The sequence below is a fragment of the Anser anser genome (assembly GCF_964211835.1).
Source record: "Anser anser genome assembly, chromosome: 5".
In the NCBI taxonomy this organism is placed as follows: Eukaryota; Metazoa; Chordata; class Aves; order Anseriformes; family Anatidae; genus Anser; species Anser anser.
Window position 1 is genome coordinate 30,824,853 of NC_139725.1, and position 254,508 is coordinate 31,079,360.

Here is a 254,508-nt window from a genome sequence, read left to right on the forward strand (position 1 = left end):
AGTTAATATGCCTTAATAGAAAATGTCTGGATAGAATAAACATAATTATAATTTGCTTGACTGGAAATCTAATTTTAATCAGGGGCTTGGGTTTGGCTAAATTTCTTAGAAAATATGGTATGCTAAGTTAATTGTTTCCACAAAATTAAAAGCCAGACGAGAGACTGTTGTTCTGTTGGAATAGAAGCTCTTACACAAGAGATTCATGGAAAAAATGTAATAAGGTAAACGATCTTTTGTCTGTGTATAGTTAGGTGCAGTCATACAAAAATGCTGGTATTTACAATTCAATTCTTACACTATAGAAATAACGAAAAATATCTGGTAACAATATGTAGAATTTTCAGCCATGTCAGTCTGGGTTCTCATTGCCCTAAGCTTTAACAAACTAGAAAGGCTGTGGCACGTCTCGGACTCTGCCTAAAGCAGGGACCCTTTGAAGAGTTTGAAATTCATGAATGAGTTGCTCACGTGCGGCACCGAGGGAACCACAGGTGTGACAATTCCTCATCTAATCTCTGCAGGAAGGGAATTGAGTAATGAGGTGCATGTCTCTGAAACCAGAGTGCCGGGCTCTTCCAGCAGCCCCCTCCAGCCTGATGTTCCTGGCTTGTTTTTTGCCAGCAATGCCCTGCTTAACAGGGAAGGAGGCTTATGAAGAGCCTACTCTTTCTTTGCCCTTGTGAAGGAATGAGGCAGTCATAGTCCCAATATTCTCCCAAGTACCTTCTCCTTGGTCTCCTGAGGGCAAATTCTGGCTCACATTGGTACCAGAGGCTGCAAACCAATGCTCCTGGTAAGCTTTTTCTATGCTAGTTTGCAAAGATGAATGTTTATTGCAACTAATAATTACAGCACATTGACCAAAACTGCAGCAACTCATGCTTTTATTTCTGGAGGTGTCTGGATCAGCTGTTCTGTACATCTGTCAAGTGTCCTTATGTGTCTCCACTGTTTTATAAGTAATCAAAACAAGTCTGGCCTGTAAGGTTGTTACCTGAGCACTCCAGATTTCTGCAAAGACTGCATTTGCAGCATTAAGTTTCATTTTTAGATGATGCTAAATCCCTACTTGCTGTGCTTTCTCTGAACAAAAGGATGTTGCTGAAAATAATAGCAGAGTTTTCTGGTGCTCCTGATATTCCTAAAGGCAGAAGAAAGGGACTCTTCTGCCAAGCAGCTGCTTTGGTGGTAGCATTTGTGCTGCAGTCCAAAAGACTTGAACTCGGATTCTGTGAGTCATCTGTAATTTGTTGCATGTTGAGGTATATATATCTCGCTTTTGGGCTTTGGGATGAAATGTGAGCTTTCTAATATAAATAAGCATGCAGGGATCGGCTTTATAACTCACAGGTCTTAGACTGTCACTGACTTTGGATTATGTCCAAGTGTGACATACTGTCGGGAACTGAATGCTTTTGATAGTGGATGCAGTGGTGTACCAGCTCCATAACGCTAACAGCCTTCTAAACGCCCGCAGTAGTGGATTTGCTACCAAAGCTAAGAGGATATTCTGTCAAAATATCCACAGCAATAGTACTAGGTCCTCGCTGGTCTACCTGTAGTGATGCTGCTTGGCTTCATTTCGCTCTTGCCATTACTCCCCTTCTTCACACTCTTCTATAGCATTTGTGTGTTGTTGTATCCATGGTGTGCTCGCCCCATCAATGGGGAGAGAATGGGGCAGACCGAAGCTGCCGGTGTATCAGGTTAACACGGGTCTGTAGGTCCTTGGGGAGGCAGCTCCCATAGCCCAGGAAGGTCTAGGAGGAGCCCCCCATCCTGCTGCAGCCTTCTCCAAGGGATTAAGTTCTCCCAAGCTTCTGATCAGCTGCAAAGTGATAACTAGGGAGAGGTAGGGGGAAATTCCCTACCCACGTGTACCATCTGTGGAAAGCTCACTGTTTCTGCCTGAAAGAGCTAATAGCACTGAGGCAGACAGTGGTATCACGATACTGGGTTTTGGTGTTGTTACTGGGAAAGAATCAAATGTTACTGCCTGCCATTAATTCTCAGTCCCTGGCAGGCAGCACTCAGCACATGACAGGAAAAAGACCAGAGATTCCAGCATGGAAAATCTCCAGGACCAATCTTTCCCATACAAGAAATAGAAATCTTAGTTTGAATGCCTAAGATTACAGCTCCTGAAAAATATCTCTAGACATTACAAAAGTCAAGAGGCTGACAGAAAACATTCTTCTGTGCGAGACATGCCGTTTTCCATGTGGCAAGGAACAGAATCTTTTCTCACCAATCACTGGGACATCTTGAGGTATACCCATTGATACTGTTCACAGAAAATAAAGTGATGCTAAAGCAGCAGACTTATGCATACATTCAGCAGTGGATTTTTTGGGTTATTGCAGCTGCTATGGTTACCAGTCACGCGGCTGGCCACCTTCTGTAGTGGAGGTACAGAGTGATTATACTGTACATTGTGTGAAGAAGTCAGATAGACCGTGGGGGTGTGTGGTGGGTGTGAGTTCCCTACCCACTGCAGAAGGAGCTGGAATGAAAGTTCTCTGAAAGAAATGTATTTCAGTGCTAATGCTGCCTAAGTGACTTCTCTATTAATTCTTCTAAGGAGGGAAAGAAGTTGCAAACCGGCTATCCACTGCTAACCAATTACTCTTGTAATAAATGAAAATTAATGTTGATGTTTTTGTGTTCATATGGAAATTGTCCCTTGGAGAAAGGATGGAGTGAATTTCTTCACAACTCTGTTGCATTTACAGTAAGATTAGGAAATCCATCTGTACTCCTGGAGGCTCTAGGGTTCCTGCAAAGAGCTCCGGATCTCGGTCCCCAGGCAGCCCCAGCTGTGGCAACACTGCATCTTCATCAAAGAGAGACGCTAGCACAAGTTTCTTTCGACCAGTCATGCAACAACTTCCCTTCTTTCCTTCACTTTTTCTCGGCCTAACAGTCCCAAGGCTGCTGGAATATGCTCTCACTTCTTTGTTGGTTCTCCATGTCATAAATGAACTGCCGACCCTCTGCTCTGCTGACAAAGGTCTCTATAAGATCAACTATCTCTATAAGATCAACTGCATGTTCAGCTTCAGGAAGGAACCACGGGCTTTCTGTTCAGACATCATAGTTTAACTGACTGTGTTAATTAAGGAGGTTTTCATTTTGCCTGCCCCTGGATATTTTTTTGACTTTAAGCTGGCAGTTGCTGATAGAAACTTGAATTTCTTCTTCTTGATGACATTGCAGCGATTTACAAGATAGGCTATTTCCAGATAGCTCAACATCCTGCCTTTTGTTGCTATGAACAAAAGGTGCTGACACTTGTGCAGCTTTGATTGAACTTTCACAAAAGCTGTCACTTTGGATGAGGCAGCCTCTGACTTTTCTCTTTGTTTGTCAGTGATGCCTCTGCTTGTGGTTTTGCCTCTGGCCCATAGAATTTCCTTGGGTTTCAGTGGCCTCTACCCAAATCTTACACCTGCCATGACTTAAGTTCAACTGCTGGTGATGGCTCCTGTGAGCCTTGCTGCCAGCAGGCCCTCCAAGCCTTCCCGTGTTCTTTCCAACTCACTCTTGCATTTTCCGTTCCTTTACTGAGACGTCAGCTGGGTTAAAATGGCCATATTTATTAGACTTCATGACATGTAAGGTGTCTAGCATTAATGGCTAGAAGTCTTCTGAAAGGTTCCTTGCTTTCCTACCCTGCACAGGATTTTCTCTCTGCATGCACACACAAAGGGATGATTATGTTAGCACTTGTATAGCTGCCTGATAATTAAGTTAGTCCATGGAAACTTAAGGTATCCTTGCTAGTAAGCACATTATAGAGGCAGTAGGGGTCCTCTATGCTAAAGAGGATAAAGGCAAAAACATCAAGTTATGTCAATTAGAAAATTGCCAGGCAAATTACATCAAGTATTGAGAGGGAAATGGTAATAAATCCAGAATATATATATATATATATTTCATTTGTAAAATATTCTCTCATATTCATCTTGTCAGTTCTTCCCCTCCATGAGGATGAGGAAAAATCCTTCTTTTAAAAAATTTCATTCTGCAAGTTTATTTTCAAAAAGGCTGCTGGCAGGTTGTCACAGAAGGGGAAGATTATGATTAACTGAAATGTCATCAGCCTGTTATTCTCCACAGAGGCGATATGAATGGGAATTAAGCAATGAACTTCTGCAAACAGATGATAGGAGAAGGAGCTGCAAGTAAAAGGCTGATTTCTCAGTTAATGCAGGGCTTTGCAGAAGGCATGGAAACACCGAGATTTTCTTTTTCTCTTCTTACACCTCATCAACTCTTATTACCCAAAAAAGACAAACCTCTTGCTCGTCAAAAAGAAATCGCCAAGATCATATGGAAAGGGGGGAAAGGTGAATTCATTATTTAACCAGATATCTAGCATTTCTCAGCTTTGGGTTTCCTGTTGATGTTGCTGCGTTTTACATGCTGCCGTTCCTTTTTCAAATGCTGCGTGATTAAATCATTGCAGCGGTACCTGATGCATTTTCCTTCATGGCACGAGCAGAAAGCTGTTTAATTTTATCCCGTGGGAAGCTCGTGCCTGATTCAATCAGGCATTCTTTAATTTTTCTGTTGTTCTATCAGAGGAAAGACAGCACGTTACATGTTAGACTGTTAGGTTACAAGTTACAAGAAGAGGTGAGTTCAAGCCATGGAATTTGAGTATGAACTTCAAATGTCCAGTACAGTGAGAAAGGCCATTTCCATTATGCTGATCTGGGCATGTGCCTGGTGTCTGAAGTGCTGGGGTTCAAACCACTTCCATGTGGCATCAGAACCACTGCGTGATCATCACTGCTGTTATTTTGGCAGCTTGGATAGCCCCAGCCCACTGCTGGGCGGTGTCGGAGCTGCTCCGGAAAGCAGGCAGTGGTGGGGCTTGTGAGGAGTTCCCATCTCCAGCATACTGCTGAAGTGGCAGGGCTGTGCAAATCGCTCATCTCAATACCTTCGGCACAATGCCAAAGGACACGCTGCAGTCCTGTGTTAAGAATGTAATATTTCTTCCCTCTGGTTGCAAGTACGGATTTTTTTTCGAGATCACAAGTGGCCCTGTAGGTGAGAGGCAGGTCAGTGGTGACACGCCTTGGCACAGTTAAGAGAATTTTTCTCTATTTATTTAATATGAAGTGTTACGAAGATTATTTTATATAATAAACTCTTACAATAACGTTTTTAAACGTTCCCAGATTTAAGTGCCAAGCTTCCATAAAAGGTCATTTTTCCTCTGTTAGTTGCTTTCTTTTCTTCTAAGCTGTGGTAATTAGAATCTAAAGAAACTCCGAGCTGAATAGGGGAATTGAAGTCTTGCAATTTCTCACAATCACATATCTTAGTGCTTTGAATAAGCCAAATCAATTTTTGACAATGTTGTCTTTGTGATCTCTCCAAAATGCCTTCCCATCCCGCCACCAAGCCTGGCGTAACTCTCTTCAAATATTTTTTTTTTTTTTGTCTGATAAGTAATTTTACATTCATTGGCATTGCTTGCTTGTAATCAGAGAGCTGTTCCAGCAGCCAGCAGATGTTTAGAGACAGCGTCTGCCATCATAATTTAAACTGGGGAGGGTTTGATCCCAGGAGATGTCCTAACAAAATCAATGGGTCTGTCTGCTATAAAAGAAACGCTCAGTGCTAAGATAGGTAGAACCGAGCTGCAGAGCTTGCAGGGGAATGGAGCAGGTATAGAGAAAGAATTGGCACAGACTGATTTCACAACAGTAATTCACTCAGTGGTATTGATGTGGGAAAGCATTTTAGATGTATCTTGGAATAAACTGAGATACTGGCAACATTCATTTCTGCCTCCTTCCTGTATGCTGCAAAGAGAGTAAGATTGCTTTTGGACAAAGAGCTTCAGTTTTCTATTTCTGTTTCAGTTCTTGTAATATGACAAATGAGGGTATATTGTAAAATAGTCTGAAGCAAGGCCAGGTGTAGAGATTGTGGTAAATGGGGCTGCAGTTTTGAAGAAGAGCACGGAGCTTGGACGCTGTACTTTTGTACCCCTACGTGATGGCGCGTTCTGTAATGGGGCTCCCAGCTCGCAGGCAGCCAAATAACTTCATACCTGTGGCTGAAGTCTGTAATGTGCACCACATTGCAAAGCGGTGCTTGTGTACTTCAGCTCTTGTTGAAATGCATGATGCATTGCGAGATTTTAAAGATGGCCTACATAAACATGTAACAAGGGATTTTCATCCATCCTGATCGTGCACATTCAACCAGCAGAGGAAATGAAATACTATCTCCTCTAGAGAAACTGCTGAGATATATTTAAAGCTTTAAATATATATAATATGTTACGCAGATGTCTGTTCCAACAGTTAGTAATAGTCTCCCGTGGCTGATGGCACCACCCTTCAGGAATGTGGTGCCCAAGAGGTTTTCTTTAGATGAACAGGATTTCTGTTAATCCAAATTTATATTAAAGAATATCTCCTTTGCTGAGGGCATAATACATTACAAAGACACCAAACGAATAATCACTAAGTAATGTTTGCTGTCACCAGGTTGTAATATAAAGTTGCAGAAACCTGTTCATTCTGTTTTACTACTTCTTTATTTGCTTGTTGACATCTTTTGTTGTGATAACCAGTCACCTGCTGGTCTTGCTTTTCCCTTCTAAGGTATTATTTGTCTGATTAGGTCATATAAAATTTCCATACCCCGCTGCTACCTTTCCTACTTTTGCATATTGTTTTAAGCTTGGGCATCAGATGCATGTTACAGACATGACTTCTGTATACACTGAACTGTTCCTTCCACAGCAGTCTGGTAATGCCATTTATTCCCACCTCAAAGGCTGTCAGGACCACACAGCCATCTTTGTGTAAACAACAGTCAGGCCCTGTAAATTGTAGCATGAGATCCTCCTGGCTATGGCTCTGTTTTTAGGAGTATGGTAACAGAAATATCATTAGACAAAACCAGCAACTCTTGGCTCATCCAGTGTCACATAGCAGCTCCCTGGCTGCCAGGCGGGAAAGCAGGATGCTGGGGAGACTGGGTGTCAGCGCAGTGGGAAGCCAGGCTCATCGGGGAAGAAAAGTGATTCAGCATGGCCCTTCATGGAAAGTGCCTGCAGTTAACTGATCACTAAAGCAGCATAAAGGGTATCCTGTAGGGGAGCTTACGCCATCAACCAGGCTAGCTGGCAAAAGAGTTGCTGTGGTGGCAATAGCTGCAGCAGTTTCCATTGGAAAAGAGTCCAATTCCTGAAAGTAGCACTCTTAGGCCCCTCACCTAGTGTAAGCACTACTTGATTTACCTTGCTTATAAGCTTTTCTGGTTTGTTTTTCTGTCAGTCCAAAGAAAGCAGGTTGTGTGAACAGTTGCTCCTTTGCATATCTCTCCCACCAGTCCTCAAGATAAGCCTTCATATTTCATCTTCATGCAGTGCCTTGAACCCTGAGCACATGAGTTGCAGTACCAAGATCGAAATCTGGGGGACAACTTGTGATTAAAGTGAAGCATGCATTATGTTCACTGGGGAAAGAGATGGGAGAGGATACCCTACAGACAGCCACAGGACTTGATGCTTGATCAGCCAACAGAGGTAGCTGCAGAGCAGCTGTTCTTCAGGTAGCATTCCTAAAATCAAATAACCATAAATGAATTTTGTGGTAGCTGCACAAAATGCTATCAGCAGACCATGAGGCCAATCCATAAACACACAGTTAATGACAATATTTGATTATTTTTTTTTTCAAATATGATTTTTCAAATCACCAGACATAAAAGATGATAACAGTCTCGAAAATAGCAGACAGAATTTCTTGTTCTTGCCCAGTCCCAAGCTTTGATGTTGGAGGGACTGGCAAGGAGTGCTTCAAGGTTGCATATAATTTTTAAAAATAACCTGACAGAGTCGAGATTGGTTTCTTGGTAAGTTCAACAGCAAGGTTACTTGCATCATAAAGCTCTACCACTTCACCTAGAAATCCTACTACTGCCAAAAAGAAATTACTGTAAATGGTAAAGGTGTGCCAAGAGCCACAAAGCACTTTACAAACCTGATGCCATTCCTGTCAGGGCTCAGATGAGTAGTGACTCCCACTGAATTGAGCTATACTGTGCATTAAGCAGTGACAGTATGTGCATATTGACACAAAAAGGGCCTAGATCAATATAGCCACTTGCAAAATGAAGGGTGTAGGCTGATAAAGAACTAATATTATACAGTGTGAGAGAGGAAATTTGAGCCAAAGACGTTAGTGCAAATACTGAAGACAGTCAGAAGAGTTATGGGAAGTTTAATAACCACACAGAACACAGCACTACAGCTCTAAAGGTCTCACCTGGAAGATAACACCAGGAATATTTCACTATATGTGCTTGCATTAATTGCATGTTTACATTTTTAAAAGGGCAGCAGGGACCCATCTAAAAGCAGACATAAAAGAATCCTCCACTGGCAACCGTATCTTACTTCTAACCAAATGTGTTTCTCTGATGTTAGAACAGGAATCTGATTTCTATTAAACCAGCATAAGTCACAAAACCCCCTGTCAATCACATTTTATGCTGGTGATGGATTTCACTGAATAACTTTTTTCCCCGCATTTCTTCAAAGTAATAAAGATAGATGGAAAAAAAGTACTGGAGGATTTTCAGGAAAAAGTCTGCAAAATTATTGTACCATCATCATGTGCAACCATAAACTATTTGATTACTTGCAAAAATATTTGCAATGTTATTTGTTCCTTACATAATTGTTATATTTGTTTCATCAAGGCTTAGAATTATTAATAGAAGTGAATTTTCAAACAGTGACTGCCACTCCCAGTAGAAAAATCATTTTTTTAGGCTACGTGTCAACAAATTATAATGAAGTTGTCTTAAGAGATAGAGGGGAAAGCAAACTAGAAAAGGGGACAACAAGTATTTGTACACAAACTGATTTCCTGTCATTTTGAAAGTCCAGTCTAAGTAAAGGCCATCTGAGTATTTAGGCAAGAAATACAAGTTAGGAAAAATGCACTACTGCTCTTACAACTATCCTGTTCCGTTTGGAGGGCATTGCCAGCAACACCACTTACAAGAAACTTTAATCTGCTTAACTATAGATTTTTCTAATGACTACCCCAGGGCAGCTACCAAAGAGAATGGCCAGATATAGGATGTCTAGACTTCTAACACCTACCTCATTTTTACACCATGGTTACATTTCTGTTGAGTCTAGAGATCACAGGAGGCCAAAACATAGAGGTTACTAATCCATTAATGTTCCCTATTTGTTTCGTGCAAGGGTTATGAATTGTTGCAGTGCTGAAATACAGTGACTTCAGGGGTTATCAACAGATGTCTCAGATTAATGAGTCATAGTTATTGTGATTCAACTAAGTTATGTTTTGTTACAGAAACGGAATTAACTCCACCAGGCGATATCGCAGAAAAACAGTCACTTTACTGCAAATTTAACTAAGATATCTGGAAGCTCTATATGTATTCCAAGTACAGAAATGAACCATAAAAAGTAAATTTGTGAAAAAAAAATTATAAAATCTTAAAACTTGTAAGGAAAATGTCAAGACAGGAAGTCCTGCAATCCATGTGCCTCATAATTAGATCAGCAGATCTACCTATGTCATTAGATGACTAGAGGGGACAAAGCAACTGCAAGAACTTATATTATTCTGCTAGATGGCATTTGAAGTCACATTTGTTTGTTTTTTAAACATAAAAGCTTAAAAATTTGAAAAGAACTATATATTTTTTTTTTAAAGACGAAATACTTATGGAGCTGGTGTGGGGAATATCGGGTGTTTCAGGCCATTCAAAGTGGGGGAAAACATAAAACAAGTCTGGAGGAAGGGAGGTGCAGTGATGTCATTAGGATGTCTCATTAAGGCACACAGGCTGAGATTTTAATCCCAGGAGGGGATTTCAGAAAACTGAGAAGGAAACCTAAGGATTTATTCACCAGAAACTGGGACAGGGAATTCCACAGTTACAACAGTCTGAAATACGAGTGTGTTGGTTACTCTAGACCAGAACTGCTAAGAATATCATGAACTCTTCCTTCCAGTTTTAACTGGGGGAAATACATACACACATGTAAAATAGCTCCATTAATTTCTGAATAGGTTTTAGTGTCCAAAGGAGGGCTACAAAGATGGGGAAGGGTCTGGAGGAGAAGACGTATGAGGAGCATCTGAGGTCCCATGCTTTGTTCAGCCCAGAGCAGAGCAGACTGAGGGGAGGCCTCATGGCGGCCTGCAGCTGGAGGCCTCATGGCGGCCTGCAGCTTCCTCATGAGGGGAGCGGAGGGGCAGGCGCTGAGCTCTGCTCTCTGGGGACAATGATAGGACCCAAGGGAATGACTTGAAGCTGCGATGGGGGCAGTTCAGGCTGGATATTAGGAAAAGGTTCTTCACCAAGGGAGTGGTGGGGCACTGGAACAGGCTCCCCAGGGCAGTGGTCATGGAACTGAGCCTGCTGGAGTTCAAGTTGGACTTGATGATCCTTGTAGGTCTCTTCCAACCCTTCCATAGAATCACAGAATATTCATAGAATATCCATTTGTGGGTATTCTATGGCATTATGGGCATTATGTAGGGTTTTTAACTTTTCTTGAATGAAAATTGCAGATAACTTTTTTTTTTTTTAGTTTAAAAAACTTTTGATGACTCTTAAAATCATTTTCCATTTTTGAAGATGGAAAAGATTGAAATACATTTCTTCCTTGCTTTCACTGAAATGAAATGCACATTTTGGCAGTAGGGCTTTGGCTGGCATTCTGAGATATAGTTCATTAGTCCCTTGGCAATTGAAGAAGATTTTATTCTTAAAACAGTGTCTCCAGGCAATTTTTTTCTCAGCTCCTTCCCCTAGATAATTGCCAGAGGCCCCATTTTACAAGCCCCTGTGTATTCTTTTCTGAGGTCCTAACATCACTAGGATTTGATAGTCTTAAAATGTTGTCAGTACCTCAGGCTTTCAAAGCCCCAGCCTGGTATTCACGCTTAACAAGCTCTGTAGCCACATCCATCTAAGGTTTACACAAATACACTTTGGCTTCCGCCTGTAAATAATTTCTGGATGATTTTATAAGCTAATTTAAAAACCATTCAGCGTTCAATGAACATTTGTATCAACAAAACAGACTTCTGTACTCTGAAACCACAATATACAACAGACATTTTTATTTTATTGCTTCTGCTTGTGAAACTTCTGTGAACTTTGAATAACAAAGGATAGGCCAGACTGAATATTTGACCTTTGAGAAGAAAAGGTTTATTAAGTAGCAAGAGGATATCCCCAGAGAATATAGTTTTCAGGCCGTGGGATACTTTCAAAGCCTCCATGATTCAGCAGACCTGGAGGAGCTACATGCTGGGCCAGACCCTTCTGTTTTCTTCCTTAGCAGCAAAAATAAATCTATATTGGTGCACTTGTATTGCTGAAAAGTAATACATCATACATATGCTTATTGATTTACTTTAAATAACTCCATAGTTTGTGCAGTTACTCTGGCTGCACAATATAATATAGGTGTAATTACGACATAAGGAGTTAATAAAAAGCTTGCAACACTTATTTGTAATCTTACAGCGTGTTGAAGAGTCTTACGGTGAAGAAGTTCCACAGCAAAAGACAAAGCTGCAATATCATGTATTTCATATGAAATATAAACTGCAACGGAAAAAAGTGCTGTCTCTCTACCTGGCACTCTTCCTTTACAGATCCCTGCATTTGTCCTTTAGGGATTCCTTAAAAGATTCCTTACAGCAGTTTCCTGCTTGCTCTTTGGTTGAAATCTAATTGCAGTTCTAGGCTGAATTGAAGTGCTAACCTTCTCCTTTTTTCAGTGAAGGCTTCTTTGATGAAAATAGCTGGAAGATGACTTCAAAGCAACTGAAGCCTGATGTACAGCAAGTGAGAAGAACAGTGGATACTGAGTGAAAAGTGATCTTAAGATATCTTAATTTAGCAATCTCTTCCTGCAATAAGATTTCAAGACCTCGTGGAGGCAGAAAGGCTAACTAATGGACCCTAATGATGCAAGGGTGTTGGCTGGAAGCTAAATCACTCCTGTTACAGAAACCTTGTGGTATGGATATTGAGGGAGAAGAGATCCTGATTTTTTTTCCCCATGTCTTTGTGTTGAAAGAGTTGATGTGAGATAAGAAGCGCTTTTCACAACAGAAAAGGTGGCATTCGAGCCTGAGATGTAATGAAAAATCTGGTGAACCAGACTTTTAATCTAGGTAATCTAGGATGAGCCACGTGCAGCTCCTATAATAACTGAAGCAGTTATACCAAAATAGAAGTGTATAGCTACTCAGCACAACTGACTTTGTTGACTTCATGTACTCTGTGAGTATAAATATACTTTTACAGTACACGTAGTAATGACAGGTGGGTTAACTCTTTCAAAAAATTGTGGAAAGTAGTTTTGCATTTTAGCCACACTCCAGAATCCTTTTGTCAGTTTTTGGATTTCAAGAATTGCAAAATGTTTTTCCCTTTTCCTCTTACTATATGAAATACTCAGACAAACAACAGAATGACTAACACCCTTTGCTATGGAAAGAATGAAATTGAGTATTCAGAGAGTTGCCAAATGCAGAATAAACAAACTGATATAACAATTTCCCTCTCTCTATCTATTATGGTGATCTCAGTTTGAGTTTCAACATCAGTAGAGAAATCCTCAGACAGAACAGATTTCCAAACAGATAACATCTCTTTAAATGTCATATTAGAAGAAGAAACTTACTCTGCTGAAAAGTCAAAGCCACCGATACCACAACATTACCCTCCCTCGGAAACAGTACCATCTCCTTCTCTAAGTAATTGTTTCTTCCATAACAGCTTCAGCCACGGAAGCCTGTGACTGCAATTTGTGATTCTAAGTGAGTTCTCAGAATATATCCCAGAACTCAGGGTGATTGGCAGGTCTGTAAAAAGTGAGAGCTAGCCCAACTATCCATCAAACAAATGAGTGGTAAGTCATTTGGAATTTCTCCCAACGTTATTCAGTTTTTTCTGTAGAATTTAATTCTGTTGTGTGTAGGAGAAATTTCCCAAAGGTTAATAACTGTGTCATTTTATATTTTGTTCAGAAAACTGAGAGCTAAAAAAACATATTTCAGACTAATTGCATATAAAATAGCTTAGAAAATAGTCACCTTGAGTTATGGACATACAAAAATGAAATGTATTTGAAGGCTTTTTGTTTGATATTTTCTTCAGAATGAATCATTCAAGTTTGAGAGTTCTGCTTAAACTTACCAGGCATCGCTAAGGGTACTGTTTATTTGTTTTCCTCTCTCTTTAAATGATTTGACTATTAAAATCCAAGATAATATTAGGAGATACTTCTGTTCCTTAGTATTCACAGCCTGCAATTTTTTTTTTTGCTGAAGATGTATATTACAAGTAGAAAGGAGAGGTTGCTTTCATTTGGAGGTGTTGCCAGCAGAAAGGGAGCCGCTCCCTTCTGCCATAGAGGACAAAACTTGCCCAGGATACAGGACACTTGGGTCACATTTCTCTTAGGACCAGATGAATCTCCAGTGACACCTCCCACTTACCAGTGCCTTAAGCATACTGTTGTGCACTGTTCTTGGTGGGAGCATTCTCTACCACTTATGATGAAATTCTGATATTTCCTAGAAAGGAAGAGAAGAATTCTTGTGCCAGTGAAAGAGCATAATATCATCCCCGAGATACTGGCTTTGGACTGTTTCTGTGTGTCTTTCAGAATGTGTTCTTCATAATAGACAGAAACAACCCAAAACACACTTTCTCCTTTCAGCTGACTTGTCTTAAATAGTACAGTCATGTACAGAATAAAATGTCATATTCTTTTGCAGATATAAGCTGCTTAGGAAATCCGCGAAGAGGAATGCCAATTTACATGTTATGTTTGAACACAATGTACAAGTCCCAACAGTGAAGAGCAGTCCCACAGAAGCACAGAGAGTTCGGTAGTTTTAAGGTAAGAGGGCAGCTGAGCCAGAACTGTGAGCTCTTCTACCCCCTCTATTCCAGCTGCTGTCTCTCTTTGAGTCTAGCTTTGAGCCAAACAACTTAACTAAAGTGCATGTGGCCCTCATGCTAAAGTTTGACAAACACTTTTATCCGAAGAAAAGTGGCACCACCACTGAAAAAGGGAATCCTACCTGCCTGCCCTCCTGGCTGTCTGTTCCTGTATCTTGTCTATCTTGTCCCTTCTTGTACCGAGAGAGGCATTTATGAGACCACAATGTTAACTGCATCAGGAAGCTCATCTGGCTCAGAGCTAGTGGTAGTTTTCCTGCTGGGTTAGTTTCTAGCTGGATCAGTCCTCTGAGTCAGTTTGCTGTAGAGTCACATGAACATCCGTGAAGGACAAAGGTTGGGGCAGGAACAAGCAGACAGCAGGGAGAAGCAGCAGGGTGTGGAGTGAACAGATCTGCTTCTTTGGTTAGCAGTACCTGTGTATGCAGTCCTAAAGTGTCTCCTAAGCTACAGCCTTCCTCCAGGGCCTGGGACTTGATTTGCAGAGGCATTCACAGTTAAAAGGGAATTCCTGGGGAGCTGTGCTTCCTTGAAAAGAGCTATCCAGTGCTAAATGTATGGGAAAACCAGGTGCTAGCCACTTAATCTGTGAAATGGGGATAATAATATCACCTTACAGGAAAGGGGTAAAAATGCATTAGTTACTGTTTGTGAAACATTCTGCTCTGATGAACACTCTAGATCAACCTTGTGGGCAACGCATCCTCCTGTCTTCAGAGTCGGTTGACAAGAGCGTGCAGAAAAGAAGGTGTGGAGCTGCACTCCAAATCCCCTGGCTTCAGAGGAGCTGTGGAGAAAGCTGTGTAATCATAGAATTACAATTTATATTACGGAGTGTATGTGCCCAAGAAATCTGAAATAATGGTATAAGCAGATGGCAATTGGCATTTATTACTTCTGAGTGTTTGACTTTTCACCATTAATCTTTTAATGCATGGGAGGGGAGCTTGGTGTTAAATACTCTACAAAAGCACTTTGGAGTTCTTCTGGATTGTGCTTGCTGCTTATGCTACTTTAAAATATTTGTATAGTATGATTTGATGGCTGATGCTGCATCACATCACTTGAAAATTTGAAACAAAAGAACCCCCTCTTTGCCAAAGTCCCTTTTGCATTACCTTCTTCTCAGGCAAAGAAAGTCTCTAACTCTGCTTCTCTTATCTTTCATTTTCTTCTAAGCCTATAGTAAGTACTATGACTATTTGACATATAATGCTGAACTAGTGGGCTTTTGTCTAACTAGGTATGTCTTTGTTCCAGGTGCTGAATTAAAAGCAAATGGCAACACCAAAATAATATTCTTAAGTATTCTACTGTGCATCCAAATAAAATTTATATTCTCTCTCTCCCTATCTCTCTCTCTCTCTCTTTTTTTTAATCAGTCAAGGTTATTAACTGTGTCTTTACCACTGAAAAGCCTTCTTGATTCATAAAGTTAACGTCTGTGTGCACTGGTGCCTCTGTAAATGCAGACTTGTTCTGCATGTGTATATTTTGCAATTTCTTTTCTGAGGATTATATATGTACCTGCCTATGAACTAAGTGGCTCCCCTTAGTACAGTTTCTGAGTTTCTCTTCTCTATTCCAGTGGCTTGGCAGTTCCCTGAAATGCCAGAGGATGATGCAGATCCTTGCAAATTATGAGAAAGAGCCTACTGATCACAACCCAGGACAGACAGGCTTGGCAGGAGGAAACTGAAATTGCATGTGTGCCTCCATGATCCCACTGACAGCTGATAGGTCACAATTCTGGCCTGTCAGCCTTGACACTGATCATTTAATTTTGTTCTTCCTACTTACTGATCCCTTTCCACCAGCCTACATGCTCACCCTCACACTTTCTTCCATGCTGCAGTTTTGTTGCAAATGCTGCAGTCTTTTCTTTCTTTTCAAATCCTTTTTCCAATCAATTCTTCAATATTTCTACCAAGTTAAATGCACCAAAGTCAGAAATATTTCGTTGCTTTTATTAACAAATATATGTATTTTTAATTCTAACTAATGTGTATTTCTAATTCTGAGTTTTAATGGCTTCAAATACTTTATGCCCAATTAGTAATTACCCATGAAAATTAAATGGAACAGATGTACTTCAGGGTGAATTTTTGTAAGCTGCAGAGAGGGTTGCTTTTAAATGTCAGTCTCTTTCCCTTGGAGAGTTCAGAGTTGATAGTACAGGTTGCACAGTGAAGTCAGGAACTGGTGAAGTCAGCGAGTGTTTATACCTACTTCTTGTCAGAAAAGGCCTGTTAGTGAGTGAAAAGAGAACAGAGAAGCTACACTTCACAAGATACTGCCGTTTCTGCCAAAGCTGGCCAAAGAAGTTGCCTCTTATTCCTGTCCCCAGTGCCCCCAAAGGAAAATTGTCCTTTGCTATGGCAGCGTATCTGTTTATGTACTGTAAACTGGATCTCCGAAATGATCCGTATTAGAAAGAATCCTCTAAAAGCCCCAAGCCAATACTGCTAGAAAATACTCTAAAACCTTCCCAACATACACTGACTTCCTGAGACTATGAATGAGAATGTGGACCTTTTCCATATCCTGAAACTCACTGGTCTTGAGCTCTTGTGAATGATCTACATTTGAATTACCTCATATGTTTTTCTGGTGCATTGTATATCCAAATTGTAATGCTTTCCTTCTTGGAAGAGTGCACTGTATACAAATTTTCACATGTTCATTGTTCATCAATGAATAAATAATGCATTTTGTTTCAGGGTGGTTCAGATTCTTAGTCAAATTTTCCCTGTGCTTGCAGGAACTCTGACCAGCCCTAATCAGAAACAGTCCTACTACTTACCCTTTCATAACACTAAACCTTCAGAGAGCAACATAAATGTTAATTAATTTACTCGCACCTCACTCCTCTGAGGTAAATAACTATCATTTTCCCTTTCCGTTTAAATGAGAATATGAAAATAGAAATGGAGTGACTTGCCTAAGGTTACACACACATTAGTGGCAGAAGAAGGATTAGCATTCAGAAACTCTTAAGGCTCTTAGGGCTTGTCTACACAGGGAAACTGAAACGACGACTGTGCCTCATTCATTCTGCAACAGCTATTCAAGCAGAGGCCTATGTGTAAGTGCTCTATCAAAGGGAAGAGAGTCCTTTTATTCTAGAATTAATTGTGCATTATTGAGGCATGGGAATTATTTTGGAATAAACCCCTTCTTATTCCATGATAAGTATCCACACAGTCAGCTGTTCCAGACTTGCCATTCTGACTGTGTCCTTACATGGGGAAGAGCCAAACTCTGAATTCTTCATCCCTCTCCCCGCTAAAAAACAAGTTAGTATTACTTAATTACAAAGGCACAAAAATGTTTTTATTTCCACATAAAGAAAATAAACCAGCTCAGGCTATCCCGAGACCTGTGAGAGCACGTGTTGCTCGCGAGCATTGCCGCTCCCCTAACTGCAGATCTAGGCACCACGCATAGGCAGAACATGGCGAGGAGAGCAGCTTGGCTGAGCCTCGCACCAGCAGCCCGCATGCCAGGACGCCCTGCGTGGCTGGATGTCGACCTTTTAGGCTTGGGACTCAGGGAGAGCCCGCGGGGGCCCCAGAGCTGGACCCAGCCCTAGCCCTGCGCTTCAGCCAAGGGCGTGGGCCTCCACCGGGGACGAGTCTCAGATAGTGTGTGAGCTGGGCTGGTGCCTTCTGTCAGAGCCTCTCCCTCCCTCTGTGGCCCTGGTGAGCATCTCCCACGTCTTACGATCTGACACGTCAGAAGTGTGTGGAGGAAGTTCATCGAAAAGGATCTGTGAATGCAGTAGCCTCATTAAACAGCTTGCACTGTTGTGACGGCTTCGCTATCTGAATTTTTCTGATAAGGACAAATTGAGTAATCATGCACCATGATGCTGTAGTCACATCCAGCTCTGTTGTACTTCTATACCTGGAGACTGAAATCCTGTTTGGAGTTCCCTTCGTAAGAACTGCCTTTAAGAAACTATTTCATTTCTGTAAAATACACTTAGCTTTTCAGCTGGGTGGTACATGATAAATGCGGTTAAATACCTAAAATGTTCCTATTCATGATTCTAGACAGCTAACTCTCCTATTCTTCCATGCCAGAGCTGCACTGGGATCATCTCCTCATCCCTCTAGAACATTCCTTCTACTATGCAAGATGAGATAGGGAGTATTTTTGTGACCCCATAACACCTGCTGGAGTCACAGCCTCAAACTGAAGAACCCGTAAGATAGCGATTGCTCTTTGGAAATCCAGCCAGATACTTTTAGAGCACCTCACCCTGTGGTATTTAGACACCAGTACTGAAGATCCATTAGAAACATCTTCCGAAAGCTCTGAAATCCTTTGGATCCGTGCATAAATCCTGTTGGTCGTGACGGTCCAAACGTTCCTGGAAAGTGACCGTGGGTGAAGCTCCAGCTCGGCGGTGGAGCAGCTGCTTGCCACAGCGTGCTCGCTATCGCTGTGTTGCATGCTGCTGGAAGGCAGCCAGCCCCAATCTGAGATGTTTTCTGGAGCGTCCTAATTTCAGAGACAGCTCAGGGAAAGCTTCGGTTACATTAGTTTAGCTGTGATTGTCAATGTTCTGTCCAGCCAAGGACGGTAATGACAACCAGCGGAGTATCCAGAAAGCGTTACCCCCCAGCTGATTTTGTTTAAAATTTTGGCCACTGCGGCAGAAGAAAAAGGGGTGATGTAGGAAAAAAGGGGGTGATGGAGATGTAAAAAGGGGGGTGATGGAGGTGTATGCTCATTTTTTTTCATGTCACTAATTTGTTGGATATCTAGAGAGGGAATTCAGTTTAATTAGTCAGTAAAAGAGCTTGATGTAATGCTATCTGCATCGCGCTGGGAGGTTCTTCCTTTGCATCAGTAACCCTCCTTCCTACACGTTTCCAGGAGGCTGGAATTTGATGTAACGACACAAACTGGAACCACGATTTAAACGCAGAAAGTTCCGAGAGGTGCTGCACCAGGGCGTCACACCCTGAGGAGCCTGGTCACCAGGAGTTGAGGAACCTCACGCGCATACAGGTCACTACAAGCAGTGTGTGTGGGGGGCAATAAGCGGGCACGGTGCTTAAGTTTTGTACGTGTTTAGGTTTCCACCTAAGGAAAGGAGGACCCGGGGGGGGGGGGGTCACCCCCACCACACAGGCCCGGCGCTTGGGCCGTTGCCGCAGCAACGCGCGGGGGCCTCTCGCCCCCGCCCCGCCTCTCCGGAGCGCGCAGGGGCGGGCGGCGGGGCAGCCCCTCCGCTCCTCTCCCTCCTCTCCCTCCCTCTCCGCCTCTCGCGAGAGCTGCGGCGGGCGGGCGGAGCGGGGCGGCGGGCGGCGTGCGGCGGGCTGAGCTCATCCCGGGCGCGGGCGGGGAGCGCCGCGCGGAGCCGAGCCCGAGCCCGAGCCGAGCCCGGCCGCGGCAACTTCGGGGGTGAGCAACGGGACGGGACGGGACAAGAGGGCAGAGGGTGGGAGCCGCGGGATCCCCCCGCCGCCCCGCTCCCTGGCTGCACGCAGGACTTGGCCAGTAACTTGCCTCGGCGCGGGGAGTTGTACTTTTAATTTTTTTTTTCACTTTTTTTTTTTTTAATTATGATTTTTTTTTTTAATAGCCGGCGAGGGGGGTGCAGCCGCCTCGGCGTCGCTTGGAGCCGGTGCCGAGCCGCCCGGTCCCGCTGGCAGTTAGGTAATGCGGCGGGGGCGTGCTGGGTGCGCGGCCACGGGGGCTGGAGGTGCTTCGGGGGGGGGGGGGCTGTGGGATTTGGGGGTCTCGGGGGAGCTCCAAGAGTCCAACGCGGGGTCCCCCCGGCAGAACTGCTGCAGGAGAGGCGGAGGAGAAGGGGGCAGCCGTCCCCTGCCGAGTTTGTGCGCTCTCCCCCCCGTTTTATGGCTCGCCGAGCGCCGGTGCTGGCGTGCGGGGGGGCAGCCGCACACCTGCGGTACCGGTGCCGGGTCCGGTAGGTGCGGGGCTGGCTGCGTGGGGAGCGCGCCCGGCCGCGCCTGGCGAGGCAGCGCTGCAAGATGGGAACCGCTCAACTTCAACGAGGATCTCCTTGTGTAACCTTGGCTACAGCAGCAGCGTGCCTCGGAGGGAGGAGGCATGCTTGCACCCAAGGAGAAACGCGGAGGTATTTTGGGGGGGGGGGGGGGGAGACGATGTTTCCTACAAATCTGCTCCTAAAGACGTCGCCGGCGTGTAATATTTTAGCGGTGCAGTTTTAACGAAGCCTCGGGTGCACGCCGAGGAGCGCGTCGCCGAGCGGGGAGCCGGAGTTGGTAGCACAATGCCAATTTGTTTGCGGGGTCGGGGAGTCACATTGCGTTCGGTTCCGGATCCCCGCGGACGAACCGAGGCTGGCATGTGCTTCAGGGAGCAGACCTTGCCTGCTGGAGTTCTGATCGAGGCTCTCCTTTTGTCAGTAACTGTAGGAATTAAGCATCACTTTCCTTAAATTTAAGGTGTAAGCTGGTTTTGTGGAAGGGAAAACAGCCTTTTTTCTGTTTAAACAACAGGTTTTGTTGTCCCCGTTGTCACTGTAAGTACTAGCTGGTTGATGTGCATCTGTATTTTGGATGATGTGCATCTGTATTTTCTCTGATGTGGACTCTGGTCGTTATTTATTTGGAAGGAATCTCTAAACTAGCCTCTGTACCCCTTCTGCTGGAGAGCTGGGAGAGAAAGGTGAAAGGACTGAGGTAGAAGTTGGTGACAATTGTAATGGCAGGGAGAGATTTATGGGTTGTTTCACTGTCACGGCTTTCGTGCCGTAGGCCGTCAGACGTCATAGCAGTTATTAATTCAGAAACAGTGTGGGAACTTGAGAATTTTTTTCTTGCTTATAAAAACACGTGTGCTCAGTTCAGGTGAAGTTGAAGTTTCGTCATTGAATGTCTTATGTAAATATGATCTCTCCTTTTAATTGATTTTTATTTATTTCTAACTGGGAACAGAAGATCCCCCCCCCCCAGTTTTAACAGGGTTTATTTATGGACAGTTGATTAAAAGCTGCGTGCTTAGTTGCTCAACAGTGTATTATGAAGGTGTTAGTGATGCTAATATAATGCTTAGTTTTAGAATTACTGCTTGGGATAGGCATACTTAGCTCTCAGTTGTGGTTCAGAGAGCCTCTTAGATCATGAAGGCAGAAGCGAAATGGGACGTCAGCTCCAATTGTGTTGTCGGACTGCAAAATGTGGGCTGACTAAAAAGGCCGGCAGGTGTAGTGGTAGGCACTGGCACGCAGCTGGGCAAGGGTGGAGCTGCAATGAGGAATAAAAATTCAGCACGGGAAGGTGTAATCCACGATCTGCTTTTTCTGTAATCAAGTGTATGACTGCCACTTCGCTCATGCATACTTGGTTCTATGTTTGAAGAGTTGTTTTTTTTTTTCTCGGAAATGTTATTTTAAGGTTTGGGATTAACTTCTGGATAGCTGTTGTTTTAAAAACCATGTCCAAATGTGGCTTCTCTTGTGTTTCCTCCCCCCTTCAGGTTTTCAAGGAGATTTGTTTTATCATGCTCAGAGCATTCTGCTGCTGCCTTTAGAGCTTATCATTCTTACTTAGCTCTTATTGCCCTCTCAGTTTTGTAAATGTATCTCGAATGTATCCCTTACTTGTTCTGTTTATTTCAGAATTTCAGTTCTGCCATGAACATGTTATCCTCCTAAGAAAGGAGGACAAAACTGAAATTAACCAATGTTAAGAACATAAAATACTCCTATTAGTTATTTTGTTTTTTAGTAAGATCACATTCCTTTTGGTAAGGAAACCAGGTTTGGAAATATGTTGGGAGAATGAGAGGTAGGCTAGTAAGAGAAAGGGCTGAAGCCCATTTGAGTTTCTTTTCTATTCCTCTATTTTGTCCTGTGGCACGTCCATTGTAGAGAAGAAAAAGGAAGACTTTTCTCCATAGCAGTAGTTTAATCCCTTCAGCAAGGGGTAGCTGCAAGCTATGCAGTTCTTACTGCTGCCGGGTGGAAATCCTGGATAACCCATGGGGTAAACCAGCAGAGCTTCTGCCCTCATCCAAGTTTCAGTCGCACACGTTGGTTTCCCTAATGTTGATGTTTTCAGAGTTTTTTAAACTCACTCACATTGACCCTATGTGTTGGCTCGTTGGCAAACCGGTTGGATCTGTTGTTTCCTCGGCTTTCTTAGCTTCGTTTAGATTGCTTTTATTCCTCAGCAGCTCCTTTATTTAGATATTAAGAAGTCAGTAAGGCATGATTTCACTGTCTCTTCATATCCTTTTGTATCTCTGCTTTTAGTTTGTTATTCATCTCTCAGAGTTTTGTTTCACTCACTGTTGTAGGAGTGTCTTGTCTCCCAGTCCAAGAGAGATGGTAAGGTTTGTTCTGGTGCGGGCTGAGCTTCCGCTGTTCCTGTGCCTCAGTTGAAGTGAAGTTGCTTTCTGCTGCTCTCGTTGGTATTGGGGTGGGATTAGTTTACATCATCTCTAGAAAATCTTTTCCCTTTTTTTTTTCTTTTTGAGAGAATTCTGTAACCTATTGGTTTAACTTCTTGTTAATCAGTTACAACAGAAATGCAGCACTAGTAAGTGCGGTCACTTATTTATCAGTGTGTACAAGGGAATTCTAAAATGGGCTAGGTCAGGCTTTTAAGCATTCTAGCACATAAAATTAATCATGTGTTAAGTATCTTTCTGTGAGTTAGGGCAAAAATTGTTATATTCTGTGTTTTCTGTTGCCAGGGAGATGCGACTTCAGTGGCATGATTTGAAGCGCATTCCTCTAAATAGCAACTTCTAAATAGTCTGAGCTTTATATTTCACTGAGTTCAGTTTAATGTTTGAATGAGGGCCACCAGGCTGGATGGTTTTTAAAGTGGGATTTTGTGGCTGTGTGAGAGTCGAGAGATTATTTAATGGAAAACAATCGGCATTGTCTGGGATTGGAGCCTTACCAGCAATGGTTAACTGAGGGCACGGTTGTAAAGCTACAGAGTATGGCCACTGGGGAGACGAGTGACAATAATCTTGTGGTTTTGACTAGCTCTGATTCTTGATCCTCGAGCAGCCGGCAGTGCGAGGTGAACACGATCTGCAGCAGTTTGTGTTCGCTCTGGTGGTAGTTCTGCGCTCCGAACTTCGGGAAACCCTCTAGGAGTTGCAGAGGCACTGAAACTGCTCGATTATTTTACTGGTTTTGAACATGAAACCGCAGATAAAGTGGCTTTAGAAGTCCATCTTCTTAGATGTAAACTTAAATTACAGCAGTGCCGCAGTCTATTTATTTTAAATCCCGTGGCACCAGTTTGCTGGGTGGGTTGCTTGATTTAGATTCTACCGCATGCCTTTTATGTGAAGTGCAAAGTGAGACTAAGCGTTTACAAGTCTTTGTTTTCTTTATGGAAGCATGCTTTAAAGAGCACTTCATTTGAGCGTGGCAACATAACGCTTTTCCTGAGCTTGATAGCTGCTGAATTGTGTGATCACTGAGTGTTTTCAGACCTCTGAATCCATACGTGGATCCTCTCTTGCAAGCCCATGTTTGATTAGTGGGATCAAAACCAGTCACGGCTTCATCTCTCTACACGACTTAATCATAGCAGCTCGTTCCTTGCGCAGCACGTGGATGTCTATGTTGGAGAGAGATGTCAGGTTTCTGAAAAACGTGTGGCTGCATAGAACAACTTCACTGAACGTGGGTTTTGTGAAAATATAATACAAAAGGAAGAGTTACTGAGAACAGTGGTTGATGCTTAGGCCTGAGAGGTGGTTTGAGTCTTTTTATGATGTTAACGCTCCCTTGCCTTTGGCTTCGGATCCTGTGGAAAGGGAGGAATGCTTTCTTCAGGTGGACGTTATTAAAAATTTGTCAAGTGTCTTTGAAGACCAATTTTTAGTTCACAAGTTTGTCAAAATTTACATAAACTGTGGGCATATATGATGTAGTTGTTTTTAAAGTTAGCTAGTTGGGGATTCCTTATGGTTTACCTTCACTGCTGAGAAACCTCCTGGTGGTGTTTATTTCAGTTTTGTTGTTGTTTGTTTATCTTTTGAGGTAACAACTCCTGAACTCGAAATACTAATTTTCAGCTGTCTTTTACCGCTGCTGTGAGACAAATGTGCTGATGTTGAACTTACGCCTTTGTCTTAGGGAAATCATTTCGTCTGTCCTTAATTGATGGTGTTCCCAGTGGATTAAAATCTTCAACTAGCCAAAATCAACAGAAAACAATCTTACTCCAGGCTGCTGTACAGCGTGGGTCAGAAGTTGAGCACAATTGAGAGAAAAGCTGCCCTGTCACCTGCTTGATAGACACCAGGTACCTGTAAGGCTCTTGGCTGGTGTCATTTCACCAGCTGTGGTGCTTGCTCTCCTCTCTCAGAGCATCACAGTTTTCCTGGGAGCTTTGAGCCTGAACGACAGGCTTACTGTATGCTGAAGAGATGTGGAATAGCATTAAGGCAGAACTTTTGAAAGCAGTGGCAGATAATATCTGTGAGACTGCTGTGGTAGCAGAACTTTGTGCGTGCCGGTGGCTCTGATAGTTATCTCAGGTGTTCTTGGTGGCAGTGCAAGCAGTTCTCTGTAAGGAGTTAACAGATATTCTCAAACATCTGCATTTGCTGACTTAACCAAAAGTTGCATAGTCTCCAGAACATTTTTATGTTACTCTTGAGACTTCCTGAAATAATGGAAATTACATTTTCGTATTGCCTTTTTTGGCTTTATTATAGCCAAATATACTAAATATACTGGTCTTACTTTGTGCTGAAAATCATCATTGTACCTCACACAGTCACGCGAAGTATTCCATGCACATCCATGATGAATGGTGTTTTACAAGAGATTATAGTTTTCAGCTTTAAAACTTTTCCCCCTTTCTTTCTGGTTGAAGGAGTGCTTTTTTCCGTCTGCTGGTTTCAAAAGTGGCATCTTTATTGCTCAGTCTTCTTTAAAGTAGCAAATAATTTGGCATGGTAGAAGCGGCTCTCTGGAGGAAGGTGGTGTTGAGTACTCCAGATCTGTGGTGTTAGTACTTCCTTAATTATGCTTAAGGCACAACTTGGCTGGTCCCCTAAACTGAATGTCTCTGCCACAGATGCAGTTGGTTTGTTGCTTACAACTGCTGAGGGTTAGGCCAAAGCTTTAGTGAACTTTAGGGTGGTGGGATGGGATTGCTAGTTTGGCATCTTCTAGAAGAAACCTAATTTATGCACACAAAAACAACCATTAAAAAAAATAGAAAAGAGAAATTCAGGGAATAGTTAAGCATTGACCAAACTGTCCCAGAGAGACTTCGGTGAATCTCCATCCTTGGAGACTCAAAAACTTGCCAGGACACATCTGTGAGCGACTCGTGTGGTGTGGGGTCAGCCCTGTCAAGGCACGAGCTGGGCCCCCACCTTGGGCCCTGCCGTGGTTCTGTGCTGCCAAGTGGTGGTGGCCGAGGCCTCCAGCAGCTCTTAGAGGTGCTCATGTAGATGCAGTTTAAACTGTTCTGAAAACTTGACAAAATCCTCACAGCAAATTTTTTTTGACTAATGTGAAGCGGTTTTACTTCGGTATCCAGCACATTTCGTATCTCCTGTTCGGGCCGCAGCACTGCATTGGTGTGGGTTGATCACACTTACTGGTGTTGGCTATCAGGTTGCAAACCTGCGGCAGGAAACCTGACTTCCTTTATCTGTGAGCACTTGAGAAAGGGAGCTCATTTATTTATTTCCCTGCAAGAAGGCAGTGTAAGAGGAAACGTACGCATCTTCAGCGTTTCTCTTCTGGCAGGACCATAGCACAAACTTACTCTTGCAGATGAATTTTTCTGGCAAAAATCTGACTTTCTGATCACATTATTCAAGTGTAACATGGCTTAGTCTACACTTTGTGGGGTGGTGGTACAGAAAAAGAATGGAAGATGAAAAACTGCTGGCTTAAACACATTGCTGTCACTCAAAAGCTGTTGCAGTTCTTATCTCTGAACTCCTTTAAAAATCTTTTCGTCTTTGTAGTCAGCACTTTTGCTTTCTGAATTACCAATATTATTATTCTTAAGAACTAAAATGTTTGACGCTATTTTGGGTGGGGGGAGTACTGTTGCATGTGCCAAATAAAAGACAATGCTAGACCCCACCAGGTGAGCCTTGGAGGGCCTTCCCTGTGTCTGCTGGATGCAGTTGAGATTTCCACCAATCTGTCGATCCTTTGCAAATTGGAAAGGGTGAATTTGCATTTTGTGCCTTCGGTCCGTGCTGAAGGAATGTGCGGCTCTGCAGAAGGAAGTTATTCTTGAACATTCCTGTGTCTTTAAAAATAATCTTATCTTTATGAATGATGTGACACTGGCAATGATCTTTTACTTTGCAAATGTATTTAACAGCTTGTTGCATGAATCATAATAAAGCAGTTCAATAGACTCCACTGTATTGATCTGACAGCAGCCTGAATAAAGAGGGAAACCTGATGCTTTCCCTCAACTTTTGCTAACGCAAATATTTAGAAGTGAGAACAGAAAGGCGATACTTATGTAAAAGCTATTTACTTAGTTGTGCTTCCCTTGGATATGTTTTTCTTCACCCTTTCCCTTCCTTTGCAGTTGTTGAGGAAGGCTGTGTGGACAGGAAGCCGGGCTGTTTTAACATTCGCCCCCCCAGTTGACTTCTGCAGCATCCTATAGGGTAGTCGCTGCCTTGTGCTTGACTTAACTCTGGAAATTCCCATCATGTCCTGAATTTTGTACTGTTTGTCGCATTGCCATACAGAAAGATTGTGCGGGGAATCCTCGTTAGGATGCCTTTGGTAAATACAAACAAACAGCAAATGGCAGTATAATCTCAAAACATGCCATTCTTGCTGAATTGGAAGGGCCTTTCTGGGATTTTGAGTTCTGTGGGTTTTTAGAGCATGTGTGTACAGGGAAATGAATGGCTGTTGATCTTCTGGAGAACTTCCCAAGACAGACACTTTCACTCTGCAATTATAACTATGTGAGAAGCTCCATGGAATAATTTGGGAGCTATAAGTTAACTCTTGCCTTGCTATACAGTTCCTGCCCTATCTAGGCAAAGCCAGGAGATCTGTAGAGCTATATACAGTATATAAATACGGTAAAAATGTCAGGACTTTTTTATTTCAAATAAACTATTATTGTAGTTTACTTCTACTTTCACCCAGGAAAAAAACCACAAGGTTAATTGATATGCTAAATACATTCAGAAACCGGAGAATAGGTTATTCTGACTCCAAACAACAGCATTAAAATTGGGTATAAACGTGCAACAGTGTGCTGTATGTTTCAGATTTAATCACTTGTATACGTACTGTTGATGTAGTAAAGACTTTCAAATTTGTTAGTAATTTGAAGAACATCTTGAGTGAGACAAAGGTATGGTAATAAGTAGTAATTAAATGCTGCAGAGGGTGCTCATCACTGTTATTTTAACACAAGTTAGTCATTATCTGCTGATGGCTGGCTTCATTAAATCTTAGTTTTTTAGTTTGTAAGTCAGAGCTTACATACATTCCTCAGCAGCTGAACTGAGGCTTTCCATTCTTGCATAGTTGAAGTATCTTTTGTTCTTGGATTTTAAGAGTAATGACTTACCTCAAACTGCCAACAACTTTACGCCTGCCATGGGGCAAGATTGCAAATGTTGTGAACGTGCTCTTTAACTAGAGATAATGCATCTCTTCTGAAAATCAGGGGGGAAATATGTCAGTCTTATTGAGAACAACTACTTACCTGTTGTGCAAAACCAGCCACATGAAAAAAATAAATCATAAACAAGGTAAATGCTGCCTCCTGTAAAAGTACAAAATGTGCAGAGATAGGAAATACCTGAAGTGTTGGGTGAGGGAGACTTTTGCTCTTCCTCATTTTTCTTGAAAACTTGTGCTTTATATATATCAAAAAAAAAAAAAAGAAGCTATATATAGTAGTTGCCAAGTATTCCCAGCTGTGATGTAGTCTTACTTTAGGTGACAAGTTTCTTCAGGGTCTTGGGGCAAGTGATTAAGTGACTTTGGGCTAAAAAAAGACTGGCCTCACAAATGGGTATAGGGAGAGAAATTGTGGAGAGGATGAAGAATGAATTTGAAGATGAAATCCTGATTTCGTCTTTCATTTTCTCTTAATAGGAAGAGGTAATAAGAATTAACAAGGGTAAAACTTGAATAAATAGTTGATAGAATGGAGAGCTAACAGATTTAAGGTAAATCGCATTTTGATTATTTACTCGTTTGGAACAGGTTGTAGGGTAGTGATGTGAATGTTAAGGTAGCTGGGGCGGAGGATACTTGTTAGACCAGTGACTATTTAGATGTAAGAAGCTGGTTTCAGAGTTGGAGGAACTGTAAATGTTGTAATGTTGCTTGGCTTAGGGTTGTCGGTTGTTCTGATGTGGAGAACGAAAAGACTTTTGGCAGAATGATGAGCTTCCTTTAAGGTGGCATCAAAGCATCCAGAATAAGCATAGTTGGTACGTACTTTTTGGTAGATAGCAATACCGAAAAAGGAAAATTTTGTAATTGTGTTTTAAATACTGTAGCTGAAGCTGTGTGAACAGTGAAACATATTTTATGTTTTTCCATCTCTCTTCTTTTTCCTGGGTGTTATAATTTAGAAAAAGAAGGGCTCAAAGGTGTCTGATTCTAGCTTAAAATGAGGTAAGAATTGAAGATCTGTTTGAAAGGAGGGGGGAGAGGAATCTGCATAGCTCAGTATAGAGGAAGCTAACTGCTTAAAATTGTCGAGTTTGTTAAATTTGAATCACGCTTTCCTCCAGAATGACTAGCTTCCTTTACAGCATCATTGGAAAACGTGGCTAGAGCACTGTCTTTGTAGTGCAGCTATTTGCTCGCAGCAGCAAGGTGAGGTTTCCTGTGGAAACTGTTAGTAAACATGCAAGCATATTGACCCGAGCACAGCTTAAGAGTTTTAATTAATTCTTACTTAAAACTTAGCTATGTTAGCTGTGAATTCAATCCGATAAGAATGCTAGGATAGCATAGGCAGTGTACCTGGTTGTATGGCCTTTCATGTTCAGTTTTTTACATGGAGAAAGACAAGGACTTGTGGAACAGTGCTGCAGTATTTCAGTAATGTTTTACAGGTGGCAATAAAAGCTTTTGGCTCTGCTGTAGTACGTGGGTGTTATGTGCTTGCAGCTAAAGTCGTTTAATGTTGGCTTTTAATAGTACTTCTGAAAATGAAGTAATTGTGTGCACAGTATAATGCAAAATACCCTTAAATAGTGGTTGGTTTCTGCATTACACTATTTTCTTGTTGCTGATAAAGGAGGTACAAAAACCTTTCAATGGCTGAAATTCAAAGCAATTTTGCCAGGTAGAAGAACGAGCTTTCTAAAGGTGGTGGGGTTTTTCTTTCTGAATCTTGTGCTAGCGCTGGGTGACTGTTCTATTTGCACTGCCAGCGTTTCTGATTTTCAAAGAGTAATAGCAGTATCCATCTTGTTTGCCATAACCATTCAGTGTTTTCCTCCTAATAGTTAGCCGAGATGCCAAAAGCTCTTGAAATGCACGGAAGCTCCAGGTAGGTTAGTCATTTGTGAACTGGCACCCCGGGACGCAGGCAGTGTGTTTTGCTGTCCCTGTGCTCAAAGCTCAGAACCAAAGGCGTAGGATACTGCTGGAGTGCTACTGCTGTTCGGTTTATAACCGTGGTAATTAGTGCTGAATGTCATTTAAGATGAGTGTATGTAATATTAATAAAACTTCTTGTGAAGTTGAGCTGTCGTCATTATCTTGTTGAATAGCTGTGCTGAAAAGCTGTTTGACTCTTCCCTGGAAGCAGAGCAAGTGAGGAGGGCTTACAGTGGGGCCCGTGAGGTCGCAGTCCCTCTTCTCCGAGACACCAGGTGTGAGGAGAGACTACTTTAATAGCAGCCTACAGCTTAAGTGTGCTCTCCCTCAGGTTTTTTCTTGTCTTGTGAGCAGAAAACAGTTGTCCCAGTCTCAAGAGTGTATGGGAAGAGGGAAAAAATGAGGAGCAGGCTGTTGCTCCCACTGGAGTTAATGTGGTCTGATCCTTTCTGCATCTGAAAGGCTCCTGGGAAGGGTGTGCAGGGTGGGGTGGGGTTATGTAAATTGTTTCTGCCAGTGGCAGAAACTGATTACTTTTGGGGTGGAACTCGATTTCCTTTTCTCCTCCCAGCCCCAGCTGGTGCGGTGCGGTGCAGTTGCATGATAATTAGGCTGCTCTGTGTTGAGTGCACTCAGCGTCACTCATTTATGGGAGCTAATGAGATTGTAGTTTGATGTGACATTACTGTAATATCAGTGCTTCGTATTCATTCATTAGTTTACCTCGGTGACTTTGTGAAATAAGGAAGTGCAGATGCCCTTGAGCAAGTCGTTTTAACACCGCGCATGAAAAATCTGTAATAGTGTTCAGAACATAAATTGTCTTGAGCTTTAGATTTCATCTCACTGTGGAGGGATTTATTCATAACCGGCTGTGGAGATGTGCTGGAGTTCTAGAGCCAGCCCTGGTGGCTGCATCCCCCTTGCCTGCAGCTCACTGCCCTCGCTGTCCCTTGGGAGCGGTCCCCAGCCCCCAGATCTCCTCTACCATGCCCAGCCAGAGCTAAGGGAGCGGCTGAACAAAACCATGCTGGGGCTGTGCTGGCAGTTCCCTAGCAGGGCTTAGTGCTCCAGCCTGTGCCCTGGCCTTGTTTTAGGTGCTGTTACAGCTTTAGCTCGGTGCATTGGCATGGCACAGTGCAGTGCTGCGCTGACTTGGTAGCTCACGTGTGGATGGCACGTAGCAGCAGTAGCGCAGCGCTGCGTACCAGCTAACCCGCCTCTCCGCCCAGCAGCACTTACTGAGCTCGGGGACAGCGCTGTGCCGATGTGGCTCTAGTGGTTCTGGTGCTTGTCCAGTGGCTTTAGCTCAAAGGTCAGCATGATAGCTGGCACGCTGCAAAATAAAGTAATACATGAATAAGTTTGATTTTAGTTCCCTGCTAGATATCCCTGTCTCAGCAAGCTCTTATACATCGTGATCTGTAGTAATAAAATGAGAGATCGTCTGTAATATTGCAAAAAGAATAAAACAAGTGACTAAAATAAAATGTGTTGAGAATGTCAAACCTAAGGCTGTTAGAAATGTATTTTAAGGTGTTCCTTTAAATCTGCATTAATATCCCGTGTGGGGTCTGAAGCTGTGTTTGGGAAGGATTGTGTTCAGGAGTTGCAGGGGAAGTGCTGCCTGGCTGTGCCCAAGTGTGCCACTTCTAGGATCTCTCTGCTGATGCTGTGCCCTGCTGCCACCAGTGAAGGTGCCTCACGTTGTTACTCCAGCTTTTTTTCCTGTTTTAGTTTAATCTGGTTCCAGGGAACATGTAGACACCGTTCTTTAGCTTAGAGCTAGCTTGCATATGCCTGCGTTGCATGGCAGCCGCTGCTGGGGCAGCACTGTAGCTGTATCCCAGATATCTGGTGATGGGTTTGAGGAGAGTTTGCTCTCAAAGTTTCTGTTTTCCTATGGAAACCAGTTCGTGTGATCACGCTTTCTGTGCCTGCATCTTTGCTCTAACTCTTCTTCTTTCTCCCCATCCTCGTCTATTTTTTTTAATTCAGGGGCTGTTGTTCTAGCCCCTTCCCTCATATTTCTCTGAGATTTATCTGGAGTACAGCAACCCTTGTAAAAACAGGCTGTGGAGGGGTCTCAGTGGTGGCAAAGGTGCAGGGGGCACAGCGATGCTGACAGTCACCAGAGCTGTGGGATCCCCACAACTGCATGGCAGAAGCTTCAGCTGGAGCGTGTGAGTTCTGACGTACCAGCTCTGGTCAAGCATGAGGAGCGCTTTGAAGGTACTGGGCTCTGGCAGTTCATGCAGCTACTTGTTCTGTACAGCCTTCCTTCATGGAAAAAAAATGCGCAAGACCAAATGCAACAGGAGCGTGTAGCAGTATCGGTATTTAGGTTGCTTAATAGTTTCTGCTCTTAAGTGTCCTGTCAGCTTGCTTTTTTCCCTCCCTCCATAATTGTTCACACAACAGAACAGCAGGTTTTCTTGGCGGAAGAGATCCCTCTGTACTGGGGAGATGTCTTTCGTCCTGAGGTCTAACAATATTACTGTGGAAAGGTGGGATGCTGGTTACCAGTAGCTTTCTCACGCTAGCTTTTCCCACGGAAAGTCTCGTCCCAGTGCCGTAGCAGTGAGACGTGTGCGCATTTCAGGCTGGTCGTGTGGGGTCTGCTGGAGGCGTGCCGGTGGGCTCCTGTGCTTGCTACCAAGTGTGGTGGCACAGGGCTTGGGTGAAGGAGGTGATGCGATGAGGGTGAGAGATGCTCTTGCCTTTGCTTGACTGACTGGTTAAAACTTTTTTCTGGCACATTCTCTTGCTAATCTACCTGAAAAGCCAAGCAGATGTGGTTCGTTAGTCAAGGGGTGCAGGAGCTAGTTTTTCTGAGTCTCACTGGACAGGCAGTAGGGGACACCGTCAGAAGAAGACATCCTGACATTGAGAAGAGGTTTGATCTTCTGCACGGCATGTTTTTAAATGTTGGACAACAAGGCAGTTAAGGTAAAGCAGTATTGTAATGATTTAAACTTCGGATTGATTACAAGGTAGGCTAGTAAGATGAGATCCCTCTCTTTTTAGAGAGGCAAAACGAAGTGTTCATATCCATCTGAGAGGGGAAAGTCTTGCATAAGCTGTGTGCTGACCTCGGTCCCTTGCAGCAGAGGCACCGCGTGCAGCGGTAACTGGGGCAGCCTCCTCTTCCTCCCCTTCCATCTCTCCACTGCATCCTCTCAGTCTCAGCAGCTGCCATAGGATGTGCAGCCTGCGCTCTGTAAGCTGTTGCCTCCTGTCCCATGACCTCTCCGAATGGGGATCTACGACCCCTTTTCTGTTGAAGAGTTGAGGAGGGTACTGCTCTCACCATAGTGACCATTTGCAAGGCCTGGTACTGGGCTGTAAGGCTTCGTGAATCCTCCAGGCGAGTAACTGGGGTTGTGGCTGCCATGGCAATGCAGCTTTGCGGTTCGGGTGGCAGTAGTCTGTCATAAAGTCTGAAGCTGCGTTGGCTGCTCTGCATCAGGCAGCACCGCAGTGCTGGGCTGCAGGCCTGCTCTGACACACAGTGCTTTCTTCTGGGTGGAAGAGGGGAGGAAAATTGAAGAGGAAGCTGCGTTAGTGGTGGGAGCAGAATCTCACAACATATCCAAACTTACATGAAGGTTACAAAATGGGAACACTGGTTCGATGATGCTCCAAGCAGGGCTTTAGGATTCCCAGTACTGGGTCAAAAGTACAGTGGTCACATCATGGAAAGTATTGATCTTGTAAATTGTTCTGTTTTGTTTTAAATAAATAAATAAATAAAATATATATTGTATACCTGTATACCAGGTACCATAATGTGTTGTTTGCAGTAGGAATTATTTATTCAGACCACTACAATTTTGTACTCGTTTAAGTATTAGGCACTTTCCTGCCACTGGTGGCAACTTGTATCATGTTCTGGCACACTTGAATTTGATCATGTGCCTAAGTCTCATTTGAATTTAACTTACCTTGGTCCGTGATGTGGTAATGCAGAGACTTGCTATTAGCTGTGAAACCATCATTTTAATGTCTTCTGTGACAAAGTTACAGATGTTTGAAAAAGTTTACTTTTCTGTTTTGCTTGCAACTTGTAAACAATTTAAAATACAATTTGTCTTTTTTCAGCATTTGAGTGATAAAGAAAAGGATGTACACATTGTACAACCACAGTTGTCTAAAGTTACAGAAGGATGCTTTTAGATATGATAAACACTAGTGTTCATTACCATATCTTAATTTTGGACATCATTCATGCTTAATGTTATGCCAAAACCAAAGTCTATTACTAATTTTGTAAAAATATAAAAACCTCAGCCCTAGCCTAGTGAAAAAAATTATTGAATTCTCTTCAAGCTTCTTGATATAGATAAAAAGGCGTGTGTTTTTTTTATCTGGAGAATGCTTAAAAGTAATGGGGCCATTAGAGGAAAAGATTTTAATGGGATCATAAATGTTCTATTTGGATCTGTCTTATTAGACATGGTTTAAAAATTGAATCTCCTTCTGAAGCCATTTACATATTCAAAGTTCAGTAATTGACCTGATTCTACCACAAGCTGCTATTTATCTTTCAAGACATGAATTGGTCTTATCTTTAAAAGTCTTTTGACCTTTCTTTAAAATCATTTGGAAAAGGGAGAAACGTACTTGTCTAGGGTTGTGACTAGATGCTGTCTTTTTGTCTGGTTTTGCTCTACTCAAAATTTTCTCTCAGCATCTGAGGATTGTTTCCAGCAGAATAGGAGACGCTGAGCTTCATGATAGTGTCATGGGTGCTAAAGAAAGGCTCCAAGGACAGTGTCAAAAAGTTCTGGGTGAGGAGTTTCGAATGTTTTCACAACACTGGCAAATTTCTCACCAAGTGTTTGTTAAGGACACGGCTTTTAAACTTTCCAATTGCTTTCTTGGGAATTCTGTTTAGATTTTCATGTTTTCTATATGGCATTTATCAGCTAGGTTTGGGAAGAGGGAGAGATTTTTCTAGTGTTTTTTTTTCTTCCATGTGCAATGAAACAGGAGTGTCTTCTGTTGAGTTTCTACAAGCTGAAGAGCCTTACCTTGGTGTGATTGTTGGATGTCAGTAGCTTCACTTACATTTATGCTGTGATCATGTCTAGAGGCATCGTACAAATGAGCGAAACGCTGTGCAGATACAGCTCAGATTCTGCAGGTGGATGTGAGTATACAAACCCTCACGTTCCTCTGGAGGCCTACCTCCCCTGACCCTGCAGGTGCAGTTACCCAGCAGTTCTGTTCTCTTGGTTCTCGGGAACCTCTGGACATCCTCAGTCACAGCTGGCTGCTCCAAGCAGGGTCAGGACGCTGTCTGGTTGGGTTTTGAACATCTCTGAGGATGGAAGCTCCGCAGTCGCTCTGGGTGACCCATTTCAGTGTTCAGTCACCCTTACAGCTTTTTTAACGTTGACAAGATGTTTCTAATATCTAACGTGTTGCGGTTGTACTTCCGAACACTGAGCACAGTGCTTGCCAGAAGCCAAGAGAAAAGGATCTCCAGGATGCTGCTAAGAAATTGTTTCATTGTTCGATTTCTGTTCTGTGTGTGGGCCACATAACGACTGTAAGCTAGAGCTATTCAGTGGATCTCTGTTAGGTAGTTAAAGAACAGCAGGACAAATTCACTTTCTGGCCTAGCGGTCTGATATCATGCTTAGCTAGTGTGTTACGTTTTCTGAAAGCTTTCAGAGAACATCGTTCATATCAGTGGTGTTTCGCTGGCGTGCAGGAAGTGGTGGCATTGTCTTTCTGCGGGTGGGCACAGAAGCATCCCGTCTCTGCAGAAGGTTGACACATGTGCACCTTAGATGTGAAACTTGCTTTTGACAAACTAGTTTTCCTGCATATGTGTGAGTCAGAGTCTGCTGGAGGTCTGTTCTTCTCTTTTCTGGAAATGCAGTATGTTTTCCTATGGCAATGAGGGGGAGGAATGCACAGAAGGCAGCGTACTGCTGCATCACCACACCTCCAGAAAAGCTCAGTACCACAGCCTGAACTGGACTTCAGGGAAACTGATGTTTTGTGGGCCTTGCTGTGTATTCCTCTCTTTACCACACTTCTAATGGTAGCTTAAGCACTCAGAATTACTGCAAAATTTACTATTTATTTTTATGTGATGGTTGCTTTGTATCAAGTATGATAACGTGAATGCAGGTGGTTCTGGAAACCTCACTCATTCCACACACAGCAAGGATTTGGCAGATCTGTGTCTCTTGCACTGTAGTCATGTGGATGGTACAGAATCGCAGAATGGCCTCGGTTGGAAGGCACCTCTGGAGCAAGGACGGGGGTCCAGCTGAGCCTTCTCCAGAGCAACAGCCCCAGGTGCCCCAGCCCGCCCGTGTGCATCGCCTGCTTCAGCCCCCGTCCTCTTTCTGGTGTCTGCTGGATTGCATCAGGGTGTCTTCCTGCTGCTGTCTGGCGAAAACTGGACGTGCTGGTTCAGCTGAGGTCTCAGGAACGCTGAATAAAGGTGAATGTCACTTCTTAGGCTCAGACGGCACTGGTGAGTGCTGCAAGGCTAATGTTGTGACTTAATCTTACCTACAGTTTGAGATGTGCTTTCAGAAATTTCTATTTTTATTCCTCGATGCATGAGGAACCTTTGATTGAATCAGTTTTACCTTATCGCTGTTTCCAGAAAGGATTATTTATGTTGTCTAGCTTGAAGGAGACTTTCTAATTTGTAGCCAGACTTGTTTCACACAGCTGCAGACTTAATCAATATGTTTCACTGCTCTTTGAATTTTTTTCCTTCTAAATTGAACTGGGTAGTTGCACATCATTTTAGTTATTCTACCGATGTATTTTGCTTTATGTGGCATATTATGTTGGTTCGTATTGTTGTTTCTTCAACCCAACCATGAAACAAACCATTGTGGTTGTCTGACTTTCAGTGGAAAACGTGATTTTTCTGCCCGCTTTATTCTTAGTATCTTAATATCAGCTTTCAATTTATAAATTACCATTTGTTTGAGCTGCATCCAAGGATCCATATTTTAATGTGTAGCCATTAGAAATCAATAAAACTCGTACAAGAATGAATGCTTGTGGAAGAAATATGAAAGCAGCCATTCTCAGAAATCGTGAATAGGGGCGTGAAGTGGTGGTGGGGGCAGCGGAGAAGAGACAGGGAGTGTATGTTTGTCCTGGGTGGCTCGATATTCCATGTGAGCCAGTGAGAAAAGACGCTTTGTCCTTGCTGCTCGTGTCTCTTGCCACGCTGCGTGTGACGTTTGGCAGGCTACGGGCACAAGCCTCAGAGCAGGAGCTAGGAGTAATGGAAGCTGTATTGGTGCGGACACAAGCTGGTGCAGAATGCAGACCCCGGGCTTAGGCTCTGATTCAGACCTCTCCTATGGTAAGGTTTCCAATTATCCAACCTTGCTTTTTTGCTGAAGACTAACTTCTTTTGCAAAAACTTGCTGGGGTCCACACAACATTGCTTGTGCCATGGTTGGACCCATCGGGACCTTCCTTTCTAAGATGATGTGCAGTGTTTCAGGACACGAGGACAAACCAGCGTGTAGCCCATGCTTGTCACAGCAGTTTTGCCTTCCACATCATGGGGAAAGTTTTATCTGGGGGTAATTTTGTCTAATTGAGCCACTCTTGCTATCTTGCTAATGTTACCTTTTTCCGCTAAATACATCAGCAGACACAGAGGAGATAAAAATGTAAACGGCGTGTATTTGAGTGGCTTCTTCGATTATTTAAATTATTCTTTTTGTCTGTCATGAAATTAAGTGGGTTGTCATGTGGAATTTCAACTAACTCCTGTTTTCTACCTTTGGCCATTTATTTCATTTCCATCACGAAGTTCTTCTTAACAACCTGTACAGAAGAAAATTATTTTCTGTGCACCTGCAGCTTACTCTGTAATTACAGATGTGAACTTTCTAAACTGTGATTTATTCTTTTAGAGCAACTTGTGTAAGTGTGCACTGTTCATGAGACTGTCTGTGTTAAAACTGCACTTAAAGCTTTGCTCAGGTTTTTTTTAAATGTTGTGCATGTCTGCTTTATTCTCCCAGTTCATTTCCATACATGGGCACTGTTTTTCCTTTGCCATTTTCATGTCATCTGAAGAAAAAAAGATCACTCAGTGTATTCGTGATTACAAACTTTTAAAAGAAATTTGAAACTATTAAATGTTTTTTTTTATGGAAACTTCTAAAAGAACACTGCTTGTAAACAAAGATTATCAGTTAAGATATTGGTTTGGCAAATGGTGGCATCTTTTGATTTTTTTTAAATGGGTTACATCTTTGCTCAGATTCCTAACCTTACTGTTGAAATAATATTATCATAGATGTGGATCAACGAAAAAAAAACCTCACTAAACTTGCAGCAGCTTACTTTTTGACTTATGTATGTAATTTGTGAGCATTTCTGGAGAAAGCAATGGAGCATTTTAGAGTGGGAATTCTTTGTTAATTTATGTGAAATGTGAAGCTTTTATATTGGAAGCTGCATTATTTGAGGCATTATTCTTTCTTGGTGAAGATCTGGTGTGCTGGACTTCAGAATGGTCTTTGTGTTTTGAGGGCTGAGGGATTGGAAGATGAAAATCAGAGGATAGGAAATAAAAAGATGTTCTCATTTCAGACTTGAGGAGTTTCCTCTGTGTGAACTCTCTTACATATGGGATGTCTAGTAAGACAGATAAGAAGCTGAAGAAAATTGCAGTGTGGTAAACCTGAATTAATTTTTCTTTCCTCACCACTAAGTGCATTATTAAACTTTTTTTTTTGTTAAAACTGGATATTCTTAGTGGCAAAATATTAGAATGGACAGAAATATTTGAGATTTGTATCCTAAGCCAGCCCCTGGGCTGGGAGGCAGGCTTGCATATGTGCAGGAATTACTGTGAAAGAGCTTTCTGCAGCTCTCTTCTAGGACAGTGGCCTGCACTACATAAACATTTGGTATGTGCCTTGACTGGAATATGTGGGTTAGTAAGTTGGCTTGTTTTCGCTTTAGCTGCGAAGGTTGGATCTGGAGATTTCACTGGCTGTACTTGCATTTCAGTATGTACCCAGTTCAGGTTTAATTATGGAAACTAAAGCTGCTGTAAAGCAACTGCAGCCAAGGCGAATATTTCTTTGAATTTGCTAGGGACTAAGGAGAAACATAGCTATGATCTAGCAAATGTGAACTCACAGGGCTGCAGGAGCATGGGAAAAGCTCTGCTTTTTCTCCCCCAAAAAGGGATGTCTCAGCCCAGACTGAACTGAATGTCTTCTCTGGACGCCATGTATGAAACTGATTGGTCTGGCTTTTTGTGTTTTTTTAGTACATTACATGGAGGCTGCTGGTAAAAGCTTAATTCTGTGTTGTGAATGTGAGCCCACAGTAAGGCAGTAAATCAAGCAGAATTAACTGAGCCATCGGCTGATGGCCGCCGGAAGAAGAGAAACATGAATGGGCAGCGGGGATGTGCTGCTGTTGAAGCCCAGACCTGTACCTGGTTGTCTTTGGGTTGAGACCCATCCTTATTAAGGAAAAAGGCTACCAAAGGCATGCAGTTTTGTAGGGTGGCTGCATTGCTCAGCACATCAACTGAGAGGTAAACCTTAACTCCAACCCTCAAGAGGGCAAAGCAAAAACTGACACTGCAATATCTATTTTATGCAACCCACTGGTTATTTCTGGTAATAATCATACGGATCCATCAAGTTCTTCTACAGCCACCTTAAGATATCTGCTGCTTTAGCAGAACCGAGCGGTGCAGAGCCGTGTTGTTCTGTGCGTGTTGAACGTGCCGCTCCCGTTGCGGATATGAATGGCTGATGTTTTCGGCAGGCAGGTGTTCAGACTGATTGTTCAGCTAACGGATGATCTTGCCAAAAGGGTTGTTTGTGTTTTAAGCAAATTGCACAAATTGATTCCTTTTGTATACCTAAAGGAATATTGAAGCATACGATGCATCCATAATTGAACTTGCCATGTAGGCACATTCATTTTCACGGTTCACTCTGTGGTACGCGGGGTGAATTGCTTATATCCGTACAGCTGTGACTGAAACATTCTTGATAAGGTTTATTACAAAAGAAGAGAACGTGTTTAGATTATTTTTGTCATGCCATTGTTGCAACACATCCCCAAAAATCAAATCTCTATCTTTTTGATATATTTTAGGTGAAAAACTTTTCTTTGGACTTGACCAGATGTTGACTGACAGGAATGAAACGGAATATTTCTGTGAGCCTGCATCTGTCTGGAAGAATTGATGAGCGGGATAAGAATTCATGTAACTTGCATAAACCTTTCTTTTGTGAATATTTTGGTACTGTAATAGTGAATGTGTGACCTCCTAGTGCGCAAGTGGAAGGAACAAAGGAAATGATGAAGGGTAAAGCCAGCAGGCAAATCCAGTCTTTCTCCCTTCCAGCATAAGGTGAAGTGTCATTGTTCTGAATGCTTCAGTCTGGGCAGCGCTGGTGGGCACGCTGAAGTGCTTCCCACAGTACAGGTCTATGGTGGCGGAATACAAAGTTAGGTGAGGGAAAATAGAAGTATATTTGAATTTGAAAAGCTTTTTTTTCCTGTCAGGTAATAAAGTTTTGGCTGATAAATTTTGTGGCATCCAGCAATAGCTCACATTGTGAAGAAGCTTGAACAGCAGAAGTGGGTTGAGAAAGAAGCCGTCTGTTGCTTTTGAAGATGGCTTCTGCAGAGTACAGTTAGACCATGTTTGGATATTCTGTGTTATTTCTTGTGATTTCTTTTACTGCAAAGCCGTAGGTGTTTCCTGGTACAGTTTCTGACCTTTTGTTCTTGAGAGCTCTATGTTGTTCATGGACTAAAAGGTAGAGTGACTTGTTAAAAAATCCATCGTAGGTATGTGGAAGGGTCTTGGTGGTCAGGAGGGATCATCCTGTGGCAAAATTGACTCAGTACAGTGACTTTAGACGTTAAAGCTCTTCTGTTTCTACTCAGGAAATAGTAATTCTTTCAGTGGAATTCTGGATTGGCCTTGGCTCAAATCTAATGGATTTGGCTTAATTTCTTTTAAACAGGAAGAATTTCTGTGCTTGACACGATGGAGCAGGGGAAAGGAATTTGCCTGAGTGCAGGTGCATTTTTGTGTGTTTCCTACGAGGACGGCTGAGAAGAGATGGTTATAGATATACTGTGGAGCTGCAGATAAGTTAGCAAGAGTTTGTCCCCTTTACTCTCATTGCTTAGAATCTAGAAGACTATTTCAGAGTTTTCATAACTTTTTTTCTTAGAGCCTTGTCTGGAGGAGTACTTAGGCTTTTTAGTGCGTTGAATTGTGTCAAAATTGTGTCATTCTTCTCAAATAATTTGCACTTCGTCTTTAATTGCAATTTGAGCTGGTTTTGATAGAAGTTTTGTGCATTTTCAACACTTCTTAGGTAATTGTCACCTATCCTAAACTATACAGAGATAATCTGCATTAATATACTGCATGATAGGTCATCTTTTTTGAATGGCAGCAAGCAAGTTTTGTATGTTCAAAGTAGCAGATGTGTAGTTGGATAGTAAACTTTTTTTTCATTTTTGTGAGCCTTAACCTCATGTAAGTACCTAAGATTATTTGTGGTTTTGATCAGGGGAGACATCTCCCAAATCGATTTGTGAAACAGCCTTGGACAGGGGCTCACAACTTACATAGTACTCTCAATAAGGAACAAAGGTGCCTCGTTTGTCAGATCTACACCTAAATTTGCATGATGACCATCATTTTTCACTGATGGTGACTACTGAAGGAGCTCTGGCTTTCCACTCTCTGATAGTTTTTGCTTCTGGGCCGACCTCAGGTACGTCACCGCGGCACAAGTCCTTGAGTCATTTTGCTGGCGCTCTGCCCTCCACCCTCGTACGGGCTTGCTCAATTGAGAAGGCAGCAGAGAGACAAGAAGCTGCAAGATGGTTGCTCATCAAACCACATCCTAAAAATAGTGTGGCAACTTTAGGTGTTTCTGGGTCTTTGTACATTGTCTTCTCTGAAAGACCAGAGAAGCTGGTAAACATATCTTTGAAGAGCAGTGAATCAAACTGGAAAAGGAAGGCAATTAGTTGAAAGCTGCTCTTTGTGAAACAGAATATAGGTTGTAGCAAGTACAGCACTGCAAGTATAGTGAAGCAGCTGTCACATATTTGGAGAGAATTTGCAGTCACAATAATTCTTCTGTAATTCTTTTATTTTCTTATACCCTCCTCTGTCTTCAGTTGGGGATGTTGACTGAGGCTGCTGTGATCACTTTGGACGCTAGAAACTGGGATGAGGCAAACAGCCTCTTTCTTTACACAGTGTGCAGCTGTTGGATGAGAATGAGCTAGTTATATTTTAAGCTGTATTTGAAATCTCTAGATGACCTCTTCGGTGCTCTTCCTTTTTTTTTTTTATTTTCCCCCTTGTTGGGATGCATCATACCTTTCGTTTATTAGTGCAATTCTGAGAAGGAAAAAAAAGCCTCAACATCAGTGGTCTGACGTATATATGAATTTTCTGTGTTGTAATGAAACTTAGTGTTCTGCTTTTTTTCCTCTCTCATCTTTCCAAACTATATTAGTGACATGGCTGTCGCTGCCAGCTCTGTGCAGGGCAGATTGTTTCTGTGAATGCATTCCAACAGGTGTGTTGTTTTTGTTTTCCTGGCATTTATTTTGCAATTTAGTATGAACATAATGCATCACATCTGTATTTCAGTCCAGTTTGAACAAGTTGAGCTCAAGTAGTGGTTAAGTTGTGGTTTTAATGGAATGGTTGTTTGGCAGGCTACGTTCGTAAACACTCCGGTGCTTTCAGCACATAATATTTTGGGGCAGTCATAGTGCAATTGCATAATCTTAAATTATCTACTTTACAAATAAGAGGTGATTGTAGCGACTGAATGCAAGCATTGAGCAGTTGAAAATCTGATGCATGAAAAAGGATCTAACTTCTTGTCAGTACCTCGAGCTTTATTCTAAAAACAATTTCTTTTTGAGGGCACATTGAGTTCAACCTAATATGAATCTCCTGATGATACAGGAGTGTGAGAGAGTTGTTTCAGATTTTGTAGGGGCTCCTTAATGAAGTGTGTGATTCACCTCTGGTCACTAGTCAGTACCTTCAGATGACTCATTTGTGACCCTTGTGATGCTCCACGCTTCCCCAGCCCCAAATGATGGCTAGAAAGCTTTGATTTATTATAAGAAAGATGAATAAGAGAGAGGTCTAGTAGCATTCAGTACATGCTGAGTAGCATATAAACCAAAAAATGAGAGAAGAAAGCTTCTTTTGAGAATCTGAGAGTTGTTTAGATTCTTGTTAATGAAAGCTGTTTTCCATGTATCAGTTTTGGGGATTGTTCAGTTTAAGCCTTAAGTGCTGCTAAAACCCTGACTAACAATTCTCCTCCTCCTTTTTTTTTCTATTTGAGAAGAAAATGTAAGAATGGGTGTATTACAAGCAGTTCTTTTTATAGTGTTTTATTAGCTTCAGAACTGCCAGAGTTGGAGATAACAGATTTGGGGTGTTATATTAAAAACTGCCTGATTTTCCTTGTATTTGTGCTGTCACTTCTTGAATCAAACCGTAATTTTGGCCTAGATGTTGTCCAGTGGTCATTATTATTATATATTATATATTGTGGGGAAAAGATACTCTTAAATTTCTTTTTTAACACTGATTATCTTTCTGAGGTTTCTCCAATCCTTTCATTATGTGATACCATGGATAACTTTTTTCCCTTGTGTTCTTCACATTGTTTGTGATTTTAGCTCTCTTTATCCCTCCAAGGCCATGAGTTCCCAGCGTTTTTTCTCCGTATGAAAGCCATACCATACCTTCTGATCGTTAGTCACTTTTTCTCTAGTTCCTCTATGCCTGGGCAATATGAGTAGAGTTACAAGCAGTAATGACTGTGGTACTTTATATGTGGTGGTGATTTCTGATTAATTTTCCTTTCTAAAATATCCCAGTTCCTTTCACTTCCCTTTTGATGGTGTAAAGTTGGTACATTTCAGTGAATACTGACTGCGAGCCTTTTCTTGAAGGTTAACAAACATACCCTTAATATTGTAAAGAGACACTTCAGATAAGTTTTCCCGCTCTGTGGTGTTTCAGTGTGTTTATTGACACTGGATTTCATGTAACATTGTACTTCCCAATCAGTCCATTCCTGTGAAAACCTTCTGTAGCTGCCCACAGTGACTTACAGAAAAGATTCTTTTCTAATACAGAATCTGAATCTCTTTTTTTAAAGCTTTGATAAATTTAAATGTTTATGTATCTGTCAATTCCTTCCATTTTACATTTTACCTCCAGTGATGCATGCATTTACCAGTATGGGTCCAAGCGTAGATCCTTGGTATCAGTGCACCGTCCTCTCCCCTTCTTTTCTTCTCACCTGCTCACTATTTAGGAAATCTTATTGCTTCTGCTTGTTTCCCACTTAATATTATTTTCTTCTATCTCATTCTATGATGATTTGATTTCTTTTAGACCCTTTGGTGAGGGATCTTGCTGAAAGGGGGTTGGACTGGAAGATCTCCAGAGGTTCCTTCCAGCCTTAACCGTTCTGTGATTCTGTGAAAGTTTCTCTTAAAGCTCCATGTGCATTCTTGAACTTTTGGGGTGTGTGATATTGACCACTTTTGGATGCTCATCATCTTCTTTAGCGAATCCTGAATGGTTGGACATCTCCTCATGAAAATCTGAGTGCTTTGCTGTATACCTCCTTGTGCAGAAGTGATGATGCTCATCTTTGAAGAGGCAAGTAAAACACGATGAATAATAAAGAGTATCTCTAGCAGAGCCAAAAGGCACACCTTGTAGTTATGGCAATGGCATGAGATAACTCTGAATGCGTTTTAACCTGTTGTATTATGCTGCCTTAAACCCAGGCTGTGGCACAGTAGAACTGGAAATATTTGAAAGACACATGTTCCCTGCCAATTGCGAGGCAACCACACCCTGACTTGTGTTTGCTACACCTATGAAGGTGCGTTTCTAATATACTGTAAACAGTTCCTCATGGTTACTGCATAATAAGCTGATTTAACAAAGCTTTGAAACGAATAAATACTGCAAATGCTCAGAATAATTCTAGTCTGTTTGCCTCTAGAAGCATTTCTCTGAGGCTTCTAGGTTACATTAAAAAAACAGACTCCGTTGACTGGGCCCTGGGGTTTTAAAATGCCAAATACAATACTTGTGAAGCAGTACAGGAGCAGAGTGGCTTCTGATAGTGTCTCCCATTGCTGTCTGTTAATTCTAGAATGGTATTCTGAAAAATCACATGACAATCATAATGTAATTAGTGTTTCATGGATGATAATGTTCGGTGGAAGTTCATTTGGCTTTTGAACAGTAATTGCGAATACAGCATGAAGCTGATGAAGTGATCCTGACTTCTGAGATAAGTCTCTTCTGTATTGCAGAAGAAAAATTGCAGGACTGCGAGATAAACCAAGCATATTTTCTAGAGCTTCACAGTGGAATCCACAGAGAGAAAATCCTCTCTTTCTGACCTGTTCTTGGGCATCAAATCATGGGAGTAACAAGGACACTTATTGCTTTTTAATACCAAAGATTATGGTATTTTTTGTGGTCAATAGCTACAGTGCTTTCTATCAAAGCATCTAGTCTTTATTTCTAGGTGCTTTTATAGAGTTACAAGAGAATGCTTGATGGAGAAAATACACAAGTGTTCTCTCTGGTTGTGCTCCCAAACGTAATTATTGATCGGTAATAGCATAAGGATGTATTTGTGATACAATAATAAACTGCAGGCTGACAATAAGGAACTGCAAATAATCTCTGAATTAACTACCATAACCTGTAAGTTGCTTCGAGGTAAAATGGGTTTTGAGCAAAGCCCTGTTAGTATTTTAGTATGTAACCTACACCTTTAGTAAAAAGCTACACTACTTTCTGCTGTTCATTTCTTGTTAGGTGTTGGAGGAGGAAGTCAAAAGAGTCTGATATGACTAACCTACATTAAAAATAATTAAAACTGTGGTTTTGTAGTGCCTCTTTCCTGATAAAAGAACAACTTAAATGTATTTCTTTTTGTTGTAATTAGCTTAATGTAAGTAGGTAATTACATTTCCATTAAGCTTCTACAGAGTTTTAAAAACAGAGAAGCAGGATTATCTCAGTACACCATGTTACTGCGTGTAATGAGCTGTAATAAAGCAAAATTCTATTTTTGAAATTATATTCAAAAAGATCTTTTGTAGCACGTGAAATGTTGTGTGCCAATAAATAAATTTAAGCAAGCTTTTTGGAGATGAAGAGATTAATTAGGGGATTTGGCAATAAAAATAATTTGAAATCGATTCTGGTAATCTGAGGCATCCCTGACATGGTCAGGAAATAAATAAGCATAATGTATGCATGTTTTTAACTATGAATGAGATTAATCCTCATTAGGTATATGAACTTGGTGGGTGAGACTATGTGGGGTTTCACGCTGGAATTTAGTTTCTTTGGGCTGCCTGGTGTAGAACAGTGTATTTTTTGACCAGTTGTAAGTTAAACGAATCATTCTCTTTCTGAACTTTCTTCTGTAAGTTGTGGTTTGCTAGTGAAGTTGAAAGATCAAAAGATCAAGTATCATACATTTAGAGCTTGTCAGAGGATTTTTATTTTCCAAAACTACATTAAATTTTAGGGATAGCTTGTAAGAATCTGAAATTGGGAATTTGATAAGACAAAAAATACTGGTTCTTCCTAAAATATTTTCAAAATAGCTGTCATGTAAAAATCTAAACACTTACATAGAAGTCACAGAAATGTAAGCATGCTAGACGTACGTGACTTCTCCACTGATAATCAGAAGCAGTTCTGTTTAATATTTCAAAGTGTTATCTGTATAACACTTAATAATCTGGATACTAAGGGCTCCTGACTTCTTAAGAAAAACAACATAGTATTTTCAGAAAACTTGTAACTTTTGGAAAGATTTCATTATCAGATGGATTTAAAAGCAAAATTTTGCCATGAACAACTAATGTAGAATAGCGATATATAGTACCAAATATTTCTGTTCTTTGTTCTCTCTAAGAAACTTGAGATCAGTACAGGCAATCAGAATTTTGGTCTGAGTTATTTCAGTTTTAAGACTTATCTGGAATTTTATTATTATTATTTGAAACTTTAAAATGGCTATAACAGCTTCACAACAATTTTACAAACATATTTTATTCTTGTGTGCAAACAGCTGGATGATGTTAGTGATTTTTATTTTCAATTGTACAATGGCTTTCATTAGTCTTGTATATACATTGCTGATGCTACAAAAAAGAATGCTCTGATAGCACCTGTACATGACAGTAGTCTTGCTGAACTGTTGGGGGAAAAAAAGACACCCAAGGATTTGACTTCTGTCCCACCTCTTTTACAGTGTACACATACAGGAGACATCAGGTCATTTGTGTGTCTTGCAAAACTCCATTCTTCCTTTCCGGAGGCTAAGAGCCTACCTCTGAGCAACTGCCATTGCACTGACAAATATCTGCTTATGATTCAAAAAAAACCTCTTTTCTGATACTAGCAAAAATAAAACTGAGTTGTGAGGACCTTTTAGGTCCTTGTTGCCGCAGCATAATTGCATGGAGATGGGCATGCTTGCAGTAGGAAGTTTTAAATTCACAAGCACTCTGTGTGGATAATGAGCAGAAGGCAGCATTCTTACTAAAAGGGACATTTTTTGCATGAGCACCAGTGGAAGACCTTGTTTAGCATCTGGGAACAAACATGAGGTGAAAGCAGCTTCCGTGTGGCTGTGGAAGGTCAGAGCTGAGTACCGCGTGCTGCTTTGCCTGCACAGGGCGTGATGCTGAGACACTGCGGCTAGGCAGGAGGCTCTCAGGCTGGATCGGTGGTGACTGTGGTGACTATGAATTAATGCTTGGGGCGTTTATTTATTGCCTTGCTTTCCTCTGCCTGCCTTCTCTTTGTGGGAAACGCACAAGTGGGACACAGCCCTGTATTTTGTGTGGCAAACATATTTTTACTTCGCAGTGCAGAGCAGGGGTAGAAGATCTTTTGGAACCGAATGCTTTGATTCAAATTCGTGTAGCTGATAGGTGTCTAAAAACAGGTGGGAATTTCGAGGGGTGCAGTTCGATTAAGGAAGACTATGCCCTTTGTTTTGGCTGGTTTTGGAAAATGACAACAGGAATGAGAAGTAATGCAAGATAGCATGAGAACTTGGGTAATGTGCTGACCAGCTCCTACTTCATTACTACTGCATAACCATTTATTTTTCGTGTGTGTCTGTGCGTATTTCCAAGTGCTTGTTGGATTGTTGTTGGATTATTGATGCTCCAGAGTGGAGTTGCTGCATGCTGTGCCTATAAAAGTTACGTACTCTGCTTAATGAGTCTACTCAATCAAACAAGTCCATTAGTTCCTGAAAATAATATCTGGTCATGCAAATCTAAGCCCAGGTGCCCGGCTGAACAGCTTGAGCTGTGAGTTTGGCTTGGAGCTGCGTGGAAGGACCAGGTTTCAGGTTGTTGACTTTTATCACTTGCTATGTCTCTGTAAGGGAAATGCATACAAGGTTAAAGCACAGGCCTCCAGTGCTGTTTTTTCCTTTCTTAAGAACCAATCTCTCTTTCAGACCAAGAAACAATTCCTCATCTGTTTCCAATGTCAAAGGATAGACAAAGAGCTCTGAAAGCAGTAATTACATAAAGGCATGTGAGAGAAATATCTGGCGTTGGAATCTTCAGTCTACTTTTACTCTCCACGAGTGGTTTTTGTATTTTCTCCATTCCTTAGTGTTATTTTCCAGTTAAAATTGAAGTGTGAGGCTATACAAACTCTGTACATTTCTTTTTCTTTTGGGTTGCAAGCTCTTTGAAGACTCAAGTTACTCATCAAATAAAATTCATTTTTCATAGTGTGGGTTCTGATGCTTGCAGACATTTTCTGTCCTGGGCTTCACTTTGGGGTAATATTTTACTGGCATCAGTCACTGTGCAGCAGAGAGCTGCCTTGTGAAGAGCACCAATTTCCTTGCAGCCTGCCAAAAAGTGTATGTGGGTTGGCGGCATGAATGCACCCATTTGGATGAAATTTTTTGATGCCGGGATTTAGCCACAAAAAGTGGAAGGAAAAAAAACTATACTGAGCCTGTGACTTAAAATGAATAAATAAGTAATTTAGTCTTGCAGTATAGAAATGCTGAAATATTATGAAAAGCAACGGAGATTGCTTAATGTTTTTTCACATTTAAACAATTCAGCCTTTTTCAAAACATTTCAAAATTTGTGGGTAAACTTTTTTCAAAAAAAAAATGAGATTAGGCATTTCAGTAGTGTGTGGAAGAAGCGATAGATTTTTCGAAGTGAATATTGTCTGGTGGGTTTATGTTAAGTTCTTTGGCTACTGTCTTTAAGTGGAATTTTAGAGTTACCAGATACTTTGCAGTTCGGTGTTTGATCTGCTGCCTCAAGAGGGAATAATACTAAAATTCTTTTGTTCCTTCACGCAAAGCTTTGTGGTGGTTGTGCCAGGCACTCATGGCTTGTGAGCGCAAAATGTGGAGAGAAGAGCAAATTGAGTAAGTTCCTGCACTAATGCAGTGGGATTTGTGAGATCTGAGACTATGATATTTTATTAAATACCCTATTTCCTACTACGTAGTTTGTGATGTAAATTCTCATTTTCCTAGTGGAAATACATGGTTCTGAAACAGAGCAAAAAACGTATTTGGCAGAGTGTCCTAAAATGAAGTTCAAAACCAGTATTGAAAATGAGATTTTGATCTCTGTGGTAGGTTGCAGAACTGACACATTCCAGACCTTCTCCAAACGTGCACGTGTCCAAGAGACAGCTACGGCAGCATGTGCAATTGGTGTTGTTTCTCTATGGTTTCAACTGAGGGTAAAAAACAGGATCCTCCCATTCATGAGGTGAGGCTTCACGTTGGAGGCAACCTAACATTGCACTTTTTCTACCGGATCATTCCGTGTACCTTTTTTGCGGCAGTATTGTTAAAAGATTTATCTCATAGACAGCTAAATGGATCAGCTTGTGGATCTGCACAGACTTTTTTTTTGACATTTAGGATTTTTTTGGCTTTTCAACCAGAGCAGCAGGCTGATCCAGTTTTGCCAGTCGCCATGTACTAGTGTGGGCCCAGGGGAAGACTGGGATTGTGTGGTTGAGGTACAGCATCGTATGGCACAGATGTGGCGTTGGGCCACGTCCCACTAAACTAGTGAAATTTCATTATTTTACTGCACACGGTGTCAGAGAACGTTGCTTTTGAATATCTTCTTAGTATAATAATCTAACTATACGACAATTAAGCCTAATTAGTTTAATTGTTCTGAAATCTTTATAGAAAAGCTTCTAAACTGTGAATAACTCCCTTCCTTCCTTCCATTTTCTCCTTTAAAAACAAAAACAAAACAAAAAACTTCACTGTTTTCTGCAGTGCTGTTGAATGAATTTCCTTTCAGTGCCTGATCGTTATTGGCAGAAAGTGGAGAGCTACAATAGGTCAGTGCATTTTTTATTTAAAAACAACAACAAAAATTGTAAGACCTAAAGACCTGTATTGGCTGATAGGGCCTGCATAATTAAAGTAAAAAAGTTAAAAGTTTTTCATCTTGCACTAGTGACAAGTACAGTAGCATATCAGCATGAAGGAGAGCTGTAATTTGGTGCTGATGGCAGTGTATTTGAGTAAGTATGTTCAAGTAGAAGTCATGTAAAGGAATTGTATCCAAGTCATAACACCCTTTGAAAGGCAGACAGCTTTTTCTGCGCATTCAGTTCTTTATTTCCTTCATATTCCTGCGTGGTATTTTGTTTTGCTTGTTGGTCCTTCATAAAAGGTGACTGTATTACGCATTCACTAAACGCTAAATGTTGCTTTTTATAAAATGCATTGTGTAACTTGTTTGTTCCTGGGCTTCCTTATGGAAAGGATGTCCTGTGTTTGTTTACATTTGTGGATTGTCTTGTAATTTTTGTGAATGCCGTTGCATTTAATATGCTTATGCACAGACACCGGATAGAAAGATTCGATGATAGTTAGTGAGTTATCAGGCAGCTCCTTATTGCAGTCGGTTTGAAAGAAGAACCGGCCTAAAACTAGAAGCAAGCAAGAGGTGAAGTCAGCAAATATTTCTGAAATCTTGCAAGTATTGCTCAGCGAGGGAGGCTGCTGCCCAGGGGCCCTGGGCGAGGAGGTGCAGCAGTGGTGTGGCAGTGCTGCGTGTGTATCCTTCTCTGTTCCAACCTTTTTTCTTTATTTTAAAGTTGGGTGATCAGGCTGCTTGGTAGGGTTTCTTTTAGGCAGCAAGGGTGCCGATTTGGCAAGTAAGAACGAAAGACTGTCCTCGGTCTTGTGCCAGTTTCTCTATCCCGCGCGTGGAAGTGGGTGGCTAGCAAGAAGTCTCGCAGTCCTGTCTGGGAGGAGAGGAAAGCACGAGTGCTGGGAAACAGCTCGCTGAAGTAACTTACGTGAAAATTTCAGTTTCTGCTTTAGAAGTAATGGCCATATGCTGGAAAATGTCAGCACATGTTCATAGAAATGACTAATTATGAAGTGGAACTTGACTTAATCTCCCTCAATGTTCTTTTTTTTTTTTAAGTTACATTTCTCAAACTGCCAAAGTTGGTTTGTCCAGCCTTTCAGATAACCAAATCCTGTGGCTGATACAGAATAGCACGTTCACAGGCTGTGGAACAGACAAGATAAGGATGACTTCTAGATAAAAATGACAAAAATCATTTTCCAGGGTGTGGACATGAGTGCTACTGCAAAGATCGTGCAGATGTTCATAATCAGTTTATTGAACATGAAGTGTTTTTACTCTGTTTCAAAAAAGCCACCAACGGTGGAACGTGCTCAGCCACCAGTGTGGAATGCGCTGTTGCATTAGGAGTTCACAGTTCGGTGCCTCAGATTAGGCTTTAGCATGGTCGCTTGGTCACTGGGCCTGTTCAGCCTGGAGAAGAGGAGGCTGAGGGGGGACCTCATCACAGTCTGCAACTTCCTCGCGAGGGGGAGCGGAGAGGCAGGGGACCTATTCTCCGTTATCACCAGTGACAGGACCCGCGGGAACGGTGTCAAGCTGAGGCACGGGAAGTTTAGGCTAGACATCAGGAAGAGGTTCTTCACCGAAAGGGTGGTCGCACACTGGAACAGGCTCCCCAGCGAAGCAGTCACTGCACCAAGCCTGTCTGAATTTAAGAAGAGATTGGACTGTGCACTTAGTCACATAGTCTAAAATTTTGGGCAGACCTGTGCGGTGCCAGAGTTGGACTTGATCATTGTGGGTCCCTTCCAACTCGGATATTCTATGATTCTATGGCATATAGCTGCAGAGATTAAAGTGTCTTTTGAATGGTGTGGGACAGACAAGGCTCTATCCAGTGTAATCCGGACTCAGTGGGGAGGGGCAGTGGCCGCCTTACTTTATCCCCAGATATTCATAACAGTGTGTTTGGGAACTGGAAGCAAGAGGTTTGCCTCTGTGTAGGAGCCCACTCATAGCTGAGTGTTCGGGACTTGTATGGTAGGGTCACTCTCTACCTGGGAGTAGATAAGGAGCAGTGAGGAATGAAATAGGGATACGATGCTCAGGCTCGTTCTGAGATGCTTGTATGCATAAGCATTTCTGGTTCCCTTGGGTGCTTCTCAGGTTTTAACTGCATTTTGGTTTATTGTAAAATATTTCTAAACTCTCAGTTTGGTGTATTGCATCTTCAGCTGCAGAGCTAACTTTTAATAACTCGGGCTTAACTACCGTATAACAAATGTTGTAAACTTTATTATGTGTTTTTTGAAGTTTTATTAATGCGCTCACCCTCTTTGTCAGGTCACCATAAAGAAAAGGGTGTTGCCTTTTAATTTTAAGTTTAATATCTGGTAAATTAATTTTAGGCATGCGGTTCTTCTTAAAGCATAAAACATTATAAAATGGCAAAAACGAGAGTTTGTACAAAACTTCATTAGAGACTACTTTCTGCCTGTCTTGAGAAGTTTCTTATGAAGCTGGGAAGGATGATGTGAAGTGGTTTACGGTGCTGGATACTTTCATTAGCTCTGTGCTGTAGTTCTTCATCTGAGGTGTTTGTGCAGGTGAGGAAGATGTCTGTACCTGTTGATGCATGCCATCGCAGCGTTCCTCAAACCCTCAGGAGAAAGCACTTGTATGTACAGAGGTGTCATTGGAAATGGCCCCCTGCTTTCCCCACTGCCAGATAGTTTCCCCCTCCTCATTTCCCCAGTTTTAGCAGGAAGGGGAGCGCAAGTGCTGTGTGTCTAAGATGCTGGGTTAGCTCATGCTTGGCCCATCTGGCTGCTTTTGCCCCGGTACGTTAAGTAAGATCTCACTTGAGGGATCCTTGGTTGCGAGCAAGTGGTTTGGGATATTAATACCTTCAGCTAAGCTCAGCATGCCCAAAACAAGTCTTGCCTGTGATCTGAATTTGTGCAGTGAGATTTGGTTAGGTTTTTCCTCTCCTCTTCTGCCTTAAGCAGGTTCTCCCATAAATTCCTGCTGTAGCTCTGTAGGGCACAGCAGGACAACCTCGGTCACCTCATCTTACTAATGCAGAGGTGACAAGAGCTTTTCTCAGGAAGACTGCAAAGTGCCTTGTTCTCAAGATACACCATTTGTCTTCTACTGGTTTCACATGCAGGGAGGGGTTTGATACTTCCAATTATTCATTTTATGTAGTGTTAATTGATAAATATTCATCAGAATATTGCTGAGATGAAGCCTGGTTTTATGTTTTTGGAGGCATATTTGCATTGTTGTGTGTTTTCAGGGAAAGAATGGGAATGAAACGTTAACTTCGTTTTCAAGTGAAGTTAATATGCTTTTTAGCGCGTTCAGCTCCTACAAACTTTGTGTTACTGGGCTTAAGAGCTTGTTTTAGCCTGACTGTTTTTTAGTGCTGCTCTTTGCCTGTAGTTAGAGTGCTCTGTGTATTACTGTGCTTTGGTCCTAATACAAAGAAAGCCCTGCAGCTTATTTTAAGAGCAGTTTCTCTCCAGTCAAATTGCTCTGCTAAATAGTTTTCAAGTGGCATAACTGCACCTAGCACTGTGTTTATACAGTAAAGGTTTTGGAGCTGTCTGAGGGAGGCCAGGAGCATCCAGCCCGGTCCCGGCATGTGGCAGAGCAACGAGGTGCAGACATTTGGGTTCTGGTAGAGACAGGAGGGTTGTCTGGGTCAGGTGCCTGTCTGCCAGTCGGCTTTGTCTGCAAGGATGGAAAACGACCACTTCTTTTATAAGGCCTAACGAGATGTTTGTGAAAAGCTTTGAGACGCTTTTGATTAACGACTGTGTGTAATATGTGATTATATCACACAGAATAATAGAGGGTAGGAGGAGAAAAACTGGCAATGTAATTCTCACAGCATTGTGGAAACTTAAGGCTTTGTTCTTTTTTCAAATGCCGTCTTTACATTTAAACATGATTTTTCTTTGCCACTTCCCCCTAATCTTTAGAGCTTCCAAATCAATAACAAAACTAGAAAGAAGCGTATCTGCCTTCTAAAGAAAAAAAAAAGAAAAAGAGGGGGGAGATAAAGTATAGGGCATCTCTATGTAGTTTTGGCCAGCTTGGTTTTATGATACTTATTTGTTCCCTTCTGCTGTTCTGTGCCAGATTATTCGTGCCGTTCTGCTTTTACCAGCCTTTCCATTTGGTGGATAACAACTCAGCCCATGAAAACTTGGTGGGTTTTTATTGTTACTTGTATTTTTTTATTTTTTAAATTGGTACCAGTAGCTGGTGAAATTGCTTGCAGACTTTTCAGTCCTGGTTGTTTAACTTCATACAGTCGTAGAGCCACGCTCTACCCCGCTAAGCCTGAGATGGATTGGGTGTTGGTTTCGAGCCTCAGACACCGGCAGGACTAGGCCTGTGGCCTAGAAATTTGCCTTTATTTTGAGAAACACAGTATGAAAAGCGATATTACTGTGCACATTTAGTGGGGGAAGAAAAGCAACGTAAGTATATGAGCCTCTTTTAAAAAAAAAAACAAACACGAACTGACCCCAAACCAGCACCCCCCCCCCCCCCCCCCCCCCCCCATCTTTTTCCTGAGCACACGAAGACCTGCTTTGCCAGAAGAGGAGTGCGTTCTGGTTTTGTGTCCAACCGCTCAGCTTCAGCGCAGCGGCACATGTTCACAGACCGATTTGCAGAGGGGTTTGGGTACGAGCTGAAATCCTGTAATCTACGGATGTGCTGTGGTTGAAGTGGAGGCCAGTAGGCAGTTGTAAACTATATTTTGGCCACATGACTTGCTTCAAAAAAATCTAAATTACAGGATCTATCTTATGGGCCTGTGTGAAAACCCTTTTCTTTTCAGGCCTTTTAGGTTTGCCCATGTTCCTTCTTCAGACGGCGAATAGTGCTTAAAATTGTATAAAAAAATAATTCAGCATGTAAGAGAAATTAAACTGCAGGCAATACCAGTATGCTTTTTTCAGAGGATACAACTCCATTTTACATATCTGGCAATACTTCTGCAGGGCTTTATAGTAAGTAAAAAAAAGACATTTTTCCACTTGTTAGGTATATATAAAGTCCCAAACATAGCAAGTGGAATAAATATTTCACTTAGGGAGAATACGAGCAGCAAATCAAGAATTTTCAAGTAACTGCAGAAAATAAATGTCAAATGTAACAAAGGAGGGGAGGCTGAAAGGAGAGGTAAGCCAGAGCATAAAGGTACGGCTTGAACTGCTCTAAAGCAAGCTTTATGTTCACAATCATCTTCTTTCAGGTTGTGAAACCTGAAATCTGTGAAAGCTTTCATGGCAGCAACAACAGGGATTTTTTTCTTGAATGAACTCCAAGCCTCCCTTAAAACCTGTCCATTTTATTAGTGCTGAGACCTGCTGTTTCTGCTCCTCTATCATTCTTACTGCTTGCATGGTTAACAGACTGAAAAAGGGTTGGTTGTACATTTCTTTGAATGTAGGTGAAAAAAGATTCCAGATGCACATTTGAACTCATTTAAAATTTATCTGTAATTGCAGTAGGACGTTGACTGCTTTTTCTTAACAATCAATACATTCAGCTGTAATGGATTTGGTCTATTCATGGCAGAATAGAAAAGCAGAGAATACTCTGTTGTGAAAATATATAGGGTTTTCTATAGTAAGGAAATTTTGGTTGTGACAGGACAATGTTTATAGTAATTACAGAAAATGAAAGGCATCCATTCTCGATGAAAGATTTGGTGATGGATTGGAATTGTTGTGTACAGAGACCAATGGTAATTACCCCACTCTTATTTCAAGTCATTGTACAGTTTCGGTGATGCCAAAGTTTAGAGGCTGGTGGCCAAGAGGCAATTAGAAGTTTATCACTAACCATTTTAATGGGTTAGCTTTCCACTTACTTCCTGACTCTTATTTCCTAAACTATACCAGTATTAAGCTCTGTGGAATTAAAATATTTTTTCAAGCTGTTCATTTGCATTGTAATTTTTGGCTTCTTTGCTCCATGCTTATTTGTTTTTCTTAAAAACAAAACCATGAATAAGTTTTCAGATGAGCCATTTTTAATTAACTGAGATAATGCCGTGACTTAAGTGTTGAGTTCCATTAATTAACACAGTTGTTCTTGCTCAAGTCTAGCTGATGTTAATGTAATAGGGTGATTATGTACCACACTAAATACAAGTCACAGTTGTTTTCTGAAGGGATAACTTCAGGAAGGTTACACAGAAGTAAGACAATAGACAGAAAATACAATATCACATGAAAATCATTCACAGTGGTAGGAACCTTAAGATATAATCAGCTTTTGAACATTTACACTCTCATCCCTTCCTGGAGTTCAATATAAGCAATGTATGTGATAAAATGGTAGCAGAAACTGAACGCTGTGCGCACCAGCTACTTGATAAACATGCCAAACTTCCGTTTGGCCACTGGTAATGTGGTGGGGCGATGTCATACCAAACAAGTTTTATAAAAATAAAGCACTTCTTACATGTGAGAGAGATTGGCTGCTTTTCCGCACAAGCAACCTGGGTAGTGGTGGTGGTATAGTCTTTCATGCCAGTTTTTCTGTTTGCTGCTAGAAAATTTCTTGGGCCCACTTGGAGAATAAATTACTTTTTGATATGTTTTGTAGTTGAAAGGTAATACTAACATTGTCCTATATTGTCATCTTTTTAAAAGTTTATTTATTTTTTACTTAGACTCCTGAATGCTACTCTGTTGAAGCATGTGTCAAAACAAACACCCGTGATGTAATGGAGACTTGGAAACACTGCATTTGTGTACTTCGAAAGTAAGTAACAAGTTTTCCAATTTTAAAGATGACCTATTAAAAAAATTGAAAGCAACAAAGAACCTTGATAGTTAGGCTTTTGCGATTTTAACTTTCTGCTTTGAAACCCTTTGCAGCTTTCTCTTTTATAAAGCTTTTAAAAATTATTTTTAGAATCTTATGCATATCAGCACCATATCTATTGGTTCCCTTTTAATTTACAGGTTATGCACTTTGTGTAGTCTGTCAGGTTTAACCTGTATGTGATACCAGAGAGGCCAATACCTATAAAGTATTTTCTGGGAAAAAGATCTGTGAGTTTCCAGTACTAGAAAGCAATGAATTCTTAGGAAAGAATTTGAAAATCCCTCTATAACTGCTTCTCCAATACTTTATCTTTCCTCATTCCTCCCTTGTCACAGCTTTAGCATATATCTGGCTACACTGCACAGGTCATCAGCTAAACCAGTACAAATGTAACCCAGAAAGAGGGAATGGGGAGGGGAAATAAATTGTCATGTTACCAAATTACAGCTTGTGGCAATAGTGAACTAATAGGTAATGTGGCTTGAATTAATCTAACTTCATCCATTTAGGAGGGTTAATGGATTTACCTAATTAAATTTCATTCAAAGTGGTTTTTGAAAGTCTACTGCAAGAGAAGAGGGTGGTAAAATTGAGTGCTGAAGCCACTGCTAAGGGAGGGAATTGCACTCTGTCATTACAAGTGTTTGAAAACTCAGAAGCGTGGTGTTACCCTTATTTGCATAAGCTGTTACGATTTGATACCACAAACCTCTGAATATTGCTATATCTTGCTAGTTCCATAATTTCAAGGAAACGCCACCTGCCTTTGTGGCACCAGGGCCAGAAGAGTGTTTTGCATAACTCTGAGATTGGGTGTGAAAACTGCATTGCAGCAGTGTAACTATTAAACCATTTCACTATTACTCTGCCTGTTGTTTCATGTGATATCACTTGGCCAAATGACTGCCATCTGTGCATTATTTTGTCTTATTTGCCAGGCAATGAAGCCTTACAGAGGGGTGTGTGTGTGAGATGGCGACGGGGAAGTCTTTGTAGAGGTGAAATACGTATTTAAAAGTTCAAAGAATTACTTTTTGTAAGCGTAGGCTAATCTGTGATTTTCCCAGAGGGTAACCTGGCTTTCCCTAGTTAAATGGAATTAGCCAACAGTGTTTATAGGGATAGGCTTAAAACAATAATGAGTTATATGGTTCTTCTTAAAGGTTGTTTTCTGATGCTTATCTTAAAGTATTGAAGCACAGCCTTTTTTTTTCTTTTTGGGGGGGGGGGGTAGAGGGAGTGGGGAGAGCTCTTAAAAATATTCTCCTTCTTCTGTCAAAGTTTATATACAAACAGTCACAGTGTGGAGTAAAAAGCCTGAAAGATAAATAGGACAGCTGCTACTTAAAGCAGAGGGAAAAATGTGCTTTATAATTCTTGCATATGTTTAAAAATTGGTTCACTGGGATTTTTCACTAATTAATACTATAAAGTAATTTGGCCCTTGGGATAATTTTAGGGGGTTGTAAATACTCAGTCTTTGAGTCGGAAGAGCATTTTTCATGTGTTTGCAGAGCTAATTCAATAAATGTTCTCCTGACAGTTAATTTTTCTCATCGTGAATGGTGGTCATAATCACTATCTTGCTTTTTAGAGCTACTTTGCTGCACTGGTTTTGGGGAAGAGGAAAAAACAAGTCTGAATAATACAGTTGAACTGAGGAGGCCTTGCAGAGAAATTGTACATTAGTTGTTGGGAAATAATCTCATTTCTTTACCTTTCTAGGGAAAAGGTATAGTCCTGTTATTTGGCTGGATGTTGAAAGAACAGCTTCCTTTTTTTCCTGAAAAAGGGCTCAAATTTTGAAAATTAGAACACATCTTAATTAGAATATCTGTTGTAACCCATTAAAGATGAGATATTTGCATAAAAAAAACTTAGTGACATCTGTTTTGCTGGGGAGTTTAGAAGGATTTGTAATACTTGAGTGCGATGCTTCCCAACAAAGCAGAATCTTCTAAGCTTTGTGTTTTTTTCCCCCATTCTTTTTTTTAAACTACGTATGTATATAAACTGTGTGTGTATTGTGTGTGTGTGTGTGTATATATATATATCTATAGTAGTAATCCAATCCTGTTGTGATTTGAAAATAGCTCTGGCTTGGTTTTTACTGTCATCAGGCAAAGATGGGTGGTGTTAGCTTGACTGACTCAGGCTGGCAGAAAACACTTCTGGTCATTGCTGGAGCAGAGGGTGCTTAAAAGCCCGTGGGTGTGAGTTCAGTTGTTCGGAGCAGATTTCCTTCACTGGTGGGAATGGTCATTTTTAGTCACTTCCAGAAATTCCTGTCATCTGCCTGCGATGCCTTGCCTGAGCCTGAGTCTTTTCTAGCCCAGGTGCATGTTACTAGGGAGACGCTGAATTCTGGTGCTCTCGCTGCAGCAGCTGGAACCAGCTGAAGTGCAGGGATTTGCACACTGTGTGCTTAAATGATAACTTTCCAGAGTTCATGCAGATCAGATAGAGACGAGCAATCCAAACAAGGCATTGCACAATAGAAAATGTACTTCCTTAACTATATGAGATCTTTCCCTCAGGCTGAGACAACGCAGTTTCAATATTAATTGCCTAATGCTCACAGTACACCAAGTAGTTCAGGCAATTATCTCAGGAGCTGGCTTTGTTTTGCTGCACCTAATGAACTAGGCTCTATTCGCGGTTTAATTTCTTATGCACTATTACTATGGTAATAGAAATATTTAAAAGTGTTTAATTCTTAGAATGTATGCTTTAAAATCACAATCAAGGGTAACTTTTTGCCCCTTAAGGAAAATTTTAGTGCTCTAATTCCTGAAATTTAATAACTGTTTCACAATAAAATCACAAATAACCTTTTACCCTACATCCCATATTTCATGTAGCTGTTGCTACTGAGTATGGTGTTCATGGTTCATAATTGTTCTGTTACTATTCAGATATAACTGATCTTTTTGTAAATCTATATGGCATGCCATGTCAAAGCATTAATTTATCATCTGACTGTCTAACAGACTGCCTTTAGACAGACAGGTGGCAAAAATCTCATTTACATGCGATTTTGTAGCTCACTAGGAGAGGGAACTGCAAGGCACTGTACATTGTCCACATCCTCCTTTTAGTATTTGCCAGTATGATTATATAAAAAAAACCCAAACCTTTAGTTTCAGCTGCACATTGTGGGGGAGTTGGGCACTTCATTGCAACTGGATGGATCTGAATAATAGCATTTGGAGGGACCTGCAATCTAAGCCGCTCAAAGTTGAAAGCAAATCTTTCCTCTTCTTTCTGAACTGACATGTGAAAGAAATAAGATTAGCTGGAACTTCAGCCTCGTTTCATGGATTTTAAAAATAGAATGAATGAAGGAAATCCCTCCTTGAACCACAGCTGCATAAAAAGGTTCTTCTCAAATAACACATTATCCTTGCTCTTTCTGTTCTGTGCATTAATGGTCAATGTGAAGGTAGAAATGCTGAATGAAACAGTCACGTAATGCATTTTTCTGCCATACCTAGGGGAACAAGAATTTATATAGTAAAATTAATTTCACTTTTTTCAAATAAGATATTCATTGGTTTCACTAATTCGTTTGGAGTAGGAAAATACATATATAAATGTTTAAAAAGGGGAACCAGTCATATTAATTCAGTGCTCAAAGGAAGCAATATCACACTTGAAGGCATAGTATAAACTTTTTCCCGTGAGCCTTCACCACAAGTGCCTTTTAAGTAAGTACATGCCCATCTTTCAGACCAGAAATGGTTATGCTGTGGAAAGGGGGAGAGGTAATTAGTAGGCACTGGAAACTGATGATACATGAAATGGAAGGTGAAATCTATTGCAGCTCCTGATGGCTGCATCAATTATGCTATGAATTTTGTGCTTTAGGGTGGCTGTGCCATTCTCCGCCGATACAGGAGGACCCCTAGTAGAGTGCTCTTTATTTGTTTTTCTAAAGAACTGGGCTCTCCAGGCTATCTGTTGTGGAGAGACACTAGAAACAAAAAGGCATGCCACAATCTAATGTGTTGGGAATCACAGCTGGGGAGCATTGCTTTTCAGAGAGTCTCCAAAATCCCACATGTGCCTTTGCACTTCTGACACCATTGTTATTTCTGAATCTTTATTTTGTCAATCCTGACTCACTTCTGGTCTTTCCTTCCTTCTTAAGAGAAAGAACATCATAGCTGTCCTGTCAGGAGTCTGAGCTGATACTCTTCAAAATCTCACGACTTCTTTGTTGCCCTCTTTTTAGAGGTTTAAGATAATTCTGTCTACTTTAAAAGCCTTGTATAACCATCCCTGGGTGCGTTTGCTGTTCTAGTGTGTATAGCTGTGATTCTGAGGGTAGGAGAGGAAAATGACATAAGTATGCATATATATGTGTGTATATTCATATATATGAATACATATTTCAGGTATATATTTCATATATTCAGATGTGAAAACGCAGAATATATGTTTGGTGTGTGTATATATTTAAAAAATCAGAAATAAAAACTTTCCATAAAGCATGCAGATAGTTAGATAGAAGTGTTATGTTAGTACAGGTTTCATTAATAATAATGCAATGATTGTTCAAAAGGCTAGATGCTCCTTGATTTATGAGCATCTATCTGTGCTTGCTTTTAAATATAAAACTTAAGGTAGTGATGCAGCTCTTGTGCAACAACACATGGACCTTCTCTGTAGTACGACAGAATTGAAGTTTTAATTGCTTGGAAGAGACTCAGGCAAGCTGGAATGTGCACGCTGTTTCTTCCTGTTGCTGGAGTAAGGAAACAAACTGGTCAGTTTTCTTCTGCTCTAAGACTGACGTTTGACAGCAGCTAAATTGATCCAATCTAAGAGGAAGAGGAAGTACTTGCAGAACACCTTTTCCTTTAGGAATGGACTGTTCCCATGGATTTGCAATTTGAATGTAACTTCGTATGGCTTAAAGCTGAAGCGTATCTTCACAGTAAATGTGACACTTCAAGTTTTGTTCGTAGTTGCATCTTGAAATAGTATTGTGATTTGACACTAAAGGAAAGTACACAAATTTAGCATATAACGTAGTTGCATAATTCATATTTCCACAGTTGCTTTGGTCTTTTCTTTTTTGCGTGTTAGAAAATTCATGCTTTATTGATGACAAAAAACAATGCTGTGAACATGAAGAAATTCAATTAGAAATGTTGCTTTTCTGATTAGCCATGATAAAAATCAAGACTTGAGCATGAAAGTGAGAGATCTTGTGTCTAGATTTTCTTCTTGTCTGTTCATTTCTTGTCCAACATTTTATATTCAATCAAAACTAAAGTTGCCCTGACCTTTCTGATGTATACTGGTGCTGTCTAATGAAGACAATGTCTGTTTGTAAGGTGTTAAGTGTAAGCTAGGAAAATCCGCTGTGAACGCTGAGATTTCTAGCTAATTATTGTAGTGATAAGCTTAGGACTGTTTTGGTCTTAGTGGTCTAATTTGATTCATTTTTAAAGTGTTGAGTGGCAAAATCTAGTAGGTGAAGTGCAGGTACATGGGAGCTTACTACTAGTCTGGCTAATACAAAGAAACACGTGGGTGGTTGGAAATGTCTATTGTGCACATTCAACGCAGGGAATGTTAAATGGTTTGAAGGGACCACTAGAGGTCACGTAGTCAGTACTACACGTGAAGCAGGAAGAACTTTTAGGTTAGACGAAGTTGCTCAGGACCCTTTCCAGATGACCACTGACTATTTTTAGGATGGAGCTGGCTCTCTAGGAAGCCTGTCGCAGTGTGTGCCAGGTGTTTCTGTGCTGCCCAGCGAACAAGCTGCTCTGTATTTGTTTTGGCCCTTGTTCTGTGTGAGTAACAGAGGCTTCTGAATTCTTGGGTCTGGATGAGCTGCCTGGCAGGGGTCTCTGTGGTGTTTGTTGTTGGAACCTGGCTTTGGAAGATCTCATAATCTGCTGTAGTTGCAGAGAAAGTAGCTGGGACACAACATCAAAGTTCATTGCTTTATTCAGCGCTGGAAAGAAAGTTGCAGCAAATATTTTATCAGTGAAGCAATGCAAAGATGAAAAGACCTGATGGAGAATTGAGAGAAGTTTAGTTGACTTTTGATTACCTGTGGAATGACTTATCAAGGTTAAGGATTATTTGTGCTTAGCACTTTTCCCACTTCCCCTGAACCACACCTTTCATTCTTATGATCTCATATTGTCCTTACTTTTGATAAGGTGAGATATATGCGATGCTTATGATACGAAAATGTAGGCTACTTGTTTGGTATAGTTATCCAGTTTACTATTCTTCTTCCCTTTATTACCTTGACAATTAACACTTGACTGTATCTAGAAACTTCCCTGTGTGCTTGGCTCTCCTCTTATTAAGAGTAAAAATGAAGAGTCGTGTCAAAAATCATGTCTAATTATTCACTAAGTAAAGGTTCCTCAACTTTGATCTAAACCTACTTACTGGGAAAGCAGCAGCTTCCTAATATGCAGCTACTCCCAGCGTTTGGTGATCTAGATACTTCTGGAGGGTAGGAGTGCCTACTATTTAATGTAATAAATGTAAAGAAGAAAATCTATTTCTGTCTTGATTTAGTGGTGGTATGCTTTCATTTACATGAAAAATAAAAGTATCTGGTTAGCAACAGTAAGCTGCTAAGTTTGTGTTCCAGATTGTTGCTCTGACCACGCTTGTAAAAAGCATGAGAACTTGGATGTGGAAAACCATCCACAGTCTGGGTGTGAACGGGCTTTCTTCTTTGTGTCCCAGCAAAGGTGCTCCACTGAGACCAATTTCAGTGATGTGCTCCTTTCTTTGAGGGGTACTTTGTGGTTGAACGGGTCCTCTCCATCTCGGATTGTTTGTTGGTTAGAATAAATTGCGGAATCCTTCCAGTACTTGACATGCACCCAACTGTGTGACTTGTCCAAAACTCAGGTTGAGACTGCCCCACCAAAAAGCTGTTCGTAACCTTACGGTGAGCTTCCCATCTGAATCTGTTCAAGGTGCTACATCCAGTACATACGCTGCAGCTCTTGCTCCTGTTTCTACTTGCAGCAGAGGGGAGTAGTGAAGTCTGCCCAGCTTTCAGAGCAGTCTAAATGTGACGGTGTCAACTGTAACTGCTGAGGTGAGTTCCAAGGGAAAGGAGGCTGCTAAGCTGGAGAACAATATTTAATTTGGTAGTAAATTTCATGTTGGTATTCCTAGGGAGCTATTAGCCAGTATTATGGGGGGAGGAAATCACAGTCCTGGAAACACGTGGAGCTTTAAGGCTCAGGTAATAAGGAAGAGCAGATCGCCCCTGTGACCAGAGGTGGGTGTCTAGGCCCAGGTTTAAAGCTTAGTTACAAGATGAAAGGAACTGTCTGCTAGTGACTGAGAAGGTTTAATCATTCCTGTAAATTGCTTCTGGAGCCTGTCTGTAACAGTTGACTGAGCTAAAAGCTCTGAAGGGTTCTGTTTAAAACAAGTATTGCCAAAATGTATCAGTAACCTAGATTTTATAGGTTTGCAGATACATGTTAAACTTGCAATACTGGGCATTGCGTTCCCATCTGTTGGGGTAATTTTGTAAACCTAAGATGTAGACAATTTAAAGAGTTTTGGCTTGTAATTAAATCTTTAAATGTTAATTCATCATGCAGTAGTAAAATGATTGATATGCTTTTTTTCCATAAAAACAGGATGTCTGTTATTTAAAAATAGTCCTCGTGATCCCCCACCCCCGCCACCCCCCAGGTGCTTTCTGTCACTGTCTAAATGTGGCAACTCTTAAATAGCCAATTCTGCCTTCTTTTTAGTGGGGTTCTTGCTGTCAGGCTTCTTGCAGGCTGCCTTGTTAGCGGCAAATATGCCATTGAAACCACAATGTGTAATTTTTTCTCATTATGAAAATATGCCCTAGTTCCAGGGTGGTTTAGTTTTTAGATTAAAATGCACCTTGCAATAAAGACACTGCATTGAATTTCCTATGTTGGCTTTTTTCTGGTGGGTGGCGGGGGGGGGGGGAAGTGGCTTGGACGCATTCAGAAATCTTCAGGTTCTGAAGTGAAAATGAAAGCAACTGCAAATCAAAAGTTTAGGCCTCATGTGAGGGGCTGCCCCATAGTGCAATGTGTCCCTGTGGGTCATGGAAGCCTATCTTTGTACACTTTTGCATTTCCAAATATTTTGGCTTGTTTTTGTTAAGGAGCAGGTTCTGTATTTGGTCTGCAGATTATTTATTTTGGGCTGAAGTTTGGTAATATTATTTAAACACCCCAAAATTTGGACCTAGGATTGGGCTCTAAGCTGCCCAACTGCCCTGTTGGCTAGCTGACAATTATGTGAGCCATCTGGTTCAAACGGCTAAAGCCATGTCATGTTTAAGTTCGTCAAGATCAAAACACCTTTTTTTTAGTATCTTCTAATCCAGTTTGTTTGTATGCCTTAGAAGCTGGTCTTGTTGGAGATCCTTTTGTGCATTAGTTCAGTCACTTCTATGCATTTTTTAAAATTCTTCTTGGTGAAAGGCATACCTTGTTGCCATTTAGTCTGTAGTCTGTGTTTTTTTTTCCGCCAGGTGTGTGTTCTTATTTAACATTTTTTATAAGGAAGATAACAGTGCAGTAATATAGGTGGGAATAGAGACTGCTTTGGAGGGCTTCTTCAGAGGGATACAGAAATGCACATGGAAGGAAATCTGTAATAGTGCAGTAGAATGACCATAAGAATACAGGTATGAGCAAAGTTTGGTCATGTTTTAGGTTGCTCCTACTGAATAGGGAAGAGCAAGATTTCTTAAAACTTGGGCCGAAATCCAAAGTGATACCAGTATTAAAAATCATCTGTAGTGTTAATGGAAAGGATCTGAAACTGGTGGAGATTTTAAGCCAGTTTTCTGTACTAACTAGTCTACTGCTTGGGGCACCACAATCCAGATCTGTTGGGTTATTCCCATTACCTGTGTTTTTGTATTTTGTAGTTTGATCATTAGAATTGTTATGTAGATTTACGTATTTTTGATATAAAAGATACTAGAAGGGCCACAGCAGTCATCTTCTGACATGTATTTGCATCTCCATTTTGAAAGGTACCTGTTTTCCTTTTAAAGTGATACTGAAATACTAGTATGCAGGCACTTGATATCTAGCACTTGGGTTCATTTATGGTCAAACACTTGTATTTATTTGTCTGTCTGACCTGTTTGCTTTTTCTCATGAACAGGAAGGGAATTGGAAATGCAAGACAATCTCAAGGAACATGATGATTTCAGTGACTCATTTGTTTAATCTAAAACTTACTGTGAATAGGTTCCACGCTGACTGACAGGGTATGACTTCATTGAAGTTCTGGCTATTTGAAAATCAAGGCCAAAAATGATTAATATGAGCTCTGTTTCTCAGTTTGGCTTGTATGTTCCACCTGTGGAATGCACCAGAGGTAACTACCCCAGTGCTGTTAGGAGCACTCGTGCACCACTTCTGCATCTCCTTCTCACTGCTCCAAGATGTTCTCAGGGTGAGGCCATAAAAAGGGTTATGGCAATGAGGAATATGAGGAAATGTTGCCTCGTTTCTGTCCAACCACAACAATTTTGCTCTTGAATTTCAGATCAGAACTGCAACCGTAGGGAGTGTCAGGCTTGAGTGATTTGATGGACACACCCAGGGCGTATGCTAAGGGAGTATCAGGAGTTTTTAACTCCTACTCAGGAAACTTCATTGGTTTATCTTAGAATAGAGGAATATCTCCTAGCTCATCTGTTTTTACCCTTAGCTGCCTGAAAAGAAAACCTCAAAAAATCTTCTAGAAATGCAAAATCTGGAATTACCAATTAAAAAAATACTAGAAGTATTAACTGCAGTGTGGCACTTAGCTGAATCTTATTTATACAGGGCATCTAGGAGAGAAGATAGGATAAGGGAGAGAGATGCACTTGTGCTTAGGTGAGACAGGGCAAAGAGTTGTCCTGGTGATCCTGGGGGGTTGCATTAGCCCTTCTTATACCATGCTAGTGGACCTCTGCTTACCTCTGAGCGTACACCTGGGACTGGTAGCAGCATGACGGTATCACTGAAAATGAGCTTTTTGTTGATAGAGGTAATCATATTTAGGAGGCATGCAAGACAATTTTTTTTTCTTAAAGCAAAGAAGTATTTTGCTCATTGGGTCTGGTATAGCTCACAGAGATCCACTAGAAATTTTTCTGAGCTATACCAGAAGAGGTCTGGGTGGGTAAGTGAAGAGATGTTCCTTGCTACGTGTGTCAGTTAATGGTTGTTATAAAAGGACTCAATTGGCAAAATGAGTTAGAAGGTTTCAGCTGCTCGTGAAAAACCTACGTTTCACTAATGTTTTTTTTTTTTTTTTACAGGGTGGTATTTTCCATGGGCTTCACTGTAAATTTTTAATTTTCAATTTGTTTACTTATCTTTTTTCCCCGAGCCTCATGTTTATAAATGAAAAGCTAGGCAACATGCCTGAGATGACTTAGAAAAACAAACAACCCCCCCATGCACAACCAAAAAGCCTGTCTGTCAGCCTGTTTTATTTGGTTAGGACAGTTGAACAACATGAGCCTGAGAAGCTTCAAGGTTCTTTTTTCTGTGTCCTGTCCTATCCTGTCCCCGCCCCTGCACCCAAATCAAAACCTAGTTTGGATTTGGTCTGCCTTTACAGCATCTCTATACATCAGTTGGAACATGCGTAAGGTATCATGCTTGAATGCTTTATAGGAGTTGCAAAGGATTGGCATATACTTTTACAAAGCCTTGGACTTGTGACCTGATACCTAGTTTTTCTAACCTAGATGCCCAGGTTGGTATAGTAAAGAACAACCCAACATGTTTCAAAATTTTTCTGGTTTGTAGAACAGCATACAGAGCTATCGAGCTGCAAAAATTCAAATCTCTTCCACATGAAAGCGACAGATTTAAGTGAATCTGTAGCTTCTTAACACCAAACATGCCCTTCAAATTCTCCCTTAACTCTTTGAGGTGTAACTATCCACTTCACTGTCCAACAAGTAAGTAACAATCTTCTGCTGATTGTTTGCAAGAGATTGCTATACTCTGAAAATTACACAGTGGGATATTTGGGACAGGATTCTCCACCAATGCTTTAACCAAAGTAACTGAGAATGGTGTATTGCATTTCTCCTTTAGTATTGCAAATTTGGAGGGAGACTGTGCTGAAGATAAATCTTCAGTCAAAACAGATTTGCATTCCTTGTCTAGGTTTAGCGAAACAAAGCGTATAAAGAACCCTGAAAGGTAGGCTTTATGCTCTTCATCTTGTCTTAAAGATAATGACTTCTGGTAAATTCCCTGATTTGAATACTACTGAATACAGAGTTGGGACTTCCTGGGAATATTTTTTCTATATTATATATAGTACATTGCTACTGAGGAATGAGTGATTGTGTATTCAATGGTAGTGATAATGCAGAAACACCATTGCAATACAGTTGTTAATAAGTATCCTTTTTTTATTCGTTGCATGCCCCTGTTCAGGTATTGTTGTCTATGTGAAATAGCTAACTTTGTGTGACTTCCCCTCACCTGCCAATAACTGTTGTAAATTGTGTTAATACAATGTAAGCAATATTGGACAAAAGAGAAAAGTACCTTTTGGTCTCACCCTATAAAATGGTATGTAAAATGGCTATAAAATAACCTAGTTTTTCTTTGAGTACAGGCAAAATTCCATGAGCAGAGTACCTGGATGTTGTTACCTATTACTAGTATTCTATTAGGGTTTTTTTGGTATGTATTATTGCAAATTATCTAGGGCTGACCCAAAACAGAAGTGCTTTCCTTTGATCAAACAGGAAAAATAAATTGTTCTGTTTTAAAATGTTAGTTCCTGAAATTAACAACATTAGGGTGTGTATTCTAGATTTGTAAACAGTGTAGCTAGCTTCAGAAATAATATTCCCACAAGTAAAATTATTTATGAGCATTAAAGACCTGTTTTTCAATTGGATACTTTAGTAGTAGTTTGTCAAAGGTTAAGTAGCGTTATTACTTATCATAGGTAGGAAATAAACTGAATTAGTTTTGTTGCTGGAAGCCAAAGTTTGAGAACTGTTAACACTTTGTGTTCTATTCTGGATTTGAGACAGTAGTAGTACCATGAAGCTCAAGTGGCAAGCCTCTCTGGGCCACTGGCTTCCCTAATTGTGAAGGAGGGAGATATTTGTACCTGAAGTTTTTATTTAATTTTAATCTGACATAAGCTGAGTGAGCAGTTCTTCCAGCCACAAAAGCCAAAATCCTGCAACAGCCTTTAAGGCATATTCACACGTGAAAGCTGTGTAATTCTTGTTTTTGTTTGCCTGTGTCAGAAATTCGGTTCAAAGCTTCCTGCTGTATCCTTTTCTGATGAGATCTGCAAATCCAACTCTTTATGAAGGTCAAGTCTTAAAAAACTATGATTGCTTCTTTGGTTGTACCTTTTATGAACGCTTTCTTAAAAGCCAGAGGGCTTATCTATGATTTAGTCTTCACACAAGTAACAAGTATCTGTCCCTATGTACTGTTTCACAACTTGATCCAATTTAACCTGCTTTTTTCTGGCTTGTCCTCTTTTCTCTGAGCTACAAGCATCTCTTAAGGTGACTGCATGTAGTGTGCTATGACTTGGAGGAAAAGAAAAATTAGACACCTTGTTGAAAAGAAAATATTAGAAATACTGTAGTATACAAATATTTCATCTCTAATCTCCACCATTCACCTTAAGACTATATCAGATTATTTTCTTGAGCTTGGTTTTCAAGTTTTTTTCCTCTTTTTCTCTATTATATGCATAAGTTGAAGTGTTGCCAAAATCTTGCTTAGCTTTCTGTGCATTATTCCCATCAGTGGATTGGCTGATAATGGGAAGATCAGTGTGTGGTAGGCATGAGTCTTCAGAGACATTGATGTCTGACTTGTACAACTGTAGGTAATTTTGGTAAACACATCTGTTTGCCTTGCTGCAGGTGTGCATAGCCAGGTAGAGGTGTCATGCTGTGTAGCATAGGATTCTCATTACACTGAGTAAGTATATGTAAAGTTGCGGGTAACTTTATTTTTTAACTACTGCTGCTACAGGAGCTCCCTAATTATCTCTGCATTAATGGAAAACAATACTTTGGTTTGTTTTCTCTGTACAAACAAGCTTTGATATATTCTTACCTTATATTGTCAGTTATTGTAATCTTTCTAGACCTGACATGAACCTACGCTGCTTGCTAAGTCAACCAAATCCAGCATTTGCTGCTCTGACTTTATTTTGTTTTAGGTCTACAATTTTTCTGCTTAGCTTGTGGAGTAAAAGAGATGTGGAAAACCACAATCAGCTACTGTAAAGCCTTTTTGTTTAGAGTTTGGGATTAGTGAAATTATCCATGTGTTGTTCTCTGCACAGCAAAAGGGTGCATTTTGAATAGACATAATCTTTAGATTATCCTGATTAAATGCTAGTGAAACAATTGGCCTGATGCTGAAAGCATCTTGTGTGATTTCACTTTCTGTTGATATCTAGCCTTTTCCCTACTGTGACAGTAATGCCTGTATTAATGAACATATTTGAGTGAAATTGATCAGATTGCATGAGAATTCAGATAATTGCATTCTCCTTCTTTCCCCTCTGCAAAAGAGGAAAGAGTCAATACAAGTGAGCTACTGCAGTGTCCTGTAGTGCCTTTCGAAGCCCAGTCATTTATTATTGAATGTTTTTATTTTATTCTGTAGGTAAAAAAATAAGGCAGCATTGTGTTTCTTATTTATATTTTAAGGAACTTGGTGAAACTAGAAATAAGTATGGATTAAAGTCAATGTAATGTAGATTTGGTTATAAGAAAAAAAATGAAAAAAGACCCTTTATTTATAAATAATTTCTTTGGATATGAGAAACTAGAATAATGCAGAAAAATCTTGCTTTTTTAAGTGGTGAACCGATAGGCGACCAACTCATAGTTTGTATTAAATGAGTGTGACCCAAGTTGGGAGGTGTTTTCACTTCTATAATCAAAGATCTGCAAGCATGGCTGAGCCCCTTCGATACTGCAGTTGTGCCTAGTGCTCTGGAGTAGTCAGACTCGCATTGTGGTGGGAGTTGCAAGGAGAGGAGTCTTTGGAACACCTGCAAAAGTAGTATGAGAAATACTGAGAATACTGAGGTTTAGCTGCTGATGTCTTCATTTGAGAAAGTAATGTTTCAATTGGCTGCCTTAAGTCTGCAAGTGCCAGCTTTCAACCGCTTTTGAGGGAGGTCTTCTGAGATTCAGAAAGTTTTTGTCAAACAGGCTTTTAGCAGTTAGTCTTTGTATTCCTCATTTGAATTCTCTTCCATTTCTTTCATTAAATATTGATAAATGTAGAGATGTATATACTAAACAGCAGACTGCAGTTTAAACTACCACATATGAAGAAATCACTTTTCCTAGGAAAATCAATATCTAACGCATAGGAACACACCCCATCGTTTTGGATAATATACTGCTTACTCCAAATGGTGACTCTGCTAAGAAAAGGACCACATAATCATGTCCTAACTGCTGCTATAGAGACATGAATGTCTTCCAGTGGAAGTCCTCATCCCTAAATGCCTTTAGGGAAGGGTTTTAAGAATAGCTTAGATACTGTAGATGGCTCAGGCAGCAGTGACCGTATGAAGTATAGCCAAGTGCAAATGAGATGTCTAGTGTATCTGAAATGCGAACTAACATCCACCACTTCCAGACTGACAAGCCAGCATCGTGTGCTTGAATATTTTTATATGTGGGTTTAGGAACCTTAGTGCAAGGTATTTGAAAGAAACATCATTGTTCCAGAACCGTAAAATTGGATAATTCACATTCCTAAAAGGTGTATTAAGTGCTTCATCTCCAGCAAGGAATGAGACCACAGCTGAAGCTACAGCTTCCATATCACTGTGAAGGCCAAACTTCCATTTTGCCTAACAGCATGCCAGAGGATCGCACATGCATCTCTTTGGCAAAGTTTGCAGCGAATTTCCCAAGTTTATCTGGTATTTTCTTGTGCTCTGTGCATGTCGTTACTGCTAACTCCCTCAATTTGTTACCATTAAAACAGAGCAAATGCTGTTTCATTCATTGCTGGATATGAAACATTTGGAAACAGGTGTTAAAAGTGTAAACAGTGAGATAGGAAAAGCTTGAAGATATGATGGGCAATATATCTATTTTATATAAACTGTAGTCTTTGCACCTAAAAGAAACCAATTTTTTTCTTTACCACTGGATTTTTTTTTAGACTTATACCACAGTGATGAGGCTTTTAATATCTTTAATGCCCTGTTTCTACGTAGATCACTTCTTTAAAGTAGCTTTTTTCCTCTATATGCCTCAAAGTACTCTTTCTATCCAAATTAATTACAGTCCCTGCCTGTCTCCTGGAATCTAGCCAGATCTGCTGGAAAGAGATGCTCTGCACACCAACATTAGAATAAGGGAATGCAAGAGTCTGAAGGGTTTTTGCTGAGATCTGGTACCTGTAATGAAACTTATTCTTTGGGAAGCTCTTTTCCATGTAAGCTATGTTTCCAGGTCATACCATTTGACTGCATCTAGTTAAGAAATACGAGGTTTTATTCATTTGCGTAGTGTTTGTGGTGTTCCGGTATGTCTCTTGTCCTTCCAAAGCACCAGTAATTCACTTGACTGAACTTGTCATGTTCTGTTTTGGTACACATGACAGTCAAGTATTTTCAAATGTGTTATTTCTCCATTTAAGTAATGTTTCTTGCTGAGGTAAACCCTCGTTTAAGTATACCTGCAGAAATGCTTTCAAATGCTCATTGAACTTTCTTTTATTGCTTTAACTTTGAAATATCAAAACAATGATTTTTTTGCCATTTATTTTTTCAATTTTGCTTTCTGTGTATCTGATTTTCTACATCTTTCCTTTAGGTACGTAGATGAGGACTGAACTGTGTATATGTCTGTATGTATGCTGATATGTGGAATAAATTTGGGAGTTCTGGTTCGCTGATAAAGTGCATCTGCTGCTTAGGTGGCCTTCCATACTTTTGCTATTGCAGCAGCTATGCTCTTAATAGTTTATAATGCAAGGCCTAAAATTAATGTTAATTTGCTTCCCTTTGTAAAGTTAATTAACTCTTAAAGGTGTAACTTGCTTTTGATAACTTTGAGACCTAGTGATGTCTTGATAGGGTGGCACTGACATCTGACTTAGGTGGAAAATTTCTCTTTTTTCAAGAGCTGTGTATCTTCACACAGGAGCCTGCATGTCACATACCTGTTTGATCTATCTGTTGGTGGTGAAATCAGTAACATATTGAATTGTTCAGAAGCGAAGTCATTGACATCATATGTATTCCTTTCCATCACACACCTCCCCCCCCCCCCCCCCCCCCCCAAAAAACAAAACAAAACAAAACACGGTATCAAGTCACTGCATACCATTATTAATTTATGGCCTCTTCAGGGCATAGTTGTCATTTGATAAGATCTGCTTTGGTCCGCGGGGAAATTAATGGTATTTCAATCAGTAAGAATTATACCCAGTGAGAAGTATGCTAGTTATCCTTGCTAGGTCACAGACAATTAAAAATCCTTAATACTAGTTAGATTTCCCTTGTTTTAAAAACATTAATTTGTTCCCTAGAGCAAAGTGTATCAGATACTTACAGTTAGCATGCCTTGTACATGTGACAATTATGCTTATAATCCAAATGAAGTCCCTTTTGGGACAGTGTCTAAAGTAGACTCTTAAAACTGGAAACATAATAAAAAATGGAACTGAAAAATACCTTGAGAGTTGCTGAATGTATCAGCTATGTAATTATTTCATGGCTTTCTTTATAAGGTGTTATTTTTCCAAAATTTCTTTTTGGATGTTTACTAATAAAATAATACAACAATGAAGAAAAATATTTTATAATGTTGATTTTTTTTTTAAGGGGAGTTTAACATCTCTCAAAAGTGAGAGTCTTTGACTGCTAACAAGGCTGTCAAATACTTTGTGAATGATCAGCTCAAAGAATAGGAAGTCTCAGTTCCTATATTATAGGACTTGGATTTAGTATTAAAAAGAAAAAAGTAGGAAAAAAAATTATTTTTACTCTCAAATCTGATAAGTGTATACTTAGCCTTTATAACCAGTGCTTCCACCTCCTGAAGTTTTGACTAGCAGTATCTGTGTTAGTTGTTTCATGTAGGTCTTAGTCCTTGTCATTTGTGCTAGATGCACTTTTATTAGACTCTGGTTTAATGACTGTGTTGGATGTTTTGTATTAGACTGTGGTGTACATGGTGGTATGATGGAAGAAGATCTTGTTTGAAAACCCAAATTTGATTTCCTTGTTTAGGTGTTGTGGACATAATTCTCAGCAGGAACAGAGGCTTGGGAAAATGACTTCTTAAAATGTAGGTGATGAATATTTTAGTTCTCTGTGCAATTTTAATCCAGCATGAATTGACTCAGTTACTGCATAAAATTGTGGCGTTGTACTCCCCTGCACTTTCCCATCTAACTTTCTGCTTGCAGAGGCATTCTAGTAGCTATTCAGTGAACTGGCTGGAAATTGCTTTTCATGGATGCTAACCTGCCAAAGAAATTTCAGCCTCCAGTTGCCTTGGCTCCCTTGATCTGGTTCACCACATCACCAACTGACTCTTGTTGCCAGCACATGAAAGGGTTGAGAGAGTGGGAAAAGACAGGACTGCTTTCCTCTGCAACTCCTCTTGCTCCAGACTGTAAAGTATGCATGGAATTACGCTGGAACAGACGGTTGAACCCTGAAGGCCAAAGCTAGGGTTTTGTGTGTCGCTTGGATGTACATTTCCAAGTGCTTTTTCAGACAAAGTGTATCCTTTAAGGCTTTCAGGTCTTTTTCTTTATTTTTTTAAGATGGTCCTATTTCAGTAGTGAGTAATTGGAGAGCTAGATGAAATCTTGTTAAAATACAGTGAAACAAAATAGAGTTGGAATCCCTAACAATGACTTTTAACTTGCATTTATATAAGTGTATAGTGCTGAGCTGTGGGGTGTCTGCCATTGGGGTGCTTGCAGAGGCTGAGCTATACCTGGTGAGCCCTTTGACACTTGACTTGTCAACCTCATTCTTTCTTTAAAATGCAGTAATTGTTTTTGTTTCACAGAAGTGTGTGAAGAGGAATGCTTGGAGACTCCAATAAGGAAGTTATATGTAGAATATAGATTAGTCCTGGACTTTAATGTTGAGCAATGCCTTCCATAACCCATGCAAAACCAATATGCTATTATGTCTTTCTTTTTCTTCCTGTGGTTAGAGTAGTAAAGCTTATGCGAGTCTGACTGTGACCCAGTTAATGAGTGTACCAAACTTTCACTTTCTGTCTTGAAAGGAAAAAGAATAATTAATCAAAATCACAGTATGAAGACAGCCAGTAATCAGTAAATATTTCATTTTTCAAACCTGCAAATCATTGGAGATTGTTTACTCCCAGAGTGTTGTTGAGATTTACTCAGAATTAAAATAAGGTTAAATACATTTTTACTTGATCTCTTGTATTTTGGGAACTTAGACACAGAATTAAGAAGGCAAATTCTCAAATGTGAGCGCAGGGTCAGTAAGTATTTTCTATGTATTTTCTGATAGCATTATTTGAATGCAGTACAAGTTCTGAACTTTTTCTGCTAAAAGGCATTGTCATGTGTTCTTATTAAGGCACCAGCATCTCTAACCTATGAAGATTGTTTGATAAACATCCTTTATTATTGTAAACATCCTCTTGACCATCTGCCAGCTAAGGCCAGAGAGGAAGGTGGAGGAAGGTAGAACCTTTTACTTGAGAGCTTGTTTTAAGGCCTATATCCCGTCATGTATGTGTTTTATTGAGAAACAGATGGTTTGTGAAATCAGCTTAAAAAATATAACAGAAAAAAAAATCCCTTTGTGACTTCTGCAGCATGGTATTTGTGCTGTGAATATAAGCATGTTAAAAATGTTAACAACTATAGTTAAAGGTAAACTGCTTGAAAACCTTAAATTTTTTTTTTCCAATTTAAGATCATACTCATAAACTTTCTGAAGTCCACAAAAAAATCTGAAAAAAGAGTAGGCTTCAGACAGCAATTTCAAGTAAGACGTTTTGCTGTTCTCCTGCTTTTTCCCCTTTCATTCCAGATGATACCAGTCATTCCACACAGCGGTTGGTAAGTTAGTGAATATGAATCATAATTTGAATTGGTGGAAAATTAAATGTAAACACAGCATGAACGTTTATAGACAGTTTCTAAGAGCAGTGTTCTTGTAATATTCTCTTAATATCTGTATGTATTTTGTGTTCATTGTTACACTGCCAAATTAGCACAGTATTTGTTAGGCTTTGCTGACCTGAGCGCGGTCTGTGGTGTGCTCAGGTGGTGATGGCGCCTAGGCCTCATGGGTGCCTCTGGCGCTGCCTTCTGTCTTCAGCAGAAAGGAAAGGTTTCAAGATGGGCTGTGTTCAGGACTCGTGTTTGGTGTTGGCATCGCTCATCCGAAGGGCTTTGTTGTTGTTAAGTTACCTTTATTTTGGAGGGGTGTTTTGGATTAGTGATACTGACATTCATTGTTTACCTCTGATGTTCTTAGTTACAGCTATGGCTTCGTCCTGAAGTGATCATTTCTTAAAGGCACTAATAGTTTTCCTATAATGACCATACCTGGTCAGTTAAGAATTGATTGGTGAGGCGTTGGGGTTTATTTTCCATAACTCACGCAACCAAGAGCAAAGTGACATGCGTGACCGAGCACACTGGGCCTGTAGGGCCGCGCTCCCCTGGCTGCATCCTGTGGGGCTGTGTTGGGTGCAGGCGAACACTGTCCTTCTGAGGTGTGCGCTGCCAACAGTTGGGTTTCAGGGCAGGCTTCAGGTGATAGGAGGGGTTTTCGTGTGCTTAGGTGTAGATATGAGGAAACGAGCCCTTCCTTGTGCCTCTGTGTGCTTTGTGCTGGTTTTTGTGCTGTTTTTTTTTTCGCACTTCTGCTCTGTGTGTGACTGTGGTGGTTGAGATGCTGCTGATGGGGAAACCCTTTTAGGTCAGTATCTTCCAAAGTAAGTGCTACCCTCAGAAATGTAGTAGACGTGTATCTTTAGACTTGGAGCTGTTCTCTTGGCAAGAAAAGACCTTTCAGTTTATTCACCAAATCAAAGCTACAAATAGCAATTATTCCATACCCAAAGACTGAGGTGATATGTGGGATGATGGATTTTTTTTCTGGGTTTCAAACACCCTTCAATGGAACATGCCAATAATGCTCATTATGTTTGAAACTGGGCAGTAAATTATACTTGTATGTAATTGCTAGATAATTCTTTGTTACTGACCTTTCTAAAAACTAGTTTAATCAGAGCAGTTTTGCATACGAATTATGAGATGATTTGCCACAGGTCAGGGTACGATCCCTTAACAGAGCACGCCAGTCTAGACTTGCTTGTCTCCCATCTCTGGGACACAAGGACTGTGACGGCTTGTCTTCGACTCCCGTTACATCAGTCGTTCTAAAAAGGGAAACTGCAATATGTGGTAACTAGATCTGTGGTGTTTCTTTCAAATGCTTCTGACGAATCTCTTGGAATAAGTAAAACTATACTGGAACCTAACTTCAGAGTGTATTGATGGGTTTCAAGCTTGCTTGTACCTGATAAAATTAGTTTTTTATTTTTTTCACCTCAAAAATGATGAATAGTTGTTTGAGGTAACTAATAAAGCCCCTGGGATGAGATTTTTTTTATTTGGGTGTCTCATAGCTCCAGCCCTCTCTCTTGGCAGTTATCATTTCAGCAATATTAAACTGGATTTGCATTTTCCTAGCAAAATTGAGCATTTTCCCCTGGGAAGCTCAGGGTGTGGTGGTGTGGCCACGCCAGCCTGGCATAAGCCCATAGAGCCCCTGGAAGGGCGCATCTTGCTTCTGTCCTCTCCATTGCTGGCATGCTGCTCCTTCCTACGTCCTCCGCCTCCAGATGATGCCTTGTGCAGAGCTGGGAGTTGATCCTGCTGAAAGCCAGCAATGCAAAGACGTGCAAAGGCAAGAGCTCCCACAGCAGCACGCACATGCTTTATAATGGGCTTGAGTAGTCCTGTGCAACCTTAATAGGATGTTTCCAAAATTAGCTGCCACTTATGGTATGTCTGTTTTTTTATAAACAGAATTTGTTAAAGTTCTGCTTGTACCCCAAGTTCCTGCTCTAAATTGTTTGAATTCCATGTGATTCATTACTAATGTTTTCTTCCCCATGCTTTTCCTAATCCCAGCTGAAGATAACCATTGTGGAGTTGCAGTGGCACTGTCATGTTGTTACAATTGGACAAAATCCTTTAAGACCTGTCTTAGGCTCTTCATGGGCATTATCTGTGGAAATTAAGGATTGCATAATAATCCTATAGTTTTTCAAAATAGGCGTCCAAACATATGGAAAGAAAATCTGCTGTTAGTTAATTCAAATGACCACAATAAAACTGAGAATGTCTTTTCTGTGAAGTATTTTCCTATTTCTGAAACAGGTTGAAGCTCTGTGTGTTCTCAAGACAATGTGTTTTAAAGCTAGTGTTAAAATGGTCTAAGAATTTTAAATAAAACTTGCTGGTTTTCACAGCAGGTACACAGGTAAGCTTTTGTAGATAGGAATAATATGGACAGTATTTAAGAATAATTACTTGTCACCAGGATTGTTTGTGTTCAGTGTAAGAGAATAACCAATTTTTTTTAAAGATGTACCTATGTCTATATCTAGATATTCAAAGATGACATGTCATGTGGAGTCTATAACTTCTATCTAATAGCATTCCTTTCTAGCTCTTGCTATGCAAAATTTTGGCTGCATGATACGAATGGAGAAATATTTCTATGAAAAACTGAACAGCAATGTGTTAATTTTTTCTCAAGATTGATAGTCTTTTTTTTTTTTTACATTCAACTGGGGGAATGTAAACCTTTGCTGACATGTTTATTTAAATGAATCACTGGAACAGGTTCTTCTCAAGGCTTTTATTTAGAAGAGAAGTCATGTTCTGCCCCAGAAGGGTATGGGGAAGCAGATGAATTGATTTGTTCCTGTGTATTCTTGACTCTGATAGAAAATAACTCAAATGGATTAGAGACAAAGATGTAATTTGGATTGTTAAACTGCTTAAAAAGAAGTGTTGTTTTTTTAATGGCTACAGTTTTTGTGCATTTGTTACTGATTCTCCTTATACATTTGAACTTTTTAGCCTGGCATGAGATTAGAGAATTTTACCTAAAGGAAATCTCTAGTTTACAGAGTTCACTTGATTCAGAAATGGAGATGCGTAGGGTGCAAAGACAGAGTGATTCTCCTGTTACTGCAGTGGGGATGAGCTGCTGAGAGCACTTGGCTCCCTTCTGGTGGGCCACTGCTGCAGGCAGGGGTGGCCAGCATCTGTCAAAGTAGAATATGGCTTGGAGAGGCCAGATGGTGGTGGATTCTTCTCTGTCAGTATTATACCTTTCTGTGCCGACATCAATTTTAGTATTCTGTGCTGTAACGGCTGCATTTTTTTTAGAACTGCTATTTGGCTACTTTTGCTTGGTGCTGCGTGTTTGCAGTTACTAAACTTTGTGGCCGTTTTCTTGGAAGAGTGTTTTTATAAAGTAAACTAAGTTTCCTTTAAAGAGGCAAATAGTTTATTTTTATTAGTTATGTTATCTTCTTATATGCTGCAGCTTTATATTAAGACATTTTTTTAGCTCTTGTGCTTGTAGGTTGTTTTTTTTTCCCTTTAGTTCCCCGGTACTAATGAAGGAGTACTTACTGAAGTGTAGAATCTCAATTGGTGGCAACATGGGAATATTTCACATGCTTCATTAAGATTGGATAACCTTGATGTTTTGTTGGTACTTTATTTTTCTTTGTAATTTATTTTCCCATATTAACTATTTCCTTATCTCAATTTCTTTCCTAGAATTGCAGTTTCTTTAGAAGCAAGGATGACTATATCTTGGTATCCTTGTTAAAAATCATGAAGTAGTGTATCTTTCCTTCTTTCCTTGTATTCAAGAGTGTTAGCTGTAAAGTGTTTTAAGAGCAGCATTTGTAGATAAATACACTATTTTAGCCCTAGGTTTGGACCAGATTTCCGGCTATACGTGGTCAGTCTGGGCATAAATGGTTCTGTAATAGTGAGACCACCTTAAGAATAGTATTTGAATAATTATGTAGTACATTGAAGGGAACTGGGTAATTTTTCTAGCCTTGTGTTCAACAGTTGAAGCTGGTAATAGACTTTCATGAATCCTTAATAGTTAGCTACATTAATAGTCTCTGGATTCATGAAGTACTTTCTTACATTTCTCTTTTGGTTTGGGTTTATTAAAAGTAATATGTTCAGAGTGTTCTGTAACTCTCTTCCCTGTCTTCCCACGCATAAATGAGCGCAGAGTTCTCAAAATGTTACATCTCATTTTATTAGTGAAACTCCTGCAACCTTGGGATGGACAAGAATTGAGACAGATTCCAAAAGTTGTCTGTTCAGATAAAAATCTAGCATGGAAGAGTCTGCTGCTGTTCACGGCTTGGCATGCAGTTTGAGAGAAATTATATTAGCATTGCATTTTCTTTATTGTGAGTAATTTTGCTAACATTCTTGGGAATGTGAAAGTAGCTGGTTCTGCTGCAACTCAAATATTTTCTCATTTGGGAATGAATATAAAATCTAGCTTGGTTTTCCTTCACCCTCTCCTCAGATGTATCAAATTATTGTGTGTTTTAGGTTCAGGCTCTTCATGGAAATTAATCATTTGACCCCTGTGAAGTAAATATTATCTTCATTAATGGGAAAATTGCAGATCTGACAAGTAAAATTATTTGTTTGAATTATGCAGAGCTCTGAGATGTGGTTGCATTGACAGAATGTCTATTTTCAATAACTTCTTCACAAAACTTAATGTAAGCTATAATAATGTTGTCTAAGCAGGCCTACAAATGCTTTTATGTTTTCTGAACTACATATATGACCAAGAGCATAACTGCGAAATATTGTTTACAGAACAGTTTATCTTGAAATGCAGATAAAAGAGCTATCTGCTGAGAAAAGTATGAAATAGTTTGTAATTTTCCCGAGGAAAACAGGACAGAAAAGAACTTTCTTTGATTTCATCTTAACCTGGCAAAGAGCTTGAAGGCCCTTAACTGGACGGAGAATACCCCACACTAATTGAAACTGCCAAGTCTGCAGAGCAATTCAAAAGGGTATGAAAACATACAGTACCAGTGAGTTAGGAAATAACAGTTGATTAATTTTCATGAAATATGTGTGAAAGATGGCTCCCTATTGAAAATGGAAGCCTTGGGTGTGACAGGAGAGGATATCTTGATTCTTGTTTTTTTTTTTTGTCTCTTTCAGTGGGATAGAAATAGTGTATTCTGCTTTATCACAAAGAAGGTGTGGATGAGTTTTCTTTCGTGGAAGGCTTGTAATAGGGTAGAGAAGTTTGGTTTACATATGCAGGAAACTTTCTAGCTAAAAAAAATTGACTTTATAGCCTAATTTTGAATGAAGGGTAGAAAAAGATATGGTTTATGGAGTGTGACAATTAGAGGTTAAGATTTTCAGTTTGAAATATGTCAATGCTTTTGAAGACTGAATAAATTTTGCTCAATTAAATGGACTGCTTCGTATCCTTTTGGATATTTTGAAACAATAGCGAGGTAGTTAATGTTTGTTTCACTGAATTTTACGGGCATTTTACATCTACTCAGCTTTTATTGTGAAGCGTGCTCTTGTAGCAGGTACATGGTATGCACTCCTGGAGTGCTATGAAGGGGTCTAGAGCCTTATAGGAATGCTGCTCACAGGACACATACATACAGTTAAAATCTAATGAAATCTGTTCTATGATATTAGAATCACAGAATGGTTTGGGTTGGAAGGGACCTTAAATATCAACTAATTCCAACCCTCTGCCATTGGCAGGAACATCTCCCACTAGACCAGGTTCCACTATGCTTGGTTTAAACTCCTTTTCGTGGTAAAGGGTACAATAACAGAATTTCTGCAATTTGCCAGGGTATTGTGAAGGACAGGGGAAATCTGATTCTGTGTTTTGGTTGTCAAAAGATGTCACTACATCTCAGCGGAAGCAGCACACCAGTTATCAGTACACTGATACTGTTCAGCAAAGATGCTTCAAAACTTTTGATTTGTTCACTGTTAGGCAGCTCTCTGCGTTCTTGTTTTGGGTGTTTAATTTGCATAGCTAATGTATTGTTCCTTAAAATATGTATACAGTTAGTTTGTCACAGTGCTGATAAGAGCCTTCATAAAAAGAGAAGCCGTTCTGGTCCTTTGCCATAGGTGTTAAAAGTTGGAAGACTCATATTTCTAATTGCCAATTGGCTGTTGAGTCACTTTGAGGAGATCCTGTTCTTTCTCTTGCCTTGGTTTCCCTTTTTTTTTTTTGTATTTGGTTTAAGGATATTTACCTTGTCTGCAAAGCACTTTGAATCCTTATCAGTAGGAAGCTTCCTAACAGTGGCCTATTTTCTATTGTGCTTCCTCTGTTTTCATTGACCAATAGTTTTAAAACTCCAAAAGTGGAATTACAGAAGTCAGTTGAGATGCCAGCTCAGTTTTTCTTTTCTTTTAATGGCAGTTGGATGGCCTCAAATCACACGTGAAAGAAGAAAACAAACGAACAAAAAGAACCCCAACAAAATAGAAAAGGAGTGAGCTTTCAAATTACGAACTTGCAGATTATTTGCTGAATTTGCCCTTTATCCTTGTTCCGCCAGTATTTTCTCCAACAGATGATATTGGTGCTTTGCTTGACAGCAGTAACTCCTGATACGGTGGAAAATCCTGTGCTTTTCTTACAGTTTAGCTGTGATGGGCTGAAAAACAAACAATAGGACAATATTTTTTTCAGATATAAACTAACTTGTAAAGAGGGAATATTGGACAGCAAAAAAGGAAAGGTGACTACTTCATTCAAAAAGTCAATGAGTAAGTGAACTCTGTTTGCATTTACTGTTTGTTTTCTCCATTTCAAACTTAACTACTTGCTTTTCTTAGTTTACAGTGCTTCCTGTTGTCATTAATAACGCCAGAGGTCACTTTTCCATGATTGTGTTCTGTGAATTCCTTGATCTTCTATTTCAGTTGGTTCAGCCCTGGGCAAAAGTATTAGCTCATAGGTGAGAAGCTCTTCAAGTCAGCAGTATCTTCTTGGGACAGGTATTTTATTTGTAGGATGTGCAGTTTTATTCAAGGTAAATGAAGTGCCATTTATACACTATTACAGTCATGCCGTGTGGCTAGAAAAACTGGCCTCTCAAAGTGTGTAAGCCACGGTGATTGTGCATAATCAGGAGAGGTTATGGCTTACAGCACTAAAATGATGTTGTGAACATGAGAAGAAGCCTTTTCAAGTATAATGAAATTAAAGGAAACTTATTCTATGACCCCTTTAGAGGAAAAAATGTTAAGAATTACAGTAACTGACTTATGTTGACAGGGCAGCAAAGTAGTTAATGAATTAAATGCAATGTTACTAATTTTGATTGATAGTGTATAATTATGCTGTCAAACGTATTTGAATTTATATTAGACTGTAAATCTGTATTGGACTTCATTCTTCCCTTGGTAAAAGGAAAAAAACGCACAACGAGAACCTAAAACTACCCCCCATATACACCTGAGATGAATCATTTAAAAATTGAAGCATGATTCAGTTTCCAATCTTTTTCTGTACTGCTATTTTACAAAAAGTAAATGAGATGGTAAAAAGGTTTCACTAGTTCAGCTTTCCTCCTTGTTGGCAGTATCGCACTGAGAAATTCCTTAAGTTCTTAGTGTCTGAGAAGCGAGAGGTAAATATCTTCTCTGAATTTTGATGTTATTGGCAGCAGTGAATCCTCTGACAGCCCTCCATGCTCTTAGGGCTTTTTTCATTCTTAATAGGCTTGGTCTCATTGGAGATTTTAGCACCCGAAGGCAAAAGGCAGCCTTCCACATTACCTTGAGCTGTTCTGAAGAATGCAAAGAGGAACTAAAATATCATTTTACCTAAAAATGACATTTATGGAAGAATACAGGAGATCAGATTATTCTGGCAGTAGCTCTCATAGCAAATGTTATTTAGCTTGACAAGCTAAGCATGAAGGGATACGCTTTATTAGGATGCAAATTCTGTGTATGTGATTGATTTGTTGTGTAATATTTTCATGCATTATTTGGTTTATCAGAATCGTACATGTATTACTATATAAAGAGGCTTTACTAAAGTCTCAGAAATAGTATTTCACTACTCATGAGGATGAAAGTCAAGATGGCTGTAATTTCAAAGTTTAATAGGAGTCTATATATCTCCTGTACAATAGATGACTCCAGTTTTCCTAAAACAAGGGGTTTTGCTTCTTGCTGCTTTGTACATCCCTTTATTTTTGTCTTTGTTCCCTGTGTTGCCTTATTTCTTCTCTGTGCTGCTTCATAGTCACTGTTTCAGATCCTGTTTTCCTGAGGTGGTAATGCTGACAAATTTTACATTGCCCTTTGATACTTCATCCCTGTCTACCTTCCTTTACCCCAAGAATTTGTGCGTCAGTGACCTCCAGGAGCAACTGTCTTGTGTTTTAAGAGTAATTTAAAGAGTTTAACTATGACTTCTAAGCTTTTGCTTGCCAGGTATGTTTGTGTAAGTCAACTGGCTTTGTACTTTCTAAGATGCTGAATTTACCCGTCTTTCTGATCTGTATGAGTAACAGCCATTAGTGCTTAACAATCACATAGTTGAAAAAGGTGTATAAAAGTGGAATTTACTTTGTAGTAATGTTATTTATCAGTTCTTGACATTCAGCATATTTAGTTGCAACATATGTTTGGCTGGAGATGAAACTTTGAGCACTGTAAAAGCTTTAGTTGGAGGTGGCCTTTCAGGAACACTGCTGTGTGGGCTTTTCTCTCTTGTGGTACTGTGGGTGCAGCAATTCAGTCATCTGCTAGCTACAGGGCTTTCAAAATACCAGCCTGAGCATCCAAGGCAATTGGGTGCTGAACTCCTGTTTCCTTTGACTGGAATCCTCACGCTGGGTTGCAAGCTGGTATCCAAAGCCATGGGAGCAACGTGCAATGCATCATCTTATTTTTATTGACGTCTGTTGGTGAAACTTGTCCCAGCTGTCTTCGTTCCTGTGATAGTAATTACAGTAATAATCAGCTAACACGCTAATGTCAACAGCCTTTTGTTTTTATTATGAAGAGAGAGACAGACCTATTAAAAATATTTTCATAGCTGTATGATGACACAAGAGCACTATGTGTAGAGTTCTTTGTTTAGAAATTATAATGCATAGATGTTGCTTCCCTAAAGAAAAAGGGGGAGGATATTTTTCACTGATGCTTGTTCCTTGTTTCTTTTGAAAATCTGGATTAGGTAACAGGCCTTTTGGGATCTCCTATTAAATTTTCTTGTGAGATGAATCAACTTGGAGGCTGCTGAGGCTATGGAGGAAAATATTTTTTAAAATGTTTTTGAGAAACATCTGAACTTCTTGCAGCTGTTTTTCAGAAGTTCTGAATACTGTTTGATTCTGCTGAGAAAAATTCTACTTATTCTTAGCGTTTCTAGAAATTAATTTTTTTGTATCAGTTGAAGCATTCTCCCCCCCCCCCCTTTTTTTGAAAAGGCTTTGGATGTAATTTCAATACATCCTTATGTTATTAATTATGTAAGGCTTCTAGAGCTTTGAACTGTTGTTCTGCAGGTGAATTGCTGCTCTGAGAATAGCTGTTGTGGGATGCAGCAGAAAGGTGGGGGAAGCGAAGCAGTCCTTGTTTGAGATGCAGGATGCTGGAATCAGGGAGATGAGTCTGCAAGGATTCCGCATTGCTTGTAGCGCTGGATATTGACATCTGGAAAGTAGAAAACAATCTTTCGAATGCTCTACAAGTAACACATTTTAGTTCTTTCAAGGGTGATGTAAGAAAATAGCCTTTTTCAGTAGAACCAAGTTCTTTCTTCCCTCCCCCCTTATGTACGCCTACACCAATGTTTTTTCAGCTCTGCAAGTGTGTTTTTTCTCACTCTCTCTGGTGTGTAGGCGGCCTTCCCCATCACAATTGAGCTTTGCAGGCAATCTTTTTTTTTTTTTAGAAAAAAAAATCGTCTTTACACAGCAGGTCTATAATTTAACACCAAAGAAAATGGAGAGCTCTAGTTTAGAATTATGATGCATCTCAGTAATGGGTGAAGAATTTCACCTTAAAGAAAATAAGGAAAATTTTTCTTCACCAGAAGACCATCTGCAGAAATGTATTCACCTGCTGCCCAAATGACTTGCCAAAATATCAGTAGTGCAGTTTCAGGCTGATAGATTTTAAACCTTTTACTCGCTTCATTAGACTGAGTTGAAAATGAGCTTTTCTATCCCCAAATTAGAATGTGATTCTACTTGAGAGACGGGCTGAGTTTGTTGATAATGTCAAAGTTTAAATGTAATTCTTCCTGGAATGTTACTGTTAAAATGTGTTCAGTTTATAATTATGATTTTAGGCTGTAATTACTTCAGCGAGCTCTGATGGTGCTGTCTGGCTCATTTTAAAGAGGTTTGGTTAATACTAATTTTCTCGCCACCAAGTATTCCAACTTCACTTGACCTGTCTGGAAATACTGTCGGGAGAGTAGAAATGGATGGCTTAAATTTATTTGCTTTAGCGATCTATGAAATTTCAGAGATTGTTGTAATAAAGTAACTAACACTTGTGGCATCGTGTTATGTGCAGTTCAAGCTGGCGTTGCAGCTGAAAGCAGCCATCCTTGACTGCTTATTCTGTCCCGTGTTGTCTCTGCCTTACGTCAGCACAAGTGCTTAGGTAGCCTGACAGTGAACTGGACTGGAGAAAGCCAGGTTGGAGACATGATCTAAGCCTTCTCAGTTCTCCTTACTTAGATCTGGATTTGAATCATTCTCTTTGACAAGATTCCCCGCACATCTCCTCTAGCACATGAGCTTGGTGGGAGTAGAGGAGGACAAAAATTGAGCAGCAGTTCGTGCTCCAGCTTGTGCCTCTGTGGAGTTCCTGAGGCTGCATCGTAAGTCTCCACAGTTAGATCTGCTCGCCCAGTCTAATTTTAGAGGGCTCCCATCATCTGTGGGTGCAAGCCTTTTGTAGCAATAGGCAGAGGTCAGACGGTAAGGCTGAAATGATACAGATTTTATTACAGGACCCTTTATATAGGAAGGACCAGCTTTGAAACTTTCCTTCCTACTCTTGGAGGCTTCTTAGAAGGCTGCAATTGATGATAGATAACTTCACTCCTGCTGTTCCCTTGTGCTTGACGTGTGTGATTTAGGTTTATGCTGAATAGTGAGGAAAAAGTGGGCCACAGCACTGAGAAGTATCCTGGTTTTTTTTAGGTGTAACCAAATGTTTGTTTGATCCCCCAAATGTCTGGCAGAATGTGTTCCAGGAGAAAACCACTTGATTCATAGAGAGGGTGATAAAGAAGGTTGTTATCGTTACAGTGAGAAACTTCTCATCTAGGCACTCTGAGATGAGTGCATCTGAGCTGCAGAAACTTAATAGGTTTATGGTTTCATAAATCTTTGTAAGAAGCCAGGAGGAACAACAAGCAGAATTTCCACAATATCCCTTTATGTTTTGAAAAAGATTCCACCCTTTGATTTCCCATTCAAATTTTGTTCCCACCTATGGTCTTTCTGCTTTTAGGATTTGCTGTGCTATGATTCATCTGAACCTCTTAGCAACAGCCACCAGCAGTTTTTGCTAAAGCTTCCCTTGCCAGCCTCCTCAGGAATTTGGGTAGGTAAGAGTGCATGCTCTGCTCTATACTGTCTGGTGGTCGTCCTTTGCAGTAATGCTAGTTGCCCTGAAATTGGTGTTGGCTTTGGGACTACCACTAATGTGTAGTGTTTCAAGCAGTACAGAAGGGGCGTTCTCCAGCAGAACAGTTTAGGCTGGCGTCCTCCGAGTGCCAGCCCATACCTGAGTCTGTGGCTGAACGCATCCTCTCCATGTGAGAGCTTTTTCAGGAAGCAGATGTGAGGGAGCTAGATGGCTATTCCCCCCCGGCTTCATGCTAGGTATTTGTAGAAGCGTTCCTAAAAGCAGGTTGGACTCTGTTCAGACTGTTACAGAACGTATGGTTTTGTCACATTTTCAAAAGCACAGTAGTTCTTGTAGGTGGTTTCTTTTAATCTACTTGTGAAACTAAACTTGTTTTGTAAGGAAGAAAGGGATGATTACTCTGAATGTGCCTGACTGATTCTTGGTAAAGACTGGCTTTTAGTATGTGGTCCATTTTTTTCACTGACCCTATAATGTACTTTCAGGGAGTTTATGAAAAGATAAAGAGGATGTTGCAAGCATGAGATATTGCAGTTCTGTCCATACAGCCTTGCCCTCCGCCTTGTATCAGTGCAAGCCCTTTGCAGGTGTGTAATGCTCTAGCTCAAGAAGGCATAGCAGGAAGACTGGAGAATTGCAGTGTGTGGTTTTGCCAGGGGGATGGGGAGTGGTGGTGTTGCTTTTACAAAGAGGCAGGGGTGGATTAGCTTTCAGAGGGATCAGCATCCTGATCTAACACAACATGTTGCACAAGGTGTAGCGCTGCCTGAAGGGAGAAGACCAGAATATTTGCTAGGGACCACAGGGAGAACAGCACTGAGATCTGGACGTAGATCAGCTAAAGCTGATTTGCAACCAGACACTAGCACTCTTCGTCAGAAGTGCAGGTACAGCCCCTTCCACTGAAATCCTTGTGATGCTCTGTTTATTGACAAATGTTGAAAATTACAGACGTAGGATATGCAAAGGGAGTCCAGATTTAGAAATGACAAGCACTGTAATAAACATTGCTACTAAAGAAGAAATCCTTCCTTGAAACATGGTTTCATCAGCCTGTGGGATGTTTAAAGAAACAAATAGGTTTCTTATTTGAGAGAATTAGGTGCATGCAACTTTTGTTCACTAGTTGAAACTGTTTCCCAGGGTTATTTTTAAAATTGCTTAATTTCAGCTTTAATTATACAGATTTGCATTTACAACTGAATATATTTTAACTAGTAACTGTTCTGTTGGCTTGTGAGCTCATAAGCTCATATTTCTGTAGACCCAGTCTCATTGAAATCAGGAGGTTTTACGGATGCGAGTTAAGCTTATCTGTAAAGCATAACCACATTAACAGGTGACTCTTCTAAAAATAGCGATGTGCTCAATAAAGCCAATTTTTGCTTGTTTCAGATACCTTTACATATCTACTTAGATTCTGTATTTAGGGGCAAGGCTCTCAGCAGCATTAATTTCAAGTTCTGTTAGATTCTCCACGTCTTTATATTAGTAGCGACAGAATAAAAGTTGAGAGATTCTGCATGCAGAGTAGTCAGAGACTGCCGCCTTCTCCTTGACCTGCACTTAAAATTACAAAAGGACTGGGAGAGGGAAGAGGAAGGGATGGTCAATGTGACTAAGTGGCTCATACTGACCTGAAGTTATATTTGGTAGGCTGTTTTTAAAGCTCCTGGCTTTATCTCTGCTATTCCTGTTGACAGGTCAAAGCCCTTGTGGCATTTATCACTGTGGCAGTAAGGCGTGGTTGCATGGGGTGGACTTGAGGTGGGAAAGGATTTGCATCAGTGATTATTGCTCTTCCACAGGGACATATTTAAGAATATGTAGTGCTGTGTTCCCTGTCATGGGAGACAGCAACTGGATGGGAAGCATTTCTCTGAGAACGGCCAACAGGAGACGGACAGAGCTGCGTAGCATTTTTACGTTTCGCAGGTTTTCTTTTTTTCCCCCCAGAAACTTCCTGAAGGTTTAGTTGGTGTTTGTACAAAGTGAGTTGGTCTTCAAGTCCAAACAAAGATAGGAGTAAGCCCTACAAATACTATTTAGAAGTAGCCTCATTATGAATAAAGGAAGGATGTTGCTTGGGGAGTGAGTGTGTGTTTTCCTGTGTGCATGCAGGTATCTGAGAAAGGGAGTAGGGACATTAGATGCTCTCATTGAGGCATAAGTGTTCCCAAGTTAGTGATTGCCTTCCACTCTGGTTTTGTACTGCAATACTGCAGTGGTAAGTGCAGTTACTATCTGTAAATGGAAAAGAAATGGGAAGTGCTTAGTGTATTTTTACCTTCTTTTATGTCTAAAAACAGTGCAGTGAATTAATAGAAGTTGGTAGTGCTGTAGTTGGGAGATGAAATAATGTACTCTAGAACTGGAGAACAATTGCAATTGTACCCTGCAGTTGAACAACCTTCAGTTGAACAAAACTGGTTAATGTTCTTAATAGCTAAATATGCCCTTTATAATAGGAAACGGTTGTTCTTGAGAAAAGTCTAACCTTTATTTCACTTTGTATGAGACTGAAAGAATTGCATATTCTTTCATTTAAGGCATAAGAGGGAATGAAAAGAGCCTTGGATCGCTTAATGTTATGACTATCTGTAAGGTGGAAAGGTCGTTGTGCTTTGATCACTGTTCTCTGTTAGTCTGGAATCACCGAGTGCCTGAGGCTGGTAGGGCCCCCTGGAGCCCGCCTGGTCCAAGCTCAGGCGGAGCCACCCAGAGCAGGGTGCCCAGGCCCACACCCAGGTGGCTTTTAAAGATCTCCAAGGAGGAGACAGACTCCTGGAGCACCTCTCTGGGCAGCCTGTGCCAGTGCTCAGCCACCCTCACAGTAAAGAAGTGCTTCGTGATGTTCAAATGGAGCCTCCTGTGCTCCAGTGTGTGCCCATTGCCTCTTGTCCTGTCATTGAGCACCACTGAAAAGAGCCTGGCTCTGTCCTCTTGGCACCCTCCGTTCAGGTATTTACAGACATCGATACCTAAACTACTGAAGATTTAGTGGGATGGACAGTAATAATTAATTTTCTTTGCTGTTATGGGCACCTGTTGACTAGGCAGGCTAGGAATGACAATGCACATGCAATGTCTGCAAACTTCCCAATTTCAAAATGGTTAGGCACACCCAAGTTAACTTTAATCTAGCTAGCCTGGATTAAAGAAGATTGTGAGGATTTAACAGTGTGGATTTTAGTACAGCCTGATCGAGACTGTCAAGGAGTCTGGGCACTTAATCACTGCAATCCTGTGCCCTGGAAAATGAGTGGGTTTTGTAAAATGCTTATGTTACTGAATTCTGTAGTTTGCATAGATGTGGAGAGCTTCTGGTGGATGAGATGCATGTATCATACTGCATGTGAATTTTTCCTGGTTTTCTCTTTAAAATGTGGAACGCGGTATAACTTCAAATCATTAACTCTGTACTTACTACTGTGTATGATTATAGCTGTACAGTGATTAATAAACAAGGTGTTTTCTGTAATAGATGCTTTGTGGGAATGGCTGGTGAAGCATGAGCAACCCTGGTGTTTTGAGCTTCTGCATGGTTTAGCTTGCATATTGCTAAATTATAATATGCTGTGCTTCTTAAGCTTCAATAGCAACAGATTTCTGCAGTTAAAATATTTTTTCATTTTTGCAGGTTAGTAATGAGAGTCTGCTATTAAATCTGAGACTGAACAGAAGTGGAATCTGTGAAGCAGGGAAAAAAGTAAGCTGGTGGACTGAATTTTATTTTACCTTTTTAAAATCAGAAGGGACCATGGAATAGCATAATTGGAATTGGGAACTGTGAACTTCATGTGCTGCCCTTGACTAGTAGCATTATTTCTCTGCTTCATTTTTTTCTGTAAAAGGAAAATACTTGTTTCCTTTGAAGTGTTTTGAGAACATATGCAACTGCTACTACTTCAGCTGCATTGACCATTAGATTTCCTAAATTCATGCTTCAGAATAGACACCCCAAGTTGAAATACAGCATTTATTTGGAAAGCATCCAGTTTTCATTGAAGCATTTCTGGGAATTTAGAAATAAGCAATCCTTAAAGGATTCCATCTCTCTGAAAACAAAAGAAGCATCATTTCTAGCCTGAATTTGTTTAGGTGTAGTTTCCATTCATTGGTGTTTTTTAATATCTTTGCTAGATGGAAGATCAAATTCCTTCTGTCTCTTACTCCCCATATTCTTTCTGTAGGCATTTTTTTCCTTCAGTTTTTCAGCATCATTCTGAAACTGTAAAAGCAAGAACTAATTGCAGTTTCTTTGTGCCGAACAAAGTAACATAACTGCTTTGCTCTCTTACTTGATATTCTTGCTTGTTTAAACATTAGTGGATTGCATAAGATTAGCCACAGCTATGTGTTTTGAGTTTTCTGTTGCATACACAGATTCAAGGAAGCTAACTAGTAAATGGGAGTAATGCACAAAGCTGTCACCTGTGCAGATCAGAGTTCACACTTTCCACTTGAGATCAGAGAAGATGAGCTCGCTTTTCAGTCTAATTGCGTTCACTGCTTATGCATAATGCAGGACCGCAACTTAACTCTGCGCCGTTTGATGAAAGATAAAGATCAGAGTCTGTGAGACAATGTGATGTTAGCTTTACAGATCCCAGCAGCATGAGGCATTAGTCATGTCTTTTTATGTATATAATATAGCATATGTGTACATACATATCGTTATGTGAATGCTGTATAGCTTGAGTGTTAGCAGCAATGCAATTAATAAATAGCATTTCCTGTTACTCTTAATTTGTATAGGCTTTTTAGCACATTAGTATTTTTATTCATGCTTCTATATGTTGTTAGATGACAATTCCTTCAATTATTTCCATATTTGAAGGCTTAGTACTAGGATACAGTTTTGTTACCTCAAAGCCATGCTGTTTATTGTATTGACCTTTATTAGTGCTAATTTTTTCACTGTTTTTTTTCAGTACATGTACATAGCCATTTTTTTAACAAAGGAAGCTTATAATTTGCAGAAGTTGCAAACAATTTTTTAACTCATCAGGGTAGTCGAAAACTCAGCTTTTTTTAAAGTGGTATTTTTACAGAAGCAAGCTGAATGTCTTAACACTTGGCTGAACTGCAAGCTCTCCCATGCCCCTACATCTCCAGTAGGAATAGAGGGAGAAGGGAGCAAGATGTCTCATTACATCTCAATGAACTTTTACACCCAGGTATATTAGAAAATACAGCTTCTGGTTGGGTAGCTGTGGTACAAGAAATGCCGGAGAAGATGACAGTTTTTGCTTTTTTTAAACTTTTTTTTTTCAACCAGTCTTGTGTGTGAGCATGGGTCTTTTTAAAGACCTTGAGCTCTTAGTATGAGAGTCATACATTGGGGGTAAGAGCCACTGCTGTTCTCGCTTCCTCACACTTCCGTGCAGTCAGAGATGTGTAATTACAGTAATTGTAAAGACCACAGCCCAGAGGCGCAGTAAATGTGCGCACATATAGTAGGATAGATAGGATTTTTAGAGTATGAGGAAGCACTGGATAATCATTGTTTCAACTCAAGTTTAATTTTGATTTTTCTTCTTGCTCTTTTTCTTATTCTTTTCTTTTTCCCCTTTATTTTGTCTAAGGCATGTTATTTCAGCATAACTTCCCCCTTTTTATTTGTCTTTTACTCTCTTCTAGCACCTTTGATAGGGGTCTTTGCAGAGGGAAGAGAAGTTGATGTTGAGAACCAGCACGCCATTCCTTTTTCAGAGAAGGAATAACTCCTGCTGTAGCCTCTCTACTTTGAAAACAATTGGTGTTGGGAGGAGGTTGTTTGGAAAGAGGATGAGCTGCAAAATAACTGGGGGCTGAGTGCCTTTCCAGCTGGGATTAATTTAGTATCAAAAGTTTATAGCATTCTTTAAATATTTACATGCTAGGCCGTGAGGGAGTGAAGGGGGACAGACATGCATTCCTTGCAAATCTTTGCTCTTTGCCTCTGTCTTTGACTATAAAAGGGAAGCAGGGATAGATTTGATAAGGTTTCAGAGAAAAGTACAGGTAAAGCCAGTGGCTATTTAATATCTTTGCTGTGAAATGAAATTGTGGGCCAAGCATTCCCTCTTGGATTGTTCTTCCAAGAAGTCATTGTGTCTTCATTACTAAAGGCTAATCCAGGTTTTTCAGCTTTGTTTTTATTAAAATGAATTGGATGTAGAGAGGAACGTTGAGACTTGCGACCACGTCAAAAGAGCAGGTTAAATATTTGGACAAGTTGGATGGGTTTTCTCATACATTAAAATCTTAGCTCTTGTCTTTCATCCAGAAATCATGTTATAGTTAGCTTAGCTGTATTTGGTTAAATCAAATGTCCCTCTAGTCTAGTGGTGCTGCCTCTGACAGAGACAAGTAACAGATGTGGAAATATAGAGGAAAGGTTTGTAGCTGTAGGCTAACTTGGTGACTTCTGGCTCAGGACTTGCTGAATCAGGATGTCCAGAACCTTTTACTCCTTGTTGTCCTCTTTTTTTTTCTTTCTTTCTTTTACTTGAGAAGAGCAGTGTTGCGTTTGGTACTCAATGTAGGAATTCTGTGAAGTAGTATGATAAAGAACTTCTCAGAATAATTTACAACACTGTGTACAGGTATCTTTGTCATTGGTTGTAGTAGTGTTTTTTTTTTAGTTTGTGTTTATCCTATGGTGAGAGTTGGTGCATCAATAAAGGAATACAGGTATCTCCATACTATTCAGTTTCACGAATTCTGCAAGGAATTTAGAAATGCCAGGTAGTATTGGTAATGGGTCTACTTTCCATACTTGATTATCTGTTACAAGTATGGCACCTAATGGTACGTGCCTCAGAGCTGTGAATCATTGCAGCGTGTAATATTTTTCCAGGATTTGGGCCCCTGTATTCATGATTTGGGCCCCTGTATTCATGGTTAGCGCTTAAACTTTTCTGGTTTTACTGCAGGTGAATAATTGCATGTGTGAAGTCATACCTACAGCATTTTTATTACCTATTTTGAGTGTTACCCAAGTTAACAAAATAATTTGCTTGTGCATTTTTCTGGGATAGCTGTGCAGTTGCATACCTCTAGGCCATAGAAGTCCCCAGACAGTGACCAAAAGTGGTCTGTAAGGTCACTTATTGAATCTATAGAGCTGAATGAATTGTGACTGACCTTCTGAAGTTTTACGTAATTGGAACCTATAAGCTGTTTTCTAATTTTGTCTACTTTTTTCTAATTTTGCCTATTTAATGAAAACAGAGGTTTAGCCTGTCCCCTTAGATGAGTGAATTCTGAAGGAAAACAGCATAAGAAACCTTTTAGAGACCCTCAGAGCTTGACCACGCATGTGGGAAATTGAGAGGCTGTTAGTAAATACTTTGAAATTCTGGTACTGGAGATGTCAAGAAACATCACCATTAAACAAAATTGTAAAGTCCTGGAAAAACTGATGGTCCTGCAAAAACTGCTTAGTCTTTTATAACCAAAGAACTGGTGTTAATGGTTTTGTTGTTTCATGTCAGACTTGGATTCCATTATATGGCAAAAATACTTGAAGTTTTCTTCCTTTTCTCTTCCTTTTCTTTTGGTAAGCTGTAGAAAACTGACACCTTTCTTTTCCCCTTTTCAGGTAGAACCAACTCTTGAGGCAGGGATTTGGTTTTGGTGATCCAGTTATGAGTCTTGTAGAGGCTGGTGCTTGTAATGTTGTCTCAACTGTAAATACAATTTGCCAATAAAACAACTTTATTTTAGGACCTATGCGGTGATGATACTCCATTCTAAATTGACTGATGGGGTATTGAAATAGTACCTCTTGCTTGGCATTCACATTGCCAGTATGTCATGCTAATCTTGGCACGTATGAATTTAAAACATCTTTCTTGTCTTCCCCCCTACCGGAGTTAATCTGTTCAGGCATAAAACATAATTTTAATCTTTTTCTTATTTAATCCATATTTGGTTACTTTCATACGGTTTGGGTTTGTCGCTTATGGTATCAGATTTTTAGTTCATCAGACCTGTAATTTCAGATTTAGCATTTGAAAAATTGTACAGTACGTACTTCTGACAAGGAATTGCAGAACTATAGTTGAAGTTCTTTTGGTAACGAACATTATCAAAAATCAGACACAGCTATTTCAAAATGCTTTTGCACTTTGTGGTAGAGGAGCGTACGTGGTACATAAAGTTCCTTCTCAGTTTCATAGTACCAAACTGTAAAGTCTATTAAAGCATAGAGGGCACAGAGATGTTATCTTGTATAGTGTTATACTTTGTTTCTTTGTATTAGAGAGGAAGGAGGTGTTTGGAGAAATCTTGTTCCTGGATTGAGCAGCTGATAAGCTTACCCCCTAACACTCACTTCCAATTCCCCCCTTCCCCTCTAAACTTTTCTGTAGTAAGAAAGGGGAATCTGCCTTTATGAAATGATGATGAAATTATTGCAGACAATGTGCTCTTAGGTAAGTTTAAGCTTGTTTAGTTAAAAGTATTTATCGTAGATTTTGAGGCTGGAACTTTTATTCCTGTGGTTCATTTTTGTTCTGAATCAACATTTTTTTTTTAGTAGTGAAGAATTCCTTTTGACAAAGCAGCCTTTCTGAAAGAGGAGAAAAGAGCATCTACTGAAATGGGAAAAGGCAGTCCGAGAGACCTGTTTTATGAGGTGCTGTTTAGAAAGCAGTGTGGCAGGTGTAATGCTTGGTGGTGGTAATATCTTTTAAGTGTTCAGGAAAACAGCAAACTTGTGTTGCATTTTTCCACGTGGGTCTTTATCGTGAAAGTATTCAGCTTACCATGTTACTAGCTTTTACATATATCTAATTCAACTATTATAGCTGATTAAGAATTTGAGAAAATAATCCTGTAAAATGTATGTTGTAAAAAAAAAAAAGTACAAAAATGTATCTGAATTTGGTGTATATACATGGTGTATGTTCAGTACACGTTATTTGAGAAGTTGGAAGATGTTTGGAGCACAGGGCACAAATCAGTATGAACTTGAGTTTAGCCAGTTTTTGTTAGTCGTTATATACCTGTCTTTATTACCCTAGTTTTGCTTTTACTCCACGTTCACCAAATAATGTGTCTCTGTAATCTAGTATTGCTCTAGGATAGCTGTGCAGTCATTATTTTTATTAATGGCAAATGTGCATCTGGATGATCTTGTAAATGATTTGGTCGTATAGGATATTGTAACAACAGGGAAATAACGTTCTATAGGAATTCTGGGGACAAGAGTAAGTTGGTATGTTCATTGGAGGGAAAAAAATACAAAAAAAATGCAAATTGTGATGAAGATGCAGAATCTACAGATTTGCCAAGTAATGGAAATATTTAGAGTGTATTTAGAAAGATTTATTCCTCGACCATCTTGCCATGTTGTGTGGATCCGTGCTCCTGATATCTGATGCTTTTTAAACAAAGGCAACAGTTTTACTTGTACTCTTTTGCTGTAACACGATATGTTGGGAATTCACATGAATCAAAAATGACCCTGAGTGTGAGATAGTGCTGTAAATTCTCTGCTAGTCAGGGAAAGTATTTTGTGTTATCAGTTAGATTTAGTAACTATTTCATTGAGTCCTTTTTGTTAGTCTTGAGAATTTTTACGGTGTGTGTTTTAGTGCATGAATTATATTGCTAAGTGTGTATAATGTAATGATAGAACAGGAGGTACCTCAGCATAGTTTCCCTTTATAATAACAATAGGATCAATATAAAACATAACACATTTCAGACCAGTATGTTGTGGTTTTTATGTAAACCAGATGGTGCTTTCCTGTATTTTGATAGGTACTGACTTATAAATCCAATCAAAAACTGGCTTTTGTCTGTCAGAATGAGGCCGAATGTATAAGCATCTTTATTCTGACAATAGAAAAAAAAAAAAACACACACACAAAAAATATAAAAAAGTAATGTAACTATCTGTCTTCCCTACCCCCAAAACCAAAAGCAAACCCTGATCCCAGGGAGTTTTACTGATGATACTGAGATACCTCTGGCTAACCTATTCAAGACTGAAATCCCTCACAGTGATGTAGGATTTCTTTTCTGGACTTCAGTAGATGTTTAGACAGCTGTTAATTCCCTAGTGCAATTTTTTTTATTTTATTTTGGTGCTCAGTGGATAAGAGGGTAGATTCTTAAAGATTTACTTGATATTTAGATAAAACCTTTGTCTAAAAATGGACGTGCTGGACCAGGAGCAATGAGCTTAGAATTATATTGCAGACTGCCACAGATTAATAACACCACTGTCTCTTTTGATCATCAGTCTCTCCATATAAACTGCTTTCTAGCCTTTTAAAGGCATTGAGTCCTCAATGAATTTTTCACACAACACTGTGCAACTTGGAAGCTGGTGGTTGTGAAGTCCTGTTGGTGAATGAGATCGGTGTTGCAGTACTGAAGAGCTCACTGCTGTTTGTGCAGGCTTGTAAGTTTCCAAAATGTAGGAGAGAAATACTTTGAGAAATGTTTTCAGATGGAAAACAGTATGTTAAGAGAGCTCAATCTCCTCTAGGATGATGATAACATTATCGCTATTCCCTGGTTTACATAGCACTTTTTCTCAGGTGTAATGGTGCTGCCCTGTTCAGGTCGATACTGGTAACTTGTTCTCTTTCACTGTGCTGTTTTAAGTTTATCTCCAACTTATTTGCCAGATTCCTGACATTTTTCTTCTGATAATGCAGATGTAAAGAAATAGAGATGTTAAAAAGAAATCCTCTTAAAACTTTACATCTATTCTACTTTCAAAATAGTTAACAGGAGTGTTCTGAATGCTGTTTCTGAAAATGGATGCTAGTAGGTAACTGAAAACACTGCGTACTGTCCACGGCGTCAGAGAAAAGAGTGCTTTTCTGTCCATATGTCAGTGGTTACTTTCTCTCCTCTGGCAGCACTGCAAGTACTTTTCCTGGAAGTGGGCTGCTTTTGCATTCCTTCAGGTGCGTGCCTCTTGGACCCAGAAGTCGTGTTCTAGTTCACAGATAATTTAGTATAGTCCTGGAGATGTAATCAAACTCTTTCTCTGTACTTCAGCAAATATTTTCATGATATATAAAAAGTCTTGGATTTTCAAACTGCTTTGCATGTTATTCCAGCTTTTAGATCTCTGAACTAGTGAAAATGCATGCATATTATTCTTAAAGGAAAGGGGGAATAGTGTCTGATTCTAGTTTTTTTGGCCTTTGCAAGTGTGTGTTAGCCACTGTTTCCATCTACCCGATCACAGAAGCTAACTTGTTTATGTGAATAACTTACTATTATCCACATGCCTTGCTGGTAGAAATTTAATGAACGAATTGGGGGTAAAATCTAAACAAAAGTTGCTGAAAGTCTGAATTCTTTGGAGGACTGAACGATGGTGTCAGACTTCGGTATGTGCTGTTAACACTTCAGCTCTGATACGTGCTCTGGGTGTCTCTGTACTGATGTAAATACATGTCGGATTTGGTGAAGTATGAGTTGTAATATTAATGCTGTTTCCTAGGGAAGTTGAAAAATAAAATGGGAGCTAAAATACTTGTGTGTGCAGAGCTAAAATATGTGTCCATGCACATCTGTACGTAAAGTCTAATCCTGTAATATTAAAGGTATAAACATGGCATATGACAAGTTTAGCCTTCTGGTAGGCTTTGATGGCCTGGGTGAGATCCAGAATTGATGTGAGCTGCCTGAGCCGGCACGCTATAGAAAAGCTACCAATAACACTAACTTTTTGAATTTGAGAACGGCGTTGGTATTTTTCAAAATTAAAAAGGCAATGCTCCTCATTTTTTGTTGTATGTGAATGTGATTTGTAGCCCACCAACAAATTGGAAGATCTCTGCTGCTGCTGTAATTTCACCCAGGAAGACTTGGAGGGAATTCTTGATAATGTATTCCGTGTTGGTATGGCTAACCACCTACGTGCATGTGTGCTGTTTTTGTGCTGTTCCTATCTGGGCAAGACTAGGACTGACTTAAAGGTCTTCTTTCCCGAGTCAGAACAATATAAAAACGCAGAGAAGGAGGTTCTTGGCTTGCAGAGATGTAAAATGCCAGACAAATGGGTGGCCTGTGTGAATATTTTTGTTGTATTACATCTGTCATTTCAGCAGACTTTCTGGTACTTCAGAAGCATACAGTATTGATGGGTACCTTACAACTGTATGATGCAATACCCATCTTGGGACTGCCTGCTTGCCAGGTCTCCCTGTGGTTACTGGAACCACCCACTAAAGGGTGGTCACACAGGTCAAAAATGCAATTCAAGTACTATGGCACAGCAACGCGTGCTGAAAGCTGAAACCATTGCGACTGGAAACTGTCCACAAACCTCTAGTGCCTCTTTTCCTAAATGTTTGCTGCTTGACGAGTTTCTGGTGAAATACTGAACTAGCATTGAACGTCCATTACTGGTCTTCCAATTACATGACTCAAGGCTGAAAACCCCTACTCCGTGAAGATATCATCTCTTTCTTACTTTATTTGGTTCTGTGAAATAGATCTAAATCTACCTAAACAATAAGATCAAAGCATTGAAGAGCAACGCAAGACAAACAGATGCAGATTGTCTGGTTTAGTAGACTTTTCTGTGTATGTTTTCTGCTAACGTCTACTTCAAGAATGGGCTTCTGTTTAATCTGTCAGGTCTGGGAAAGCATTTTAAGTGCAAAACAAGTAGAAAATTTCAGATAGCTGAAGGTCTGAAAATGTAGTTGCGTAGCAGAATTTAATATTAGCTTGCCTTTTGTGACCTGAAGGAAAATTCAGGACTATTTGCTAAAAGTAAAAAATTGCAAGGCCTAAACCAATTGAATTATGTTACTGACAGTAGGAATATGATACACCACTGAGCAAAGATTGGTTTTCTTTTCCATCTCTGCTCTTCTCCCCGTTGTTAGTGTTTTAATCTCAATTGTGAGCAGTTGTTGAAATAACAAACGTTGCTGCTTAAGTGGTAGTTACAGGTATTCTGTTTTCTTGAGAGCCCCAAACAGATTTGAAAAACAAAACCAAAAAGCTCAGCTGGTAAAGCCATCACAGGATAAGGCAGGAAGTCTGCATGACAGAAGTCGTAAATGGAGAAATTCATTAGGTTGAATGCAGCATCCTGGAGTTGGGCGTACACAGGATTTTGCTGAGCCCGTTTAAGCTGGTGCTGCCTTTGAAAGGGGTGGCCAGGTGCCCCCATCTGCTGATTTGAGTTGTTTGAGAGATCTTGTAACCAGGAATGAGAGAGAATGGGCATGTGTACTCCAGTTTTGTATACTACTTCAAATGATCTTTTTCTGAGCATCTCTCAGAGATGAATGAAGGTAGCGTATTTCCAGGTAGCTGACTGCAGCTGTGCCTTGGCCCCCCTTGCCGAGGGGGAGTCGGTGCTGCTCGTCAGTCAGCCCTTCATCTGCCGAGGTTCACGGCCTTGCGTTGTAAGGCAAGTCCACGCTGGTGGTGATCTGCCTTAAACACACAGTTCTGTGAATGTTAGGGTTATTGTGACTCATCAGTCGGAGCTCTAGGACTTGCAGTGGAGGAAAAAAAAATAGGCTTAATACACAGCTACTTAGGTAAGTAGCTCCAGCAGTAACTTAAAGGGGACTCTTGTACTGTGAGAAAACCTGTCCCAATTTAAGCTGTTTTTGATGAAGACGTTTAGCTTGGGCAGATGTCCCACACGTGGTTTAGGTATACTGTCCTGGCTGCTAAGTTTTCTGAATAATGCTGATTTTGCTTCAACGCCTCGTGGTTTGCAAGCTTGGCCAGACTTGGCACGCGTTCGGGGGGCAGCTGAGCCTGCCCTGGTGTGGGACTGCAGTGTCTAGGTTGGTCTTCTCCTCTGCTTGCTTTTCTTGGAAATAGCGGGCTCCTTTAGTGGCATGTCTCAGAAATGAGCGTGCAGAGACAATCTGTTCTGTACTCGTGGTGCTTTCTCTGTTGGCATCAGTATGGAGTGGAGGGAGGAAATGATTGTGATTCAAATACCGAAGAGCTGAAGAGCAGAAAGAAGGGAAAAGATGCTAGGCTGGGAGACAGAGGGCCAAGAACTGGGAGGGAAGAAAGAAGAGGATGTAAGAGCAGGAAACTGTTGACAAAAAAAAAAGCGGGGGGGGGGGGGGGGGGGGGAAGGGAGGCGGGAAAAAGAGGGAGTGAGGGAGTGGAGTGAACAAAAAAAAAAGGGAAGAAAGGAATCATGAGCACCAGGCAGGAACAAGCAGCAAAAGGAGGTTCTGGGGACAAGGGGGAGTGCAGATCACTGTCTTTAAAGTCTTGGATGTTTGTACTGTACTGCTGTTTGATATCACTGCAGATGCAAAAATCTGAAATTTTGTGGCAGGTGCTCTCAGTAGAAGATTCCTTTTTCGAGAATTTCATTCTCCAACTCTTTGGCTACCTAGATTTTAAATTAGTTAAATCTGATCAAGAGTTTTATCTGTATATTTTATTTTTTTCTCTATTTTACCAGCTGGTACATCTTTGAAGAGAGATTTCCTGTGCCCTTCCTCAGATGTCTGTGATATTTCCAAGAGGAACTGTCTTTCTGTAAGTGGAACTCTTCTGTGAATATCAAATTCATGATCTGAATTAGTTGAACACATTCACAGGAATGTGTGTATGCAGAGAAGTCTGAACAGTTTTAAAAATGAAATTTTTAGTACTTAAAATCATTTGCTTGATATTCCTGTTGTCTTAACCACAAATTAAATAAGATTTTTCATGATTCATAGTTGTGAATAATGATGGATGCTCAGGGGAAGCTCCTTTTTTGGCTTTGGACATTTGAAATGAATAGTAAACTTCTATTCTCTAGCTTAGACAGTGATAATAAAAGCAGTACACATCTCTGTCAACATTTGTGAAAAATAAGTCTCTGGGGATTTCTGAATGTTTTATTTAATGATGAGAACAGTAAATCTGTCCTGTGTGGTGTCTGAGTGAGCTGTCTTTTATCAAAACATTATTAATTGATTTTTATACTTTACAGCTGTGTTTTGGGAATATGTGTTGGAATGAAAGCCAAAAGCTCCCCTCTGGATTGCAAGTCATATTGTAGAAGAGTTTTTTTTTTAAAGCAATTTTGATCAGGAGGAAGAGGGAGGCCCTTGAGCTGCCTACTTAGCATGGTTTGCCAGCAATCTTAGAACTAGTTGAGTCATGGGAGCACAGCTCATCAGACCTGTGTATGTATGTAGGTGTTTGAAGATGAAGATGGGTACCCTGTCAGATCTTCATTTACACTTAAATGCATTATTACCATCAAATTGTGAAATTAAGGATTTACTGGGATTGCTGAAGAACTGTGTATTTGTTTCTTTAGATATGAGCACCATGGAGATCAGCCTTCAAAGCTGCTGTTCTCTAGAAATACTGTGGTTTTTTTTTTTTTTTGTTAGTAAGTAGTTTTCTACTGGTTTGGAAACTGGATGTGTTTGTCACATGAGGAGGTGAATGTAGCCTGGGGAAGGGAGGAGTGGAGCAGGGGAAGGGAGGATCCGGCCTCCCTGCCCTGGCAGGGGCAGGCCTTCAGCTTGCCTCATGCTGTAACATTAAGTTGAAGCCTCAGGCTCCATGAGGGGTCCCAGCGCAATCCTTGTGGGCCTCCTGGATGGTAATACCTGTTTTGTCCCTAATCTGGACTGAATAGATCAACACGGTGGCACTTAGGAAGCCCTGGACCACAGAGTATGCTCATGCGGTCTGCACTGTTCTGCAGCACATAAGAATACAAAACCGTAGGAGAAATACAGCTGCATATTTGGCCATGGTAAAATAATTCACAGAAGTATTATGCAGCATCTCATTTTAGGAGATAGTTGAGAATTGAAACATTGAATCCTCTGGGATCATCATAGCTATTTAAAGTTAAGAATGCATATAGTACCACAGTTATTTCCTTTGGTGTGCACGTGTTGTCTCCTCTCTAAAAATTACAGTCATTCTGTAGACTACTCAAAACAGGAAAAAAATGGACTGCCTGTACTAGCTACTCTGGGCTGTGGTTATGAAAGCAAGTGTAGGAATTTAGTAGTCATAGTAGTTGTACCGTAAAAATAACAGTTGTGAAAGTTATTGCTTTTTACATAATGATAATTTTAAAATTATCATCAGCTGTTTTTATACAGAATGAATGTCAAATATAGATGGCTTACCACATAAACCTCTCAATGGCAAAAAACAAAAGACAAAAGCCACAAATAATGAGATCACTGAATCCTACAGCACAAACCATTGACCTTATTGTCTCAAAAAATAAAAAATAAACAACCAACCCACCCCCTCTAATAATTTCTTGTTTATAACTAAATTTCTTATTAGTGTCAAAAAAGTTGAAGCTTCAGTTATTGGCTTAATTGGTCATTTAACACAAAAGGATTTCATAGTATTAGAACATCTAAGTGTTCTGGTTTTAAATGTAAAATTGTAGAGTATATTTTATGTGAAGTAATGTGACCAAGAAGAGGCTTTGGCAAAAGGTTCAATTTCAGTGAATCCAGCAAAAATTGCAGAGCTCGCTTTTTCTTGCACCTGCTTTACGTAAACATACTGCGCTTGTACCGAAACTGTATTTTGTTTTTGTGAGTATGATAGTCTTACCAGCAATTTCATTTAATCATCCACTGCTAGTTTTTTTTAAAAGCACTAAATTTAATTTTTAAAGTTCAGGCTCTTATGAATGGGAAGACATCAAAGGAGAAGGCCAGTAACTGGGGAAAGAGCCATACACAGTGTAAAATATGGAATAACGAGAGAGAGGCTAAGAGCCTGTTCTGTCACATTTCAGTTTAAAATAGCTGGGGACATAAGGAAATAAGCAAATTATTTGATGAGTTAGCAATGAACTTAGCTGCAGCAGTTTGAAGAGAAGCAAGGACAGCCAACAGCTTGTCAATTTGATGGATTGACCCCAAAGTTCACTTAAAAAAGAAATCACTCAAGAAAATTTATTGCTTTCATATGCTTTTACCAATGTGTCTGTTCTCAGCTTCTAGCCTGTGAACCACCAGTGGAATTCAGAGCCTGTCCATCATCTGCAAACAAAAGTATTTTTGATAACCGTGCAATTGAGCAATAGAAGACGAATAATTCAATGTGTCTTACAAATGTGCCTGTCCATCATGTGTAAACAAAAGTGTTTTTGATAACCGTGCAATTGAGCAATAGAAGATGAATGATTCAATGTGTCTCACAAAAAGCTGAAGAAAATAATTAGAAAGAAAGACAAAAGCATACTTGGCTGTCAATGTAGAAGCATCTTCCTGGTGGTCCCCAGACTTAGGCAGCATGACAATTGATCTCCTCAGCTTTTCATCAGTGGGGCTGCCGCTGTTTAATTTCGGTCACCACCCTTGTCTATGCAGTTGCACCACACTGCATAGAACTAGCGTTGCCTGTGCTCATGGTGGTGTTGCTGGAGGTGAGCGGGGTTGTGCAAGTTCCCCTCCCTCTACAACCACTTAAGTATCTGTGATGCTTTTCACTATTCTGTCCTTAGTTTGTGTATAATTTGATGAAGCTAGGGAAGTTGCATCAGGGCTTCGTGGAGAAGTTGTCTTGAAAGAAGGCAGGTAGTTTTTCATGAGCTGCTGCTAACTGTTTCCTCCCAGAATTTTCCTGGGGAAGAGGCGCATCACCTTCTGAAGTCAGCCCGTAAGAGTTTTTCATAAACTGAGCGGCTGAGTTGGGAATCTTTTAAGTACCCTGAAGAGACCTTTCTTTTTGTTAAGCTCATGTACATGTTAATGGAAGTTGTTTTGCATAGGAAGATACAGGAGAGCTATTTTAAATATTGGTATGAATCCGTAGATATTGGTAATTCTGTTTTCCAGTTACTATTAGCTGAGACATCAAATATATGTTAAGGATACTTCACATTGCTGTGTTTAAGAATCTGCAAAAAATTGTGACAGTCAGGCTTACATTAATTCCAAGTATAAGGAGGTATAACCAAGTACTCTTGTTCTGAGGGTGTTCTCATTCTTTTATCACCGTAAAATATTTTCTTTATAACAATCTCCTGGTTATCAGCACTTTTCAGATGCCTCTCAAGGTATCACCATAGCTCTTTACATATATGCCTGTTAAAAGTTATTGAATTTAATATATTTTTTCCAACAGAGTATTTGCAAATTTCCATTCAGGTGCATACTATCTGAAGCGTTCTTTTTACCAGTAAATCTTGAAAACAAATTCTTGAAGGAGGAGGCGAATTATTCACCTAAAGAAAATAAGGGTACTTCTTGGACAGATTAATGTATTTCAAGCTGTGTTCTCCATCTATAATCAGATTTGGGAATGCAGTTTTCTGCAGTGCGCCTGCACTTTTTTGACTTGCATTTAAAATATACAGGCAAAAGCTATACCTAACAGAAGTGATGCTCTCTTACCTCCCATGTGATGATAAAAATGTGACATGATGTATGCTGTCACTGAGTCAAGAGAGCTGGGTGGTTCACAGAGTAAACAGATCACAAGTCCATTTTTCTGTGTCTGTATGGGAAGGGAGGGAAGAAAAGTGGGAGACTTCTTTCAGGTTTTGCACTTCATTTTGGGTAAAGTCAGTGTTTTACATCTTTTAATGGGGGAAAAAATCGGTTCATGAAATCGTATTAATTTAGTAAAGCCTTTAAATCCTTGATTTTTCTTCCAGTACAGAATGTTGTTGCAAGAATCCTTTCCTTAAACTTTTCAACAAAGGAGAGGTAATTACCAGTAACATGGTCATATTTTTTTTATAAAGTATGGCTGTTCATAAATACACAGTGTATTTTCCTATGTGACTTAAATTCTATGGACTTCCATTAAAACACTCTGAATAGAATAATTTCCAAAATACCAGTGAATGTGTCTGAGTTAGCTTTCTATATGGTAGTTGGTTAAGAAGGCCATAATAACAAACGTAGTGGGACAGGCCATGCATCCATCTACCTTAGCAATCTTTTTGACATGGTGCTCGCTTAGTATCAGAAGTTTAGAGAAGAATATGAGAGCAGGGCAAGCACACAATGATCTTTACACACTTATTTCCTCTAGCGTTTAGTAGCTTTTGACTCTCGCATCAGGGGAGACATCATGTGCAAAGTGTGCTTTAATAGATATTTATTTCATTGAAGCATGAAATAAGTAAGCTTTGTGGAGTCTAGTAGTATTTTCTGACAGAGATCTGTTGTTTATGTGATTTGTAAGGTATTGTCATTATTCTAAATAGGGTATCTAATTATTTTATTTGCTGCCCAATTTTAATATTTGGAGAGAAATCAAATGATGATTTCCTGTTCCTCTTTTCCGTGTTTTCCATGATTTTATTGACCTTCTGTTTCCTCTCAACTGTCTGTTCCAGAACGAAGGGCTCTTAAACCCAGGCAGCCACTGAAAGAACTTCCTTCTTGCATGTTCCTGCTTCTGTTGCTGGCATAAGTGTTCCTATAGTCACACAAAGACTCAGAGCAAGGGACTGATCTGCCTAAAAATTTACTCTTCACCATCCCTAGATACTTTGTATAGTTAAGCTCAGCCAGCCCATCCCTCTGTGTGGGTGCATGGCCATAGGATGGCAGGAACGGTAATAAGCAGATGGACACCTTCTCGGGTCTGTGGACTTCAACTCTCTGCTCTATGAACACTTCTTACCTGGTGTTAAATGGAAATTTGTTGCTTTATCTCTGGCTGTGCTCTAAATACACGCATACAAAGAAATGGTTTCAAACCAGAGACTTGAGAGCTTTTTGTTCTGGGGCGGTTAATGTCAAAGTGTACAGGTAACTCTTAACACCCAACAATAAATGAGTGATGGTGAACCCACTGCCTAAGCAAGCCTTCCAGGGGAGGAGTGAACGCACAGCCAGCGAGTCTCTGTGTGCAGGCTCCCCAGCCATCCGTGCTGCATGCGTGGGCCTCTGTCGCCTCTGCAGCTGGTCTGATGGGGACGTGTGCGTGGATCTGGGCTAGTGGCCAGCTCTGGCCCAGCTCCCGAGGCGGGTCTCTGTGCCGCAGCTTTTAGAGCAGAGCTGGTAAGATGAGAAGACAGTAGAGACAGTCTTGTGGAGGTGGGGAGGGAGGCATGCTGTAGAGGCAGCGTTTGGAGAATACAGGAGTGAGAGGGAGGAATTTGAGCACTGGTATTTGAGGGGTATACAAATGTTGCTGCTTTTTGTTCAAGTGGGGTTTGACTTAAAAACCCAAAACACCTACATCCCAGCTGTCAGGTAACGGCCTGACAGACTTCATGCTGACAAACTTGTCTGTGAGAAGTTGATGGGAGTTACCTTTGGGAGGTACACATGGTCTCGTGTGGTCAGTCAGCCATGCACCCCGGCATTGCGCTTTCATACTTCTGTCAGTAGAAGAAATACAGCACTGTGTCCAGGAACATGAGTAGCTTACAAGTTGACAATGGGATCATCATCCATTTGAACCTTTTGGTTCCTGCCTGCTCCCTCACCACACCCCTCCACTTACTTTCTTTACCATCTTTAATGGCTCCAGCACAGGGCATGAGTAGCTTCATTTTCCCCAAAGTTGACCTTTTGGCAATGAGTTTGCCATTTTTTTGCAGGCCTGGTTTTCCATCATGGCTGTATCTAGAGTATATTTCCCTTTATACTGTAGGTAACAGAACCTGGCTTGTTGAGACTTAATTCTCTACCACCTCCTCGCCGTGCAGTGTAATTATCTACCACCTCCTCGCCGTGCAGTGATCTGTCCATGTCCTGTGTAATGCCCGTGATCCACTAGGATCTTCAGTTTTCTTTTGGTTCCCTCTTACCTCCATTCCCTCCTATATTTCTGAGTTATCAGATGGTAAGATGAACCTGCTGTGGCTGCTTCCAAGATGTACGTGCTGACTGGCTACTTTAGTGGCGACACTAGTTTGGTCTCTTACCTATCAAACTGCCTACTTTTGTATTTTAGGCCTACATCGTTTCTGAGACTTCACAGCCTTGTCAGACTTAGTAAAAGCTTATGTATGTATAATTGGGGTAATTTATTAAGAAAGGAAGGATAGCAATGGTGATTGCAGAAGTCTGACTTGTTTAGGAAACCAGGGAAGGGGGGAGAGATGAATTCTTTATTCAAAGTCAGCTAAGTTTTGCAACGTTCTTATGCTTTTTATTTCCTTTCCCCGTCTGTGTTGTTTTAATGTGGTTTACCAGTATGATGACCCCTTCAGGAGTTCTCACTGAGAATGGCCTCTAACTTTCATCTGAACATGCTGATTTCTTCTGCTTCTATAAATTTCACTGTACAGCTGGAATAGCCGTGCTTCACTAGTTTAACACAAAACAGAGATGCATTTATTAGCTGGATAATGTCTGTGCTTCTGGAGTCAAGTCATATTTGCATTTGGTAGAGTTTATAGAAGGCTGTTTTCTCAGTAGAGAGATTGTGGAAAATGCATCATGCAAAATCCTCAGGAATATTATTTTCAGCAAGTGTCATGTACCAGATGGCTTTGCAACCTATTTAGCTATCTGTTTTTGTTAATCTTGCTTTGCTTGCTTGAGACCTCAAAACTTAATTTCCCCACCTGCTGATAAATATAGGGTCATAGGAATCGCCACGTTGGGTCAGACCATCTGTTCTTTAATTAGGACTAGTAGCAGATGCTTGGGATGATGATGCACAAAAATCTACAATAGGCAGTTATGTTAATAATATGCTCCAGGGAATCTCTCTCTGGGATCCTGTTAGTTCAGCTTGCGTTGTAAAGCTATTTATTTTTAAATATTTTCTATTGTGATGCCATTTTATCTTTTGTTCTCCCCTTTAATGTTGCTAAGCTTTTGGCTTGGCAGTCCTGCATCCCTCACAGTGAGTTCCCTGGGTAGATAAACGAAGTGTCTTTGGGTGGGGAACTTGTCAACTTTCAATTTGGTTGAATGCCTTCCCTGTCTCTTGTGTTATTCAGGGAAGGAAATCCTTGGTCTGCCTTTCCCCTGCCATTTTAAAAATCTTTTTCTTGGGGGGAAAAAAATTGTATTCTTCCTGATGCTTCTTCATGCTTTTTGTTATTCTTGATTCCTGTCTCCAAAAGGAGAGAAAAACACAACTGTGGTAACTGGATGATTCAAATTTCCCACCGTGCTTCAGTTGAAAAAACACCAGTGATGTCTATAAAAGAAAATTTTTTCTTACTCTACTGAAGAAGTATAATTTATACAAAGTACCTTCAGTATTTTAGTTTTTATTTGAGGAAGATGAGCTTTGTTGTGATAGTGAAGGTGCCTTTGCAATGGGCATGTTGACTAAACCTGCTACAGTGCTGCAGCAAAGTGATGTTTTTTTTCCAACTGTTTTCAAAGCCGCCTTGAGCAGAGCATGGCACAGAACTAAAAGGTGGGGAGAGTTCCTTCTCAGGGCCATGGGTGTGCCTGTGTTTCCCTTGGCAGTCCTAGATCTGAAATGAGAAACAGCACTTCTTTTCGTACTGCAACTGGAGTGGTGCTTAAAGAATTGCTGATCTGGGGGACAAACATCCCTTGCTGATAGTAACAGCAATGCTACTAGCTAAACAGCAGCTCCCAAACTAGGGGTTGTGGCAGAACAAATGGGCATGGACACAAGAAACTAGTTACTGTTTGGGGGGGTGGGTTGTTATACTGTGCTGATCTGAAATAAATTTAAGAGCAATTGATAGAGAAATGGTTTGATATAGATTATGACAATAATTTTAAATATCTGTGTAAAAGGGATCTCAGTTGTCTCTGTTCTTGCTTTTTTATTTCTGTGGGGCCTTATTTCTCTGTGGAGTATTACTCATGAATTGCTAGCCTCCCTATATCACTTACATTTTTGTATATAGCTTCTTAGGTAACTCATTAAACTTCGAGGTCAGTGTAAGTTAGTAGTTGAAGGAATCAATAGGATTTGAGTGAACGGAAGTAAGAAAATTATGGGGAGGAGAGATAGGTTTAGGTTAGATACATTAATAGAGAAATGAGATGTTGAACCCTATCCTCCTAGCCAGCAAAGGAATGCAGTTTTTTCTAACCTGCTTCTAAGCATTAGAGCCAGAAGCCTCTGTTGTGTTGTGCTCAGGTTTCCAAGGAGATGTGAGATATTTTTGCAAAACTGAGAAATTGAGAAATCATGGAAAGAGGAATTTTAAATTGCATGTCAAACCACAAAATGCAGTGGCACGGAAGATTTGTAATACAAAGTATTTTAAGGGTAGAACTTAAATGCTGTACAGCTGAAATCCTTTTGCACCGATGGTAATGATTAGCATTTAACTGAGAGCTATTTTAGGATGATAAACAACATTCTTTTCATTTTCAACTGCTTGGAGAGAAAACTAGGTGCCCAGATAAATAGATGCTATTTATCACCAAGTCTGCAAGAATTCTTTACCCAGAATTAAAAATCCTAAAGTGTTACTAAGAAATTAAGATGGTTTAAAAATGCTGGAGATATAGTTCTTGAAATGCTGTTTGGCTTGAGAGTGTTGAATAGGTAGTACAGATTGAGCAGCCCAGGAATGTTCTGTGTCTAGGATGTTAAAAGCTGCTTAAGATTATATGAAGTATTTGTCAACTTCTTGAGGAAACTGGAAATTTTCAGTTGACGACAGCATGTGTGTAGCATCCAACTTTTTTGCATTCAAGAGTAAAGGCAAAATGTAGTAAAACCTGCTTAGATGCCAGCTTATGCTTTGGAGTACTGGGTAGCTGCAGGACACCCCATGAAGCCAGAAGAGTGGACTGATTTTGCTAATCATGGACATGTGTCATGCTTTGTGAGAGAACTTGTAAATTAATAATCAAGAGATGGACTTCTTTGTAGTGGTATGACAATTTTCATGGCCTAGAATGTCTCGGTGTGCAGCATTGCTAGGATCCATGAGTCTACAGCAGACTGCCCGGCACAAAGAGAGTAGCATCTGAGCTGACGTGGTACAAAGTGTGTACTTTCTGCTGTATGGCATATATAACCTTAAGCTTTCTTCTAGCCATACCTTACTGTAGATACTTCATGGTTCTACTTGCCTGTATTTGTTTCATCTGTTAATTTTAATCATGGCTTTGCTTCTGCACCTGTGCTATCACTAAAGGCTGGTCAGCATCTTTATCCCTCTGGTTGTGATACTATTTCTGTACCCCAGGCGTGGCTGGCAGGTGGAGCAGATAGGTAGGGTGTGTAGCAGGAAATCACAGGGAGGGGTTCTGTGAATCCCCGTGAAAACTCAGTAGGAGAAGGGTAGGTGGAAACAATACTGTTGTCAGTTTGAGCTGGAAGCCAAGGGGGGATTGCAGGAGGGACTCTAGTTAGTATCGGTGGGAAAAGACCAGGGGTTTTAATGAACATGGATAAAACTTTGGCTCCAATGTAAGCATAACTGAGATGGTAAATCATTCAGCAACGAACTATGTCTGCTGGGAATTGGTCTCCCTCAATACTACTTGTCTGGGGTGAGCCAGCACTGGCATTACTGGCTCCCCAGCTGTCCATAGTTCTGCTTCCTGTTTATTCTATAAATTAAAGAAGGTATTCTTCTCAAGCAGGTAATAATGTGACTTTTAAAGATAGAGATGCATGATTTGTTAAAAACATTTTTTGTTTGTATTTTTAGAACGTCACTATGTAAGAAAAAAACAAAATGCAAAGCACAGTGTTAAGCTTTCTGGTAAAAGCAAAATGTTGTATCCTGTACTTTTATATGCTTAAAATCTCTGTTCTATAAAACAATTTTTTGCTGGCATATATCTTCATGATGGCTTCATACTGGTTTTGGTTTTAAGACTTAGGATTTGTTTAACTGAATATTCTAGGACGAAGCATTCAGCTGTATTTACTTTGTAATGTGTCAAACCTTAATTTCATTCTATCACCCACTAAGATCTTTGGACATTGATATAAACAAGTGAACAAAGTGAAGTATTTGTATCAGTGAACGTATTTGTAATGTTGAATTTTGTAATGTTGAAATTTGAAAACACCGCTGTTTTGGGAAAATAATACAAAGGTACACAAAATAGTAAAACCTACAAAATAGTAAAATTGCAGAAGTTTTGAAGATTATGAAATAGTTAAAGGATATGTTGCTGATGCAAAAAAGACATCTTGACCAGCTATATATGACTGCATTCCTTGCTTATGCATACTGCTTTTTTGAAGTATTGGGCCTCTGAACTACAAAAATGATGCAAGTTTTACCTTTGCTTGAAAAACAGGATGTATTTGATACTAAAGTAATAGAAAAATGTGAGAGGAATGATTTAGGAGATGTAGCTTGAATAAGGTGGAAAAAAAGGACTGAAAATGCAAAAACTTCAGGAAATAATAAAATTAAATATTAGGGAAGCTGAAATTGCCTACTCCGTAGGGGCAGTTATTCAGTTGTTGTTCACAACCGCACTTCCTATTTCTGCTCATGAATGAGTTCATGATTTTAGCTTAGTAATATGTATAAGTAGTGAAAACAGAGGAAACTATATAGGGGCCAACTGGTGAGATGAATATATATATATATATATATATATGTATGTATATGTATATTATATATATATATTTTTTATTCCTGCTGGTTTTGGTACCTGGGTTACTTGGGGGCAGAGTGAGCTCTAACGCCGCAGTCAGCGCTTCAGTTGTGTAGGCATGCATTCAGGACTTCCCCGAAGACAGCAAAGTGAAGATTTTTTTGGTGAGGGAGGTTCCAGTGAAACCTCAAAGATGAGAGGAATTTCAAAAGGAAACTAAAATGATCATCTGTCATGAGAGATTCATTGGCTGCTATTCAGAACATAAAACTGTGCAAAATGCTTGTGGCCAGCTAAATGAATATGAATGTGTTACATTTTTCCACCCCCCTTTGCATGCATAACAGAACATGTCTGAATCAAAACGGTTTAGGCAGATCATAGTTGGTTAATGCCCACTTGGTATTTAAAACTTTCCTGGAAGAAAATACGTTTGTTTGGTTTAAATCAATTTTATGCTGAAGGACTTCCAAACTTCTTGTGAAGCTTTTACATCGATGGTGAGTTGTCCATTCAGTTACCTTCCTTACAGAACTGACATCGGGTTTCGTTAGAAATATGGTTTGCTGCTGTTAACATTTAGTTTGTTAAAGTACACAGGAATAAATAATTCCTAAATATAGGTTTTTTTAGTAATTTTATTCTCAAGGACCAATGAGTAGGGTATCCCAAACTGCGCATATCTTGCTCAAGGAAGGGTCTTGATTGTGGTGTGTCTTTGGATGTAAAGTCAGAGCAATTACTGTCTGCATTAGATTTAGCAAAGAAAATAATAAATACAGGTCTGAGAAAGCTTTTATTCACTGTGGAAATCAGCGTGGTGAACTAGGCAGAGGTTTTGTAGGAAGAGGTGGCCATCTAAAGAACTGAGGATTTGTATAGTAATTATGTAGACAAAAGTTGTCTAAATAGCAGTGCATCAGCTTTTCTGGATTTCTTCTGCTTGTGATGTTTAGAAGTTTTACTTTGTCATTTGCTTTAGAGAAAACATGGATTGCAGTTTCAATCCCTAGGTGACAGCGCAGTGCCCTGTTCTTTACAGCAGACAAGTGCCACCAAACCGTGTGATGCCGTTGTTCCCCGTGGGAGAGCCGAGCCACCTCTGCTCTTCCTGCCTCCCCCGGGGCGTGGAAGTGGGTACGGTGAGCAGCGGGTGCTGCTTGTGGCCCAGCGTGCCCGCTGCCCCCCAGCCTGCCAATCCCCGCAGCTTGCGATGTCTCAAAGCTGCACGCCTGTGCGCACGCATGCCCTCTGGTGACAGTGGAGCATCTTTGGAAGTTCAGGGAAACGCAACAAAATACTGAAAGTAAAAAGCTCTCAGCTCAGGAGGGCTCTTCTGTTCTCCCCCCCCAAAACAGAGTGGGACAGAGATCCGAGTGGTGCGATAATTTGTGTGGCAACTGTAAAAGCTTTCAAACTGTGTAGGCTTAACACTTTTACCATCGCTTCGTCATCAAAGGTACCAAGAACCTCTGTACAAGCTTTCATCTTTGTTTCTAGATGAGAGGTGGGGGCAGGCCATGGCTTTCAACTAAATGCACGCTACAGTTCACACAGCGACATTCTCTTCAGGTCATGTTTCCAGCAGTCCTGCAGAGCTATGCTGCAGCTCTTGCTCTCGTGCATCCATTTGTGCTCACCCCCTTTTCTCTGTTCTCCCCTCAGCTGCTGCCAGTGTTGAGTTAGATCAGAAGTCCCATTCGTCCTAATGAAGCCATCAGTTAAATGCGTGCTTTAAATCCAGATCAGTTCTTCAGTCCTGCTGCCCTCCTGCAGCAGGAGTTTGGCTTGGCCAGGTGGGATCACTGGCACTGAAGTCCAGCCCAGGCACTGGGAAACTTAGAGCTGTTCTGAATTTGTCAATGTTTGGTTAACTTGCAGAGCCTTTGTAGATACAACTTAAAAAAATAAATAAATAAAGGAGGAGAGAGTTCTTTTTTTTGGTAAGGATTTGAGGAAAAAATTGCTTTCCTTTTTGTTTCATCTCCATTTAATGAAATTGGGCGTTACAGTTCTGCATGTGGATATCATTCTCTGTGTCAATGAAATCCTCCTTTTCCTTCCTAGCTGCTGTAAATTTACTGCTGCAGTGTCCTGCTCTTTCCTTCAGATCAGCGGCTCAGTCTGAATTCTCACCAGCTGTAGAAATACGATTGAATAATGTTCTTTTTATGAAAAACGCTAGTGGTGTTGTGTTGTTGGTTTCTTCCTCCTTTCTGCTAGTTCTTCTCTGCTGCTGAACTTTCCATGTGAACCCACTTATTTATACTTACTTGTGTTATTTGAAGGAGCAACTATAAGAAAAGTGGAAGGACAGACTAAGAACAAAATATCGGTCCTTTTTTGTGATCCCGATGTGTTGCGAACACAGAAAAGTCCCACCAGCAGAGATGTAGCCCTGGTCTGATGGCTCTGAGCCACGTGCATCTCAGGGCCTGGCTGACACGTCTCGGAGCAAATTGGTTTTGCTCTTGGAGAAGTCTGTTTTGAAAGGGCTGTGAAGTGGGATGGTGGATCCCTGTTATCACGCACAAGTCATAGTGGAAGAGAAATAGTTAGGGAACTTCATAAGCTTTCCTGCTTAGAGTAAGATCTTTAAGGCTGGACTTTACTAGATACCAGCTTTAAAAAGCAAATGCCAGTGGATTATGAGGAAAGAGGAGGGAAACATACCTGCCTGTACAAAAACGTGTCGTATGAAGTAATAGGATACCATCATACAAAATAAATGGAATACGCAGTGGTGTGAGTTCAGGTGTATAAAAATAGTGGTAAAGCAGCATTACTTTCTTTGTTAACGGAGCATTGTCCCTCGGAGATCTTAAAGGTGGACCTGACTGTGGTGAGACAGCCCCTCTGCCTACCTTTTCTCCTTGCCACTCTCCTTGAGGCTCTTCATTAGCCGGCAGTTAAGAAGTCACCTTTATGGTGCTCCGTGTATCGCATTACCTGTAGCGTTTGAATCATTATTCAGTTTGTAAAATGAGTACCTCGTGGAAGTCTTTGGAGCTAATTAGATGTCTTCCTCCCAGGAGCCATCCCTCTGTAAGCAGAAACAGCAGAAGCACGGTACTGTGCCGAGTCCCAGGGAGGCTGAAACGTTTCCCCAGCTGCTGCTTCTGCCTGGGCTGGCAAGTCGTGTCCATTTCATCGCTCACATTTACATGTCGCAGCCCTAAGCAGAAACCTCAGGGCATAGTACCACTTAACGTATAGTAAATACTGTTTGCCTTTCACAAAATGGCTAAATGAAACATGCGTTCTAAGCTTTAACAAGTGTCTTTATAACCATTTTATACAGCTTTAGAACTCATCTAATCTTTAATGGGTTTTTAAGAGGTCTGGTAAATAAAAGGTATTTTCTTACTAATGCTGTCACCCACAGATTTAAGAAAAAAATGGCTGTGGCTGAAAGCCATTTAACAATTTTTTAATGGAGTGGTGTTGAGAATAAAACAAAAGTGTTCTAACAGCACCGGTCTTTGACAGCTGGGGAGGCAAAGGGAAACTCACCAGTGGTGCCAAATCCGGAAGGTGACTGTATGCAGATCAGCACTGAGACAAGAGCCTTGTGCTACTTGCGCGCTTGTTCCAGCAGTCTGTTTCCTGTTAAGTTAAGCTGATGCTTATGACTTTTTACAGCTGTTTGACCTGCAGAAGCTAATTTTAGCTGCATTATGGTATACCAACAAGTATGCTACACATTAATCTCACTCTTTTTTCTTGTCTTTTCAGCAGATTTAGGGAAGCATTTAACTGGGTCTTAACTAATTCCTCAAAACAAATCTTTCAAACAAATACTACAGAACAAAAAGAAAGCATTTTTTTCTGAAAACTTTTCCCTTGGCTATTTGCTTTCACCATCATTGTTTGACATCAGTCCTCCATTTGATATGATGTCTTTTGGTTACTAATATGAATACACTGTGGAAAAGACATCTCCATTTCTCTATATCTATTCCTTTCTCTACCTGAAGTGTTAAAATCTATCTGTGTATTTCATGAAGGTTTGAAAAAGTGACTGAGACTGTTGTTTCTCTGTAGGGAAGTGACATTTTCATTTTCTGCTTTTACCTCTGTGTCCTGCTGCTATAATGACTGCTCACTGTTATTCTGTGGATAGCTCTGGTGAAAGTGTGTTTGTGGAACAGACCCATGAACTTTGTAGTGTGTCTTAAAGAAGTTGCTGAGAGCGTGTTTCAGGTCTATTTCAAAGATACAACATGCTTCATCCACAAACTTTGTTTGAAACCGTAGATGGAAGCAAGCAAAATGCTGTCTATAAAGTGAGTAATGTCCGTAATGGACGGCACGTGTAATGTCACGGTGCTGAGGAGATCGATTCCACCAGATGCTCAGCTGTCTCCTAGCCTCCAGCTGCTGCTTCACACCCAGATTGCTTGGAAAGTATTTGTAGTAATAGGGAAGGTGGACTTTGGTGTATTTTAGGCATCTTGGACTAAAAAAAGATTTTGTTTCTTGTTGGGCTCTATTGCTTTAGAATTGTTTGGTCTGAGTCCATTTTGAAATTCAGTTGTAATATTGAAAGAGAGTAGTAATAATCAGAAAGTCCATCTACTTTTTTGATCTACTACGGAGTTTCTTCTGGTATAACTTCTTATAGGTTGTTGTTTGTGTTTTTTTAAACACAGTTCCTTTGTATCCTACAAACAAATAACAAAAGAACATATTGTCCTGAAGGCTATATATGTGCACAATTTCTGTGTGGATCGTGGAGCTTCAGAAAAGTTTTATGCAAATTAAAATCTCCCTTTTTTCTTTTGCTCAATGAAATTTATGCTTATCATATTCTGTTGCAAAGATGTCACTGAAATTCTGTTGTGAAGTGGTGTGTTTGTGCTTTCTTTGACCTCAGTTTTTTGATACCTAGTGAGCTATTTGTTTAGTAGGAAGGTGTCTTTGAAAAGAGAAAATACACACCTGTGTGCTGATTCTCTGTTGCTGCTGTCTTCATTTGTTGTCATGAGGAGTAGTGGAGTGAATAGTTGAATCCCTGGAGGTATGTAGATTAGTAATAGATGCAGTGATGGCTTTAATGATAATGCTGCATAAGCAGTCTTTTTGCAAGGAAATTTAGTTCAGTAGTGCCAGTACTATGACTTGGTCTTTTGTAGCAGTCTTTCTGCACAGTGCAATTCACAGCACAGTTGAAAAATGAGAAGTGACAGTTCCTTGTTCCACTGTAAATGGCTTAATAAAAAATTATGATCCATGCCAGAACTTTTAATTGATCTTTTTATTCATAAGTGTTAATAATCATCCTGAAATACTGGCAAAATGAAGGGGAATATGAACGCAATTATTTCAATTTTTAGTTAAATGCCTGGATTTTTCTCATAACCTTCTAATTGAAACACTTTCACAGAATGCTGAAATTAAAGCTGCTTACAGATTTTTGGGATTCTCCTTTTCAGTATCTAAACTAGTATTGTAAATACATGCATACAGTGTATGTTTACAAAGCTGTGTATTTTTATATGGTATTTAGAGAGAGGTTCTTAAATTGTTTTGATGCATATGATGATATATTTGGTGAAATCTGCCACCGTTTTTTCTTCCCCATTGGAAATATCTTATTACTTATTTTTCATGGAGTTTTTGCTATAATACTATACTGACATTGCTGTTGAACTGTTGCTGCCCAGTGATGTTTGTCTATGTCCTTCTTGGCCAAGATTTTCTTGTAGGTGTCCAGTGAGCTAAGTAGGATATCTAACTGCATGTGGATAGTTCCACTCTCTTATGTATGTGTGTATGTATAGTATCTATGTGGATATATCTGCAGAAGTATAATTGTACAGATTATGTATTTCAAAGGTATAATATAAATACCTTTAAAAAATGATTCTGAAGCTTCTCAAATTGTCATCTTCAGTTATTAGGTGCTTCTCCACTACCCAGTATTTTCCCAGCAGCTACAGTAAGTGTCAGGAATCTGGTGTGCAGGAAGATGGGGAAATTACAAGAAAAAGATACAGAGAACAATTTTTAACTGCTACCATGTTCCTTTAAGGAACTAGAGTTTACAAATACTTCCGCTCAATTTGAAAGTTGTAATCAACTAAAATGAGATTCTATAATAACAAGTATTTGACAGCATTAATGACAGATGATACTGATATCCCAGCTTTTACTACTGAAATGTGTTCTTAAGAGTGCCTTTCATGCTGAGTTATCCTTAAGTGGATTTATCCTTGATGAAAATATTGATATGCATGGCAGGCAGTTCATAACGCTGGAGGGGCATTCCAACGTTTCATGCTCTTGGAATTTAAACCTACAGTTCTTCAAAAGGTGGAGTGTGTCAGAAGTTCAGATGAGCCTAAGAGTTTTGGTAACTTCAGACTGTGAGCTTTCGTGATTAAATTCTTAATTTTTTAGGTTCATCTACTGAATGTAACTATACTTTGTTGGATCTACGTAATTTTCTCTTCTATTGCTATGCTAATCCCTTGTGGAACTCCACAGGTAAACTGCAGGAAAGCCTCTATTCCAGGTTCCTCTTGCTACTGTTACTCTAAGACATAAGGAATTTTTTCAGGGTAGCTCTTACTGCATGGAAAAGCCCTGGAAAGCAGCTATGGACAGGGTGAAGTATTTCATATTGGGGTGCAAGTAATGTGGTATCTCCTAAATGAATAGCCACCCAGCTCACTTATTTTCTGCTGTGTTTTAATACTGGCCAGGACAGAGCAAGTATCCTGGGTTAAGTCTGCTGCTTGGTTGCAGTTCTCCCCTGATCAGTGTTGCTGTGTCAGTCTCATGTTCCCTTTACCATTGCTTTCTGGATTTCTCTTTGAAGTGCCCTGCTTGTTTCTCGTCTTTTTGCATGTCATCTCTTGCCACTGCTCAGTACTTTAGCAGGGTGTAGAGTTACTCACCCCGACATGTACTCACTGTTTAAACAAATTCAGCTGCTTGCTTGAACCATCAGCTGTTGGAGCTGGTGTGTGATGAGTTTTCCAAAAGGGCTTCTTCCATACTCTGTTTGTCTGTACATTTTTTTGAAAGTCGGTAAACAAGTATGGTATGGCATGCTCTGTTATATTTCAGGTGAGGGTTGTGTAGTTTTCACTTGTGTTCAGATGTTTTGTTTGAAATGGAGTTAATTTTTCTGTTGATGGAAACTGTTGGTAATTTGGCATGTTAAAACAAACATTCGCACTGCTAGATTTAAAAGCAATTCCTATTCCTGCCTTGCTGTGCTAAACTTGAGCATTGTTCTAAAAATATGGATCATCTTTTCTGAACATTAAAGATTATGCAGTTGTCTGTACATAATTGCTTGCCGAAAAAGAAGATGCCATTGATTTTTGGAGTAAGCAAAGTTACTTGCTCAGAGCTGTAATATGATTTTCAAACTGTGATATGTAATTGGCATCCAAAAATGACCTTTTGGGGTCCCATTGGGAACCTGGATCTACCATGAAAGCAGTGGCCTAATACAGGTAAATTGACCTGGGCTTTGTGCTTAACTGTCTAGGGCATGTATGTGTGCACGGCCAGGAAGGAGGAGGGGAGGGAAGATGCCAGCCACCTGCTTCTCAGCTGGAGTGTGCAGTTACCCTCAGCATCGTCACTTTGTGCTGCCATTGTGATTAACAGAACAAGTGGTCTGCCTAAATATACACGTGTACGCACCCCGTTGGTAATGGTGCTCTTCAAACCAGAGCACAGGTAGATCTAGTGAACCACTAAAAGCTTGAAAATGTGTCTCCGGTATACAACGTTTTCTGGGTTTCCTGGTATATCATTTAACAACAGAAAAGAAGAGCAGACTCGAGTAGTGCATAATACTGTAAATGCCTATACCAAATGTCTAAAGTGCTTAGGAGAAGAAAGAACGTGTGAAAGGTCTGATCTAATTTCATTGCTTAGGTCTTTTTTTGGTGGAAATGTCTGTATGTTTTAGGGCTTGCTTAATTCACCTGGGTAGTATCTGTTACTTTCTCTTTCGCTGTCAGTGAATTTGCCCATTCCTGTCAAACACTGTATCAGGTAAAAATATTCCCAAAGGCAACATTTTGTTGCAGGAACACGGTGTGATCTGAGTGTTGGATCTTCCAGACGTCCAAAAGGGTGCAGAGCGTAGTATGGATTGTGTCTTCTGGAAGGACTGTTAGTACTCTTAATGTCTCTGAAAGGGATTCATTACGAATATTTTTACATGCCTCAAGTTGACGATTTTTTTGCGTCTGGAGTTTCAGGGTCCTCTGAGTTGAGAGTTCATTTGAAGTTTGTTTCTTGATCTGGTATTCCAGTAATGAGACTTAGGAAATTTCCTGTGATTGCTGTGGAGCCAGCAGTCACAGCTCCACTCTCCCTTTGCCCCTTTTCCTCAGGACTTTATTTCTGCAGGGCAGGAGCTGTTATAACTTCTCTGATACCTCACAGGATGACAGCATAATTCCACAACACTTGCTTAAAACATCCATCTAATTCTGTTTACTTTCTGGTTGGACTGAAGCTTTTGCCTCGGGACTGTTGGATTAAGGAGCCTGTCTGTTCTTAATTTAGAAGGATGACTTCAAGTTTACAGAGGCTCATTGACTCTTCTTTTGTCATTTGAAGAAATTTCCTTTCCCTCAAGTGAGTCAGAGGATATTTCACTTCCTTTCTATCTCCCCAGGATTTCTCTCTCATCTATTTGATATGCTCTAAGCCTCGTTGAATCCTACATTTCTGCTCCAATGTGGCCAAGTCAGTTATGCAACTATGGCTTTATTAATACAGCATGAGAAGATCTGTTTGTTGATCTTCTTAAAGCATGTGACGCGTTAATGTTCTTGGAAATATATCTTTAATTGATCATCATAGGTAGTAAACCTCCCAGTGATTCATGAACAAATTAAATGACATGCCTGGATGAGAGTTGTCTGCCTCAGAAAGTCAGCTTGTTGTGTAATTCAGCAATGACTTCATTTCCATATCCAAGGTTTGGCTTTTTTTTTTTGGAGAAGGCCCTCCTTATCTGTTCTGCTAGGGAAGTAAATCACAGCCAGGCTGTTCCATAGGTTTGAATTAAAATAAAACACTGTTCTTTGTGATCGCTGGGAAAACTTCAGAAGTTGATTTAAAGTAAGTAATTTTTAAAGAAGAGGTGATTGAGCTTTGTATTTTTGAAAGAAGAACAAAAAATTCTTGCTGATTTATTTTAGCAAATTCAGTGCTCGTATTTGACAAGCAAGTATGTCTGAACATTGTGATCTTTCCCAGCTTCAATTGCGTTAGGGCGTTAGGCAATGGACAGCACTTTTCAAATTTGTATGAAGGTATTTTAACAAATTACGGAATTTCAGGAGTTACCTGCGAGTTCTGGTTCCAGTGACTCTCCCAGTCTGATACACGAGCCCATTGTGGTTTTATTGTGTATGCTTTTCCTAGACAAATTCTGCCTATTACCTATGAGTGTTCTGTTTCTCATTTCATGACATTTTTTTAGAGACATCTTGGTTTATTTCTCACTTAATGGGACAAAATAAGGTTCACTGAGACTAGCAGTGTTTCAGTTTTCAACCCGCTCTGGTTGTTTGGGGAAAGCTATGTGGCGTGGTTCAGTTTAAATGGCTTAATCCTACTTTGCTTATGGTTGTTTGTATCAAGAAGTAGCTAATAGGGTTAAAACTGTTAAAGACCATCTTCCAAAAGATTAGTGATATACCATAAACGTTTTGCTGAAGAAAAAGATTAAATGGACAGAGTAAAGTTCTTGTGCTTGAAGAGTGCTAGAATAAAAAATCCTATTACTTCCCAAAGGGTAGGGGCAGCAGTGAAATGTCTTAATTGTGATACGGAACTGAACTGATGGAGAGCGGGTGATTAGGATGGAATCTTTCATAATCTGAGCGATAGGCAGAAACCACTTTATTGCTTGGTATTGTGTTTCTGTATATTGACTTTTCCTCTTCAGAGCTTTGAGAACCACTTTAGTTCTTTGGAAAATAATTGTTTTCTAAGATGGTGCCTTTAGGGAGCTTGGATGAGTTAGCTGTAATGTGAGAGAATATTAAAATTACCAAATAACGATTTAATAGATTGAGTTAAATCTTGAATAGTCAGTGGGCTTTGCTTAATTTACTCAGTGTGATTTTGTGTGTATAATTGCCTGGGCCACCAAAGAGGTGGGTGTCAAGCTGAACTCCATCTTATACTTAATACACGTTTTGAAATACAGCTGGGCTCAAAAATAAATAAATAAAAAATGAAGTGGCCTATTTAGGAGATCTATAAGGCTTTCCAGAACTCTGCCTAATTTGTGTTTTTTAATACAATTTGAGGCAAATGCGGACAATGAAAAGGTATCTATCAATTGTCAAAAATACCTCTGGCCTTACAGCTGATGCAATGTTTGTAATTTTGTGAGGTCTGGTGATGGAAAATATCTATATGATGTTTTCTGCTCGGTTTTGGGTCCACTAACACAGTATCTTGGGCAAACATTTAACCTCACAGATGAAAATATGTATAAACATGTTGATAAACCATGCTCTCTGCAGCTCTGCTATTATGAGTCGTCTTTTTTTCCTGAGGTATCGCCATGCAAAACAAATTGCAGCAAAAGGAATGCAAAGTGAGAGTGTATTTGTAATCTCAGTGAGTTTTACAAAATGGCTGTTCCCTAGAATTCACAAGTTTTGATTAGGATTTGAGACGGGTGTTGTTTTGTTGTAAAGATGCAAATTCTACATTTTCACTGTAATCTCCATGAAGAGACAAGAAAGGGCAAACTGTAGCAGTAGCACGAACGGTCAGGAGAAATTTCCTTTTGGTAATGTCAAATCACCAATTAAATGCTTTCAAGGTCCTGAAGAATAAACTCTTCTAGATATAAAATGCTTTAAAAATGCAGAGGTTTTTTTGTGCTTATCATCATCAAAATAGATAAAGCTCTGAAGTACATTGTTGATGTTAGTGAACCCTGACTTTACTGCAATTTTGTGTATTATGTAAAGTGAGATTTTAGATTAGTTTTCTATTAATAGTTGTCTCTTATTCTTGTGTTTCAAGGTTATATTTGACATTAGCATTTTTCTGTCTGAGTTCTAATTGCTAAAATATCTTAAGGGTCACATTTAGGGATGCTATCTTTTTTTTTAATTATTATTATTCCTTCTTAAATATACTTTTTATGGCACACAAAGCCTACAGCGTATGATGTTATAGTAAGTATTTTGGAAGAAGCTGTCTGAAGTTGTATTAAAAGTGATGGCTCTGTAGTCGGTTCATTGAATGACAGTAAGAAAAGTGCAAGTTCTAAATATGTCAAAACCTTCCTAAAATCCTGGGCAGGTTGGATGACAATTACTGGGAATATTAAAAATAACTTTTTCCATACTGATGAATTTTTTCACACAGGTGAATTTTTTGCACACAGGTTAAACAGTTCTTACTGGACTTCTTAGACAGTACAAAGCTTTAACTCTGCATTTTTTGACAGGAGTAGTTAACGTTGCTTCTTGTAATGAAGCTGTACATGCTTCATTGCAGTACCTTAAATGTTTCACCAGACTTCAGGTATGACAGGAAAGTTCTAGTAAAAAACGGATCCGGTCACTTCGGTGAATGAACCCCCCCCTTTTTTTCCCTATGTGTTTTCCTGCTACCTGATAAACCAACCGCACTGTGAACCTCATCTCCCCTCTGCAGGAAATTGAGCAGCTTTCCTCATGTGTAGCCACATGGGTATATTTACTAATTATTCTGTAATGAAAAACTTTCTGAAACTTAATTTAGAGATACAAACCTTAAAACCTGAGGTGTCTAATAGCCAAAAAGGACACCCCCTCAACCCTGTCAAAGCCTGGCGATGATTCTGGGGTGGCTAAAACAAATATTTGGGTCTGTGGTTGTTGTTTAACTCTGTAAGCTCCTGTCCCCATCCATAATTGTTGACAAATATACACTCAAATAGATCTCCTGGACTCTTAGTCTCAGTTCTTGCAAAACAAACTCCTGCTTTGTTTGGCTTTGCATTTTGTTTACTGGTTTTTCTGCCTGAACCATTAGGATACCTTCCCCAAAACTTTTGGAAGCCAGGACATGCAGGGTGGGAAGAGAGCTCTTGGCTTTGTCTGTCTCTTCCTTCTGAGTAGTACAGAGAATAGTTATGCCCCAGTATAGCTGTGTTGAGCTCTTTTGTCATTTTCCAGCTTTGGGCTCTACAGAAACTGCATGAGGAAGAGGAGATTCCTTGGGAGTCTCTCAGAGGACACTGGTATTTGAAATTCATGGGTCTCATAGAACAGTTGTTTTGAGCAGCCATTGTCCTTGCAGAGGAATCAAATTTTACTTCAGCTTCATGCTTCGGTATCTCCATCAGCACTTTAAAATGCTTATCTTCATCTCTGAGGGGTTGTGATGCTTATTGCGATATTTCCCTACATTCACTTGAATGTACAGTGGAGGAAAATGTTTATTATCTACAGAACTGAGGATTTGTGAGGATTTTGCAGTGTTTTTTCCCCTTTTGTTCTTGCTTCTTCAGAGATATTAGTTACCATAACAACACAAGGTAATGGTTAAACACATGCTGAGGCGTTTTTTTAGTTTCTTTGCGGCTCATGTTTGAAAGTCTATGTATATGTAGACTAAAACTCCTCAGTCAGGAGCAATATGATAACTTTGTTAATGGCTTTTATTCTGGGACTAAAACATTGAATTGATAAACAGGGTGAAATATTTAGGAGTAGCACCTTGTTTCTTCATACTGTGAAGTTAACCTCTGGTGTAGTGCTTATCAATATGCTAATGTATATTGAAGCCAGAAACCATTGGCATACCATGTCTGGTTCTAAAAAGTAAAGCTGTAAGCCAGCTGAGATGTTACTGGATTTATGTAACCATAGAATTGTGATATGTTGCAGCTTGAATACTTTGCTCCCTGAGTGTGCTTTTCAACAGTGAGAACTACTGGTCTAAAATGCATACCCGAGGAAAGTGATGAAATGGGCTTCCAAATGTATTTTGGCTTCCAGTGCACATTATCTGAAGTTCATAAAGGACTGGCATAGACTCAGAGAGAAGGTGACTCTGTGGTTGTTTAGACGCAAACTGTAAATAATTCTTTAACAACAGTAAACATATTGTTGCTGGTGAGCAAACACTTGTGTTTATGTGCTGAACTCTTGTCTTTGGCACTGGCTTGTGAAAGTGAGGGAAGCACAAACGTTTACCAAACTTAACAGTAGTTAAAACAATCCCCTACTTAGTCAAGTGAAGCAGAATATGATGGTAGGAAATGCATCTGTTCTTCTTTGTGTGACTTTGTAGTGGATAGAGTGCTGTATTGGCTTAACTTCAAACTCCAGAAAGGACATAACTATTTAGAATTCAAGCCAAAATGCTAAGTTATTTCTGTATGAAAGAAAGCAAACATTGCACTTCAATTTATGCGGGGTGCTGAGGCTGAGGAGCTGACATTTCAGCAGCAGAGTGATGTCTTCATAGAGATGATGAATATAGGCTGAGTCATGTAATCTTCAGCTTCAAAAATTAAAATTAATCTGCTGTACATAAAGTTTTTCATTGCTGCCAGCCCACTCTGAAAACTTAGTTATGCCGTATTTGCCAGTGCAATTGCAACAATTTCAGCTGGGTTTTCTGGTTTTGTTTGGGTTTTGTTTCTCTCCCCCTCTCTCAGAGTGCATGTAGTTTTTTCTAGCAATTTGCCAACAGTTTGTGTCTAAACAACCACAATGTCACCTTCTCTCCACGTTACTGTCTATGCCGGTCTTTTAGGAACATCAGGTTTTTCCTATTAGGAAGCTTGATTGATGTCTGAATCTAGCTCATCCAAGTCCAAATGAACATTATGTCTTTGTGGGTCACTTACAGTAACTTCGAGGTTAAACAGTAATGTGGATTTTTTTTTCTTTCAATTCTGGGACTTTTACTCAGATTTTTAAACAAATAAAGCTTTGTTCAACATGTCATGTCTTGTTACAGGTCAGTAATGTAAAGCGGACTGAAATTCTAGTTTGTTCAATTTTTGCCTGAAATAAGGTCCACCCATGTCTATAAATGACTCACTAATCAATTTAGGAGGGGAAAACATGATTATCAGTCTTATTCTACAAAGCATAATATCTGTTACCTTCACTTGGAGGATTGTGTAGTGTCTATATCAATGTAGTGTACATCAGAGTCTGTTAGAAGAACATTTACAGCATTATGCAGAGCTGTCAGGAATACTCTTAAAATCTGGATGGCAGAGGGAAATAAGGAAAAAATAATTCAGTGGTTTGAGATTTGGAATCTCCAGTTTAGCGAGTTGCTTGTTGAGTTTCCATCATTGGCTTTTAAGGGAGGGGAAAAAAAGTGGGGGAAAAACCAACAATGGAGGAAATACTAGTGATAAAGATCAATATATAAGCTTGCTTCTGAATTCTGTTAAATTAAACTGGCTCGGTCAGCATTTTAGTTTATTTGCTATTCTGTTTTCATATCATGGTGTTTAGATGCCTTAAATGTAGAATTTGCATGTATCACTGCTTCTACGAGCAATCTTAAAACTTTACAGGTCAGGCATATGGGTTACCACCACCATGTGGTACCAGTATGAATTTAAGAAACTTGTGCCAATCTGATGATTTTGCCAGGGAACAAAGAGAGGGTGACTAGCCTGTAGTTGCCTGGGTTGACCTTTTGGTGTTTTTGAAGATGACTGCGACATTTGCTGTTCTTTAGCTGTCCAGGACTTCCCCTCATCTCCACAGCCCTTCAGTAATGATAGATAGCAGTGTTGCAAGGGCACTGGCCAGCTCTCTCTGTACTCTTTGGTGCTGGCCTTCAGGGCTTGTGGTCAAGGTCAAGTTCTCTGAAGTAATCCCTTGATCCTTACTCACTGCTGTTCATTTTCCTCCTTGATCCCTTTCATTATGTACAGAGGCTAGGGAGACTTTGGTGAAGACTGAAGCAAAGAAAGAGTACGTCAACAGTATCTGTGTCTGCTGCCACTGCATGCTCACCCCCTTCGGCAGCAGGCCTACGTTGTGCTTGTTCAGCCTCTTACTGCTGGCGCAGGTGGAGAAAGATCTTGTTGCTCTTGACATCTCTTACAGTTCTTGTCTCGTTGGGCTTTGACTTTCCTGGCACTATCACTCTCCCTACTGCCTGGGCAATGTTTCTAAATTCTTCCATGGTTGTGTGTCCGTCTCCTACATACTGTTTTTCTTTCTGCAGTTAAGGACTTTCCTAGTCCTTTTCCTCGACTGACATTTGCTGGTTTGGTTTTAAATTACTTCTTCCTCCCTGCTACAACGTAGTTTGTCCCAATAGCAATCACATGGTTATTCTATAGTGGATCTTTTTAGCCTTGCAGATCATTTAAGTCATGTTTCTCCTGTTCTGGTTTGTTCATTTCCCCCCGTTCTGCTGTCCTTTTAATGGAAAGGATTTGAAGAGGAAAATCATGAAATAAAGAACGTAGCTTTAAAACTTGATTATTTTACCACTTGAGTCCTGTAGTTTACGTAAGAATTGTGTGTAATCTGTGGCATATATTTTGAACAGTAGCTCCCTCAATGATGTGTTAATCAAGGCTGAAGAGATCAATAAACAGTTCTCTGCCAAGAGGCATTAGCATGATACTAACGCAGTTTATTTGGTTGTTCTTGCCTAAGTGTAAATCCTCAGTTATAAGTAAATAACCTAATAGTTTCTGTGGGATTGAAACCTACACAGGATAAATATCCCTACTGTGTGATATCTTCACCTTGAGGCTTGCCCATAGTGAAAGAACCTCTCTCCATGATACATTAATGTTAAATAGTAATTATCTCGGGTTTGATCATTTTTGAACAATTTTCTCTTATATTGGAGATACAGTTAAAATGTTTGCTAGCTATGAGACAAATGCTGAGAGAAAATGCAGCTTGAAAAAGGATGGATTTTTTTCACAGGCAATGATTTTTGAGTCAGGTAGGGATATTGTATCATGAGGAAAGCTCCTTCAGTCTGCTTGATGTGGAGCACCACATCTCAAGGCTGGTAGAAGATCTGTGGGATGCTGTGGTTTATGTCTCGTTTAGCCCACACATCAGGTGTGGGAGGTGCATGTGGGGCAGAAGCGAGCCTGAGCTGCCGAAGGCAGCAGCTCTGGGGCTTGCAGCCCTGTGAACTCTGTTGCTGCCCCCTGAGAGCTGAGTGCCAGGATGCTCTGCCATCCTGCTGAGGAGCAGGATCCCTCTCTGGGCATGGCAGTGAGGAAGGAGCTCTCTGAGGAGAGCTGAAGGTGAGTTTGCAGCGCGCTTCAGTGTATGGTCATCTGCTGCTGCTCAAGCCCAGGAGAGCTTCCTCTGAAGCCTCTAGCAGGCAGGTAGGCCTCTACAGTATTTTAATGTTTCTTTCCACTTACTGGCTAAAAATGTACATGGAGATGTGTGAAAAGCAAAACAATAGTGAATTCTAAAATGCACAGTTAATACTGTATTCAGTATTAATTTCATGCATAGGGTGTGTTTTGTAAAAAGTCCTTAATTTTTACGTGGTTTTGAAATGAGTTATTTCTTTTGCTGAGGAAACTTTTCCTGGTCTATTCTGTTACCAGTGTAATGGAATAGAGCCCTGGCAGCACTGAAATAAGCAGTAAAATTTCTATTTTTAGTTGGGAGGCATTACAAATCTTACTGCTTGTCCTTTGAAACCCCCAAACTTCTGTACCAACACTGGTTAGTACTGAATAAGTACTACATAAGTACGAGCATTATTACTACACGCTAGGATACAGGCTGTAGAGAATAATGAAATGAACAAAAAATAAACCTGTGTGCTACCAATTCATCTGGCCTTCTAAATCTCTAGATGAAAACCTTTGAAATAAAGCCTGGACATCGGCACGCCACAAGGTTGATTAATATCGCTTTCTGTCAGAGTGCATCTCGCAGGCAGCTCGCTGTAGATGCTAATCTCTGTTTTATTTTTAGCAAACCATTAGTCTCTCACAGGGGAGTGTGGGAGTAATTGTCAAAGCTGGTAAAGGACTGCTATTAAACCGAATTGCTGCAGCAGGTGTTGGGTGGGATCTCCTTTGCTCTTATCAGTTAGCAACTGGTGGCCTCACGTTTTAAAGACATGTGAAAAGCTGTCCTGTCATGATAAGATTTCCTAGGCTTCCTTTCAGTGGTGTTAGATTGTCTTTCGACAAGTATTTCTTTCTAGGATTTTGCTCTTGTCAACTTGCGTGAATGTGTACCGTTCAAATCCTTTCCATAGTTTTCCAGTTCATTTCTGAGGGGATATTTTGCTGGGGTTTTAGCCTTTGCTTCCTGAGGAAGCAAGACTTTTGCGACCAGACTTGCCCATCTGTATGTCCCTTCCATTTACCTCTCCTCCTTTGGCTTTGTCAGTTTTGACAGAAGGATAAAGTTTTCTGGACTGAGTAAATATTTTGTGAAATAGGGAACATGAGTCCAAAAGCTTACTAAGAAACATCTAGGCAAAATGTAGACCTTACGTATCGTGAGTGATCACACAAGCTGCTGCCCCTTGCTTGGCCAAGCAGTGTGCACCTACAGACTTGGCAATAGCTGTAGTGTTTCGTGTTACAGAAGGGATATATGGACATCTGACCTGGGGAGAGGAGGGTGCTAGGTCTGTACAAACAAATTGGGCCTTCTTGGCCTTGGCAACTGTTGGTGATGTGAATTGGGTCTGTAGGGATAGTTTATTTCCATCCTACAAGTTCTCCTCTTACCGACATGCCTGCTTCCTTTGCCCATCTTTCTTTTCATCCCACTTCATTCTTCTGAAGCCAGTAGTGCTTGAGGAGTTTGTTATTTTGGAAGCTATTTTGGAAGTTGAAATCTACAGCTCTGTTAAAACAAACCTGTGGTTTTCTAACTCCTAAGTTGTCTATGGTCTCTCGTTAGAATTCAATTTAAAAAAAAAATACACCTACAAAAAAAAAAAACAGGAGAGGAAAAGAACACGTGAAGCAGAATGCAGGCTCCTTAATTTGCCTACATCTATGCCTAGCCCATAGTTTACCCAAACTGCTGTTACTTCTGTGGGTGTTAAAATCATGACCAATTATATCTGACAGGAGACTTCTGTAACTTTATCAATTCCTTTATTCCGTGCCTACTTGGAGGAGCTTCACGCACACAGGTGGATATTCAGCGAGCTTATAGCAGCACAAGACAACTCAAACCAAGCTCAGTACTGAGCAGGGGAACTCTTAACCAGATGCGAAGCTGAGAAATCTGACTGGAGACCACGGTGTGATGATCCAGCTCTTATTGGCAATGGTATCAGAGGTAATTAGGATTAATGCTCTCCTACAGATCATAGCTGTCTCAACTTCTGTAACTGTAAAGCAGCTGCTACGGCACCATAAACATTTGTTAAATAGTTGTTCTCCAGAGCCAGCTCTGGGACCTTCCAAATTATGGAATTCTGTAAGTTTTTATTTTGTAAGAGATTGTAGAAACAGAATTCAGTTCATAGAAGTCTGGAATTATAGATAAATAATGCTAGTGCATCTTTTTTCTGTCTGTCAGAACTATGGATATTAGATATAAATGTGGTTGATAAAGTTGTTTGTATATTGTTAGTTGGATGACAGCCCCAAGTTCTGTCCATTACTTAAATTTCACATGTGAATTCCCTGAGTGCAGTTTTAGCAGGGCATAGGACTTGTGCTTGAATCTTTTAAAACTCTGTAGCAAATTCTTTCTTGGTTACTAAGCCGTGGCAAATAATATACTACTTCAAAAGGCAGAGGAAAAATCATTTTCATTTTGATCTTCCCCAATTCCATTATCTTTTTTCCCCTCTTACTACAAATTCTTCATCCACAAAGCTGTGAATATTTAAAATACCACTACAGTTTAAAAACTTTCTTCTCTCCTGTCACGTATAGCAGATACACACTGATGAAAACATAGTACAGGGGTACTGGAAAGCAAACCTAAAAATGAGGGTGGCATGATATATTGGAGTAGTAATGCCCCTATTGCTGTAATAGGATTTTTATATAATTTTGATTAAGTTTTAATAACACAGTATGGTTGGAAATCTACATTTCATTGGGATATTTGTTTTTGAAACAGGTTCCAGGTTGTTTTTTGAATCTTGTCAGGTTAGTCAAATAACATGAGTAATCATCAAGAGATGTGTGTTTACTGCCATATATCAAAAAGAAACCACGATTTTGCATCGTAAGACAGATAACTGATTCTTGAGATTCTTTAAATGCTTTATTGGAGGTTACTGGACAAGCTGATGTTTTCTGTTTTAATTCCTAGTGCATTCTAACGTATTTAGTAGAATAAAAAAGAAAAACTCATAATTTGGAAGTAATAGAGGAGGTTACATTTGCAATTAATTGCTTCATCTTTCATCAAATACATGGTTGTCATGTTTCTATTTTGATTTTTGACTTGATAAATGAATCAGAGTAGTTCTGCAGTCCATTGCAAAAAGCTCTGCTATATTCCTATGTGCATTCTTGAGAAGGAGCGTGGAAAGAAAGAATAGCAGTCACTGTGCAGATCATCAGAGCCACTGGCTAAAGTTTCCATCGCAACTTCACTAGAAATCCCCAAGGTATTCTTGGTTTATTAATGCTGTGCGTGCACTTGTGTATGCTAATTGCATTTCTAGGGCTTGGTTATCTTGTTTTTTCTACTAAGGAGTCCGACTAGCTCAATAAAATAGTTCATGGATTTAAAGATCAACTTTGGGCTGTGATTTTGGAGAAAAAAGAAATACACTGTGGCTTTGAGGTAATAGGAAGACTATTGAAAATAAACATATGCAATTGAATGCACCTGTATGTTTGTTTCTTAGATGGACAGTGAACTTGTGAATCATTTCACACTAGATTTTCTCAGTTTTGCATTAATGGTTGCCTTACTTTCTTCCTATTTATGAAGTAAAAAGATACTGAAGGGACACCTCTCTGAAAGAGAAATCCATACTGCTGAGAAGTCTATTTTTATTTTGCCTAATGATTTCATCAGAGAAGCAATGCATATGCTGCATACCATGGTAGTGTGTTCTCTGTCCAAAAATGTAGCCTCTTGATAACACGAGCTCCTTAGTTGTGAATATTTTGGGTTTGTTTAAAAAATTTAATGCCTATCACTCTTCTTTTGTGGCACAGCAATATTTACTGTTTGGTTTGCTTGTGTAGGAGTGATTATTTCAGGTAATTACTTGACTTAGAAGTTATCTTGCTCTTAATAATAACTTAGGATGAAGAGGACAGGTCTTCTATTGTTTATCTCCACACTTATATTTTAAGGGTTTAGCAATTTAGAGGCTGAATTATATTCATTCAAATTTTACCAGTGAGGCTTTTTTCATGAAGAAAAATGGGCTTAGTACGGGTTGAAAGCAAATCAATTCACTTTTTTTTTTTTAAGCCAAGTGCTTATGTGCATAAAGCTCACTTTGGACTTCTTAACCCATTAATTCCTAGACACTTTAACGATGATCGGCACTCAGACATTCCCGCTTATTGGCGGTATGTGATAAATAAGGTTGCTGAAAAGGGTCACCAAGTCATAATGCACTTATGACTACAACCAGAAGGAAATTAAAAAAAAAAAAAAAAAATAGTTCTTTGCATCTTTACTTACTCTTACCCAAATTAAGGCTTTCAAAACCATCTCTGCGTTTATGTAGTGCTGGCCAGTTTTGAAGTTATAACCCTTTTACTTGGAAGTATGGGAGCATTTGGGGAAAAATAAGTCTTAAATCATTTCTCAAAGTTTGTAATAGTGCAGTGGAGTTTTTTCAAAAGTTTCCACTCAATGTGAATTGATTTTAACTGCAGAATATTGTAGTAGTATACTGTTAGTTTACATGTGTTCTGGTTTAAATAATGTTATAGATGGCGGTGATAAATTATTTACACCTCCAGTTCATGCAGGAAAACGCTATTTTTTTCTAACATGTTTTTTCTCCTCCACTCTTATTTCATGCCAAGATGTTTCATTATGCACAAGTATTTCAAAATATCTGGAACTTCTCTGTATGCCCCAAAGCCGCCTCTCTGCACATTTTCTCCTCTGCTTATTAACTATTGATCATTAGCTGCAGGAATTATGTGCTAATACTGCCTCTCTGCTGGAAGTTAGCTTGTTGATCTAAAATAATATTTGTTAGGATCGATATCCTAAAAATACAGCACTCCACTGCTGTCACTTCTCATTATCAGTCAGCATCTGTTCAGACTACGAACCAGATTGTTACACCATTGCATATCACTAACAACTCAAAAAGTATTTTATCACCCACTGATTCTGTTTTTCACAAATGTGAATGTAATTTTTTTTGGCCCATCTACATAGGAATTCCTATATAGGAATTACGATAAAGGTATGTTTTTATATTTTAACATACTTTTCAGTTGCTGAGATGATATATAACTCAGTTAAAAGAAAAAATGTAAAATACCAGCCTTTTCTATTTAGGGACTTTTCATGCCAGATTTCAATACAGGTACCTAATCTTTCTGGATGTAATCACAATCCTAGAATTGATCAATAGGTTTTGAAATGTTAGAGGGAAAAGCAAAAAATAAAAAAAATTTCAAATTCTGAAACTGCAGTTAACTTGCTCTTCTGATTTTTTTTTCTTTTACAGTGTTTATACGGTATGATACTCATTTATATGCTAGTATGGTGAATAATTGTCTGTATGCTTTAATAGTCCTGTGCTGAGATAGAGTATATTGCTGCAAGTCCCTCTTATGAAATATTCTTACAGTCCTGAGATTTTTTTTAAATCTTCACCAGGAGCATGAATATTTTTCATAAAAAATTTCAGATGTAACCAAGCTGAGTAAAATCGAATTCTCATTGTAACATTTAGTCTATAAAATCTAGTGAACTGGAAAATTTTAGTGACATGTAAGTTTTTCATTGAAGTTAAGTAAAATAGTGGCATGTGTGTTAACACAAGGACTTCTAAGAGTGGGAGATTATGCCAATTCTAAAACAACCTGGTTTGCAAAGTGGCAGCATCAGTGTCTCCTTATAGCACTGTTCATACAGTTCATTTATAATATGTCAACATCGCTGTGTTTTATAAGTTAAACAGCACCATGATACAGTAACATCTAGCTTATGCTGATTTTTGATGTAAGATAGCTACTGTTGATGGTACAGCTTGTTATGCAACATTTTTTAATTAGAAATAAAACTTTGTTTTAAAAAAAAATTGTAGTAATTCACTTGCAGCTGTGATGAGGGAAATGAGTGGCTAAATAATTAAAGTAAAACAGCTGTTATGTTTTTGTCTTCCTCAAGCACATCTGTTTTGTTCTTTTTTTCATTTTCTTAGTATTGAGATCCTCTCAGACTAAGTAATCTTGTACCTTCCCACTCTTCTGTTTGATTTACATCTTACTGTTGTTTTGCATGGCTTTGCCAAAAGGTCGTCATCTGGGGAACCGCAGGCAAAGGATGCCATTTGTAATAGCTGCTATTGCCCTTATGAGTATGGTTTCTGTTGGTTTTGTCTATAATAAATGAGGAGATTCAAAGTCTCCTTTAGCGGGCAATTCAGAGATGATCCAAGATAGATGCTCATTTTTTAAATTAAGTAGGGTAAAGACAGACAAGGTTTTCAGGGAAAGATCTTATTATTAGACACTTGCTCGGATAGGAAGGGTCCTCAAAAGAGCTTTTAAAATACCATTAGATATGCTCCTCTTAGTCTGATTGCATACATTTGCAAATTGCAAAAATATGAAAATCCATGTTTTTGTCATTTGACAGACAGCCTTGCCAATAGTGACATCTAAGCAATAGGTCTTAAATGAGTATTTTGAAATCAGATTAGTTCTGAAAGTAAATTAATTTCCAGAAGCTGCATTAGTCTGTACCTTCCCAAGCCTGCTGTTGGCATACTTTTCTAATACACTCTACCTTGTTTTCTTTCTTGGGTGTTTTTTTTTTCCCCCCTCTTAAGCCTCTTTAGGAGGGTAGCATGTTGATTAGGGAGATTAATTTATAAGACAGCAGTAATTGCCAAGTTTTTATTTCAATCTTATAGACATTGCAAATGTAACAATCTTTAAGGGCTTTACTACTGCTTTTTATCCGAGATGCTGATATAAATAACGTGCTCCTTTAACGTAATTTCTCATATTAATGAATAGTTTAATAAATCATAGGTAAGAACATAACAGCAGTTCTGAATCGGACAACTGGTATCTCTTTATATGGAAGAGAAAGCTGGGAGTGAGCGTATATATACACCTTATGCGTCTCATGGTAGGTTTTCCTAGTTTCTAGAAGTCTGTGAGTGAAGAGCTTCAGCTTCACCCTGAACTATTTGCACTTGAAGACCCTGCTGTGTTTTTTCTTGCATTAATTTGTCGGCTGCTTTTTCATTTCTCTAAATTTTGGCATCCAAAAGTCATGGGTATGAGATTCATTGTTGAATTATGCATACTTGTTGATTGCTTTGTAGAAATCTTCTGTTTCTAGGGTAACAACTGCTAATATTTCAGAAAGACGCAGCATGACTTCATAGCACATACCTTCCTTCCATCCTGCCCCTTTCATCTGAAGATCCCTGAGGAGGTTCTTGCTTTTTGGGTGCACTGGAGCATTGAACTAAGGTTTTCAGCAATTTCTCTGCAGCGTTACAGATTTTTTTCTTAAGTTAATTAGAACTTGCCATTCCCTGCGTATAGGTACAGGTTGTCTCTTTCTCCTATGTGCTTTAATTAATATTGAACAAAGTGATTTATGCACTTCATGTGTTATCAAGAGACCTCTCTGAAACTCATTGTGTTCCAGCTGTTGTATAATTTCTTCACTGTTGAATCTTCTGTTACCAGCTCAAATAATCTGGTATCATCAGCAGACTTTGATATCAGTCTATATACAACAGTGTTGATCTGCATGTTCCCCAGTGTTGGTAAACCCTCTCCTCTGTGAAAGTCCTTTCCTTTATATCCTGTGTTTATCCATGTAGTCATTCTGGGTTACTTCTTTCATCTTTTGATAATCCTTTCTTCTTTTACGGTCTCTGGCAAGTTACCTTAGTAGATGATTTAGAAAATCATATTAAATGGATGTCTCATACTCGATGATTCCTTTAAAGAATTGTAATAGTTCTGCAGAGTGGGACTTCTCTCCTTATATTTTGGTCTACTAATTTTTACAAAATGAATTATTGTATTTATTTTTCTGATGTTTACATCAGTGGTCACATAACAGACTTGCAACAATTTTTGACTAGAATAAAAATATCAAGCTTGTTGAGAACATAGTGGACAATATAAACGTCTTGTGAGAAATTCTATACTGTGTATTACGTTCTGAAATTATAATACTTTCAGTTGCTTTCTTGATCAATCTGATCTTCACAGTATATAATAATAAAAAAAATTATTAGCAGTTGAATTGTCTTAGGACTGTAAATTCTTTTTAAACTACTATTCATTCCTATTAGCCAGTAAGAAGAGGTGACTTCCAGTTGTTGGCCTATGAACCATATACAGTAGGGTGAGTTGTCCAGAACAGTTTTTAATCTTTATTAAAGATGCAACATTAATCAGAGACATTTTGTCTGGCTGAAAGAATTCTCAAAGTATTCTTTACAGCAACAGTTTACAAGGAATAGACATACATATGCAAAACAGAACAATTATACACAAATTCTAAAGACTCAAACTAAGAGCAAAACAACAGCAGAATTTCTGCCTTCCAGTAATTGTATTTTTTCTTGTATTAAGGAAAAAATATTAAATTTGACTCTGCTTCCTCTTCTGAGGTAACGAACTTCTCAAGTATCAGCAATGTGCTCAGTCTGAGAGATTCTTTATTCGTCACTCATAGGTAAACTGTTTGTAACTCACAACTAGAGTAAAAGCTCAGCCTCCATTGCACTTCTGGCAAGGCTGTATTAAAGCACAGGTGAGCAAGAATTTCTGTAATAGCTTTGCTTGTAAGAAAACAAATAATTTAGTTGTATTTGTGTTTTGAAGGACTTCTGTGATCCTAGAAATCTGTGCTCACCAGGCAGTTTTAAAACCTTTTTTTTTTTTTGAGCCATCTCTCACTACTCAGAAATCAATTTTTTGCCTCACTGAATTTGGTAAAGGATGACTGGATGGTTAGGATGAAAGACAATGTTTAAAAAAAAAGTAGAGCTCGCAATGCTTTTTTTTTTTAAAGACGTTACAGCTTTTTTTGCTGCACATGACCTTCTCCAAATAGATACAACTGCTATCATCTCATTGCTGTGTTCATGGTAGGCTTGAGGATTAGAGGAAGTTGAGTGAGGGTTGCTACCTGAAAGGAACTGACAGGGCCTGATTTCCATCCCTCTCTCCCCAAGGAGAAAAAAAAACAAACACATACGTACGCATAAATCAAAGTAGTTGCACTGGTATCTTTGTATAAAATCCCAGAGACTTAAACTTCTGTAGGTATTGAAGAGGATTTCCTTCACTGACAGGATAAATTATGCTTTAAGAGTTCTGATTTCCCTGTCTGCTTGGGTTCTGTGTCTTGGAAATCTTCCTTTTCACCACGCCTGTGGAAATTCAGAAATTTATTTGGTCTCATGCCATGAGAGGCATTTTCATGTTTCTGATTAGATTCAAAGGCTGTAGCTTGACGCTCTGTGGCTCATTAATGAAATAGCAGTAACAGAAGAGAGTTCTTAAAAGTGTGCAGAAACAGAATTGCGGGAGTCTGCCGGTGTTCTCCTCATCTCTGCTCTTGCAAAGCACTGATTTATGTGGGACTCTCCTGCGTTTGTCTGTGTTCAAAAACCCCCTGTGTTGGGGGTAAGTTTTGCCAAAGGATGCTTGTCAAAACAAGCTCTACCCTGCTGCTGTCTTAACCAAGGGAAAATTTTGCTTTTTGATGGACACTTAACAGTGCTAACATCACATGATGTACTGAGTCAGCTACTAAAATTGTTATGATAGACATGCATTTTTCTTAAAGATTGTCACCAGGAGAAACTGTTCGCAGCCGTGTTCCCCTGCAGACAGATGAGCTGATTTCAACATTGATGCACGAAGCAAAGCGTGCTTGATGTAAGGAGATGTAAAACCATTTTTAAAGGGTGAAATCAAGCAGATTATGGTACAATGGCTTTCCTAGCAGAAATTCTACTAAGAAATTACCTGTGATGCTACACAACTGCTGACATTATCAAGTAATTTTCAGATACTGATTTGCTTAACGGATGATGTGTGGTGTTGATAAAATTTCAGTTTCATAGTGATACAAAAACACATAAATACCTGACATAAGTGTGGATTTTTAAGAAAGCAGGGCCATGTGAATTGAAGGAGACGTACTTGGCTTCAAAGGCCTGGGAATCCTAGCAAGGCCTTTGGATCAAGAACACTTCCAGCTAGTGCAGCGGGACTCAGGTCAGCCAGGTGCTGGTGGAGGAGATGTGTGAGCCTTCAAAGTTGTCTTTCCATGGAGGCTCTGCAAGGAGCTGTGAGCTGCAGTGTAGCACCGTCAGTGTAGGGATGAGCCACAGCCTTTGTGCTGATGCATGGTTCAAGCCGATGCCTGTGGCTTAAAATTGACTGCGGAGCCTTTTGCAAAGTCACGCGTGCTGGTGGAAGTCACCTCCTACGTGTGTACCTCGAGGGTAAAAGCTAGCGCAATACTTCTATTTCCATTTTTCGGAAGGGGTTAAGAAACACTCCTACTAAACTGTTATCAGCGTGATTTTATATAATGAACCATAATCAGAAATAGTACGCGAGGCTGATTAAGGCTGTTGATGCAGTGAAACAGGAATACACCCACACAAGTACTTTCAGTAGGTAATTTGCTTTTGAAGGTTTAGTATTGGAATCTGAATGATTTCAAATCTGTTTTCATTTTATAAAATGTTTTGCATGCATGTAAACTAGCAGCAGATGTAGGTACTTCCTTTTACTGACCATAGCTGGAAAAAATCGCATAACACCAAAGGCTTTTGCGTGGTACTTGCAAGGGTTTTAATGCAAGAAAACTCAAGATGACATGCTGGACTGTGTTCGGGTTTCAGTTAGAAAGTGGTAGGGAGATTTTTCTTGTTTCTGTCAGAGACCGTAGCCCAGTTTAGCGGGGCTACAGAGACAAAGCTCCTAAATAAAAAATGCGCTGGTCTTGAGCTGAAATGGCAGTTTGTAAAAGAAACCTAGTATGAAACCCCAGGTGTATCTGCGTGCACAGGTGGGCTGGTCAAACAGACACAAGCTTGCTTATGCCTCAAGATAACTAGCAGCTGCCAACCATCCACTTCAAATTTGCCTTTTATGTTTAAAGATGTCTGGGTGAAGTGCCAGTACTGTTGGCATATGTGCACTTGTAATAGACTGATTCTTATTTAAATTGCAAAGTGTGTTTTTTAGGTGTCAGTGCCACCTTGCTTGCTCTTTTCAGTTTGTAGCCTGCTTTGCCAGCTTGGCTGTCTGGCTTCGTGACCAGAATTGCTTATGCTGCTTCTCCCTGATATTGCAGTTTGATTTAGGTAGCTTTACACAACGGCTTCTGCACGAACTCTCACACTCGCCCTTTAGCAGTTACTGTGTATGGCCAGCTAGGAATATTTTCCCTTTGTAGTTACGGGTGGTAACTGTAGATGACGTGGTAACTCCAGCAGATGATTCATGTAGGTACTGTAGAAAATCAAGTGCTGCCTACTTGCCAGTTGTCAGTCGTCCTGACAGGCACCTATATAATAAAAGCTGCAGAGAGGGTAACGTACCTATGGGAACAAATGGAAGGCTGGCATCTACCTGTTGGTCACTGTGGAGATATCTATGCAGTGGAGTATTTCTAATTAATGGAAAACCCTTTTTCAGTTTGCCTTATGTAAGGAGTTCTTACTCTATTTAAGTCTTCTGAAACCCAACCTGAACGCCCACTCCTAGCGCAGTGCTCACAAGAAATGAATCAACTAAAACATTTTTATCTAGCTTTATTATTTTCTAAACCATAAATGTTGCTGTCATGCAGCATGCAGATTTCTGCTGAGTAACTGTATATTTTGAAACATTTTTTCCTTTTTGCATTTTTTCACCCTTATTAGGACTTGAAATATTTTTGATGTAGAATAATAATTCAATATATATAACCACTCTTATACTTGTCTCGTGTTCCTGTGGATGTTCCCACATGTGAAAAGAGTGCAGTTGGAATATGCATTCATTTAGCAAAGTTCAGGGCTTGTATGGTTGTACTCTGTTCCCTGATAGCTTTTTAGAGCTATTGACTGCTTTATCCATCTGTCTTTTGCAGTTTACATCAAAAGTTTCAATCATCACATTCAGTTTTTAGGTTGATACCATTAATATATGTAGCACATTCAACTTGACTACCAGGTCCCTAGTGCTCAGAAATTCATTCTAGTTGTTTGCAGATCCCATCCATGTTTTGTCAATAGATTTGCATAACCCCCAATTTGGTGTATGTTTGTTTAAAATATTATTTAAATCACAATTTTAAAGGATGTTGGAAACATTCACAAGAAAATTAACAATAAAATCTAGTTAGTCCTGTTTAGAGGTTGAGTTGTTTATTCCTCTCTAGCCAAAAGATGGTATTTTGGAAAATAAATGTGCAGTACATGTGGTTGTCAAAGGACAAAAAGCTCTTTGCTATTTTTGAGAAAATACATAGAAACTGAATTATCCCCAGGGATCTTTGATGTCATGCTTGTTTATCTTATATAAAAGAAGCCTAAATGCTTTTTTTCTGGTGGATTTATGGTACCTCATAAGTTTAGATATGTACAGCATGTATATCAAATTGTAGCCTGAGATTATTTTCCTTTTTGGTCTGTGGGGTGATCCCTGTGGTTTGTTCTGAATGGAACCAAACGTGGCGAATAAATACATGTACTCCTTGAACAAAGATCACAGGCTTGTTGCTTTAGGAGTAGCCGTTGCATTGGAGGACTGAGAGGGTTTGCCACAAGCACCAGTCGAAGATGAAGCAGCGACTTTCTGAATCGGTTGCCATGCCTTCTTCATGAATCTTCATGAACAATGTAGTTGTTGGTAGAAGAATGTTATGCCATCTTCAAAAAACACAAAACATGGTTTCAGAAAGAAGACTGCGTGCAATGTTCACTTTCTCCAGCATACTCCACCCCAAATAAGGAAATCTTACCAAAAAAAAAAAAAGCACGCTGTAATCCAGCAGCAGCAGTAAAATACTGGGTTAGGTATTGCTAGTGGTAGTGATTTAGAGTCCTTTGCAAATTAATACCTAACTAATTTGGCAGCCTGATGCAGTGTTCCAGTGAAAGGACAAGAGAGGATGGCTTGTAAATAGGATTGCACGTCAATGCAGTAAATGATTGCCGGCAAAGTATGAAGCTGAAGGTCTAAGAGAAGAATGGAAAGAACAGAAAACATGAGAAAGCGAAAAGCTGGTGGAAACTATTCTTGCTTTCATGTAAAATCTGTTGATTAGTAAGGTTTATTTTTCTTCCAAGTTCAGTATCTAAATAAGAATATGATGATCTATGATATGATTTTCTAGTTGTCCAAACAAGAAAAAATCCTTTCCAAAACATCGTAAAGTTCTTGCAGTCTGTATCTTCCTACAGAGTTTTAATTGACTTCCTTTCTCAGTGTTGCACACTTGGCCATATGTGGCAACCTCTTAAAACAGAAGCTGTTCTTCTTGCAAGGATTATTGAGGATTACATGCTTATGTATCTGCTGGAACATGTGAACTGTAAAAAAAAAAAAAAAAAAAAAAGTCTGTCTACCACTCTGTAACCCTTGTATTACCTTGTAGCTTGGACTATCATTTTTTGGTATTGGTATTTCTGAGCTGTTTTCACTTGACCAAAGTTTGAATAATATTAACACCTAATACATTTCCATGTAATGTCCATCCGAGGTTATTAGGTTCTGTAACAGTAGCAATTCAGTGGTGTTTACTTCATATTTGTGTGCTTTTCTTGTAACGATAGTGATAGTGGATTCATTAAGGAAGTAAACCTTTAGTAGTTGCAGTAATAATTGTTTATGACATCAGGATTAACTACAGTGGTTGCTTATGTTATATACTTCTGTATATAGTATTCTCAAACTTGCTTTTGAGAGAGAGCATTAACAGCTTGTGTGTAAATATACACACATATATATACACAAACATGTACATAGAATATATACCTACACACAAATGTAAAATGAGTTTTTAAAGCAAAATACTTTGTGTTATTATAAAAGCATACCACTTATATTGATTAAAAACAAAAAAGTCTTTTTTGTCATCTGCTTTCAAAATACTGCATTTTAATAATAGCTTGAGTTTGTTGTTCATTTTGCACATGTGGTGCTTTGTTTTATCTGTGTAACTGCTAATTGCTTTCTATTGTTTTTTCTAATGTGCAGGAACTGTAATAGACTCAAGTAATAGTATACATTGTATTTTCAGACCACTAGTTAAGGAAGCAAATTTATTGAACACGAGTTACTTAGAAGCTTGAAAAAATGATCTTTTGTTCAGTGAGATGCTCAGTTGTCTTTTGAGTAGCTTTTGGTGAGCGAGGTCTGAAGTAAAAGCTGGAGGCATTTGTTTTATGCTGCATGGTGAGAGGTCTGTAGGTGCAGAAGGAAGGACTGCAGGGGGGTGGCCGGAGTGCCAGCAGCTGGCTTTGGAGCACCGAGACAGTACGTGAAGGGGAGGTGTGGACTCTGGGAGAATCACGTCCACTTGGGGCATGCGAGGGATGAGGAGTGGTGGAACACTTTACGTGGGAACCTAGGGGTGTGCAGGTGGGAGAGCAAAATCTAGGCAGGTGGTTTGAATAGAGTTAAAGAATCACCAGTGATACCAGAGAGAAAGCATGAGGGGTGACGGGAGATGTACATGTGGGATAGGACACTGTTCAAACACACAAGTCCTGATGTGGGAGGATCATTGGGAAAGAATGCTTTGGAATTTGTATTGGCAGAAAAGAGGAAAGTGTGGTGACGAGGTAGTTTTGGGGAAGGAAGAAGTCCCTCTGTTCTTCCCACCTAGGTAGAACAAGCATGGGTCATAGAAGCCTTTTTCCTTTTGAGTAAGTTGCTTTTCCCTCTATCTTTTCCCTCTATTATTCATGGCCTTATTGCTGTGTGGGAAGAGAGTGAAAATCGTATCAACAGTGTTCGATATAGAAAGAATTAGCTAAGAAAAGGGGAGCTTCTTTGAGGTAAGGTGATGTGCTTGTCGTAAGAGATGTCATTTTTCTATCTTATCGTTAAAAAAAACAGCAACAACTAGTGGCTAACAAAATTGCTCTTAAAAATAAGAACATTTACAAACTAGCGTTGAAGCATTTTTGTACAAAAAGAAGTATTATATGTGGGTATAAGGATTTGGAGACATTTCCTTCATATGAGCTATATAAATGATAGGTAAAATTTGGGAATTATTCCGAAGTTGCATATTATGAACTACTCCAGATGTGGAAGTACCTGTTATCGAGCTTGCAGTTGCAGTTTTTAAGGCTTCAAAGTAGGCCAGTTAAATCAGAGCCTTGAAAAAAGCATGGAGGCAGGTGGCAGAAAGAAGAAAGCAGGTTTATTTCTGGTGTGGAAAGGTCTTTAATTTTGAGCTGAGAGGCTGCCAGCCCCATGTGGATGAATGTGTTTGGACACGGCGGCCAGATGCAGGAGCCAACCTGTTGTGTCTTGAGGAAGCTGCAGAGTGCAAGGGCAACAGGTTGTCAGCCAGCGTGGCAGCCTGGATGTGCAGCCAGGAGTCACCTGTCTCTAATGCAGGAGTAAGTAAACCACTGGGAGTTCCTGCTCTTTTGTTACAGTCTCAAAGCCGGTTGTTTTATAGAAATGTAAATAAATAAGATCATTAAACACTACTGTGAATTTAGTATGTGAACAGTGGAATACTTGATAGTAGATTTAACTTCTAGCATAGCTGGAGAAAGTGATTCAGGTTTTGGTTTGTGAGAAACTTACAGTGCTTTTTTTTTTGACATTTCTTTGGTCAGAAACTGAAGCATGCTTGCTAGGCTCATGTGATCTAGAAGGGTAACTTGCCTGCATTGTAACATGCTTAGAGCAAAAAATGACTCTGCTACACTTATTTCATTGATAAAATTTAAATGTTGCAACTAAATTTATAAGTCAGGGTAAAAACAATTTTTAAGGTACTAAATTTGTGCAATAAAGGGAATTTTCTTTGATTATGGACATAACATCAGGGATTTCTTGTAAATTCTACAAAATCTACAAGAATGGATAAATTATAATAAATGTGTCCAAAAGACACGGCAGTTCATCACTGAAAATACTTAAAAAAAAAAAAAAAAAAAAAAAAAAAAGCTTAAAACCAAACTTTAAAAAACTTTAAACCAAAACTTTACTGAAACAAGCTCTGAGCAACTGTGACAAATTTTGAGGTTGGCCCTCCCTTCACACAGGGAATTAGAGCAGAAAGCCTCTGGAGGTCCCTGCCCACGTAACTGCGTTTGGGATCCTCGGCTGGGAATGGAGGACAGCCCCCCCTTCTCCTTCTGCCCCTCTGCCCCCAAACCAAAGCCTTCAGTGGGGTTGAATGTAGCCCTGAATGAGTCAGGAAATGAGATGGTGATATTAAATAGATGGCATCCAATTTTATTTCACTCCCATAACCTTCTCTTGCCCTGATCTCAACACGTCTCACTCCTGACTTTTACATTCTTGTTTTTGAATTGCTCTGCTTCCTCCTCCCGCTGCACTGGCAGGGGGTAGCAGGGGGCCCAGGATTAAATCCTCTGCTTCTGGGTTCTGCAGCAGCACCTCGAAATCAGGAGCAAAAATCCAGGAAGATGTTCAGGAATGTGTCTGAGTATGAAACGCTCTCGAGATGCTTATTAGGGAGGTTGTTGGAAATAAGGCCTGTTAATTTCAGGTAAAACTTACTTTCACTTCTGAAAACTTTCACTTCTGAAAAGTTGCTTTTGTTTCTCCCTTAAAAACATGACTAAAATCGATCAACCTGAAGAGAAAGAGCAGTCCATGGAGATTTGGGAGCTTGACAACTTCTCATGAAGACAGCAGAACAGTTCCCCGAGGTTCGGTTGCCAAATTGTGAGTTTGGGGAGAAGCAACTGCAGTGATAAAGGAATAAAACAGTGGTGAGGAAAAATAAAAAACTGTAAACACTAGTGAAATTATACATATATATATATATATTTAAATGCTATACTAAGTTAGTGATAGACTCAGTCTAGCACCTGCCATAGAAAAATACAGCTGTAAGGGTTATGCTCAGAGCTGCTGGGAAGCTTTGAGGCAGTAGGTTAGCAGCATCTTTCCCCTTATTCCCAGCTGAGGTCTTTTACTCAGCTCTGATGCCTGTGGGATGTCTCAGGGTTGTTGTGCAGGGGCGGCTGGCTTCCAGCGCTAGCAAGCCAAGGTTGCCCCGCAGGAATGCAGCCAGTGGTGCAGCTCAGAGACCACAGGCTAAGCTGCAGCTTTATTTTGGTAATGAAGTTATGCCGGAAACAAACTTGCGGCTGGGCTGGAGGAGGAGAGAGTCATTGCTGCTTCTGTAGTGGGTCTGTATGAGCAAGGATGCAAACCTCAGGGAAGTGCATCCGCAGTGCTTACCGTAATGTGGAGCTATTACAGTGAACCGGCCTTACGAAATGCAGCACTGATGCAAGTATCAGCCCCTTTCCTTTTGGGGTTTGGTTCTTGTTCTTTCTGGTTTTGCTGGTTTTGGTCTGTGACTACTCGTAGGTCACACTCTTGCAGTACTGCAAGTTAGTCATTAACCTGAGTACTTTACAGATAAGTAACTTTTACACGAGTCCACACACCAGAGAGTGGGTTTTTTTCTTTGCTTTGTCTTTCCTTTGGAACCACTATCAAAGGATGCAATACATCCAACATCAAGAAGCTGAAAGAGAAACACAGAAGAGAAACATCTATTTAAAAAAGAAAGTGTGGGGGAGGATTGGGGGTGTTAGTGGAACCCTCCTTTATCATCGCTAAAAATTCTCTTTCTTAAGAGGTTGGTATGTGGGAGCTAGAATATTTTGCTATCGTGTTTTGGCTATGGTTTAGAGTTGTTTCCTAGAGAGCAAGCAATGGTGTCAAAAATAAACTGTTGCTGTTAACTATCTCATTCCAGGAATAGAATACAGTAAGACTTGTCAGCATCTATTTTTTCAGCTCTCGTAAATTAGTATCTAGTAAAGAGATTCTGCATTTACTTAACTACGTGAGCGACACTGGTACCGAAATGGAACACGAGTGTTGCAAGAAGAATGACTGCATGCCGTGTGTGTTTTCTCTCTCTTTCGGTCTCAATGAAAAGGATGTTTTGAAGGGCGTGCTTAAGTAACAGTTATTTGTATTCTTGAGTTTTGTGATATCCTCTTGATAAATGATTACAAAATGAAAACAGAGGACACAATTCTGGCTAGAGATATTCTGGTGTTTACATGGAGAATCATGGAAGAATGGGTGGGAGATCGTAACTGAACAAAATGGGCTGAAATGTGCAGGTATGGGTTTACTATCCTGCATTCCTATGCTTGTCTCAGTTTGATAGCTTTTGTTATGTCTCATTTACCATCCTGTTATGTCATGAGCACTTTACCACTGACTGAAAGTGAGCGTGATTATTGAGAGCAGCTTCCTCGTCTCCTGCAGAGAGGCAAGCTGGCTCTGTGTGCTCTGGGCTGACCAGTGGTTTGTGACCATGGTTTGTATGGCCTGAAATCTGAGCTAGCAAACTCTACTGAGTGTCACAGCATTTTTAGCTCAGCCTCGGCACAGCATGTCCTCCAGCTGTTTCACAGCGTGGCAGAGAAAGCTTGCGTTTGCCTGCAGAAGGCATCCTGCAAGGCTGCAGAAACTGGCAGTAGGGCATGCTCAGTAATTTCAGATGAATTACTGTTACATCTTAAAATCAATGTAACCTTGTGTAAATTCATGTATTTTAGCGTGAACTACTTCAGTGGAGAACGGGGTTAAGAATAAAGCACTGCTGAAGCTCGGCAGATCAGGAAGCTCGGCAGTTCAGTGCAGGTGATCCTTCTTTATATGGCAACAGATGGCACTCAATCTCCTGAGAACAGAGGTGTTCTTCCTAGGGTCACGGAACAATGGGACGTTCAGAGAAAAGGGCAGAAATATAGATTTGTTTGCATGTAGATCAGTGGCAAATTTTATAGATAACATAAATGCAGGGCTGGGGGGAGGTTACCTTGTTTTGGAGGGGAATGAAAAGCTAGAGGGACTTATCGTTCTGAGCAAATCTGACAATTGTCACAAATTCAGTTAACACAAAATCAACAGCTTCTCCCAGTGTAACAAAAATAAAACTGGTAAGCTAATAAAGTACCAAATGCTTTTCTTCAAATAGCCTTTCAGTTAGTAAAAACAGCCTCTGAAAGATGAACCTTTTAACTTTGCTTTAGTTATAATGATGAAGGTAATTCTGAGAAGAAAAGGATCAGGTTAATTATAGCCAACCACATAAAGCCAAATGTTTTTAAAGATTAAATTGAGTTTTTCTCCTCTGAGAAATTCATTTTATGAAATTAGATGTTATTTTGTACATATAATAACTTAATTGGCTGATAAATGAATATTTTCCTCCTAGGATTTGATCTGTGTTATAATTCAGGTAAGAATTTGTGACGCAAATAGATAAAGCTTTCGTATATAAAATACTTCTCACTGTTCTCAGTTATTTTTTCTGATTTCAAAGGAGCTGCTACTTTTAATCTTTTATGGCTATGCCAGTTCTTTTCCCAGTAGACGTTAACAAGGGTTACTGCCAGTAACTCATCTGTGTTGCACTGAGTTTCCTAGGCTGGCTAAATTTCAGTAAACCTGGTGGAATAGAGATGATTTCATTTACATTTTCCAAAGCTGGTTGCTGCAAAATGCTATTCTGGGCTCTACATCCTACAGTTTTCAATATTTTAGAATAATCCTGACAGTGCTGCATTTACCATCATCCATTATATTTTACTATTTTGATGGTGTGTGTGTGTGTGTGTGTACGTTGAGAGAGGTGGTGGAGCCTTGGCAAAAGCGAGACTTTTCTAGGGGCTGAAAACTGATGCCCTCATTTCCAAATTTTTAATTATAAAATGACACATCTTAATGAGGGCTGATGGTGAAATATGAAGTCTTTCCTCTGGAACATTACGAATCATAAGTAACTGGGTGCCCGCAAATCAATCTCTGTCAGCGTCAGAGTATTACAGTCATTAGCATCCGTGATCCAATGATCTAAAGTCCCAGCAGGTACCAGAGTTACTATGAGATTGCTTCAAGTAAGGCTTGGTTGTGGGTAAAGTCACTACTTTCTTTGTAAGGAAAAAGACCTTGGTCCCACATAAATTAAATCTAGGAAATACCATGGTAGAAGGTCTCTGAATTGATGCATCAGGCTTGATCTCCGTTTTTCTATTCGTTTTAGCAAGTACGTTTTGGATTATTGTATTTTGTTGCCTGAATCCAAGATACTGATTAGAGTGCTGTATTTATGTATGTGTTTTTACTATCCTAGGCTAATTTCACTTTCTTCTTAATGAAGTGCTTATATCTGTTTCTTCGTAATTCAGAGGACTTTGAATGAAATCTTGCCTGGTATGTCATCTTCATTTTCCTGGTCACTAATTTCAGTCATGAAGAAAAGCAAACCAGGATCTCTTGATTACCTGCCTTTTAAAAATGATGTAGGATTGAAAAACTGCCTTGGGATTCATCTCCAAACTCTTAAGTTGATCAGAATGGGCTGCTGTTGTACAGCTAGAACCTCAGTTTTGGAGAAGGGAGCAAAATAACAAAAGAAGTGTAAACAGAAAGGGAAAGAATGAAAACATATTTCTTTGCAGTTCATTGGGAGTTGAAAATAGATGTAAAATACTCTATTTTTCCTAAAAAGTGCTGACTATATTTTGTCCTAAGGATTTGAGATCCATTTTGAACAGATCCTTGGCCTGCTTTAATAAATGCAATCTGTTAAGCAGATTATTGGTTTTCCAGGGTTGTTCTCATAAGTGTTTTTCTTAATTTATATAATCAGTAATAAATTTTACTGTACCTCTTTATGTATTTTTTGCATATGGTTTTCATTTGTCTTTTAATATTTAGCTGCTCATCTCAGTATTTTGTTGGCTCCCTCACTAAGTTCAGATGAATTGTAGAGGCACGTATATTTTCATGGTTATGTTAGCTTGCCCTTACCATAGCCTGTGTGAGTAGATATTCATAGCTCTACCTTGAATTATAATTTTTTCATCTTCGATAGTAAGAGAATAGGAATTGTTACTTTTCACGATTATGGCTGTGGTCTGTAGAAGTAGATATACTGCCTATCTTGCAGCTGTAACGAATTTTAATAGACCATGTATTTTGTTAGCACTTCTACTGTTTAACTTCCTGCAAGTTTTCTAGTGCATAATATCATTTAGCTACTGGTAACTAGTGGTCATTTAAGTCAAACATGATTCATACAATCTTTGATGCTGTTCTGTTTTGCCAGTAGTGAATATGAGAAAATAGCAAAGTACAGATTGCCATTATTCTTCATTTCCATTTAATCTGTTGTGCGGTGTATCTAAGACCTACACTTTCTGAGTCATTGATGTTAAATACAGTTGTCTCACTTTGTTTTGGTTGGGGCTAATCAAACCTTCTAGGTCACACTGTTAGGTCTCAAATTAGACACCAGTAACAAGATGATCTAGGGAGACAACAAGGCAGGTAGTTAGTCTCCAAAAAAACTTGATTTAGATAATTTAATTCGTATCAAAGTAGACACAGGTGGAATTCATTCTTCAGTGTGTGCTATTAACTAACTGACCTTAATCATTTATTATGCACCTGTATTCCAGCTGCTATAGCAGATGAAGTAGGACAGTTAGGACAAGGAGTAATGGCTTTAAACTGGAAGGGGGTAGGTTTACATTAGATATAAGGAAGTAGCTCCTTACTCAGAGGGTGCTGAGGCACTGGAGCAGGTTGTCCAAAGAAGCTGTGGATGCCCCATCCCTGGAAGTGTTCAAGACCAGGCTGGATGGGACTTGGAGCAACCTGGTCTGGTGGGAGGTGTCCCTGCCCATGGCAGGGGGTTGGAATTAGTTGATCTTTAAGGTCTCTTCCAACCCAAACCATTCTGTGATTCTATGAAATGAAGCTGCTGCTCCCAGAGAAGGCAGCTTGAATGCTGAGTCAGGAATAGAGGAAGTATTTCCACTGGAAAATGCACTGTGTGGTCGTGTAATTAGTGACTGCAACATATATGCAACAGGTCAAGAATAAGTTTCACAGAACACATGTATTTATATATATATACACACACATATATATATAAATACTTCCTTAATTATTTAGAATAGTTGTCCCTGAAGTTTTTAAAGAAATAAAAATCAGGTTGGGAGGAACACCAAAGCTAGTAGCGTTTTTGATGTTTCTTGGTTAACACCAAGCTCGGGAATTTTTAGAGCTATTGCATGAATTTCTGCTCTTGAGTTAATGAGAAACTTGTACCGGTGGTAGGTTATCAGTTTCTGTGAGGACCAGGATTGGAAGGGAGATGTATACCTTGCTTTCACAGCCATCGGTGATTGAAGAGGAATGGTGGGGGCAGAAATCATTTCATCACAGGCAATGGAGAGGAGCGTGTGATGGCTGACAGTTTTTGCTTGTTCTGTGTTCTGCCCTCAGTTTGGTTCTTCCTTCACTTTTTCTCGTAGCCTGTCTTTTTCCTGTCCTATGTTTTCATTCTAGTTTCCTTCCGTTCTCCCTGTACAGGCAAGTCTATGCGGCCCTTTAGGAAGGACTACACAGTGTTCCCTTTAAATAGAGCTTATTGCATAAACATTATTTGCTATAGTGTAGGCAGAGCCCTGGGTTATGTGCAGGTGTGCAGTGTTTGCATTTTTTTGTCCTTGATCTGATTTGTGCATGAAGTTTCATCAGCTTGATTACTTCTGAGGCTGAATAGTGTTTGAAATTTGGAAGAAGTTTAAAATTGCTGTAGTTTAAAATTCAGTAGTGTTGCAATGGCTACATGGATAGGCAGCCTTTCTAAAGTTATTCAAATTATTTGGGTAGAAGAAAAAACTGTTGTTTCATCAGTCATTGCAGGATTACAAGGAGAGTAACTGCATTTATGTAAATGGCTGTACAAACACAATAATACCACAGATCACTTGCACTGTTCTTATGTGTGATGCAGTCAGCTTGCATTTTAAGTATTCCTTATGTGTTCAGCTTTATATAAATAGCAGCTGCTATTTCAAAGCAGTGCAGTTCATGGCAAGTGAAGTTAAAACATGCTGCCTTTGGAGGCAGAAAGTGCCCTGGCTTGATATTTTCATTGCTGTGGAGCACAGTACAGTAGTTTTGAGAAGAGACTGCAGAAAACAGTAGTTTCCGTAGAAACATCAGCAAGCCTTGATTTGTAGACAATACCATACTGTCAATGCGCTGCTGGTTCAGCAGCATCTCTACACGTTTGGCAAATATTGAAAGGCCACATTTTGTGAAATTGGTTTAGCCTTTGAAAATTATTAACTTCCTTGTGTTAAAGGATGTGCACAGCGATGCAAGATTTTATCTTGACAATATCATGCTGTTGTCTTCTACTGGCAAGGGCATATTTGTGGATTTTTTATTTTCTATTTTTAGCTTCTCAAAGGATAGTATAATGCTTTGTAATCACTTTTGTACAGATGAGGTATGGGAAAGCATTTAACATCAACAGCCTTGTGAAGCTGGATTGATTATATGGGATCTGTGGCAAACACTATTTTGTTAGCTGGGGAAATAAAAGAAGCTTTTCATATCAAGTTATTTAAAAGTATGTGTTTCTATTTAGCTTTAGTCATTATATACATTGTGAAATCTGGGCAGAGAATACATGCTTTCTGGACTATCCAGATAATCTGCAAATAAGGCTGTGCAAAATGCAGAATAAATGTTGACAGCCATTCTTTCTATTGTCACTTTCTAATCTTGGTAATTAGCTTCCTTCCTGTTCTTTGTTAGCATATCATAGTTATTTACATTAATGAAAAAGTTGAATAGGCTTTGTTACTACCTAATTGCAGCCAAGGATGTATGACTTGCAAATGGTAATTTTGTGTATAAACTCAAAGGATTCTGGATTCCTCATCTGGCTCACCTATAGATTCTACAGGAAATGGATGCTGTATGTGTTCTTCAGCTGAGGAAATTAGCTCTCTACTTGGCTTTGTACAACTCTCTCCTAACCCAACTAAAATATCACTAATCAGTTCATAAGGAAAAGTTTGTATTTGTGTTTTTTTTGTTTGCTTCAGAAGGCAAACCAGGAATATCTAGGTAACTTTTTACCACCGTATAACACAAGTCTGTATTTTTGAGATGACGATCAATGAGAATTAAACATGTCTGTTAGAAGTCTTAATTCTGTTTAATAATTACTCTGATAGCTTCAGTTATGAAAAAAGTTATATATAAAATGGTTAATTCTTTTATCTCCCTTTTGCTCTGTTCTAGGCTTAAAAGAAGCATAAACGATTGGGTTACCACTCTGATGTTTTGGAGCACAAGGGATGTTGAAACAATTCGAATGTATTGGAGCATGGCTATTTCTTAAGATGCAAAAGTTAAAGGAAGTCACTGCTTTTCGAAACCTACTGAATATCTGCATTTTCTAGACACTTTGCATTCAACTGTGTCCTTAAATGTCCGTGGTTAAGATCTCATGCAACCATTTTATATTTTGGAGACTATTTTCCAAAAGAGAACTGTGCATTTAAAAAGCAGAAATGACTGTATTTTCTTTTGGAACTTACTAAAGTTGAACATACTACAAGATCATGACCAGCTTGAAGCGGTCCCAGACCGAAAGGGCTGTTGCCACTGGAGTGTCAGTTGGAACAGATGGCACCTCAAAAGTCCACTCGGATGACTTTTACATGAGGCGCTTTAGGTCGCAGAATGGCAGCTTAGGATCTGCAGTCATGGCTCCAGTTGGACCTCCTCGCAATGAAAGTTCCCATCATATTACCTCTACTCCTGGAGTCCCTAAAATGGGGGTCAGGGCAAGGATTGCCGATTGGCCCCCAAGGAAGGAGAACATCAAGGAAACAAGCAGATCTAGTCAAGATATTGAAACAGCAAGTTGTCTTGACAGCATGTCTTCTAAAAGCAGTCCTGGGAGTCAGGGAAGCTCTGTTAACCTGAATGCTAGTGATTCTGTCATGTTAAAGAGCATCCAGAACACGCTTAAAAGCAAGACCAGACAATCTGAGAATCTAGACTCCAGGTTTCTTACACCTGATGGCTATCCCAGTTCCCCAAGGAAAGCTCTTCGCAGAATAAGACAGCGCAGCAACAGTGACATTACCATAAGTGAGCTTGATGTAGATAGTTTTGATGAATGTATTTCACCCACTTTTAAATCCGGACCATCTCTGCACAGGGAGTATGGCAGCACATCTTCAATAGATAAGCAGGGAACTTCAGGGGAAAGCTTTTTTGACTTACTAAAGGGCTATAAAGATGAAAAGTCTGATCAGAGAAGCCCAGGCACAACTAAGCTCAGTGAACTCCTGATTGCCAGTGGAAGCAAGGGTTCAGGTTTCTCTCTAGATGTGATAGATGGTCCTATTACTCAAAGGGAGAACCTGAGACTCTTTAAGGAAAGAGAGAAACCACTCAAGAGACGCTCAAAATCAGAGACAGGAGATTCATCCATTTTTCGTAAGCTGCGTAATGCCAAAGGTGAAGGGGAGCTTGGGAAGTCTTCAGATCTTGAAGATAACAGGTCGGAAGATAGTGTCAAGCCTTGGACTTGTCCAAAGTGCTTTGCTCATTATGATGTACAGAGTATTTTATTTGATTTAAATGAAGCAGCAATCAACAGGCATAATGTTATTAAAAGAAGGAACACAACAACAGGAGCATCTGCTGCTGCTGTAGCATCACTTGTCTCTGGACCCTTGTCCCATTCTGCGAGTTTCAATTCTCCAATGGGCAGCACTGAAGACCTGAATTCAAAAGGAAGTCTCAATATGGACCAGGGGGATGATAAAAGCAATGAACTTGTGATGAGTTGTCCTTATTTTCGTAATGAGATTGGTGGGGAAGGGGAAAGGAAGATCAGCCTTTCCAAATCTAATTCAGGTTCCTTCAGTGGATGTGAAAGTGCCTCGTTTGAGTCAACTCTGAGTTCTCATTGCACGAATGCTGGAGTAGCAGTTCTAGAAGTTCCCAAGGAGAATCTGATTTTACATCTAGACAGAGTGAAAAGATACATTGTTGAACACGTAGACCTTGGTGCATATTATTATCGAAAATTCTTCTATCAGAAAGGTGAGTAAATTATGGTTCTCCTTGTGTTGTGTTAATGATGATGTTTAAACTGATGTTAATGACAATGTAGTGTTAACCAACATATTAAGTTCAGCTGATGTATAAGAGTAATACTTGCATAAAGGATATTTTTTAATCATCACTGCTTAAATATGGTGTATTTTATCAATTTGCTCCTTTAATCTGTACACGCTATGTCTAATCAAATTTATGTATCTGAAAATACAGAATACCACTATCTGGTTGCATCATTCTATTGAAACCAGGGAATATCATTTCTGTTGGACATATGCAGGAAAGTTTTTGTTCTATAGAAATGAGCAAAACCCAAACATGATCTAGATACACCCCTCACCAAATGGTTCTGGCACTGTGAGTTGCAGATCTTGCCATCTGTTTGTTTTGCTCCTGAAAAAGATCAAAACCACTTGCAGAGCAAATTCCCATGAATTTGAAAAAGAGTTCTGCTTTGCTGCCTCGTTAATTGTGTCTTCTGATGGACAGAGCTGGTTCAGTGAGTGACGTGACAAATGCCTGTCCCTCAGGTACCAGTGTCCAGGATTGGGTTTCATCTGCTTAGTGAAAGCAGCTCAGCAGAGCTTGTTTCCTGCAGATTAAAGCAACAGGGATGCCTGGTTAAAATAAGTAGATGGTCAGTCCAGAGAAACTTCAGCTCATTAACTGTGGATTACAGCTAATAATCTCATCTCCCCTTTTTCCCTTGCCTCGGAGTATGATCATCTCCTGTCTCTTCTTTCTGGCGTTGTCCCTTGGCTGAGTAGCTCTTGTCACATGTCCTGTAGTCTCTTCTTTCTGCAGTGTTTTAGGGCTGAGAGAGCCTTTGCTGAATGTTTGCACAGTGCTGGTTCACATCCTTTGGAGAGAAAACATTTAGGAAAAATGTCGCTTCGTTATAAGCCAGGTGCACAACATAGGAGGAGGTATGTTTGGAGGGAAGAGCCCAAGATTAGAGAGATTTGCCTGTGATTACCATCCCATCTGCCCCTGCTTGGAACAATTTGATTCCTTGTCACCCTGGTGAGTTCTGGAGTCGGCAACTAAGGGTGCCCTTGTGTGTTCCAGCTGACCTGACTGAACAGCATTTCAGCACTGAGAGGGGGAAAGGCTTTATTTCCTCCCCCATTGTACCAGTTTTCTCCTTTTCTGCCAACCCAATAAGGCAGTTAAGTTTATTAACCAAGCAGAAATCTTGCCAAAAAATTGTGTATTGCTTGATTATTTTTCTCCAGTTCTAGTGAGCCAAATCAGCTTTCCTTGCAATCAGAAGTCAGCACCAGGTAAGCAGCGAGAGCGAGCAGTGTAACAGGAAGGAGGTGCGAGTGGGGTTACAGCCCTTAGGCAGCAGCAGTGTGTTAGTTTGGCTTATCCCACGGGGAAACCACACCCTCACGCTAGTACGATGGCAGTCACCATTATATCTCAATTTCTTTCTAGCAGTAATTAAGATTAATTAGATAAACTCAACATAATCTAGTTCTAAGGCTATTTGTGAGGGGTAACCAGATGCGATACTGTCAGTGTGTGTATGGGGTGGGACTTGGGAAAGAGGAGGAACTGTGATTTTTTTCAAGCCATAAAACTGGCTTTTAAATTGATTTTAAATTCACTGTGCTTGTGTTTGTTCCATAGGGCATGAGCCAGGGGAATTTTTCTTACCAGAGATTTTGTTAAGATGGCTTCTGAAAAAAGGCGTCCTTCAGAAGCCTTTATTAGATAGGCCAAATCCCCACAGTTCTAAAAATATCAAAAACATTTTGTTGACCACCCACTATGTGATCTTTCCCCAAACAAACCGTAGAATCATCTCAGAGACAGGTTTGTGGTAAAAATTCAAGCAGCGTATAAGGAAAAACATCGAGGAAATCAGTTGTAACTGACAGTTTTCTATAACATGAAGGAAGTAATGATGCAGAAACTTCTTTATCTGAAGATCAGGTTGTAACTTTATTAAGAATATTGCTGACATGAGAAAAGATGGTTTTGGTAGCGTCTGCTAGTCAGGTCAATAGGCCTGGGTAATTTGATAGAAATGTGTGAAGCAAAAAATTCTTATTCAGCTGTGACAACGTAAAGTTCTCAAACTGGAAGATTACACAGAACTGGAGAACTCTTGAAGTAATCCTAGAGTTTGTTTAAAAATAGAAGTGATGATTCAGAGCATTTTCTTTTAACTTGTTTTCATTCCAGCTTAAAATATTAAAACATGTCATTTGAGACCACATCAACAAAGTAGTACCAGTTGAAAACATTAATGATGCCAGTCAACGTGATTTCATGAAAAGTAGGTCATGGAAGTGCTTTTATGGGTATGGTCCATTTTAATTTCTCCAAGGTAATTTGGTGAGATGTTCATGGTGACTTGACTGGAGTCTTTAATTATTTGGATGTAGTAGTTTATTCTTTACAGTATTGTTACGTGGATGATAGATGCATCCTCATATTTTACAGTGTGCAGAGGAGGGAGCAGGAGTTGGGAGGTGGTGTGAGCAGGAGTATTGCTAACATGATCCAAAATATTTAAGGTATTTTAATCTAGTATAAAATATTTGCATATAACGTTTATGGATAAATTTTGTATAACTTCTTTGATGAATGCTAAAGGCTAAACACTTCATGTAAAGGAAATACTAAAGGAAAATACTCTGACCCTTTACAGAGCAGTGGAAAAGTTATTACTAAAATACTGATGTGGTCTGGTGTCTAATACTGGTGGAAACAGCTTAGTGGAGGTTAGAAAAATGGTATAGATAATGGGGATAACGACTTTATAATGGTAGTCTGCCAGGTTGGCTTCAGCTCCTCTACTTTATATCTAAGCTAGTTATCCAGACTCCCCATATACCCAGTGGAGAGAAATGAACATTGCAGAATGATACGAACAGCGGTCTTTTTGCTCTCAATTAGCTGTAGAGGGCTGATACTGCACTAACTCGCATCTAGGTGTTTGTATTTACAGGAGATGAATGGTACTCTGTTGTTGTAAAAGATACATTTGCAAGATGACTATCTAAATAAAAGAAAAAAATGCAAGAACAGATCTGTGAAACTTAAATATAACCTTGAAATAAGACAAAGCATTGAACAACAATGAAAACTGTATGTGGGAGAAACTTGTTAGAAGGAAGCGATTTGTTTGGATTTTACATGGCAGTCATGCTTTTTGTATGACAGACATATTTCTCGTTTTCTCCTTATAGAGCATTCTAACATTTTAGCTTGTCCTATGACTGTGACGAGAATAAAACTTTGCAATTGATTTTCTAAGAAAATGCATGTTAAGACAGCTGATGAACTTCAGTTTTAATTGTGTATTTAATTATGTAGAAGTATATTTTTTGACAAAAAGGAGGAACATCAAATTGCTCAGGCCTTCTTACTGAAATGTAAGAAAAGATGACTTTTTATGTGAGAATTAGCTATTCAGGTAAGAATCATACACTTTCTACACCAGTTTATTTCATACCATTGACTGCAGTGCTTCGGTTTTAAATATAAAAATACTTGAAGTCACTGCTTCTGGACAAAAACCTACAATTCCCAGAAAAAGTAAGAGTCATCCTAGCTCAGCCCAAAATTTCTTATGGTCCTGTGTTCTTGCAAAGGCTGGTAACAGATGCTGAAGGAGGAGTAATAGGATTAAGGCAAAGGCAAGTGATCCCTCCCAGATGTACTTTCCCAGCCCACAGAGATTTGCAGCTAATGGGCATCATCAGCTGGTGCTAATACCACTTGTATCTAGCAATTCTTGGGCTCACCTTCCAGGTAGTTACCAGTTCAGCCTGTTGCCTGTTACCCCCATATAAACTTCCAGTATTCACAGTATTTGTGGGGGTGGGGAACCATGCTTTTTATCGTATCTGTCACTTGAATTCAAAGACTTGTTTTCTCAATAATAAAACCGTAGGGATGGACAAACTTGTTTCCATCAACTCCTCTAAATTCTGCTTGGAAAAGACAGTGTGTAGCTCTGGAGGAGCAATCTCTTCCCTCAAAATCAAGCGTATTTACTTAGATTTCCTCTGCAACTAACATATAAATAACTGCTAAAAAATGCTCATTTTCACCTAAGGTCTTTGACTGGAAGCATCTTTTAAATAACATAATAAATATTTAACGTTTTTTTTTTAAAGTGTGTATAATCTGTTTTAATCTCAAGGTGCAAACAATGAAATATTTCATTTTGGCTTGGAGTTTATAGAATAATTTATGCCTATTGCTAGCTGCCTCCTCAGCATCTTTGAATTAATTTTTCAACAGTAGTTTAAATGACAATGTTGGGCTTGAAGTGTTGCTTTTAGTGAAGTTTGTGTGGGGTGGAAGAAAAAGCTGTCTTCTACGCTATTCATATTTGGCATAAAATTTTTGAATTATATTTAGAAAGAGTCCTATTTTTTAACAATAAAACTCTAGTTTTGTTATCTTTAGTTGGTAAATTAAGCTTTGTGCCCATAAATCTTGCTACTAGCTTTCCTGTTAGAGGGAAGAGAAAATGGTTGGAATTTGAAATGCAGGCTAGGCTAGTTAGAAAAAAAAAATAATTATCTGTGCAATTGTTGGTGCAGAAAAGTCCGGTATAATTTTTGGACTCCTTCTACTAGGTATTACCAACTTAACCTTTGTTTCCATAACATTTTCTGTAGTGTAAGTAAAGGTACATGTATACAGTGCAATGTTTTTAATTCACCAAGCAAGCAGTTTAGGGTGGAGACAGCCAAGCTGGCTCAAGTTTTGGAAGGTGCATATAGTATGCTGCTAGAAACTTGATCTTAGATAGATCCTTAGTGATTGCACTTCTTATGCATTCGTTATGCCATAAACTGTACATTGAGTTATAAATATCTTGGAAAAAAACAGGGTGTACTATACTTAATGGAAGAAGAAGAAAAACTAAGGTGCTAATAAGATGTTTTGGATTTTTAAACATCAGAAGATCTATGTGGCATCTATTGTTGGAGAACTATAAAGATTTCCTTAGGCTTATGTAAATACTTCAATTTATTCATGGTTTCTTCACTTACCACTAATTCAGTCACCCAAAGCTTCTGCCAATATTTACAGGATATTGTACAAGATATAAAAAAAATAATTTTTGAATGTTAATTACCTCTGTGCAGAGTATCGACTTTTGAGGACTTCAAGAGGAATTCAGTAGAAATTACAATGCTGCAGCATGTCTCTTTGTTCTGTGTCACACATGCATTGAAACCTTTAAATGGAAAACACTGACTAAAGACAGGGTAATAAAATATCAGGTACTGGGGAGTAGTACAGGGGCCCTAGGGGCTTAGGGATGAACAGCTGTGTGAAGACAAGTTCTAGGGCATACATAGTTTTGCAAGGAGAAGGCACCTACTTGAAAAGCATGGAATACGTTTGAGGAAAGTATAACAGGAATCAGTGAGTATCTTTTTTTTTTAAAGAGAAAAAATGAGGCACTCAAATTTTGAACACTGCAAGTGATTATGCGTTGGAAAAATTACTGCCATTCACTTGGGAAGGGTGTATTTTGATAGCTATTTTTAGTATTTTTGCAGATGCATTTCTTGATAGTGATATTCAAATATTTTGCACTTTATCCCTGCAGAATACCTCATATCAGAATGCTGTTAAAGTACTAATTCATTTTGGTTGTTTTATGAATAGCACGTAATCTGTCTGTGATGGTACAGGTGGTATGGTTATATTTCTATTCTTGTTATCATTCCACTGAATTTCACATTTCTTCTTTCAAGTGCTGAAATTTCAGATAGCTCTAACTTTCCATTTTTGTGCATGTATAAATTCATTCATATATGCAAACCTGCAGCATATGGAAAGGGATGACGTAGGACTTTTTTCTTGTAAGATGCTTTACTTAAGTTTTTTAACACTCTTAAATTTGCAGGTGTTGTATGTTTAAATTCAGTCATCACTTTAGATATGTGCAACTTCATTTATATGTTGCTGACTTCATGGTGGTGTACCTCTGTCATCAGACAAGATAGTTTATAATGCTCAGAAAGCTCAATAGTAGAGCCTTTAACGCTAATGTCTTAAATTGTTGAGCTTTAATTTTTGCAAATGCACATTTCTAACATGTTTTGACATAAAGTTTGGCTTTATCCCTGTGGTTAAGCAAATACAAAAATGTACCTCAAATAATAAACTACTTGGTTAGCAAGCAATTTCTCAATTTCTCCAGGCCTGTATTTTCCTCTCTGCCCCCCCCCCCCCCCCCCCCCCCCCCAAGTTTTTCACCTTTTAGCATTGAGTAACTTGTGAGACTGTTTTCCTGTTTTCATACAAAAATAAATAATTAACATCCTTTGGTACAATTGCCCACTGTTCACGTTTTTAACAGGGGGTGGTGGATTTCTCTCTTTGGTGCATTTGGCTTCCTTGTTTTTATATTTTAAGGAATGTGAATGAAATGGATTTTACTTTAAAAGCCAGTGTAAGAGGTGTATTCTATTTTAGTCCTGCTTAAGTGGAAGTACGATGTTGAATTTCAACTGTCTTGAATACATGGAGCTCTTCAGAGAACTGAAAGATGAGAATGAAATCCTGGTATCACTGAAGTCATGCTCCAATTGACTCTAGTGCAATTGGCAGTTTATTTCCAGTATAACAACTAAGCATGAAAATACAGTTGAAATGTAAGAAGTAAGATGGACTTTTATCTGTTTTGTTTGTCTTTTAATATGCAAGAACACTGGAACTATTTTGGAGCAGATGAGAACCTCGGTCCAGTAGCTGTGAGCATAAGAAGAGAAAAACCAGAGGAAATAAAAGAAAATGGGCCACAGTACAACTACCGGATCATATTCAGAACCAGTGAGGTAAGCAGTTTGTGACTGATAGTAAGAGAAACTGGAAGGGAGCAGGCTAAATAGAGTGTGTGCAGGGGGTTGGGGTGGAGTTTTTAGGCTTTTCAACATGGATAGATTTGTCTCCTCTGTATATACAATCCAAGAATCTCCTAACAAAGGTATACCACGTGTTTACATTACAGAGAATACAAGCGAGTATATCAATGAATAATTCCAGAACAAGCAATACAAAAGGCAGCTGTGAAGATTGTTTTGGTTAAAGCTTGAGAAATTTACTGGAGCTATATTATCTAGAAGCAAGCAAAGAAGAAGAAAATTACTTCCTCCAATTTTATATGTGGAAGTGGTTAGACTTTGAAATGCTCCACTAGAAATAGTACTCCTAATCTTCCCAAGTATTAGTTTTCTGTGAAATATAAATCTGTAAAGAATTTTGAATCATTGGAAAAATTTGGAGTACTTTTAGCTATCAGGATGAGTGACATTTTGCATGTCAGTGTCTGTTTCACACAACACGAATTAGTTGGTGTCTTCAGACTCCATTGAGAATTGGAGAAAAGTACATTTTGCTCCAACGCTGTTGCTAGTCAACCTTGTCTCTGTACATAATTCAACATATAAGCTATTTTTGTTCTCTATGCTTAGCTTATGACATTAAGAGGCTCTGTGCTGGAAGATGCTATCCCTTCAACTGCAAAGCACTGCACAGCCAGAGGACTTCCGCTTAAAGAAGTGCTTGAGTATGTGGTTCCTGAGCTGAATATCCATTGCCTAAGGCTGGCCTTCAACACTCCGAAAGTCACAGAACAGCTTATGAAGCTGGATGAACAAGGGGTAAGTACAAAGCTGTAGAATGAGACAAATTGTTTTAAACAGTCAGGTTACTCACTGAACTGCAAAAATCCTTTTTAACTTTAATTGACTTCAGTCAGTCTATTAAAATGCCCCATTTAAATTAAAGCTTATCATCTATAGGGAGAGAATTCTGTGTCTTTCCCCCAAGTTTTGCAGTATATTTGCTTTGTATGAAATCAAGCTCACTGCTGTAAGTAGTCTAAAGTTTTAGTTTCGTGTTATGGCAATTGTCCATTTTAATTTACTTTAAAAGAGATTAAGTGATTGTTTTTCAAAGACTGTTGGATAGGGAGTTGCTTTGTTCTGATTTTCATATTATTATAATGACAATTGAAATCTCCAAAGTTACTGAATGTTTTGTTGTAAAATACTAATGTTGTATTTGGCACAATCATTACCAGGGTGCTGCCTATAGTTTGTTTTTTTTTCTGTCTTAAACAACTAACATCAAAATACTCTCACCCTCTTCATGCAGTTGATTTTCAATTAGGTGGTAGTTTCCTGTTCTCTTTAAAGATGGAACCAAGGTTTATTAGCTATATAGCTCAGACTTTACTCATGGACTTTCATTTAGCTAAGTGAATTTTATGATTAAAAACTTTGACAGTGACATTTAACAGCTCTGTTTTGAGTACTGAGATTGTTGGTGTCTTTCTTCTGGTCTTTTTTGTTACTTATGATCAGCCTTTTCTGCACAGAATTGAAGTCTATGTTACTATTTTTTCTTGCTGTCAGTCTGATGTTGAAATATAGCCATTATAAAATGGAAAAAGATTTAATGATTATCTGCACCACAAGGGAGGGAGTATGGCTATTCTAAAAAGGGTCAGATCTAAAAAGATTCAAAGATCAGCACCTTACAAATATACCCTTCAAGAACCTCAAATCTGAATAACGTTGATTAGAAAGTCTTCCCAAGGGGGGAAAAAAAATCTATCAGAAACTTCTATGTAAATACATAAACTCTGAAATGATTTCTATTAGATATCTAATTAGAAAAGTAATTTAGTATAATTTGGTTCAGAAATTGGTTATGTATTTTAAAAAAAATTAAAGATGAAATTATCCTTACTTCAAGTCTTATCTGTCATTAGCAATCTGGAGTGTGATATAGTATGTTTTTTTATTACTATTTAAACTTTTGAAAATCATTAAGGGCAATTGATAGTTAAAAATGTACTTTCTACATCAAAGTATTTTTCTGTTTTTGTGGTAATGAAACAGTTTGACACTTCTAACAGAAAAAGATAAGCACACTCTGTACTAATTAGAAGCTGCATTTTTTATCAATTCCAAGCTAACACACAAATTCGGGTAACAGCTGCTCCACTAATTAGGTACACAGAATGTTTATCACTTCTTCTTGCTGTGTGTGTCACACTTTCACTACAGCTTAAACAGGTGCCTGTTTGATATAGCAACGAGGAAGTTTTGTAAATTTAAGAGTTAAGACTATGTAATGACCTTAGCCTGACTTAGCTGTTAAATTTCACCCAATAACTCCTCCATTGAGACAAATTTGTATCTTTTGATAAAACTTATTCACCAGTTTTGGTTAAGGTAGGCTGGCTTTTTGTTTTAATATTCGGGTGAGGTTTTAAAGCAGTTGGTAGCTTTCATATTTATTAATTTGCACTTATTTAAATTTATCTGCTTTCAGCTTCCAGACTTTTCTTCTGATATCTTTCTCAGCTACATCTTAAGAGTCATTTTGGTGTGATTTTTTTTTCTGCAAAGGTTTTTTGTATGCAGTCATTAAATCATCTGTTGATCTTGTTTATGATAAACTAAACAGATTGCACTTTTCAGGTCTCTCACTGCAACATATTTTCTCTGAATTTCATATTATTTTTGTCTGAGCTCTGTCTCCTAATCTTTCAATTTCTTAAGAATGTAGATATCTGAGCTGCATACAATGTCCAGTATCAGAATGGGAATATGCTGTAAAGACAGGTGGCTCTTCTTGTCCATTTTTTTGACTGGTGTATGTCAAGTTGCATGTTTCTTACTTCCCCTTAGTCAAGGTAACATCTGCTGTTCTGTACATACAGCCCACATTGTTCTTACCTAGCCATTCTTTTTATTGACTTGATTAAAATATGTTTGTTTGAATGGTTCCATGTTAAAAAGCAATCCAATCATTCTGTTTCTTAGTGGCAGCTTCCTGGCTAATTACCATTTACTCATCTTCATCTTGAATGCAGAGTTCATGGTAACTTTAGGTTTACATCCAAATATGACTTTAAAATTTGGATATCAGGGCAGCTTTATTCCAGTAGAAGTTTATGGTGATTCCTTATTCACAAAAACACTGTGAAATGTCTGTTGGTTTTTAATATAATTCTGTATTTATATTAAAAATTGCTGACTGGTTAAATGCAAGATGTGCTTTCCACTGTGTTTCACGGGTTGTTAGACAAATACTGGAAGTGCACTTCTACCTCATATATAAATAAGTAAATGCTTCTAGATTATTAAAATGAAGCTGCTACTTCAAAAGTTTTACCACAGCATAATTCATCCTTCAACCCCTTCTTTCATTTTAAATTTGAGTTATGCACTTAAGGACCCTAGATTTAGCGGAAGGTGGAGACGTAATGGGAACTGTCTCTCTCCCACTGGATCTGTTTGGTTTTTTGGTTTATTTGGTTTTTTGATTTGGAAATAGCAGCTTGTTGTCTTGTGAAATTTCTTTTTTTTTTCTTTGGAAGTTCAGCAAATTGAAGAAGGTATCATACTCTTTGCTGTGTGGTCCTTACTTAGTTCCTCAGGTTGACATTTTCAAAGGTATAAAGGGCAGTTGTTTCATTGTTCCTGGGAGCTGAGAATCCCATTCATATTTATGCCCTGGAAAATCTTTCCTTCACCCAAAATTGAAGCTTAATTAGTATGTGTGTGCTTGGTGAGATCTGTTCTCTTTGTCCTAACTTGTTTAAATAAAATTAGTAGAACCTGTTGTAATTAGCAGAACAGCTAAGCCATGAAACACTTTGACCCATCATATTCCCTTCAGAGTAGACAGAGGGCGCATCTGAGGAATGAGTATTGCCTGAATAGTCCACATCAGGATTTCGTGCTGATAATATGGAAAGTGCGGTTGCAGTTTTGGAAGTTGGCCTGTAAATGTTGCTTTCATACAAAAGAGATTGACATGCTGTACTCATATTTTCACATAAGAAATTTGGACGTATTTGGGAGATAAAAGTTAGGTAGTCCTTGCGTCAGAAAATTGAAAAAAAAAAAAAAAAAAAAAAGGTTTTCAGAGGGGGAAGAAGAAACATCCTAGAACTGTGACTCATTACATGTGCTTAATTACTTCAGCAGGAATAACTAAGCCAGGTTGGTCTTTACCTGTCTTTTCTCCCTCCTTATTTTCCTGCTGCTAATACTTTCTCTGTCACAATGCCTCTTGAGTAGTAAAAGAAGAATATAATAATAAAATTGCATTTTTCAAAATTCTTAAATTTTATTTCTTTCTTAGAATAGAACAAATTCTGAGGGCTTTTAAAATAACCCACTGTAAATATAATTAGTTAAAATTAATGAATTTTACTTGAATTGTATCTATCCACATCATCCCAGAAGGTTCCAAGACCTTGTTTTGTGACCTGTTAAATAACTTCTGAGAGCAAGTCTTCATATATTCAGATGACTGTTTTCAATGTATGTTTACAGAAAATCTATCTAGACTTCACAGTAACCTGTAATCCAGATTTGTAAATCTCTGCCAGTTTTCATAGACTTTTCTGGATTTCATTCTGATAGATCTGCTTAATATTTTTTTTAAATGGACCCTTTGCAAAAATTGACAAGTAGGAGGAAAGATTATTTACTGTGCAATAGGTACGCACTAGAGAAATTAGACACAGTCTCCAAAACACTCCTTAGCACTCTGCTGGTCAGAGTTTCTGCATGTGAAAATGTTTACAGAGTTGTCAGTAAATATTGTTGGTCTGCTTTTTTTCCTTTTATGTCTTCTGTTTCTGTAGTCCAGACATAAAATATGCAGATGTGGCCTTTTTTGTGTGTTTATCAGTGGGAACAGTATGTTTTGAAGAATCACAATTGTGGATGGATTAAAAAATTTACTTTCACATGGTTAGATGCCGCTTTATTATTTAGCTGTTTTGTTACTGCATTTTTTTTTAAATCAGAGAAGGCCAATGAATGTCATTGAACCATTTAAACGTGGTTAATAGTTAAGCACACTAATAGGTGAATAGTTTTTTTCTTCTCTCTAAATGAAGTACTGTTAATTGTATCACCAGTTATAGAAATGAGTGAGTGCCATGCCCTGCTTTTCCATGTGGAAGGTTTAGTATAGTGTAGTAACGGCAGTACCAGCCTAAGTCAAGTTCCTGATGCTTTTCAGCCAACACTTGCAATGTAGCTCAATGTAAGACATTCACCATTTGCAAGCTGCGATGTCTTCTTCCGGAAAGTAAGGAACATTAATGTTTGTTTCACTTTGGAAAGCAATTCTACATCTTAAGATTAAATATGCCATTGTCGAGGCAATCATGGTGGAAAATAATGAGAACTTTTGGAACTAGACTAACATTTGAAATTAGACTCATGGTTGGGTATTTTTTTTCTTTGTGAATTAAGGGTTTAATTAAAAAATCTGAAGTGAATTCAGTAAATAAGCTGCTATATCACTTGGCGTACATACAAGATTTTTGTATTTTTCCCTTTGCAGTTAAGTTACCAACTTAAGGTGGGTATCATGTACTGCAAAGCTGGGCAAAGCACAGAAGAGGAGATGTATAACAATGAATCAGCAGGACCAGCCTTTGAAGAGTTTCTTCAGCTCTTGGGAGAACGAGTTCGGCTCAAGGGATTTGAAAAGTATCGTGCTCAGCTGGATACAAAGAGTAAGACATTTTCTTTTTTTCTCTTAAGTGAACAAAATACATAATATGGTTGCAAATTGACTTTTTGCACAGAATTGCTAAAAATAGCCTCTTTGCTATGGGAAGGCAGTTGTTCAATATTGGAAGCGAAAGCAGAGCAAACACTTAATTTAACCCATACCCATATGGTTTTTCAATGCTGATAACTACTGGATTTTTATACTAATTTCATATGAAATTGTCACTGAAGCTGCAACATGAAACCAGTAGACTGTGGAGCTGTTATCAGCATCTCAAACCCATTATCAGTATATTGTAATGAATAATCAAAACAGTTGGTATGCAATGAATTTTTTAATAATGTGCTAATAAACTGACTCAAAAAAAAAAAAAAAGTTTTGAGAACCCATCTATGTAATTCCACCTTGATGAGTTGATCTGTTTTTATGCAATGTCTGTTGCATGTATGTTCTCCTCTAAGCAGTTTTTCCTGCTATCAAATATTCTTCCCTCTGTGATTTTTTTTCTGATTTATGGAAATAAAACTGTACTTGACAGTTTTAATCATAAAACATTGCAACAGAAATGCACTGGAAAGATGATTTTAGGTGACAGAAACTATGGAAAAAATGCTTGGTTTTTGGAATTGAGCTTGTGAAATACCTGTTTATCAGCTAGTGCTAGTTTATTCAATTTGTAAATCCATTTAAAAATACTCCAGGGACAACTTCGCCCTGTCTTCCTTTTCTATGAGTATTGGAACTAACCAATTCCTATGGAGATCTCTTGCTATTTTGCTCACTTGCAGCATAGGAATTGAAATAAGGAGTTGAGTCATGACAGCAGACAACATTCATCAACTTCAGTGCAGCAAAAATTGCTTTTGGCATGGTTCTCCTCTGACAAATTCAGTAACTTGCTCTGCTTTACTGCTCCAATATTCTATCTTGTGTGCTTGGTTCTTGTAGGGATCATGTTGCCATCTCCTCATGTTGTTCTTGATCAGCCTAAGCATTACTACTCTGAGGGTTAGAAAACTTCCCATGGTTTTAAACCTAGATTAATACCCGTGCTTCACACGTTTACCATTAAGCCACCTCTTTTTGTTGCAATACTCATATGATACCCTTTGTTACTTTCACTTTCTTGAGTGCATTTACACATTGCAGCTCCCCTCTGTGCTTTTCTGATGTTAACCTTAATTAGCCAAGTTGCTTTTATTGATTTGGGAGGTGTGGATTTCCCTACTTCCCCCGACACGTGCAGTATTACCTGGTAACCTTCTTCTGCACTTGTCCCAGTTTGAATTCATTCTCTTTAGTTTTAGTGGCTATGATTACATATGCTATTCCAGATGAGATTCAGACAGTTTCTTGCCTATACTGGATATGTAATACAATATATTCTAGGGTTGGGTTTTCCTTTTTTGTTCCAGAAGTGTTAGTTTGCCAGTTATAAATATAAGTCAAGTCAAAAATCAAACGTGTATAGAAAACCAAAAGTATTATTTATTATTTCATCACTTCTGCTTTTATATTGTGACCTCCTTCTTACACTCAGTAGGTGCAGTAAAATATTGCCTTCCCTTTCTGTTAGTTAGTTAGTGTAAGACATCTGAAAACAAAACAAAAAACCTGTGGACTGTTACCAACTTCTTTGGTGACAGTCCACAAGTTGTTTTCTAGTACATGTAAATGCTGTATGATTCAGGGTTCATTCATCTGATCGGATATACCCATGAAAGCTGCAACTGCCTTAGGTACTTGAAATTCTCTCCCAAACAGCAGAATTTCCCAGTAATATTTTAGTTCCTTCTTGTTGCTTCTTACCTGGGGAAGGAGCCTTGTCAAGTTCTGATTTTGTTATGTACTACAGTATACAACCTGTTGGGTGGACATATATATACACTTTGAGTTAACAGAATCTCTCGTAGTTTTAAGACTTACTCTCTTGTGGTAAAACTTTTCTACTCCGTGCTGAGAGCTAATGTTTTTTTCCCACTTCTGAGCAGCTTATGTACCCAATAGACTACCTGTTCTAAAAATGTGATCAGAAAGGAAGGGGGATGATAGATAAGTGGGAACTGCTGCTTTCATGAAGTGTTTCATAAGTTTTGTTTCAGGCAAGGTTTGCAAGTTCTTGTCCAGGAACTCACCAGCTGTAACTTCATGAACTCCTCAGTTTTCTGAAATCTGTAGGGTTAAGTTGTCCACAGGATCACTGAGGAAACATGAGGATTACATAGCATGCATGAGTTCTTAACAAACATATTTCAATACCAGCAAATGCGAATAATAGAAACAGATTTTTGTAATTCATCTTAATGGAGCTATGTTTTCCTTTGTGCCAACATTCAAAGCACAGATTGGAAGTGGTGGAAGAAAAGATAGGTGTTTTGTGGGCACAACACTAAGCTCTTTGGATAGATACATCCAGGAACTGTTAATGCATTTTTTACACAGACATAGATTATTAAGAAACATCTGCTTGGCTGAAGGTGTCCAGCCTCTACTACATACTTAGTAAAGTGATTTTTGAGGTTTCCATAATTGAATGAGTATTTAACTTGACATAGCATTAAGAAGCAGCAGTATGGGGGGGAAGGAAGCACAAGATTTAGAATAGCTGCCCAATGGTGGAACAAAAGCAAAGCTTTCTTTGGCTGGAACGTTTGTTAAGTGACAGTCTCAGAAACCTGTCTCCTTGAGAGTGGTACAGAAAGCCTTGTGAGACATACCAAACAGCATAAGGACACCTATATGAAACAAGCAGGAATGTAATTAAAATCAGGTTTATACTGGGGTGTTGTTTCACTGGGAGTTTTAATTCCTTGGTGAGGAGCTGAAGTTCACAGTAAAAGTAGAAGTAGCTGTTTTGGGAGCTGTTGGTTCTCTCTAACGTAGGTCAGAGCTTTGCTATCCTGCAGTCCTGAGGCCATGCATCCTGCTGCTCATTGTGAGGTTGCTGGAGCCTTGGAGCAGGCGCTGTACGCTGCTCCTGGGACTCGCAGGTGGCTGAGGAGCTTGAGTTTCCTCCTGTTCAAAAACAGCTGTGTGTTGAGGTGTGGGCAACCCATGTTATTGCAGACCTCTTCTTTTCTCCTGCTGCCTCTCCAAACATCTGCGTTCTCCACTGGGGAAGAGACTGAGGACTGGTTCTCTTGCCTCTGCTTCTTGATCCTGAAAGGTGGCGATAGGCAAAATGCTAACGTCCAGAGATGGCCATAACAGCTGAATCTTACACATGGGGAATAGGCAAACAGCAGACTGCATACAGGCAAGATGTATTTAATAGTTACTGTAATTAAGTAACCTGGCTTTTCTGCCCTGGTCCTGACACAAAGCCTGTGCAGGAAGAGGCTGTGGTTTTGCCATGACTTGGGTTTATGGGGTTTTGTTGTAATTGCTATGGTATATAGAGGCCCGCACCTTCTCCCTTTTCCAGCTCTGTGCTCTTGTGTTGCTGGAGACCACCATCATGAAATAGTTCCTGTGTTCTCATTATTCAGGAAATTTTCCTGAATGAAAATTGTTCCATGCCAGCACAGCTGGTTGCAAAGATGCTCTTAAAAACAGATGTCTGTTCATCAGCTTGCAAGAAAGGTCAGAGCTATGAAGCTTTGCTAGTTTCTGTACCTTTGGCAATACTTTGCAAAACAGAAAAAGCAGACGCATGATGTGAGACGGGATGGAAGACTTTCTAAGTGTGGAGAGAAGCTGATTTGTATATCTACTGTGGAAATACTCACAAGACTTCTGTATTTTATGCAAATTTGGTAATTTCACTATAGCAAAAGGCAATTTCAGAACAGTTGTTCTTAGAAATTTTTAGAATTAGGGGCCTAATTGGTAAGTATCCGTAACTGAGCCAATTTTTAAAAGAAGGAATCTCATGCATCCTATTAACGGAAAGCCTATTTAAGTATACTGGATCCGTCAAGGGCTTTAGCTTTGGAGCTTCGCCAGTGCAACAGTGGAAAAGAACTGCTACTTTTAAAGTTTTGTTTGTGTTTTGAGCATTACCAGAGGGGAAGCAGTCTATCTCCTGGCAGCCTGCAGACTTCGGATAGGAAATAGAGCTTGAAAAAGTCATCACTCCCACAGTTGCTAGGAAGTTTATAGGCATCACTTTAAAGTAGTAAATACCACAGCAATCTTTGAAATTATAACTTCAGTCATTTGACTTTGTTTTCCAGTTGTCATACATGCGTTATTTCCCTTCCCCCTCACTCAGTCTTATTTCTCAATACTTTAAATTAGTAAATGAAATCAGGTAATGCAGGGCCTGGTAACCCGGCCTGTGTGTTCAGCAGAGCCACTGAGTGGTTGGTGCAGGAAATAGAGATCATAAACTCTCTTACAACTTATATTAATTAAAAATCTATCTGATGAGATGAGCAATTTAGCTACTAATGATAAGTTTCTGGATTAGGTGTTTATATTATATGAATTCTTGGTTAAGACATTACAGTATTAAAACAGCATAGAATATTAAACAGATTAAGAATTTAGGGAATGTATGGATTTCAAGCTGATGTTCAGTTTGGGGGCTGTTAATAAACTGCAGTGTTTCTAATGAAATAATTACCTTGCACTTCTTAACTTATGCTATATTACATCTTTTCAAACACATGTAAGAAAGATTTGTTATTGTGTCTAAGACATCCACTGGGAGACTAATGACGGAGAAAGATCAGAAGCTCTTGGATTGCTTAAAAAGATGACATGGAGGGTGGAGGGAGCGGAGCAGGGCATCTGAATTTGTGTGTTTGTGCTACACAAATGTTTGTATGTTACAAAATAAAGGACTATTCAGAAAAAGTGTCTGAAAGTGACTTGGCTCTTACAGCAGTCAAACATGAATGCTCGGTGTAGTCCTTGTGTGTAATGGAAAGGGAGGCAGGTTTGACAGGTGTTGGCTGAAGATGGGCCAATAACTAGGAGAAACTAGGAACAAGCTAGGGCTTTTAAACAGCAAATGCGAATTGGAAGAACATAAAGCTCTGAAACTTTTGTTCTTGTGCTTCTTAATTGTGAGCACTGCTGCAATTTGTAGTAATGGCTGTTCTTTCTCCTGTCCAGTTGGTATCATTTTTTTTGTTACCTTCAAGTCTTCACAACATATTTTCCTTCTAAACACTGAGATGGATTTTCTACTCTTACTGATTTTTATTCAATTTCCTAGCACACAGTTTTAAAAAGCTGCTTAGGAGCATGCTGGCCAAGTCAAGTGGCTTCAGTGAGGTTCTGCTTAATAATTGGAATAATTGAATATATTACTAGGAGTGTAGCCTTCTTACTGAATTTGCAGAACCAATACTGTTGTGGGATTTCTGCTCATCTTGAGGGAGGACGGACAATGAAGAAAGAGCCCTCTTCAGACTCCATTCTTGGAAGTTGATAGTTTGGCTTAAACGCATGGGTGTTGTTCTAGTGTAGCATTTACAATAATGAGTCAAACTACTTTATTCGGTGTTGTCTCCTGACATGCTCCCCCCTTAATAAATAGAGCATATAAAAATATTAAGGTTTATGTACAACTGTACAAATTTGCGTATGGGGCGGGGGGGCAGTAAGGAGTTACATTGATGTTTGGGTGACTTTCAAGTGCATCCGTCTCCTTCAGCATGCACTGTAATGATCAGGCAGATGATGCAAGCTGCTGCAAACTGAGTGCAAGAAGAAATGATTCCACTTCAGCTGTCATGCTGTTGTAATTAGCATGAAAAAATATTCAGCAGATAGCTAGGTTTTTTTTGTAGTTGTAATGTTGAGTGTTGGAAAAGAGAGCCTTTGAAACATTTTCTGAGTTTTTTGATAAGAATCTAGAAACACTTTTTTCTCTTCACTTTTTATTAAATATAGGTGATTTAGAAGTGCAAAATCTCTGTGCAGCTCTAATGTAGAAATTTTTGCATTTAATTTTATGGATGATGTTGCAGTTTTTAACTGATACAAATGCTTCCTTTATTTTTCCGAATTTAACAGGAAAATAGAAATTTTTGTTAAAGCTGATACTCAAAATCTAGGTAAACAATCAGTGCACTTTACTGTATTCTAAATACTTCACAAACCTCAGAGCTATCATTTCCTTAGTAACATGATCTGCCAGTAAAATATTCCAAGGTGTAGTGTTTAACAGCTTAACTTTTTTTTTGTTATAAATAGCTGACATTATGTAAAGTAGTCACATGTTTATATAACTTCAGATAACCAGGATGCTTTTTTCTATATGTAAATCAGTTATTTTTAAAATTCTATTTGAAAACTGGCTTTTTGCACTGTAGACAGCAATTACGTTTAATAGAGTGTGTTTACTGTTTTGGCTTTAAACGTATTACTTGTTAAATTAATGGAACATTTTTCAGGGTGTCTTTTTTAAAGATAGAAAAAGTAAAAATTAAAGTTCCCAATTTGTCTGTAACCAAGTGTTGTCTTCAACCAACACTTTGTAAACTTTAATTATCCCCTTCTTTTTTTTCTTCCTAAACTTCATAATCCCAGTTTTTATCATTTTCTCTCCGCATGGAAGTCTCTCCATCCACGTATAATTATTTTTGTGGCCTGTTTCTGGATCCCTTCTATTTCTTCTATAACTTTTAAAATAGGGTGGCCAGAGCCCAAACCAGGTGAGAGTACCTTTGATTAATATACCAGCATTATAGTCTCATTGTCAGCATTTTCCACCATCATCTGTAAGCATGCAAACACCCCATTTTTGACTACTCCTTTTCCATTAAGCACTGCTTTTAGTGAAGGCTTTTTTTTGACTTATTACAGTTCATTCAGAGTCCTGGTATTTATGTTTAAAAGAACCCTCTCTGTTCTTTCACATATTGTGCATTATATGTCCATCAGTATCCAGTTACGCATGAGATCATGGTATGCATTCCCAGTATCTGTCTGCCTTTCTTTTCAAGTCCTTTTTGCATTCCGCGTAGTTCAGTTTCATTCTGATTAGCCTGAGATGCTGGATGGTGTCTGAAAACCATGACATCTTGCTACTCACATGTTTTTTCCAGAATATCAATAAGCTTATGTCACACAGTTTCCGAAGAATCCCTCCAAGTATCGCAATGCATTGTATTTTTGAACTGAGGTGAAAGTTGGTTGTTGGTTTGTTCTGTTGGCTTACTGCTCTACAAAAGCACTTCTCCATTTCTGGGTGACATTTCTGAACTCTAATGTCTCTGAGGTACTGTCAGAGTTGGGTTTCCACCCTTATGCCCCCCTCCCCCCCCCCCCCCCCCCCCCCATTTTTAGAAGCGCAGCAAAGGGTGTAAAAGTAGAGATGAACTAATGGGCGAGTGACTTCCTAACTGTGCAGATCCAGACTGGCCTACCAAACGAACCCAGATTGCCCCATTGCTTTAACACAAAGTAGGAAGCTTTTATTTAACTGCATCGTATGTAAATTAATATATTTACTGTGAGGAATGCTTTTTTATTATATTACATTACTCTGTAACTTAGTACTTTTATACACATGTAAATCATGTGTGTTTGTGGAGGTTAATACCCACCTACATTTTATAAATACGGTTTGTGCTTCTCCATAAGTTAATCATTTTTCATGCTTAAATGGGCTTTTTTCAGGATATTCTGATAGAAATTTCCTATTCCTAGCAAGTTCATCACTGACAAAAGTAAACAAAAAATTATACATGCTGCCTCTATGTGTCATTTTGCTTTGGCAGGTGAATAAACTCTGGGTGAGTTTTTATTTGCTTTCATGTAAGCTAGGATTGAGGATGCATAGGAATTCTCATATTGCCTGATGATTTTGTTGATAGCAATGAAACTTGATTTTTAACTTTTTTAAATAATGCTTTTATTTTCTTTTTTTTCTTTAATTGAAGCTGATTCAACAGGTACTCACTCACTGTATACAACCTACAAGGACTATGAAATCATGTTCCATGTATCTACTATGTTGCCATACACTCCAAACAACAAACAACAGGTAAGGTGGACCATGTCTAACAATTTTTCCTCTATCTGGAAAGTGGTTGAACTAATGAATAATTATGACAACTTTTATTTGTTACCAGCAAAGGAAGCACTTAAAGATCGGAAGTAAAATTGGCCATCTCTGTGTCAAAAGATGAGCAAATCAGGTCATTGTAGGTACACCATAGCTATATTTTACTACAGAGGACTGTTTTCTATTTCGCTATGGATTATTTACTAAAACTTTAATATTGTCGGTAGCACATTTGCATTTGGTATATGAGGTCATACCTTAAGTCCAAAGGACCGTGTACACAAAGTAGTTTTCTAACTTCTGCAACAACGTCAGTTATACTTCAAGTATTGCATTCAGTGAACTGTAATATGTTTGGAATCAGAGGTTATGAGTGAGTGGTACAGCACTGCATAGCCATTTGAAAGAAGACATGATACAAAATGCTTTAATTTTAATTTTTAATTTTATTTTTAACGTATGAAGAGCTATATAGGCTGACCTGCTTTGTTACTCTGAAGCACTTGTAAAAGGAGAGAGACAAACTAAACCGGTGACTGCTTAAAAACAATAAAAAATGGCATTTCTTCTGTGCTTTACTTGGACTACTGCAGTTAAATAATGTTACCGTCTCAAATTAACGGAGAGAAATAGAGACATTTTCCTTTCAGAGAAAAAAAAAACAAAGGCCAATAAGGATCTCATGATACCTTTTATAAGAATAGAGAGATGTTAATCCAAGTGTCCTGACCAATTTACAAGTTAAATAATTACATTGCACTTACATAAATTCTCCTTCTGATACATTTGAATAAAGTTAATTTTATTTTCCTTTTTAAATATTAGGCCATGTTGTTGCATATGGTGTGTATCCATTTTAATCTAGAAATTGTTAACTTGTGTTTCTACAAGTAAAATTGAGATTTCCTTCAAGAACAATAAATAACACGTTATTCTTTTTACCTTGCTTTTGTATACTAAATATTATACTATTTTATCTATCTTTACTGTAGTCTTGGATTTACTGAAAGAAGCCTATCAGAAAATTTTTATAGACTGTTTTAAGGACAATGACAACTTTTTTCAACTCGATTTAGAACCTAACCTCTGGCTTGTGAAATTGTGTGAAGCAGGGAATGTTTTCCAGCTTCTGTCTATCACTGATTGATGACTGATTACATACTAGCAGGTGTTTGTTGTTTTTCTCATTTTTACTTATATTAAACTTTCCTCTTCCTATATATTAGATGTAGAAATGAAACTGTTATGAAAATAAATGCCCATGCCCATGAAGTTTGTTAGATAAATAACTAACATTCTGTTACTTAGCATGTAAATCCTTATCTGTTTTGGTTTTCAGCTTGAAATGTAAAATTGAACAATAGTAATTGAAAATAATGAGAAATAATTGAAAAAATGTGAGAAGACTTATTTAACCTGTGGTTTCTTTTTAAGCTTCTGAGAAAACGACACATTGGAAACGATATTGTGACAATAGTTTTCCAGGAACCTGGAGCACAGCCATTCAGCCCAAAGAACATTCGATCCCACTTCCAGCATGTCTTTGTCATTGTGAGAGTACACGGTCCCTGTACTGACAGCGTTTGTTACAGGTAGCTGTCACTAGTTTCACTGAAAACATGGAATTGAGTGTAAATGGAGGTGTAGTTTTTTATTTTTATGAATTCACTTTTTGTTCAGGTAACTTAGGCATCTGAGTTTGTGCCTTTTTTTGAAATGAAGACAGTGGGGAAAAAGTATGACTAACCCTTCAATAAGAAGCTAGTTTTTTGGTAACGTTTTGTCTGAAATACCTATTACTTACTTTACTTCTGTCCAAAAAAAAAATAATACTCTTCCATAGAGCATTATGCAGCAAAAAATCTTACTGTAACCTTCAAGTTCTTAAGATTAAAATAGAAAATGCTAATTGGTAGCAACATACAATGAAGTATTGCAAGATAAGATTCCTACTTGGTGTAAATTTTTTAACTAAACTAAGCGTAGAAATAATGCTCTTTTAATGTAATTGGAACTCTTTACCTTTGCTACATCCAGAACTCTTGCTGTATTTTTATTTTAAAATACTGATTAATCTCAGCAAATTCTTAATTATTATTATTTTATTTATAATATGAAGTGTCAGAGTAATGGGTTTAGACCAGTTGTCTTGAAATGAGATAGGTGAACGTCTGTATTTCAGTAAACATAGGTTAATTCTAAGGCCAAGTGTTTAATTCAGTCAAGCGCTTATGTAAAGGAAGAGCAAAAGCAGTTGACTGCAGTGTCTTTGAAGAACATGAACATACCATCTCAAATAGATACAGTGGAGTTTGAAGGTTTTCCCTTCCCAACAGTTTCTGGTAACACCCTCATGCAACAGTACTGGAATCAGTGCTGTACTTTGTACATGTATTTAACTTTCCTGGAGTTAGGCATGTTTATGTTGATACTCATTTTAAGGCAGGTTGTTGACTGTATATAACTAGATAGATGTTTCTTAATCTTCACGTTGTTTCCTGACCCTTTCTACTAAAAACCCAGAAATGGAGAACCATAGCAGTTGGGGTACTAGAGTTTTAAGTTCACTCAAAACTCTCATTTTGTGTTGTACTTCTGAAGACAAACTGCTATTTAGTTTATGTGGACATAGCCTGTTCTTAAACTTTCAGACATTTCAGAAAAAAAAAAAAAAAGGCAAAATGATTTTGAAGGAAAGGGAAAGTAGGAAATCCCTCCACTACAAATATATTTTCCATCTGAACTTGTGTATTTACAGATTTGTTTTCAGTTACTGTTTTAGATAGTATGACTCACTTTAATTTTTTTCATTATAAAAAGCATGCTAAAGATTTATACTCTTTATACTGTAATAAATCTAAATATATCATGGGTTCTTCTAGTCTTCAGGCTTTTGAATCTCTTGTATTTGTTTTTCAAGTATTCACAACTGTAAGGGCTAGAACGTGGTTGATTACTATTAGTGAATAATATATAGTGAATAAAATTATATGAAAACTTCAGCTTTAGTGATGCAGTGACACTACAGATTTAGATTTTAAGGGGTGGGAGCTGGAAAAAAAAGCTCTAAGTGTGTCTGTGTTCATTTAAAAATTGGCTAGGTGCTAAGTGTCAATCCTGCAATTTTACGCATGCACATTGGTCTTCAGGCTTGTGTGCAGACCAGATTGATGCTGGAGTCTGCACATTGTGTGTTTTGTGTACTGTCTTTTAAGACTAAAATCCTTTCTCCTCTCCTCCCCACCCCCTCAGTGTGAACACTTGATTTAAATTTATAGAATTCCATCATGAAAAGTTTTTCTAGGAAACTTTTCAAAGCAAGTTTGACCTCTTTTCGGTGGATTATTTGGAACAGTTTCATAGATTCATAATTCTAGACAAAACAGGAAGCCATATAGAATAAAATTGTACTGGAATTTATATTAAAAACTACATAAAAGGAATAAAATCAAGCACTGTCTTGGCCAGTGATTCTCCTTCCCAGCTAAGATAAACAGTATTTCAAAAGTCTGGCTTCTCCGTCAACATCATTCACATTTTAAAACTTCTCTAGCATATGTTAAAGATTAAAGTCTTATCCCTGTGGTTCATGATATTGAAAACCTAATCAAAGAAAATGTCACTGGTAGTTTTTCATTAAATTCAGTTAATTGTGTTTAAAGCTTAGGCTCGTATCTCTTAACGACAGACTCTTTAGGACCATTGAAGATCATCAAGAGCCAGATAGTTGCATCATGGGCACTCCATGTTGCATACTTTATATATGTATATATGGCATATGTTTGAAGGAAATATGGTGGTCTATGGCATCTTTGAGTATCTGTTGCCAGAAAAAAATAATTAAAACCCAATAAATTAAAATCAAAACCAAGATTTGGGTGATCCCCATCCATTCCCCTCCCCTCAAATACTTGGCTAGTGTTTCTGCAATCTCAGTTGTTGATTTTGGGGAAATTTTCTTAATTGTGTTGAAAGACTCAGGTTAGAATAAAGTGTAAAACTAACACTAGTCAGCCTTCCAAGTTAACGACCACATACACTTTTAGTATACTTTCATGTTTTTTTCTTTATTAAACTACATTACCGTGATATTTTGGCCAAAATTAGTTATTGCTGCTTTATATTAAGTTCTGGATGTGGTAAATCAGGTCTGAATGGTTGGCGTACTTTTCTACAAAGTTGTTGCAGCACAGTTGGTGATCTCTACTTAGGAGAGACTGCTGAATGAATAAGCCTTTCAGATGAGCCTTTCAGCAATTTAGGTGCCTAAATTATAAGCTAGAATAATAGAGTATGTCAGAAATATGCTGGTTATAACAAAAAGAAACAAAAATCAGAACTACAGTACCTGACTGACTATGTTATGACAAAAGCAGGTTTTTGCATTTCAAGTTCTCTTTAAGCTGTGGTGCTGAGAATGACTCAGAAAGTTCTTAGAGGAAGAAATAATTGGTTCTCTATTCATACAGTGAGGGACATGGTCTCTGCACTGGCAAGATTAAAATGTAAATATAGGCATATTGCTGGGAAAAGGAGAAAAACATCAAGGGGTCAAGGAAAAAAGGGAATCCATTTTATTTATTCAAAAAATGCTGAATTTGCATATACTGAAAACACTCTGCTTCTTCCTTATTCCTGTATTTCTTTTAGTGTTGCTGTGACAAGATCCAGAGATGTACCATCCTTTGGACCACCTATTCCAAAAGGTGTCACGTTTCCTAAATCAAATGTGTTCAGGGACTTCTTACTAGCCAAAGTCATTAATGCAGAGAATGCTGCTCACAAATCAGAAAAGTTTCGTGCGATGGCCACCAGGACCCGTCAAGAATACTTGAAAGACTTGGCAGAGAAGAATGTCACCAATACACCTATTGACCCTTCTGGCAAGTTTCCCTTCATCTCGCTCGCTTCAAAAAAGAAAGAGAAGTCCAAGCCTTATCCAGGAGCAGAGATCTATAGTTCTGGTGCTATTGTTTGGAGTGTCCATGCAAAAGATTACAGCAAGGGTATGGAAATAGACTGTCTCCTAGGCATCTCTAATGAGTTTGTAGTCCTCATTGAACAGGACACAAAAAGCGTGGTGTTTAATTGCTCCTGTCGGGATGTGATAGGGTGGACTTCAACAGACACAAATATCAAAATATTCTATGAGAGAGGTGAATGTGTTTCTTTGGAGAGCTTCATCAGCAACATTGATGACATCAAAGAGATCGTCAAAAGGCTGGAGGTTAGAATTTGTTCTCTTGTTTGATTCCTCTTCTTTGCTTGCTCTTCTGACCCCACCACCGTGTAAGGCTTCAGTTGCATCAATGTTTGGGATGCCTGAAGCTGTTCGGGTTGCCAATCAATAAATCTGTTAGGACTTTTCTGCCTTTACTTCTCAAAATCCAATATTGCCCTGACATTTAATCAGATACCAGCCAACCGCAGCAGGTTGTGTCAAATGCCTCAGTATTTAAAAGAAAAAAAACACAGGGCTTTCACATACATAAATTACTCCTGCACAATAGATACTGACATGTTACCTTTTTTCTTTTGCTTGTTTTTCCTTCCTTTCTTTGTTTTATAGGCTTCTTGTATCTTCTTTCAAATGAAACTGCAATATCTTTGAGACTGTCTTTCTGTCACCAGCAGGGCGCAGTCCCAATCTCAATTACAACCTTCAGATATTCTCCTAATGCATATGATAAAATAAAAATGTAGTCAATGGTGGTATCTCTATATAAAACATCTGTGTGTTTTCATTTTTTATCGAATTAAATCATGAAAGAATGTGTTATCTTTTATTGTCTTTTCTTTAATTTTACAACTGTAGATGTATAATGACCAGGAAAAAACATGCCATATTAAATTGTTCTTTACCGTATTAGTGTTCATGGTGGATAGAAGAGGTGGCATGGACTATAGCTTACTATGTATAACAGCTGCATGCCTCTACATTACTATTCTGATTGAAAGTTATCTTGCAGTTTACTGAAGCAGCTAGAAACAGGTAGCTTGGTTGTCTGGTTACTGAAGTGTAAGAGAAAAAATAGAGATGTTTGTGTAACTCCATGTGTGTGTTTGTTGTGTGCTGCCATGTTTCTTCTAAAATTCATGTGGTTTCAGTAAAACTTCCAGGCTAAACTTGGGTGACAAGACTCTACTGAAAATACCAGTTTGAGTGACAAGATTGTTTCAGTTGGTTGAATACCGAGGACTGTGATATATTTTCCCCGATCGTGTCCCATCACTGTCTTGGGAGGTGCTTGGTTGATTGTACGAAAATGTAGTCCTTAGACCTGTATGAGCACTGAAAATATGAGTGCTCACTAAATTTTCTCTTCGTTTTAATTCACAGCTTGTGACTAAGGGCTGTGAAACAGTGGAGATGACTCTGCGTAGGAATGGACTGGGCCAGCTTGGTTTCCATGTAAACTATGAAGGCATTGTGGCAGATGTCGAGCCCTATGGCTATGCATGGCAGGCAGGACTGCGACAGGGGAGCCGGCTGGTGGAAATCTGTAAGGTGGCTGTAGCCACCCTGAGCCACGAGCAAATGATTGATCTTCTGAGAACATCTGTAACAGTGAAGGTCGTCATCGTCCCTCCGTATGAGGACTGCACACCACGCAGGTATGCTGCAATAGCTACTTTTGGCCAGAAATTTTTTGAGGGAGGGGAGGAATGCCACCAAATAAGCATTAACTCCAGAAACTATGGCACAGTTTTAATATACAAAAGAAGGGGCAGGGAAAATTGCCAGTACTCACATTCTGGGCCCCACTAAATATTCATTGAATACTGCAGTTTAATAAGATGTCTAAAGAACCTTTAAACTACAAATGGAAATCAAACAACTTTTAATTGAGAATTCTGTGTTTCTGCTGTGTCAAAAATAATTATACGTTGCTCCTTCTGCTTTCCCATTTGTTGATAGTTTGTAGTGTCTGTGGATGTAGTACTTGAAAGATAAGAATGAATGTATACTTTTCTTCTTTCACAAATAAATAAGGCTGTAAATTACTAAGGTCTATCAAATCTATGGATCTGTCCAGAGAAAATGCTGTGAATTGTAATTCTTCTTTACTTAGTAGTAGATCTTGCTGCCTGCCTCTTGCTTCCAATCTTTGTTAAGCCTGAGGAGGCTTGTGTCTACTGTTTTATTGCTCGTACAGATTTTACATGTAGTTTGATCAGAAAAAAACATTAGTTTATGTATTCTTTTTTCTAAATTGGACACTGAGTCTCTGCATTTTTCCTGAACTCATACCACCCAAAGCTTTCTATAATTCTTACTCTTCCCTTCTGAACTCTGCAGATACCTGCATTGTTCAGCCACATAGCATTATGTACTTGCATAAAAGCTAGAAGAATTCATATTTGTTTTTACTGTGAGTCTTAATAACTCTTGTTGTAACGGGTAGCAGAGAGGAAAGGCGTTTTATTTGTCCCCTAGTTGTCAATGGAAAATTGAATACATCAGGGATTAAAATGAGCAGTGGCATAAGGTCACCCATGAGGTATTTGGAAAGCCTTTGTACAGTATTTAGCAGCCCAAGCAAATGGAACGTTCAGCTGCAATCATAGCAAAAGGATTAGAGCAGAAAAATCTGTGTGGAAAGCAGAGATCCTATTATTTCTGAACTAAATTAAGTACAGCCAAAAGCAAGCTTACTGTTAGTGTATCCATACTCACAGCAGGAAGAGAAATTACTGCACTTGTGGAAATACAGTTCTCAGCAGCAGTGGGTTTTGTTGTCTTGCAGAGGGCAACTATAGTCATAGTAGGTTATTACCCAGTTACAAAATTTTGTAAAGCAACTGTTTATCCTGTTTGCTTTATCCAAAATCATTAAGGTTTAGAAACGGTGTCTTGAATTTGTGGCTATCCTACAAATATTGCTGAAGATTTGACTTAAATCATAGCACAAAGCAGTATCTCCTCTGGCAATCAGTTTTCCAAAACTTGAGTCCTTTCATTGTGTCCTCTGGAGGTCATTTAGTATTTCTACTCCAGTAAATTGTACAGACTATAACGGAAATGAAGATCTATTCTGCTTGGTATAATACATTCACATGAGAAGCAGTTCCTATCCTAATAAATTGATTGACGTAAAGTTGGAGGAGGAGCATGGATGCCGTTAGATGGGGTGACTTGCCAACAGTCACGTATGCAAGGTCAGTAGCAGATAAAAAATATATCCAAATACCCTGATTCACAACCTAATGCCCTGCACATAGGCAAGCCTTGTTAAGCTTATATCTCGGCTAAAACATAGTCATTAAAACATTGCCGCTGAACTCATTTAGAGGACTGGTTGCTGACCTTGAAGTTAAGGACACAGCAACTAGAGGGAATTTTGTATTCTTTCTTCTCCAACTGTAACTATGCCTACAAATAAAGAGAAACCCAAACAGCTGAAGTATATAATCATTAGGAAAACAACAGCAAATACTTAAAATAGGGAGGGGGAGAAGAAGGTGAGGGGAAGTGCCAACATTTCAGTTGGATAGCGAGTGGACTTTGAAAACTAATTTCCTGATCATCCCCATTTCCCTTGCAGTGTTCCACATCACACAGATTGGTTTCTTTTCAGGTGAAGCTGCTACATGTGCTTCAGAAGCACTCCTCATGCCTGCCAACTGCTAAGTTAATTTACAGGTCAAGGCTAGAGTTAGACCAAAGTAAAACTCCAAAATGTGTATCTTGTGAACAGCAAGACCTCAACACCAACTGTTTCACTCCATCTATTCCTATTAGACTGCAGAACTTGCTAATATCATTGTATACAGATAACAGGTTACCACTTTGTTTTATATTTTAACTGGGAGGAGATACTGATAGTTCTCCACATTAATGTCATAATCACTTAAAGGAAGAGCTAAAAATAAAAAAAATAAAAAAAAAATTGCACTGATTGTTTACAGAGCTTGACATTCTTTTCTTCCCCATGGGAAAATGATGTGTGTAGGTAAACGAAGTAACCACAATAAATATTCATGCAAATAGAGACACATATATTTGTCAAAATTATCCTAACCAGAGCTGAAGGTCACATTTACCTTCCAAATCAATCTACCATATTAAAATCTATGCAAAAGTTTTCCCTGCATCTTAAATGAACTGGGTTAGCTCATGTCCTTAGTCCAGTTTTTGTGCTGCCCTGTTCCTGCATTTGTGGACGGAATGTACTTGTTTTCTTTTTATAGCGATGTTTTTTTTCTCCTTTCCAGGAGTTCTTCAGAAAACTACCGTATGCCAGTGATGGAGTACAAAGTGAATGAAGGAATGTCATATGAATTCAAATTTCCTTTCAGAAATAATAACAAATGGCAGCGAAATGCAAACAAAGGACAGGGACCTCATGTGGCTCAGGTACCATCCCAAATTCAAAGTCCAGTAACATCTAGGATTGGCTCGGGGAAAGGAGAAGGGAAAATGCCACCCCCAGAACGAGCAGCCAACATCCCCCGAAGCATCTCTAGTGATGGGCGCCCACTGGAGAGCCGAAGGTACGTATCTTCACAAATTGCTTTTTATTGCTGCTCAGCATCTTGTCCGGAAAAAAGCACAATAGATTTATCTAGGTGTCTAAAGACTGCTTTTTATCTTGTTTTTAATTAATCAAAATGCAATATGAATATGAATGAAACAAGCCAAAAGCAAATATTTCTGCTTGGAATGGCTAACCACAAAATAAGTATTATTAGATTGATAGGATATGTTTCACTGTGTCGGACGGTATCTAAAATTCCTATATTGTTACTTAGTTTTTAAATGAGTTGCAAAGTTTTAGATCTAAATGTTCCTGAACCTCTACGTTTTGACATAGTAAATGAAAATTCATGGTTTTATAGGCTTGGTGAAATAACCTAAAGCTCCTGAGGCAGGAATAGCATTTAACGAGATTGTACAGCAAGGGAATTCTGACCAGCACAGAAAGCAGATTTATCTGATTGGGAAGCTTTTGGACTTCTCAGGCTGGATTCTTAAGTTCACATTTATCTAGCATGTGGGTTTTTTTGTTTCTTTTTAAATAAGAAAGCAATTATTATCAAGAAAGGTATCAGGAACACCTTTCACAGTGTTTTTGTTCTTTCATGAAAAAGATTTATAATTCTCAAGTGAACTGTCATTGTTTTGCTTGTCTGTGTATTTACAAAGAGATGTTTTGAGGGAAATAAAGTCATAGCTTCTAGGTCTTGTTTTGGACAATTCCTTAAGAGAAATAATTTTTAAAAGCTGCATACAGATTCTAAGCATGTTTTACATTGCTGAAAAATATAAAGCAGTGGAAATAAGGTGCATAGTGTAGAAAATTTAGAAAGGGAGTTGTAATGAATGAAGCTAAAACATTTTTCAAATCCTTAAGAACTGGGGATGAAAAATATATCAAAAGACAGTACAACCAAGACCAGAAAATTACCAAGGTGAAACTGAAGCTTCTGTGTAAGCCACTGTAACAAATGATGCTAGTTGGTAAGGACTTCAAATTCTTACTTTATTTTTCATTAGATGCTGGCATACGTATGCACTTAAACTGGTTAGAGGGTGTGTCCCATACCCTCCACCTCCTTGTAGCTTTGTGTAAGCTCTACAGATACATGCTTAAAGCTTGCATTAACAGGAAATTGCCAACCTTGAAAGCACTAGTAATACGTATGTATGTATGTATATATACAATTTATCTTTTTTCTTTAATTGATACAGTTGTGAGTGAGGAAGGCTGCAAAAGCCTGTGAGACACTGGACTTAGTTCTGTCTGTAATGATATATTTAGTGGAAGATAAAAATTGCATGGCTTCATGCAATATTTGCTGGTTATAGTTGGAGACCAGTAGATGATGAGTTTGATGGAATAGGAGTAGGTCTGTTTTTTTGTTGTTGTTTTTGTGTTTTTTTCCTCCGTCCTGTGCTGTAGAATCTTACTCTGTAGTTATGGAAGGCACAGAAATACCTGGGCAAAGTTTCAGGGAGTGGCAGGACATTGGATTCAGTTGAGCTGCTCTTCTTTTCATAAGCCTCTGTCTCTTTGTGGTACTAACCAAAGAATTTTGTCTATAATCTTGAGTGGTTGGTTCCATTCCTTGTGCTGAGGAGGATGAGACCTTGGCTGCACTGAGAGATGTGGTATTACTAACTGTGGTTTTCTTGTGCACAAAAATCCACGTGGGCAATACAACACACCTAAAGCATCCAACATTTATCCAGTTGCTTCTAGTGGGGAGTTATGGAGTTTTGCAAAGGAAAATTACATTTCCATATACTCAGTATTTGTTTTCAAAATGTGAAACTTTGACTTTCCATTTCCTTCATTTTCAAAGTATGTAGGAGGGTTTGTTTTTCCTACAGACATTATTTTATGTTTTTATACAGAAAAGGTTCTATTGGATTTTTTCATCCTGAAATGTATATTACCAAAGTAGCTTTTTAGTTTGGTGGGGTCTTTTTTTGGATGCCTGAGAAAAGTCTTCTCTCATATCTGTCTGCTCTTCTAAACATGTTAGTCTTGGCTGGATCAAGTTTAAATATAACTGCAGCTGCGTGAGGTTAATGTATTTCCAGTTAAAGTGAAGAAAAATACAGTTATGTCATTTTAAAGGAATACTGAAGGAAAAAAAAAAGCAATAAGCTCACTGCAAGACTCTTGTTTGTCTTTTCTCTGCATGACAAAAGCAAGCTTTGCATTTTAGGAAGCTCAGATACTTCCATTCTTACTGTGTAAAATCTTGAAAATGAACCAAGATGAGATTTTCATAGCCCTGTTAACAGCTGTCTCATTTGATTTATTTATTCTCACCACTAATTTTTCTCCTTTTCAAAGAGCAAAGATCACATATCAGCAGATGCTGGCATATGCCTGCATGTTTCTGGTGTGGGCAGCAGTGATGGGGCTGCGTGTTGCTTTGCTCCCTGTGATTTGTTCCTTGTTTAGTTCCCTCTTGGTTGGATAAATTGATGGCAAAGAATAGTCTGGTAAGATGGGTACCAGAATCTATGCTGGTGGTCCATGTTATCTGATCCAGTAACAACCCTTTAATTAATACAGTTATAAATGTGGCCCCATTGTATATAAAAAGGCTATTTCACCATCCCTCTCTGCAGTATTTATGTTCAATAGAGCATTTTTAAAGAGCTGTAGAAAGAAACAACTGTCACTGAAAAGAACATGAATGAGAGTTTTGCTAGTAGAGAATTTTTTTAGTGTGATCTGTTTTCAGTCTTCTCTGACGATGAAGGTAGGAGGGGAGGAAACAGCATACCCAGAGGGTCTCTAGCTCAGTTGTGAACGAAAACCCTTCATGGCCTGTGTGGGACTGTGAGAACGCAGTGACAGATAACACTAGAGCAGCAAGTGGGAATTCAGATTTACCTGTTCAACTCAAAGTAGGCAAGTTTTTCATGGATCACTGAAATACTCTTCTTAGTGATAGTAATCTAGCTCATTTCTGCATATTTTTTTTTTGTTTCAGCTTTCAAGGTAGCAATTCACGTTGCATCACTGAACTTTCTAGCTCTCTTCTACGTTATGCTTTCAGAACATTTGGTTGTTCAAACTGATACTTTGTCTTAGCCCAGGGTTTGTGAACCATCAGGACTTGGGGGTCCCTGTCAGCCCCTTCATTAGCACTGCTCCGACCTGTGACATGAAACCCGCTCTGCATCCCTCTCCTACCCCCCTTCTTGTGTTCCCATCTGCAGCTCAAAGACCAGGGCTGGCTCATTTTCCTTCTTAGCCAGGCCACTGGTGCCTTACTAGTGAGAGTCGAAGCTCAAACTCATCAGCCTTACAAGCAGTAATTTTATGTTCATATAAAACACCTTATCATTCTTTTGGTTTTGACTTACTTTTGTCAGCCATCTGTCAAGAGAACCCATGAGAGTCACCGAAGTGTTACAGGTCCTAATTATGGCTCATTAGCAAGGCTGTGCAGATAGCCTGTATTTCCTTACTACCGTCAGGGCTTCACTTTCCAAATGAAGGTGCTGCTAATGATCAGTGGGGCTGGATATTTACCTGTGAGAATCAGCACCAGTCAGCAATTTCAGAATTAAATTATAGCTATACCTCCATTTTCATGTTCAGCCGTGGTCTAACTATCGGCAGCTATCATTTGTGTCTCTTCAGCGCTGAGCCCCAGTTAACACATGCTGATGTTTGGCCGATGTTAATATTTAGCTGTTTGAAGGTGACATTTATCGCTCCTCGTTCCCGCTTGCTGTTGGCTGCACGCTCTTTGTTCGCTGAGCAGGGTGCAGTGACGGTGGTGACAGATACCCTCCACCGAGCAGCAGACGGGCAGAGTTTGCGATCCGTGTCCTAAGGGACATGGCAGCTGGGAAGCACGTAGTGAATTGATCTGTGTGACTCTTCGAGCTTTGAGTCTCAGACGCTTTTTGGAGAAAGCGCAGAATTGCAGGAGGGGAATCCTGTCATCAGCCATAGCTCAAGCAAGTAGAATTTCTGAGAATAAAATAGAGATGTTACCGTAGTTCTGATATATCAGGCCTTACATGACTGAAGTGTAACTTTTTTGGAGTTACCTGCTAGTGATATTTGGCTGACGATCACTTTATATAGCTATAGTCTCTAAAAATAGTTACTGAGTGAAACAAATTTAGGTTTTTGCACTTGTTATTTTTGCTTTAGCTCGTTTAATTATGTTAATTAAAAGCTGTGTTATCAGTCCTGAGAACTAGTGGATTTCGTTTTTGTATCATATATATAAAAACCTCTTAGCCTCCCTAAGGAACTGCTGTTGTAGGTGAGAGGGTTGCTTGCTTGACAGTCCCTGACTGAAAGCAGACAAATGCCTGACCTGCAGAGTACTTAAATCTGCCCATATTGAATTATCTTCATGCATCCAATTCACTAGCTTATACTTAAAATCTCCCTATTCCTCGTATTTTACCCTGGCTTCTTTAATGTATTCATGATTGATGTGCATGTTTGTAGTAGCAGGAGAAATAATCAAAAACTTTATACATCTTAATATAAATCTCTAATGCTACTGCAATATTAAGACTAAAGGATCTAGTAATACAAATGCAATAAATTCCTTTCACGTTAATTAGTTCACATGAGACACTATGTAATCTATAGCCCAGAATAAATATCAGAGGAAGACATTAGGGAAAACAATGATAAAACTACATATATAAGTGAAGCATGCCAGAGCTGATGTTACTGGAGAAGATGTAATTTTGGAGCTTGTCTTATTTATTTTTCCCTCCCGCTATTTTGAGTTTGTTTCATACAGTTGGCTTCCAAACTTTGATTTGCTATGCGATTTTAGTCAGGATCCTTGTGTAAATGTATATTTTGATACTTCCTTTGATTAAACTATGAGAATTTCTTTAAACAGAGGACATCTGCCTCGTTCAGTTCACACAGTGGATGCAGCTCATTAAAGAACAGCTATTTAATATTTTATTTTCCTCTTCATTACTCCATCCCCTATTTACTGGATGGTGTTCAAATCCCACTGTAAAGATGCAATTATTAATTCCCCTCTAAGTTTGCGGTGGCACCCATTACTATAGTTTCTGAATGCTTCATGTGGGTATTAATTAAACTTAATTTTCAAGACTCTTGTGTGAGAAGAGATGTCTTTAGACCTCTTCAGATTAAGAACAAAGGTAGAGAAATTATGTTCTAATCAATTGCTATGTCTTATTTTGGGCATCTCAAATTTGGAAGTGTGCCCAGCATTGTTAATATTTTATATATTCTAATTACAGCTTCAAATTAAAGCTTCAGCTGCTTTGGTAAGTTTTCAGCACAGAAGTAAATCAGGCCTCGGCATCAAGTCAGGCCTTTGAGAAGCTTGCAGTTAGTGACAGTGAATGAAAAATCATCTTTAACAAGTACGCCAATGGTCACACAGGAATGCTGCAGCAAGTGCAAGATGAGAATTCAGTTTGCTAAGACAGCAAGGAAATGCCTTGATTCTAAGGCCATCCCTTCTCTTCTCTCAGCTGCACCTCCTGCATGTCAGAGCTGTGCAGAAGAGACCAGAGTATGATTGTATAATTAAAGACTGTCTTAGGCCATAGGCTCAAAGCATGCTAGACTGACATTTTTTCCTATGATGTATATTATGTGCATATGCAAGCTGAAGATCTGGGGAAAGTTACAGCAAATGACTTGGAAATGAATTATTAAGAGCAAGATGGATGCTTTTGATGTCTTTGTCATACTAAGCAAATAAACATACGCCCATCCCACTCACTGTCTTCACAAAAGATGATTTTCTTCCCATACTTGGCAAGAGTCGACCAGTCCTTTCAGGATGAACTAGGTCTGTTAGAGCTAAATCACGCGTACTATAATCCCAATTCAATTGACTGCAAGGTAATTGTATCTCTTTAATGCAATGGACGCTTGGCCTATTTTTAAATTCAATTATGGAACTCATGCACTTAACCATTTTGGAATTTCTTCTCAAAGCTGTCTTTTGAAATAGATAATAGCCTGTTTTAGTTTATTTTTTTAAATTATAAATAAAAGACAAGCACAGAATAACTTAACTACAGGGACATACTGCTAACAATACTTTTGAATATTCCTTTTGTCTTGGAAAGTGCCTTTCATCAGTAGATTTCAAATCAGCTTAAAAGGTCAATTCAAACTAATTTGAAGTTCTTTCGTCTTATTTGTATGTTTCACATAAAATGAAATGTCTTTCCTTGTTTATGTTCTCTTGTGAACTGTACCAGTAAAATGTGTTGCTGCTTTAAATAATAGGGTGTCCTGCCAAACTCGTTGTTCCTTGCTGCTGTTAAGGCCACATTTGTAATGATTTTTTTTTTTTGCCCTCGGGGCCTTTCATCTTTGTAAATGAGTTATAACTCCATGACACAGTTCTGAAAATTTGATGTTCCTTCTGAATAGTGCTGTCACTTTTTGGTAAGGCACAGGAAATAGAGAAAAGGCATAGATGAATCCAAAGTGAATATGTAAGCATTTTCTAACAGTAAATCGTTTACAGAAACTATTGAAGTAAAGGGTTTCCATGCCATTAATAGTAAATGAAAATTTGTGGAAAAAGCTCATTTTCAAAGTGTGTTGCTCTGCCAGCATAACTTAAATGTGTATGATTATATTAGATGTGTGAATGCTGTTGAAAACACACATTTCTGTTGGCCAAACTGTTTTTTCCTTTATAAGAGTGCCAATGGGAAAACGAACTGCTTGGCTCACTGCTCCCCAAGTTTCCAAATTTTGAACTGTTTACTTTGCAATTAAGTATTTCAGAGTTGTTGCTTGATAAATGTGAGAAGATAAATTCAGTTCAGTAGACTAGAAAGGAATTACTGAGTTTGGTGTGATACTTTGATGGTCAGGAGTAGTTGGATCATTCCTTTCTTGTCTGGGGAAAAAGAGTTGCTACTAATGATGTGTACTTTATGAAATTCCAGATGATCAGCATGTTTGGTTCAGCCCTGTTGCTCTTTCCTCTTTTAAGCTTTAGTTTACTGGTTTTTGGTAAAGTACTGAGACCAAATGCACTTTTTTTTTTTAAATCTACCTGTCTATAAGTATTTGGATATGCATATACTTGAATATACGCATATTAGTCAGTGCTGTGCTTTTTTGTATTTTCAGAAGAGTTTTTGAACTTTCTTACAGTACTATGGTGAGAGCAGATTAAAATCTGCTCGTTTACAGATACAGGTTAAGTATGTAGGTTAAGATAAATCTCTGGACTAAATTTTTGTGCTGAGACAACTATCTTTTTTTAAAGTCAATATTTTTAGTGTGTAATTATGCATTTTAACTCAGAAAAATACCGTAAAAGACTTACATTCACAATATAATTTATTCTCGGATGGTGTAATTCAATTCGAAGTCGTAGATCACTGCAGAAGTACTAAATGGCTTCAGTCACTGTAAGTTGAACAAAAAACTAACCAGCAGCACTGAATTCAGTTGGGGTTTGGAAAATAAAGTGCTCAAAGCAGAAAAGGATCTAGAAAAGACTTCAATTGTAGAACAGGATATACAAGTTCAACAGTGTAAGCATTCTGTCCAGATGCATGTGTCGAAAATTCTAGTCTGTTTATTTGCTGTACGGTTATTCCAACAGGAGAAGGCTTCATATGATTCAGGTCTGTATTTTCAGCGTTCTGATATGTTTTATATGCGAGTGTTAAGTTTTTGGGTGGATTTCAAGATATTTATAAATAATGTTACATTTTTAGACCTTATGCTTTAATGTGGGCCAGTTTGGTGGCATAGGGATAAGCTTGACACCCTTGGAAGAGTTTGCATAGACAACTTTGAATTCCAGGCAAGAGTTTGTTTTGAGAGGTAGAAGTAGATCGCTTTGTTTGGTATTTGGGTATGGAATTTCATGCTTCATTATTCCTTACATTCAATCTCAAAAAACAAATCGGGACTTTAGAAACTGTGGTGCTTTCCTAGTTTGTGCTGGGAATTCCTCCCCCATCCCCACCTGCCTTTCTTCGTTTACTCCCATAGACTATCTTTTTAAAGCTGATTTCCCTGGTTCCACAGGGAAAGGATTAATAGAGGGAACATGTCTAATCTTTTGACTGGCACTATTTCTACTGTCTCATTGATGACATGTTCTTTGCTGATGTGACATTTTGCACTGGGTAGTCCGTCATGCTTTGCACTGTGTTACTGCAGTTCGGAATTGCTGATTTGACTGGTTCTCTTGCTCTGAACAGGTTGTCGCCTGGTTCTGATGTCTACGTCACTGTTTCATCCATTGCCTTAGCAAGGTCGCAGCAGTGCCGCAATTCTCCAAGCAACTTATCAACCTCAAGCGAGACTGGCTCTGGTGGGGGCACATACAGACAAAAATCTATGCCAGAAGGGTAGGCACTCTAGACTTTTTTCATATTCTTTTTAGGCAGTTTTTTGTTCTCTGTTCCATTTGTTGTAATGTATGTTAAACACAGGAGTGTTTACACAGCCTCCTGCCAACTGTTCTTTACGCGCATTAAAACATGTTTGTCCTCAAGTATCACTGTCATGCTTTTTGGAAGTCAGATTTTTAAATCCCTTGCTTATACTTTTTCCATTTGCACCCTGACTTTATCTCTCTGATCCCAGTCTACAACAGAGCTGAGGCTGAGAGCTCATAAAGGAACCTTTATGTATTAAAAAAAAATAAATTAACAGTAAATTAATTCTAAATTAACAGTATTGGTTTAATGTTGCAAATTGTTCCATTTCACAGGTTTAGATTCTAAAACTAATAGGTTTAGGGCTTTGCAGTCTATACTAATAGTGGAAGCAAAATAGTGGTGACTGCAGCGAAGACTTCAAATATATGTGCTAAATAATCCACAACTAGTATTTTTTTTTTCCAAGTGTTCATAGTCACTCTGTTTTAAGGCTATGTAATCCAACTTTCCAGAAATCTTCAAACTCTGAAATGATCCAATGTCAACGTAAGGGGCAGCTTGTAGAGGAAGAAATTAAATTTGTATCATTTTCGGAGAACACTGAATGGAGCAATAAGTCAAGCGTCTCTAAGTAGGGAAAAAAATAATTGGCAGTAAGAGCTATCTACCACATCCCAAATTACTTCCTGTAGAGAATAGAGAGCAAAACTGTTCATATTGCAAAGCTTTCCTGTGAAGTCTTGAATACGTTGCTTGTCATTGTGTGTAATTCATTCTATTTTGAGTCTTATATAAAATAGAATGTCTTTCTCTCTATTATAGAAAAAAATAGATCATTAGTAAGAATAAATATCATTGTCAAGAACTGCTTAGCACAAGCCACTTTTTTAAGCACAAGCCACAGTCTTTTGCCTGTTTAGGTACAAAGAATGCTGTCCTGAGCATGTGTTTAAACAAGTGCTGCTTCTTGCTCCAGGTGACTGAAGATTCGTCTCCCTGTATTCTCCTTGTAGCTCAGTTTGAGGTTTTCAGAGGAAGCCATCTCTTCTCTGTTGCACACCTTCATGAAAGCCTTCATTTGTGAGACTATCACTGTCCAGGCCATTATTTGAGTTTGTACTAAAGTCCTACTGATGCTAGGAGACTTGCTCTAAATCCATTAAACTTCATTGTACAGAAACTAAATGGAAGCATGTCTAGAGCTCTGCAGCTGGAAAGAACACTTTAACTTCTTTATACACTGTATACTTCTGTCTCATTCATGCCAGCAGCTCTTGTGTTGTCTAGAATTCTGAAGAGCAGCTTGTGCTCCCAATATTTGTCTGCTCTTTTCCAACTACGTCATTTGCTCTAAAAAAAAAAAGTGATGCTGCCATATGTCCATAGACCATTGCAACCATAACTGCTTGAGTAGGAAGGAGTTTTCACACATGGGGTTTTTGTTTTGAATTGGCCTCATAGCACACCACCACCCTTCCCCAGTCCTTTTCCATCTTTCAGGTTGGTTATACACATATTTTCACTGCAGCATTCTTTGAGAATTTGGCAAGTTCAGCAAAGATGTGTCCTAGAAACCTTTCATACACTTCTGTTTGTTTCTGAAATTTATTCAATCCAACAAACAATATTTTAATGGAATAATGAAGGAAGTAATTAATACATGAACTTTGCTTTTACTTATCAGATACCTAAAAAAACAAACAACAACATGAAAAAACCACAGCTAAATCCTTATCGAACTCCAATGATGTGACTGTTAAATTCTATTCTTAAAGGAAAAGCACTTTGTATCTCATACTGTCCTTGCACACATGGGTTATAATTTACCCAGGCCTTCCCAAACATTATCTACCAGGCTAAAGAGAAAGTGCAAAAAATGTCGTTAAGTGAGAAACATTCCATTGCCTCAGTAAGCAAAGTAGTGTTCATTACAGTTCCTTGGGCATCTTTTGTTGAGATTCATCTGAGAGGCAAGATTCTGGGCAGCTTTATAGAGGTGTCTGGTACACCATGTAGAGGTGGCAGAGATTAACTCATATGTTGTTAAAGTAGGGGAGAGATAGTAGCATTCGATTGCTGAGAGTGTGGAGTAGGTACCTGTCCGAAGAGGTGCCGTGGCCTGAAGGTAATCTTCCTGAGGTGGGGCTCCGGCATGCTCTGGGTATGCCAGTCCCTGAGACCTCCCAGCGCAGATCTCAACTGCATCACTTACGTGTACGTTTCTTTCTTGCTGCATGGTATGACCAGTTTGAACAGTTTGTGAAACTTAATGACTGGAAACATGGGTGTGAGTCCAACCTTTACCAGATATCAGTAAAAGCAGTAATTGCTGCCTCTTCTAGGTTATTGGTCCATAATCTGACTTGGGTATAGGCCACGCTTCATTGCTTTCAAGAGTATCCAAATTGGTTTTGATGTATGTATGTGTATTTCGTATACTCATCCCGAGATTACCTGAAGGTACATATATGTAATAAATGGTAGTAAGGTGTGAAGAAAATACTGAAATAATGCGTTTCTTCTTAAGATCATATATTTAAAAATACATATATTTAAGCAATATTCCTGTTCTTTTAATCCTTTGCCTGTTCTTTTAATCCAGATTGACTTCTACTTAGTTTTTGGATTCCTACCTACGTACTCTGATGGGCCATAAATTTAAACAGCATGGAATATAGCACCACCTGCGCCTACTATTCCCATTTTTAAATAGCCCACTTCATGTTAAAAAAAAAAAAAAGATATTTCTTCCCATTTCAATCAGTAAAGCAGTGGTTTTAATGAAATAAGATTAGCAACACAGTATTTTTGTTTATCTCTAACCTGAAAAATATGCACACCATAGAATGCGAGAATAAATGAACTGTTTTCATAGATATGAACATACGGGCTTTAGGTAAGAGGACAATATAAATATATAGAAAGTAAAATATGGATGCATCCCAGCTTGGTCGAACTAAGACTTCCTGGATTTTTGGCTTTTTCTTCTGTTTACCAATTTCTCATTATTTTATCATGAAAATATATTCTTCCCAAAATACTTCTCAAATCTAAAAAGTTTGGAAATTATCTCAGATCAGTGTTTAAAGAATGTCAGCTTCTAAAATAGTGTGTTGTCCTTTTGTGCATTTATTGAATCAGTATTGAATTTAGCATGTTTAATTTAGGAATTTGATTAAGTGAACTTCTAGTTACAGTCAGTGGATGGAAAAGGAAAAGCCTTACCCACATAATGCAATCTCAATTTAAGGTGTTTTTATTCAGAGGGCAGGTGTATCCAGATTTTATTGACCTTTTTATTCATCAGATCATATGTTAGTTATGCCAGGGAGAGATGAAAAAAGGAAGTAGGGTCATGTTTGGAAGACCCAAGTTCAAATTTTGACATTCTGGAGCTGTGCTGGAGGTGTACACAGATTCTGGAGGCTTGTCTTTAAAGGTGGGAGTGTGATTTTGTTGTTCTGAGTCATACTGTCTTTGGTGGGTTCACCTGAATTAGTAAGTAAAAGAACATTCAAATAGGGTCACCACATTAAGCTAGTTTTGATGGTGTGACAGATCTAAGCTGCACATTAGAGGTCGTGAGCAGTCTGTAGCTAGTAGTGTGAGTAGAAAGCATCGTTTGAGCTATTTTATTTTCTCTTGTTATATTAGGCACTGAGAGCTAGAGAAACTCCTTGATATATAGAGAATATATCAGCTGGTTGGAATTCTTTTGAGAAGTTTTGGATTTTTTTTTTCCTTCAGGGTATGTCTGATTTTAAAAACAAACAAACATTATTCTTGAAGAATTCTTAATGATTGGCCTGGTAATTCTGAACCGATCTGTACTTACGTGTGATTTATGTGTAATACAAAATTATAGTTTTAATTCTTACGGACTTTGGCATATAATGCATGTATATTTTGGTCTCTCCTTTGAATTTAGATTGTTCTGCTTAAGTTTACTTTTACCTTTTATTGAGTTTTCCAAAATCCATCTGACTAATCTAACAGGATTTACAAAGTCCAGTGAACCCAGTTTTCTTTTGCTCCATGTGCTTTCTTCTACAGCAGTAGGTATAATTGATGCCTCCCTGATTTCCTACTACTGTATTTAGTTCTCACTAATCAACTCAAGTTATTTTATGATTGAAACTACATAGTTTACAGAACTCGTACCTCTCAGGTTTTTGGGGTCCTTAAAAAATAGTCAACTTCATAAAATCTTAATTAAAATATTTGGCAGTGTAATATTGCCCCAAATAAATCTGTGTTGTTTGCATGTATGTGTGCGTCACTAAAGTGTGACCTAGTAGTCTTTCACTTAAAACCCGGGAAAGTGGCTGAGATCTGTGGGATTCCAAAATGAACCTTCAGATACTCACTTAGACTAGATCCAAGGTAGCACTTTCCCAGCTAAAAGGATTCATCCTTAAAATCTGCTCCCAATAAACACACCTCATTCTCCTATGTGACTTTTATCCAAACTTTCATGTTCTACTCATTGTGGTTTCTGTAACTATTTAACTGTCTGGTCACCTTTCCTTGTAAATGTCTGTGTAAATGAAAGCCCGTAATGTTATTCCTGGATGGTTTGGGTCTGTGTTTGAATTGTATGTATTGTAACAGATTTTCTTGTTCAAAAATGATTAATAAATTAATGTGTACTGTACATCTTATGCATTAAAGGTCCTAAATGTGTCCTGAGAGCTGCCACAAAAATGAAATGGAACATCAATCATACTGCGCATTACTCTGCCCTATTGCTTTACACTGGCTTCTTAAAAGTGCTCTTTCCCCTTTATTCATATTTAAAATCACTATCTGCTTTGTTTTTTGGGGTGTTACAACAGGTTTGGAATTAGCCGTAGATCCCCTGCTTCCATTGACAGGCAGAACACGCAATCAGATACGGGTGGTAGCGGCAAATCCACACCCAGCTGGCAAAGAAGTGAGGATAGTATCGCTGACCAGATGGGTAGGTAATTAATTCTTTACAACGAGCAAGTGGTGCTAACCACAAGGTGACTTTGGCAATACTTGTCTCTGTGCAGAGGGAGAACCCTCTTAAGCACTGTATTTTTCAGTGTCTTTGAAAGTTAACCTTGTTCATCAGGATGAATAATTAGATCTTGAACATATATTAGCTTCGGCAGTCTGTGTCCTTGAGACCTATGAATATCACCTGAGGAAGGACTCATTTCAGTTTTGCATTTGACAATGGGGCTAAATCTACCTTAATACTTTTACCCTGAAACACTGTCCTTTTAGAATCAGTTGGGTGGACACATTTAATAATTTGCCTTGCTGTTGAGGACTTGTTTGACCTCACCTGCTCTCCCAAGTGACTTAACTTAGTTTATTTTTTGCTTAGTTTGTGTAAAGTACTTGTGATGCTCCCTTTCAAATGGTGCTATATAAATGCAAATTGATTGTTTGATCATTGAAGCTATAAAAATACCATGTACAAAATGGGTAAAAAATGCAATTAAAGTTTAAATAGTGAAGTAAATCTATAGCTTGGTAATCGCCTTCCACCAGTGTATACATTTTCATTGCACTTGGCAATTAAGCTGTCAGCTGAAGGAACATATTAACTACATAAAACAGCTGGGTACTGAGGATTTGCATTGTTAAGCCTTCATTTGGAGTTTCTGCACATAGACCTTTTCCCTACGGCTATGGCTTGATTTGCGTGGATACCACTGAGATTGACACCAATGGAATTGTTGTACTATCTACAAACAGTGTTGATCCAACATGATGAGCATGGTCAAAATTGATAGATTGTTTTTTTTCTTACTTTGTTATCATAGATTAAACAATACCATACTTTTTCCATCCTTGCATATATACGGATCATTTTGCTGCATCGTAGCTCTTTGCTTGTTCTATATAAATTGACTAGTGTTGAAAACAGAATAAAGTTCAGTGAATTTAGCAGGAGTTTTGTGAGGGAAATGCGGTCGTCAGGTTCTGGAGATGTACTTTGTTCACATACCTTCACAACCTCAGAGAGCTGTGCCTTATTATTGAAACCATCTGTCAGTCCCTCCCTCACAACTCCCCCCCCATACTTCTTGCTAAAAAGCTGTGATTATACTGATCTGCAGTTCTCATTTTGACAGAATGATTTTTAATCACACATGTTTTGATACTGTTGTGATGGTAACGACACATGTAAAACCGATCCTTTCCTCAGCATTACTTTTGCAGACCAACGGTTGTGTGTTGATGCTGGCACTAAGCAGAGCTGCCAGCGAGTTCTGTTCTAAAATGTCAGGAGTCGCCATATTAGCAAAATAAATAAAGGCCAAAAAGTACAGGAAAAAATGTGTGGTAGATAATATCTCCGGCATTTGGCAGAGGCTGAAAAATGTGTACTGACATATAATCCCTGTATTTTATCTCTTGTGTATTGTCCTGCATTCATGGAGTGCCAGTTGGAAGCTGCATCTCTGACTGGAGACTTTATTGCCAGTCTGGTGAATCTAGGTGAAAGTTGGGTTCTGTGCCAAATAAGCACATTTCCACTTGGGATAAGCTGTATCAAGGTAAATAAGGCATTAGGTGCAGTGAATTCACACTCACACCTTCCTGCCCACTCTTAGCTACAGAAAAGCTTTGTTCTTTGTGCACCAGAACCACTTGTTACCACTTGCCAGGGAGAATCAAGTTATTTAAAAATAAAAAATAAAATAAAATAAGCCAGTTATGCTGCAGATGGAGATGAACAAACCATAGCTGTATTGAGGAAAGCTTTAAAGAACTGCTAATTACAATGGCTGTTGTGAAGTACGTGATGTTCATAAGCACATACTATATTTAAAAGTAGTGTTTCTAGAAATGCAAAATACTGCATAAGCACAGGAGAGAAGATCTATGTAAAAAGTTTCAGCTAAGAAAGATTCCTTTAAAAAACTGGCCTTGGACTCTGAAAAAGCAGTTATGTCCCTGAAGGGTTGCCTGAACATCCTCTAGACCCTCCATAGTTATCTTTTAGGAAAAAAAAAAAAAAAGATTAATTGGCAAAGAGCACTTCTTAACTGTCCATGTAAGATGAGTAGTTCAATCAGTCCACTTTTACCGGGTTTAATTTAAAAAGCATTCCTTTCTTTTGTACATCTATGCAGTTTCCCCATTTACAGTCCTTAGTTTTTACAGGAATGTTGTGATTTCAGCAGATTGTTATTTCTGCAATTAGAAAACACTTATTTAGCTCACCTTAACTTTGACAGGAAATACGTGTAGTAGTGGTACTGGAGAAAAACGTGGATTTAAGCCATCACTGTAGACTTTTTGTTATTGTCCTGCCTTGCGTAGAATACAATATAAGGAAATGCAGATCTTCAGAGGTTTTTTAATCTCTTGTCCACAGGCAATATACATATAGACGTACAATGTCAACACACTGTGAAAATGAATATTCCTCTGCGTTCATGTTCTGATGCAGTGCTATTGGACAATGGGAGCATGGCACTGCTCAGGTTATTCTGTTAAAGCCAGGACGGTGGCTGCAAATTTTTCGTGAATTCTTTCTGATTTACGCCAGGCAGGAATGGGCCCTCACTTACTCACCTGTGTTTTGTTTCAATGTATTTTTTTCATTTGGAATGAATTTCTTGTTAAATATTCAAAGCTTTTGGCTACTGGTAGTAGTGGGAAAAGTTGCAGTGTAAAATGAGTTGCACATTTTTTTTAGTTTGTTGTGCTGCATGCTCTCTTCAGTACATCACTGTATGCTGTATTGCAGAACCAACATGTCACCTTCCAGCAGTATCAAAAGTACTGCCATCCTTCAGAGAAAGCCCCAGTGGAAGACTGATGAGACAGGATCCTGTGGTTCATTTGTCTCCAAATAAGCAGGGTCATGTAAGTTATCCTAAAAAAGGAATTATTTAATATATTGCTCTTGCTTCAAAAGCTCTTGATACCAAAAGTGTTGTTCAAAATTGTTTAGTGTGTCAGTTAAAGACACAGACAAAAAGGGGAAAAAATAGTCAAGCCTTGTTCCTTATTAAACTAAGGAGGAGGCAGTAGAGCAGATCTATTACTTCCTGAACCTTACAGAAGCTAAGGAAGGTCTGCTAAAATATTTGTTAGTTAATAAAGTTTTACTGAGAGATGATCAGCACTTTCTTGTTTGTTATCTTGTGATAAGGAGAGGATTTGTGGGAGTTTACAAAGCTATTTCTAGGGCTCGCATGTGAGAGTTGAAGTTGACTAATACATTGTGCAAGGCAAGACTCTGAAGGCTGTTTCTTCGAAACAGAAAAGTGGTCTTGCTTTTGTTTTGTTATTTTCTCCACTTTCCTCGTCTACTGTAGCTGTTAATTCCTTTCCATAACCTAACTTGCACACTATTAGAAGAGTACTTTTGAAAGGTCCACTGGAATACAGCTTAAGTGTCTTTCTTATTTTATTTGTTTTAATTTCTGAATGGTAAATTCTGCCCTTCTGTCTCCACACAGTTAGGTATGTACTCTGTTTTGGAGACTGTCACTTCTTGATTTATATACAGAGAGATTAACTGCAATAACGTTCATAAATTAGAAATGTCTTGAAAATCATTTGTCACTACATCAAAAGAAAAGGAAAATATCCTTTAAACTGTTGTCCAGTATGCTGGAGCACTTCTTAAAATTTATCTGTACAATCAGCTAAAATATGGACCTGTGTTGCATGATCATGCTAAAAGAACCGGTTGCATTTATTTAGGTGTGAGAAAGTCTTTCGTTGGTTCCTGTTATTTGCTCTTGCTTACCAGCATTCTTCTTTGAATACAATTTGCAGTGTTTCTTTTAGGTTATTCATTCAGAACAACACGCCTTCATTATTTTAAAACAAACAAAACACCTGTCTTCATATTCTTAGGAGCACAAACTAGTTTTTATACTTAGATTGACCTGTTTTCCATGTGATGCATTTGACCATATAATGATGTAATATGCACCTCATTAGCTTGTGTGCACAATGCAACAGTGGAATTACTAATGCCTACATTCTTCTCCTTTAGTCTTTGTTGTTGTAAATCTTTCTTATGTAGACAAATGGATGAGGGACAGTGCTACGCTTTCTAATGAAAAGCAGTAAATTTAACTGGAGATAACTAGGAGTCCATATCAACTTAATATTCCTCCTGCTTTTTTTGTCAGTTCTTATTTTAGTATAATAAGAAACGTGGATGCTGAGATTTCTTGCTCTGAATATCAGTCCATTCTCTATTTTCCCTCTTCTCCAGTGAGAGCAGAAACAGTATTTCATCTTTGACATTTGATCTGCCCATGTCTGTCCAGTAAAACTCTGGGTAGGCAAATAGGGAAGGTGGTTCTAAATGTCCTTTCTGTCCCTTCTCATATTCGTAGGCCATCTCCCTGCCAAACAAGTCCGTTGCATAATGAAAACCCATTTTTTTTCAGTTCCAGTTACATAGATGATCAGAATTTAGATGTATTCTTTAGATGGAAACTAAAATTAAGAAATTGAGAGGAATACAAATACTTCAAAGATGAGTTACTAAGCAGCGATGAGTGTACGGCAAGAAATTCTTTATGTAATGGATGCCCACTGCAGAGTTGAAGGCATTCTGTGTCTTCCAAACAGCTGGCTGTAACCAGGGGCAGAACCCAGAAACCAACCAGTCTCTGCCATGTCCTGATGGGACAATTTCAAAGCATTGCTTGAAAGCTTCTTTTCTTGCAATTCTGCCATTTGGAAAAACAATTTCAGAATAGTTAAATGGCATTTCGGTGACCATTTGCAAAGGACAGTACTATTGAGGAGGAAATATACCAAGGGTTAGGAGGAGCAGCTGTTGTTTTTTCCTACCTTAGCCTTTTGATAGGCAATTGCATTGTTGAAACATGCACTTTCTGTGGATCGGTTATGTATCATTTTCTGAAACACCAGACTCTTAAAATTGGAATATTTCAATTACAGTAGCTATGAAACAGGTCAAAGTCTACACAGCTCAGCCAGTGTCATTCGTCCAGGCTGAGTAAATTGTATCTGAAAGGAAACAATTTAAAGTATTTTGGGACAACATGTCTGTTTTTCCCTGCGTTGTTAAGGCATGGCTTCCACATCCTTGTGAAAGCTGCTTATGTGCACTAAGAACAGAGCGCACACATTGTGTTGGAATGAAATTTGTTGAGTTAGGTTCCTGAACATACCTGTCCAATACTTGAAGGTAGAAGAGTTCCTACTGTGCAGTGGGGACTTCAATAACCCTTTCCTCCTCCTTTTCTATTGCCGTAAAACTGAAATAAACCTGCAAGTATGTTTTTTTTTTTGGATTGTTGTTTCTTCTGTAGTCTGACAGCCACTACTCCAGCCATTCCAGCAGCAATACTCTCTCCAGCAATGCCTCCAGTGCTCACAGTGATGAGAAATGGTATGACAGTGGAGAGCGCACTGAATCAGAGCTGAACAGCTACAACTACCTTCAAGGGACTTCTGCTGATAGTGGCATAGATACCACTTCCTACGGACCTAGCCATGGCAGCACTGCCTCTCTGGGAGCAGCAACATCTCCCCGGACAGGGCTAACAAAGGAGAAAGTGACACCACTGTGGCACAGTTCCAGTGAAGTGGTCTCCATTGCAGACAGGACATTAGAAAAAGAGAGCCACATAGACCGAAAGGCCGAGTCTTCGCTGAGTCTGGATATTCACAGCAAGAGTCAACCAGCCTCCAATCCTCTAACAAGGGAGAACAGTGCTTATAGTCTTAGTGATGCCGTCTCGCATACAAGGTAACTTTCACCTCTTATGAGATTGACACCTTCCACACTCATTTTCCCATTCTCACTCTCTAGCCTACCAAAAGTGAGAAGTGGATGTTAAGTTGAGGCTTCTGTTTGACTGGTGAGCGGGCTATTGATCAGTGTTTTGAGAGATCTTACTATGCAGAATGCTTATAAATTCAGACCAACTTTAGTCTTTGCATTTGCTGGTGCATACGACACTAAGGAATGTATTTGACAACATATTCCGTACTGTTGCTATTAAACAAGACAGACACATGCCTGATGAGTTTATAAGGAGTATCTTGCAAATTTATATACATACACATAGATGAATATCTTACATATTTTATATACAAATTAGAAAGGAGATCACTCCCTTTTAGTAATGCACAGTTTAATATGGATTTATTTTTTAGTCTTGCAAGTACATGTTTCAGATGTCTTTTACTTTTTTTTTCCCCACAAGTCTTTTTGTTTAAAAGTCTTGTAGTTATGATCAGGACTGAGAGAAAGTTGCTTGTGAGTGCTGGCATATATCTTTTAAACTCATTCTGCTGCAAGCTGTGGGTATGACACATTACAGTCACGTTCCCTCTTTCCCTCAGTTTTGCAGTTTGTAAAACTAGACATATCAAGTACGCACATAAAGTGCTTGAACACCTCAGATGGAAGATACCCACTTTACAAGTTCAGTGGAGCTGCTAGAGGCATAAAATATTTTAGAACATTTTCCTAACTCATTATTGAAGAAGTATTCAGTGTGCTTTTAGAAAAATACTCAGTCATACTAACAAAAAGAAAAAACAGCTTTTTCAGGAAGCTGTGTGATCATCAAAATTTGTTGGTCTTGTGGAGCCTGACTATTGCATTTTTATTCTTAAGGCACATCTTTTTGAGTGTACAGCTAAAATACCTGTAGGCTGGAAGCCTGAAGCATCTTTTGCTATTCATTTTGAGCAAAGCTACATTTAGGCAAGGGTAGATGTTTATCAGACACTTTAACAGTTCCTGGTATCGTAGCTGCAAACAGAGGTTGTCATAGAGACTGTAGTGCAATGAACTGTCTCCATGTAATTTGTCATGGTAATGCTGACGAAATCTATTAATGGTGGTCCCAGTCTGATCTTCTGCCTCTTTATGGGTAACCATTTTTGGCACTAAAGCTTGTATTCAGTTGGTGTAAATTCCATCCTAGTCTTTGAGACTGGTGTTTCCAGTGGCTGTATATGTATGAAGGGCTTGAACAAATCTATAGAAAACACTGTGTACAGGGATTTACTTAGAATTTAGGCAACCTTAGCATTTACCCCTTTTTTTGGAGGTAGAAATCTAAGTGGTGGTTATCTGCAGTGTTATACCGTTTATTTTAAGACATGCATATTTATATGCATTTCTGCTTGACGTTTGTTAGAATTTGCCAAGTGCCTTGCGGTATTTCTCTGAACATAACTTGCAGCAGCATTGCATGTGAGATTTTTATACAAAATGCTGATAACAGTAAAGTTATAAGAGGCATTTCCATTTGGAAGTGTTTTTTCAAAAGCAGTTCAAAAAAAATGGAAAACATCTATAACTTTGAAGCTTTATTGTAAATGTGTGCCTAATACATACCTCATCTTTGTGCATCTATGTTCTGGTTTCCTCTGGTTTCTGAGCACCAAACAGGGTTGGTTCAGTAAAAAAAGCCAAGAAAATGTAATAGGAATACATCTTCACCCTGACAGCTCTTACCTTTTATCTTTCATGGATATGATATACTTTGCAACTTGATTGCAAGCTTGGACCAAGATTTTGTCTCATTATTTATTATATGAACGCTGTCTCAAAACGTGGTTATGTTCTCTGGTTGATTTGTTTTAATGCAGTTGATGTTTCTCTAATGATACTGAAATGCTTTTCTACATATTTTTTTCAGGCTGTTGAGATTTCCAGATAAAAGTTCCCAAGGTTTTATGTTATTTCATTTAAAAGTCAGATTTAAATGCAGCTCTTTGCAAAGGAGAGGGATAGTAGCAATTTGTAGAACACATGGGACAAGATACTTGAGAAACACTACAATCCTTGCACCCACATAAATTTATTCTGGTGGAGAAGAAGGCAGACTGATTTGTACTCCTTCCTTATTTTACATTTTTGAAGACTAGAAAATGTGTTTGATGCCTTGCAATAAAGCTAAGGCACGGTGTGAGCAAAAAGTTGTCATTTTGTTTCTCATGGTGTCCTTGATTGATGGTTACACACTGAACAGCAATGCTGAGCTGAGGAGACCCTTGGTCCAGCTGTTCTCTCCCAACACTCATAGCTCTTCCTATGCAGCCAAAACAGCTTGTTCCAGGAGGTGATCAAGCCAAAACGTAACAAAGCTAAAAAATACTTTATTTTTTCTCCAGTCTGATCTGTTCACCTGTACCATTGACTCCATGGCTTCCCAAATAGTGAGGCTGACCCAATAGGAGGGGCACCAGGGACATGGGAAGGAGTAGATGGGGCTGGAGACAGGGGCTTGTTAGCCTGGCACTTCTAAACGTAACTGCAGCTGCCTGCTTCAAGGAGGGGAGAGTAAAGGATGATTCTGAACAAGCTGCTTCTTGTGAGAAACGAACAGCTTAATTGTTGTGTTTCTTTAACTTTCTAAATTGTTATCCTTTGCTGGCTTCTTCCTTTTTTACCTTTTCCTTGTGGATGCCAGAATGCCTTCAACATCTTTGGAGTCGGGTTTCTGAGCAAGAAGAAAAGGAATTTGGCCCTGAAAAGAACTCAGTGACAAAGGAAAAGAAAATCGCCACAAATTAGAGTGTTTGTGTCTGTAGAAGACAGGAGCAACAATTAGTGTTCAGATCATTTGGTTGTGCATAAAAGAACTTGTACCTGAGAACTGGTGGCAAAATGTAAATTATAGTGATTAACTTTTACAGCAGAGCTTCTGGCTGTGTTTTTACTTTTCTTCTCCACCCCCATTCCGAAGTCCTTCCTGATGATTGTGCAGATTTCTCATAGCATCCCAGGAGAATTGCATTATGTAGGCCAGTAATTATACAGAATCATTATAGCTGAATGTCATTAAATGAAGCCATATGCGCTGATGGCATGAATTCCCTAGGAAAAAAATAAATAAATCAGACTTTCATTTCCACTTAACCTATGTGGTTTAGAAAAAGTATGAATATTTCTAATCTATTTTAATTACTTAGAATATTTTTAATATTTAACCGTTGTAGATTATGTCTAACAGTTTACTTTTATGAATGACTCATCTGGACTTCTTGCAGATTGTCATGTAGTATCAGAATTTTTCCTTAATTTAACCCTTCCTGTCACAATACTCCAGCTGGGAAGTGGGGAACCACCAGTAGCAAAAGGTTTTCTCTCAGTCCTGAGACTGAGGACTGAATTCCTTCCAGATATAATCAGGCTGGTCCAGGTGTCTGTTACAGTTTTCCATCTATATACTATTGACTTGCCTGTGTTTACACGTAGGATAAAAAACTTCAGGCCTTTCCAGAGTTCTGCACATAGTTCCTGAATCAGAATATCCTCCCAAAATATTATATTGTAAAACCACAGCTCAAAACATTCAATACACTTAAAAGAAAAGTATATTAAAAACTATATGCTAATTTTCTTGCTCATCTGCCAGGCTGCTCTTAGCATGTATTATATATGATATATATTATAATAAATATTAAAATAGTAGTACTTACCGTATACAATATTTATATACTGTATGATATATAATAAAACATAACTACTAAGTTATGCATTATATACATTTTAGATATACATTTAATGTAGAACATATTGAACATCATTTTTTGTCCTCTGTGCATAGTAATGTTAAGGGTCAACACTAGCAACCTAGCTAGGAGCTGTAATTAATTTTAAGGGTTTTTTCTTATATATAGCACTTCCTTGAGAGCTACCTGGTGGGATTAAAGAATTCCGAAGTGTGTTCAGAGCTTCTGTTTTCCTACACTGAAACAAAAGGCTTCTCCAATTCTTGAATGTATTTAGAAGGGCATAAACATTCAAAAAACATTCAAAAACAAAAACAAAACAATAAAACAAAAACCTCATATGTTTTCTTTAAAGATGTACATCTTCCACAAATTTTGGTATTTTAATTTTGCTGGGGTGATGCCTTGCAGATGGGCTGGCTTGCTCAGCATGTGTAGGAGTTTTCAGTATTTAAAAAGAACAGAGAAGGAGGAATGAAGAGAAATGTATTGCCTCTACCTCTAGATCTTATTTTTCTCCGCTTTCTTGCTATAAATTGTTTACTTGCATCTATTATAAATAAAGGCTATGATGTGCAGTACCAAATATATGGGCTTCATGGAGAGAAATACCTTCCTATATTTTTCCAATCTGCCATCTTTTGTGCAGGCCTTACAATGTACAGATGGGGAGGATCTGTAATACAAAGTCTGTATTATTGTTGCCTGATTTGTGTACACATGGGGAGATGCATCTCCCCCCTAACATGGGGGACTGCCCCACCATCCCCGCATACATTCGGAGGAGGCGTGGCCTGCAGCAGCTGGCACTGTTTGAGGTGGGAAGACTGCCATCCGCTCCGACTCCTTGCATCCACAGCACTTAGCTGTTGGGACTTCACTTCAGCCATTTGGAAGTGGAACACGTAGTTGAAGGTGACTCTTTAGAAGCCACCTGCTGTCAGGAGAGAGAGAGAGGAGAGACTTAAAAGCATGACTCTCCCTGTCTGAGACACCTAATTTAAGATGAGGAGAATCACCTCCAAGGGTATTTCTCTCTGCATTGGCTACCACAGGAGCTAGACAAGTGGCATAGATTAGGTAACTGACTTCTGTAAGGCTAAATGTAAGTGAGATTATTTTTCCAGGTGGCAACGTAGATATAACCTCAAATACTTTCTCTGTTTTGTTGAGAGACATTGAAAATGGACATTGAAAATGCCTTGTTTCATCAAGATATAAAAAGTGTTAAAGAATTTCCTGTTAAGCTAAGAATGAAAAGATTGTTCAGTGACTTTGTTCAGCCTTCCAGCTAATTCTTATTTCTCAGTCAGAAACTGTTCTTTCCCACAGGTCCATCTGTTTCATATTCCTTCCTTGCAGTATTGGAGACAGGGAAGAAAATGTGGCTAAGTTGTGGAGAGAGCTGATGGAAAATTGGTCTCTATATACATAATGCTGTTTCCACACTAAGGCTGTACACAAAGCTTCGCTCTAACCATAGCTAGAAATGCCTGACCTTTTAAGGTTGCTAAAGTAAATATTGTCTTGAGCACTAGCTCTCCTGATATTATGCAAGTTGCATGAGATTTTAATATCATCATAGCTAAAGAGTAGCTTCCATCTGAAGCCTCCCCCACCTTCTTCCAGCAATAAGTTGCAGTTAGTTGACCCACTACTTTCTTCTGGCTAAACAAATTGCGGCATATGTTAGGGACCTGCTCAAAGTTAACCATTTTTGTAAGCGTCTTTTTTAGCAGCAAATGGTAACTGCTTTTCAGGCAAAATCCAGGAAGCCCTCTTTTGAAAGATGTATGGGTTTCTTCTGTGGTTTGTTGTGGAGTCTCAAAGGGATGTTCCTTGTTGCTCAACTTTCTTCACAATATGTTTTGTTCTGCTTTCCAGCAAGAAGTTGGACTTGGGTTCTTTTTGCTAATTAGTTACAATCTCATGTATTAGTTTGAAGCTGCTAATCACCGCGAGCCCTATGTTTCCCATTTGTAAAGAAGGATGAGGGGAGGGTGGTATATTGACTGCATCCTTAGAGTTTGCTTACAAAATTTTTCATGACTGGGTGAGATGTTTCTAATAAAACATTCATGGAGAGCCCTTAAAAAGGCTGAGCTGGTTTTGCTACTCTGCCTGTTCTGGTAAGAGTAACATCGTGTGCTCCGAAGTTTTGCTTTAAAAATAGTTGAACAAGATGCATAAACACACATTAAAGGCAAATTTTGTCTTTGTTTCTCTCCCAGTACCATGAGTTCACGACACTCTGCCAGCCCGGTTGTTTTCACCAGTGCCAGAAGCTCACCTAAAGAAGAACTTCATTCTGCTACTTCTCCCCAGCTCGCACCTTCTTTCTCCTCCTCCTCTTCCTCCTCATCTGGTCCTAGGACTTTCTACCCTCGCCAGGGTGCTACTAGCAAGTATCTGATCGGATGGAAAAAGCCAGAAGGGACAATAAACTCAGTGGGGTTTATGGATACAAGAAAGTAAGAATGTTTTTTGGTTCTCTTTTTTGGTTATTAGCTTTAATTGTAAAGAAGCATTGACATTTGTGACATTTCTCTGTACAGAAAAGCACAAGACTTATTTAATAGAATGCATATTCTGCAGTACAACTTAATCTCTAATCTAGAGTTCTGCAGTTGGGTTTAAATATTTAATAGTTGGCTAATCTCATTCCCTGTTAACATACTTAGAAAAATAATAATTACAATTTCTAGAGTGCTGTACAGATTTCAGTCCTATTAAAGCTTTCCTTGGGACCTCTTAAAGGTCACTCAAAATGTTATTTCAGCAAATATTAAGAATCTTCTTAATGTAGAGGCTGAGCTCTTTCTTAAGCCTCTCATCCATGTAGTAGTACTGTGCATGCTGTGTATGAGCTCTGTGGTATTCCGTGTACCTTGCCTAGATTGCTGCCAGTATCCAGTCTAACTGACTGAAGGCAAGGCAAGGGATCTCTGTGTTACAATACAAAGCCATCTCTTCTGGAGTAGAAATAAAGAAACAACTTTCCAGTGAAAATACTCTTCTTTCCAGTCTAGCATGGCTTCGAAAGCAGGTGGTTTGGAATGCCCATTCCAGAACAATTTGTTCATCTCCTCTTGGCTTTTATTAGGTCAACGCAGAATTCCACGGTGATGCCAATCACTGACTGTCAAAAGGAGATCGTGAAACTCTGTAAAATCTGCAGTAAAAAAAGCCAGTTGGAAGATTAAAGGAACTTGGTTGTTTTGTTGCTTTTGGCTCATTTAAGACATATATTATATTTAGTTTAGTGCAGAATATGCATTATTTTAACAGATTCAGTCCCTTATTGAGAAATGGATGACAGCCTTAACATGTATTGCTAATTGTTTGCTTCAACAGGTATTCGTTAAGATGAGGCTCTGCTGTATTAGTGAAACTCCCATCCTTTTTCGTGCCCCCTTACCTATTTTTTGTCTTTTAAAATTTTGAGGATGCTATAATTTTTGTTTCATTCATGCCTCCTGCCCCAGGGCTTTGAGACCTGAATGTGTCTGTTCCATTTCATTTAAGACGTCACCAGAGTGATGGCAATGAAATGGCCCACCCTCGGCTGCGTGCATCAGCAAGAGATCTACGAGCATCACCAAAACGAGCATCCAAGTCCACCGTTGAAGAAGACCTGAAGAAATTGATAGATCTTGATAGTCCAACACCTGAATCCCAGAAGAACTTTAAGGTATGTTAGGAAGTCCGTCATCTGTCTATTTCTTGTCACACCTGAGTAAAATCTGAGATACCTTAAGAGCAATGCACAGGTTGTCTTCTGATCCGAGACGTGCTTCTGTTGACACAAAACAGAAGTGTGTGAAGTTACACTTCATAAGTATTTGATGATCGAGTTCATTGCTGCCCAGGCATATCACTAATACAGCACAGGGTGTCACAGTTTGGAAACTGATGAAGGCTGTGAAGCCCTAAGATTTCTGTGTAGAAAATGCTGTGTGCTTTCAAAGTAGCCAAAGCTGAAGTGTTCATTCTTACAGAGCTTACTCTGTACTTTGCATTGTTGGCCTCAGAGTTTCTCAGATAAGATCTCTTCCATTCTCACCTGTAAGAGGAAAATGAAATGCAAGGCATTCTCTGAATGCTCATCATTGGCAGAAAGTCATCTGTTTGTCGCAGACTTATCTACTAGAGGAAAACATTTGGGGAACAGTTTTGTTATTCCAGTCACTGCGATAGTATTACAACTGTGTGCGCAAATCTACAGAGACTAGTATGCCTAATTTCAAAGAACGTTTAGGACCATCGGCTTGTGAGAAATCCTGTAATGTTGTCTTATGCATTTGAATTGTTCTTCTCTGATTGCAGAACTAGACTGTGACTTGCTGGCAGTATCGCAATAATCATGCTTTCATGCCTCTCTAATCCTGTTACTTCACAAGGACCAAGAATGCTCCCTAAACTGAAGCAAATATTTATACAGAATAGTTACAAAACTTCTTGAGGTGTTCCATAATGTGTGTATAATAACTATAAAATGTATATATTAATTTTAAAAGTCCGTCATTTTGAAGAGAATGCCTTGATTTCTGTAGTCTCCATATACAGTCAGTGCCTAACAGCTCAGGCTCATCACCTAAAGCCCAGATGGTTTCCACAGCAACTATGCAGAGGAGAGAGCAACTTCTTTCTTTGCTTGCAAAAGCCCAAAGTGGCTTATTAAAACTTGTAAGAGCTAGGTTCCATGCACAGATTATTTCAGACGTTACCTTTGAGGCTGGATAAGAAAATCTTGCCAATGGCAAGATATCTTTTTCATAGGTTTGTGGTAGTTCTACAAGGCGAGCGAGATGTGAGCAAATGAGAACATCTCCTGTTGGTTATTTTTGAGCAAGGGGATTAGTCTCACTCCAAGAAATTCCATTCTGTTTAAAGAGGTCACCTGAAGATCATGAAAAGTGTGTATGTTCCAAAGTTTGTCATTTTTCTGCTTTGGGGTAAGTGAATCCATTCCTACCCTAATCTTAATTTTCTGATGCCTGTAACAAGTATGATAACTCAGGCGATGCTTTTGATAAATTTCAGCAAGTCACCAACACTATCACACCAATAAATTAAATCGTCTACATTTTAAAAGTAACTGTCATTTCTGCCCACTGCATGATTTATATTTCATCTTAGAAAAAAATTATTGCTCTGACTACATAAAAATTGACAGCTTAAAAAAAAAAAAAGATAATGCCTCTCATCAGATCATTGCACAAAGACCAAAAAACCTCCACCCACCTTTCTGATGGCTGCCAAAGGCTTTGTTTTCTAGTAGAATTTGTTCTAGGCTTTGATTTACATATATATATATATTTATATATATTTTACATATATTTATATATATTTCATATATATATATATTTACTATCTTCCTAGTCTTCCTCATCTCCTTACCTATTTGTAATGATTTTTACCTTCTCAGACAAGTCACCCTTCTTTTCCTCTTCCCTCTGCTGAATTATCAGAAGACAACTCCTAACTATATTGCCTCTGTTTTCCGACTCCATCACATGTTTATGTCTGTGCAATCTTTTAGTCTTACGATCTGGCATTAATTGGTGGTTCCAGCTCCTAATTCTTTGGTAGATTTTGAATTCTTTAGCACGAGGTGAACTATAGGACCCTCAAAGAAAGAGGGTTTGACATATTGGCTCTTTCTTTTCCTTTGCCACTTCAAGGCAAATACTGTGAGTTTTTAGCTGATCATAACACGAACCTGCTGATTGAGCTTTTACCTTTCAGAAGGAAAAAATAACATTAACATAGCATTAACATAGTGACAACTGTGTGCCAGAAGTTGTCTCTTTTGTAGTGTTAAGTGTATATGCAAAGTTCCTAGTGTGATGGGCATGAATCCTGTTCTGAGGGAGGCAATGCAAAAGGGAGAAGGTGACATAACAAAGTTTACATGAGACATTGCTTCTCTTTCCTTCTTTGTCTTTTCATGACAGCAGGTTTTGAAAGTAATCTTAATTATTTCTGATCCATAATCTATAAAAGCAAAACCTGCAGCAAACTTGCAATATTGGATTTGTAATATTTTGGCCAAAAAAAAAAAGAATCTGGCGGATTCTTTCACTGTAGAGTATCAATTGTCATTCTTCCATATTCTTCTCCCACCTTGGAGTGTGGGTTTTTGATCACAGGAATAGAGTACTATCTGTGTAAATAGTTTTTTCTTTTCCCTTTTTCTGAGATGAGAGAACTGTTTTTTTCTGTGCAAATGAGCAACACACTATAATGCTTAATCACATTTTCCAGAAACCGAATTATTTCCTTTCTTGTTTAAACTTGCTTACGGAGCAAATAAGGGTGATGAGGTCTTCCTCTGTTTACCATTTCTCCATGAAATCCTTGGATCAAATTTCAACCAAACCATAAAAACTGTTGTGTCTGAGATGGTTATGTTGCCACAGGTTTTAAGAAAATTTGTGGCTGGTAGAGTACAAAATTGGTGTCTCTGCTGGTGGGAATGGTATGTGTAGTTTGAAAGCAGCTCACTGGCACTGGCCAGAGAAGTAGTAGCTCCAGACTAACCACAGCATTGCTTCCTTGTGTGCAGAGCTTGGGGGAAGCTGGGATTATGCTGGGGGTAAGACACAAGTTCTCAAACTCATGAGACAACTAATTTAATTTTCATACAAATCATTCCGAAGAACTGAAGTGGTGGGCATTCCTAGTTGCTCAGAAATATGAGACTATTAATTAGTTGGCATTTGTTGGTGCTCTGCATGCAGGAATGCAGCCTCCCCTGGCACGAGGAGAGCTCTGTTTTATGCAGCATTCAGTTTGTTTTTGTAAACATCATCTCTGCTACATGTAAGCTCTGTAATCCATGAGGGATGGCTAACATTTATACCTTGGTATAAGTTTGAAGAATACTTAAAAGCAGAATGTAAGACTGGCTGAAAAAGATCTGATGTGTTACCTGGTTATAATTTCTTTCAAAGCATGTTCCTTTAGTTTCCTTTCTTATCCACTCTGGAAAAAAAAATACTATGTTAACAATTGCTTTCGTATTTAAAAAGAAAAAAAAAAGTTTAAATAAACCACTTCATCATACATTTCAAAAGTTTGTATTGATTTTTTAATTTCTTTTTTATTTCTTTTCTTTTATGAATGTATAGTCACACACTCTGTCCTGTCAGTCTCCCTTTCCCAGCACTCCTACTACAAGGCGTGCCTTGCAAAGGACTTTGTCAGATGAGAGTATTTACAGTGGGCAAAGGGACCACTTCTTCGCCTCGCGGGCCTCACTCTTGGACCAAGCCATGCCAAACGATGTCCTGTTCACCAGCACGTACCCTTCTCTCCCAAAGTCACTGCCACTACGGAGACCATCGTATACTTTGGGAATGAAATCGCTACATGGTAAGGGTGTTTCCGTGTTTGCTGCTTTCAAAGGAATCCATCATGATTATGTTAAAGGAAAACAGTTTGTTACGGCAAATTAGTACTTCCGTCTTGATTTTGCTAAAATGAGGGGAGTCAAGTCAACTACCTGAAAAGATAGAACGGGATATTTTTCCTCGCTTCAGTGGGTATGAGATTGCATGATGGGTCATGCAACTGCACCTTGCAGAAGGAACACAAAAACTTGCCTCATCAGCTGTAAGCTTGTACCATTTCCTCCAGGAGTCATCAGGACCAGTTGGACCAATGGGCAAATAACGTATGCCTGTTTGTAATGGTGCATGGTATAATAATGGTATGTCCACTAGCATTTATTCACTTTTATATGACTGGCTATGCTAGAAACAGCTTTTATTACTCCAACTAGTTTTCAATTCACTCACTTGCCTATTCATTTTACAGGACTTGAGTTACTTAATTTTGGTCACACATCAGCAGCTCAGCAAGGAAAGGTACTTGGTAAACTGTTGTCAAGAAGGCACTCAGTTTCCTCCATTAGTCTACCGAAAAGTGTCAGCAAGATTCTCTGATAGGTTTTGTTACTTTATATGAATTACTGAGTTGGTGAGAAAGGGACGTTAGCCGGTTCCTGCTGTATCTCGTAACTATATGTGTACTAAGTGTGTTTTTCAAAAAGAGCTAGATCTCAGCGTGGGATTCTGCAGTGTTTTCTGAAGAAGTATATATATGTTCTGCTTCATTCATGTTTTAATGTTTCAAGAGGAAAATCCAACACTACCGATAGGTTCAACTCATTAGAGTAGGCGCTATGCACTGTCTGTACTGAGATACATAAGATACGTTTTTACAGTGAAGGCTGCTGAAGAAATCTATTTTAAATTCTTTTAATCTGTGTGTGACCACCAGGCATCAGTTTTCAGTGTTGAACCTGACATTTAAATGAGGTGTTGTTTCCGTATAACATGTTTCTTGCGCAAGAGTTAGGAAACCAAGCTCTCTTCAGTTCTTTTTATATGGACTAAAATAACTTTGCAGACTTGGTTACATGTATAACTGACTGATGGGTTTGGCTTCTGAGGGTTTGAGGTCAGAAGATGAATGATGCCATGGGAGTAGTAGAGGAAAGCAGCACTTTTCATTCGGATGCCTGTATTTTCCAAAAAAGAAAAACCAAAACCTTCTTTCACTGTCATGTTCTCTTCCACACCAAACCGATTATTCCTTCTAGCACATAAGCTTTATACATTTGTCAACAAAAGAAGACTTTTCATTTTCTGTGAAATGTAGGTCTGCGTGATAAAAGGACCAGCTACTTGAGTGACACGTGAATTGTCTTCCCTTCCCCCATCCTGCTCGCCTTTGCTGGGAGGAGGATTAAGTAGAACTGGATATTTAATACCTCTAGTATTTGTTGGCTTCCTGCTATTCAGAGTTCTTTTAAGTCAAAGATCTTAATAACAAAGATCTGTCACTCCACCTCAATTTGGTTTGAAGAGGGGAGAACAGCGAGCTAAAAATACTTCTATTTACTTATTTATCTGTCTTAATTAGCAATCCACCTCACACTTTAAAAAAAGAAGTCGTTTATCAAATGGTTAGTTCTTTTTCTCCTAATTCTGCATATCTTTTTACGAATTGTAAATATTTTAATGTTAAGAACTTCCCAAATAGTTGTCCTCTTTGGGGAAGTTAATGCAAGAATCCTCAGTGTTACTGCTCAGCTAACCTTAAGTTTATGAAAAAGTGAACACGCGCACACACACACACACTCAATATCCAACATTTCTGAACATGAAGCAAATGAAGCATGGCTTTTCTGGTCATTGTTTCCCAGGCAGTAATACCACTTTTCTAACATTTTTATAATGTTATTATAGTTCTTGAAGTTATATAGTTATTGGAGTATATATATTTTAAAAAGAGTGAAAATAAGCAATGCAGTTAGTGGCGTTGTCATCCAGTGGGTCCGTGTCCTGCCCACTGTGATCTCTTCCTGTTCACAGTGCCCAAATTTCCTTTGCCTTGGTCCAAACGGGTTCTTCAAGACCCTTCCTTTCTGTAGCTTCTTCCCATGTGCCCAGTCAATTTTCTCACCCTCACGTCTCTAGGTCTCCTAACACCACCTACAATTTTTTCACAACTTCCTTTATGGCTTACCAAGCAGAGGGCACAAGGAGGCAGGTTGTTGCTGCTTCTGAGCTTCCACACGTGCTGACCAACCAGCTATCCCATGTTTGTCGATTGTCCAGTCAGTAAACTGAAATAAAATAGGTAACTGCTGGTTCACACTTTGCTCTTTCCCTCATTAGTGCCAATAATTTAAATGCTTCATTCTGCTAGGCAACAATTAGCACAAAAATTACAAGAACTTTATTTCTATATATCTTTTTTTTTTTTAAGCTTGCCAGTGTTTCCCGTAGCAGGCCATATCCCAGCTCTGGGTGGGTATGGGTATTTTCCAGTAAAGGTGGTATCACTGACCTGCTGAGAGATGTGCAATGCATTCAAAATCATTTTTAGGGTTTTCTTTTTCTGGTTTATCTTGGTTGGCCTAATCTGCTTCCATTTGTTTACAAGATTGTAAAGAGAGAGGGAAAAAAAAAACCTTTTATTTTTAACAGGAGTAGATAGGGTACCAGGGAGTGTAGGAGCCCCGGCAAGCTGCAGAGCCCTCCAAAGTACCTTGAGCTTGTGCAAAGGCAGGCATCATTGAGTAGAAGAGTGCTGCCCCCACCCCAATACTGGGGAGGAGGCAGAGGTTGGCTTTTGAAGAGGTAACTGCAAAGATTTATGCAGATTAAGAAGGAATTGTACGTCCTGGTGAGAGGCACCGTCTCAGAAAACTGGCACGTAACATGCTGTAACTGGTCAGCTCATTTGGTCAAACGTTCTGCTGTGGTGTTTGGTTCCAGAAATGCTATCCCCCAAAAATTAAAAGGAGGGATACTTTAGTATTAGGAAAGGAACATTTTTTTCTATGTAACTTCTCGTTTGTTCTGCCTTACTCTAGGAGAGTTTTCTGCCTCAGACAGCTCCCTCACAGATATCCAGGAGCAAAGACGGCAGCCCATGCCAGACCCTGGTCTTATGCCATTGCCTGATTCTGCCTCTGATCTGGACTGGTCAAACCTGGTAGATGCTGCCAAAGCCTTTGAAGGTAAATTTTCAGAATACAATACTTAGAAGACTGATCCTTCTGCATGCTTTATGGAGGACTTTTTTTTTTAATTAGGCTCTTGCTTTTGTTGTTTTTATTGTTTCTGCTTAGTCTGAAGCTTAAACTCTTTTAAAACAGCAACTCAAGACTTAACAGCCCAGAACTTTGCATGTAATAGATGCCATTTCTTCATGCTGTATTCCCTCTGTGCTACAGTTTGGCCAAATATCTTTGAAACCGGCTATTTTTCATTTCATGTAAAGCAGCTGCAGACGTAACAGCTAGGGTGGAAAAACATCTGGCACAAAAGTACAAAGTCAAGTCAAATAGGGAAAAAGTACATGAACACATTAATGATTGTCTGCTTATTGCCTGAGCATGAAGCTTCTGGAGTGCAGTTCAAGTGCACTGCCAAGGTAATTTGGGAAATGTGCCTTGTTGGCGTATAGTCCGTTGCCATTCTTCCCTCTGCGTACTCTGAATACATGGACGTAAGTGTCATTTTATCCTATAGCACTTTCCATCTCCCTGACGCTTAGTAACTGAAGAGAACTGTAAGCTGCCTACGTGTGTTTGAATTTAAAATGAAATACTCCTCGGCCCAAAGGGAGTTTATCTTACCGTTGTTATAATCTGCTGGAAAATTCTTCCAAGTGCTTTAAACAGAAGTGTCTTTTGCTAATCTCTGCACAAATGCTGACCTGCCTTTGTGAAGGTGTTGTCAGTGATCTTGAAGCTTTTGAACATCATTCTGCATGGTTAGAGAAGGCTGTGAAGTAACTTGCTTCTTGGTTTTTCTCTGGTGCTAGTCATACACATCATTAAGACGATGCATGCGGATGCTAGCATTGAAGGCATACGTTTGTGCTCTGCTCTATTGCCATAAGAGTTGTTTGCCACCACACAGGGCTGAAACCCAGGCCTTAATGCATTTCACTGTGGTCAGCAGTTTCTGTTCAAAAGATCCCTTCTCTTTTTCTTTCCCACTTAGTTTTCACTGTCCTCAGCCTGAATCCCTTGCTTCCATAGGCCCCAGACTCACTTGCGTTTCCAATTAGCAGTGTGAACAAAGTCATTGTGGTGAAGGTAACAAACTGACAGCTCAGATCAAGAAAAGCTGGGGTAATGTGTTGGCTGGCAACTTTATCTCACCACTGTAAAAATACATTCAGCTTTGACGGAACAAATCTGGAACAGCTATCTGTTGTCAATATAATCCCAGCCTGTAGTCTCTGCTAGGTGCCAGCAGGGACTGACAAGTACTAAGCAGGCTAAATTCTGATCTCTGATCCTGGACACCTTTCTTCTGCATGGTGTCTTCAGCACAAGCCTCAGGAGTTGTAGGCAGTAATATCTGCAGCCAGCTGAAACAAAAGCTGCTTGGATTCCTGAGGTATGCCAACCTTCAGTATTTTCAAAGGAAAAAAGAGAGGAGCAGGAATAATCCCATCAAATACTAAGGCGTGTTAATATTAACCTTGTTGAAAACACAGAATAAAAAATTGCCAAGCAGAAAAAGAAAATACTGTTCTATTTTCAGTGAGAGACCAGCAGCTGCTGAGGGAGAGGTGTTAATAAATTAAGTTAAAAAGTGTTTACGTTGCTGTTTGTGCTAGGAAACTCCAGAGGTAGGGACTGTTGGCAGGTTTGTCAACACCACATGTGATAGTGACTTATAGGTGTGTTAAAACATTGTAAATGAGCAGTTATAGGACAAAAAAAAGTGTAGATACAAGGCAGGAAAGAGATTTCACATTTCTGTATGAAAAGACTTTATAAGAAGGCATAAGGAAAAAAAATCTGAAAAATGGCACTGGTCTGTTTGTTTTCCACATGTAAGTTTTGCATGCTGAGCTTCCCTTTCTTCAAGATGAAGGGATCCCTTTACAGAAGGACCTAACTAAGGAAGCTAACTCTAGGTGTTGAGCTGTTGGGGAGTGTCATGCAGTTGTACCCAGGAAGTTCTGTGCACTGGTGGCTGTTCCAGCTTAGCTTCTTGCCTGTATTGGAAGTGGCCACGGATGGAGTGCCATGGGGGCATCTCCCTCCCAGGAGCAGTTAGCCTGAGGGTGATGCATGATCTGCCTGAGCGTGCAGAACTCTGCCAGTGCTAGTGCACACTCGTTGAATCCTGTGCAGTGGAGAAGCTGGTACAAATACTAGCCATGCCAGACTGCTTCTGTCAAATGGGTATTGGTATATTACACCTAATCTTCACACAGGCTTCTTGGATTGCCTTGAGATCTTGCAGTGTAGCTATTGCACTATGCTTAAACAAGTCGTTACTGCTGCCATTGTTTTTCTCTGCATGTCTGTCTTTTCAGTTCAGCGAGCTTCATTCTTTGCTGCTGCTGATGAAAACCACAGGCCTGTGAGTGCTGCCTCCAGTAGTGATCAGGCTGAGGACCAGCTTTCTGCACAGATAAAGCCTTATACAGGGTAAGTAAATACCCCACACGTGCAGGCTTCCTCAGTTACAAACTGGAGAAAAATGTAGAAACAGTCGTATTTGGAAGCTGCCTCTAGTCTTCACAGAACAAAGTTCTCATGATGATGGGAAGTAAAACCAAAAGGATCATAACTACAGCTGAACCTTGGTGCAGGTGCCTTCTTGTCTGAGACTTTTATGAAGTTGTCCAAGGCTATGGTAATTCAAGGCACATATAATGAGCAGAAGGAGAGAGACCATGTGACAGGATGACAGCAGTTTATCATGGGTTAAATCTGTTCTTGTAATGTGCTGAATGTGTTCCATGCACTTTTTGTTTGTTTTGAGAATTTGTAGTGTTCCTGAGTGCATACTTACACAAAGCCATTCTGTGCGTTAGATACCCTGTGTGAATACAGTAAAATCTGTCAATGCCTATTCTTGTTTCCTACTTTTAACAGTAAAGAATCTCCTCCAACTCTCGCCTCTAAAGTGGACCAGCTGGAAGGTTTGCTGAAGATGCTGCAGGAGGATTTACGGAAGGTAAACGTTTGATCTACAGAAAATCTGCAATGCGTATGCTTAGTGCTGATAGGTGATTCTAATTACTGTGTAGTTCTGCTTTCCCATGCCTGAGCCCTATGACAGTCTCATCCTTTTGTGTGAAAAAGACATTTCTTTACTACTTTTCTCAGGATGTGCTTCCAATTATTCAAGGCTAGGGTGCAGTGCCTGAACTGTAGGCATGTGACCCCTCTGCTTAAATCAGGAGGGTGACTCGGAGTACATGCACTCCTAATTCAGGTGACTGTGTGAGAAGCCTGAAGTTAGTCCACGTAAATATATCCTGCTGACGTTGAAAAGGGAGAGTTTGACCTAACCATACAATTTTACTGTGGAAACTTCCAGTATTGTTACTGTCTGCTTGGTCCAAGAAAGATACGCTGTGGTCAGATGAAAAGTCTGTTAGCTAGGGTAGTGTTTGCAGAAATGTTTCCTATCCCTTGTTTAATTAACCATCAGTAGTTGTACGTTTTGCTCATCCAGAACAGCACATGGCCAGTTTTATTTCACCACTTGGGGAGCCAGCCTTCTCTATTAGAATTTAATATAGAGAAACCCTGATAGTTCAAGCAAAAAAAGTAAGGAATGAAACGTCACAAATGTACCTTAGATATAAAACCGTGTGTTATTGCACATAAAATCCTTATAAAGTATGAGAGTCGTGTTCGCTGAGGTTCTTGCCACTTGATGTAGGTAGGAAGCATGATCTAGAATTACGGCTAAGATGTGTACTTTTCCTCATGCCCAAGGAAAAAGAGGACAAAGCCAGTCTTCAGGCTGAAGTGCAGCATTTGCGGGAAGACAACTTGAGGTTACAGGAGGAATCCCAGAATGCAACTGAGAAGCTGAAGAAGTTCACCGAGTGGGTTTTCAACACAATCGATATGAACTGAAAACAGCATACGGGGAAGGAAACTATCTGTTATGAATATTATTCCTGGGACTTAAGCTTTAATGCCACCTTAATCATGACATGTGAAAGTATAGTCAGAGCACTTCCCTGTCCTTCATCCTCCAATAACCCTTTTTTGCATCTCTGCGCGCACTCAGAATAATTGCAGATCAACAATCAATGTCTGCCTTTTGTAGAAAAACAAAGTAAATAATTTTAAAAAGGTAAAATAAAAGTTTAACTGCTAAAATGTGAATGTCTATTTTTTGCACATTGTTTCTTTATCTGTTATGTACAAAATGATTTGGAGGCTGGATCAGGCTTGCTGCTCCATCTGCCTCTGTTTCCATTAACTCCTTTCTCTCTGTTTCAGGTAATCTGCTTTTCCTTGCAGCTTTGGCAAATATTATGACATCTAGAAAATTAGAAAGAAATGGTTATTTTACTGCTTTTCTTACATTGTTTTCTGAAGTATGCCACAGACACGGGGATGTAATGCAATGTTTTAGGTGTCTCCTTAGCAATTTGCGCTTGATTGCTAGTGCTACCTTCCCATACGTTACAGAGAACGTGTCCCCATAGTGTATGGTACAGTACAACCAGCGTCACAGCATTTGGAGAGAGGCTAGAGGCTTGAGCGAGGCATATTAGCACACATCTCTTGCATTAGCGTTTCTGGTAGCTTTTGTTTCCTGTGGAAGCAATGGCTGCAAGTAACTTGACGAAGGGCAGAACAAGGCATGCTGCAGTTCGTACCGCATCAGGCAGGCTGAGAGATACTGAATGCTGTTGCTGTGCTGCTTCAGTATAGTCCCCTTCCCTTCCAGGGGAACCTGTCACTTGCATATGTGCAGAAGACTTAGGCTGAAGTTGTAAAGAGATTAAGTTGTTGGGTTTCTTTTTCCCCCCTCTAAACTGTTTCCATGAAAGTCCCCATAAGCCATTTCAGTGCACCTGCCCTTCTGTTCTGCTTCTCTGGACTTCTCAAATCGCAACAGATCAGAGAAATGTTGGAGAACATTTTTAAGTGCGTTCTCTTACATGGGAGGTCTTTAAAAATCCTTTGTAACCACAGGCAGAGGAATATGTAAAGGTGAAATTAAAGAAGTGTATTTTTTTCAAAGTACTGGGGTAGGATTGGAGCTCTGAAATCCCCAATTCCCAGTGAAACTATCTAGCATGATATTTCCCAAACTGCCTCATGTCAGGAAAGTTAATTTCATGTTCTCTGAAGGAACAGCTAACTTGCCACAACGTATTACCTCTCCAGAAAATACCTTTTCAGTGTAGGCACTGCAGTCTGCACAAACATTGAGTATGCAGTCACTACCTTAATGAGTACTGCCTCGCGTGAGGTGCGGTATGCTTGGGGTTAGCTCCAGGAACACCCGTCCTTCCCTGCCCTTTACCGCATTCTCAAATAAACAGAATAAGATCATCAGGCATAGGCTTGTCACAAAAACTTCCACGCTCTTTTCAAATCCCTTTTTCATGCTCTTTAATCTTGCTCCACACAAGTACACACTACACTTCAACCTCAAACTTCATTTGTGATGCTAATCCCCATGGAGTTCTTCTCTAATGTTTTGTCATGGAAATGGATCTCTTTGGAACTATTTCTGGAGTGCTTTTGTAAAGGTTTAGAATGTTTTGGGTTTTTTAATGACTTGTATGAAGGAGATTTATATAATGCCTGATATTATTTGTAAATGGGAAATATTGCTAACATCTCTGAGCATCCTGAAGTCTTGCTTTTATTCTCTTTTATTTTTAAGTTTGGTTTTTATTTTATTTCAAAAAATATTTTGGGACTTGGGGCAGACTATTTATTAGAGTTTTGCAACAGAGTTCTTCTTGTATGATGCCTCTGAAGGCTACTTGTAAAATTCTGACAATAAAACTCATTTTAAAGGCTCTTCTAAACCATTTTCTTCTGATTTTGTTGGGTTTGTTGTTTGAAACTTTCCAAAACATCCTTTTCTTCGTGCTTTCTTCTTGTACCACTTACCTAAGTGCTTGGGGATAGAATAATTTCATTCTGATTTCTACTTTTTATCCCTCTGAAGGCCTTTCCTTAGTATGTACACACACGCTTTATCCATCGACTTTTTACATACATTACTGCACAAATCTCTCTTCTTTCCCCCATCTGCAGTATGCCTTTTTCTGTATGGCCAAGTTTTTGTTACCTGTGGCAGTAACTCTCTGAGCGTCACCAGGCTGACCCAGGAAAGGGGGGTGGGCAGCATTTCTTTTAATCATTTACCATTTTTTCAGGATTCTAGAACACATTTGGAAATTAAAGCCAATGTAGGTCAAACCAAACTTGCCTGGCACATCTGCCCAAGGGTGCACACAGCTTTCAGCATCCTGGAACCAAACCTGTAAGCATTAAATATTAGGTGCTAGGCTTTGGGGGGGGGGGGGGGGGTGTCAGATATTCCATTTGTTTTGTTTTACAGATCCGCTTTGACCCAGGAACTGATCTTGAATATGTTTTGAACAGACCTTTTTTGGCCCAGTGGATCGGCATTCTGCACAAAAAGAAAAAAGACAAAAATGAGCGAGCTCTGCAGGAGAGCATCTTCCCAGTTCCCTGAATGGATCCTTAAAAGGCTCGTGAGGAAAGAAAATCCATCTCTTCCTAGCAGTGAGATGCCTGACCAAGAGAGCTGAGAAGCAGCAAGAGCAAATACAAGCATCTGATTGAAAAATAGGGGTTGAGCCTTGGAAAGAAAACAAGATGCCGTCTTACCACGTGTAATTGGATACTGGTAATTGGGCTGAAGCAGAAAGTTTCCTGCAGGTCAAGGAGCAGCCCTGCCCACAACCATAATTAATTCACGCTGGAGGTTCCCACGCTTCCCCGTGCATGCCGGTAGCTCGGTCTTGGCACGGGCAAGATGTGGCTTGCAGGCAGCATCTCTGCAGCTGGAGCAGCTGCTGCTTGGCACGGCTGGCTGGGGGCTGGCTTCATCTGCCACCCCATGCAGGATGGACAAGGCCGTGGGTGACGGGTTGGGGGGCGAGGGGCTGCAGGAAGGGGAGCTGGGGGGTGCAGGAGGAGATGGGGCTGGAGGGAAGGAGGCAGGGGAGCCTCGGGCTTGGGGGAGATGCGTTGTGGGGATGAGATGCTGCACATCCAGGTTTTACTCCTCTCTATTACAGCCTGTTGTTTCTGCAGAAAGCTGTGATGTGTTCCAGACCTGATGACTAGGTATTGTGAGATAGCCTTTTTTTTTTTCCCCAGCCTTTCCCTTTGTGGGAAAGGGCCCAGCAAATATTCCCCATGAACCAGGCACAGTGTGGGGTTGGTTTGTCTGTTTCATGAAACCTTTACGTAATCCTTGTCTCATCTCCTGGTGCCTTCTTTCGGGTAGGTGGTTAACCAATCCTCCTTGAAAGCGTCGCGCTGTCTCCTAGCAGACGCCCAGTACGGCGTCAGCCCTGCATGCGAGCAGCTCGCTTTGCTGCAAGGCAGCAGGGGAACGGGGTGGCTGCTGCTTACCAGCTCCTGTGGCATCCAAAATTGGATTCCACGGGGGAGAGATGACGCTGTCCCTCCTCCACTGCCTCCTTTAAAGCAGGTTGCTAATGGGCAGGAGCAAGACGATGAGGCTTGTGAAGGTCCCCTCACCTCTACATTGTGATGAGGAAATCCTTGCTGTGCTGTTTGCAAGGTAAAGCTGGAGGGGAAAAGAGGTAGAAATAGAAATGCGTGCTTCAGAGCTCTGCAGGAAGAGCCCCTTCCCTAGCAGGGGTTTCAGCTTCGGCTGGGAACAAGGCCGAGGACTCTGCGAGTTGGCCTTGGTGGCCCCCAGGCCTGGGAGGCCAAGGTCTGGGTTTGGAGCCCCGTCCACTCTGGTAAGCGGAGGCTGACTGCAGATACCTCCACCTGCTCCTGCAGCCGCTCACCGGGGAAGGCTGGGGCCTCTCCCCTTCCACCACAGCAGCCTGGCTCCTGGGGACAGGGAGCTGTGCTCGGCGCTGGGGAGCCACGGCTGGTGCATCCCCCTCCCCAGCTTCTCCTGTGCTTGCGTGGGCCTGTCTCCATCCAGAAAGCAGAGGCTGCATCTGCTCCTTATCTTTGTTTGCTCCAGTCATGAGTTTACTACCGGACTCATCTTTTCTAGAGACTTCTCGGCTCTGTGCTCACTGTCATGTATCCACATTTTAAGCAAGGCCCGGATCGAGCCCCTGACGCTGCTTCGTGCTGCGCCTGTGAGAGGGATGCGCAGCTGCTGGGCAGAAGATGCTCTCGGCAGCCGAAGGAGCCCCGTCAGCGTTTGGCACACAAAGAAGTCAGAGACTGAAACTGGCGTGTGGTGAAGGACCAGGACTGGATGCGGTTTCCTAGCCCCGTGTTGTGACAGCAGCAAACGCCACCAACTAGTGAATAAAGGTTTCATGTTGGAGGGGTAGGAAACCAGGGACTTGTCCTGCTGCTGTTCTGAACGTCTCGCCAGCTCTTCCTTTTGCTTCCTCCCACCTGCTCCTGTGCTCCTCCTCCAGCTGAGGTCATTCGTTTTGCTGCTCCTCTCCCGGCAGCAGTGCCGGCTGTGTCTGACGTGCTGCACTGCGCACGGGGCCTTGACTGCTCGCTTGATTTTGTGGAAGCGCTGCTCAGAGGGGTGTCCTCGTCCCAGGGCTCTGCTCTGCCAGCACTGTGACGAGCACAGCACCCGTGACAGTCTGGGGACATTTCAGTGTCGTTTCCTCCCTGACCCATCGCACTGGATCAGAATGGTGGGATAATATAAACACACGTGTAGTTGTTTCTAACATTCTTTGCAGCTCCTTTTTTTTTTAGGGTATGTTTTTTCAAGCTTGAGTCCTTTTGGGGGACTACAGAGCCGTGGAAAAAGATTGAGCAATGCGTGCACATGCTTGGTGTTCTTCTTTTCTGGATTATATCAAGGGGTCTAAGGTCCATTTGATGTCACCTTTTAAATGTTTTTCTTCCTGGGACGAAGGATATTTTGCTGTTGACTTGGCTACATTGGGCTGGATGAAAACACCTGCCGTTGATCTCTCAGGGGTGAGAAGGAGAAAGATGAAGTCAAGCGACAGACATGCACCAGAGGGATAACACCTCGCCCCTTTGGTCGGCAGCAGCCCCCAAAGGTTAACTCCAGGTGCACCCAACCTCCTGGGGCTGTGGGAAGCTGCTGCTCCTTTCAGGGCCCTGCTGAGCTCCTGCCCTTCAGAGGAGCGTGAGCTTGAGGCCAGGTTTCACAGAGGCTGATGGAGCCCAGGTGGGATTTCCAGAAGTGCCTGAGCAGGTGCCATGGACGCAGCACGCCGGGGCACGGCTGCAAGTAGCACGAGTGAGCAGTGTGCTCCTTCGGATCCCGCGCCGAGGCTGCGCTTGGACAAGGCTGGCTGACCTGCCTCTGGGGCTGCTGCCTCCGAGGGGGGGTTGCCGAGAAGGATGAGGAGGGGTGAGCCAAAGGAAGCTTACTGAAGCAACTCAATGTTGTCGGACGCACAGAAAGCCATTACCGAAGGGGGTTTGCTCTGTCGTGCACGTACACTTTTCGGACGTTTGGCCGAAGAAAGACGTATCGATTCCCAGCCTTTCTCAGAGCGTTGAAGCGTGCTGGTTTGCAACTAAACACGACCCTTTGTGTTGTAATTACAGTATATTTTCTTAATCAGGGGACACATTAATTACCGAACCACAGATTGCTATCTGTATTGTAACAAGCCATTTCTAATGTTCACATTCTTCTGTCAGAAAATGATGGATGATGCATTCATGTTTTTTTTTTTAATTGGATCAATTTACATTCCTGATGTCAGTCTGCATGGAAACTGAAACTTACTACAACAAAACAGCAAATTCTAAAATTTTCAGTTAAAAAGACTAACATTTAGTAACATATAATAGAACACCAAAAAAAATCTTAGAGTTTATTTTCTGTTGAAACTAAAAGGTTTTACTTTTGGTTGGTTAATTGACGTGATTGATCCAGGTCCACCTGTCCCACAACTTACGGATTGCTAAATATTTTATTTTAACCTAGATCAGAAGAGAGGGGAAGAGCCTTCCCTTTCCAGCTTCCCATTGGTCTCTCAGCTTTGAATGGAGCTGATAACTGCATTACGCTAATAGGAAAATTAAAACAAAGGGGCTGCTGCAAAGGTCCCTCCTGCCACAGTATGTCTGCACAGCCTGGCCTCAGCGTGTCGGCTCTCCCCACGTAACTGCTGCTGCGTTTTCACGAGGTCTCAGCCTTGTACGCAGGGCACGAACAAAAATCACTTCCTACAGTGAGTATTTACAAATGAAGGCATTCACAATTAGCAGCAACCTTTGAAGACGTCTTAATCTAAGTGCTGTCTGCTTTCCGAGTTATTTGTGGTCTTGGTCTGATAATACGTATCAGGAGCTACCCCACAGGCGAATTGTGAGATGTGCTACAATGAATTAATTGTTTATAAAAAAGTTTGGTAATTTAACTATTCAGTACTTTTCATGTTACACATCTCTTAAATCTTGCTAACACATTTGCATTTGCTTGCTATGGAAAAATGCATTAACGCTTAAGCCATTTGTTTGCAGAATTTCAGGAAATGATGTAGCATCACAGAACCAGGCTGATTATGAAATTAAAAAAAAATAATCTGAAAATGTAGGGATATGGAATGAGATGTTTCTGGGCTGTATGTGCTGATGCCTGGGTGATGGCAGCTGAAAGTTTCTTCTGCCACCCTTTCTGTGCTGTAAACTAGTTTCGTTGATATAATTTCTGAGACCAGATATATTAATAAATTACTTCTTACGCAACTGAAACGTTTTTCTTATTTTCACCTGGGCAAGAATAAATGTCAATAAAATAATACTTCATTTGACACAGGGCAAGTATTATACCTGATCTGAAGCAAAGTTCCTTACCTGGGGCCCATGCTAGCTCAGTGGATTGGTAGGATTGGGTTAGGGGCTTCCTGATCAGAGGGGTCATGTTTCCATGTAATAGCCTTCATGGATCTTTCTCCACAAACTTGTCTCTGAGAACCCATGTAAACTTCCTGCATCTGTCCAAAGGAGACTCTGTACCTAACCCTCCGTTAGTTTTTTGTTTTGTTTTGAATTTCCACCCACCAGTTCTATCTGACTCTCCTCAGTTTAATCACTCCCTATGTACTCTCTCCAATCCATTCATGATTAAAAAAACCTTTTAATTGCATCATCCTTCAGCTGTCTCTTTTCCAGTCTGTCTGGCCCTAGTCTTACTCCTCCTATGGACACACGTTCAGGTCTTTCCTGTTGCTCCTCTCTGAGCCCTTTACGTTCTGCTAAGTCCTTTTGCAGATGGCAGGACCAGAAGTGCACACAATTTGGGATGCAGGTGCATGTTATCTTGACATTCTCCATTCTGTTCTTTGTCCCTTCCCAAAGCATTCCTGACATTTCATTTTCTGCTACTGAGCATAAACTAAGCTGACCTTATTTCTAAGAGCCAGCTCAAGAGCCCATTGTGATGTAACGAGGTCAGCACTGCTTCTCCCATGTCCATTAGTTTGAATTTCTAGGTTGCAGGTTTTCTACCGTTTTCTCACCTTGTCACTCAGTAGCATACGGTTGTTCTGCAGCTCTTCACAAACAACCCTCGTGTTTTTACTCAGCATATCCTTGTGCCATCACGGGGTTTGTCACTTTTGCTACCCATTCATTTTCCAGGTAATTTACCAAGTCCCCAGAGCATCACAGCCTCCAACACTTAACCTTCTGACACTGCCATAGTGAACTTCCTCCACTGTGAAAGCTTGCTGCTTGTTTCCACCTTTTATTTCCTATCCTTTAATCATTCATCTACTCCTTATCACATGAGAGCTTGCATTACTACAGGACCTTTGAGGAAGAAGCTTGCTTCAAGGCCCTTCAGTAGGATAAGTGGATACTTCGAGGCATCGAGTCTTTCTTGTCCATATACTTGATGGCTGCTTCGAAGATCTCTGAGTTTCCAGCTAGAACACAACGTGGGAAGTAGAAAAGGAGCATGCAGGAAAAGGTGCCGATATTATCTTTCCTCTACCAGACAGCCTGGTGGGTATGGAGTTCTTCCCGGATGCTGAAAGCCTCTGCTTCATTGCCTTCTTTGTCTAAGGGGATTTGATGTTTCGTCTCCCAGGAAAGCTTGCTAACTATCAAATTACTAGTTTGACCTGTGCTTTTTCCCAGCTTTTCTTGCTAATCTCTTTCATTTGGTTTACAATGTGCATTCACTCAGGAATGGGAATTTCTAGCCTAGTGACTGCCATTCGGGTTCCTTTTATCCATTCCCATTTCAGTGACTGTTCGGTTCCTCCACTTCGGTTGCTGCAGCCCAGAGCCCCTTTGACGATGGGGACTCTGCATGCCACACGTCTAGCAGGGAAGTTGGAAGGAGAGAGCCAGAAAAGGGGAGGATTACCAAATTCTGCACTGCACTAGAAGGAGAAATCAGTAAACCCAGTGAAGGTAAACAGGGTGGGGAGAAGGCAGGTGTGGGGCACACACAGCTGGCATGGGGGAACAACCAGCAGTTGCTGCTGGGTGCTGCAGTGTTCTGGGAGCCCTCTTAACAGCAGTCACAGAATTCACCTTGCTGATGGGGCAAAAAGGGTGTAACTGAAACCAGGCAGGTGTCAGAAGATTATAATTAAACCAAATGAAAGCTGATCAGGAAGGAACTACTTTCCTGCTGGGCTTGCAGTAACAGTGTAAAGCTGGAGAGCAAAGGCTCTTGCTATAACCCAGAGATGATGCTCTGGGCCCCACAGCTGGCAGGCGGCAGCAGCTCTCCTGCGAGCCCTGGGATTTTTGTGCGAGCTGGAGTGTGGTGGGGCGGCACCTCTGCCTGTGCTTGCCCTTCGGTGCTCTTGTCCTTAGAACCTCTCGGATAGGAAATCAATCACAGGTCAGTCCTTAGGTAAAAACAAAGCACTTACGCACAGCCTAGAGAGGCTAATCCTGCTGTGTTCCCCAAGGGTGAGCTAGGCCTAATAAGATCTTTCCAGCATCTGATGTCTGCGTTAAAGCCAGAAATCCTTAGTAGGGTATTAGCTGACACAGTGATGCTCTAATGTACTTTGTAATTCACTTTTTATTCATGAGACCTGACAGTTATTTCCAAAATGTGCTTCAGGACTGCCTGGTCTCCTTGGAGAGGCTTCTTCTTGCTGCGTCAGGTACCTCAGTATTGAGAGACAATGACAAAATGTTTGCGCACGGCAACTTTCCTGTGTGTTTTCAAGAAGACAGAAGGAGCAGAAAGCCATTGCCAAGACAGCCAGGAGCTTGGCTTCAGGTCTCTTTTACTCCCTTCGTCCTCAGACAATAATTTGGTCCTAATCACTTCTCCTGTCAGTGCTGTGATTTCTTCAGATATACTCAGAGCTCTTGGAAATTGCCTGGTCCAAGTAACTGTGGAAGAAGCCTCAAGGCTTCTGTTGCTGAACTCTTTAATCCCCACACTGACCACATGGCTGGCTGTGGGGAGGGCCTTGGGACGGCTGGGAGCTGCTTAGCTGGGGGTGGCAGCCCCGTGAGCTGCAGAGGCCCTTCAGCAGTGGGGAGGGTTTCCACTCCATGCCGGCTGACAGAAAGATCTGCGCTGAATTCAGGATGTGCCGACTCACGTTGGATAGGATTTTGGCAGCTCGCACGGCTGTCAGATTGTGATGCTATGTGCCTTCGGTGGCAGACAGGAACTGGGAGAAGAGGCGCAGCCCAGCCTGCCAGGCAGCCGGGAGGCAGCGTGATGCAGGAGGCAGCAGGAGACGCAGGCATGGCTGACAACACCGCCTTTCGTAATGGTGGTGGAGGGGGAGGCGGGTGGGAGCCATAAAAATACCAACCTCATCGCTAGCACGTTTTTCTGCCTTGGGAATGTGAAAAGTGGAACACCTGAGAAAAGCCTGACCTTTGCTCTGTGGTTTTTGTGTATCTAGGGTTTAGGAGATGCTGTTAGAAATGCTAGCTTTTCCGGTGCTTGTCCTGGGTTGGAGAGGTGGTAGCAGGCACTCAAGACCAACATGCAGGGTGCCATGCGCTCTCTGTTCCAGTTAGGGCTTCTCTTAGCCCAAATCCACCAGACCACAAGAAAACACTTCAGGTTTCTCAATGGGTCTCTTATATAAGTCCCACTATTTGACCAAAACTACTGGATCTCACAGGTGTTGTTTTTAAGTGGGACTGGTGCTCTAAAACAGGCTACTTCCAGTTGTAAACCCTGAAAGATGGCATGAGCAGCTGGTAGAGCCGCAGGGCTCCCTGCTCTGCTTGTAACCTCACTCAGAGGGGCTGCACCCACAAGGCTGGGTTTAGATGTGCAGCCCCAAGTTTTACAGCCAACACCTAACGTGGCGGTCTCACCCCAGCTCTGCTCAACCTGCATACGAAACATCCTAGAATTTGTGAAATGACAGGAAATACGTACTAATGTACCCGCACGTACCTCTTTACAAGCAGGACAGCTGGCAGGCCCCGCCAGGAGAGGCCGTGGTGTGAGGGGAGCCGAGGACGGACCGCTGCCGGTTCGGCCCCGTCAGGCGCCCGGCCGAGGAGGGCCGCGGTGCTCCAGCGGCAGGCTCGCGGCTCCCCCTGGCGGTGCCTGCGACACGGCGAGCGGGCGCTGCGGGCCCTGGGGCCGGTGCCCTCCCCGTGACAGGCCGGGCACGCTGGGGGCGTTTATCGCGACACCCCGCGGGTCTGTCGTCTCCTGTCGCTGCCTCCTGGCGACAGGACCGTTCCCTGTGCCCTCCGCAAGCGTTGTTCCCCTCCCGGCCCCCTTGGAGTCCGGAGGTGGGGGCTTTCTGCCCAGCAGCGTCGACATTTTGGGGGGGAAAATGGTGCCACCCCATTTCACTTCTCTGCCTCAGGTTGAGGAGAGTGGGAACGGGGACTGTGCTTTCCTCATGCAGCATCTGGAGATCTGCTTAGCAAAATAATGATATAGGAGCTGTGCTCTCTGCTGGTGACCGGTGTTAGGTGGGAGCTACGCTACTGCCAGCCTTGTGGAAAGAGAAGGGCGGCCGTGTGCTTTGGGGCTGCGCTGAAGCTGAAGTTCCTGAGGTAAACTGTTCTCCGCTCAATGCCGTCTGCTGCGGAAAAGATCCCATGGGCCACAAGTACAATTTTTAATCTATACATCCAAGCATAAAAGTTGCAATTTGTTGCCTTGAGAAATCGGGGTTGATTTCTCTGGTTTTGAAATTCTGTGTCTGAGGGGTAACTGGGTGTTTCTCAGCTAGTAAATGCTAATTAATGTTACGGAGTTGTAATGGTAAATAAGAAAGCTTGATGGTAGTTTGGCAGAAGTTTGCTACTACAAGAAAGTATGTAATGCTCTTATTGCAGGATTTCCCTATTCTCCTCTTGCTTCACGTCTCCCAGACACAGGCTGGCACTGAAAAGAAGTGCACGTCCTGGTTTTCTTACAAAAACTGGTCTCTTCTCAAGGATGCTCCTTTAACTTTGTATAAGTGGCAGCTCTGCTCCCTCTGTTTCTCCTCCTACATTTTTATGGTTGTAAAATGTTTTAGATGTGTAGTGTGGTTGTCATAGGCCGTTCTCCTCCTGCTGTGCTGAATCAAGGCTGTAGACAGCAAAGCTTCTCAGCAGGTGGAATCAGCTGTCGAGTGATAAGAAATGTGCGGTTCCTGCTTGTTACATCCACCATTGTGGGCTAATGGATGTGGTTCCTAATCTTAAAGTAGCAGCTGATGCAGAACATACCCCGACTGTGCCCTATGGTTTCTTGGGATGGAGTTTTCAGCCATTCAGCTGGGCATAAAATGGCAGTGGGGTCAGTTTAACCTGTAAGAATTGTTTGTAAAGTTGCTGCTGCTGGTGTTCAACAGCTAAAAGAAACGTGCTTACTGGTTTTTGACACTTTCAGTAAAGTTATGCGAGCATTAAAACAGCACTGGAATGCTCCTGAAGTGAAATGTGTTGTCTGCATATGAATAGCTGGAAGCTTGGTTTGCTTGTGGGGTTTATAAAATAAAGCTCTTGCCACAGTTAGGAGGCTCTTTCCTAGGGTCAGAAAATGTGCTTACATTGCAATATGCTTTTTAAAATCTCCCTTTAGTTTGTCCCTTTATAGAGAGGGGTAGCCAGGAATCCAGCTCTACCACTAATCAGTGGTCAGTCTGTCATTTGAGGTGACCTCCTCCCAAAGTAGTGCTGTGCTCACAGGACCAGCCTTACAGCATCTCTCTTATCCTCTGGCCTTGTCCCTCCATTGAGTTACTGTCCTGCCCACAAGGGATGGGGCAGTCAGCATGTCAGAGCTGAAATTAGGGAGGCTGACCTGGCCAGCCTGCCCAAGTGAGGCAGCGGAGCTGGAGCACTGCAGCCCAGGCCTCCCCTCACCTGCCCGCAGAGCCGCTTGCCCCGCCTGGTACAGGAGTCTGTCCAGCTGGTGCCAGTGCTGGCTGTGTGCGAGGGAAGGGCTAGGGCATGGGTCTGAGCAGTTTGTCCCGGCCCCATCTATAGTATATTGTAGTTACGGAGCACTGAAGTAAGGAGTGTTTTATCGGCAGCCAGGTTTCCTGGGGTCAGGCCCCCACCATTCCCTTGCAGGCTCCCATCTGGGGGCAGCTGTCCCACTGGTGTTAGCCTGGGGACCTGGTGTTCCTCGGATGGCCAGGGCAGAGTCTGTACAACTGGTCAGTTTTTGGAGGCAGGCCCAAAGCCACAAACCAGTGTCCTCCTTCGGTGTTACAAGCAACAAGCTGCACTGCGTACAGCTCTGCTGCGGGCTTCAGACCTGGTTTCCCAGCTGCATCACGCAGTCAGAGCAGCTGGAAGGTGGGATGTGATGGGATGTGATCTTCCCCTGAGGAGAAGGGGTGTTCATCCCTCTCTCAAACTCTTCCACGTTGGGTTTTCTATGCTTTTCTGCTGAGGAAGCCTCTGTGGTGTCTGCTCCTCATCCCCACTGGGTGGAGCAGCTCCCTGCTCATTGCTCAGAGAGCAGAGGCAGGGACGGGGCAAGGCGACATTGAACAAGTTGCTGCTCCGGCTGGCTGGTGACAGAGATGGATTTTGCCAGAAAAAAAGGGCTAGCAAATATCTCTGTATAAAAGCAAGGTGGGAAAAACAGACTCTGTGAACAGCTGGGAGCAAAATCGCCCCTTCAGGTCCTCAGAGGCCCTTAGGCTCTGTCTCTGTAGTCAGTCAAGCAAACACCCACCTCCAAGCCCCCAAGTCTCCCTAAATGTTAATTTTGTACACCCCATGACAGCGGTCACTCCCCATACTGCAGCAGTAGAGCAGAGATCAGTCAGAGGGGGCTCCATGGCTGTCAAAAGAGGTAGTCGAGATAGTTTAATCCAAATGACTTCCAGTAAAATATAGCTATTAAGGTGAATGTATATTTTTAATTACTTTGATTTAAGTAACAAATTAAAAAGAATAAGTAAACAAAGAAAACAACAGCATTTAGACAGGAAACACCTGAATCTAGGTGTTTTGCTTCATTTATTTGCTTGACAACCCTCTGTTTTCTGCACTTATTCTTCCCTTTAGGCAAAGGAATGCAGGAATTCATTTGAAATATAGGTTGCCTAAGAGAAATCAACTAGAATATGTTGTTTCACCTTTGTTGTGGTTGCTGCGAAAGAATTCAAAACTTATTTCTTCTTCAGAGGGGATGTGGTTCAGAGGCAGGCTTGCTTTCAGGACAGCCAACATCTCTCATGCAGAGAGTAAGCAGAACGCTTTCGCGTGACATTGGATGATCTTCTGACAGTTAAGAAGTGACTTTTTATTGTCGCAGAACGCCTGTGTATCAACACCTTCCTTCATCGCTTGTTCAAGAGATTTGGCTTCTCACTGAGTCCTCCTTGAAATGCCTGGTGCAGGCGAGGGAGGACAGCTTGTTAAAATCCTTTTGCTGTTGAATTTCTTTCAGTGGCTCCTTCCCTGAAGAGCTTCTAATGAGACTGACCTTTATTAGCTAATTAGGCTCATTGAAATGGCACAATCACATTTAGTGTTTTATTTTTTTTTTCTTCTGTGTAGTATTCCAGATTCATTCCTCGTCATTAGGCGGGTTGGGATGGGATTTGTAGCTGTGTGTGGAGGTCAGCAGGTCGGAGCCCGTCCCACCTCCCTGCCCAGCTGCTGAGACTGGCAGGGGAGCAGGGCCGCATGCTGCCGGGTAAGCACAGGTTGTGACTACGCCGTGATGGTACTGACTTAATTCCGTGTTTAAAACTCTGTTTAACTTAAGGGCATTGCAATCCTCTCGCCTTGCATACTTGGCTGTGTTAACTTTTTTCTGCGTGAGGAGGACGGCATAACAACCAACTTTAATAGGAAAGTTTTCCAATAAAGCAAAACCATTAAAAAAGGAAATTACAATAATGTAAGAAAAACTTAGTAAATTACTTGTACTTAATAGTAAGTGCCTCTGCTGTAACATACACATTAAGTGAATCTTAAGGGAATTGATGTAATTCTCCAAGGTCCCAGATTTTCTTTGCAAAAGCAAACTCTTTCATTAGCATTTTATATGTGTAGGATTTTCATACCGCCTCAATCTCTGCTGATTATCTTGTGTGCTGCGGGCTAGACGTGGTGTCGCTTCATCAGCCTGCCTTCCCCTGTGCTGATCTTGAGCCGAAGGGCTGGCAGCATCCCCTCTGAAGAGCGGTGCCAGTTTGCAGCTCGTCCATTCTGCCCACGTGCGGTTCCCAAAGCTCTTCCCGACTCGCTCCAGTTCAGGGGCTTTGATGCGTCAATGGCAAACCTGGCGTACAGCATTTGTCCGCTGACAGTAAGTCAGATTTTTATTTACACGCATTACCAGAGAAATGCATAAATGTAGCTCCCAATCTGCTTTTTCGAGGACGTTTGCATTGTTAATATCCTCCCCCTCCCCGCTGTTTCCACTCCTCACCTCCGGAGTGGTGCAGCAAGGACAGGATGACTGAGCCTCGCAGCAGTCAGTGGCAGAGGAGCGAGCAGGTGGCAGAAACACCGGGGCATTGCGGTGAGGTGACTGAAGGCACGGCAGAGTTACAGTGACCTCAGCGGTGTGCAGTTATTGTGACAAATCTGCTAGCAAGTTTCTGTTAAGTTTCTCTATTAGACTGATTGCTGTGATTTCCCGGGGCACAGAAGCCCTTATGGAAGCCTTCCCAGTAATTTCCTTGCTTAGCAGCTCTACGTTTTAGAAAGGCAACAAAGGCTTTGTGTTCAAGGAGAGGGCTGAAAGCATCACAAGGCTGACAATAAATGCAGACCTGTTTGTGACAAGATCCAACAACTGTAGAAACCACACAGACTTCCAAAAAAGCCTTGGCAGGGTTCTGTCCCCTGAGATGGAGAAAAGAACCAGAGCACTTGCCAGAGCCCGCGGCTCAGGCAGGCTCCTGGCAGGGCTGAGCCGTGGTGAGCAGCTTTAGAGCTTTTTACTTGCTGCAGGGAACTGTTCCACCTTTGTGTGTCCCCCCAGGAAAGGGCAGGGCTGGATTTAGGCACAGGCACTGTAACCTGGGGAGCACATCCCCACGCTGGGCGTGAGATTTGCTTTGAATTTAAACTGTCTCAGAGATATGCACGTGTTATTTACCGGCCTTCTTCGTACTTGCCAGAAAAGCGGCAGACAACCCCTTTTTAATGGGTGACCTGAAAGATTTTTCCTGTATGACCATGTGAGTTGATGGAAAGGGTGCTTCATAAAAATGCGGGGACAACCAAATAGACCGTCTGTCAGAATTTATGCTCTATGCTTGTTATAATTCAAACTGACCACAGTAGTAAAAGAAGTCATTGCCCTAGGACTAAATTGGGGCTAAATTAAATCTTTTTTTTTTCATGTTCTCTTGGTAACAAGCATGCTGCTGTGGCTGTAATAGACAAAAGACTATTCTGACCTGCAGTATATATCACTACCCCTTCCGCAGCTCGTGTTACTGCTGCTTATTTGTGTGACCAAAACCTTACAGCTCTTTCTTGAATATGGTCACTCAGAGTAACTTGTTAGTAAAGATACCAGAAGGCAGTTAGACATGGTGTGCACCACACTTCACAGGCACAGCCAGTGGGCACTGAGCTCACCTGAACGATGTTGGCACTGCTGGTTTATTAAGCTGATTTATTAAGCTGATTTATTAAGCTGGTTTATGTAAGCTAGGTTGTCCACAGTGTCTTCCCATCAACTTTGTTGCTTCAGAGAAGCTCCCTGTAAGAACAGAAGGACGAGCCCCTGTGAACCTGCGCTATCGGTGAGTGTTTCTCCTGAATGGAAAATTCTCTGTGCGGATCCTCTGTGATCCATTCCCACATTATTGCTAAATATTGCCTGATAGGAGGAGGTGGAGAATCAGGTTAAGGGACACTTGTAAGAATTTACATCACTTCTGTTGGGATTTGTGTTGTTACTGCGGTAACTCCCACTTGAATGTATGTGTAGATCACAGTAGATTTAGGAGGTGATAGCCTTTATTCTTGCTCCCTTCCTCGTTGCTCCCTCACAAAGTCTGTTAGCACCGAGCCCCAGAATAGATATAACTGTTGGCTGCATGGAGTCAGCAGAGCTTGTGCTCTGCTTGTAGACAGAGCAAGGCGTGCGTGTGGTGCCATCTGAACACGGACCCTGGGACACAATGCAAACTGTGCTCTGCAGAGATCTTAAACTTCACCCTAGGGTTCCTCTTTCCAATTTCTCTTTTATTCTACTCTGCTTTGTATAATCATTCCTTTGCTTTTTGCTCTAGTTTATTTTGAATGAGTGATATTGATATTGCTGTGATCCTAAATATCCTTAGGCTTTGGTCTTCAGTTAGTACTTGAGCTTAGTACACTTGCTCTCTTTTAATTTTGTAATCTTTCTGGATCTGTTTTTTAAACTGTATTCCAAGGGTGTTTGTTGAAGTGGTGGTGGAGGGAACAGTACCACAGATCGTACATCAAACAATCGTGCATCAGTTTTTGCCCCCCAGCATTGACAAAAGCTACAGAAAGCCCCAGGAATTTGTTCTGAGGAGTTGTTTGCAGCCATTTCCAAGATATGTGGTCATATGAGTTTGATCTCCCTGAGTTTTTTTGAAACTCATTTGAAATATTGGCTGCTTTTGAGGTCAAACTATAAATCAGCCACTCAATTCTTCAGTAAAGTGTTGAAAGACTACTTCAGCAATCTGAGGTAAAATACAGAATTTGGAAATTGCTAATAAAACACATGACAAAAAATTTACATGCCACTGGTTTTATCACTGTAGTAATCATGTAGGTTGGCTGTGCAAGGTCTGGGCTCTCCTGGGGCTCATGATCTAGCCCTTGAATTTTGGTTTCATCTAAGGGAAAACCCCAAAATTCTCCATCCTGAGATGCCATCAGGTACTTAGTTTCCAAAGTCTGATGTTGTTTAATTAGGGGGATTAGGTATTTGCTACCTGCCTGCTGTGACTCCTCTTGCATGGTCCCGTGTATTGGCCGGTGCTTAGCGCTGCCTCGGGTCCTCACCACGGGGCCGCCGCTTCGATCCAGGCCCTCCTGGCAGTCCCTCAGGGAGAGGTGCTGACCCCAAGTGCTGGGAGGGTTTGAGGGAAAGAGAAGAGGGCACTGTCCCTTTCTGAATGCTCCTTGCCTGTCTGTGTGGTTGTTGACTGGTGAGAAGGGGACAGACCCTCACGACTGAAATCTGGCCCTAAAAACAGAGGGACTCTGATGTGCTAGTGGTGGTGATGCAGCTGGAAGATGGACAGCACCCTAGGGACAGGCTGTCTCCTGCCAGAGAGTCTGTCTCCTGCCAGACATATAAAGGGGCATTAAAATCCATCCTCTATCCCATGTGCCACCACCAGCTGGAATAATGCAGAAACGGAACTGAAGAAAAGGCTGTGAATCAATTTAATTAGGTTACTAATGCTTAATAAAAGAGCAGTGCAGAAAAATGATGTCTAGGTCTCCACCAAGGAGAACTCACAGGTGTTTCCCATAGGGGAAAAGGATGGCTGGAGCTTTTATCCTACCACACACTGCTTAACCCTGTGGTTCCAGGGAGAGTTTGTCTTCTCCCAGCAAACTGGGAGCAAACCCTGCCCCTTCCCAATGCTGCCGGTAGCAGTGGCAGGTCTGGAACACCAGGAGTAGGTTCAGCAGGGGGTCTGAGGACTGCCAATGTCGGGGGCCTGCTCTGAGGCCCATCTCAGCAGAGGTCCCCACAGACTGCTCAGGATGTGGCTGCAGCACAGGACTTGTGGTATATCTGCCTCTTTGAGCAGGCTGAGGAATTTCAGTTTCAAAACCAAGGTCTTGCTCCTGCTTTCTTCTCCCTTCCCACAGGGCAGGACCCCATCACCATCTGGTTCCCAGGGAAATCTGCCTGTTGACACGGGGCTCCCTGCTAGTTCTTCTTGTGTCACCTCCCTCTCTGATAGTGGCTTCTGCAGCTAACTTACTGCAGAAAGGACTCCAGCAGCTTCATCCTTCTGGCCAGCACTGCCTTCAGCTGTAAGGAGCTCTGCGCTTGCTGATGTGTCAAAGACTTACCTTGTGGTGAGTAATTAGCAATCACTTTCCAGTAAACAGTTTCCAGTTGCACTCTGGATGGACAGACAAGGCTGCCAACATCTGCGCTGCACTATGGTGTTGATTTGTTGCGATGTCCAGCTTTCTAGGACAGGCTTCACTTGCTTTAATTGAATTATGTGGAGAAAGAAGTTTGCACTGAAGAAAAAGGCCATTTCAGCCTAGGGATTTCAGCAACAAATTAAAAGGAATACCTGCATGACCATGGATAATGCTGAAATTTATAGATGCTGACATCGCATCCCATTTATGGTGAGTATACTTGGAGTTTTCATTTTCTGTTTTTTGGATTTTTTTAAACCTGTCTGCTTCTTCAGCAGCTGACGAGTGCTGGTCTGCCTGCTGTGCTGTTGCCTGCCAGTAGCCATCCGTTGCTTCTACAGACAGGTAATAAACTGAGACACCCAGGTTCTTCTGCCAGTGCAAATCTGCTCCCTGAGGTCTGCTGATTTGTGTGGCATGATCTGTAGCAGCAGATTCCCCAGTAAGTGACTGCCACTTGACTTTTTCTTCAATTGCAGCTCCCTTCAGACAGGTCAGGCCCAGCCTGCCATGAGCTTCCAATAGAGAGGGGCTGCATGGTTTAACCTGGGAGTTGCACAAGAAGAATTGCTTCTTTTAAAACTATAATCAAAAGTAAACAACAGTCTTACAGTAAACCTCCATCAGCATGGGGCACTGTGTCAGTCTCAGTAAGAAACCGAAGTAAATGTTAATTCCTACAATGATTACTCCTTGGTCATAGCAATCTGTCACAGGTTCTGTCTTTTACATGCTTCAGAGCCTGCATTTTCTTTCTTTTATAGCAAATGTCGCAGTTTTTCCTAGCCATTGTGAGAAGATGTCAGCTGTTATATCTTTTATTGTCACTCATAGAAGACTCAATCTGAAGGAAAACACTTTTCCCAGGGTACAAGGAAGACTTCTGCTGCCATTGGCCACTGACCCCTGTCATGCAACACACTCCTGAGTGTTCACAATGCCGGATTTAAAAACTGGAAGTAAGCATCTCTGTTGCCTACATATTACTAAACATCTCATACAGGTTGGGAAGATTCTCTTATCTTTTTTCATTCCTGGCACTTGCATCTGGACCACTGCTGTATCATACCACCAAAATCTTTTTTCTTCCATACTTCTTTCTCTTTCTACAATCCTTGTTCTTCCTCCTTCCTTCACAGAAAATTCCCCAATGTCTATGCATTTCTTGGGAGCCTTGTCAACAGTTTCTGCCTTTTCCACCTCTGTATACTCAGACCTAATTTCTTCTCCTGCAGTAGTAGTTTATTTACTGACTATAGTGCAAATTCTAGAAGTAACCACACTGCTTGTAAAGCACCAACCCCAAGGCAAGGAAACGAGAAATAGCTAAGAAGAAACTGTTAAGAGCAAATAATGTAACACCCACTAGTTTTTCTTCTATGCCACGGTAGTGGTAACAGATCTCACCTGCCTTCGTTTTGTAAGACGACCCTCGCACAATGCTGTGGGAGCCTGTGGCATCCTAGAGCATTTTAAGTACATAAGAGCTTAGACAAAAATGTTGAGAAATATATTGAATATAGTTGAACTTTTGTGGGCCAGGAAGATATATTACATAACCTACCTGGATCCCTTCCATCTGTATTTTCTATGAATTTACAGGCCTCTAAAAAGTTTTATGGTTTTCTTTAATAGAAAGTTCCAGAAAGCAAGTTTTCAGGTCGACTTTCTGATACGCTTGCCTCTGTGCTATCAGTTCACGGAAGGAGAAAACTAAAAACAGAGATCTGAACCCTTGAAAGGAGGCTGTGAGTTTCCTAGTCACCTGGTCCATGTTTGAGATCAAAGGTCATTGTGTTCGAGGTCCTGAGCAGACAGTCCGAGGAAGGGCAGTTAATGGCTTACCACTTGAAAAATGACTTGAGTGCCAGTTAGAATGAACCACCAAGCTAATGGGAGTCTCACAAATAAGAATGATGGGAGAAAAAACCACACCTGTCTTTCTCTTTTACCTGCTTTGTTGGGATATCCCTGTCACTTCTCTATCTACAAGAACATCTGAAGAGAACAGTGTGAGAAATGCTGACTCCAGAGATTGCTTGGTGCGCATGTGGTAAATGATGTAAACAATCATTGTATTAACTGAAACTATTTGCATAGATAAAAAAATCACTTAAAATGATTGTAAGAGCGATATTACTTCTTGTTCTGCTCTAGTCTTCCTTCTTACTCCTCTGACTCATCTAGTCCTTGGCAGTCTCTATGCTGCCAACAGCCACTGTGTTGTTTTCTGATGCTACCAGTGACTGCACAATTTAACACAGAAGTGCAGTGAAGGAGAGAAAAGCCAAGACCCCCTGTAGACTCCCATCACGAGTAATTCCCTTCCCTCCTGTTGTTCTCACCTTCAGAATATGCGTAGGCGCCCGATGTCGTGACTACCATGGTCATCAATTTTGTGTGTCAGGGTACACAGTGTTTGTGGTGGTTTTTTTTTGACAAGTGGCCATTCACATGCTCAGTCACCATTTAATTAAAGCTCGCTAGTTCTTCTCTATCCTGTCTTACATATATCTCTGGTGTTTGTTAGCTTACATAGAGATCATGCACTGGAGATACATGGATTAATGCTGAACTGAGTGAGAGAAAGTAAGTTGAATATTCATCATTATTCTGTATCTTAAATCCTAGGTGAAAGGAAGCTGAAATCCTGAAGGATGCTTTCCTGCCCTTGTGACAACAACCCTCTGAAGGCCTTTCTTGAGACAGAAAATGATAAAGATTCTTTCTAGGACCAAAACTACTAGAGTTTCTTGTGGTGCAAAGTCTGCTGAGACAGATAAACGGTGCTAAAGAAGCAGAGTATATCCCACCCATTTTGGTTTTGCTTTTTAGATAATTCTCTGAAGGGTGAGCTATCAATTTTCAAATCCAACTTACTCCCTCTTCTTTTACTCTGTGTATGCATATACACACATATATACATCTGTGTGTCTGTCTGTATATACATATATACCTGTATACACATGCATATATGTATCTTTTCCCTCTTCAAGGGCTCTTGTCAAGGGGAGTAGCAAAAGTTCCCCACTGTTTCAGCTGGAACTTCCCAGAATCTTGGTTGTGCTTGTTCCTTGTGATGTTGAAGAGCCACAGGCTTCACTGGCTATAAACTCTGTTTATATAACACTGATTTGAGCAGAGGTTAAAAAAAATAATAAAAAAAATCCTAGTTTTCACCAATCAAGATTAATGTGCTCTGGTAAAATGATGCGTCAAGCTGGAACACTAAAGAACACAAAAGAACACTAAATTCACCAATGAATATTTAAAAGTGAATGCTGAAATACATGTTATTTTTCTCAGAAGAGAAACAAATCTTTGCAGCAAGTGATAGAAGAGGGGAAAAGGAAGGAGGAGGAAAACATGCATTTTTTATTCTGTATAGCCTGGGACCTTCTAAAGAAGGACAGTATTGTGATTGGAGGCAACTCACTCTATACCCAAGTGTTTGTGCTGTAATGGAAGGAATTTATATTTTTTTTCTGCAACTGAAAATACAATTCAGTGATGCCTGTGTACAGCTCTGCATGTACAGAAACACAAATTGGCATGTTTTAAGGTATGGGTAACCTGTGTGCTGAACTGTAAAAACACTCATCCTTAACAGTTACCTGCATCCTGCTCTCAGAGGTATAGTTGGGTTTCTGCCTCTCTGAACAGCTCCAGAGGTGTTGTTTGCTATTCTTTTTGGCAAAGGAATCATTGCTTTCTGCAGACATACCTCCTTAACCCTGAATTTTCTTCTTTTCTCACTCCTCAGAGTTATACTCATGTTTGACTTACTTTGGTAGTATGGTGGGTTGGATATAATCCTATACAACTAACAGATTTTCTTCTTCAAGTATGTTTTCTTCTTCAAAGTTAAATTGTAGGTTTCAAAGTCCTTGATTCCGTAGGACTAAGAATAAAAGTTTTATACTACTGGAATGGAAATGAATACCCAGTTTTTCCCTGAGACTTGGCACTAGCATCTAGTTTCTGAAGACATCAAGATGCTGGAGTTCAATTTTGTAGCAAGGTAGGTGTCTTAAAAGACATTTTGAAGAAACCTTGAAAAATCTCAGTCAAAATGTATATTATTGGAACAAAGCTAGTGAATGCTCTGCACTGCACTCTGTGCAAAGGTTTCATCAAGACTTGCCCAGAGTAATCTATGCAACATGATGGCTTTGCCACATCTTTACAGAATACCTTTCCAAACTTTGTAACGATGAGACCCCTGCACCATGTTAACCATTATGTGCTCTAAATACATGGAAATGATCAGGGAACATTTTGTAATATATTATCAATATCCGTGTGTTTTTCATCAATGGAATTCAAGCGTCTTCCTGCAGGTGTTTGCATTATAAATTTGTTTGCCAAATAGCATTATCTAATTCCGTGATTACAACTGTAGGGATGTATTTTAGGTATGTGCAGAACAGATTTTGTACTTTCCTGTCTTGGCCAAAGGTGTTTAAATTAATGATGCAGATAAATCAACCTATGACTGTCCTGGATTTTTGGAATAAATAGAAGGAAAAAATTGTCAGAAGCATGTTTTATCCACTAGCATGCCATTTTACTTTAAATACACAGCACTAAAAGATTTGCTGCATATAAACATGTTGTGTTTTTTCATAGTTAACCTGTGTGTGCCAAGTGGCGCTTTGATCTTCTTTGTTCTTGGGTTGGTGTCACTCACTTGACCTCCATATGCAAATGCCTTGAACCTTTTTTGTCATGTAATCTATTTATTTACATAAACGCATGGAAAACAAGTTTTAATCACATACCTACTCAGAATTTTCCACTCACTGAGGATGGAGGTCATGTTATGCACTCGTTTTTAACTCTATTTGCCAAGACGAATGTCAGCATAACATGAAAAATGATTGAGAATCAGATAGTAAAACCTTCTTGCATTAAACAGCTTCTGTCAAGTCATTTTATTACCCTGTCTCCTGTACACAACACACCACGCAGCTGAAGCATGTGATCTGCTTGCTACCCTGAGAATTGATGCAATTTCCTGCACATGCTTTTAGCTCCATAGATCAATCATCCCTCACCATCAGTACTGCACCTGGTGAGACCTAGCTATACTTTGTGACAGACATGCCATTTTTGCGAAAAGGTTGTTCCTTCTTCAAGAAGCTCTCCAAAAACACATCTCCCTATTGCCAGCAAACAGCTAACTTTCATTGTGTGGGCACAGAAGGTTGTAACCTGTCCAAGAACTTCTATTCTGGGTTATCAATATTGCATGAAATTAAACTCCTAAAACTTTGCTGTTTCATTTATAATTTTAAATAAAACCTGCTGTTGACAGTTGCTTTGTCATTTCAGGAGTGCAGGGTCTACATTTTTTGTTCCCAAGTGCTGTAACACAGACCTCTCTCAATGCAATTTTTATGTCATCTGGAAATACATTTCTTTGATGATTTGTTATGAATCTTTAAATCTGACTGTATCTGATGAAGGCAAGCGAGAGGATAACTGTGCCAAATTTCTATTATTTGCTATTTTCTGAATTATTAATTATAAAATCATAGGTAGGAGGAGAGTGAGCTTGAACAACACGGGGTGCATCTGGAGACCTCTGAAGCTACTGCTGGGATCAAGGAATTAAAACTGGCATGGCGTCAAAGAAGATGGAAACACCTGCAGGCCTTCAGAAAGGAGAAAGAAGTGGGAGGTAAGTGGCTTTTTTCTGAAACACTGCAGTTGTGCCAAGCGTTTGGAGACAGACCAGTGACTGATAGCAAAACTGGCAAACTGCATTTGGTAGAGAGTGCTCTGAGCCAGCAAGGCCCCAGGAAGACACCTGAGCACCGGAGGCAGCCAGAGGGCTGCCTTGTGCTGTGCGAAAGGCAGGTGCCATTCTAGCTGTGAACCACCTGAGTGTTAGATGTTTGAACTTTTTGGCTAAAACCTCTGAGAGACCTGAGCTAGACCCATGACTTCTGGGAAAGCAAGAGTGGTCCAGCAGCAAAGTAAATAACACACTTCTCTACAAATTCAGACTAAAGCAGGTTTCCCTTCGTAGGCCTGCACCAGTCACACACGCAAACCATCTTCAGCACTTCATCATGCTGCATGGTGTCCGTGGGGAGCACTTCTGGTTTGCCTCACATGTTTAGTTCAACTGAAGTAACTTACTGAGTGAGGGGAAGGCCTCCCCTGGAGTGGTGGCCAGGACCCTGTATTGTTTCAGGTAAGGTGTTGCTGAGCTTCGTGCAGGATATGAGCAGTGTTCTGGGACTTCTTGGTGGGTGACGAGGAGCTTTTCCCTGCGCTTCATTTTCCCTTTCACACAGCAGCCTAGGACTGCCAGTGCAGATGCAAGCCGTGAGTTATTCCAGCTTGACATCATGAGTACCCGGTGTGTGCCTCTATTCCATAGGCAACCCTGGTGAAGAAGCCAGGTAATTTGTTTGAGGCTCTTAGTGAATATACGGTCAGGAGATGAACCTCTTCCTGTGGCTCTCTGACTTTCATACAAGGGGATCTCCTGCAGGGGGTGACAGTCTAATAGTAGCCCTTCATCAGAAGGGAGCGATGGAGAGAGCCCTGCTTGCAGGGGGAGAGTTGTGGCCAGTAATTACCAGAGTAGGTTTGGTGACAACATGGTAGCCTCACTGCATCTGGTGCCATCTTATCTGGTTTGTCTTCCTGTAGCTACCAGTGGTATTTCTTCAGCTTGGTTTCAAGTGAGTACACTGCATAATTTGACTGAGATGGTGCAATTACTTCCATTTCTGATGCATATGCATAGTTAAATCCAGAGGGCTAATTTGCTGCTTTGCAAGCTTTTGGGCGTCTGAGTGGAAAAAATAAGATTCTGAAGCAAAACTCACTTGCAAAGTAGAGACTAAGTCATGCAGGGAACTTAATTTTCGTGTTTCTGTGCCGAGTTCTTAGGTGCCCTGCTGCCCAGTGAAATGAGCAGCCCGGGTATGTGGAGGTTTAGGTACCTAGCAAGAGCTACAAAAGCTGCCGTGCAGAGTCAGAGACTCTCTGAGAAGGTTAGCAGCAAATGCTGGGAGAGGAGCAGGAGCCACATGTTTGAACGACGGGGCACCTCCCGTCATTCAAGCTGCTCATCCAAGGCATTGGTTACCTGGCTTGTCCTGCTTGTATCCACAATATTCACCTGGTCAGAGAAATCCTCCCGTGAGATTTAGGTAAAGTGTTTTAACTGCCAGAATATCCAAGAGTGAAGGAAACACACCACAACCATCTCTTCTGAAGTACTTTCCCCATCTTTATCCCTACTTTTCTTTATTAAAGCAATGGCAGCTTATTGCTGCCCCACCATCCTCTGCCTGCAGGTATTGTCTGCGCTAGCTCTCTATTGTAGAAATCCCTACAGGATCCTGGTTAGCAGATACAGCTGCTGGAAGAGGAATGCCTTATCTGTGAATCCCTGTAGGACTGAAATATTGAGTTATTCAGTGTTGTCAGGGCTTGAGTATATTTGGGCAGGCCCAGAGGCAGAAACATAGGCATCCAGAGAGTTTTACTGATGGGATCTTAGATGTCATGGGAATTTAGCCAGCTCCAAAATTAGGCAACAGCTGAAAAAGGGGCTCTGAGGATTTGCATTTTGAATGAAGTAAAAATGTCTCTGTAGATTTAGCCTGTATAACTATGCAGGAAGGGAGGCAACGGGGAGACAGCATTATATGATATTAATTATCTGAGTAAAGTGAGGCCTAAAATTCCCCATAGTGCTCTTCTTCTGTCTGCCAAAGTTCATGCTCAACAGCGGAAGACGGTTTAGTTTAGAAATGCATGTGACAATGGCCTCAAAGTTGTACTGTGGGTAGCATTCCTCTCCCGGACCTCAGAGAACTGACTGAGGGAAATGAACGGGACTTTCCATCAGGACCTTCTATGACTTTGTGTCTGGATACAAGGCAAATGCTACACCTAGTTGGAGTACATAAATCTGCTGCAAATTGATTCCACTTCAGAGAAACTTAGTTGTTTTCCTCTGTTACAGTCTCCTTCAATGCAATTGTGTTATTGAACTGGGAGCATTTCTGGCACCAAAAGACTTTAAGGGCTAATAGAAAGATGAGTATGAAAATCTGGATTTCTGTGGATGACGACTGTGGAATACAGGGCTATACTGGGACCAAAGAGCGGGGGGAACAGCAAGCGATAGCCTTTGGAGAATGGTTAAAAGAAATCACTTATGTGCAAGACTCACTTTTATGACACATTTGGAGGACCCCCACTTTGCTAAGGTGCAGCTGCTGTGATCTTTGAGGATCTCCCCTTCATGCTGTGTCTCTTCCCTTCCCCATCAATATGTTGCCCTGGGTGAGGGCCCAACCTGACCTTCAGCTAAGACCAGTCTTTGAGTCCTCTGGCTGCTTGTTGCCCAGCTGGGCTGTTTCACACACCAGATTTTTGGAGAGGTGTTGCTTCTGTTAATCCGTTCCCGGCTAGGTGCTAATGTCGGGAACCTAAAAACAGGAGGGCCCACCTTCATGTTTAAAATAATTTTTTTCTCCTGCACTTTTCCAAGCAGGGATAAGGATGCCAGCAATGATGGAAACCGAGCCAGCAGGTTTCACTGCCCACACTGACAGCGGCACCATAATTGGCTGGTACTAACAGGGACCAGCAACCCTCTGTTATACAAACGCACAGTTTGCATTTTAGGCCTTAAAGGTGAGAGCTCTCTGTGAGTGATGATTTTCACCTCATCACTACGATGTCATCGTTGTATGTCACCATACATATTTGTATTAAGACCGCAGTTGTTCTTGACGTTTTTGTTTGTAGTTGTGAAGTGTCAGAGGTCACTGTGGTTGTTCATTGAAGAACGTTGTGCTGCTGAGTTGGCCAAGCAGAGAGGCTCTTCTAACTTGGAAACTAGGAACTCTAGGACAATGACCCTCTGGCATGCTGCTAGTAGTGATCTGCATTTGAAAAATGTTGTTTATTTTTTTCTAAAGGAATACTCATAATTCTCATAACAACCTTTTGATTCTGGTGTTTATCCTCATCTGAAATGTTGTTAGTGAAGCACAGAGAGCTTAGTTCATGTATTCAAGATCAGGTTGGTGCTGAAAGGCTGACAGAGGTGATGCTCTGTGCTGTGCCCCCTTGCTATTGAAGACCAAAAGAGGAGCTTCTAATTATCAGAAATGAGAAGTGATGGCTGAGTGTTATCTGAGCAGGTGGAAGCAACATAAAAAACTTAACACAGATCTCTCTTCCCAACAGATTTTGATTTTAAGTTCACCTGGAAGAATTCTGGAGTTTAATGTTTTGTCCATAGAGTAAGCCAAAACTAATGCCTAGATGCAACAAATAATCAAAGCCAAACTTCTGGGGCTCACTTTCCTAGGTAAAAAGAATTATTGTATCCTTCCACCTACGTTAATCAATAGTTGGATGCTTTTTTTTTTTTTTTTGGAAAAACGATGCTATTTACTGTGCATATTCTGGAAATTTAATTAAAAAACCTTAAGCATAAAGAAACAGAAAATACTCTGTGCTGTCCACTTGGCTTCAGCAGGTACAGTATGCTTTAATTAATAATGATGCATCTCTGCAAGTCAAGAAATAAAACACAATCCCCACTATCAACCCTTACATTAAATTTTCAAACCATCCATTCAATATTAACTAAATATAGCTACAGTAAAATAAAGAAAAAACATTTGTTTGTTTATGCTCCCTCAACCATGCAGGACATTATTCTGTGTTTTACCTCAAAGATTTCCTTTCAGATTCACCTGGTTTTCAAAGGCAGAGTTTGTCCTGAATATGCATATCAGCATAGAAAGTGGCTGTATTTTATCAAATTCAGCTGCACTTTTCCTGCTGAAGCATGTTCAAAAGCCAACAGATCTATTTTTGTGATTCATTGCAGTCCATTCTGCTGCTGTTCAGTTGAAGGAAGCTATTTTTGTAATTATTCAGAGGCAAATTTATCAATTTAGTTAGTAGTGAAGAAGTTCCAGATATCTCTGTGATGAAAGTTGATAAATGGATCCAGAAGAAAATTGTTCCTCTATAAAAGGGAATGAGCTGGCATGGGAAAGGCTTGCACAAAACTCTGAAGAAGCATCACAAAAAAAGAAAAGCTGTGCTATGAAGCAAGAGAAAGACAAAGATTGTCTTTTGCATATGTTGAGGCTTTTGCATGTAAGTTATTTGGGATTGTGTTAATCAACCTATCATATTTATTATGAGAGAGGTCTTGAAATAAAACTGGTCTCAAAACATTAGTTGGATCTTTGTAGCCACCTCAAAAAAAAAAAAATCAGGTCAAGACTGAAAGATGCCTGAGAATATCCCTCCTGGCTGCTTGCAGGAGATTAAACTTTATTTTTCTAAAACGTAGGAAATTTGCCTGTCGTCAAATTTAATTGTAGTGACCATTAGAGGAAAACCCAGCCAGCATCCTCATGTGTGGTCTGCGACTCCATCTGCCTTGTGGGGTGAGCACCAGTGTCCCCCTTCCAGAAAGGAGGACACCAGCAAACCCTACGTTGGTTCTCAAGCCCAAGGGCATGCAACTACTTGTCGCTGTATTTAGCATAGAAGTCTTCCTTCTTGGACTGTTAAAGATCCGGAGAACAGTGGGGGAAATATGTGGATTTTTTGGATGGTCTTGTGGCAAAGGAGTTGATGGTGACAAACCGCCCTTTCTGACTACTCCAGCCAATACAATCAGTGAGTCTAAAATCTCTAGCCTTTTGACGTATTCTAACAGAGCTGTTTTTATATTCTTAATTTTAAAAAAAGCTCCTAAGTTGTTAGAGGAGAGGGAAGGTAGCTCAGTGGCTTTCCAGAAGAGTTCAGTGACGTGACCTACGATGCTCCAGGTGTCCCAGTGATGGAGGATGGCTGAGCCCTCCAGACCCCGCTCCTTCCACAGGCTGGAGCCCTGCCAGGGCGTCTGTGGGCAGGGGACCACAGCACGGGACATGGCTCTGAGGATGGTGACAACTGGGCCCTGCTGGGGCGGTGGCCTTGCCCTGGGATGGGGTGGATCAGGGTGCAGAGGTGCGGCTGCAGCCTGGGGCACACTTGCAGCACTGGATGGCAGTGTTACACAAGTTCAACCAGGTCTTCTTCCTTTCAGGTTTGGCAATAAAGAAAACGTGTCAGGCCTGCGACTGGAGATATGTATTTGTCAGAGGGGACATCTGTAAGTACTATTGTGACATATTCTTTGCTCTTCTGAACAGATTCCCTTCATTTCCTTCTCCCACTCTCTCTCTCTTCTTTTTTTTTTTTTTTCCTTCTGGCTACTTTCCCATGGTTTCTTTCCTCCCAGCTCTTTTCCTCAGAGTGTTTCCCATGCCTCTTCTGAGCTGACTGGGCACTGGAAAGGTCGCAGAGCTAATCAGCAAGCTTTGCCACTTGAAAAGCAATATATAAAAACCCAGCAACCATAAACCCAGCAAAAACAGTCTCTACTCTTCCTTCCAACTCTTTAGCTTTAGGCAGAATGGACCAGGAGGAGGAGAGTGCATTGGCACCAGCCTGATGTACGTGCATTCAACAACAAGCCTGCCAGGACCAAATATACTGCAGGGAAAATATGGAATTTGTACAACTGACAGTTTACTCCTGTTAGGGAGTTTGCCTGTCACTGGTAATGGCACAAAGCAGTGATTCCAGGGTAGATACTAAGCCAGAGCAGTGTGTGTGTGTGCAATACCAGCACAAATCTGTGCGATTGCTCTGTCGCTCCGGAGATGTGTGCAGCGTATAGCTTTGGCAGGGAGCTGTGAAGTCAGTAAAAGTAGCTTTCTATGTACCATTGTGGCTTTGTTCCACCCGCCTGGATCCTGAGCTGGGATTTTTCTCCTGCTTTTCATCTCCTTTCTCATTGTAATACCAGGGTCACACTTTAATACAGCAAATATAATTATAGCACAGCTACGCAGTGTGACTCCGTTTCATGATACCTGTAATTACCATTCGTTCGTGTAGCTAGCAGGTTAGTTAATTCAGTGAACAAATTACTCATTATCAGTCTACTTTCTGAATTAGTATCTCACATTTTAATTGCAATGGTACTTTTTGCACGTATATCCAAGGGCTTACTGTGTGACAGCCATTTGCATTATGATGTTATTTGCATTATGAGCTTATGATTGGGTTCAGCCTGTGTACAAACATATGGCATTTATTTGCATGGCAGTAGTATGTCAGGTTAATTCAAAAAGTTAAATCAATATCCACATTAGTAACGTACACCTATCATTCCTATGGGAAATCCCTGCCCTGCTGAAACATGCCAGTACTCCAAGGAGTTTGTTCTGGGGCTGGCTCTTGTTTTTACTAGCCTCCCTGTTCTATGTGCCTGGCTATAGAGGTGATCCAGAGTTGCCTGCAGAGGTGATCCAGTTGCCTGCATTACAGGTGATTAGCAAGGCTTGCAAACCATAACAAAGCCTTGGGATTGGGAAAAAAGTCACAAAGGGCATAGCTGTTCTGCTTCCCACCCCTTCCCTGGGGTGGGAAGCCATGGGTGTTCTTCTGCTGGACTCAGAAGGGCTTGGCTTCCACTCAGGGATTATGGCTTCACATTCCCAATGCTGACGTTAGTTTGATTTATTTTTTTGTTTGTATTAAATAAAAGTTTTTTGCCCACTTTAGTGGGCAAAAAGAATCACGCTTCAAAGGGTTCTCAGGCTGATGTCCTGCAGCCGTTTGATGTTAGAAGGTGGCAGGAGGCAGCTCCCTGCTTCCTTCCTTCCCCTTCTCTCCTGCCTTTGTTCTTTATCCCCAGATAAAGTTGCCGGCGGGAAGCAGCAGCAGCAGCTCGGCCAGCGCTGGAGGTCTGCTCTACGTCGCTGAGGTGCTTCTTCAGACAGCCTGGAGCTGCTGCTGCATGGCCAGGCCAACAAGTCTCTTCCTCTGCGCATTTCATCTGCTTGATTACCTACTCCCATGCAAGGACCTCCTTCCAAGGCCTGTGCACCTTGTTCTTCCCTTCCCTTGCTATTCCTTCTTCCCTACCCTCCTCTCACTCTTGCTCCCTGCCACCTTCCTGAGCTTGGTGTCAAATCCAGTGCAGCAGGAAGGGTTGACAGTGCACAGTTCCCACACAACTGGCTGGGACCACAGAGCTGGCAGAAGTCATTCTGCCTCAGACCTCTCCATTCCGTCTCCCTCAAAATAAAAATGTTTCATTGATTTTCAGGGAAAGAAAACCAAACCAAAACAAAAACAGAGAAAGAAGTATCAAAGCCAAGTAGAAAGCAACAGCAAGACAATGAGAGTCCTTTCCAGCTTGTATGCCTATTGTTTCCTGTACTCTCCCTTGTCTCCCTGTTTTTGTTCTTTACA

At 40.0% G+C, this 254,508-nt stretch overlaps 1 protein-coding gene and 1 long non-coding RNA gene across 18 annotated transcripts; both read left to right on the forward strand.

Moving 5' to 3' along the window:
• Positions 1-263: 263 nt before the first annotated feature.
• Positions 264-16,975, forward strand: LOC310900797. Its single transcript, XR_014585392.1, has 3 exons — positions 264-796; positions 13,827-13,951; positions 14,695-16,975. It is a non-coding gene; the product is annotated as an uncharacterized lncRNA (long non-coding RNA).
• Positions 16,976-19,013: 2,038 nt separating this feature from the next.
• Positions 19,014-224,540, forward strand: SIPA1L1 (signal induced proliferation associated 1 like 1). Of its 17 annotated transcripts, none has more exons than XM_083839247.1 (26): positions 19,284-19,428; positions 19,610-19,683; positions 54,164-54,233; positions 56,718-56,809; positions 91,280-91,348; positions 102,059-102,135; positions 153,529-155,349; positions 162,058-162,188; positions 162,825-163,013; positions 167,734-167,908; positions 175,746-175,849; positions 177,305-177,462; positions 180,521-181,097; positions 182,211-182,485; positions 185,087-185,365; positions 193,551-193,700; positions 198,569-198,693; positions 201,469-201,587; positions 204,029-204,468; positions 210,428-210,667; positions 211,722-211,887; positions 215,330-215,573; positions 218,587-218,733; positions 221,058-221,172; positions 221,623-221,704; positions 222,475-224,540. In XM_083839247.1, the coding sequence occupies exons 7-26, from the start codon at positions 153,852-153,854 to the stop codon at positions 222,616-222,618; spliced, it is 5,358 nt and encodes a 1,785-aa protein (XP_083695373.1). In that variant the 5' UTR covers positions 19,284-19,428; positions 19,610-19,683; positions 54,164-54,233; positions 56,718-56,809; positions 91,280-91,348; positions 102,059-102,135; positions 153,529-153,851; the 3' UTR covers positions 222,619-224,540. The 17 variants fall into 17 exon arrangements, with proteins under 17 accessions (XP_083695371.1, XP_083695373.1, XP_083695372.1 ...); XM_083839246.1 differs by lacking the exon at positions 54,164-54,233 and adding an exon at positions 87,502-87,594; XM_083839250.1 differs by lacking the exon at positions 54,164-54,233 and adding an exon at positions 146,018-146,103.
• The last annotated feature ends 29,968 nt before the right edge of the window (positions 224,541-254,508 follow it).

Coding starts and splice junctions, on each gene's coding strand:
- SIPA1L1 (XM_083839245.1), top strand. CDS start 153,852: ATGACCAGCTTGAAGCGGTCCCAGACCGAAAGGGCTGTTGCCACTGGA. Junction 162,189..162,824: donor TCATATTCAGAACCAGTGAG/GTAAGCAGTTTG, acceptor CTCTATGCTTAG/CTTATGACATTAAGAGGCTC. Junction 181,098..182,210: donor AGATCGTCAAAAGGCTGGAG/GTTAGAATTTGT, acceptor TTTAATTCACAG/CTTGTGACTAAGGGCTGTGA.